The 288,358-nt window shown below is 43.5% G+C and overlaps 1 protein-coding gene across 1 annotated transcript; it reads left to right on the top strand.

The window, feature by feature from the left end:
* Positions 1–142,673: 142,673 nt before the first annotated feature.
* Positions 142,674–287,180, top strand: ZFAT (zinc finger and AT-hook domain containing). The gene is made up of 17 exons (XM_081323523.1): positions 142,674–144,761; positions 154,901–155,071; positions 167,954–168,220; positions 181,756–181,929; positions 188,305–188,458; positions 191,867–193,323; positions 196,655–196,887; positions 210,091–210,178; positions 214,700–214,849; positions 219,479–219,652; positions 223,419–223,507; positions 234,217–234,355; positions 245,946–246,064; positions 249,536–249,659; positions 251,636–251,766; positions 284,686–284,937; positions 285,975–287,180. The coding sequence occupies exons 1-16, from the start codon at positions 144,743–144,745 to the stop codon at positions 284,917–284,919; spliced, it is 3,723 nt and encodes a 1,240-aa protein (XP_081179649.1). The 5' UTR covers positions 142,674–144,742; the 3' UTR covers positions 284,920–284,937; positions 285,975–287,180.
* Positions 287,181–288,358: the final 1,178 nt, after the last annotated feature.

Below are 288,358 nucleotides of genomic sequence, written 5' to 3'. Positions count from 1 at the left end.
CTACTGAAGTCTTTTTTAAAAGAGAGAGAGAGAGAGAGGGAGGGAGGGAGGGAGGGAGGGAGGGAGGGAGGGAAAGAGAGAGAGAGAGGGAAGGACCAATCTATTCTTTGTCCCCCAATATTTCCATTCTTCTTTGAACCCATACCGTCTTCTTTAAAATTGTCCTCCTTTGAGGTAAGCAATTGCTTTGGAAAATGCTTTGAAAAGAGAAAAGACAACGGAACTCAAATCTCAGGATGGTAAGTGAGCAGCTCATTGTTTATGGCACCATTGCTATTCCATATTCTCCTCAGCCCTTCACACAACTGGCACAAACCCAAGGAAAACGTCAGACAGGTCTTTCCTACCAGACCTTTTCAGATAGGAAAGACACCCCAGAGATCCATAAGAATGAGCACACAAAGAAGACTTCACCTCATCCCAATAATCAAGCAATTTCGAAGCGTCACCCAAATAGATTTATCATTTTTTTAAAAAGTCTTGGATTCCAAAGCTGGCTTGTTTCTCAGAAAGTGGGGGGGGGCTTTTTCATGACTCAGTGGGTTTCATTTACTTTACACTCTCTGCCTTTTCTCCAAGGAGCAAGCAACATCATACATCTCTCTTGCATAATCTCCTAGCACCCTGATGGGTTAAGGCAGTGATGGCGAACCTTTTAGAGACCGAGTGCCCAAACTGCAACCCAAAGCCCAGTTATGTATCGTTGGGTGCCAGGTGGGTGTGGCCAGTTGGGTGGGTGTGGCCCATTGGGTGAGCATGGCTGCGGTGGTAATGGCACACTGGGTGGGACTAAAAAGTTCAATCAATCAATTCCAACTTTGCGAGATCATTTTTTCCCCCGCAAGAAGTTGAAATTGATTGATTGAACCTTTTCTTTTTTTGCACAGGGTGGTGGAGGCCTAAAGCGAAAAGATTTTATAAAACCCAGCTGAAGGCCTAGGGGCAACGGCACACGTGCCCACAGAGAGGGCTCTGCGTGCCACCTGTGGCACGTGTGCCATAGGTTCACCACCACGGGGTTAAGGAATAGAATTCGCAGTGTTTGTATTGAGTAAGGCATCTTGGGATATATTCCTAGCTGGTTCAGGTTCAGAAGTCAAGAATAGGAGATGATGGTATCTGTGGATTTTCCCCATTGGACTAAGGTCATATGGTGAACTGCAGAGCTGGATTTAAAGGTCTCGTCATCAAAATGTATAACTGACAGGAAATTTCTCCTTCGTTCTAAGTTGCTTCTCTCCTTGATTAGTTTCCATCCATTGCTTCTTGTGCAGCACCTGAAAGCAGGACAAGAAGCAACAGATGGAAACTAGTGAAGGAGAGAAGCAACCTAGAACTAAGGAGAAACTTCCTGACAGTTAGAACAACTAACCAGTGGAACAACCTGCCTCCAGAAGTTGTAAATGCTCCAACACTGGAGGTTTTTAAGAAGAGACTGGGCAGCCATTTTTTCTGAAATGGTATAGGGCATGGGTAGGCAACCTTGGCTCTTTTATGACTCATGGACTTCAACTCCCAGAATTCTGGGAGTTGAAGTCCATGAGTCATAAAAGAGCCGAGGTTGCCTTCCCCTGGTAAAGGTTTTCTTGCCTGAGCAGGGTGTTGGACTAGATGACATCCAAGGTCCCTTCGAACTCTGTCTATATTCTATTCTATTCTATTCTATTCTATTCTATTCTATTCTATTCTATTCTATTCTATTCTATTCTATTCTATTCTATTCTATTCTATTCTATTCTATTCTATTATTCCATTCCATTCCATCTATTCTATTCTATTCTATTCTATTCTATTCTATTCTATTCTATTCTATTCTATTCTATTCTATTCTATTCTATTCTATTCTATTCTATTCTATTCTCATGAGAATAACAGAGTTGGAAGGGACCTTGCAGGTCTTCTAGTCCCTGCTTCAAATCTAGCGCCAAGCACTCACCATCATTTAAAAGAGTGCTTCTAAACCTTGTCAATTTGAAGAGGCCTGGACTTCAACTCCCAGAATTCCACAGCTGGCTTGTTCTCTTCTTCTCCAAAGTTGATATCTTACTTTGCCTTTTCAATCATACTTTGAAAGTCACATTCAGGGCGATGGAGAATAGGAATTGGAAAAGGAAGATCTGAATGCCAATTTTTTTTTAAATTTGAAAGAGCCCTCTGAACAAAATGCAAGCTTTTCTGGCGTCTGGCTTATATAATCCGTTCCTTAGGCTAAATTGACTTCCACTGCAACCCTCCACTCTATGCCTTTGAATTTAGAGCGATTTCATTTTTTTTGTATTGTTTTGTTACTTTCCCTCAAAGACAGGGCAGGGGGAACTTTAAAAGAAAAAACCATGGGTCTGTTGATAATCGCTCAACAGAGATAACCTGGCAAACATTAGACGTGTCTTTTAATGAGGAAGGGCACCGTTGACTTCATCTCGTTCTTTCTTACCTTTATCATAAAACATTAAGCATTTTCAAAGGCCAGAACGAATATAAACAATGTTTTAGGGATAGGCTATGCTGGTGCTGCTTCAAACACAGGTTTTTGAAGCCTCTTCTAAAAAAAAAATTATAGTTCAATCATGCTGTTGTACAAGGGACATCCTCTAATAAATCTGTTTAGCATTAAGCCTTGATGGGGGCGCAAGCAAACAACTGTGATTCCCACAGCAGAGGCCACATCAAGCTATTCCTGCCAGTTCAAGATGCACAGACTGGTATTTATTCATTTGTTTGTTTGTTTGTTAGTTTTCTGTGCCACCCATCTCACCTAGAGGCACCTCTAGGCAACTGACACTCAATAAAAGCAGCGAGATAAAACATTAAAATAATAGCAATAGCGTTTAGAATGAAGGCGAATATGCAGTATGGGTCCCAGGATAATGTTGCAGGATCCAATCTGGATCTGTCACTGGGAGTGGAGGGTTTACGTAGTCTTCCGAGTTTTTGGACCAGTGCTGGAGCCCAACCTGAGGGAACTTCTTGCTAGCAGATTGGATCCTCCAATAGCATTTAGGCTTATATACCACCCATGGTGCTGTTCAGCCCTCTCTGAGCAGTTTTACGGTGTAGAAGCATTGTTTTGCCTATTGCCCCCAACAGTCTGGGTCCTCATTTTACCCACCTCAGAAGGATGGAAGGCTGAGTCAACCTTGAGCATCCTCGGGATCGAACTCCAGGCTGTGGGCAGAGTCGGCCTGCGATACTGCACTTTAACCACTGTACCAGCAGGGCTCTTATAATCATGTAATAATTCTTAACACTAACATTGACATAAATATCAACCCAGATGGCAAGGAGCAAGAGGCAGACTAGAGAAGTGGTGGGGTCTTATTTCAATCCATTAACCACTTCGAGAATGACATGGCCCTTTCGGAAGGCCAAAAAAAGTAGGTGCAAATCTCACCTCTGGGGTGGGGGAGATGTTCCAGAGGGTGGGAGCCAACGCAGAAAAGTCTCTTCTCCTAGATCCCACCAGCCAGAATTCCTTCAATGATAGGGTCCTCACATGTCCCTTCTGCCAGCGAAGGAGGGGCAGGCCAATCCCTTGGGGTAAGACAGTTCAAAGTTACAACTGAAAAAAACTGATGTATGTGAATATCTATGGAGGTTCTCCGTCATCCAGATCATGGCTGTCCCAAAGGTGCTTTTTCACAGGGCTTTTCAACCAGTGGTATGGGTACCACCTGTGGTACATTGGCACCTGGCAGATGGTATGCAACCATCCTACAAAAGTGGTAGTGGGGGAGGGGAATGAGCTGAACCGGTGGTAGCACCGCACAAGCCTGAGCGAGAGACGGCTGGAGCTGCAGGGCTGTCAGGGCTCAGCGGAAGTGCCAGGATCAGTGCCAGGATCCAGCTGGAGCTCAGCGCTGATCCTGGCGGGTCTGCTGAGCCCAGAAGAAGCACCGATCAGCTGGAATGTTGCAGCATCCCCAGGTTCTTGTGATTTACATTCAGATGCTTGGCAACTGATTCATATTTATGACGGTCACAGTGTCCCAGGGCCTTGTGAAATGAACAAAACCTGCTGCAACCAGCCAGCAAAGAGGGGGGCAATAAAAACCAAACACCCCCCCACCCCACCCCCATTGCCAATCCTCAACAGAAATGCTCACAACAATGAAAATCTCGGACAGGAGGAAGAGTGCCGCCGGGCGGGCAGGCAGGTGTCTTGCTCGGCTGTGGCTTGGCTGTGGCACTTTTTTCAGTGCCATTGTAACTTCAAACAGTCACTAAGCGAACTGTTGTAAGTCGAGGACTACCTGTACTTCATCACTTTTTTCCTTTTTTTTTGGTCATCAAGTTTTTGACACCTTGCTAGGTGACTGGTGGTACTCAGAGGTTGCCATATCCTAAAAGTGGTACAGTGGGTGAAAAGGTTGAAAAGCCCTGCTTTTTCAGGAGGCAACTGGACTGTTCTTGTTTTTCTTTCATTTCCCATCCAAGAAGGTTCTTCAGCTCTGACCGAATGGTGGAGAATGGAAGGATTTATATTCCTTGCAGACATCTGGTCATTTGCATTCTTTTAGAGAGTCGTTGAGGCCATTTGGACCCTGAGGACACAGATAATCCCCCAAATATCCACCCAACAAGTCTCTAAAAGGAGAGCAAATGACCAGCTGTCTGCCAGGAGAACAAATCCTTCTGTTGTGGCCCTGACCCCCGCGCCTGTCCTAACTGAGGAAGAGGACTCTGAGGATGATGGGGAGGAACTGACAAGGCCTCCCTCGCCAGGGCTCTCCTCTCTGGCAAGGCCTCCATCTCCATCTGTAGGCCGAGAGGAGCAGCCTGGGAGTAGCCAGGCTGGGAGGGAGCTCGAGCAGGTGCAGCAAATACAGTCTAGTGAAGATGACTCATGGCTAGACCCTCTAGAAAGATGCAGGGCCAAGCGTTTGCAGCAACGTAGGTTGAGTAGGAGCCAGGGAGTAGCTGAGTCATTGAGCCACACCCCATAAGGTACAAAAGGGGGTGTGGCTGCTCTCAGAACTTTGTGATGAACAATTTAATTCACCACAGCTTCTGGTCATGTCTGTCGGATTTCTCTACCTGTGTGAACCCTGGTCTGGATTTTGTGCCTACGCTACTTCATCTCTGCTTTTCGGTTTGTTTGTCTGGACTTTCTTGGAATTTCTTGTTGGCAGTTATCTCATGTCAGCGAACATTTGAGATAACTAACCTATTTTGGCTGACTGTGCGTAGCTTGCTGCCAAGACTTTATCGGACAGCAATTATATTGTGGTATAAAGACTTAACCCTTTTGTTTCATACCTGCTTGTCTGTTTGTTTGTACCTTGAGGGAGGGGGAACAGAACACCTTCTATTCCCCCACCATCCAGTCAGAGCTGAAGAAGCTTCTTGGATGAGAAGTGAAACGTCTTCAAAGAAAAACAAGAGGAGTCCAGTTGCCTCCTAAAAAGCACCTGACAGGGCCCTAAACCCTCACTAGTTTCCCAGGTCATATATATTCTGCTTTTGGGGGCCTGCCATTCTGTTTTGGGGCAGGGGGAGCTTGCATTAGCCTGGGATAACTTTTGTTTTCTTCTTAGTTTTCTTAATGAAAAGAAAACCAAGATCATGGCATCCGGCCCTCTCAATTCCTGGCAAATAGATGGGGAAGAAATGGAGGTACTGACAGATTTTATTTTCCTGGGTTCCAAGATCACTGCAGATGGGGACTGTAGCCAAGAAATTAAAAGACGCTTGCTCCTTGGGAGGAAAGCCATGGCAAATCTAGACAGCACACTAAAAAGCAGAGACAACACCCTGTCAACAAAAGTGTGTATAGTCAAGGCTATGGTCTTCCCAGTTGCAATGTATGGCAGTGAAAGCTGGACCATAAGAAAGGCTGAGCGCCAAAGAATTGAGGCCTTTGAACTGTGGTGCTGGAGAAGACTTCTGCGAGTCCCTTGGACTGCAAGGCGATCAAACCAGTCGGTCCTAGAGGAGATCAACCTGACTGCTCTTTAGAAGGCCAGATCCTGAAGCTGAAACTCAAATACTTTGGCCACCTAATGGGAAGGAAGGACTCACTGGAGAAAAGCCTAATGCTGGGAAAGGTTGAGGGCAAGAGAAGAAGGGGACGACAGAGAATGAGGTGGCTGGATGGAGTCACTGAAGCAGTAGGCGTGAGCTTAAATGGACTCCAGAAGATGGTAGAGGACAGGAAGGCCTGGAGGAACGTTGTCCATAGGGTCGCAATGGGTCGGACACAACTTCGCAGCTAACAACAACTTTTGTTTTCTGCTCTCTCCTCCTGCCTCCATCCCTTTGAGAAAGGAATGTGTTTCCTTTATCAGAGAGACGGTTACAGAGAAACGAAAGCTGGAGAAGACCTTGAGATGCACGCCAGTTGTGCCAGTTACCCGCTCATCAGACCACCTGTGGATTGGCTGGATTTCAAATGGACATTACGACTTTGGTGGCAGGAGGACTATTGCTTGCTTAACTATACCGTTTGCACGGGATTTTCCCCAGATCTCACCTTGACTTCCCTACTGTCCCTAACCCCTAATAAAAATTTCCTTTTGAGACGATGCCTGTTTCAAGAGTTCTGCTTTCCTGGGTGGTGACCTGAAGTGGATCCTGACATAAGGCAAGATCTGCATAGTATGGGATGACATATGTGAAGGTTTTAACTCTTTGAGACCATTGCAGCATTCCTGTGGTCCCTACTTTTGCCACCCCCCGCCGTGGGGGTACGGAGCCAATTAGATGGTACCGCCCCAGACGCTTAATGGATCCTGATAGATTCCAAGCAGCGCTGGGGTCCCCACCTGCCTCCACTGCTCACAGCTCGGCTGATGCCTTAGTGGAAGCCTGGGAAAGGGCAGCCACTGAGGCACTTGACCGGGTTGTACCCTTGCGGCCCCTGACCCGGCGCAGATCCCAGCGAGCTCCATGGTTTTCCGCGGAGCTCCGGGAGATGAAGCGTCGGAAACGGGGCCTAGAGAGCTGCTGGAGGTCTAGCCGATCCGAACCCGACCGGTTGCGGTTAAGAACCTATATTAGGTCTTATCTCGCAGCGATGAGGGTGGCGAGGTGTAATTACTTCTCCACCCTCATCGCGTCCGCAGATAATCGCCCGGCCGCCTTGTTTAGGGTGACTCGCTCACTTCTTAATCAGGAGGTGAGGGAGGATCCCTTGCAGGGTCGTGCCGAGGAATTTAGTCAACATCTGTCGGATAAAATCGCTCGGATTCGGACCGGTTTGGACTCCAGCTGGGCAGAGTCAGGCGATCAGGACACGGGCGGTCTTGTCAATGTTATCTGGGAAGAGTTTGATTCTGTGACCCCTGATGAAGTGGACAGGATTATGGGGAGGCTGAGCTCCTCCACATGTTTGTTGGACCCGTGCCCTTCCTGGCTGGTTTATGCAGCTAGGGAGAGGACACGAGGCTGGCTCCAGGCGGTTATATCTGCTTCTTTGAGTGAGGGTTATTTCCCCACCGTCTTGAAGGAGGCGGTGGTGAGACCTCTCCTCAAGAAGCCTGCCTTGGACCCAGCTGTTTTGAACAACTTTCGTCCAGTCTCCAACCTTCGCTTTCTTGCGAAGGTTGTTGAGAGTGTGGTGGCGCATCAGCTCCCTCTGGTCCTGGATGAAGCGGATTATCTGGACCCCTACCAATCGGGTTTCAGGCCCGGGTACAGCACGGAGACGGCATTGGTCGCTCTGGTGAATGATCTCTGGAGGGCGCGGGATAGGGGATATTCCTCTGTCCTAGTCCTATTAGACCTCTCGGCGGCTTTCGATACCATCGACCATGGTATCTTGCTGCGGCGTCTCAGGGGATTGGGAGTGGGAGGCACAGTTCTTCAGTGGTTCTCCTCCTATCTCCTGGGACGCTCGCAGTCGGTGTTGGCAGGGGGGCAGAGATCGGCCCCTAGGTCTCTCGTTTGTGGAGTTCCTCAGGGGTCGGTTCTCTCGCCTCTCCTGTTCAACATCTACATGAAACCGCTGGGTGAGATCATTCGTGGTTTTGGAGTTGGGTATCATCAGTATGCCGATGATACCCAACTTTTCTTTTCGACCCCAAACCACCCCAGTGATGCCCTCGCTGTGATGTCCCGTTGCCTGGAGGCGGTTCGGGTCTGGATGGGGAGGAACAGACTTCAACTCAACCCTGACAAGACTGAGTGGCTGTGCATCCCGGCATCCCGGGACATTCAAAATGTTCCATCTCTTTCTATGGGGGGTGAGCTCTTACCCCCCGTGGATAGGGCTCGCAACTTGGGAGTCCTCCTAGATTCACGGCTTACCCTGGAAGATCATATAGTGGCCGTGACTAGGGGGGCTTTCGCCCAGGTTCGCCTGGTGCGCCAGTTGCGGCCCTATCTGAACCGGGATGCCCTGTGTACGGTCACTCATGCGCTCGTGACCTCTCGCCTTGACTACTGTAATGCTCTCTACATGGGGCTTCCCTTGAAGACCACTCGGAGGCTCCAACTGGTACAGAATGCGGCCGCGAGAGTTGTCTTGGGAGTTTCCCGATACTCCCATGTTACACCTTTGCTCCGCGAGCTGCATTGGTTACCAGTTGTCTTTCGGGTGAGGTTCAAGGTTTTGGTTACGATCTTTAAGTCCCTACATGGCATGGGTCCGGGATACCTCAGGGACCACCTGCTGCCGGCATCAACTCCCCTCCGCCCTGTGCGTTCCCACAGAGAGGGCCTCCTCAGGGTGCCGCCAGTCAGGGAATGCCGACTGGTGGCCCCCAGGGGGAGGGCCTTCTCTGTGGGCGCTCCGGCATTATGGAACCAACTGCCCGTGGAGCTCCGGATGGCATCAGACCTCCGAACTTTCCGTCGGGGCCTGAAGACCCACCTGTTTGAAATAGCTGGTCTGGCCTGACGGGGGATTATGGGTTTTTACTGTTGTTTTAAATTTGTATTACTGTTTTAACTGGGCATGGGTTTAATCTTTTTTAATTTTTGTATTGTCTTTTTTTTATATATGCCCTGTGAACCGCCCTGAGTCCCTACCAAGGAGAAGGGCGGTATATAAATCAAATAAAACTGAAACTGAAACTGAAACTACTTAACATTTAGTTGCTAGGCAACTGACTCATTTTTATTTTGGTTGTCCCGGGGTCATGTGATCCATTTTGCGACCTTTTGACAAGCAAAGTCAATGGGGTGGCCAGATTCACATGACAGCCATGTTACTAACTTAACACCTGCAGCGGTTCACTTAACCGCTGTGGCAAGAAAGGCCATAAAATGGGGGCAAAACTCACTTAAGAACCCTCCCAGCAATATAAATGTTGGGCTCAATTGTGGTCGTAGGTCGAGGACTCCCTGTGCTTTGAGAGTGTGGAAGACATAAGCGTTCGCCATCATCGCCTTTCCAAATTCCTGAAATTCTTCCTCGTCTGAGAAAGAACTTTGGGGAGTTTCTTGCATTGCAAAACGGCAGATAATTCTGATTCTGTCATTTGTCTGCGTAATACCCCACTTAATTATTCTCCCCAAAATATAAAGTGGGGTTGGAGAAGAGGCTGGGAAGGCGTTCGAACCAGTCAGATGCCAGGAGCATGTAATTCCGCTATAAATCATTTCCATCTTGCGTAACGAATAGCCTCAGAAAAATTGCAAAAATTGTGCGGCTTCTCAAACACCGAGAACCTCAGAGTAGGGACAGATGGCCGAGAAGCAAAGTGGATTTTGCTTGCTGGTTCGTTTTTGCTGGTTTGGGTCCTTCAAGGTGGACAATACAAGTCACCCCTCACCTTCGCAGGGTGTTTTGCATTGTTGTTGTTGTTTTTCCACTTCCAGCATCTCGCAAGGCAAAGGAAATGCTGGATCCTCCTGCCAGTTTTCTTGTTTTTCAGGCACATGGGACCAAATCCAATCATGGTCCAATCATCAGGAGGACAACCGTGGTGAGGTGCCAGACGAACTGAGTTGAAGTGTGCATTTTTATGAATGCATCATTAAATTATTTGCATATAATTTGCCTGACAGCTGGAGAGGCCAGACTGTGACTGGTGGATAGAGTTGGATGCCATATGTGTTACAAAGTTGCAATGAATTGTTGACTCTATGTTTTTTTTATCCTTCCTTCCTTTTTTCCGTCCCTCTATCCTTCCTTCCTTCCTTCCTTCCTTCCTTCCTTCCTTCCTTCCTTCCTTCTTTCCTTCCTTCCTTCCTTCCTTCCTTCCTTCCTTCTTTCTTTCTTTCTTTCTTTCTTTCTTTCTTTCTTTCTTTCTTTCTTTCCTTCTTTCTTACTTCGTTTCTTTCTTTCCTTCTCTCTCTCTCTCTTTCTTTTTTCTTTTTTTTCTCCTCCTTATCACTTAAGTGGCCAAAACCTCTAGTACTGCTAAAGCATAATTAAAGGTAAAGGTAAAGGTTCCCCCGCACATGCGTGCTAGTCGTTTCCGACTCTAGGGGCCGGTGCTCATCTCCGTTTCAAAGCCGAAGAGCCAGCGCTTGTCCGAGGACGTCTCCGTGGTCATGTGGCCGGCATGACTAGACGCCAGAGGCGCACGGAACGCTGTTACCTTCCCACCGTAGTGGTCCCTATTTTTCTACTTGCATTTTTACGTGCTTTCGAACTGCTAGGTTGGCATAAGCTGGGACGAGTAACAGGAGCTCACTCTGTTACGCGGCACTCGGGATTCGACCCGCCAAACTGCCGACCTTCTGATCGACAAGCTCAGCGTCTTAACCCACTGAGCCACCGCATCCCTTCAAAAGCATAATTATTAGTGTACAATACAGCACACACACACACACACATACACACCAATAAATGTTTCTGGTTCCTCTTGCACATGTTGCCCAAAACTTATTCCATTGACTGACAAGGACAGTTTTTAAATATTTGAGTAGCTGGGAGCTATTTCTGTTTAAAATGAGAGGCAAGAGAAGCAATCTTTGCACTCTTTAAATAACTGCAAGAAAAACATATTGAAAATGATATCCTGCCTTGCTTTGGTCTTAGGTAATTGCAGAGGGCAGAGTAGAACAGGAAGGGCTTGAAATATTAAATGGGTTTCATGTCTCCATGAATTTGTTCCATTATTTGTTGTTCCATTTGAGTTTTTCTTATATCAAGCATTTGTGAGTGGTAGATATTATAGAAGCCTACATCTGAGAAAGGCCACTTAACTCAGTGGCTCCACCACCATCACCATCCATTCCATGCAAAAAAAAGTCTAATGAAAGAGCAATGATAGATGGGTTTCTAGCTTCATATGAATGAAGGTAAATATGCATGCCCCAAGATAATGTTGTGGGATTCAATCTAAGTTGGTCACTGGGACCAAAAGTTTATTCTTCCAAGATTTCAGGCTTGTGCTGTAGCCCATCATCAGGGAACTTCTCTGCCTCTCCAGAATAGGTACACTGCACTATAGTTACATGGTGTAGCTTTTAATCGTTATGTGTAGCTTTTAATTGCTAATTAGAGTGTTGCTGACTGTCTATTATGTCATTAATTATTGTTTCCTAGTGCTGCTGCATCCTTAGCTTCTAAGTAGTTGATAGGCTGGTGGTCAATCAGGTATCCTGTTGACTGACAAGGGGCCCATCTCCCAGACTTCAATCATTTCTCTGGCGATCTTTGTGTCTGCTCGTCCAACAATCATAGTAGCTGTGAAATTGAATGCATGTCCTTATTCATTGCAATTTGAGCCTACCAAAGAGTTCAGGTGGTTTAGCTCTTTTATCTACACATTACAGAAACTTAAAGTTGATGAACCTTAGGGTCCCTATGACATCCCACTTCTGCAATCTTCAAGGTTATTCTTATTGAATTATAGTCTACTATGTTTATATACTGAACTGTAGCTTAATATCTAAAGTTATCCAATTACTCACATAGCTTGGTTTCCATAGGTAAAGGTAAAGGTTCCTCCGCACATGTGTGCTAGTCATTTCCAACTCTAGGGGCCGGTGTTCATCTCCGTTTCAAAGCTGAAGAGCCAGCACTTGTCCGAGGACGTCTCCGTGGTCATGTGGTTGGCATGACTAGACGCCAAAGGCACACAGAACGCTGTTACCTTCCCACCGTAGTGGTCCCTATTTTTCTACTTGCATTTTTACGTGCTTTCGAACTGCTAGGTTGGCAGAAGCTGGGCTGAGTAACAGGCGCTCACTCTGTTACGCGGCACTCAGGATTCGACCCGCCAAACTGCCGACCATCTGATCGACAAGCTCAGCGTCCTAACCCACTGAGCCACCGCGTCCCTATACGGTTTCCATATGTCAGTCTAAAGAATTTATGTGGTTTTTCATAGAACTATAAAGTTGGAAATGACCTCAGAAGTTAACTAGCCCAACCCCCTGCTTGGGGCAGGGTCTGCTAAAGCATTTCAGACATATGGCTTCTATTTGAAGTCCTCTAGTGAAGGGGAAAATGTTGCTTCATGAGAGAATCAATTTCATTAGTTCAGAAATTTTATTATCAGGAAATTCCTCCTAATAACTACCTTGAATATACTTCAGTGTCTTCAACCTACTGGTTGAGGTCTGCCTTTGTGATGACAGAAGAAGTCCTTGCTCTATATTAGTGTTTCTCAACCTTGCCAACTTGAAGATGTGTGGACTTCAATTCCCAGAATTCCCTAGCATGCAACTAAGTCCCCTTTAGCATCAGAAAACAACTTATACTACCAAGAAGATACTTAGGAGAAGGAGTAACATATCATATCTACACTGCCTACCTGCCTTTCCTAGCTTTAACCCAGCCGCTTGAAGCCACCAAGGGTTTTTAGGATCACCTCTATGGACTATGTTTTATTGGGCTCATGCTGAGATCTGGGTGAGAAGAGACAAACCAGCCAAATATTTTGCTTCGAGGACAGGAACAGAGGGAAGGGAAATTAATGTCAACCTGGATTAGGTTTCTTTGTGTTCTAGATGTTGGATGGGAATAAGTCAAACTAGCTCTTCTGGTTCAATATATTGGTTGAACCAGAAAATGTTTTAACTCCACTATCATGTTACATAAATTATATGGATAATCAGAGCATCAGGAGTAGCTGTATTTAGCATCATCCTTCTAGCCTTCCTTGTTTGAAGAGTAAATTACAAATTAACTCTGTGTTCCAGATTTGGGTGAACCTGTGGACTTCAGTTTGCTGTCAACTAAGCTTAGATTTTCAGTTTTCCTCTTATTCTGGAAGCAGAACACTTTATTGTTCTTGGTATTATGAACTTGGGAACTTCTTATTTAGTCATATAACAAAAGTTTTGAAAGTCATCATCTCACCATATGAACCACGATATAAAAAGTGAGAAAGTGAGAAGAGAAGACCAACAGAGCAGTAAGAGGTCATAAGATGAACGATTGCAGAATTAAGTATGTATAAGTCTAACAAAGAGGAGGACTGGGCTGACATTGATAGCAGTCTTCCAGTACTTGAGGTTCTGTCACAGAGAAGACAGGGTTGACCTATTCTCCAAAGCACATGAGGGTAGGGCAAGAAGTAATATGTAGAAGATCATTACAGAACTAAGGAGAAATATCCTGACAGTGAAAATAGTTAATCTATGGAATGGCTTGCCTCCAGACGTTGTGGGTGCTCCATCAGTGGACAGACATTCAAGAAGAGACTGGACAGCCATTTGTCTGGAATGGTATAGGGTCTCCTGCATGACCATTGGGTTGGACTGAAAGACTTCCAAGGCCCCTTCCAACCCTATTATTCTAACTTGTATGTTATATTATGTGCCAACAAGCTGAAGTTCTTGCCCTCCTTCCTGACTCTGTCTTCTTTTAAGAATTCACAATTCCATTCGAGTTGTGGATGTTCAAGGACTTTACATTTTAAAAATCTCATTCTCCCTCCAGAGAAGTCAAGCTGGGATATAAAATCTTCCTCTTTACTCTTGTCAGTAATTCAGTTTGAGAGACTATAATCTGGTTAAACTATAGTTGACTTAACTATGATTCATTCAATAAATTGCTATTAGCTGGGATTATGCTAAGCATCCTGGTTTACAGACCACTTTGCTTAAGTCAAGATAGTTGTATTCTATTATTGACAATTTAGCATTGATTAGAAAGAGAAAGAAGAAGAAAACAGGAAGGCAAAGAAGGAGAAGGAGGAGGAGGAGGAGGAGGAGAAGGAGAAGGAGGAGGAGGAGGAGGAGGAGGAGGAGAAGAAGAAGAAGAAGAAGAAGAAGAAGAAGAAGAAGAAGAAGAAGAAGAAGAAGAAGAAGAAGAAGAAGAAGAAGAAGAAGAAGAGGAGGAGGAGGAGGAGGAGGAGGAGGAGGAGGAGGAGGAGGAAGAGGAGGAGGAGGAGGAGGAAGAGGAGGAGGAGAAGGGAAAGGAGGAGGCAGAGGAGGCGGAAGAGGAAGAGGAGGAGAAGGAACTAACACAGGAGAATAAAAAGAACTGCTCTCTTCTTGTATTGTTTATTAATGTGTGGACCAAGCTTTCCCTGAAAACGTTCCCTCTTATTTATACACAGAATAAGTGCAAGCTGCAGCTGGATATTTCTTTTTTCTTTTCTACTTTCCATGGTGGGTTTGTTATTCCTCCTTTATTTTTCTTCTGACAAGAAAATGTTGATGTGGTTTCTTAGCTGTTTCAGTCTCCATCCTACCCGGAGAAGCTGCACTAGAGGACAGGAGGAGATTATTTCCATTTATCAGCAGGGTTGGGAAAGAGCAATATTTCATATGAAGCTGCATCCTGGGAAACATGGCGCAAGAACCGAAGGTGGACTTAAGATGTCAGGCAGAGGATGGAGAGCAGGCAATTAAATGCAGGTGAAGATTCCCTGATCCTGTGTAAGGTCAGCTTGCTAAAACACAAGAGAAAACCTATCACCCTAGGGCAGAGTCCAGGCTCTGATCGTGTAAAACAAACAGTATTGTGTATTGTTCTGGTCACCACAGGATATGATAAAGATAGAAAAAGGGCAAAACATACTATTACAACATTAATACTAGCAACGGCCTGGGAGAATGGCCTTGGGAGACAGGAGGAAGAGCCACAGACTATGCAACAGTCAGATAAGAGACAGCTGAACTAACAGAAGGAATGGAGACATGGCAAACATCCCTAGTTTCTTGGACTGTAAAATGCTGGACTTGTTAACTGGATGGTTGACAGTTTGAGACACTGCATGATGGGGTGAGCTCCTGTTACCTGCTCCAGCTCCTGCCCACTTAGCGGTTTGAAAGCATGCAGTAGCATTATCTAAATGCAAGTTGATGAATAGGTACCACGTTGGTGGGAAGGAACAGCATTCCTGTGCTTTAGGAAATAATCATGCCGGCCACATGACCATGGAAGCATCTTTGGACAATGTTGGCTCCCTTGGTTAGGAAATGGAGAGCACCACCTCCTAGAATCTGGATAGGGGAAACCTTTACCTTTTAAAGGGGATGGGGAGGGACGCACCCTCAGACTTAGACAAGTCTGTTATGTAGCCTTGCCATAATGTTAGAGCTAGTGCTTTGGGTTGTGTTTCTTGTCTGGAGAATCCTGCAAGGCTGACAGTACTTCTTCCAAATTATATTCAGCGCCTACAACAGAGGTAACTCTTTGAGAAGTTAGGACACAGGAAGGGGGGAATCAGCATAATGCAAGCGGGGCCCCAACGTTGCATTGTAAACCCTGCCTCTTGTGGGCAACACTGTGTGCACACTTTAAAGGATGACGATGAAGAGAGGACCCTGCAAAGCTAATTTCATCTCTCTGTCCAAAGGAGGGAGAATCTGAAAACCTACGACTGTTGCAATGTCCCCATGGTCACTTGATCACAACTCAGATGCTTGGCAACTGGGATATATTTAATGACAATTGCAAAGTCCAGGGGTCATGCGATTACCTTCTGCGACCTTCTGACAAGCAAAGGCAAATGGGGAGGGGAGGAAGGGGCGCAAAGCCAGATTCACTTAACAACCATGTTGCTGACAACTTAACAGCTGCAGTGATTCACTTAACAACAGTGAAGAAAGGTTGTAGAATGGGGCAAAACACACTTCACAACTGACTTGCTTGCAATGGAAATTTTGGACACAATTGTGGTCATTCTATCTGTATGTCATAAAACATTTTGTAAAATTTGCCAAATTTCAATTCCACGGAAGTCATGGGTTCTGGATTTTGGATGTTTTACAAAGCACCAGAAAGCAGGAGAAGAAACAATGGATGGAAACTAATCAAGGAGAGAAGTAACATGGAACTAAGGAGAAACTTCCTAACAGAGAGGGCAATTAACCAGTGGAACAGCTTGCCTCCAGAAGTCGTGGATGCTCCATCACTGGAGGCTTTTTAGAAGAGATTGGACAGCCACTTGTCTGAAATGGTAGATGGTCTCCTGCTTGAGCAGGGGGCTGGACTAGAAGATCTCCAAGGTGCCTTCCAGCTCTATTCTGATAGACTACCTGTACATCTATGCTGAATATTGGGAAGGGACAGCAATAGAAAAAAAATTCTGAAATACTGCCAGTTGGCTCGTATGTGACCCAGGATGCTGGACTAGAGGGCCCTGACTTTTTGTAGCCATCTTTAATTTATGAGGCAAAACTGTGGGCCTTACAAACAGGAGCACAGGAGGGGTGTTCAGGTCTTCACCCTGCTGAGTTTCTACATATACAGTATAGTAAGAGTGGCCTGTTTCAATCAGCAGATAAGGCATAGCAGCATTTCAATAGAGTTGGTTCAGATACAGCCCCTAACACAGCCCAACAGAGCAGATATTGTGGTTAAGTGGCACCCTCTGCAGGCTTTTGTCTACTACACACAAAGGCTAAAAGTGAGATGCATAGACACAGACACAATGTCGGGTAGCTATTTGACATCTTCACGCCTCAAGTGCCCAGTTATGAAAAGGAGAAGTTAAGTGCACGTAACTGAATGCATTTACAGATGTGTCCACAATCAAAAACCAGCTTGATAGAAGGTGATATAAATGTATGTAGGTTTACACGCAGGGGTGAGATTCTGCATAACTATAGATATATTCTTTGATTTGATAGGGGTGGTCCCCCTTTGCCCTCTTCCTGCCTACGAAACATTCTAAGCTCTTGTCCTCTGGATAAGAGCCCTTCCTTCCTGCGACTCCAGACTATATTCCACCACAGTTTATTAGACTTAACGGGCAAACTATGTGGAACGAACATCACATCAATTAAAAACCAGGATCCATGAACCCCAGCTGGCAGTCAAATGCCATGATCCCAAATCCTTAATCTCTACCCACACTGACACCGAACAATACCAGTTCAATTGGAGCAATGCTAAAATTATTGGCCACACTACCACCCGCCATGCCTGTGAGTTCATCGAAGCAATTCCATCAACAGACACATCGACGTACAAATCCTTCAGAATCCAAATCAACCACACAGCAAACCAGACGCAGCACCGGCCCTCAACCATCCCACGCAAGCCCCCCTTTCTCCTCCCACCAGCACTTCCCCTCCCATTGACCCTGACATGATGAACCTGTAAGTGTTGTTGGTGAACTGGTGTAAGGAAAACAGCCTAGTTTTTAATACCTGAAAAACCAGAGATCATTGTCGATTTCAGAAAAGGCAGGCACAGCCACACTTCTCTGTGCATTAATAATTCACCTGTGGAGATGGTTACCAGCATCAAATTCCAGGGTGTGCAGCTAACGGGTAGGCTGGCTTGGTCGCTCAACAGTGAGAAACTGGTGAAGTGGGCACAACAGCACCTGCATTTTCTGTGTCGCCTGAGAAAAGCACATCTTCCTTCCCCTGTCCTGACCACTTTCTACAAAGGGACGATCAGAAGCATCCTGTCATACAGCATCACAGTCTGGTTTAGAAGCATCCCTGCTTCAGACCGGAAGGCAGTGCAGAGAGTGGTGAGGATGGCCAAAATGATCATTGGCTGTTTTCTCCCTTCCATCCAGGACATAGCACAGAAGTGCTGCTTTAGCAGAGTCTGCAAGATTATCTGGGACACTACACATCCTCTTCACAACCTGTTTTCCTTGTTAGCTTCTGGGCGGAGGCTTCATGGTATCCACAGCAGAACATCCAGATTCAGCCATAGTTTCATTCCATACAGCATTAACCTTGTGAACTCTCAAGCTTCCTCCTTCCGTTATATATTCAAGATGGACAGTGTTTAATATTTGTTACGTATATGTAGGGGTATGGGTCTATACACATGTTGTATATAGTATGTTTTAGGTGTGTGTCATATATGTGTTCCACTTTGAGAGCGGGCAACTAAATTTCATTTTTGATGTGTGCCGTTGTGCCCACAGTAAAAAAATGACAATAAAGGTTATCTTATCTTACCTTACCTTACCTTACCTTACCTTACCTTACCTTACCTTATCTTATCTTACGTAACCTCCACATCACAAGACCCATCACAAGACCCTCCCTTGACACACCCACACCTATAGCCCTTATAAACAGAAGAGCACTGACTCTGACATCCCCTGGGCTCCGCTGAAGATGTTACCTAGTCTGGTAATGAAACGTCAGAAACCAACCCACAAGCTCGGAGAACAAACCTTTACCTCAAACTGCATGTTCTCGGCTTAACAAAAGAAAAAGGAACAGACCAGACCAGGTTTTCCTCTCCTTTTAAATGCTAGGGGTAAATAACACACTCAAGAGGTCTATTTGACTTCCCATTGGTCCTGTAGTAGTAACTAACACATACCCTCCAAGACATTGAAGGCAAAGCTTTGTGGCCCTCAAGTTGCTTTTGAGTGAAATTTGCTGCCTGTCCCTAGTTTTGCTTTGGGGAAAACTTTGATGGAGATTTCCTAAATGCTATTTGAATGTGGCTAAACCCATCACGGTGTAGGACAGAACCTTAGTCCTACCTATATTGCAAAACAACCTAGCCCCAAAGAATTTCATTTAAAGATTTCTTAATCTTCCAGACAAACCAAGGTTGGTTTTTATTTTCTTTTATTTAGCATATGGCATCTACAGACATCATATACTGTAAGCATTGATATACAACACTAATACAACAGTTTTATTTGGGGCATGAAGTGTCGACTATCTCCATAATGGTATACCCCGAGGCAATGATCTGTCTTAACAGATTAGCTAAAAGTCTACACGCAAGGCAACCAAACTGGATATTGTATCTGTCATGATCAAAAATTACAGAGGCAACAACTAGATTACAAGAGCTCTTTTTAAAGGCTGGCTTAAGAATGGTCAATCCAGGTCAGCCTCTGAAGCCAAATTAAAGAGGTGGATATGCTGGTAAAGGCCATCTTTAACGCCATATGTATTGCCAAATTTGCCACAAAGTCATTAGCACACACTTCTCAAACAACTAGCAATGTGTACTTTAGACTTCTCCAGGCAAATTAATATTCAAACTGACTGGTGTTAATCTTGTTGGAGAGCTCCTACCATGCATAGTAGGAGTAAAAGCAGAGATGTTAATCACATTAATCCTCCTTCCATATAGACATAAACTTTGGAATCTGTGCATATTATAATTCCTGTGTCCTTCAAGATCAGTTTTTTTAAGTGTTCAGCCAAGTGCTTTCACTCAGCAGGGAAGAGATATGAAATATAAAAATACAAAAGTGATTTAAACCATTTTTTATATATAATGGTAACTCGGCTCTATGGAAAGTAGGGTTGAACACCATCTTTGTCTAGATAGATACTGTAGAACAGAAGTGGGCAGCTGTGGCCCCATTACGACCTGTGGACTTCAACTCCCAGAATTCCTGAGCCAGCCACAGGTCATAAAGGGGTCAAAGTTGCCCACCTCTGCTGTGTTCCTCTGGTTAATACAGAAATGCAGATGTGGACAGCTCATCTGTTTGTCCTGAGTTGGCAGCAGAAGACATCTTGCACTTATAGATGAGATAGTTATGGGAGTCTACCTGCTTTTTTTCCTTCCACAGGAGGAAGGAAGAGAAAGTAGGCTAAATCCACAGATGTTGTGGAATTGCGTGTTGTTTTCTGGATTTGAACGCACATTACAATTGGCATTTCCAACAGGATGTTATTTTGAAAATAAGTTTTAAAATGGAAATTTAAAAAAAAAAAAACCTGCCTTAAAGATAACAAAAGCTCTAAGGAGATCAGAGAAAGAATCCTAATACATTAATACATTATTATTATTATTATTATTATTATTATTATTATTATTATTATTATTATTATTATTATTATTATTATTATTATTATTATTATTATTGTACTTAGGTTGCAAGGTAAAGCACAATTTAGGATTTATTGCAATAACTAAGAAAGCCATTATGAAAGAACTCTAATTCTGCAAGAAATAGGATGCTAGACCTATTTAAAGCAAAATCACGGTCCTTGCTCTTTTTTCTTCTTCTCTTCTTCTTTCTCCTGTGTATGTGGTGTAATTGGCTGGAGGTTTCCATTTATGCTTAAAGAGAGTAGTTGGTCCTTATTCTGTGTTACTGGAACTGACTAGTTTGGTTTCAGATTCTATTATTGTGACCTCGCCAAGAATAGCTCTCACAGGTGCAGGGAATAAGGTGTCTAATTACTACATTCATTCTGAATGGATGAAAATTTTACTGAGTGGTAAATTTAGTACCTATTTTATGGCTTTTTCATACATGTTGGAAGGATTGGAATAATGTGTTTTAGTTACAGGAAAATAACAGCTGGGTATATATTAGGAGAAAACACTTTGACTGTAAAAGCAGTTGGACAACAGAACCAATGACTAAAGGTGTCAAATTCTTAGCAACCCCATCCTGAAGAGGTTTCGTTTCTCCATTTAACCCACTTGAAAGCAACATTCCCCCTCCCCTTAATCTAAAGGCAAGATGAAATGCAGAGGTACATACCGTTTCCCCGAAAGTAAGGCCTACCCCCAAAATAAGTCCTAGCTTGATTTTTTTTGGGGGGGTGAGCCTAAAATAAGCCCTACCCCAAAAATAAGCCCTAGGTTTGGGGCACACACCTAAAAATCAAGCTAGGGCAGGGGTTGGGATGTGGGCTGTCCCACCTGCCCCACACCCACTCCCGATACTCCCATGTTACACCTCTGCTCCGTGAGCTGCATTGGCTCCCAGTTGTCTTCCGGGTGAAATTCAAGGTACTGGTAATGGTGTTCAAGGCCCTACATGGCATGGCTCCGGAGTACCTCAGGGATCACCTGCTACCGGCATCAACTTCCCTCCGCCCTGTGCGTTCCCACAGAGAGGGCCTCCTCAGGGTGCCTCCAGTCAGAGAATGTCGGCTGGTGGCCCCCAGGGGGAGGGCCTTCTCTGTGGGCGCCCCGGAGCTATGGAATCGGTTACCTGTTGAGCTCCGGATGGCGCCCGACCTTCGCTCCTTCCGCCGCGATCTGAAGACTCACTTATTCGAACAAGCCGGCCTGGCCTGATGGGGGATGGGTTGGGTTTTTACTGTTGTTTTTTAATATATCTATTTATTGTTTTAGCATGGGCATTGTATTTAATTCTTTTTTAACTTTTGTATTTTAGTATTTTTATATATTTGCCCTGTTCCTTTTATATGTTCCTTTTATATGTTTGCCCTGAGTCCTTCGGGAGAAGGGCGGTATATAAATAAAATAAAATTATTATTATTATTATTATTATTATTATTATTATTATTATTATTATTATTATTATTATTATTATTATTATTATTATTATTATTATTATTATTATTATTATTATTATTATTATTATTATTATTTGGCAGCCAGGGCCTCTCCTTGCCAGCCCACTTCTTCAGAGGCCTCCTCTGCAGCCAGACCTGCATTTCTCAGTCACAGGGTTTTCTGGAAGGCCTCTGCAACCAAGAACTGAGCTACGGATTCAATGGATTGAATCCGTAGCTGCTGAGCTATGGATTGAATCCGTAGCTGCTGAGGTCTTGCAGAACCGAGCTACGGATTCAATCCGTAGCTCGGTTCTGCAAGACCTCAGCAGCTACGGATTCAATCCATAGCTCGGTACTCAGCTGCTTAGGCCTTCTGGAAAGGCCTGACTGCAAAATGCAGGCCCGAATGCAGCTGCAGAACTTTGGCCCCAGAAGAAGTCGGCTGGCTCGGTGGGGCTGTCAGTGCAGAGGTGAGGTAAGGCCCTCTCCGAAAAAAAGACCTGGTGCCTCTTTTGGAGGCAAAAATAATAATAAATAAACAATAAGACCTGGTCTTATTTTCAGGGAAACACGGTAGCTGCCAAAGCTTCATCCTTGACACAGGGTTGCTAAACAGTGGATACCCATTGGTTTCCACACTCTCAATGGCACCACTAATAGCCCCTCCAACCTGTGATGTGATTAATCAACCTGGGTTGATTACACAGAAAAATTGCATTGGTGTAATTATTACCCCCCCCTCCCCTGTGGCTTTCACAGCTTCCTAGCAGCTTACAACTATTTAAAACAACATTGAAAAATGACTAAGAAATAACTATAAAAATTCATGGAACTATTTAAGAGAGAGAGAGAGGCAGATGTAACCAGAGCAACAACAATAAAAAAGCGATTAGTTTTCCATGAGCTCCCAGAGAAAATAACAAGATGTCTTGATCTGAAATGCTGTTGATTATCTAACAGATTAAAATCTGCAGGTAAAATAAAAGGCAGGTGATGGAGAATGGAATCCAAGTAGTTATCTTTGGTCCCTCTACTCTGGAGAGGACTTTCTTCATAGCTAATGATCTCATGGGCTTTATGTTCCAATGAACACGATAAAGCTGGGTAGCTGCAAAATGGTCACCTAAATTTAATACATAGGATTCCCCATTTTCAGGAGTCAAGTCCAGTTGCCTCCTGAAAATAAAAAAAACCAAAAAAGCACCTTTGGGACAACCATCCCTGGATGACTGAGAATCTACTAGACATTTAGCTATATGCTTTGGGATGAACACCCTTTGAACGGTGCGAGACTGTGAATGGATATCCAGAAAACATTGCAGGCTGCAGGAACCATTTCTGCTTCAATTTGAGATTCAGACAAAACAGACTCAGCCCCAACAGCCTATGCAGTGGTGGGATTCAGCTGGTTCACACCAGTTCGGGAGAACCGGTAGCTAAATTTACCGGAATTCAGAGAACTGGCTGGCTTCTGGAAGTCCAGTCTAGGCCTCGGAGGCCTCCCAGGCCTAGAACGGCCCACTGGAAGTGCATGGATGCCACTTCTGGAAGTCCATTCTAGGCATCAGAGGCCCAGGCCTGCATCACATATTAGAACCGGTTGTCCAGGTATTTGAATCCCACCACCGAGCTTACCCCTGTCTTCAACAGGGAAGGGACCCAGGGCAGAAAACCTCCTGCAGCCAAGAAGGTTCCACCCCCATTTGCACCACTCAGGTGACCCTGAGGACACAGACAAGCCTCCAAATGGCCCCAACGACTCTCTAGAAGAATGCAAATGACCAGCTGTCTGCAAGGAGTATAAGTCCTTCCATTCTCCACCATCCAGTCAGAGCTGAAGAAGCTTCTTGGATGAGAGGCGAAACGCCTTCAAAGAAAAACAAGAAAGTCCAGTTGCCTCCTGGGAAAAAAAAGCACCTTTGGGATTCCCCATTGGGAATTCATGACTTTTTTGAGACAGCTCTTGGAATCCCATCTCCAGCTCCCTTATTAGAAGCACGGGGACAAAATTCAGTGGCATCATTTTTTCTGGCTTTCACGTTTACCAAAATTGGAAAAATGAGTAGGCACTTGAACCTTCAATAGACACGATGCATTTATTTATTTTTAGATGCTCCCACTTGCCCACCTACCCCCTAAAAATTTTAACCTGAATAAATGGCCTTTAAGTGAAATTACCCCCATAGCTTCAGAGGCTGATATGGGAAGGAAAACACACAGTCCCTGTCCATACAATAATTCCTTTCATTTATGTAGGATTTGCATCCTAGAAAGCCGTGCAAGTACTTTGCAGAAAAAGTGTCCAAAGGTCAAAAGTCATGTTAGAAAGTCTTATTTCACAGAAAGACTAGTGGAAGCTTGGAACCAACTTCCGGGGGAGGTATAGGTAGTCCTTTGTCTTACAACCACAATGGAGCCCAAAATTTATGTTGCTAAGTGAGACATTTGTGTTACGTGAGTTTTGCCCTATTTTACAACCTTCCTGGCCATATTTGTTAAGCGAATCACTGTGGTTATTTAGTAAGACGGCTGTTAAGTATAACAATAATAATGAAATTGGAAGGGACCTTGGAGGTCATCTAGTCCAACCCCCTGCTCAGGCAGGAAACCCTATACCATTTCAGGCAAATGGCTGTCCAGTCTCTTCTTAAAAACTTCCAGTGTTGGAGCATTCACCACTTCTGGAGGCAGGTGGTTCCACTGGTTAATTGTTCTAACTGTCTTCCCCATTGACTTTGCTTATCAGAACGTTGAAGAAATTGATCACTATCATCAATATGAACCAGTTATCAGGCATCTGAATGTAAATCACGTGACCGTGGGGATGTTGCAACAGTTATAAGTGTGAAAAATGGTCATAAGCCACTTTTTCCAGTGCAGTTGTAACTTGTGGGGCACCCGACCTGGATTTTGTAATTTGTTAACTAACACAGTTATTTTGTATTTCAATTTCATGTATTTTCACTCTTTTAAAATAATGTTGGTTCATTACAGATTGGAATGTAGGAAAGTTGTATGGATTGCTTTCAACATTCCTAAACTGAAAAGATAAATCTTCAGATTGATTGTTTTCTCTTTCTTAAAAGGATGCTCAGGTACAATATAGATAGGAATTTAGGAATTGTTGTTGTTAGTTGCAAAGTCGTGTCCGACCCATTGCGACCCCATGGACGATGTTCCTCCAGACCTTCCTGTCCTCTACCATCTTCTGGAGTCCACTTAGGCTCACGCCTACTGCTTCAGTGACTCCATCCAGCCACCTCATTCTCTGTCGTCCCCTTCTTCTCTTGCCCTCAACCTTTCCCAGCATTAGGCTCTTCTCCAGTGAGTCCTACCTTCTCATTATTCTCATTTAGAAATAGCTTTTAACATTCCTAAATTGAAGAGAGAAACAAGCTGAAGATTATCTCTAGATAAGAAAAAAAGTTTGTTAGTACAAATTGGGGTATGGTTTATCTCTTTTGTGAACTTCAAACAGCCTTTTTTCCTTACAGTTTATGCCCCTTCTGATGTAAGACCTCATTTTAATGAACATGTGCGATATTACGGGATGCACAGTGCTTGACCACATGTAACTGATTTGCTATGCAAAGGGGAGTTACTTTTATCCTGTCCAATCAATTTTCCTCTTGGGTTTTTCTTTGTTATGCTAACTATGAAAGGCGTTGTAAGCTAAACATTGGACTTCCCTCTTTGAATGAGAGGAATCGCTTTTGTCTGAATATCCTGATAAATTGTAATAAAATGATCTTCCTGTCTCGGTTCGCCTCATTATAAAATATGCATGCCAAGGCAAGAGCCTATGTTGTTGTTAGCTGCAAAGTCATGTCCGACCCATCGTGACCCCATGGACAATGTTCCTCCAGGCCTTCCTGTCCTCTACCAACTTCTGGAGTCCATTTAAGCTCACGCCTACTGCTTCAGTGACTCCATCCAGCCACCTCATTCTCTGTCGTCCCCTTCTTCTCTTGCCCTCAACCTTTCCCAGCGTTAGGCCATTCTCCAGTGAGTCCTTCCTTCTCATTAGGTGGCCAAAGAGAGTCAGATTGGTACATTACAATAACAACACATATTTGACCGAAAATTGTTGGATGCATAGATTGAAAGGTTTGTTGTTGTTGTTAGTTGCGAAGTCGTGTCTGACCCATCGTGACCCTATGGACAACGTTCCTCCAGGCCTTCCTGTCCTCTACCATCTTATGGAGTCCGTTTAAGCTCACGCCTCCTGCTTCAGTGACTCCATCCAGCCACCTCATTCTCTGTCGTCCCCTTCTTCTCTTGCCCTCAACCTTTCCCAGCATTAGGCTCTTCTCCAGTGAGTCCTACCTTCTCATTATTCTCATTTAGAAATAGCTTTTAACATTCCTAAATTGAAGAGAGAAACAAGCTGAAGATTATCTCTAGATAAGAAAAAAAGTTTGTTAGTACAAATTGGGGTATGGTTTATCTCTTTTGTGAACTTCAAACAGCCTTTTTTCCTTACAGTTTATGCCCCTTCTGATGTAAGACCTCATTTTAATGAACATGTGCGATATTACGGGATGCACAGTGCTTGACCACATGTAACTGATTTGCTATGCAAAGGGGAGTTACTTTTATCCTGTCCAATCAATTTTCCTCTTGGGTTTTTCTTTGTTATGCTAACTATGAAAGGCGTTGTAAGCTAAACATTGGACTTCCCTCTTTGAATGAGAGGAATCGCTTTTGTCTGAATATCCTGATAAATTGTAATAAAATGATCTTCCTGTCTCGGTTCGCCTCATTATAAAATATGCATGCCAAGGCAAGAGCCTATGTTGTTGTTAGCTGCAAAGTCATGTCCGACCCATCGTGACCCCATGGACAATGTTCCTCCAGGCCTTCCTGTCCTCTACCAACTTCTGGAGTCCATTTAAGCTCACGCCTACTGCTTCAGTGACTCCATCCAGCCACCTCATTCTCTGTCGTCCCCTTCTTCTCTTGCCCTCAACCTTTCCCAGCGTTAGGCCATTCTCCAGTGAGTCCTTCCTTCTCATTAGGTGGCCAAAGAGAGTCAGATTGGTACATTACAATAACAACACATATTTGACCGAAAATTGTTGGATGCATAGATTGAAAGGTTTGTTGTTGTTGTTAGTTGCGAAGTCGTGTCCGACCCATCGTGACCCCATGGACAATGTTCCTCCAGGCCTTCCTGTCCTCTACCATCTTCTGGAGTCCATTTAAGCTCACGCCTCCTGCTTCAGTGACTCCATCCAGCCACCTCATTCTCTGTCGTCCCCTTCTTCTCTTGCCCTCAATCTTTCCCAGCATTAGGCTCTTCTCCAGTGAGTCCTTCCTTCTCATTAGGTGGCCAAAGTATTTGAGTTTCAACTTCAGGATCTGGCCTTCTAAAGAGCAGACAGGGTTGATCTCCTCTAGGACTGACCGGCTTGATCGCCTTGCAGTCCGAGGGAGCCATATTCAACCTTCAAACTTCAAAGCAGTCACTAAGTGAACGATTGTAAGTCAAGCACTACTGTAGTGGGGTGCAATCTTCAATAACTGAGTTTAAACATGCTTGGGATAAACACATGTCTGTCATCTAACAAAAAATAAAAATAATTAAAATATAATAATTAAAAATCATAAATTAAAAAGAAAAAAAACAAAGTCGAAAGGCAGACGGGATGGACCCCTAGGTCTGTCTCTGTCATCCCTTTTCTAGGTTTCTACATACACAAAAAAAAACAGAAGTCTTTGTAAAACAGACTGCAAAAGACTTGAAGCGTATCGGAGGGGAGGAATTCTTTGCCAGCCCAGATTAGATCTATAACAATTAAGGATTCTTTCAGATCTAATTGGCAAAACATTGGCTTTGATCAACCAGCCAATGTTATCCACAAGTTGTATCTTGTTTATCAGTGAAGGGCAAAGGCTGTCCTGCAGTAGATTTAGTTGCTCTTTTTTTGTCTCCCTTGTGATATTCTGAAGAGAAATGGAAGAGAAACAAGGATAAATATTGGGCAAGAGAAGGGAACCCATTGATCTTTTCTGGAGTAAGTGTCTTGTCTAGGAATAATTCTGTCTGCTTTACGTTTGAATGAGGAAAGGAAATTATTCTTTCTATCACTTCACGATGTTTTGGAACTTACGGTTCTTCTGCATCAGAAAATAATTTTGAGTTTTTCCCATTTTGCTCTAAGATTTGATATCGACCTCAGAAAGTATAAATACAAAGCACAGAGATTTTGTTTGGTGGAAACAGAAGATTCGCTCCTGAACAAAGTTCTGTTCTGGTCTTATGAGGATATAAATATGGAATCTAGAATCTCACTTTTTGGATGATGTTAATTCACATAATTCCATGGTTGTCTTATAATCCAAAGTAACCAATAGTAGATAATATTAGTAGTTCAGGGTTGAACTGTGGGGTTCCTGGTACTCTCTGAGCTTGGCTAATCTTTTGAAGAGATTGCATTACCCAGCTAGGTAATATCATTACTCCTAGCATCTGATGATGTTACCTAGTTGGGTAATGAAATATTTGCAAGAAAATAACCAAGCTGAAAAAGCAACAAGGACCCTACAGTCCAATGTAAGTTTATTGTGTATGAGTAGTTCAGACTAAAGACATTCAATTTACAAATGTATTAGATTGCAGGTGAGAATCTATCCATGTGCAACAGAGGTGATTTTTTAAAAAATGGGTTGGTTGCAAGAAAAATACACAAAATGATGAGGTAAGAAAGAAGATCTCAGAGGACCATGGGATTGCTCCAGTCAGGTGGCTTCAGTTCTTGGTTAATGGCCAAAGGATTTGGGATCTAATTGGCTGAGAAATGTTTGATCACAGTCATTGCAATACATGGGGGAATTTCTGCATGATGGGAGTTTGATCTGAGTGACATAGTAGTAACTGTGAGAGGGATCTCAGAGTTCTAGTGGACAATCACTTAAATATGAGCCAGCTGTGTGCTGCAGCTGGCAAAAAAGGCAACACAGTGCTGGGCTGCATTAACAGAGGGATAGAATCAAGATCATGTGAAGTGTTAATACCACTTTACAATGCCTTGGTAAGGGCACACTTGCAATACTGCATCCAGTTTGGGTCACCATGATGTAAAAAAGATGTTGAGACTCTAGAAAGAGTACAGAGAAGAGCAACAAAGATGATCAGGGGACTGGAGGCTAAAACATATAAGGAATGGTTGCTGGAATTGGGTATGTTTAGTTTAATGAAGAGAAGGATGAGGGGTGACATGATAGCAGCCTTCTAATATCTCAGGGGCTGCCCCAAAGAAGAGGGAGTCAAGCTAGTCTCCAAAGCCGCTGAAGGCAGGACAAGAAGCAACGGATGGAAACTAATCAAGGAGAGAAGCAACCTGGAATTAATGAGAAACTTCCTGACAGTTAGAACAATTAGCCAGTGGAACAACCTACCTCCAGAAGTGGTGAATGCTCCAAGACTGGAAGTTTTTAAGAAGATACTGGACAGCCATTTGTCTGAAATGGTATAGGGTTTCCTGCTTGAGCAGGGGGTTCGACTAGATGACCTCAAAGATCCTTTACATGCAGGCAAAAAAGGAATAGAGGTTAAACAGGGATTATTTACTCCTGGATCTTCTCATGAGTTTTAAGGAAGAAAAAAAGCTAGAGAGTTTACAGACTCTTGAAGGGACCAATATATTAGGAGAGATAAGTTACAGAGAGAGAGAGAGACAGACAGACAGACAGAGACAGACAGACAGACAGACAGACACACACACACACACAGAGAGAGAGAGAGAGAGAGAGAGAGAGAGAGAGAGAGAGAGAGAGAGAGAGAGAGAGAGAGAGAGAGAGAGAGAGAGAGAGAGAGAGAGAATACAATGCATGTGTCTGCCAGGGTTGCTTCATAGTTAAGAAAATGTTCATATAATATAACCTAGCTAAGAAAATTTCATCAGTTACCCAATGTGGGAAGAACAATCAGGTCCAGTTCCAAGCCGGGAGAAACAAAACACTGGAAACAAAATGAAAGTTGACTGCTTAGGAAAATAGGTTTCTGTTTATTGATGAGCAGAACCAACAACATCATGCAGCTCTGGGACAGTTGACAAAATGGAGTTGAGAGGAGGTGGGCTTTTATATATTCTTTGGGGCTTTGTGTTTGAGACACCTGTTTCTTGTGAAATGTACTTTGAACTGTGCTTGAGGGTGCCCTTTTAGTATTCTAATTATTGTTGCCTCACTGCCATTGTGGCTGGGAGGTCATGCCCTGCCTTTGGAGCTAGATGGGGAATGTAGGTTTTAGGAGTCTTTGTTTTTCTAATCCCATCAGCTTCAGCCTTCTATGGGAGCTGTGCTTGAAGGCGCTTTGTGTATGAATTGGTGTTTCTGAATGGATTACAAAATGTCCATTCCTAAAGCCTCTTCAGATTTCCTATAGCAGAAAGACTAAGGGTACATTCTGCCTTTAAGAAGATGTCTCTTCTCTTCTCCTTTAGGGAAGTATAATACTCTGCCTCTTTCAATATTCCCCCAAATATTTCATTCTCTGGAAACGGTGGTCGGGGGGGGGGCTTTCCACACCAAGAGGATTGTCTTCTATCAAACAGAATGAGAACCGATAGTTAAAAAGAGCAAGGGCATTTCCTGACCCAAACTGTTTTATGGTACCCCTCCAATCCAGCTTCAAATTCTCATTTCATCTTTAACCCTTTATGTTTTCTATTGCTGGGATTTGGGGAAAGCATCTTGTGTTTCCCTTCAACTCGAGATTTGTTCGTGAGCACCCTGTTTTCTTCTGTTCATGTGCTGAAATGATTTATTTCTGGCTTGGCTGAAGTCAGTTTCAAAATAGGATCTGCCCCTCTGCAGAGACTGTGGATAGCAATTTCCAGTGCTTTTTTTGTAAAAGAAAAAGGTGCCGGAACTCACACATGCCTACCCTACAAGGTTCCATCCAAAAAAAGGTGCCGGAACTCCATTCTGAGCGTTCTATGAGAAAAAAAGCCCTGGCAATTTCCCTCAGCATGCCTGGCTGAGGAATTCTGGGAGTTGAAGTCCATGAGTCATAAAAGGGCCTAGTTTGAAGACCCCTGTTCTAATTCCTAGGCTTTCCAAGTCTTTCAAAGGAAAGATACCTTCCTGCCTCCTCTTTTTATAAAAACAAGACCAACCAATTGACTTTAACTTTCCTTCAATAGAGGAACAGTGAGGGAATTTCTTTGAAACTTGAGCCAACTGGAGGGGAACAGGGACTCTACTCTGTTCAGGGTTGACATTGACTGATCAGGAAATGGAAATGATGACAGTGGTGACATGGATATTCTCAGCAGACCCACTAAAAGTAGTTGGGGGGAAAAAGGGGGAAAGACCCTGGATGTTGATAACTGGGCAGGTATTTATTTATTTTTTATTTTAATTCCATTTATATCCCGCCCTTCTCCGAAGACTCAGGGCGGCTTTACAAACTTAGCAGTAGCCTTCATTCTATGTATATGCCTGCTTATTAGGGCTTTCACACACACCCCAAGCGGCATTATTACAAAGTCAGCTTAATTGCCCCCAACAATCTGGGTCCTCATTTTACCTACCTCGGAAGGATGGAAGGCTGAGTCAACCTTAAGCCTGGTGGGACTTGAACCTGCACTAATTGCAGGCAGCTGGTGTTACTTAAGGAGGCATTAGCCCACTGCTCCACCAAGGCTAACAAAATAATCATGGGAAAAGGAAGAAGAAATTCATTGACATCAATTTAAACTGATTTCACAAGGTGCCATTTTAGTTAGTGTCGATTTATTTTAATTTACATCCTGCCTTTATTATTATTTTTTATTAACAACACAAGGAACAAACATATCTAATACTCCTTCTTTCTCTTATTTCTCCCACAGCAATAACCCGGAAGGTGAGTTTGGCTGAGACAGACAGAGGCTGGCTCAAAGTCACCCAGGCAACTTTCAGGCCTAAGATGGAACTAGAACTCACTGTCTCCTGGGTACTGGCCCAAATTCAACCATCTGGTTTTCATGCCTATGGCTGGACTAGATCTCAAAGTCTCCTGGTGATTGGCCCAAAGTCATCCAGCTGGCTTTCATGCCTGAGGTGGTACTAGGCAGTACTAGAACTCACACCTACAGTTCTAGAAACCAGGACCTGTGAGTTCTAGTACCGCATGAAAGCCTTAACCACTAGATCAAACTGGCTCTTATCTTATTTCTTCATAGTCTTTTGCTTTGGGGCATGTGTCCCTCATCCTGAAAAATCACTTTAAAAAAACCCAAGGTGGCTCATAGTCTGATCCAACTTCAACACAACCAGAATATTTTAGGAAAAGTCCACAGCTCAATGTTAGAGCATCTATTTCCTGCAAACAAAGATATCATTTCTATCTGTCTGATGATATGATTGTTTATCTTCCAGCTGCCAACCTTTTCCTCCAAAGACTATGGAGTTAGTGCAGCTGAAATCAAGCAAACGTGATTGCAGCTTTGCCTCAATGCCATACTTTTTGGAAACACTTATATGGGGGGGGGGGAATTCCTTCCTTCAAGAAACCAGAGAGCTGAGCATGGGAGAAAGGCAAATTATTGCAAGTCACCCCGTTCCTATAGGAATCTTCTTTCTCTTCTGATTTTTGAAACCAGACTTGTGGCCGAGTGATGAGCGTGGTATCGTAAGAACCTAGAACAAACTTCACTCTTTAAATAGATGAACTTCATGGGGAGAAAAGATGCAGATCTGTGCTCAGTGGGGGGCTGAGTTAGGCCTTGCTAGACACCGCTGTGTCCTGTGTTGTCTTCAGCATTTGGTTCCATAGCCACCACTGAGCCATCTGCATCGCACAGATAGTGAGTGGGTGGATGTTCTCCAGTTTTCCTAAATTATATTCATTTCTCCATTCTGGCATCAAAAGAAGGATGTTTCTTTCTTCCCTCCCCCACCCCTCCCCGGGAGCAAGTTTTCAGAAGAGAAAAATATAGCTTTAACCCTAATTTTCAGCAAGGCTTTCGTGCTTATTCCAAAGAAGATCACACCCCAATGAAGTGTTCGTGGGCAAACCAGTGTTAGGGTCTGCTTGAAGCATCTGGCCACCTCACACTTTGGGTGAGATTGTGGACTGGAATAGAATGAATCTTCCAACTTCCTAAAATTCCTCCTCGCTTCATTCTACATTATTATTTTTTTCTTTTTTAAAAAAATCCATTAGCAAAACTCAGTGAAATGGGTGTCTATAACTTTTGGATTATTTGAATTATTTGTTTGTTGGTTGGTTTAATGGCTGCCCATCTTTTCAGAAGGTACCTCTGTGGCGACGCAATTTCTGCCTTTAATGAAAAGAATTGAGTCCCCTGATCATAGTGAATCCTCTACCTTGGAGGAGATTAATACGTAGAATAATTAACCCATGAAAGTTGTTATATATAGACCACGGTGATGGTCATTAATTTGGGTTGGACAAAATTCACAGAGAACTTTTTATTGAGGGATGGTGGTCTTGAAGACTCAATGGTACCTCCCAGTTGGGGCAACATATCCCCCAAATTCCAGATGCAAAAGTGATAGGGCAGGAGTATGTCTCTCCTCTTGCCAAACCCAGAAAGGCGTGTGGTGATTCTTCCAAGCAAAGTTCTTTATTGATCAATACCTATAAACAGGATCTTGCTGAACTGAAGTACTCTCCTATCTGCTTGTACTGGTCATCTAGATTTTTGTACCCTACATCTGCTGCACAACCAAACTTTGCAAAGAAAGGGGGGATAGCCTCCAAGTTGAGTGGTATCCCTAAAACTTTTATTGTGCTCGAACAGTTGTAACTGAATTTATTAGCAGGGGCAAAAACCTCGGCAAGATTACTCTCATGATCGTGAGACTCGTGTAGTTTCAAATACAAATTTAGCCTTTCAATAGAAGATTATCGAATTGATTTCAGAGAAAAACCTTTGGCCATGAAACTCATTGATCTATGAGTCATCGGAGAATTGTACACAGATGTTTCCCAGGATGCCTTTTGAAGGAATTTCCAAGTGCACAGCTTGTGAGTTGCTAAATAAGATATTTTTCATAACACCTGTTGTACAGGTTGACTGGAAATAATAATTAAAAAGTAACCTTGGCTCATTGGGTGGTGGTGTTTTTTTTTTTGACAAATTCTAAAACAAGTATATCTTTTTCTGTTAGAATTTGTAGAATAGGATCATAATTAGGAGAATTAATTATTCTGTGGCCATCCATAGATATTTTCTTTTCAGAGAAAAAGAATATAAAGAAACCAGTTAGCATTGGACCTAAATAGATCTAACAAAATGAAATTCAATATACATAAAAGTCAGGTTCTACACTTAGGTAAGAAAAACCAACTGTATAGGTATAGACTAGGTGGAACATGGCTTAATGCCAGTAACTGTGAGAGTATCTTGGAGTCCTAGTGGACAATCACCTAAATATGAGCCAACATTGTGTGGCAGCAGCCAAAAAAGTCAATTCAATCTTAGGGTGCATTAATAGAGGGATGGAATAAAGATCATGTGAACTTCTAGTACCACTTTACAAAGCCTTAGTAAGACCACATTTGAAATACTGCATCCAGTTCTGGTCACCACAATACAAAAAAGATGTTGAGCCTCTGGAAAGAGTGCAGAGAAGAGCAAGAAAAATGATTAGGGGGCTGGAGAATAAAGCATACAAAGAACATTTACAGGAACTGGGTATGTCTAGTCTAATGAAAAGAAGGATCAGGGGAGACATGATAACATTCTTCCAATATTTGACGGGCTCCTAGAAAGATGAGGAGGTCAAACTATTTTCCAAAGCACAAAAAGCCAAGACAAGAAGCAATGGATGTAAACTAATCAAGGAGAGAAGTAACCTAGAACTTAGGAGAAATTTCCTAACATTAAGAACAATTAACCAGTGAAACAGCTCGCCTTCAGCAGTGTGGGTACTCCATTACTGGAGGCTTTCAAAAAGAGACTGAACAACCAGGGGTTGGACTAGAAGACCTCCGAGGTCTCTTCCAGTTCTATTATGCTATGTTCTATGTTCTAACCCAGTTGGCGTTAGACCTAAAATACTTCAACCCTGATGCCATGGCGTGATTAATACATAGAAGAAAATTTGCCAGATTAGGCACAATTTACATCGGCCCGTTTACTCTTCCCAATGGCAGGGGTGGACTGGTACAAATCTTTCATGTGCAAATGAACTGTTACTTGATTACATATATCAACTGCTTTTGCAGCATCTGAATTCTAAGTGGTCTTCAACACTGGCTATTTCATCAATATCCACAAAAAACGGATAACCATTTTGGACGATCAATAGTGTTAGAGACAGTGTCTCCTGCATAAAATAGTTCTTCCAGCTGAAACAGGAACTGATTTATCAAAGAAAAATAGTTGATGGGGCTGAAATGATGGATTGCTGCAGAACAAAGCAAAGTTCAGAGAAGGTCTGAAGATTGACTCAGAATGACAGAGTTGGAAGGCACCTTGGAGATCTTCTAGTCCAACTCCGTACTCAAGCAGAAAAAGTGGTTATCTCTTCTTAAAAATTTTCAATGATAGAGCACCCACAACTTCTGGGCAACCTGGTCTACTGGTTAATTGTTCTAATTCTAGAACAAGGGTTCATTCTTTTAACTCTAGAACAAGGGTTAATTATTCTACAGTTAAATCAATTCTAATTTCACTGATTAATTGTTCTAATTGTGAGGAAACATCTCCTTATTTCTAGTGTGGGAGATGAAAATATAGCCCCCTCCGCATATAACAAGATGAGGCTAGAGCAAACCTGAAATAGGCCCCATAGTAAGTAGTGATTTAAAGCTTTGACTTGAACTTTACATTATTTCACAATACGGACATATTATTTGTAATCTGCTGAGCATTGTGCAATACAAAATTGCAAAGTAAATAGTTTTCTGTATATTTGGAACATGAGTATTGTAACCATGGGAAAAGAGAAACTGAAAGTAGAAGATGGATAGAGGTTTCAGATGTACACGGATGTATGTGGAAACTGCTGGTCAGCACAACAGAACAAGGAACTGATTTTGCAAGATAATGACTATCTGTGGGTGGTCGTTAGAAGAAAGGTATAAAAATGTTAGTTTAAGTCCAGCTCGGGGCCATTGGCTTATAGCTGTCCTTTTGGAATTGGCTATACCACATGGTCCTCATTGCAATGGGTTATTAAGGTAAATGATGTTGTGTTATTATGCTTTGTTATTGTTAGTTGCGAAGTCGTGTCCGACCCATCACAACCCCATGGACAACATTCCTCCAGGCCTTCCTTCTCCTCTACCATCTTCTGGAGTCCATTTAAGCTCACGCCTACTGCTTCAGTGACTCCATCCAGCCACCTCATTCTCTGTCGTCCCTTTCTTCTCTTGCCCTCAACCTTTCCCAGCATTAGGCTCTTCTCCAGTGAGTCCTTCCTTCTCATTAGGTGGTCAAAGTATTTGAGTTTCAGCTTCAGGATCTGGCCTTCTAAAGAGCAGTCAGGGTTGATCTCCTCTAGGACTGACCGGTTTGATCGCCTTGCAGTCCAAGGAACTCGCAGGAGTCTTCTCCAGCACCATAGTTCAAAGGCCTCAATTCTTTGTCGCTCAGCCTTTTTTATGGTCCAACTTTCACTACCATACATTGCAACTGGGAAGACCATAGCCTTGACTATACACACTTTTGTTGACAGGGTGATGTCTCTGCTTTTTAGTGTGCTGTCTAGATTTGCCATGGCTTTGCTCCCGAGGAGCAAGCGCCTTTTAATTTCTTGGCTACAGTCCCCATCTGCGGTGATCTTGGAGCCCAGGAAAATAAAATCTGTCACTACCTCCATTTCTTCCCCATCTATTTGCCAGGAATTGAGACGGCCAGATGCCATGATCTTGGTTTTCTTAATGTTAAGTTTCAAGCCAACTTTTGCACTCTCCTTCTTCTGGTACTCCCATCTCTTTAAGAACTTGCCACAGTTTGTTGTGATCCACACAATCAAAGGCTTTAACATAGTCAATGAAGTAGAAGTAGATGTTTTTTCTGGAATTCCCTAGCTTTCTCCATGATCCAGCGTATGTTGGCAATTTGATCTCTAGTTCCTCTGCCTCTTTGAAATCCTGCTGTACTTCTGGTAGTTCTCGATCCACATACTGCTGGAGTCTAGCTTGTAGGATTTTAAGCATAGCTTTACTAGCATGTGAAATGAGTACAATGGTGCAATAGTTTGAGCATTCTTTGGCACTTCCTTTTTTTGGAATTGGAATGTAAACTGATCTTTTCCAATCCTGTGGCCACTGTTGAGTCTTCCAAATTTGCTGGCAAATTGAGTGTAGCACTTTTACTGCATCATCTTTTAAGATTTTGAATAGCTCAGCTGGAATACTGTCACCTCCACTAGCTTTGTTGTTGCTCAGTTTTCCTAAGGCCCACTTCACTGTCTGGCTCGACGTCAGTGACCAACTAATCGTGGTTATCAAGGACGTTAAGCTCATTCTTGTATAGTTCTTTTGTGTAATTTTGCCACCTTTTCTTAATCTCTTCTGCCTCTGTTAGGTCCCTGCCATTTTGGTCCCTTATCATGCCCATTTTTGCATGAAACGTTCCCTTCATCTCTCCAATTTTCTTGAAGAGATCTCTGGTCCTCCCTATTCTATTGTTTTCTTCTATTTCTTTGGACTGTTCACTTAAGAAGGCATTGTTATCTCTTCTAACTATTCTCTGGAATTCTGTATTCAATTGGGTGCATCTTTCTTTTTCTCCCTTGCCTTTGGCTTCCCTCCTTTCCTCAGCTATTTGCAAAGCTTCCTCAGACAGCCATTTTGCTTTCTTGCATTTCTTTTTCTTTGGGATGGTTTAAGTTGCTACCTCTTGTACAGTGTTGTGAACCTCCATCCATAGTTCTTCAGGACTCTGTCTATCAGATCTAATTCCTTAAATCTATTTGTCACCTCTACTGTATATTCATCAGGGATATGATTTAGTTCATACCTGAGTGGTTATTATGCTTGCTATGTTCCAAATCATTAGCAAAATAAACCTCTGAATCTTAAAGTAAGAATTATTGTTTTGTGTTGCTGTCTCTTGTCTTTTCCATTGGGTTTTCCACAAAACTAGGTTGGTTCTCTCCTGGATTAGGAGATTAGTGATAGAGCATTTTTGTTTCTTTCTTTCTTTGTATTTTTGCAGTAGAAATGGGTGGATTTTGCTACTAAGCCAACTTGATGGATCACTATAGCATCAGTGGAGCTGGGGATGAAATTTTGGACCAGTAACTGAAAGAGAGACAGCAAGAGAGAGCAGACTGGCATATAGATAGTCCTTGACTTACAGCCATTTATTTAGTGACCATCTGACATTACAATGGCATTGGAAGGATTTATGACTGGTTTTCACACTTGCAGCATCCCCATGGTCACATGACCAAAATTCAGATCCTTGGTGATTGTCATGTATTTATGATGGTTGCAGTGTCCTGGGGTCATATGATCCCCTTTTGCGACCTTCTGACAAGCCACGTTAGTGGGGAAGCAAGATTTACTTAGCAACCATGTGACTAATTTAACAACTGCAGTGATTCTCTTAACAACTGTAGCAAGAAAAGTCTTAAAATGGGGCAAAACTCACTTGTCTTGCTTAACAATGGAAATTTGGAACTCAGCTGAGGTCGAAGGTCGATCCATAATAAGTGCGTAAAAGTAAAAACTTAGGGCTGTAATGCTACTACTTTATTCTGTTGCGTTAAAGAGAGTTAAGGTAATGGTGTAACTCTGGAGATATCTAGGTTCAAATCTAGGAACTTTGGGTCTGCCATTCTCTACCAACCTACCTTACAGGGCTGTTGTGATAGGGGAAAAAGAACCAGGGACGAAAAGTGCTACCTCCAGCCACCCTGAGCAGTGGCGTAGCGTGGGGGGTGCAGGGGGGGCCGGCCGCACCGGGCGCAACATCTGGGGGGGGCGCATTAGATGCATTTTACTTTAATTACATCAGTATTTTCATAACAAACAATACATGTGCTTAAGGGGTAAGGGTTTCTTTAACTAATCTAGTGGAAGAGACTCGAGTGCTAAAATCCACGGGTTAGGGGGCGCAAATTACTTGCCTTGCCCCGGGTGCTGACAACCCACGCTACGCCACTGACCCTGAGCCCTTCAAGGAAGGTCATGAATTAAGGCAGCCATGTCATTTCTAACTATAAAACAACGGGCATCCATGTTGGATTTATTGGGGCCATCTCTGTTCTCTTTTTTCTTCCGAAATCTTTCCAAAGCAGCTTTCAAGAACAGCTCTTTAAAATGACACATTTGCAACTGGTCTTCCAGGAGTCCGTGGGCAGTTTGGGACTCATCCTAACGGCCTCTTCTCTAGCAGCAGACAAAAATTACGATCCGGAGGTAGCTTTTAATTTCTCTTTAATGAAGACGACCATCAGAAGATGACGAGGTGGGCTGTTAAAAGAAAACAGATCTGGAAGTACGGCAGGGAAAGTTATGGAGGAAAGGAAGTTCACCCAGAATTAGCAAAGGTGCATCAGATAATTATACATTCTTCGAACATGCAGTCTTTAATCGAGGGAGGACATTCTGAGCGAGCATTTAACAAGTGAAGGAAAAAAAGCGTGGCAAGCTATTTATTGTTGGAAAGATTTATCGCCGGGCTTTAATTGCTCCCCCATCCAGTTGGATGAGGGTCAGCGAAAGAGATAAAAATATGAGAGGTCATAGCCGTTTTGCGTTAGGCAATGAAAATGAAACATGCATTAACCTGTGGCAGAAACGCCACCCCTTCCATGCTGGCAATGGAAAATCCCTAGGTTACAGCTGCAGAGCACAATTATGATAATTTTGGGGGGGTTTTTTAGTGCAAAATGTATCAAAGCTCAGTGTTCCCTTTGGAAGTGTAGTAGGGATTCTCCCCCTTCTCTCAGATACGCAAAACCACACCCCACCATCATTCCTGATCCCTTTCACTGCCCCACCCATTCTGGATCAGGCCCAACTGTTTTTCATTCAGGCAATATACTTTGATCTAGATAGATAGATAACCTTGATTGTCATTTTTTTACTGTGGACACACTGGCACACATTAAAAATGAAATTCTGTTGCCTGCTCTCAAAAGTGTACACATACATAACACACATTTAGACATGCTATATACAACATACGTATAATCCTATAGCAGTGGTGGGATTCAGCCAGTTCGCACCAGTTTGGCAGAACCGGTAGCTAATTTTTCGTTTCCCAGGCCCAGAATAGACTTCCAGAAGTGGCATCCACACAGAGAACTGGTTGTTCACATATCTGAATCCCAGCAGTGTCCTACACCCTTACATATAAATAACATATAAATATTAATCACTGTCCATCTCGAATACATAATGGAAGTAGGAAGCTTTAGAGTTCACAAGGTTAATACTGTATGGAACAAAACTGTGATTGAATCTGGATGTTTTGCTTTGGATACCACAAAGCCCCCTCCTACCAGAAGGTAACAAGGAAAACAGGTTGTGAAGAGGATGTGCAGTGTCCCAGATAATCTTACGGAGGACCCTGTTCAAGCAACGCTTCTGTGCTATGTCCTGGATGGGAGGAAGGGAACTGCCAATGATCTTTTCTGCCATCCTCACCACTCTCTGCACCGCCTTCCTGTCTGAAGCAGTAATGCTTCTAAACCAGACTGTGATGCTGTATGACAGGATGCTCCCAATCGTCCCTTTGTAGAAAGTGGTCAGGACAGGGGAAGGAAGATGTGCTTTTCTTAAGCGATGCAGAAAATGCAGGTACTAAATCTATATAGTTTAGCTGAATGAATATATTAAAATGTATTATATTTAATATCTATTATGACTAGCAAAATGAAGTATAGTTTGTGAGATCCTTGGTGTTCTCTGAGCTTGGTTGTTTTCTTGCAGATGTTTCATTATTAAACTAGGTAACACCATCAGTGCTAGAAGGGAATGGGGTTTGCTCTCTGTTTATATATAAGTGGCTTGCTAGTTCCTTGATTAGGCTGTTGTTTACTGTTAGCTTGTTTGTCTAAGTTGGTAATTCCTTGAATGGGTATTGTTTGCTTCTTGCTTATTGATCTAACATTAATTTTGGTGCTAATCTCTGCTTATCTGAGTGTAGTTTGCTGATGGTGAAGTTTGGGTCCTTTTGGTCCCTTTGCTTCCTTGTTAACTTTTTGATTGCCCCTTTCTAATGGTATGTATCTGTTGTTTATCTCTATGTGTCTGATACAGTCAACCTCAGAGAGCACCAAAGATCCCACAATTCAACTCTGAGCTACAAATATTTTCTTCTATAGGATGTCTGATTCACTCCAGACTCATTCCATACATACATAACTAAGGTAAACTAGCCGGACAGGTTAAGCTAAGACTAAATCCCTGCATTTCTATAAGTAGGCCACTCAAAGTGAAGTTATCTATTGTAAATCTCTTGCCTGATGCGGGAATGTTAAAGTTGAAAATTGGATCACTCACCAGCCTTCTGCAGAAATTCTTCTAACGGCACCAAGCTCATCCATGTCTGCCTGTTCCACCATCAAGAAGTTTACCATGAATTCTGCTGCAGTTTCTTCTAATGTTTAATTGCTTCTATCACTTCATGACAATATCTATAAAACAGAGGGAGGAGATGTTTTTCATTCCCTTCATGACATCCCTTCAAACATCACAAAACATAAAATCATAATGCTGCAAGGGGCCTCAGAGGTCTTCCAGTCTAACCCCCTGCTCAAGGTACTATCCTGGACAAATGGTTATCCAGTCTATTTTGGTAAACACCCGGCAAACTTACAACTCCTGGAGGCAAGCTATTTCACTGATTAATTGTTCTCACTGTCAGGAAATGCCTACTTATTTCTAGGTTATGTCTCTTTAACAAGCTTCCACCCATTACTTCTTGTCCTTCCCTCAGGTGCTTTGGAGAATAAATGTCCTCTTCTCTGTGACAGCCCCTCAATACTGGAAGGCAGTTATCATGTCTCCCCCTAATTCTTCTGTTGAATAAGGTAGAGATATCCTATTTCCCCTTAATCTTAACTTCTTCAGGCTCCAGATTATTAAGTTCTCCAGACTATTCCCAACATTTTTGAAATTTTTCCCAAAATAGATTTCTTCTAGATCTTGTGAAATTCCATCATCTGTTTGTTTCTTAAAATGTGGCACCAAAAGCAAGAATGTACTGTAATGGTCTGTTGTTGTTAGTTGCGAAGTCGTGTCCGACCCCATGGACAACGTTCCTCCAGGCCTTCCTGTCCTCTACCATCTTCTGGAGTCCATTTAAGCTCATGCCTACTGCTTCAGTGACTCCATCCAGCCACCTCATTCTCTGTCGTCCCCTTCTTCTCTTGTCCTCAACCTTGCCCAGCATTAGGCTCTTCTCCAGTGAGTCCTTCCTTCTCATTAGGTGGCCAAAGTATTTGAGTTCCAACTTCAGGATCTGGCCTTCTAAAGGGCAGTCAGGGTTGATCTCCTCTAGGACTGACTGGTTTGAGCGCTATCTACAAGTGCTCTAATAACCAACACAGAACAGAGTGGGATGACTTTATTTCTTCAGCTGCAGTTAAAAGGTTTGGTGTAGTGGTGAAGGCACCTAGCTGGAAACTTGGAGAGCAGGAATTCTAGGTCTGCCTTGGGCATGAAGACAGTTGGGTGACCTTGGTCCAATCACATTCTCTGGGAAGAAGGCAAGGACAATCCACTTCTGAAATGTAGCCAAGAGAACCACAGAGATCTTTCCAGGCAGATACTAAGTGTCAATGCCGATTCAACACATGGACGCACATTTAAGAAGGTTTAACAAGGATTTAACATCAACTGGATTGTATGACTCATTTTTAGGGAAGTGTCACCTGAGTCATAGCTATTTTACAAGGAATGTCTCATGCTTTTTGTCATACCTACAAGGCAGAACAGGATGACTGTAGGGTTTGTGAATCAGCTTCCAACTCCCAATGAAATGTGGAAAATATCTTCTGGATAATACAGATTGCATATTTTCAAGAAACATAGTGTTGAAGGAAAAGTCTTCATCATGGTTCAGTCCAAACCGGGAATAAACAACATGGCGACTGCTTTAGAAAGAAGGTTGCAGTTTATTGAAGAGGAGAGCCAGACAGAAAGATGGCTCTGGAATTAAAAAGAGAGAGCATATGTAGGGAGTGGGTTTTTATACCCTCTGGGGCCTTTTGTTTGGAGTTGTTCCTGTGGCATGAACTTTGACCTGAGTCTGAGTGTGCCTTTCTGGTATTCTGACGGTGGCGGGTTAATCCTATTATGTCTTGTCTTAGAGTTTAGGTGGGGTATGTAGATTTTAGGTGTCTTTGTCTTCTTAATCTTCTAGCTTCAACCTTCCTGAATGGTTTACATCTGCATTTCTACAGAGCTGGTTTCTGCTTGGGGGAGGGAGACTTGGGGCTATTAAGAAAAACTGAGCATGCTTTTCTGCCTCTTTAAGATTCTTTGAGGAAATATATTTTTCTGCCCTTTTAATATTTCCTTCTCTGGGGGGCTGACTTCCCACAATAGGAAGGCATAATGCTCCAGGTTCCCTAAATCCCTACCTTGTTTGGCTGCCTACTTGCTTCTGTGTGAAATGGATCAACTGCACAAAATCCATAAGCCACATCCACACCATAGAAATCACAGCTACTCAGGGATTCCGTTTCAACGTTTTTCTATGCATTTCCCCTACTTTTGCAGAATTTAAATGAATAATGGAGATGACGGATATATATTATCTGGAATTAAATATGATACTGCACCTATTAAATATTTAGCACATCAAGAGTTTACAGATTGCAGTTATACTTTTAATGTATTTTACCCAGCCTCTTATAATATTCAGAATGCAACAGGTAGAGGAGGATAGTCATCTACAGAAGGGAAAAAATGAAATGAAAATAATGTGAACGGAAGTTGTTTATATTTTATTTATAAGTTTAGGACATTGAGCAGCATGAGGTTCATTTCGCTGTGACTGTTTTTGAAATTTAAGGTTTGATACAGATTGTCTTTTCCTATCCTTCCTTGCAGCCAAGCAAACGTATCATATCACTTTAAAATGCAGATTGGTAAAATTAAGACAAGATGTTTTGATTACCCACGACTAGGGCAAAGTTTCTACCACTTTGCTGTTCATAGATACAATGGACAAATGAAGAAATACTCTTGCCTTACAAAAAATTATTTGAGGGAATGGTGGATCATGGAATTGCTAAAACGTGTAGATTGAAAGATCTTGGGAAAGAAGAAGAAATGAAAACTAGATGATGATGGTGATGGTGATGATGATGATGATGATGATAATAGTAATGACAAAGTTGAAACTGTTTCACAACTAATATGTGAGTGCAGCAAAATCACCCAAACTGATTACAAAGCTAGACATGACCGAGTTGCTAAATTAATCCACTGGGCATTGTGTAAAAAATACGACTTGCCTATGTCTGAAAAGTTGTGGGAACATAGGGTGGAAAAAGTTGTCGAGAATGAGAGGGGAAGATCTTGTGGGACTTTCAAATACAGACAGATCGCCATTTGGAACACAACACGCCAGATATCGCAATTGTAGAGAACTGAAGCGTACAGCTGATTGATATCACTGTACCAGGAGATGCCAGAGTCGAAGAAAGAGAACTGGAAAACATTACGAAATACCACGACCTGGCCATCGAAACTGCGCAATTATGGATGAAACATGTAACAGTGATACCCATTGTCATTGGGGCACTGGGAACTATGTCCAAAAACTTTGCAAAACACATCAAGAAACTGCAGCTTCCTGCAATAACTCCAGTAATGCTACAAAAAACTGCGCTACTTGGAACATCTTACATTTTAAGGAGATACCTTGTTGATACCTAGGATGCTGGCAGCAACCCGTGTCAACCATTAGTGCCAGTCAATTTGAATGTTCACTTGACTGAGCTTCATGTATAATAATAATAATAATAATAATAATAATAATAATAATAATAATAATAATAATAATAATAATAATAATAATAATAATTATTATTATTATTATTATTATTATTATTATTATTATTATTATTATTATTATTATTATTATTATTATTATTATTATTATTGGAAGGGACCTTGGAGGTCTTCTAGTCCAACCCCCTGCTCAGGCAGGAAACCCTGTACCATTTCAGACAAATGGTTGTCCAATCTCTTCTTAAAAACCTCCAGTGTTGGACATTCACAACTTTTGGAGGCAAATTGCTCTACTGATTAACTGTTCTAACTGTCAGGAAATTTCTCCTTAGTTCTAGGTTGTTTCTCTCATTTTCTTGATTCCACAAGCCAATCCCTTTTATATGGTTTTCCCACAGGGTGCTAATCCGCCAATCCTGTCACGGTACAGTGCCGCCTCATGGTGACAGTGAGCCGCTGCTTGTATTTTATTTATCCCCATACATAACAAGTTGCCCATAGCGAGTTGACCACAGCAAATTGTCATAGACCCATAAAAAACTTTTAATTGCCTTTCTTCCCCTTTCCTCTTTAATATTATTTTTGCTGAAGGGAGAGTTGATTCTCTTCTGCTTTTTCAAACAACAGCTCTTGCTGTCCACCCCAGTAGTTCCTGCAGCTATGAAGTCCTGAAATAGATTTTTCTCCTTTATTGTGTTTGGTATTCTTGCATATCAGAATGCAGCAACTAAAAAAGAACTGGAATATAATAGAAAATATATTCTCACAAAGCAAAAACCAGCTTCGGAACAGTAGTGGTGCCTGTGATGGGAACAAAGAAGAAGAACTTGTTCTACAGGACTCCTGATTTAAGAATTATTCACCCTGATAGAAATGGAGTCTATGCCCAAGTCCCACAAGCATTCTTTTATATCACATTTTGATTTAAAATTTGATGGGATCATAAAGACCTAGTAGAAGTTGTTTATGGTTCCATCTGTTCTACATGTTGTCACTAGGGATTGCAAATACATGGCTTACAGATGCATTTAACATCGACAACCAATGTGGTTTTGGTTTTCATTGGCTTTTGTAAGGCCAATAATGTGTATAATGTATAATATGTTTGTGGCCACAGAAAAACTGCACAGTTCTTCTAGTTTCATGTCAGTGAAGGACTGTAATCAATTTCTCCTAGGACACAAGGACTGACACAAATAGCTTCTTGCAGGATCCTGTCCTATAGGTGTAGTATGTATGAGCCCTAGATCATATTTTGGGCTGATCTAGTTGCTAAACTCAAGTTGGAGAAGCAATGTATGTGTACATGCTGATAACAATCTGGACAATAGACATTATCCAGTAATATCCAACTCTAGATCAGAACTGCCAGAGAGATTGAGTTAGCCTGAATTTGGTTTCCAAAATATGGAATTCTGTTTCAAGAACATTGGATACATCAGGTATGAGAAATTGTCAAAATATTTTTTTAAAAAAAGAAAATAGAAATCTTATTATTCCAAATGTTAAGGATTGGATTCAGCACATGTATATTATTTATCCATTTTTCAAAAGCCAATATTTTCAAACATAGATTTCACTTTACAGGTATAAAGTATTATTTACTTGTAAATCTCAAATTTTTGCATTTGTTGAAAACTGAATATCTAGGTATATACCGTATTTTCCGGCATATAAGATGACTTTTTAACCCATGAAAATCTTCTCAAAAGTTGGGGGTCGTCTTATACGCCGAGTCGTCTTATATGCCGGAAAATAATATTTACCTCTCTGATCTTTTCTGCTGGATGGTGGGATCGCTGAGTGAATGGAGGTAGGCGATGGCGACCCGTGGTTAAGCGGCCAACAGCGAATGGGTGATGGAGGGCAAACTCTCGTCAGATCATGGGGCGGCTGCTGCAGCCACTGCCATTGCTCTCTCTAGGACTGGCCATGCTGGTGCTTCCAATGCTGGCTGTCAGGTCCCCGACGAGAGGAGGGGCAGGCGGATCCCAGAGGCGTGCCGCTCAACAGTAGGAAGGGAGCACCTTTGCTCCCACCGAGGCACCGCCTGACCTGCACCGACCAGAAGAATCGCTTGTCAGGTCACGGAGTGCGGAACTGAGATCAGCAGTGCACCAAGCGAGAGAGCTCAGAGGAAAGAAGGCGAGGCCCCCCTTTGGCGGAGAAGGAGCAAAGCTGGGCAAATCACAGAGCAGGCGGAGCAAGGAAATGTTACAGGGGAAAAGGGGGCGGGGTTTAAAAGGCGAGGTGGGCGGGACATGGAGACGTTCTGTTAGAAGTAACGAAGGAGCCTCCGGGCGCTTTCTGGATCGGATTGTGCGAACTGAGGGTGCTGCTATAGTCCTCGTGTTTCCCAGGGTTGCCTGTCGTGCCAGAGGTATTCCCTGTAGCCCCAGATTCTTTAGCTCCCCACTTTCCTTAATTCAGGCGAATTTTGTGCTCCGTGGAGAAACATTAATACGCAAATGCTGTTTGTTTAACTGCGCAAAACTCGGGGGAAACCTTGGTATTTGGGAACGGAAAGACTTAAGACTTTTCATTTCTTTCATTTCTGTTTTATGCATGGGCTGGGAGGGTTATGAAGTTTACCTCTTTTATTTTAGCAACATCATGGCACTTATAAAAAAGGGTACTAACGCTAAACAAGTTGTTAATATGCAGATTGTGTGCCAGGAAGTGAAATATTGAGTTATTAGCCCAAACCCTATAATTTAACATGAAAAGTAGGGGGTCATCTTATACGCTGGGTCGTCTTATACGCCGGAAAATATGGTACTTAGATCGGAGGTAGTCCTTGAGTTACGACCATAATGGAGCCTGCCCATTATGGTGTAAATCATAATGGTCATAAAGTGGGTTGGTCTTGTGATCTTATGACTTTTTTTTTGCAATAGTCACTAAGCAAACTTCACAATCTGTAAGGACCCACTTCAACTAACCACCCAAGAAAGCAGAACTCGTGAAACAAGCATTGTGTCGAAAGGATACTTTTATTAGGGGTCATGACAGGTAAAGAAGTCAAGGCGAGATCTGGGGAAAATCCCGCTTCGATATAGTTAAACCAGCAATATTCCTCCTCCCACCAAATTCATAATGTCCATTTGAAATTCAGCCAATCCACAGGTAGTACAATGTGCTGGTAACTGGTACAGTTGGCGTGCATCTCAAGGTCTTCTCCAGCTTTCATTTCTCTATAACCATCTCCCTGATAAGGGAGACACATTCCTTTCTCAAGGATGATTGGGGGACTGGAGGCTAAAACATATAGGGAACGGTTACTGGAATTGGGTATGTGTAGTTTAACGAAGAGAAGGGTGAGGGGTAACATGATAGCAGTGATCCAATATCTCAGGGGCTGCCACAAAGAAGAGGGAGCCAAGCTATTCTCCAAAGCACCTGAAGGCAGGACAAGAAGCAATGGATGGAAACTAGTCAAGGAGAGAAGCAACCTAGAACTAAGGAGAAACTTCCTGACCGTTAAAACAATTAACCAGTGGAACAACCTGCCTCCAGAGGTGGTGAATGCTCCAACACTGGAGGTTTTTAAGAAGAGACTGGACAGCCATTTGCCTGAAATGGTATAGGGTTTCCTGCCTGAGCAGGGGGTTGGACTAGATGACCTCCAAGGTCCCTTCCAACTACTTCTTCTTCTTCTTCTTCTTCTTCTTCTTCTTATTATTATTATTATTATTATTATTATTATTATTATTATTATTATTATTATTATTATTATTAATGAAGGAGAGGGAAGGTAGAAAGCAAAAGTTATCCCAAGCTCCCCCTCGCCCCCAGCAGAATGGCAGGCCCCAAAAGTAGAATATATACACTATGCAAGGGAAAGAATATATATGCAAGGGAAATCACAGAGGTTCTGGGGACCCCACACAATCATTAATTGAACCCCTTGTTTGTTATGGTGCAGTTTTGCCAAAAACCAGAAGTAAGTGTCAATGTTTGGCAAAACCTCATTGCAAAAAGCAATCATGTGACCATCAGACATGGCAAATGGCCATACATGCAGTCAGGACTTGCCTGTTCTTATCTCTGTGTATTTTCTCTACTCCGCAATTGGAACTTAGCTGCCAAAGCCTTCTTGTGCTACTATACACAGACGGTTAATTTTTAAAGCAAATCCTGGTTTCATTTAAGGAATTTATTGGAAGTGAATTATTTACAGACTAATAAATCCTAGAGGGGAAAACAAAAATTTAGTAGAAGAATAAATTCAGGAAGCCTGCTCTCTCTCTCTCTATATATATATATATAAAGAAGGGTGATAATCTAATTTTTCCTGCCATTTTAGGTTGTTGAGCAGCTACAAGATTGAGTTTAGGTACAAGGCCTATTGAATTAGGTGGGAAATAGATAAAACCGTAACTCCCATCTAAGAATTGAAACAGCACAAGAGTGACTTAAAGCATCAAATATTTCAGTCAGAATAGCACCATCCTCACATAAAACATGTAACAGTGGATTTTCAGGAACTCAGAAGTTCGTAGGAAAATGAAGATTTGGCATCTGAGAGAGGTGGGTGGTTAAGAAATAGGAAATATAAATAAATGGGGAAAATCTGGGAAGTCAGAGTGGCAAAACTATCTATGATTGGTTCAGCAATAGTTTATTTTGTCTTGAGTCACAGTCTTATCAGGCTGGGGAGGGGGGACCTCCTAGTGGTTTGAGGTATCTATCAGGGGAAAGGGCTATCATGTGAAATGGTGAACTCTCTGTTACTGGTGGTCTTCTGAAAGAGGTTGGCTAATCGTTTGTCGGAGATGTTCAAATGCAGGGTTTCCCAACCTTGGCAACTTTAAGACACATGGACGTCTATGGACCTAACAGAATAAACGAGCTGGAAGGGACCTTGGAGGTCTTCTAGTCCAACCCTGCTCAAGCAAGAAACCCTATACCATTTCAGACAAATGGCTGTCCAATCTCTCCTTAAAAACCTCCAGTGATGGAGCACCCACAACCTCTGGAGGCAAGCCGTTCCACTGATTAATTGTTCTCACTGTTAGGAAATTTCTCCTTAGTTCTAGGTTGCTTCCCTCCTTGATTAGTATCCATCTGTTACTTCTTGTCCTGCCTTCAGGTGCTTTGGAGAATAGGTCAACCCCCTTCAGCTCCCAGAATTCAGACCCACTGAATCTGCAAAACATTTGCCATCCCAGTTGATGCAATGCATCAAAAAGCTCCTTACTTTGGTTTACCAATCCACTTTAAGGCAACGATTGATTGAAATCTCCTCAAAGCCAATCCCTCCTCGGAAACTTTGCCCAGTTTGGCAAAGAGATTGTGTCAGTGTTTCTCAACCTGAGCAATTATAAGCCATGTGAAATTCCCTTACTGGCTAGGGAATTCTGGGAGTTGAAGTCCACAAGTCTCAAAGTTGCCAAGTTTGGAGACCCTGGTATAGTAGATACATGTCCAGACAGAAAACAACAACAACAACAACGAGAAGACTATGAATTCTAGACCTGCCTTGAAATGGAAGCCTGCTGGGTGACCCTGTGTCAGGGCCTCTCCCTCAGCCCCAGAAAGAAGGCAGTGGCAAACCACTTCCAAAAATGTTTCCAAGAAAACTGAATGAACTTGTCCATGTAGTTCCTGGGAATCAAGATGGACTCAACGGATCACCCATCTCTCCACCCTTCAAGGTTGGAAGTAGCCAAGTCTCTCTGGACCACTGGGAGGACCTATTTTCAACCACAGCAGACTGTCTTTAGGGCCTTGTTGTTGTTGTTAGCTGCGAAGTTGTGTCCGACCCATCGCGACCCTATGGACAACGTTCCTCCAGGCCTTCCTGTCCTCTACCATCTTCTGGAATCCATTTAAGCTCATGCCTACTACTTCAGTGACTCCATCCAGCCACCTCATTCTCTGTTGTCCCCTTCTTCTCTTGCCCTCAATCTTTCCCAGCATTAGGCTCTTCTCCAGTGAGTCCTTCCTTCTCATTAGGTGGTCAAAGTATTGGAGTTTCAACTTCAGGATCTGGCCTTCTAAAGAGCAGTCAGGGTTGATCTCCTCTAGGACTGACTGGTTTGATCGCCTTGCAGTCCAAGGGACTCGCAGGAGTCTTCTCCAGCACCAGAGTTCGAAGGCCTCAATTCTTTGGCGCTCAGCCTTTTTTATGGTCCAACTTTCACTGCCATACATTGCAACTGGGAAGACCATAGCCTTGACTATACGCACTTTTGTTGACAGGGTGATATCTCTGCTTTTTAGTGTGCCTTTCTTTGGAATTAGAATGTAAACTGCAATGTCGCGTGGTCACACAGAGAGACGGACACTTGAGCTGGGTAGTACTTCTTTATTTTGGTTCAGGAATGAAGCTGGGAACAAAGGGGTTTACCTGGCGTTCTTATACCTGTCCAGGTGAATGGTGACCAATAGATTTGAACCTGGGCTTCCCGCCAGTGCAGGTGGCCAATAGGTTTAAACCCTGGCTTCCCGCCAGAGCTGACCATGCCTGGGCTGTCAATGACTCACTCAGTTCAGGCTTTCCCGCCTAAGCAGTTATTGCCTGGAGCTGTCCAGCCCCCTGCTGCGCTGGTATTTCCTGTGTATGCTTAGCAGCATACACTACATAAACTGATCTTTTCCAATCCTCTGGCCACTGTTGAGTTTTCCAAATTTGCTGGCAAATTGAGTGTAGCACTTTTACTGCATTGTTTAGGGCCTTACCTACTTTGAAAACATAAGCAGGGTCCTTTGGAAGGCTACCTTCCTGACTTTTTGGCCACCCCTTGCAGAAAATTCTGACATTATATCAGTATTGGAAAAATGTTGTCCAGGTTGAGAAACACTGGGTTATGTCCTACAGTCTTAGTGGACAATCACTTAAATATGAACCAGCCGTGTGCTGCAGCTGCCAAAAAAAACCAACCTGGTGCTAGGCTGCATTAACAGAGGGATACAATCAAGATCTTGTGAAGTGTCAATACCACTTTATACTGCCTTGGTAAGACCATACCTGGATCCAGTTTTGGTCACTTTACAATATAAAAAAGATGTTGAGATACTAGAAAAAGTACAGAGAAGAACAACAAAGATGATTAGGGGATTGGAGATTAAAACATATAAGGAACGGTTGCTGGAATTGGGTATGTCTAGTTTAATGAAGAGAAGGACGAGGGTTGACATGATAGCCATGTTCCAATATCTCAGGGGCTGCCACAAAGAAGAAGGAGTCAAGCTATTCTCCAAGGTACCTGAAGGCAGGACAAGGAGCAATGGATGGAAACTGAACAAAGAGAAAAGCAACCTAGAACTAAGGGGAAACTTCCTGACAGTTGGAACAATTCATCAGTGGGATGACTTTCTTTCAGAAGTTGTGAATGCTCCAGCAGTAGAAATTTTTAAGAAGAGATTAGACAACCATTTGTCTGAAGTGGTATTGAGCAGGGGATTGGACGAGAAGACTTCCAAGGTCCCTTCCAACTCTGTTATGTGTTGATATAGGTAGATATTCAGCCCTGATTGGGAATGGTGGGAGAAATTAAGACAGGAATGAAGTTTGCAATGACAGCCCAATCTCCAGTTAATTATAGCCTCACCGTCCTGCAGAAGAGCTGAGAAAGATACTGAATATTACTTTTCCAACCACAGAGTCTGCCTTGAACCGGAGTTGCCTAAGGCTTAAGCATTCAGCTACTGTTGTCTGATTGAATGCAAATTCTTGTCTTGCTGGGTCTCTGGAGAATGATACAGTGAACAGTAGACAGGCTCCCAAGTCATTTCACACCCATTTTTTTGATTTTACAGCTGACTAGTAATTTAGCAGAACTGGAATGAGAAATTCATGGTGTTGATGTCATTAACTTGCAAGCCTGTACTGTATATGTTGAAATGATGATTTCTCTGAACTGGCAATCACAGGTTCTTCAATCGTAGAAGTTTATGCTATGAAAAATTAGTCGGAGCAGGGAAATTGGTGAGAAATTAAGTGTCTGAAGTCCCTTCACCCTTTGAAAAAAAATAGAGGCAACTTTGCTGCATTGTAAATGAAATGATCCCCTGTTCTTAATAAATATAATTCTGGTATGTATCAAATAACAAGTGTAATAAATGAAAGAAAACACAGTGTTGATTGAAGAAGTTTAGCTCGAGTAAATGTTGTTAGAAGGAAGGACAACAAAAGTTGGAATACAGATCTAACCAGGGTTTTCTGCAAGATTGGATAAAAAGAAAAATAACCCTCAAGATGTCAGACATAATGGGTGCATTTCATGTGAAGAATGAGTGAACTTTCAATGTGTTGTTGTAATCACCATCTAACCAACATCACGTGAAGTTGTAGAACTGCTTTACAAAGCCTTAGTAAGACCATACTTGGAATGCTGTATCCAGTTCTGGTCACCACTATATAAAAAAGTTGTTGAGACTCTGGAAAGAGTGGAGAGAAGTGCAACAAGAATGTTTAAGGGGCTGGAGGCTAAAATATAGGAAGAATGGTTAGAGGAATTGGATATGTCTAGTCTAATAAAAAGAAGGACTAGGGAAGACATGATCCAATATTTGAGCAGCTCCTACAAAGATGTGGGGGTCAAACTATTTTCCAAAGCACCAATAGGCAAGAAAACAAACAATGGATGGAAACCAAGGAGAGAAGCAACCTAGAGCTGAGGAGAAATTTCCTAAAGTTGAGAGCAATCAACCAATGAAACAGCTTGCCTTCAGGCATTGTGGGTGCTCCATCACTGGAGGGCTTCAAAAAGAAACTGGACAACCACTTATCTGAAATGGTATAGGGCAGACATGTCAAACTCGCAATGTCATGTGACGTCACGTGACGTATCGGAGCTTTTTCCCCATTGCCGGAAATGGGGTGGGTGCAGTTTCATTGTGATGCATCCAGTCCATGGGCCAGCAGGTTGACGCCCCTGGTATAGGGCCTCCTGCTAAGGCAAGGGGTGGACTAGAAGATCTCCAAGGTACCTTCCGACTCTGTTATTCTATGTTTTATGTTCTATCTCAGGGGTCTTCAAACTTGACCCTTTTATGACTTGTGGACTTCAATTCCCAGAATTCCTCAGCCAGCTTGCCTGGCTGAGGAATTCTGGGAGTTAAAGTCCACAAGTCATAAAAGGGCCAAGTTTGAAGACCCCTGTTCTATCTAGTACCAGTGTTTCTCAACATTGAGAACTTGAAGATGGATGGATTTCAACGCCCATAATTCCTCAGCCAAAAATGGGAGTTGAAGTCCACCCATCTTCAAGTTGCCATGGTTTAGGGAAACCCTGGTTTAGACTTGCTGTCCATACCATGTAGAACCCCCTGGATCTAGCTTTCCTAAGTTTATAGAGTCAGAGCAACCAAGAAGTATCCAACACATTTGAGAAAAAGACAACCCTTTTCTCCAGGACTTTGCAGGACAGTGTAAAGTTGAGACTGCTGAAATGAAATTCCTGCTCATGTGCTGTTTTACTAGAAATAGCCCACTTGCCCCTATTGCCTCCTTTCTCTCCTCCTTGGCTTTGCAAACCGAAAGGGGCAAGTTGTGTTGATGAAACACACACTGCAACAGTGTGGGTCCGTAGCAAACTCAAGCCAGACTTTGCAACAGCTCTTAATAATCTCTGCATGTCTGTCAGAGAGGACCTTCTGCATACTATTGCCCTAAATAATTCACAGCTCCTCAAATATTGCATTAAATAATTCAAGGACAGGACAGCCATTGTGATTAATGATCTGTAGCTGATATTTTTGCTAATCCTGCAAGAAGGCTGAAGGAGGGAGAGAGGGAGGGAGGGAGGGAAGAAAGAAATGGATAAAGGAGCATATGCACGCTCAAAGCAAGGCAGGAGTCTCTTAGCAAATTAGAAAAATGCCTAATATTTGGTGTGGCTCTATATGATTAATTTAGTTTTTACAGTGATTTCCCATCTCCTTGCTGAGGCTTTAGGAAGATGAGATCATTTCCACAGCCAAAGCCTGAAACGTCATCCAAAGCAGAGATCTCACAAAAATAGAGAATCAGATAAAGCAGGAAACAAAGCTATGCAGATATCAGCCAGCTTCCTCTTTTTTTTCCAATATGCATAGAATCGGCTATTTCGATTTGCATTTTATTTTATTCTTCGAAAATCCGCCAACTCCTTCTGTCGTCCATCTTCTCCCCCCCCCCATATTACTCGGTTTCTGGCACTTGTCCTGCCAAATATCTAAGAGGTGTTCAGTTTGGCTTGATAAGAACCAGGAAAGGGGGGAAAAATCATTTCTGCATGCAATTTTAGGTTAGAGACTGCCCTTCCCCGCTTTGCAAAGAGCGATGGTTTTTACTCTCAAGAAAATCAGTGCAATCCTTTTGCTGTGCCAAATCAGAGAGACCTATAAAATTTAACGCCATATCTCATCTCCCTCCCAGAGTGATTTAGTGACTATGGACACACATTACCAATAACACTGTGCAAATGTTATGAAGGTTTGAGTAGAGGAAGGCTTGAGTAAGCATCCTGTGAAAGTTCTTCACAAAGTGATGGAGTTCCCCCTCGCTCTTCCTCCCTCCGCCCACCCCCCAGTTCCACTACAATTGGAATATTGCATCCAGTTTTGGTCGTCACAATATAAGACGTTGAGAGACTCTGGAAAGAGTGCAGAGAAAAGCAACAAAGCTGATTAGGGGACTGGAGGCTAAAACATATGAAGAAAGGTGGCAGGAATTAATGAAAAGAAGGACAGGGGTGACATGACAGCAGTGTATCTAAATCTAAGGGGCTGCCACAAAAGGAAGAGGGGGTCCACCTATTTTCCAAAGCACCCGAAAGCAGGACAAGAGGCAACGGATGGAAACTAATCAAGGAGAGAAGCAACCTAGAACTGAGGAGAAATTTCTTGACAGTGAGAACAACCAATCGGTGGAACGACTTGCCTCCAGAAGTTGTGAGTGCTCCAACACCGGAGGCTTTTGAGAAGAGAGTGGACAAGCATTTGTCTGAAACGGTATATGTTTTCCTGCTTGGATTAGAAGACCTCCAAGGTCCCTTCCAACTCTGTTACTCTATTATTCCGAGTTCTAAAAGTGAAGCAACCATTTGGATTCATGGGCTTCATAGCATCCCTGAGCTTAAGTATGGGAGAAGACTGAAGGCAGCCTTCTCCTAAAGCACTGGCCAAACGGCTTCAAATGGATGGGAGCATCTCCAGGCAATCCTGCAGTGCATACTGGAGGCCACCACCAGCCTGGGGATTCCTCCAGATGTTAGAAGTCTTCCAGGCAGTACCACTTGCACTGCATCCCCCAAGCATCTCCAAGGATGCCATCCAGGAAGTTTGAAAGCACTTTGGCCAGCAGTCAGGAAGGGATTGGGAGGAGAACTGTCCTCCAGAACGGATCCTGGGTCCAAATAGAGGAGAACATTTGTTCTCAGTGTTGAACTCTGGGGTCCTTGGTGCTCTCTCTGAGTCTGGTGGTTTTCTTTTATTACCTAACTAGATTATATTATCAATCCTAGAGTGCTAACCCCACTCCCTTCAAGCACTGATGATGTTACATTACCTAGCTGTGCAATAAAACGTCTGCAAGAAAACAACCAAGCTCAGAAAACACCAGGGACCCCACAATCCTCCTCCTCCTCCTCTTCCTCTTCCTTTTCCTCTATCTCTTCCTCCTCCTCCTCCTCCTCCTCCTCTTCTTCCTCCTCTCCCTTCAAGCACTGCTGATGTTACGTTACCTAGTTGTGCAATGAAACATCTGCAAGAAAACAACCAGGCTCAGAAAACACCAGGGACCCCACAATCCTCCTAATCCTCTTCCTCTTCCTCTTCCTTTTCCTCTATCTCTTCCTCCTCCTCCTCCTCCTCTTCTTCCTCCTCTCCCTTCTAGCACTGATGATGTTACATTACCTAGTTGTGCAATGAAACATCTGCAAGAAAACAACCAGGCTCAGAAAACACCAGGGACCCCACAATCCTCCTCCTCCTCCTCTTCCTCTTCCTCTTTCTTTTCCTCTATCTCTTCCTCCTCCTCCTCCTCTTCTTCCTCCTCTCCCTTCAAGCACTGATGATGTTACATTACCTAGCTGTGCAATGAAACATCTGCAAGAAAACAACCAAGCTCACAAAACACCAGGGACCCCACAATCCTCCTCCTCCTCCTCCTCCTCCTCTTCCTCTTCCTTTTCCTCTATCTCTTCCTCCTCCTCCTCCTCCTCTTCTTCCTCCTCTCCCTTCAAGCACTGATGTTGTTACATTACCTAGCTGTGCAATAAAACGTCTGCAAGAAAACAACCAAGCTCAGAAAACACCAGGGACCCCACAATCCTCCTCCTCCTCCTCTTCCTCTTCCTTTTCCTCTATCTCTTCCTCCTCCTCCTCCTCCTCTTCTTCCTCCTCTCCCTTCAAGCACTGATGTTGTTACATTACCTAGCTGTGCAATAAAACGTCTGCAAGAAAACAACCAAGCTCAGAAAACACCAGGGACCCCACAATCCTCCTAATCCTCTTCCTCTTCCTCTTCCTTTTCCTCTATCTCTTCCTCCTCCTCCTCCTCCTCTTCTTCCTCCTCTCCCTTCTAGCACTGATGATGTTACATTACCTAGTTGTGCAATGAAACATCTGCAAGAAAACAACCAGGCTCAGAAAACACCAGGGACCCCACAATCCTCCTAATCCTCTTCCTCTTCCTCTTCCTTTTCCTCTATCTCTTCCTCCTCCTCCTCCTCCTCTTCTTCCTCCTCTCCCTTCTAGCACTGATGATGTTACATTACCTAGTTGTGCAATGAAACATCTGCAAGAAAACAACCAGGCTCAGAAAACACCAGGGACCCCACAATCCTCCTCCTCCTCCTCTTCCTCTTCCTCTTCCTCTTCCTTTTCCTCTATCTCTTCCTCCTCCTCCTCCTCTTCTTCCTCCTCTCCCTTCAAGCACTGATGATGTTACATTACCTAGCTGTGCAATGAAACATCTGCAAGAAAACAACCAAGCTCACAAAACACCAGGGACCCCACAATCCTCCTCCTCCTCCTCCTCCTCTTCCTCTTCCTTTTCCTCTATCTCTTCCTCCTCCTCCTCCTCCTCTTCTTCCTCCTCTCCCTTCAAGCACTGATGTTGTTACATTACCTAGCTGTGCAATAAAACGTCTGCAAGAAAACAACCAAGCTCAGAAAACACCAGGGACCCCACAATCCTCCTCCTCCTCCTCTTCCTCTTCCTTTTCCTCTATCTCTTCCTCCTCCTCCTCCTCCTCTTCTTCCTCCTCTCCCTTCAAGCACTGATGTTGTTACATTACCTAGCTGTGCAATAAAACGTCTGCAAGAAAACAACCAAGCTCAGAAAACACCAGGGACCCCACAATCCTCCTCCTCCTCCTCTTCCTCTTCCTCTTCCTTTTCCTCTATCTCTTCCTCCTCCTCCTCCTCTTCTTCCTCCTCTCCCTTCAAGCACTGATGATGTTACATTACCTAGCTGTGCAATGAAACATCTGCAAGAAAACAACCAAGCTCAGAAAACACCAGGGACCCCACAATCCTCCTCCTCCTCCTCCTCCTCTTCCTCTTCCTTTTCCTCTATCTCTTCCTCCTCCTCCTCCTCCTCTTCTTCCTCCTCTCCCTTCAAGCACTGATGATGTTACATTACCTAGTTGTGCAATGAAACATCTGCAAGAAAACAACCAGGCTCAGAAAACACCAGGGACCCCACAATCCTCCTCCTCCTCTTCCTCTTCCTCTTCCTTTTCCTCTATCTCTTCCTCCTCCTCCTCCTCCTCTTCTTCCTCCTCTCCCTTCTAGCACTGATGATGTTACATTACCTAGCTGTGCAATGAAACATCTGCAAGAAAACAACCAGGCTCAGAAAACACCAGGGACCCCACAATCCTCCTCCTCCTCTTCCTCTTCCTCTTCCTTTTCCTCTATCTCTTCCTCCTCCTCCTCCTCCTCTTCTTCCTCCTCTCCCTTCAAGCACTGATGTTGTTACATTACCTAGCTGTGCAATAAAACATCTGCAAGAAAACAACCAGGCTCAGAAAACACCAGGGACCCCACAATCCTCCTCCTCCTCTTCCTCTTCCTCTTCCTTTTCCTCTATCTCTTCCTCCTCCTCCTCCTCCTCTTCTTCCTCCTCTCCCTTCTAGCACTGATGATGTTACATTACCTACTTGTGCAATGAAACATCTGCAAGAAAACAACCAAGCTCAGAAAACACCAGGGACCCCACAATCCTCCTCCTCCTCCTCCTCCTCTTCCTTTTCCTCTATCTCTTCCTCCTCCTCCTCCTCCTCTTCTTCCTCCTCTCCCTTCTAGCACTGATGATGTTACATTACCTACTTGTGCAATGAAACATCTGCAAGAAAACAACCAGGCTCAGAAAACACCAAGGACCCCACAATCCTCCTCCTCCTCCTCCTCCTTTCTTCCTTTTCCTCCTCTTACCCTTCCTTTTCCTCTATCTCTTCCTCCTCCTCTTCCTCCTTCTCCTCCTCCTCCTCCTCTCCCTTCTAGCGCTGATGATGTTACATTACCTAATTGGATAATGAAACATCTGCAAAAAACAAACGAGTTCAGAAAGCACCCAGGACTCCACTGTTCCCGAGTAGTTCAGCTTTCTTTATCAAAGCCCATGAAGGGCCCCCTTTCATTCCACAAAGTGAATCCCTTTGCTTCCAAATTCCACATCATTTTGGCAAATGAATCCACACTGCTCTGCAGAGGCCTCACCTCCAATTTTCAGCCTCCATTCCCCAAGTGCAAAATTGAAATCCCGGTCATTTGATTGACTGATGCTGGCTAGGTCACAGTTGCAAGAGTGCTCCACATTGAGAGTTTAATAGCTTTCCATCTTCTGGATACAATTCTTTCAGGGGGAGAAAAATGGCTGTTCTCCAATTCAAAACTTTACTGTTCTATAGATCAGGCAACTCTTTGAGCCCCATCTGAAGCCTAAGATCCTTTCCTTGTGTGTCGGAGCACAAAGCCAGCAGCCTCAAGGAGGTTCATTTTAAGAGACTTCAAGGCCGGTGACAAAGGCTGGCTTCTGAGACTGCGGTGTCCTATTGTTCTTGGAAAAAGGCATTAGGTCCCCAGATGGCAGCTAATTGTTGAAAGTTCCCAACAAGAGTCTCTGGGAGTTCAAACAAACAGCCTTTAGCAAGGGAGAGTCTATCCGTGCATTTGCATTAGAATTCCAGCAAAGGCATCCGATGGGTTGACACAGAGCTGCTTTAGAAAGAGGTGAAGGCAATTTTGTGATGATTTATATGGGGAACATCAGGTCTGGAGGGACATTTTCCCAATGAGGATATCATGTCAGGGTTGTCTGCAAGGGGTGGCCAAAAGAGTCAAAGAAGTTAGCCCTGCAAGGGACTTTCCTTAGGTTTTCAAGGTAGATAAGGCCCTAGAGACAGTCTACTGTGGTTAGGCACTCTCAGTGATCCAGAGAGACTTGGTTATTTCCAGACTTTAAGGGTGGAGAGATGGGTGACCCTTTGAGTCACTCTTGATTCCCAGGGTCTACATGGACAAGTTCATTCAGTTTCCTTGGAAACATTTTTGGAAGTGGTTTGCCATTGCCTTCTTTCTAGGGTTGAGGGAGAATAGAATAGAATAGAATAGAATAGAATAGAATAGAATAGAATAGAATAGAATAGAATAGAATAGAATAGAATAGAATAGAATAGAATAGAATAGAATAGAATAGAATAGAATAGAATAGAATAGAATAGAATAGAATAGAATAGAATAGAATAGAATTAGAGTAGAGTAGAGTAGAGCAGAGCAGAGCAGAGCAGAGCAGAGCAGAGCAGAACAGAACAGAACAGAACAGAACAGAACAGAATAGAATAGAATACAGAGTTGGAAGGGACCTTGGAGGTCTTCTAGTCCAACTCCCTGCTCTGGCAGTATACCATTTCAGACAAATGATTCTCCAATCTCTTCTTAAAAATTTCCACTGTTGGAGCATTCACAACTTCTGAAAGCAAGCTGTCTCACTTATTAATTGTTCTAACTGTCAGGGAGTTTCTCCTTTGTTCTACTAGGTTGCTTCTCTCCTTGATTAGCTTCCATCTGTTGCATCTTGTCCTGCCTTCAGGTGCTTTGGAAAATAGCTTGACTCCCTCTTCTTTGTGGCAGCCCCTGAGATACTGGAACACTGCTATCATGTCACCCCTCATCCTTCTCTTCATTAAACTGCTAAGCTTGTAAGCCGCCCTGAGTCTTCGGAGAAGGGCAGGATATAAATGGAATAAAAATAATAATAAAAAATAATAAAATAATAAACTACACATACCCAATTCCAGCAACTGTTCCTTATATCTTTTAGCCTCCAGTCCCCTGATCATGTTTGTTGCTCTTCTCTGCACTCTTTCTAGAGTTTCAACATCTTTTTTACATCGTGGTGACCAAAACTGGATGCAGTATTCCAAGTGTGGCCTTACCAAGGCATTGTAAAGTGGTATTAACACTTCACGTAATCTTGATTCTATCCCTCTTTGAATGCAGCCTAGAACTGGGTTGGCTGTTTTGGCAGCTGCAGCACATGTCTGGCTCATATTTAAGTGATTGTCCACTAGGACTGTAGGACATAATCCTGTTTTTCTCAACCTGGGCAACTAGCCCTATGTCAGCCAACAGGCTTCCACCTTAAGGCAGAGTAAGAATTCATCGTTTCTATCTTGGACATTTATCCACTGCCCCAGATTCTCCAAACGTGGCAACTTTCAGACTTGTGAACGTCAACTCCCAGAATTCCTCAGCCAGCTGGGTTTGAAGACCTTTGGACTACACCAAACTGGCTCTCTTTTGAAGGATCCTTTTAAAAGTATAAATAATGTATAAAATAAATTAAGAAAGACGTCATTTCCAATGTGCAGTCCTTGGTTTAAAAATAGCTTTTATCTAAAATGGGAACTCTGAACGCCTTTGAACTCTGGTGCTGGAGAAGACTCCTGCGAGTCCCTTGGACTGCAAGGCGATCAAACCGGTCAGTCCTAGAGGAGATCAACCCTGACTGCTCTTTAGAAGGCCAGATCCTGAAGCTAAAACTCAAATACTTTGGCCACCTAATGAGAAGGAAGGACTCACTGGAGAAGAGCCTAATGCTGGGAAAGGTTGAGGGCAAGAGAAGAAGGGGACGACAGAGAATGAGGTGGCTGGATGGAGTCACTGAAGCAGTAGGCGTGAGCTTAAATGGACTCCAGAAGATGGTAGAGGACAGGAAGGCCTGGAGGAACGTTGTCCATAGGGTCGCGATGGGTCGGACATGACTTCGCAACTAACAACAACAACCAAATGGGAACTCTTCTTCCAGAGTAAATCTGGCTGCCAAGGGATACAGAAATATGCAGATGACATTTCTTTACCCAGCTAAGTAGCATCACCAGTGCACTGATGATGTTACCTAACTGGGTAATGAAAGGTCTGCAAGCTCAGAGAGCATCAAGGACCCCACAGTTCAACCCAGATCTGGATCTTTGCTGTTATTTATGTTGACATAGCAAGAACGCTTTATGCACAAAAGATGCCAAGATATTCTTAATTTCCACAATAGATGAACGGCTGGAAAGAACGATGGAACTGGCAGACATGGCTAAATGAACTGTTTTAATCAAAGAAAAGAACACATCCAGTTTTGTTTCTACTTCGAAACCACTTTTATACTTCAGATGGGGGGAAAAAATGAAACACTGACAATGGGTTTTGCCAATTGGATAAGTTTGTGGTCATAGAAATAGCTACTACATATTAAGTACGTAAACGTAAAAAAAATGAAGCTGTAATGCTACTGTTTTATTGTGCGCTAAAAAGAGTCAGAAATCCATGCTTTTCATTCTTTTTTGCTTTCCTCTTTCCCTTCCCTTTTCCCACTATTTTTTTCATTTTCATTTTATACTTTGATAAGTTTATTAAAATCATTAGAAGCCTTGGGGTGGGGGGGAAAGGGATTTCACAGTTCAACCCTGAGCTACAAATATTCTATTTCATGCATCTATCTGCTACCTGTTCTGTACCAGCCTGCTACCGGCCCTGCAGAAAAGGCAGGGTCAACCCCTTTACAAACGGCAAGAGGCTGGAATTACGCCTGCCAAATTTATAGCTACAAAAACAAACAAGACACGAACCAAGAAACCGGAGCTTTAAGAAACATGAACCATCCGAGCGGTTGCCTTCAGCAAACCAGCCCTCCCAGACATTCCCCTTATATAGAGTTCAGGGCGTGGCTTCTCTCTGCCTCCTTCCGAGAAGCCCCATTGCCTTCCTCTGTTTACTCCTAATTGACTGCCTCCTGCGTCGGGCGTCCTTGAACAGGGCCAGCTGTGGGTCATCTTCATCCACGCTGTCAGGCTCACACAGCTGGGTCTCCGTGGTGACCAAGTGGGAGGAGCCTGGCTGAGGGCTATCATCAGCAAGATCTTCAACCCCCTCAGCAAGGTCTTCAACACCCCCCTCCTCCTCTGAGTCGTCCGACCCAACTGCCGAACCCACAGGCTGACCCTGAATCACAACACTACCATCCAGATTTGGGGGAACCCAGACACGGTAACTATATATATATAAAGCATTTGAGCATGGATTCCATGCTGTGATTTTATCCTAGCCATCCCAGTGAATCAGCCATCAGGAATCAGCAAACACTTCTGGCAATTCAGATCAAAGCAATCCATGTATGTTACACTAAATACCTTTTTTTTTCCTGATCAAAAAACCTACATTTTTTGGAAATGCCATCCTAAACTGCAATACCTCTTTGTTAGCTGCAGACATAAAAATGTTGTACTGAAGAGATTAATCCCTTCCCTTCAGGGCCAGTGACACAGTCATGGAAGAGATTAATTCTTTGCACTCTTCTCATGCAATTCAAAAGTTTTTGTTTTATGTCCCCTCTTAAATTCAGCTTGAATTTAAGTTTGCAGAAGCCTGCTCTGAGCAATGCATTTCTTTGTGCGTATACTCTAGTAAGCCATTTGTTTACTCTAGCACATACACCAAGTTATATTTTGAATGAGTGACTCCTGCATTATTTCTGGAGATCCGTGTACACACTTTTATGACATGAACACATCGAGAAACCACGAGGATGGGATGAATGATCTGACATAGAGTGACAGTTGAAGGATAAAGGACCTTCAGTTTATTGAATGGTCTGAATATGCAAATTGAGAATATCTCTCTCCCATCCCTAATCACGTCACAGCAGAAGGAAGCCTCAAGTATTGGGTATGGCTAGTCTAGGGAAAAGAAGGACTAGAGCTGAGATGGTAGCAGTGTTCCAACATTTGAGGGGCTGCCCCCAAAAAAGAGGGGGTCAACCTATTTTCCAAAGCACCAGAAGGCAAGACAAGAAACAATGGGTGGAAATTAATCAAGGACAGAAGCATCCTAGAACTAAGGAGGAGTTTCCTAACAATGAGAACAATCAACCAGTGGAATAGCATGCAACAATAATTCTGAAGTCAGCGTCAGTCAACCATTTTCTTACTGCTCTCAAATTCCTTATATAGATGAGTTATGTGGTCACCTGGAGTCCACGTGAAGGATTCTTCTCCCCTTTATTTGTAATTTTATGCATGACTCCATTATGGCTGAGTAGACTCAACAAGTCCACCAGTTCATGAAAAGTGAATGAGCCAGGAGGCTTCTTTTTCTGTCATGGACATGGGCAGACATACCTACCCCCCAAAATATTCTATTTCCTCTCTAGATACCAGTCCATTTCATGTTGATGAAATGTGTTGCTCTTGTCTAAAGAAAATAATAAAGTCCATAGCAAGAGGTCTGTCTGTTATGGAGCATATAAAAACAAGTAGAGGTTTGATCACATCATTGTGGCCGCCATCTTGATTTTTAACACTATATTCTGCAGATACCCCTGCTCCACAGACTCTAGTCATCATTTATCTCTTAATCCTTGTCTCTCCTTTTGAAGTAGCTGTGGTGTACTAGACCAAGATGTATGGACTTCAACTCCCAGGATTCTCTAGAATGCTGGCTGGGGAACTCTGGGAGTTGAAGTCCACGTTCCTTACAGTTACTGAGGCTGAGAAACACTGTACCCGATGATAGTTTTTACTGGTTGATTTAGTTTGCCTTTTGACCTGTGATTTACCTTAGGCTTCCTGTGTATGTTCTCATTCTTGCAGATTCATTGGAATTAGTTCCACTAAAAGCTGTGAGGAAGCAAGCAGAAGGAAACTATTTCCGTTTCAAGTGTCTCGTTGGCTTGGTGAGTGAAGACACAGCAGTAATGACTAGATGATGAAATGGACAGGATTTTTTTTTAAAAAAAAACAGGGTGGAGACACTGAAGAAGTTAGTTTCTCTGGAGCCACCTTTGAAAGCTCATGGTCAGGTATTTCATTTTGGCATCTATGAATTGTCTTAGTTTTTCATCTTGCCATCTGTATACAGTCCTGCTGCAGAGAATTGAAAGTAATTGTCTCTGTTTTCATTATCATAGCAAGAATAAAGAGTAATCAAGGATATTTAGTCAAATTCTGGGGCAGATTAATTCATTAATGGGTTCAAATAGTTCCTTCCTTCCTTCCTTCCTCCCTCCCTCCTTCCCTCCCTCCCTCCTTCCCTCCTTCCCTCCCTCCCAACTGATCTCTACCCCAAATAGCAGGCAAATTAAAATTTTAGCAGTACTGTAACACACATAACTCTCTGATTCCATTCCAGTTAGAATTAAAAATAAATCATTACATCATTTCCCCCTTTCTATTGCTAATAAGAATTGTCCCATGACACTACATACAGTAGGCTGGGTTTGTGTGTGTACATAGAACATAAAATAATAGAGTTGGAAGGGACCTTGGAGGTCTTCTAGTCCAACCCCCAGCTCAAGCAGGAGACCCTATACCAGGGGTAGGCAACCTTGGCTCTTTTATGACTCATGGACTTCAACTCCCAGAATTCCTGAGCCAGCATGTCTGACTCAGGAATTCTGGGAGTTGAAGTCCATGAGTCATAAAAGAGCCGAGGTTGCCTACCCCTGCCCTATACCATTCCAAACAAATGGCTGTCCAGTCCTTTTTTAAAAGCTTCCAGTGACGGAGCACCCACCCACACATAGAGCTAGTTGCAGGTTTGCTGCACCACATTGGAACAGAAAATCTAAATATTCTCTTTAGGCATCCGTGCTCTTGCATATATGCAAAGAGCCAACTGTTTTACCATCCTTAAAATATATCAACTCTTCAGTCAGTCCAGAGCGATGCTTTTTAATATCCTGAAATCTTAGGACAAAAAAAAAGACTAAATACGTATCCTTCCCCCCCCCCTCAAAAAAACCCCAACAAACAAACAAAGCAGAATTTCAGCCTTTATACACTCTATTTTTCTGATCAAGTTATTCTCCATACTTTGCTTCATGGACACTACAAATCTCACAACAGTTGTTATGCTTTAGCTAGGGTCGTTACAACTTTTTCTATGAAGATGTGCTTCAATTATTTATTTCCAAGAAAAAGCTCAATGCTGTTTTCTCTGCCCATTCTTCTTAAGTTGGTGTAGTTGAACAAAAATGCAAACTGTCCCCCTGGGACTTTGCTTTTTATTTTTTATAGTAATTTTATTAAATGTTGCAATTAAAAAGATGAAAACTAGTATGGTACAAACTTAAAAAATACATAAAAGAATAAAGAGAAAAATGGAAAATCCATTAAAAGAAAAAAAATAGAAAGGGAAGAAAAATGAGATGTAGTAAAGAAAAAAGAATATACAAAGAATGCACTCCCCCTTCATCCCAAACATAAACAATTTTAGTAACTTATCTTCTCTTAAAATACACCAAATGATCTTTTTTTCCCCATATCCCATAAATAAATCCTTAAAGCTTCCTCATTTCAGTCCTGATAAGCAAAGTCCATTAAGGGTTACCAAAGATAACAAGATACACATTTTAACGTTGATCAAATAAACCAGTTTTATATTCCTTCCTTTTCCTTTTTAACAATCTTATCTTTAGTCCCTTCAAATTATGCTCTGGAATTTGATTTTTTTTTCAAAGAATCAAGATTATGCAAAGTATTAGTACTGCTTTATACAACGCTACTGAGACCACATGTGGAATACTGCAAACAATTTTGGACACCATGCTACAAAAAAGATGTTGAGACCTTGGGAAAAGTTGAGAGAAGAGCAACTAAAATGATCAAAGGCCTGGAGACTAAAACATATGAAGAACAAGGTTAAAGAAAAGAAGAAATAGGTGTGATATGATAGCAGTACTCCAGTATTTGAGGGGCTGCCACAAAGAAGAGGGCATCAAACTATTCTCCAAAGCACCTGAAGGCAGGACAAGAAGCAACAGATGGAAACTAACCAAAGCGAGAAGCAACCTGGAACTAAGGAGAAACTTCCTGACAATGAGGATAATTAACCAGTGGAACAGCTTGCCTCCAGAAATCATCGGTGCTCCAACACTGGAGATTTTTAAGAAGAGACTGGACAGTCACTTCTCTGAAATAATATAAGTTCTCCTGCTTGAGTGTGGGGCTGGACTAGAAGACCTCCAAGGTCCCTTCCAGCTCTATTCTATTCTATTCTATTCTATTCTATTCTATTCTATTCTATTCTATTCTATTCTATTCTATTCTATTCTATTCTATTCTATTCTATTCTATTCCATTCCATTCCATTCCATTCCATTCCATTCCAAACCATAAACAGGACTCTTTTTAAAATCCATTTTTATGACCAAAACTGGATGCAATAGTCCAAGTGTGCTCTTACCAAGGCATTATAAACTAATATTAATACTTTGCGTGGTATTGATTCCACACCTCTGTTAATGCAGCCTAGGACTGCATAATATTATTGTAATCGCTGACCAGCACTTAAGACACCGCATGCAGCAATACAAAATTCATATAAATTAGCTAACATATTCCTAAATAGAGATATGAACAATTATTTTATCTGACTTTCCCTCTTTGTTCCCTGAAGAGTGATACCTAGCTCAATTAGCAGCTAGACAAATTTGCAACATGCCTTGCAATTGTAGAAATTTGATTTTCAACTAAATAGACCTCATCTGAGCCACCAGGGAGAGTTTGTAAATTATAAGATATAATGAAGCATTATGAAAATCCTTATTAAAGGAGCAAAATATGATGATATGAGTTTCAATTACATCCACCTCACAAGGGTAAAATTTGTCATAATAAGGCCTTTTTAAAAAATATCTACCTTCCCTTGCTGAGGGAATGACAGTAAAACACACAAAAAAGGGAAATTAATATGCTAACTTTACTCCCAATATATATTGGTCTAGTGTTCTCCATATGTTTAGACCACAACTTCTATAACTTAAAATGCTTATATGCTCGCAGGTAACTGAAGAGCCAAAAGAAGTCCATGTTCTCACATCACATTAAAAAGTGAAGGTAAAGGTTCCCCCGCACATGCGTGCTAGTCATTTCCGACTCTAGGGGCCGGTGCTCATCTCCGTTTCAAAGCTGAAGAGACAGCACTTGTCCGAGGACGTCTCCGTGGTCATGTGGCCGGCATGACTAGATGCCAAAGGCGCACGGAACGCTGTTACCTTCCCACCATAGTGGTCCCTATTTTTCTACTTGCATTTTTACGTGCTTTCGAACTGCTAGGTTGGCAGAAGCTGGGACGAGTAACAGGCGCTCACTCTGTTACGCGGCACTCGGGATTCGACCCGCCAAACTGCCGACCATCTGATCAACAAGCTCAGCATCCTAACCCACTGAGCCACCGCGTCCCTTTTTGAGTATGATATGCCATCATACAGAATATAAGCATGATTTAACATCTTAAAACAACTTCTTCTTCTTCTTCTTCTTCTTCTTCTTCTTCTTCTTCTTCTTCTTCTCCTCCTCCTCCTCCTCCTCCTCCTCCTCCCCCTCCTCCCACGAATGAAGACTGATTTTGCCTACATTATTCAGCTAACAAGTTTTCTTAAATGTTAGTTGCACAAAAGTTCTTGCTGAAATGAACAAGAATATTTTGTGATTGCTGAGCCACCGCGTCCCTTCACATCATATTAAGCCCTAGCTTCTTTAACCATGGTTTATTGCATTAACAACAATTAGCTGGTTATAGGTTACAGATCTAGGGCTCCTGTTAAGCTGGTGATTTTTATTCTCTCTTCACCTAGGGTTTGTATCTCTGTTTTTATAATGTTTACCGTTAATGTGATTTTTCTATTTTTTTATATATCTGTGCTTTTTATATGCAGTTTACTCACTTGTGTGCCATCTAGAGTCACATTCAGTGATATAGGTGGCTCTATAAATTTGACCAATAAATAGATTAAATGAAATAAACTTGCAAGAACACCTTGGAAGAATGCAGTAGCAAATCACTTTTATACTCCATCTAAGAATATTGCATGGTCATTAACTGGAGTCTATATTAATTCAAGCCAATATTATCTTTAGAGATACTTGGTTTAAAAAAATTGTCTCAAAGAGCCAAAGAATATCACTGGATGGATGGGTTCACCATGCTTCCTCCTCCTTCTCCTTCTTTCTTCTGATTCTTCCTTTCCCTCTCCTCCTCCTCCTCCTCCTCCTCCTCCTCCTCCTCCTCCTCCTGTTCCTCCATCCTTCTTCCTCCTCCATTCAGTGAAAGGAGTTTAATCAGGGGTCTTCAAACTTGGCCCTTTTATGAGTTGTGGACTTCAACTCCCAGAATTCCCCAGCCAGCACGCCTGGCTGAGGAATTCTGGGAGTTGAAGTCCACAGGGCCAAGTTTGAAGACCCCTGGGATTAATGGTATAAATGGCAGGCATCACATCATTTATTTCTACCCTTAAAAAAAGTAAAGGTAAAGGTTCCCCCGCACATGCGTGCCAGTGGTTTCCGACTCTAGGGGCCGGTGCTCATCTCCGTTTCAAAGCCGAAGAGCCAGCGCTTGTCCGAGGATGTCTCCGTGGTCATGTGGCCGGCATGACTAGACACCAAAGGCGCACGGAACGCTGTTACCTTCCCACCGTAGTGGTCCCTATTTTTCTACTTGCATTTTTACATGCTTTCGAACTGCTAGGTTGGCAGAAGCTGGGACGAGTAACAGGCGCTCACTCTGTTATGCAGCACTCGGGATTCGACCCACCAAACTGCCGACCTTCTGATCGACAAGCTCAGCGTCCTAACCCACTGAGCCACCCTTATTGTTGTTAAAAATAACAAAAAAGCCACCATGACATTGAATTTTGACAACACATCCTGGGGTCCCCAAATAAAGTTAAGGGCCACAAAGGACTCACAAGCTATTCACCCTGGCTTATTGTTGCTCTGTGAAGACAATGTTTTTAAGGGAAGCCTCAGCCTTCCAATGACTTGGCATTGACAAAAACATTCAGTCAGGGTGAAGAACAATAAGGACCCACTGATTCATTGAATGGGCTGATGGACACGTCTTTCTAAGTTCCACCCTGGCTTTCCTAGCTCCATAATCTATATATCTACATGATACCCATCTGAAAAGCAAAGAGGGGGTTTAGACCACCCTCTGCAAAATCTGCAATGGCTCCCTGTCCATACGTGTCTAATTATGGCAACTGACAGTTTTCTTTCTTGCAATATGTCTTACTCTCCTGGCTTGACAGTCCTAAATGTGATGCAATTATCTCAAAATAGTTTTCTTGGTTAATGGGCTCTTTTCTCCATTTCCTCCATCCACAGAACTCATTACCCCCAAGGATTACAGCAGCATAGTATCTCTCATTCAAAATTCAGATTTGGAGTTGGCTGTGATGTTCAGTGAAGACAGTCTCCAGGCTGCTGTCACAGACTTTCTTAGCCTCCTGCTTCCAACCCATGCAGCACAATGCAAAGCCTGGGACAGAGACTCTTCTCCACAGTTTCCACCCAAAGGGGATGTGGGCATATGGCAAGCTTCTGGGCCAGCTGTCAGATCCCCAAAGAAATGTATCATGCTTCTTTTTGGGGGCCTGCCATTCTATTGGGAAGGGGGATCCGTTGTGGGAATGGAAAGGAAAGGAAAGGAAAGGAAAGGAAAGGAAAGGAAAGGAAAGGAAAGGAAAGGAAAGGAAAGGAAAGGAAAGGAAAGGAAAGGAAAGGAAAGGAAAGGAAAGGAAAGGATGATGGACCTACCAAAAAGTTCTTACTTACCTAGGTCCAAATTTTCTGGTGGCTGCCCTGCCCTGTGGTCCTGTGACTATATTTCAGGTGCTCAGAAACCAGCTCACACTTAGGGCTGTTTGCAGTGTCTCACAGTGTCCCACAGTCACACAATCACAATATATAATGTTGGGTGTTGGGTTTTTTTGCCAAAAAACAGTGTCTACTTCCTAATGACTCTGATGATGATTTGCTCAATGGGTGCTGCAAAAAAAATGATGTAAAATGGGGCCAGTTGTGTGACGACACATTTTATGGCTGTTATGACTTATGAAGAGTGCCTGTATATCCTAAAAACCACCTACTCCTCGGCTATGCAACTGGACTCATTCAACAGTCTCACAAATGGATGTAAAATATGAGTAAAGACAACACAATAGCAATGGACTTACTGAAATGTCTCTGTCAGGGCATGGGTGAAAAGATGAAATGTTCCCACAAAACTGCAGAAGTTGGAGGTCCATGGCAGAGTCGTTGCTTCACGATCTACCAAGAACATGAGAAACAGCTGGTACCTTCCATTTGTACCTTCCTGGCTTCTGCTGAGAACACAGAAACAATGTGCCAAGTTTTCAGGCAAACCAGTCCTTTAAAAAGATATCCCACAGTCTCCAGGCAACAATTCTGCAGAGCAATTCTTAAAGAGGCCTTTGGCCTCATGTTAGTCTCCTTCACATCTCACTCTCTGCATCCCTCCGGCAACATGTCAGGCCGATGACAGTCTTACTGCTGGTGCTCCGAGTCAACTTTTACATTTCTGGTGGCCCCATTAGTCTCCACACATGCTTTGATAGGTCAATTTCACCCCCAACTTGCCGCCGGCAAGGGATGTTTATTTGGGAACATTCTGGACAAGGTAATTCGTGTCATGAAGAGAAGACACTTTGAGTTATTGAACTATTGTTTGCTTCCAAGCCCAACTTTCTTCCTTTGAGGCGCTTCATATTTTGCTGTTTAGTGCACACTGTCAGCTCCTGGCAGATGCTAGCTCACCTGGGAGTTAGAGCCATGTTCGGCACAGCATGCCAAATCGGTCAATCATAGCTTTCAATCAGGATAAGAGACTGTGCACCTGCTACTAGCTGCCTTGTCTAGATTAAGAGGTACAACCAGGGGAAATTAAGACATCACCTCAAAAAATCGGCCGGATGCTTTCCAGTTTCTGATGTGGGGCAATATCTTCCCAACTTTGCTTAAACCCTTGAAGATGCCATTTAAGTGGCTTAGACTCAGATCAGTTCTGGAAATTCTCCCCAGATGTGAGGAGTTGGGTGAATGGAAAGGGTTTCTTTTCAGGGAAAGGAGAAATTAGCCAAGTATATATGTGAAAGCCAAGAGATGGCCTTTCTGGTATAAACTATTGTTGAAAGAAAAATCTTCATCAGGGTCCAGTCCAAGCTGGGAATAAACAAAATGGAGACAGCTTTAGAAAAGAAGGTTGTAGTTTATTGAAGAGCAGAACCACAATATATGTGCCTCTGGAGCAGCTGACCACATGTTTCTGGGAGTGGTGGGTTTTTATACCTTCTTGGGCTTTTGTGTTTGGAGTTGTTCCTGTGGCGTGAACTTTGACCTGAGCTTTTGAGTGTGTCCTTTATGTATGCTGATGGTGGTGGGTTAATCCTATTATGTCCTAAAGGTCACATCCTGCTTCCCTGTGGCTGTGGCTGATAGCTATGTCCTCTGTTGGATGGGTGAGGGGTTGTTGGTTGTAGGGATCTTTGTCTTTCTAATCCCATCAGCTCCAAGCTTCCTGGCTCCAGTCCTTCTGAAAGGATGATCAAATCTGCATTTCTACAGACCTGGCCTCTCCCTAGTTTCTGCTTGGGGCTATTAAGAAAAACTGGGCCTGCTTTTCTGCCTTCTCAGGAGGGGGGGGGATGACTTCTCACACTATATTGCCACCCAAAAAAAAGGTTTTCCTGAAATCTTCCCTTAGGATTTAGGTAGCAGATGTGAAGCCATGACTCTTTCCGAAAATGACCAGAAAGCAAGAGATTCACACAGACCTTTTAGCCACTTTTTCAAGGAACAGCCCACTCCACCCCTGAGAATTTCTCCAAAATTTTCTTCTCATTTGAAAGAACTTCTAAAGAAAACTCTCCTTCCTCAAGCAGAGTGAGGCCCATCAGGAAACCACGCAGGGGAATTTCTATGGTCAGAATTAGCTATATGTGATGAGTGAAGAAGCCTTCTCTTCTCTCTGTCTTGAACCTCTTTCTGTGTTCTCCATTTTTAATTACCGTCTCCACATCAGGGAATGCCCTTAAGACCTCTGCATTTAGTTGCTGCTTGCAGCATTTTCTCCAGTCCACCTGAATCCTTTCTGACAGATGCTTCCCCCTAAAATAACCAAGTATGGTATTTCTGATCTCCTATTTTAATGATCCTTAGCATGGAAGTAAGTTTTTTCTTTTGACAATGATGGCTCCTGCTTTGGAGAACTCATTTTCAGATTTGCACCTACACTTTTTGATGTAACTTCCATAACTGGACTCCAGTCTGCCTCACAAATTGCTAACAAGGTTGCTGTTAGAAGAACATTCTGGTTTGTTCTGGGCTGGGTCAAAGAGCACTCAAGAACTTCTTGAAGTGGAGGTAGAGGTTATTCGGTGTTGAAACTGACAGCTTAGCAATTGAAGGTGGCCACAGATTGAAAGGCATGGATAGAAATCTTTGAAGGAAAGTTCAGTCTTTGTTTTAGAAAGCATAGAACAAGATTTGCCTCAGAGGTTGAGCTGAGTCCAGTAGGGAGGAAATGCAGTTGTTGTTGTTGTTATTGTTGTTATTGTTTGCCGCCCTTCTCCCTAAGGACTCAGGGCAGCTCACAACAATAAAAAATTAAAAAACATAGAATACAGATTTTACTCCACTAATATTTCCCAACTATACGGGGTGGTGCTCATCTCCGTTTCAAGGCCACTGAGTTAGCGTCATCTGAAGACATTTCCACGGTCTTGTGGCCAGCATGATGTCACAGAGTGCTGTTACCTCTCCACCGAAGTGGCACCTATTTATCTACTCGCATTTGCATACTTTCAAACTGCTAGATTGGCAGGAACTGAGGCGAGGATGGGAGTTCGCCCCGTCGTGTGGCACTCGGGTCTCAAAGCTGTGCTGCCAGTTTTCCAGTCGACAATCCCAGCTTCTGAACTGCTGAGCCAACATGTCGCCCAGGCTATCTCAGGGATGTGGTTAAAAAAAAAACAAAAACAAGATGGCAGCCATGTGTTGTTTTTTTTTAAAAAAGGTGGGTTTCAATGGCAATGTGATAGACACCATGTTGTTGTTGTTGTTGTTTTAACCAGAGTTATCACTAGTTCTTTATGATGCAAGTAACTTCTTGAAGCGGAGGTAGAGGTTATTTGGCATTGAAACTGACAGCTTAGCAATTGAAGGTGGCCACAGATTGAAAGGCATGGATAGAAATCTTTAAAGGAAAGTTCAGTCTTTGTTTTAGAAAGCATAGAACAAGATTTGCCTCAGAGGTTGAGCTGAGTCCAGTAGGGAGGAAATGTAGTTGTTGTTGTTGTTGTTGTTGTTGTTATTATTATTATTATTATTATTATTATTATTATTATTATTATTATTATTATTATTATTATTATCATTATTATTATTATTATTATTATTTAAATTTATATGCCGCCCTTCTCCCTAAGGACTCAGGGCAGCTCACAACAATAAAAAATTAAAAAACATAGAATACAAAGATTAAAAAAGAATTAAACAATAAATAAAGAAATAAAGGACAATTTAAGCCAATAAAAACCAAAACCAGTTCTCATCAGTAAGGGAGAATATGTGTAGCTCAGGGTTGAAATGAGAGGTCCTTCATGTTCTCTGAGCTTGATTATTTTCTTGCAGACGTTTCATTATCCAAACTAGGTAACATCATCAGTGCTAGCAAGAAAATGACTGCAAGAAAACGACCAACCTCAGAGGGTTCCAGGGATCCCACAATTCTTGCCCTTTGAGGTGAGATAATGTTCACCTCTTTGTGTGCCCAGATGTTGGCCTTGGATGGTGGGTTTGGATCTGGAGAATCTTACCATGTATGTAAATCTTATTGTGTATACCTTGAGAGAACTTCTTGTGGTTTTAATTGTGTTGCTGTTTATCAACCAATGAAAGATGCGCTTAGTCAGTTTTACGTGTCAATATGAACAGAAAAGCTTAAGCCATGGTTTGTTTTATTGCTTGGGTCAGGGTTGGTCGGGGTTGGTGAGTGATCTGGGTGGCAAGGGGTGGCCTGGGGTTTTTGCCTTCTAACATTGCAACATTCCTCTTCCAAATAAGCAAGCAAGTAATGGATTAAAATTACGCCAATTTTAGAAACTATGGCCTGAAGCTATTTATAGAATATTCACCCTCACATCCCTAGCAGCGATAGTTGTTAAAAGCTTCTGCCAAAAGCATTAATGAATTTTGCACTGAGTCCAGAGCACTGGCATTTAAGGCTTAATAAAAACCTTCTTTGCTTTATTTGGAGAATTTTGTTCCCTGATAATTGGTGTCAACATCAATCAGGATCATGAGTACAGATATGGCTGCTTTCAAACCCTTTTGGTTGTTGTTTCATTTTTGCTACCTTCCGGCAGCTTCCAGGGAACTTGTCAATACATGTCTCAACAATCTAAGAGTGAGGGAAATAGGGAACTGATAAAGTGGTGAACATTAAGCCAAAAATCTTCCTGGGATCTCTCAAGTAAAGGATGAAGGAGTCGCTGCAGATTTTACTCCACTAATATTTGCCAACTATACAGGGTGGTGCTCATCTCCGTTTCAAGGCCATTGAGTTAGCGTCATCTGAAGACATTTCTGCGGTCTTGTGGCCAGCATGATGTCACAGAGCTCTGTTACCTCTCCACCGAAGTGGCACCTATTTATCTACTCGCATTTGCATACTTTCAAACTGCTAGATTGGCAGGAACTGAGGCGAGGATGGGAGTTCGCCCCGTCGTGTGGCACTCGGGTCTCAAAGCTGTGCTGCCAGTTTTCCAGTCGACAATCCCAGCTTCTGAACTGCTGAGCCAACATGTCGCCCAGGCTATCTCAGGGATGTGGTTAAAAAAAAAAAAAAAACAAGTTGTTGTTGTTGTTTTAACCAGAGTTATCACTAGTTCTTTATGATGCAAGTAAGGAGTAGTATGTATTTATGAGGCTCTTTTCCTGGATCATTGAGTACATTGGTACTGTATTTTTCATTTAGGAGGTGAAATGGCCCCCTCCTCTTTTTCTCTCTCACCACAGTGCATGAGGTGAGTTGGGCTAAGGGAGAGGGAGAGGGCCAAGGAGCTTCATGGATGAGAGGGGACTAAAACCTCCATCTTTTGACTCTAGGTCCACCACTTCCATCTCTGAACAATACTGTTTCTTGGCCTGAGAGAAGACAACTACGCAAAGTTTCCCAGGGAGTCTACAGGCTGAGAGAGGGACCAGACCCTGGATCAGCCCAGGGTTGGCGTGGCTGCCATGAGATCATCCCAGATGCCTGGAAATTTCCTGAGGAGACATCCTCGAACTACTGTATGTGCCTTATTGTTTGTTCCAATGTACCAGAGTTGCTTTGTGGGCACTCGGCCATTCCCCACTTAAAGAACTTTGCCTTAGTTCTGTCGTGGCCTGTCCTTGTTCAATTCAGGTGGCTCCATATTAGAGGGTTAGGTTCCTTAGATATTGAATTATATAATTATATAACATATATTATAATAATATTATATTAACTATTATAATATTCTCCCTTTTCCTTCCCTGTTTCCCTTCCCTCCCTTCCCTTTCCCTTCCTTTCCCTTCCCTTCCCCTTCCCTTCCCCTTCCCTTTCCCTTCCCTTTCCCTTCCCTTCCCTTCCCTTCCCTTCCCTTCCCTTCCCTCCCTTCCCTTTCCCTTCCTTTCCCTTCCCTTCCCCTTCCCTCCCTTCACTTTCCCTTTCCCCTTCCCTTCCCCTTCCCTTTCCCTTTCCCTTTCCCTTCCCTTCCCTTCCCCTTCCCTCACTTCCCTTTCCCTTCCCTTCCCCTTCCCTTCACTTCCCTCCCTTCCCTTTCCCTTCCCTCCCTTCCCTTTCCTTTCCCTTCCCTTCCCTTCCCTTCCCTTCCCTTCCCTTCCCTTCCCTTCCCTTCCCTTCCCTTCCCTCCCTTCCCTTTCCCTTCCTTTCCCTTCCCTTCCCCTTCCCTCCCTTCACTTTCCCTTTCCCCTTCCCTTCCCCTTCCCTTCCCCTTCCCTTTCCCTTTCCCTTTCCCTTCCCTTCCCTTCCCCTTCCCTCACTTCCCTTTCCCTTCCCTTCCCCTTCCCTTCACTTCCCTCCCTTCCCTTTCCCTTCCCTCCCTTCCCTTTCCCTTCCCTTCCCTTCCCTTCCCTTCCCTTCCCTTCCCTCCCTTCCCTTTCCCTTCTCTTCCCTTCCCTTCCCTTCCCTTCCCTTCCCTCCCTTCCCTTCCCTTCCCTTCTTACCTGACTTGACCTGACCTTAGTATTTTATCTTGTATACTGTATTGTTCACATGCTTCTCATATATCTCTACCTTTCAGCTATGGTGTACCACACCGTAGTGTTCATATTTACAAGCTAAAGATGTGCGAGCAGAAAAGTAACATGTCTTGTTAATTAACACAGCGCTGCATCCGCTTTGCTATTAATGCAGTAGAGTCCACACACCCATGCCTAGAATTTTAATTGTGGGAGAAATAGGCAGAGTCTGGGGGTGGGGGGGAAAGTCGTGCCTGCTTTATTGTTTGTTTACGCGTAGGGCAAAAGGTATCAGCGCAGTAGTGAGCAAAGAGGAAAAACAAACTGGTGGTTTTCTAACGAACCAACATCTTCATTTACAGCAGGCGAGGAATACAGACTGTGAATGTAGACTGTGTAGCTATTCCAACTTGTAATGGCTGGTGAGTGAAAAATGAAACTAGTAAAAGGAGTCTAGGGAACACTGAGGGGAAATTAACTTCAAGAGAACAGCCTGGGAAGTGTGTCTTGTGGTAGAGGTGAACCAAATGGTACAGTATACTGAGGTAATATGCACAGCTCAAGCATCTGCTTCTTTCTGTGGTTTCACTGAACTTGCCATCTCATTCCAAGGCATGTATGTTGTGGACTGTAGATGGTAAGCACCAGCAATCACAAAATATTCTTGTTCATTTCAGCAAGAACTTTTGTGCAATTAACATTTAAGAAACCTTGTTAGCTGAATAATGTAGGCAAAATCAGTCTTCATTCGTGGGAGGAGGGGGAGGAGGAGGAGGAGGAGGAGGAGGAGGAGGAGGAGGAGGAGGAGAAGAAGAAGAAGAAGAAGAAGAAGAAGAAGAAGAAGAAGAAGAAGAAGTTGTTTTAATATGTTAAATCATGCTTATATTCTGTATGATGGCATATCATACTCAAAAAGGGACGCGGTGGCTCAGTGGGTTAGGATGCTGAGCTTGTCGATCAGAAGGTGCCGCATAACGGAGTGAGTGCCTGTTACTCGTCCCAGCTTCTGCCAACCTAGCAGTTCGAAAGCACATAAAAATGCAAGTAGAAAAATAGGGACCACTACGGTGGGAAGGTAACAGCGTTCCGTGCACCTTTGGCGTCTAGTCATGCCAGCCACATGACCACGGAGGCATCCTCGGACAAGCGCTGGCTCTTCGGCTTTGAAACGGAGATGAGCACCGGCCCCTAGAGTCGGAAATGACTAGCACGCATGTGCGGGGGAACCTTTAGCTTTACCTTTATATCATACTCATAACAACAATACAGAAATTGTTCCTCACTTTCTTCTAAGATTTTTTTTCTCACCTCAGCCTAGTTTATAGCCCTGGTACCTGGAAATCCCTGGTGGTCTTCCATGTCAGTACTAGTGGCTTGACATCACATGCATCTACCGAGAGACAGGGCAATGATATGACTTCCACCCTACAAAGAGATCAGAGATATGTAGGGTCATTTTGCAGCAGAAAATGCTTCAGTGTGTAGCTAAGTCCTATCTCTCCTCTTCCCTCCCCTCATCTATCTTTCCCCTTTCTCCCCTCCCCTCCACATCAACCTACCTCCATTTCCCCCCCTCCCCTCCTCCCCTCCCCTCTCCCCTCTCCTCCTCTTTTTTCCCTTTCTTCCTCCCCCTCCACATCAACTTACCTCCCTTTCCCCCTCCCCTTCCCTCCTCTCCTCTCCTCTCCTCTCCTCTCTCCTCCTCTCCTTTCCTATCCTCTATATTTCCCTTTCTCCCTTCCCCTCCACATCAATTTATCTCCCCTCCCCTCCCCACCCCTCCTCTCCTCTCCCCTCCTCCCCTCCCCTCCTTTCCTCTCCTCTCCTCTATATTTCCCTTTCTCCCTTCCCCTCCACATCAATTTCTCTCCCCTTCCCCTTCCCTCCCCTCCCCTCCTCTCCCCTCCCTTCCCCTCCTTTCCTCTCCCCTCTCCTCTATCTTTCCCCTTTTCCCCTTCCCCTCCACATCAACCTCCCTCCTTTTCCCCCTCCCCTCCCCTATAAAAGAATTGATAGAGAGGTAAAGATCTTCAATCATTATGGCAGTGTTTTGTTGTTGTTTTTCCAAAGTGTCCTCAGAAGTCAACAGCTGCTATGCTACTGACGCAGATGCAGAACAGCTTGCTGGAGCTAGGAGCAAGCCATTTTGGGAAAGACTGCACGCCCACTGCATTCTCCTGGGCATCCAAGGAAGCTAAAATTATGAAGACACAGAGACACCCTTTCTTGATGTCCCTTGAAAGAATCATGGTCCCTAAATGGTTTGGGCAGAAAACTGTAACAATAACATTGGGATAAAAGCAGTCTGGTGTGGCTGTTTCTTTAACAATTTGCCCAAAAATCAATCAATCAATCTATCTATCTATCTATCTATCTATCTATCTATCTATCTATCTATCTATCTATCTATCTATCTATCTATCTATCTATCATCTGTTTACCTATCTATCTACGTCTCTAATCTATCTATCTGTCTGTCTGTCTACATCTCTATCTATCTGTCTGTCTGTCTGTCTGTCTGTCTGTCTGTCTGTCTAGCCATGGTGGCACAGTGGTTAGAATGCAGTATTGCAGGCTAACTCTGCCAACTGCCAGTTGTTCGATCCTGACTTGGTCAAGGTTGACTGAGTCCTCCCCCCTTGTGAGGTTGATAAAATGAGGAACCCAGATTGTTGGGGCAATATGCTGACTCTGCTTAGGGAGGGCTGTAAAGCACCATGAAGCAGTATATAAGTGCTATTGCTAATGCTAATATTTATCATCTCTCTGTGGAGTCCTTGGTACTCTCTGAGCTTGGTTGTTTTCTTGCAGACGTTTTATTACCCAGCTAGGTAACATCATCGGTGCTAGACCATATAATTTTCTGCCCACTTTCTTGGACTATTTTTCATCCAGCTGTGCAGTTTATTGGAGGTTTGTATCTGACAGTGGTGGGCAGGGCATGCTGTCATAGATATAGTTGTTCCTCGGTGAAGGTGTGCCTACATGCAAATGTCTCCCAGTTGCATGCTTTCTGAAGCATTTGACATCCATATATAGTACTGATAATGTTACCTAGTTTGGTAGTGAAATCTCTGCAAGAAAAGAACTAAGCACAAAGAGCACCACGGACCCCACAGTTCAACCCTGAGCTACAAATATTCTCTTCTATCAGGGTCTGTCTGTCTGTCTGTCTAATTTGTATGGCCAGCCATATTATCAAAACACGACCTCTGGGTAGCAGGCAACAATTAATTAAAACAACAACAAATATACGAAAGCAGTAATCACAAGCAAGAGAGGGTCAAGTTAGCTGCAGTAAAAGAGTCATCACAAGAAAGTCATTGCATTGAAGAGAACTGGCACACAGATTTTATTTCTGGAAACTCTCAAAGGCAATGAAGATGATAAGAGTCCCAACCGAGATTCCCAGTGCTCTGAAAAGCTGCTGTCAGGGCCCTAATTACTCTGCTTGGTTCCTTTTAGCTGACACCAGCAACCTTTAGTAAACTCACCTCACCTGGTCTCCTTTGGTTCCATCTGTTAGGTAGCTCCTGTTGAGCCATAGCAGCAGGTTGTCTTTGCTTTGAAGTATGTGAGGCTCTCTGTCCTTTGTGAAGCTCACCTGTCAAAGTGCCTTCTTCTGTAGACCTACAATTCTGCTGTCAGGTTGAGCTCGTCACCAGGCAAGCCTCTCCTGTGCTCTGTGCTCGCATTTCTTAGAACAGGGGTCTTCAAACTTGGCCCTTTTATGACTGCATTAAAACAATAATACAACTAACATACAGCATGCCTGTCTGAGGAATTCTGGGAGTTGAAGTCCACAAGTCATAACAGGGCCAGGTTTGAAGACCCCTGGTATGGGGTCTCTTGCTTGAACAGGGGGCTGGACTAGAAAACCTCTAAGGTTCCTTCCAGCCTTGGTGGAGCAGTGGGCTAATGCCTCCTTAAGTAACACCAGCTGCCTGCAATTAGTGCAGGTTCGAGTCCCACCAGGCTCAAGGTTGACTCAGCCTTCCATCCTTCCGAGGTAGGTAAAATGAGGACCCAGATTGTTGGGGGCAATTAAGCTGACTTTGTAATAATGCCGCTAGGGGTGTGTGTGAAAGCCCTAATAAGCAGGCATATACATAGAATGAAGGCTACTGCTAAGCGTGTAAGCCGCCCTGAGTCTTCGGAGAAGGGCGGGATAAAAATGGAATTAAAAAAAAAAAAATTGAATAGTATCCCTCCATCTGCTTGCCAGGAAGCCTGGGATCATGATCAACTCAGTTTGTCTCTCAGGTAAAAGGTAGGCTTTATGTGTGGTAGAATTACCTTTGATCAGCAGTCAGGATCCTTAATTTGTCAAGAACTATAAGGATCTGGACAAGGAAGTGAATTGGCTGGAAGGATGGTCCTAGCAGAAAATCCCCCCTTCCTTGCAGCTATTTAGAGTCAAACTCCACACCGCACTCTCTTGGTAGTCCTCAGATGCACTGCCTTTACGAAGGTTGAGAGTATAAGCATTCCCACTAGCAAATTTTTGCAGTGGGCTTGATAAATTAAAATAGGTCTAAAACAGTTTAAAAACATGTCAGCTTGGGAGAGGGAGGTTAAGACAAGAAGATGATGCAGCCTTTGCTTCTCACTGCCTCCCTCCCATCAAGTTAAATGTAATTTCTGGTCATCACTGCTAAAAAATAAATAAATCTACAGTGGTTAAAAAGAATAGCATTAAAAGGCCCAGGAAAACTCCTGGTTTTATTTTGGTTTTGATCATTGTTAGTTGTATGTTAGCATTATTGTTTTAATGCAGGCATGTCAAACTCACGACATCACGTGACGTCGTGCAACATATTGTAACTTTTTCCCCATTGCAATGGGGTGGGCATGGTTTCAGTATGATGCATCCAGCCCATGGGCCAGCAGTTTGACATGCCTGTTTTAATGAAAACATAAGGGGAGGAGTGGCAGAACCTGGGGTGGAGTTAAAAGAGGGATCAGCCTAGAATCTCTACTTAGCCAGGAATGGACTAAGTCCAACTGCTCTTGAATTCCATTGACCCTTATCTAATTCCAAGCAGGTGTTCAGCATTAGTGGAGAAGATTAATGTCAGGTATGAAAGAACAGGTCCCCACGTGAAGATCCAGGTAAACTGATTTATTGCTAAACAGCCTCTAAACAGAACAGGAAACTTCTCAGTTAGCACCTGCTAGGAGTTAGATATGGGTCAACAGAATTCAAGAGGCGTTGGAGTTAGTTCACTTGTGACTATGTAGAGATTCTAGGTTGATACTTCTTTTAACTCCACATCCAGGTTCCACTCCCCCTCCTCCTACAGGAAATGCTTTAAATTTCCTGGAGTCTAGCTGGATTGTGTCAGTCTATAGGAAAGGCAAGATGAAATAAAACATTACATGCATACATATGTTTATAAGCATGTCTCTATCAGATAAATCTTCCAGCTTTGGTTGAGCAATTAATCAAAAGGCACACAGATAAGCACTATCAATCAGGATTAATCCACTTAGCTAATCTTGATTGATCTTGAAAAATCTTAATGGGCTTAGAAGTGATTAACACTTAGGTAGGAGACAATCAGAAATTCCAAGGCTGTAGGCGCAGCTGGGAAGTTGAAGAAACATCTCAAGAGAAGAAGGGATTAGCCAATTGCTCCTGTACTCCACCCATAAAACCAGTGGTGGGATTCAAATATGCGAACAATCAGTTCTCTGTGTGGATGCCACTTCTGGAAGTCCATTCTGGGCCTGGGCAAGACAAAATTAGCTCCCAGTTCTACCGAACTGGTGCAAGCTGGCTGAATCCCACCACTGCATAAAACTACATGGATGTGTCTGCATAGCCACCAGATGCAGAGAGTAATGGAGATATCTAAGCTCTGTTACCAAAGCAACAAGAGGTAAAACATATCTGTAGCCTGCAATGGACAGAAACTAGTCAGCTCAGGCAAGCCTTCCCAATTCACAGGAGCATAGAAGGGGGAGAAGGAATAGCACAATCGGACACGCAGGGTTTTGTTGTAATAGCCAATCTGAGTGAAAATAGTTTTAGCCCTTCTGTGCGGTTGGTTTCCTGGTCTGGAATGGGGCATCTCACCATAGCCAACTTGCCACGGCTAACTCACCACGGTCAATTTCCCACAGCCAACTTGCGGCAGCCAACTCATCACTCCCAACTTGCCACTGGGCAACTCACCATGGCCCACTCACCTTGGGACAACTCGCCGCAGGACAATTCAACAATCCAATTTAATTATTTTCAATTATTAAAAACGTGGTTTTTTTAAAAAAAATTGTCATTCACATTTCATTTTGTCCCTCCTTTGGCATCCTGTCTTTAATTCAGGGGTCTTCAAACTTGGCCCTTTTATGACTTGTGGACTCCAGCTCCCAGAATTCCTCAGCCAGCATGCCTGGCTGAGGAACTCTGGGAGTTGAAGTCCACAAGTCATAAAAGGGCCAAGTTTGAAGACCCCCTGCTTTAATTATTCTGTTCCACATTTTTTATATATATATTAGTGTAACTCTTGACCCATGGCGAGTTGGCCATGGCAAGTTTATTGTGGTGAGTAGACCATGGCAAGTTGGGTGTGGTAAGTTGGCTGCACCAAGTTGTCCTAGACTAGGGGTGTCAAACTGCCGGCTCGTGGGCTGGATGTATCATAGCGAAACCACACCCACCCCATTGCCAGCAATGGAAAAAAAGTTGCAATACGTCACGACACATCATGTGACATTGTGAGTCTGACACCCTTGTCCTAGATCCTCCTGGTCTGGTATACCTGGTGGAGCTGAGACCAGGATTTAGGCAAGACTCAAGGGACACTATCTGAGATCAGCATGAAAGAAGAACACCCATATTATCTCATCTTTAGAAGTTTGGTTTCCAAGTTCAGTGATGGCCAAAACACAATAAATAATTTTCTTAGGCAACAAGTACTTCCATTCCAGCCAGAAGTTCCTAGGATGGGAATACCAGAGAAGTAGAAAATGTTCTGAAGGAATCTTGGTTGAATTCTTTTAAATTTGATTTAACATTTGGTGGAATCATAAAGGGATAGCAGAAGTTATTTATGGTTCCATCTGGTCTACAAATTGTTGAGAGGGATTGCAAATATATGGATTCCCTACAGATGCATTTGATATCAACTACCAATCTGGCTTTCTTGGTGACGCATCCCATAGAGTGGGATAAACTGCTGCCGGAGCTGAAGCCAACCCCTTCCTTTGCTAAAATTTAGGACAGGACTCAAAATATATTTATTTTCCCCAAGTGTTTATTTTAATGCCACTGACTTTAGTGCTTATGTTCTCTGTCCATTGTGTTTTAACATTGTTTTTATGACTGTTTTTATTGTACCTTGCAGACATCAAGAACCATTAGAGAAGTGGGTGACAGTCTAAATAAATGTTCTAAATAAATAGAGAAGGACTGGGTGGTCTGCCATTATAAAACTTGAATGCTAGCTGAAGTGGCTAGGCCCACGCATCTTGGAAATTTATTTGTTTTGTTTTGTATTTCTCAGACGTCTAAGAGGGACAATTTTGTTTTTATTCAAAGGCTGGCATTTGTCCTATATTCTGATTCTGTGGTTTACTTTTTAAAAAAATAAAATAAAATAAGTCCTCCTACTCTCTTGAAGACGTAAAGCAAAACAATACGAGTGCCTTTTCCCTTTGTCATCACCTTTTAGAACTTGGGACAAAACCCTTGGTATTTGCTCTGAATATACAAATAGAAAACAGCAGGGGGTTTAAAAATAAAAGAAAGAAATATCTCCAAGAATAACGTGATGCCAACAGTTAACAGAATTGAATGATCGTCTTGTCTCTTTCCCTCAAAACTGAACAAAGGTAAGAGGGATGAGAAGAAGAAAAGTCTTTTTCAACACGTTAAGTCACGGGTGTCAAACTCGCCGCATCACGTGATGTGTCGCAACATATTGAGCCTTGGTGGAGCAGTGGGCTAATGCCTCCTTAAGTAACACCAGCTGCCTGCAATTAGTTCAGGTTCGAGTCCCACCAGGCTCAAGGTTGACTCAGCCTTCCATCCTTCCGAGGTAGGTAAAATGAGGACCCAGATTGTTGGGGGCAATAAGCTGACTTTGTAATAATGCCGCTTGGGCCCCCCCGAAAACCCTAATAAGCAGGCATATACATAGAATGAAGGCTATTGCTAAGCACATTGGTTTGTGCTTAAATTGTAAGCCGCCCTGAGTCTTCGGAGAAGGGCGGGATATAAATGGGATTAAAATAAAATAAATAAATAAATATTGTGACTTTTTTTGCATCGCCACAGCTGGGGTGGCCGCGGCCTCCGTATGATGCAACCGGCCCGCGGGATGACACCCCTGCGTTAAGTTAATCCCTGATAGGAAAGGGAAATTGGTTCCATTACCCTGATTTCAAAGAGGCCAAAATACATTCCCCAGTTCAGCTCTTGGTTTGCTATTTGAACGAGTTGGGGGAAAAGGCCAAGGGTGGGGAAAAGATGGAATCAAAGTAGGGCTTTGCCGGATTAAATGGAATGTCTTGCTAATCATGTGATTTGAAACTGACAGAGAACAACAGAGTTGGAAGAGAACTTTGAGATCTTCTAGTCCAGGGGTAGGCAACCTTGGCTCTTTTATGACTCGTGGACTTCAACTCCCAGAATTCCTGAGCCAACATGGCTCAGCTTGGAAACCTCTCCCTTTTCTCTCAGCGTGGCTGGCTCAGGAATTCTGGGAGTTGAAGTCCATGAGTCATAAAAGAGCCAAGGTTGCCTACCCCTGCCTTATACCATTCAGGACAAATGGCAGACGTTATGTACTGATATTAACAGTTCATGTGCTTTGGATTAAATGTGTCTCCAACTGTTTTGGAGGGAAACTGAAGTTTGTATTTGAGGGGGAAAACCAGCTTTAAATTTGATTGGTCGCTGCCTAGTGGCGGCATGTATAAATACCTGTCAGTCTGTCGGTTGAGTTAGTTCTGTTAATCTTGCAAATAAACCGGTTGCATTAGATCGGTCTGGTCAATGTCTCTAAGAACCCACTAGGCAACAACAGAAGAAAAGCTGATATTTAGGTCAGGATTCTCAAGTTCTAAGGGCCTTAATTCTGAAGTTCTAAGGGCCTTAAAACATAAGAAGGATGGTTTCAGGAATTGGGTATGGCTAGTCTAGAGAAAAAGAGGACTAAGGATGACATGATAGCACTGTTCCAATACTTGAGGGGCTCCTACAAAGACAAGCAGGTCAAACTATTTCCCAAAGCACCAAAAGGCAAGACAAGAAATAATATTTGGAAACTAAGGAAAGAGGCAACCTAAAACTAAGGAGACATTTTCTAATGATGAGAACAATCAACCAATGGACTAGCTTACCTACAGAAGTTGTGGGTGCTCCATAAGTGAAGGCTTTTAAAAAGAGATTGGACAGCCATTTGTCTGAAATGGAATAGGGTCTCCTGTTCGAGTAAGGGGCTAGAATAGAAGACCTCCAAGGTCCCTTGCAGGTTCATGTCATAGGCTGTTCATCAACTCCTAAATAACACACTACCATAAGTCCCTTCTTTTTGTCTGATAAACGCAATCACCACATAAAGAAAGTGGGGAAAAGAATTCCAGTACCTAAGAACTGTTTGGAACAATTCCCTAAAAAGGCAGCACATTCATCTTTATTTATCCGCTGGCAATTTGTGATTTTGCCAGCAGATAAATAAAGATGAATACGTTGCCTTTTTAGGGAATTGTTCCAAACGGTTCTTATTTACATACAGAATAGAGATCTGATGGCAACCTTTTGTCATTTTAGAGATATCCTTGCCTATTTAAGGGGTATTTTAAAGCAACCTTAGCTAACCTAGAGGCCTCCAGGTGGGCTGGAGCTGCATCTCCCATCGTTCCTTGCTTGGGCAAAGGCTGGAAAATGTGGAAAGTCCTTCCACAGATGAGGATCAAGAGAACAGAAAGAACAGCAGTGTATTTCTTCTGTTTTTGCAATCCCTATCCCAAATCTTAAAAGGCCAAGTGAGCAGAGTAGCTCAATGGAGATGCCAGTCACAGGGCTGATGAAGTGTTGGGAAGAACACCAGAAAACCAACCAAACCATGGCCATTTAGCCCCCAAACCCATCACCGGTTGATTTATCCTGGCTGCAAAAGCCTACATGGGAATATTTTGTCTGGTTTGTTAGCAAACAGGGTTAGGGTTCATTAGGATCTCTAACAATCATCAGAAAATGCTAGGCCTGAAAATTAAGTTGGGAAGTCAAGAATAAAACCTTGAGAAGGAAATGATTATTCTGTTCCCATTGTTTCTCAACCCTGGCAATTTTAAAATATATGGACCAACTCCCAGAATTTCACAGACAGTTTGGCTGGCTAGGGAATTATGGGAGTTGAAGTCCATATATCTTAAAGTTGCTAAGGTTGAGAAACTTTCTATTCTATTCTATTCTATTCTATTCTATTCTATTCTATTCTATTCTATTCTATTCTATTCTATTCTATTCTATTCTATTCTATTCTATTCTATTCTATTCTATTCTATTCTACCCCGTCCCATCCCATCCCGTTCCACACAAGATGCAATGGGTGGAATCTCATTGAGGGAGATCCAGTCTGGAAATAAGGATAAGTTTCTTGACAGTGAGAATGATTAACCACTGGAAGAGCTTTCCTTCTGAAGTTGTGGGTGGTCCATCTATGGAGGTTTTCAAGAAAAGATTAGACATTTGTTGGAGATGTCATAAGGATTTCTCCTTTGGGCAGGAGCTTGGCCTAGAAGACTCCCCAAGGTGCCTTTTAAGCCTATAATTCTATTATTCTATTCTATTCTATTCTATTCTATTCTATTCTATTCTATTCTATTCTATTCTATTCTATTCTATTCTATTCTATTCTATTCTATTCTATTTCATTCCACTCCACTTCCACTCCTCTCCTCTCCTCTCCTCTCCTCTTCTTTTCTATTCCATTCCATTCCAAAAACCGCACACTTTTGCCCTTGTAGAAATCAGGAATGGCATTAACAAAATGGCAGCTTCCCTAGTATGACATGTTCTAATTATGTTGGCATTTCAAGTTAGCCTGTTAACTGAAAAGATGGGGACTTGTAAGCCCAAATATTTGAAGTCCTTCAGGCTTGGGAGAAGCTACTGTATGTCAACATATTTTTTACTGCATGTGCAGGTTTTAAAATTTATGTCCTACTTTTTTGTGCCAAGGATTGCATTGATTAGTTCTTGGAAAATCCAGAATGTGTAAGTACAAATCTCTCATCACTTCATTTTGTTAAGATCTTAACACATTGATGATTAATCATGACTGAACTTTCACAACATGCTGAACGAGTAAGTTGTATGCTCGTTTTTGCTTCCTAACATTTGTCAACCGAGCCACTAAATTTTAACCATAGAGTTAGTCCTCCACTTACAACCATTTGTTTAGCAACTATTGGAAATTACAACACCACTGAAAAAAGTGACTTTTATTTATTTATTTGCATCCCCTTTTATTATTTTTATAAATAATTCAGGGCGGTGAACAGGTCAGAAACACTTTCCTCCTCCTATTTTCCCCACAGTAACAACCCTGTGAGGTAGATTGAACTGAGAGAGTGACTGGCCCAAAATCATGCACCCAGCTTTTGTGCCCAAGGCAGAACTAGAACTCACATTCTCCTGGTGATTGGCCCAAAGTCACCCAGCTGGCATTCATGTCTAAGCTGGGACTAGAACTCACATTCTCCTGGTGATTGGCCCAAAGTCACCCAGTTGGCTTTCATGCCTAAGGTAGGACTAGAACTCACATTCTCCTGGTGATTGGCACAAAGTCACCCAGCTGGCTTTCGTGGCTAAGGCGGGACTAGAACTCACAGTCTCCTGGTGATTGGCCCAAAGTCACCCAGCTGGCTTTCATGGCTAAGGCGGGACTAGAACTCACATTCTCCTGGTGATTGGCCCAAAGTCACCCAGTTGGCTTTCATGCCTAAGGTAGGACTAGAACTCATAGTCTCCTGGTGATTCGCACAAAGTCACCCAGCTGGCTTTCATGCCTAAGGTGGGACTAGAACTCAGTCTTCTGCTTTTGTGCCTGGCGCCTTAACCACTAGATCAAACTCTTGACTTATGAGCAGTCCTAACACAACTCTTGCAGCATCCCCATGGTCACACGATCAAAACGTGGCTCCTTGGCAACGGGCATGTATGTACAATGGCTGCAGCATCCCAGTGTCATGCAATCGCCATTGGCGACCTTCCCAGCTGGCTTCCCACAAGCAAAATCAATGGGGGAAGCTGGTTTCCCTTAACAAATGCATGATTCACTTAACCACCATTGCAGAAAATGTTGCAAAATTGGATGCAACTCACTTAACAATCACCTTGCTTAGCAATGAAAATGTGGCCGTCAGTCGAGGACAACCTGCCGTTTATGACCGACTCTTTCTGAATGAACCCAGCCATGCCTCGTTTAACAAACCATAACCAACATGAGAAAGCACAGTAAAGGTTTCTCTTCATTTTGGGGGGGGGGGGGCGTTGTTGTTTTTTCTGTTAAAAGTCAGCAGCCCAGCCCCGAAGCATCCATAAAGTTAAATCTTGAACAGACAGTCAATTTGCACCATTCTGAAAAGGCAAGTACAGTTAAGCCTATTAGCTTCATTTCAATGTGATTTAAAACAACTGTTAGCTTCAATGCTTCTGTGTGGTGCTATTGCAGGTTTCAATAAAAGAACAGATGGGAAAAATGCAGTGGCAGCAATCTCTTATCAGTTTTAATTAGTATTTTGAATGCAGTGAAAGCATTTCATAGTGGCTGCTTTTAACGGTAGTTAAATGATTAATGCAAATAATTAACTTACACAATTTATGAAAGTAATATGTTAGTTTAATTAACGGTAATTAATAGTTTTAATTGGAAGATCTGGCCCAGATGTGACACGTATTCATTGTCCGGCAACTTATATATATCAGAGGATAGATCATATTGGAAAATAACCACTTTTGAATGTCAGATGAAATCACCACTTAAGTTAAGTAAGGATCTCGTGGGCAGATAATCCAGACACCAAAAAAAAAACCAAAACCCACCCTTAAACCAAGAGTAGGAGTTGGCTGGATACTAGAGGGGATAGTTTTGTATTAAAAGCGTATCTTCTGCTATTGTTGAAAAGTCCCACTTTTTCAATGAAGCCTGCAGTAGAAAAATCGCTGGATTCATAGGACCAACAGAATGGATTTAAAAAAACAACAACAACAACGCTAAAGTGTCCCTAAAGTACTTTAAGTCTATAAAATCACAGACAAAGAAGCCGAGAGAAATGTAAAGTTGCAAAACAAGACCAAAGACCAAAACTTTGGAACAATCTAAATTTGAAAAACAAATGGGTGATCAGAACACATAGGACCTTATTAGGAACCTTATTAAAATAGCTGCATCTTTTTTCTAGATTTGTGCAGTGCTCTCAACAAGTGCTGTGTACACACCCACCTCTACTCTCAATCCTGTTTGTCTTTGGACTCCAGATTGTTGCACAGCTCTAGAAAGAAGAAAAAAAAACAACAACAACTCCCAGCTCAGAATGTGTAAAGAGCAAAGGTAACGCCAAAATGAATTCCAGTTGTACTGAAAGCAGAGACTGAAATATTCATCACCTTAATTAAAAGAAGCTAAAAGTATTAAAGATGGTCTTCAAAGGGCTGGAGGAACTGGAGGAAGTATTCAGAATGAGTAGATTTTTTAATGAAGATGTCAGGGACAAGCATATCTTAGGAGAATTTTCCAAAACTGGAGAGGCCACCAGCCCCTATGGCAGGGGTAGGCAACCTTGGCTCTTTTATGACTCGTGGACTTCAACTACCAGAATTCCTGAGCCAGCCATGCTGAGGGGAAAGGGAGAGGTTTCCAAGCTGAGCCATGCTGGCTCAGGAATTCTGGGAGTTGAAGTCCACGAGTCATAAAAGAGCCAAGGTTGCCTACCCCTGGCCTAGGCCTAGGCTGCTTTATGACTCGTGGACTTCAACTCCCAGAACTCCTGAGCCAGCCCTGCTGAGGGGAAAGGGAGAGGTTTCCAAGCTGAGCCATGCTGGCTCAGGAATTCTGGGAGTTGAAGTCCACAAGTCATAAAAGAGCCAAGGTTGTCTACCCCTGGCCTAGGCCTAGGCCGCTTTATGACTCGTGGACTTCGACTCCCAGAATTCCTGAGCCAGCCCTGCTGAGGAGAAAGGGAGAGGTTTCCAAGCTGAGCCATGCTGGCACAGGAATTCTGGGAGTTGAAGTCCACAAGTCATAAAAGAGCCAAGGTTGCCTACCCCTGCCCTATGGGAAAAACAAAAAACAAAACAAAAACAACAACCATTCTTCAACTCTTGAGGAAGAAGAATGTCTCTTGATGTCCCTAAACGTCAGGGAGACACATGTGAAAGGAAGAAGTCACTTCAATAAAGAAAGGTAAAAATATAGAGGGCTTCAATCCTGTAATGTATTGGGCCTGTTTTACTTGAACTGTACCACGTGGGTTTTGAATGCTGTTGAGATTGCTTAAGCAGGGAGTTGGGTAACAGTCGCTGGCTCCTGAGACAAGCCGTCTCCAAGACTGCCATTGGTTGGTTCTAGGGCGGCAATAGGTTCCTTCAAACTTATTGGCCGCCACCTAGTGGCCAGAGTATAAATAGCTGCGTAGAAGCCTTGGTTAACAGTTCAATTCCTGCATTCAATAAAGCATGTTCCTGCCTGAACTCTCTCACCTCGTCTCCTGCTTGCTGCAAAGAACCCAGTACACATCAAATCCCATAAAATAACATCTCTTACCCACATCTGATGAGTCCCAACAGGGGGGAAAACTATAATGTTGCCTCCTGGTGGTTGATGTAACTTCTGGTGGTCTCTCCACAATCTTCTTGGTAACAAGAAGAATATTTAAAAAAAATGGGTGGCATTTTGATCACACCATTGGGACTGCTACCTTGACTGATCATGCATCCTGTGGTCAACCTTGAGGGTCAGAGGCTCAGGCACACACAGCGTCTGATGTTTTTTGTCCAAAGGATGCTGTTGCTGCAAGCTCTCTCTGACCACAACACATATACATACCAACAGGAGTTTGCATTGTGACAGCCTGCCTTGCGCTTGTTTGGGATGCTTGTGCAGGCACGTGGCCTGGACATGTACATTGCCAAATCCTTTTATAAGACAATGATGCACAAATGCAGTTTTGAGACCAACTGGTATAGTTGTGATTGATGTATGCCTCAAAAAAGCAATGCTCTCTACAAGGGGAAATCCACACATTGGAAGGCAGAGCGTCCTTAAGCTGTTCAGGGAGCTGGAATTCAATAGCTGGAATTCTAAAAACTTATTTATTTGAACAAGCCGGCCTGGTCTGATGGGTTTGGGGTTTGGATTTGATTTTAACATAGTTTTAATTGTTGTATTTATTGGGCATAATTATTTAATCTTTTTTAACTTTTGTATTTATATTTCGATATTTATTGCCCTGTACACCGCCCTGAGTCCTTCGGGAGAAGGGCGGTATAAAAATTTAATAAATAAATAAATAGTGCTTATTGTCTAAGACAGGTATGTCAAACTCACGACGTCATGTGACGTTGCATGACGTATCGGAGCTTTTTCCCCATTGCCGGCAATGGGGTGGGCGTGGTTTTGTTGTGACATGTCCAGCCCGCGGGCTGGCAGTTTGACACCTCTGGTCTAAGACTATTATATCTTGGCTGCAGAGCCATTGTTCTCCATTAGAGGGAGCCAGCAATACTAGAACATAGGGAAAAATAACATGCTGCCACCTGCTGATCATCTGTGTTTGTGCAGCCTAAATAAGATCTCCCTATTCTTAGCTAATTATGGCAATCAGGCAGTCTATGGAGATTTTCAGTCATGGTTGTCCCAAAGGTGATTTTTCAAAAGGCAACAAGGAAAAAATAAAATCCAGTTGCCTTTTGAAAAGCAACTGGATAGCAAAAGATGCTATTGCAGCTAGTTTATGTTCTACCTTGGATGAAAGTGAGGAATATCAAGACTCCTAATGCAGTGTGGATCGCTACGAAGGAAGCACATCTTTCCAGATGTCTTTTCCCAAAACCAGGTCATGCCTGCTTTCATAAGCCACCTTTCAACACTGTTTTGATCAGACTCTTCATTATGCACAAAGCTCCTTAACGTAAAGGAAATGAACTTTAAAAATCTCCAAGATACGTGAGCTTTCCCACTTCTAAAGAGAGGTAGGCAGCCAACGTGCAAGGAAATAAGAATTAAATCTTTCTGCTTACGTACAATGCAGGGGAAGGCAACTTTAAACCATGAATGAGACCAATTCACTTCCAGAAAAGCCAATTATTTCATAGCACTATCGTATTTTAATTTCTCAGATTGGATTCACAAAAGCTATTGCAAGAGATGTTTCCTGAGAGGATTATCTGAAAATCTTTGTCCTTTCATAGACCCAGAGCTGCTCTTCCAGATGTAATGTTAACAGATCAAAGAGTTGTTGAGGATATGAAGTTCAGCACTCCTCAGACAAAATGTTCCATAGGGAACAAATGACTCTTTTAGCATGTGGACCCAAGTGATGCTATTGCTGGTCTCTTGTGGTGCCTTATACAGTTTTATTTTTTATGATTGTAAGCTGAGCCAAAGTTATCTTGAGGTAAGACAGGCAGCCTGCAAATTTAAATGAATGAATGAATGAATGAATGAATGAATGTGGACCCATGGAAAAGAACTAGTTAGGTCTAGTAGTTAAGGTATCAGGATAGAAATCAGGAGATGGTGAGTTCTAGTCCCACTTTCAGCAGGAAAGCCAGCAGGGTGACTTTGGGCCAATCACAAGGAGACTGTGTGTTCTAGTCCCACCTCAAGCATGAAAGCCAACTAGGTGATTTTAGGCCAATCATCAAAAGACTGTTTTTCTAGCCCCCCCTCAGGTGTGAAAACCAACTGGGTGACTTTGGGCCAATCAACAGGAGACTGTGAGTTCTAGTCCCACTTTAAGCATGAAAGCTAACTGGGTGACTTTGGGCCAATCACCAGGAGACCGTGAGTTCTAGCCCCACCTCAGGCATGAAAGCCAACTGGGTGACTTTGGGCCAGTCACCAGGAGACCGTGAGTTCTAGTCCCATCTCAGGCATGAAAGCCAACTGGGTGACTTTGGGCCAGTCACCAGGAGACCGTGAGTTCTAGTCCCACCTCAGGCATGAAAGCCAACTTGGTGACTTTGGGCCAGTCACTAGGAGACTGTGAGTTCTAGTCCCACTTTAAGCATGAAAGCCAGCTGGGTGACTTTGGGCCAATCACCAGGAGACCGTGAGTTCTAGTCCCACCTCAGGCATGAAAGCCAACTGGGTGACTTTGGGCCAGTCACCAGGAGACTGTGAGTTCTAGCCCCACCTTAGGCATGAAAGCCAGTTAGGAACTCTCCACCCACCACTCCGCCCAATCTCTCTCACCGCCCTGAGATACTTATAAAAATCATAAAGGCAAGATAAAAAAAAATCTAAATAAATAAATGCTCTTTTCATCAATGATGGAAAATGGATTTTATCCTTGTCTTGATGGTCCATAGGTGGTAACAGTCGCCAATGGTTGCTTTAAGAAAAACTAAGCAGGGTTATGCCAGCTTACTGTCTGGATGGTAAAATGCCTTAGCTATGCTAGAGCTGTAGTTCAAATGGGGAAATTGAAAAGGAAAAGTGTCATATTTGAACTCAACAGGTTAGGTCTGCTCAGGTTTCCATACTTCCAATCCATTTAAAAAAACACAAGATGAGATTGAAATAGGTACGGGAAAATGGAAATGGAACTGACCATTTTGGAGAAGGTTTTAATGAGAGGCAGAGGGAATTTGACAAGAGTGAATGGTATGATATTCAAGGCAATTGGAGAACAGCAATCTCTGGAGAAATCTAGAATGTTCTGTGAGTCAGGCCCTCCCTTTTCCAAAAGTTATCGAGACTTTGCAAAGACAAGCAGCCAGTCCGGGCAATATTAGCTGGATGTAGTTTAGTGTAAAAACAAGACAAATTGTGATAGTTGACAACAGAATGATCTTGCTAGATATTATTGGGCTTTCCAGCTCAGACTAAACATTTGGAAGTTATGTGGGGAGAATAAGAGAAGAGTAACACAGTAAAAGACCAACAGAGTTGGAAGGGACCTTGCAGGTCTTCTAGTCAAACCTCTTGCTCAAGCAGGAGATTGTTCTGTACCAGCCTGCTACCGGCCCTGCAGAAAAGGCAGGGTCAACCCCTTTACAAACGGCAAGAGGCTGGAATTACGCCTGCCAAATTTATAGCTACAAAAACAAACAAGACACGAACCAAGAAACCGGAGCTTTAAGAAACACGAACCATCCGAGCGGTTGCCTTCAGCAAACCAGCCCTCCCAGACATTCCCCTTATATAGAGTTCAGGGCGTGGCTTCTCTCTGCCTCCTTCCGAGAAGCCCCATTGCCTTCCTCTGTTTACTCCTTTGACTGCCTCCTGCGTCGGGCGTCCTTGAACAGGGCCAGCTGTGGGTCATCTTCATCCACACTGTCAGGCTCACACAGCTGGGTCTCCGTGGTGACCAAGTGTGAGGGGCCTGGCTGAGGGCTCTCATCAGCAAGATCTTCAACCCCCCTCAGCAAAGTCTTCAACACCCCCCTCCTCCTCCTCTGAGTCGTCCGACCCAACTGCCGAACCCACAGGCTGACCCTGAATCACAACAGAGATCTTACACCATTTCAGACATATGTTTATCCAACCTTTTCTTTAAAAACCTCCGGTGTTGGAGCACCCACCACTTCTGGAGGCAAGCTGTTCCACAGATTAATTGTTCTCACTGTCAGGAAGTTTTTCCTTAGTTCTAGGTTGCTTCTCTCCTTGGTTACTTTCCACCCGTTGCTTCTTGTCCTGCCTTCAGGGGCTTTGGAGAAGCAGAAATTTTAACTCGGCTCAGTGACGCTTGCGTCTGTTTCATTAAGTAAATGAATCCTAGAATAAGGTTTGGCAACTGGTTTTTGGTTACAAGCCACCAAAAAAATCATTGTACATTTTTGCAGCAGATGAGAAAGAAACAAAAGGTTGGCCAATCTTGGACTCGATTCATCTCCTCTATGAGCTAGAAACGGAACACAGACATTAATACTTATAAAGCTTTCTTGCTGCTATAAAAACAATAATAATAAAAGTATAAAATGCTGCAGAATGGACAAAATGTGCACTAGCAGAGTTATGAATTATATATGGCACCTTTTCCATAGGATATATAGAGACAGAAGATGCAGGTTTTATTTATTTTATGGGATCTGCTCTTTCCTGGTTGCGGCAGAAAATGATTAATTTTGTATGTTTATAGAAAATAGTAATAACCAAAAGATGGGAGTGTAATTTTCTCAACATTCCTGACAGATATCAGGAGGATTGGGGAAAAAAAACAAACAAAAAACACACACCAAAACTCCAGAGCTCAGCATTTAACAAACCCAGCATGCTTTAATTTAAAACTGCAAAAATATTTGGACGATTGGGGAGAAAATACTTCTATTTTCATTTGCTAATTCTACGAGCGAGCAAGCCACAAGGACAAAGGGAACGAGAAGGAAATATTAGAAAAAGCAGGCTGACACAAAGAGGCAGTGCCGGAACCAGCGAAATCTGGGGGCTGGACAGGGGACAGATTGCCCTCAGTGTGGAAGGGACTGCCACTCTTAAATTGGCCTTTTTAGCCATGCCCAGGGCTTTTTTTCTCATAGAACGCTCAGAACGGTGTTCCAGCACCTTTTTTTTTTTTGCAAAAAAAAGCTCCCTCTATTGGCTTCAGGAGTAGGCAATCTTGGCCCTTTTTTATGACTTGTGGACTTCAACTCCCAGAATTCCTGAGCCAGCCATGCTGAGGAGAAAGGGAGAGGTTTCCAAGCTGAGACATGCTGGCTCAGGAATTCTGGGAGTTGAAGTCCACGAGTCATAAAAGAGCCAAGGTTGCCTACCCTGCACTAGAGGAGGACATTAAAATTATTTACAAGGTTACCTCTTTAGGAACTAAACTTTTAGAATCTAAAACAGCCAATTCAAAAAAGCCAACAGGAAAGAACCTCACATGTGGCTCCGAGCCGCAGGGGCAGGGGTGCAAAGGACAGGCAATGATGCTGTAGCAAGACACCAGCATCGCTCCCAGTGACAGCACCTCTGAGTTCCGGCACCTTTTTTTTTTTTTTAGAAAAAAAGCACTGGCCAAGCCAGATGCTGCTTTAGGACCTCTTTCCAGAGCACAATACCATAGTCTCTCAAGACTGAAGGATGCCAATGAATGAGCACTGGGCTTTATCCAATGTGATGCAGCTCAGTGGTGTGGAAAATAAGATCCTGCACTTATGCAGGAAAAACCAAATGCACAGGTATAGAATAGGTGCTACGTGGGTCAACAGCAGTGACTGTGAGAGGGATCTAGGAGTTCTAGTGGACAGCCACTTAAATATGAGCCTTCATTGTGCTGCAGCTGGTAAAAAAAAAGCCAACACAGTCTTTGGCTACAATAACAGAGGAATGGCATCAAGGTCACATGAAGTGTTAGTACCACTTGATACTGTTTTGGTAACACCACACCTGGAATACTGCATCCAGTTTTGATTGCAGTGACATAAATTGATATTGGGACTCTAGCAAGAGTGCAGAGAAGAGCAATAAGGATGATAAAGAGTCTGGAGACTAAACCATATGGTCAAAAATTGAGGGAACTAGTCTTCTAGTCTAATAAAGACTAGGACTGGGGGTGTGTGTGAAAGCAGTCTTCCTGTCAGAGAAAAGAAATTGACCTGTTCTCCAAAACAGGGCTTTTCAATCTTTTTCACCCATTGTACCACTTTTAGAATATGGCAACATCCGAGTACCACCAGTTGCCTAGGAAGGTGTCAAAACATTGACCAAAAAAAAAGGAAAAAAGTGATGAAGAATAGGTAGTCCTCGACTTACAACAGTTCGCTTAGTGACTGTTCAAAGTTACAATGGCACTGAAAAAAGTGCCTCCCAAGCCACAGCCGAGCAAGACACTGCCTGCCCACCCGGCGGCGCTCTTCCTCCTGTCCGAAATTTTCATTGTTGTGAGCATTTCTGTTGAGGATTGGCAGCGGGGGTGGGGTGGGGGGGGTGTTATTTCCCCCCCCCATCTGCTGGGTGGTTGCAGCAGGTTTTGGTCACTTCACATGACCCTGGGACACTGTGACCGTCATAAATATGAATCAGTTGCCAAGTGTCTGAATGTAAATCACAAGACCCTGGAGATGCTGCAACATTCCAGCTGATCGGTGCTTCTTCTGGGCTCAGCAGAAGGGCTGGGATCAGTGCCGAGCTCCAGCTGGAGCCTGGTGCTGAACCTGGCGCTTCTGTTGAGCCCTGACAGCCCTGCAGCTCCAGCCATCTCTTGCTCAGGCTTGTGCGGTGCTGCCACCGGTTCAGCTCATTCCCCTCCCCCGCTACCACTTCTCTAGGATGGTTGCGTACCACCTGCCAGGTGCCAATGTACCACAGGTGGTACCCGTACCACTGGTTGAAAAGCCCTGCTCCAGAACACTTGAGGGTAGGACAAATGGTAACAGGTGGAAATTCATTACGGAGCCAACCTAGAACTAAGGAGAAATTTCCTGACAGTAATTCAGTGGAACGGCTTGCTTCTAGAACCTCTGGGTGCTCCATCACTGGAACTTTTCAAGAAGAGACTGGACAGCCATTTGTCCAGAATGGTATAGGATCTCCTGTTGGATTAGTATTAGAATAGAATAGAATAGAATAGAATAGAATAGAATAGAATAGAATAGAATAGAATAGAATAGAATAGAATAGAATAGAATAGAATAGAATAGAATAGGAGCTGGAAGGGACATTGGAGATCTTCTAGTCCAACCCCGTGCTCAAGCAGCAAACCTATACCATTTCAGACAAGTGACTGTTCAGTCTCTTCTTGAAAACCTTCAGTAATGGAGTACCCATGATGTCTGAAGGCAAGCTGTTCCACTGGTTAATTGTCATCACTGTTAGGAAGTTTCTCCTCAATTCCAGGTTGCTTCTTTCTTTGGTCAGTTTCTCACCATTGTCCTGCCCTCTGGTGCTTTGGAGAATAATTTGACACCCTCTTCTTTGTGGCAGCCCCTCAAATACTGGAATTGTTGTTGTTAGTTGCGAAGTCGTGTCCGACCCATCGGGACCCTATGGACAACGTTCCTCCAGGCCTTCCTGTCCTCCACCATCCTCCGGAGTCCATTCAAGCTCACACCCACTGCTTCAGTGACTCCATCCAGCCACCTCATTCTCTGTCGTCCCCTTCTTCTATTGCCCTCAATCTTTCCCAGCATTAGGCTCTTCTCCAGTGAGTCCTTCCTTCTCATTAGATGGCCAAAGTATTTGAGTTTTAGCTTCAGGATCTGGCCTTCTAAAGAGCAGTCAGGGTTGATCTCCTCTAGGACTGACCGGTTTGATCGCCTTGCAGTCCAAGGGACTCGCAGGAGTCTTCTCCAGCACCAGAGTGCAAAGGCTTCAATTCTTTGGCGTTCAGCCTTTCTTATGGTCCAGCTTTCACTGCCATACATTGCAACTGGGAAGACCATAGCCTTGACTATACACACTTTTGTTGACAGGGTGATGTCTCTGCTTTTTAGTGTGCTGTCTAGATTTGCCATGGCTTTCCTCCCAAGGAGCAAGCGTCTTTTAATTTCTTGGCTACAGTCCCCATCTGCAGTGATCTTGGAGCCCAGGAAAATAAAATCTGTCACTACCTCCATTTCTTCTCCATCTATTTGCCAGGAATTGAGAGGGCCAGATGCCATGATCTTGGTTTTCTTAATGTTTAGTTTCAACCCAAGTTTTCCACTCTCCTTCTTCACTCGCAACAAGAGGCTCTTTAGTTCCTCTTCACTTTCTGCCATTAGAGTGGTATCATCTGCATATCTTAGGTTGTTGATGTTTCTTCCGGCAATCTTAATTCCAACTTTTGATTCATCTAGCCCTGCCTTTCTCATGATGTGCTCTGCGTATAAATTAAATAGGCAAGGCGACAGTATACAGCCTTGCCGGACTCCTTTCCCAATTTTGAACCAATCAGTGGTTCCGTGTCCAGTTCTCACTGTTGCTTCTTGGCCCGCATATAGGATTCTCAAGAGACAAATAAGATGGTCTGGTATGCCCATCTCTTTAAGGACTTGCCACAGTTTGTTATGATCCACACAATCAAAGGCTTTAGCATAGTCAATGAAGCAGAAGTAGATGTTTTTCTGGAACTCTCTAGCTTTCTCCATAATCCAGCGTATGTTAGCAATTTGATCTCTAGTTCCTCTGCCTCTTCGAAATCCTGCCTGTACTTCTGGTAGTTCTCGATCCACATACTGCTGGAGTCTAGCTTGTAGAATTTTAAGCATAACTTTACTAGCATGAGAAATGAGTGCAATGGTGCGATAGTTTGAACATTCTTTGGCACTGCCTTTCTTTGGAATTGGAATGTAAACTGATCTTTTCCAATCCTGTGGCCACTGTTGAGTTTTCCAAATTTGCTGGCAAATTGAGTGTAGCACTTTTACTGCATTGTCTTTTAAGATTTTGAATAGCTCAGCTGGAATACTGTCACCTCCACTAGCTTTGTTGTTGCTCAGCTTTTCTAAGGCCCACTTCACTTCACATTCTAGGATGTCTGGCTCGAGGTCAGTGACCACCTCATTGTGATTGTCAGGGATGTTAAGCTCATTCCTGTATAGTTCTTCTGTGTAATTTTGCCACCTCTTCTTAATCTCTTCTGCCTCTGTTAGGTCCCTGCCATTTTGGTCCTTTATCATGCCCATTTTTGCATGAAACATTCCTTTCATCTCTCCAATTTTCTTGAAAAGATCTCTGGTCCTCCCTATTCTATTGTTTTCTTCTATTTCTTTGCATTGTTCATTTAAGAAGGCATTCTTATCTCTTCTAGCTATTCTTTGGAATTCTGCATTTAATTGGGCATATCTTTCTTTTTCTCCCTTGCCTTTCGCTTCCCTCCTTTCCTCAGCTATTTGCAAAGCTTCCTCAGACAGCCATTTTGCTTTCTTGCATTTCTTTTTCTTTGGGATGGTTTTGGTTGCTACCTGTTGTACAATGTTGCGAACCTCTGTCCATAGTTCTTCAGGCACTCTGTCTATCAGATCTAATTCCTTAAATCTATTTTTCACCTCTACTGTATATTCAACAGGGATATGATTTAATTCATACCTGACTGGCCTAGCACTTTTCCCTACTTTCTTTAATTTAAGCCTAAACTTTGCAACAAGAAGCTCATGGTCTGAGCCACAGTCAGCTCCGGTCTTGTTTTTACTGACTGTATAGAGCTTCTCCATCTTTGGCTGCAGAGCATAATACTGGAATATTGCTATCATATTGTCCCTGTTTCTTCTTTTCTTTAGACTAGCCAAACCCAATTGCTGCAGCCATTCTTCGTATGTTTAGTCTCCTAGTCTATTTTTCTATGTTCTATTTTCAAGCTGTGTGGACATCTCTTACATTAACGTGTCATAAGGCAAACAATGAACACTCACATCATTTATACAATGACATCAGGATTCAGGTGATAACACTTGCTTCCTCCCTCTATTTCTCCCTGTCCCCCCCCCCAAGCTGCCCATGGGTTGGTGGAGAGCAATGTGGTTGTTCCTAAACTTTGGGGCACTACAGAGATGAGGTTACCTCCAGCCCACTGTTTACAGAAAAGTCTTCATCATGGTTCAGTCCAAGCCGGGAATAAACAACAGAGCAACTGCTTTAAAAAAAAAGCTTGCAGTTTATTGAAGAGGAGAGCCAGACAGAAAGATGGCTCTGGAATTAAAAAGAGAGGACATATGTAGGGAGTGGATTTTTATACCTTCTTGAGCGTTTTGGTTGGGGTTGTTCCTGTGGCATGAACTTTGACCTGAGTCTGAGTGTGCTTTTTTTGGCATCTGTGGTTTAATCCAATTATGTCCTGCCTTAGAGTTTGGGTGGGGTATGTAGATTTTAGGTGTCTTTGTCTTCTTAATCTTCTAGCTTCAACCTTCTTGAATGGTTTACATCTGCATTTCTACAGAGCTGGTTTCTGCTTGAGGTTGGGGGGGGCGACTTGGGGCTATTAAGAAAACTGGACATGCTTTTCTGCCTCTTTAATATTTCCTTCTCTGGGGGTGGGGGCTGACTTACCACCCCACATCAGCTAGAGAAGCACCTGAAAAGACTGATATAAAAAAAAAAATATTTGTAGCTCGGAGCTAAAGTGTGGGCTTCTTGGTTGTATTTAGTATTTAGTATTTATTATATTTGTATACCGCCCTTCTCCCGAAGGACTCAGGGCGGTGAACAGGGCACATATAAAAATACAGAATACAAAAATTAAAAAAGAATTAAATAGGAGCCCGAGCTAAAACAATAGATGGTAATAAAAAATCCACAATAAAAACCCTGTCTCTGTGCTTTGCTCTTTTCTTGCAGATGTTTGGTTACCCAACTAGGTAACATCATCAGTGCTAGAGTGCTAACCTCACTCCTTTTTCGCACTGGTGCTAAACCCTATGAAGTCAGTTAGATTGGAAGAGTGGGACTTTTCATGCCTAAGGTAGAACTAGAACTCTCTGTCTCCTGTTGGTTTTCCAAAGTCACCCAGCCAGTTTTCATGCCTAAGGCTAGACTGGAACTCACATTGTCCCAGTTTCTAGCCTGTTGCCTTAACCAGTAGGCCAGCGGGCTTATCAGCACTAACACCGACACCAACATTAGGCCAAAACCAGGGGTGTCAAACTCAATTTCATTGAGGGCCGCATGAGCATTGCGGTTGCCCTCAGGGGGCCGGGTGGGAATGGCCAGGGTGGGCGTGGCCTACTGGGTGGGCGTGGCTAGAGTGCATATGGCCTGCTGGGTGGGCGTGGCCAGCTCTACATCGTTCGCATCAAGGGTGCCTATGGGGGCCTGGGCAGGAGTGGGACAGATCTGAGGGTCTCTGGCAGGAGGAGGGTCTCTGGGCCAGGGCCAAGGCAGTGGGGGCCGTTCCCTCACTGTTTCCAGGATGGCTTCGCGGGCCACATGAAACCACTTCGCGGGCCGGATCCGGCCCCTGTGTTTGACATGTCTGCCCTAAACAAATGAATGTAACCTTTCCCACAGCCTACTTTGTTTGGAGCTACGTAATAATTGCTCCATTGTCATTCAGCAGCCTGCCGGTACAGTAAATATGGGTTAGTGCAGTCTTGGATCTCTTAAAAAAAAAAAAAGGTCGACTGCTTCTTCGTTGTATAAACTGAGCAGAGTTGATTTAGGGCATTTGATTCATTAGGTGACCCCCTGTCCTGTAAACTAAATTCTCTGTCAAGCTAGGATTTCTTTTCTTACTCTGTAAGAAAGAGCTGGGCCCGTTTGCGAGCTTTGTGTGGGTGTCTGGAAGAAGAAAAAGATCCAGAGAGTTTCCGTCGACATGAAATTTGAAGTTACCTTCACATTAATTATTCAGCATTTTCTTATGACATTGTAGGACTCACGCCTGGCGCTTGCCATGTTCGGTCTGCTGAATAATGCATTGGGAGTAGAAAAAATAAGTGCGTGGAATGTTAATATGTAGTGTAAGAGCACAGCCTGGTGGCAAACGAAGCAGATAATTCCTAGAAACTAACCCAAACCAGGTTGCCAGTTTGTCAAGGCAAAAACCCTTGAATTGGTTAATGACACCAAGCAGGATAATGGCTTTTATTTTCAAGCAGGGTTGCATTTAAGAGGTTGATCCTTTCAATAGCCTCAGTCTAAATCTCGGTTCTTCTACAGGTAATGCTGGATTACGACTGTAGTGGAGCCCCAAAGTACTACTTTTAAGCAAAACATTTGTTAAGTGAGTTTTGCCCCATTTTGCGACCTTTCTTGCCACAGCTCTTAAGTGAATCGCTGCAGTGGTTGAATTAGTAACACGGCTGTTAAGTGAATCTGGCTTTCCCCATCGATTCTGCTTGTAAAAAGGTTGCAAAAGGTGAACACATGGCCCCGGGACACTTCAACCATCATAAATATGAGTCAGTTGCCAAGCATCTGAATTTTGATCACACGACTGCGGGGATGCTGCAACAACCGTGTGAAAAAACAATCATCAATCACATTTTTCAGTGCCATTGTAACTTTGAATGGCCACTAAAAAACGGTTGTAAGTCAAGGATTACCGATAATGAGTTTTCTTGGCATGTTATGGAAGGGGGATGTTTCTGTCTCCATCTCTTATTTTCTGGTTGTGTTGATTCCTGGTGGTCTCCTATCCACGTGCCAATCGGATCTAAACACACTTATTTCTGAGCTTAGGTATACTTAACATTTTTTGGGAGGGTGGGGAAATCAGCATATATATTTAACAATACCGTTAAGTATAAACCATTATAACCAAGCAATCCACACAACATAATTAAGGTTGATTTTGCAGCAGCTAACATGATCTAACACAAAGCTAACATAATTAGGCTCCAGGGCAGAAATTAATGACTCAGAGATAAAAGAAAAAATGTGGAGTATACTTCTCTGTAAGGTAGACTCACGGGGGGGGGGGGCAATATTGGGGGTTAGCGAGGGAGGTTGATGTAACCATGGATTCCTTCACTAGAAAGGCCGTCCTAAAGGTGGTTTTTGAGAAGGCAATTGGACTTTCTTATTTTTCTTTGAAGACGTTTCACTTCTCGCCCAAGTAGCTTTGTCAGCTCCGACTGGATGGTGGAAAAAGGAAAGATTTATACTCTTTGCAGACAGCTGGTCATTTGCATTCTATTAGAGTCATTGAGGCCATTTAGAGGTTTATCTGTGTCCTCAGGGTCCAAATGACCTCAACGACTCTGTAAAAGAATTCAAAGGCCCAGTTGTCTGCAAGGACAATCCTTCCATTTCCCGCCATCCAGTCAGAGCTGAAGAAGCTTCTTCGATAAGAAGAAAAATGTCTTCAAAGAAAAAAACAAGGAAGTCCAGTTGCCTCCTTAAAAAAGCACCTTTGGGACACCTGGATGACGGAGAATCTCCTTAGACATTCACTAGGAAAGGTTGCATTTTATGTTCTCCAAGATCCCTTCTGTTCTACAATCCAGGCATTATAGATGAGCAAAACAAAGAACTTGGTTAAATTATCTCTCTAGTTTGCTCTCCCTCCCCTTCTTCAAATCTCTTACATTGTAAGCCTGAGGGAGAGGTCTGACTAAGTTTATTATTGTTTTTTGCTAAGCTACTCTTCTTCTTTTTCTTCTTTTTGGCTGAAGACTATGTAAAAATGCTTCCAATAAAAGAAAAAAAAAGGTTTGCAGCCAAGAGTTTGGGAGGATGGAATTGCCTTGTGCTGACGTTGTGTGAATAAGCAACGTCTGACTGGATTATTCTATGAAGCAACATGGAATTCGGTAGAGAGGCAGGGTGGAAAACCTCAAGTACATAGGGAGAAAGTTGAGACCAGAGTACTGGTAGTTCTTGACTTACAGAGACTGGAGCTAGGAAGCTAGAAGCTGATGAGATTAAGAAGACAAAGACCCCTAAAATCTACATATCCCCACCCAAACTCTAAGGACAGGAAACATAATAGGATTAGCCCACCAATACCCAAAGGGCACACTCAGACACAGGTCAAAGAACATGACTCAGGAAATACAAAGCCTCAAACAGGAACAGGAAACAACCACAAAAGCCCCAGGAGGTATAAAAATCCACCCTGCTACATGTGGTCAGCTTTCCCACAGCTAAATTTCTGTCTGGCTCTCCTCTTCAATAAACAACAACCTTCTTTCTAAAGCAGTCGCCATGTTGCTTATTCCCAGCTTGGACTGGACCCAGATGAAGTTTTTTCATTCAAAAATACATTACACAGGGAAAGTATAAAATGAAACCAAGCTTGAAAGGCAAATTTTGCCTGTACCATGTTGTCCATTTGTGGCATAAGCAATAGAGAGGAGCTGGTCCAAACCCGGACTTAACTTGTGCTATTTTATTTTGTTTTGTTTTGCTTCCAAAGCGTTGCCTCTTTCAGGGTCATCTTGAAAAATTGCAGCTGAGATGATGAATTCACTCGGTAATCCACAGTTGAGTTGTTCCATCGTGTGAATGGCTCCTGGTAAATTGTTAAAATGGTCGAAAAGTTCTCATATTTAAAGAAAAATAACTCAGTGTTGAAGGCAGCATTTCAAAGGATTGGAGTAGGAGGCAGCATTTCTTTTTATTTCGGCAGTACAGCTGAGTTTCCTAATAGCCGTCCTGAAATATGGTTATTTCTTCAAGGAACGAAAACAGCATAGCCCAGAGGTTCACTAAAATGACTGAGAGAGATTCCAAAGCTAAGAGGAAAGAATTCTGCCATCATTCTCCTTTCTCCTGGTCCAGAAATTCTATTTTACTCAGGATTCACTATTTATCCTTTTCCTTCTTCGTCAAGTCATCAAAAATTAAGCGTGAATTAAAGGTTTGAGCATGACTTAAAATTTCTCCTTCTCCTTTCACCTTTTCTTCTTCTTCCTCATTTCCTTCCTTCCTTCCTCCCTCCCTCCTTCCCTCTTTCCCTTGATAGAGATAGAATTATATTGCTCTCCCTTGGCAGGAAAGGTGTAAGCCTGAGACCAGTGACCAAGAAGATTTTCAGCCAAAGGCATTTGCAGAGGAAACAAAAAAAAATAATCAAATATAATGGCAAACATAACAATATGATCAAATCCCAATCCCCTTGTTTAACAGGTATGCCACAGGTACAACATTCGTATAAAGGGGGCAAGGATAAATCTACCATCTTGACTTTTTTGACTGAGAATGCCCTGGTTCTTATGTAATAAAGGTAAAGGTTCCCCCGCACATGCGTGCTAGTCGTTTCCGTCTCTAGGGGCCGGTGCTCATCTCCGTTTCAAAGCCAAAGAGCCAGCGCTTGTCCGAGGACGTCTCCGTGGTCATGTGGCCGGCATGACTAGATGCCAAAGGCGCACGGAACGCTGTTACCTTCCCACCGGAGTGGTCCCTATTTTTCTACTTGCATTTTTACGTGCTTTCGAACTGCTAGGTTGGCAGAAGCTGGGAAGAGTAACAGGCGCTCACTCTGCTACGTGGCACTCGGGATTCGACCCGCCAAACTGCCAACCTTCTGATCGACAAGCTCAGCGTACTAACCCACTGAGTCACCGCGTCCCCTTCTTATGTAATACGGCAGATCAAATAGCCTCTCTGAAGGATCTTAAAGGCAAGACACAGGTTGTGCTCAACATATGACCACAACTGAGTTCCAAACTTCCACAGTTAAGCAAGACGGTCATTAAGTGAGCTTTGCCTCATTTTAGGACCTTTCTTGCCACAGTGGTTAAGTGAATCATTGCACTTGTTAAATTAGCAACAGGGTTGTTAAGTGAACCTGGTTTCCCCATTCACTTTGCTTGTCAAAAGGTTTCAAAAGGGGATCACATGACCCTGGGACCTTGCAACCATTACAACTCCTAGCCAAGTGTTCAGATTTTGATCGTACGATCATGTGGATGCCGCAATGGTTGTAAGTGTGAAAAACTGTCATAAGTCAATTTTTTCAGTGCTGCTGTAACTTTGAATGGTTGCTAAACGAATTGTTGTAAGTCAAGGACTAGCTGTATCTTGATACATTACAACAGTATTTGTACAGCATTGACTAAATATTAATCTTCAGATGTTTAGATCACTTATTGAAGATATAAGAGAAGCATCGTATTAGTATTATCACTTAAAATGTCAGTGTTGATGAGTTTAAGATTATTTAGCTTTTTCACTCAGAACTGAATATACGATTAAAAACAAAAACCCACTTCAGATTGCATCAGAGTATGTTTTGTACAATAAGGGTTTTGATCTTAAGTTGATTGCTTTGTATTAAAATCTCTACAGTATTGTTTCATATTATTTATGCATGTTGGGGAAAAAAGGAAAAAAAAAACCCCATGAACAAAGCAAATGTGACAATTAAAACACACACCAAGACAAAAAAAAAGAGGAAAAGAAAAAAGAATGTTTGCTTTCTAGTTCCTCCCAGCCTTTTGCTTGTTATTTTACAATATTTGTAAACCTGAAACTGTTAACATATAAGTCATCCTTGACTTACAATTGTTCGTTCAGTGAACGTTTGAAGTTACAATGGCACTGAAAAAAAAATAACTTGACCATTTTTCACACTTAACGACCATTGCACCATCCCCATGATTATGTGTTCAAAATTCAGACTCTTGGCCACTGGCTCGTAATTATGACGGGTTGCAGTGTCCAGGGATCATGCGATCCCCTTTTGCAACCTTCAGAGGAGCAAAGTCCATGGGGGAAGCCAGATTCACTTTACAATCAGCTTACTAACTTAGTAACTGCAGGGATTCACTCAACAACTGTTGTGAGAAAGGTCGTAAAATGGGACACAACTCACAACTGCCCTGCATAGGAACAGAAATTTTGGGCTTGTCCTGTGGTCGTAACTTGAGGGCTAAAATGGAAGAATCACAGGGTTGGAAGGGACCTTAGAGGTCTTCTAGTCCAACCCCCTGCCTAAGAAAAGCAGGAGCAGTTTGTAAATGGGAAGTAAAAATGCAAAATGAGAATCTTCCCAGTTCTAGTTCCTCTCCAAGGTCTGTAATCGTTGCTCCATTTTAATACAACCCTCTTTAATTCCACGATTCGTTATCTATTTCCCACAATTAAACCAGCAACGATGAAAATTATTCCAATTCTAGTAATACGGGTAGTGCTTGACTTACAACAGCTCACTTAGTGACTGTTCCAAGTTACAACGGCATTGAAAACAGTGACTTTTGACTGTTTTTTTTCACGCTTATGACTATTCCAGCATCCCCAGGGTCACGTGATCAAAATTCAGAGGCTCTGCAACTGGCTCGTATTTACGACGGTCTCGAGTGTCCCGGGGTTACGTGATCCCCTTTTGCGACCTTCTGACAAGCAGTCGATGGGGAAGTCAGGTTCACTTAACAACCGTGTGGCTAACTTAACAACTGCAGTGATTCACTTAACAACTATGGCCAGAAATGTCATACAATGAGGCAAAACTCACTTAATGACCATGGAAGTTTGGGGCTCAGTCGTGGTCGTACGTTGAGCACAACCCGTGTCTTGCCTTTTAAGATCCTTCACAGAGGCTATTTGATCTGCCGTTCAAGGCGCATTAGATGAGAACTGGGGGAATTCACAGATTTAAGAACCGTGGCAAGAAGGGTCACAAAATGGGGCAAAATTCACTTAACTATCTCACTTAGCAACTCCGTGGTGGTCATAAGTCAAGGACTACCTCTATTTCTTCTCGGGTGGGCAAGCAGGGCTGGTAAATAACCTCCAAAAAAAAAAACGCGCGGGAAGCATTGGGAGGCGTTTTTTGTTTCTCTTCAAGGGAAAAGAAAACCTGTGAGAGACACGAAAGTCAAAAAGTTCTTTGCCGCCAAAAGGGCCAGGCGCGCGCATGCGCAGGCGATCCCTTCAAAAGCTTTTTTTCCCCAGCCCCCCACCAGCTCCCGCTTTTCCTCTCCGCTCTCCCCCGCCCGTTCGGAGGAGGGCGTGTCCCGCCCCGCCCCTCGGCTCGCGCCCTCCCTCTCTCTCTCCCCAATCCTCCTCCGGAGCTTGCGCTCGTCCGGAGTTGCTGATTGGGTGCCGCGCCCGCCAAGGCGGTTTGCAATAACTTCTTCGCTCCGCCTCCCTCCTGCAGAACTGAGCGGCGTGTGCGCCAGAGCGCGAGCGCTTGTGTGGTGGGAGGGAGGGGGGAGCGAGCGCGGATTGGTTGCTAGGACGGTGACGTCAACGAGCCGGGGACGAGGGGGAGCGGAGAGACGCGGAAAAGGTCAAACTGAAGGCGAGCCGGAGAAGCGGCGGCTGCGGCGGGAGCGGCGCCCCTTCCCGGCAGGTAACGGGCGGGGGAGGGGAGCGGGGGGAGGGGTGTCTCGTGGCCACGCCCCTCAACTCACCTTGAGGAAGGGCGCGAGGAACCCCCCCCCCTTGGGCTGGGGTCCCATTCTCCCCCAAAGGATGGGGGGCTGCACCTTCTGTTTCCTGCCCCAAAAGTTGGAAGGGTGGCCCCCCCACCTGAATGTTTGGGGGTGCCCCTCCCACGGCCTCACTTTCCTAGTCTTCCCCATTTGCCTCCTCTAAGTGTTTTTATAAATAGTTTTAATTTTAAGGTAAAGGTAAAGGTTCCCCTGCACATGCGTGCTAGTCGTTTCCAACTCTAGGGGCCGGTGCTCATCTCCGTTTCAAAGCCGAAGAGCCAGCGCTTGTCCGAGGACGTCTCCGTGGTCATGTGGCCGGCATGACTAGACGCCAAAGGCGCACGGAACGCTGTTACCTTCCCACTGGAGTGGTCCCTATTTTTCTACTTGCATTTTTACGTGCTTTCGAACTGCTAGGTTGGCAGAAGCTGGGACGAGTAACAGGCGCTCACTCTGTTATGCGGCACTCGGGATTCGACCCGCCAAACTGCTGACCTTCTGATCGACAGGCTCAGCGTCCTAACCCACTGAGCCACCGCGTCCCTTACAGTTTTAATTTTAATATGTATTAATTTTATGGGCATAATTGTTTAATGGCTTTTTCATTGTTGTATTCTATTTTTATTGTGTATTGCCCTGTTCACCGCCCTGAGTCCTTCGGGAGAAGGGCGATATACAAATTAAATTATTAAATTAAATTAAGACAAGCCTTCCCTATGGCGCTGTGCGCCCCCCACCCTTATTTCACCACCCTTATTTCAGCATCCCCCCCCCCAAAAAAATGTCCAGAAAGCAGCATTTCCCACCCACCCCCCAAAAAAATGAGAGGCAAAAAGACCACCTCATTGGGGAAATGACTATTTCTGCCCCCTTTCCCCTAAGGTCCATGTCAGTGGTTTTCAAACTTGGCAACTTTCAAAGGAGTGGATCTCGGTTCCCAGAATTCCCCAGCCAGCTCGGCTCTGCTGGCTAGGGAATTCTGGGAGTTGAAGTCCACGCCTATCTTAAAAGTTGTTAGGTTTGAAAACCACTGAATCCTTGATGCGTTGGACTGCCTGCCTACTATAGAGGAATGGACGCTTAAAGTGTCAAAGTTAGCAGAAATGGCTAAGATTTCTGCTTACTTGGAAGGATCATTCACAAGAAAGATACATTTTTGGTTTGGAGAAGATGGATAGATTATATTTAGAAAAAAATATGGGACCAAAAAGTTCCATTTAGCTTATGAGTAAATTTTAGATTGTTATAATTTAATTTTTTTTATGTTGGAATATTTTAGAGTGTTTGTAATTATGTTATAGGTGGGTTAAAGCGTATTATGTATTTGGTTATTTACATAGTTGATCAATGTTAGTTAGATTATGATTGTTATATATTTGTAACCCTGCAATCAGCTTTGGGAAGTGGGGGAAGGGGAGGGGGCTTTAGGGGTGGGTTGGGGATGGGATAATATTGTAGCTTTTATAAAACTCTTCAATAAAAAAAAATCCTTGATGCGTTAAGAGAAATGCAGAAGCGCTCGAGTTTTGCAGGGTTTGCAGAACAAATGCTTGGAAAAGGTGAACCGGTGGCAAAGGTTGAGCAAAGGGGCTCCTTAGAAAGTGAGGCAACCCTGCCAGAAATTGCCGCTGAAGGATCTCATTGTCTTCCTTAGAGATTGATTTCTTCTGCCTTCTTTCTCTCTCTTCCATAACGAGAAAAGAGAAGAAGAAAAGCAACAACAAAACTCTCTTCCTTCTGCAGTTTCTTCTAATTGTCCTCTTCAGACTTGCTTTTACTTATTTTTTTCAACATGCTTATCTGTAATCCATCAGGAAAAGCTGCTTTTAAGAGGTTGTCCTGCCTGACATTTGGAAAAGTGGACGGGATGGGGTGGGGAAGAAGTATTGTTTGGCTATAGTTTCTCCTCCGGATGGGTGGATGCTGGTGTTTTTTCAAGCAGAGGAAAGCCACAGTTGGAGACCCAAGACCCATTGGCTTTGGAAGGGGATAAAAGTCCTTAGCCTGGAAATAGATGTTTTCGGTATCTGTAGGTCACACCCCTTGAAAGCATTTACAAGTGGGGGGGGGGGAAAGGCCAGGTTGGATCCTGTTTTGGCTCCGAGCAAGTTGCAACATCATTTGGTCCCACATTTTGTGCATACGAAGTTAAAAATGGGTTTGTTTTTCTATCTTTTCTCTTCCCTTTACTACAGAACAATTGAGACATAACAAATTGGGTTGAAGTCTGGTAGCTTCTGTTCTTTAAAGATATGGGTAGTCCTCAACTTACAACCATTTGTTCAAAGTTACAATGGCAATGAAAAAAAGTGACATGCCTGTTTTTCACACTTACGACCGTTGCAGCATCCCTAAGGTTACGTGTTCAAGATTTGAACTCTCGGCAACTGGCATGCAGTGTCCCGGGGTCAAGTGATCACTTTTTGCGACCTTCTGTCAAACAAAGTCAGTGGGGAAGCCAGATTTAATTAATAATCCCCTAATAACCTAAATTAATTGTTACTTAAAAATTGCAGCGATTCACTTAACAACTGTGGCAAGAAAGGAAGTAAAATTCATTTAACAACTGTCTTGCTTAGGAACAAATTTTGGACTCGATTGTAGTCGTAAGTTGAGGACTACCTGTACAGTAGTTGGGAAAAAAAAGTTCAGTTGTTAGCCTGGTGATACCTAGAATTGAGGAAGTGTTATGTTGTGTTTTAAGTTGAAAGAGATTGCAAGGTTAACGCCCATTTATATACCTGGATTGAAGTATACATTCAGCATGTTTGTAAAAATATCAGTTCTATATAGTGAAACAGATGAAGAAACATCAGATCCCAGGGAGCAGTTTTGTATAATAAATTCTACCTTCTTCCAGAATGCAAATGCTAAAAGTCAGATGCTGGGGTTTTGATTTCAGAAAGATTGCGTGTGGGAAATGCATGAATATTTTTTTGTTGTTGTTTTTATTGAGGGAGAAAAAGCCCTTTTATGTCTAATAAGGACAGATTAGGCCTAAAAAAGGGAGTTCCTCCATTCACGGTGGTAAAAGCAGAGTAACTAAAAGAGAGTTTTTGTGTAAAAGGAAGGCTGGGTTTACTTTTAAAAACTCTGCTTGCAGCAATTTTTTTTTAGGAGAAAACTGACTCCTAACAAAACATTGCTGTTCAGAACAAACATCTCAAAGAATTTTCTGAAATGGCTTCATTACAAAGTCAGATCGCTGAAGATTATTTCTGGGATTTTAAAGGTGTGCGGGTGGCTCTTTTTTAACCAGTGTTCCCAAGTAACGTTGACAGTGGACGTTTGACAGGTCCACATGTAAATTACTTGGTGCTCAGCTCATCTGAAAGCTGCCTTTATTTTTCATAACACGAAGCCACCATATGTGTGCAAGCCTGGGGATGACACTTTGGCCTGTTTAGTGAGGAGAGCACCTGGATGTGCAAGTGAGCAGTTGTTTTAAAATGAGATGGAAATGTTCCTAGGGTGAGAATGGATATAAAGTGCTGTGTTCAGCTAACCACAACTCAACTCCTCCAGAATCAGCTGAACATTTTTCACAGCGTAATCTTAATTTGTACACACCAAAGATATAAGCTTGCTGACATCAGGTTATTTTTTCTATCTCCTCCCCTCTCCCTTCACTGCCACCATTTGCAGGGCAGCAGTAAAGAACGCTGAGGTAAATAAACGTCTTTGCTTTAATGAAAAATAATAAACTTTTTAATATTTTCACTCCAGGACAAATTTTCCTCCCAGCTGGTTTGGCCTTTGGAGACTTTCACCACGATCCCTGGAATAAAGATTGACAAATGATTGATTCATTTAATTACGATGTAAAATGCTTCAATCGTTTCCTTCTCTGGATTTCTTATTCCTAAGGATATATTTCCTCAGATCCTGCTTAATTAGACTGGGCTATGACTAATTAGCAAAACTAATTAGCAGGAATTTAATTTGGGGGAAAAGGGATCTCTTGGATTTTTTTAAAAAAGAGTGTGAATATCATTGAGTTGAAAGAAAGTGCTCTTTAATAATTGTGATTTAATGCAATATAGTGATTTACGTTCCCAGAGAAAAACGTTAGTAGGTATGTCATGGAACAGAGGAATAGTTTCAGGAAAGGAAGTGAAAGTATTAAGGCTCCGCAGACTGAATTAAAAAAATAAACAGTTGTTCGCTTGTTTTAATTTGCTCCACAAAAATGCAGAAGCAGTTTCAAAATTACACCTTGGAGTATGTACAAGAAGCAGTTGCTGAATAGTTTCAGATCTGATGGGATTTCAAACGGCTTGCAGATTACTTTTCCAAGTTAATTGGCACTTTATCAGGTCAATAGGTAAGAAATCTTGGGGCATAATGGCTGAAATTGAGTGATAAAATAAGAATATAACAAGCTTTACCAAATGTCACTCAACTCGGAGATTTTCTATCGTTACTCAATGGAAATAATTATTACTTGATGGAATAATGGTATAGTACGCCTGTGTAGGTTTATTAATTCTGCTTGTGCAAGTCAAAATTTAGTTTGCATGGAAAATATAATAGTTGAAAAGAAAAAAAAATGAGGAGAATTGTAAAAACCTGAAAAAGTAACCGAACTCTAAGCTAAACTTTATTTTACAATATAGATAGGAAGTGCAATATATTATTTGATTTTAAAAGACACTGCATTTATGGAAAAACTATGGATTTTTAAAGCTTTATACCACCCTATAAATTCTATAGGAGTAAATTAGTGATTATATACTTCTTTCAAGTTAAACTTTGATTAGTTTTGTTTCCAACAACACATACATTAACGTCAGAAATAAAACTGCCTGCTTTTTGCTTGACAGGTTTCCCTCACAGCCATTCGTTTAGTGACTGTTTGAAGTTACAACGGCAGTGAAAAAAGCGACTTATTATCATTTTTCACACTTCTGGCAAAATCAGTGGGGAGAAGCTGCCAGATTTGCTTAAGGACCACACAACTCGTTTTAAACAACTGCATTGATTTGTTTAACAACCGTGGCAAAAAATGACCGTAAAATGTGGCAAAACTCATTTAATAGCTGCCTGGCTTAGCAATAGAAACTTTGGGCTAAGTTGTGTTTGCAAGTTGAGGAGCACCTATATTTGTTTTGTTTTTGTTTGAACTATGCAATATTGGTATTGTAGATTATCATCTTTCATAATTTCAGATTTTATGGCTAATGTTTTTGATATTGAAGTCTGCACATAATACAAATGGATGGGCTGAGAACTGAATAAGTGTTTGTGTGTGTGTGTGTGTGTGTGTGTGTGAGTGTGAGTGAGAAGTTAGAGGCACCCCAGGCCTTAAGAGGCCTCATTAAGCCCAAAGCTTTCCAGTCTTAAGGAATAAGTATTCCGAGATTTTTCCCACTGAATAGTTGATAAAGTAGAAGTTGGATATAGTTTTTAATTAACAGTAAGTTATAATTATTATCTTTATCTCCGTTTCTCTAATGTTTGAAACTGGGAAAACAATATATCTCCCCAGCTTGAAACATTAGAGAAACAGAGATAAAAGTTAGATAAAATTGATTGGGTGAGAACTTTACAAATTTTGAAAACAGTTGTTTTACACGTTAGTTTTCCTTGAATAATTTTTTCAGGAACCTTGAAAAATGAAATCTTGCATTACTTTTTTTTTTAAAAAAAGTTGGCAACTAAACTAAAGTGATTTCGAAAATCACTTTTAGAAGCTATAGCAACACTTATCCCAGGTATATTTAATTAAAAATATTAAAGCTTCATCTTGAAACATGTCAAGTTCAATGTAGATGGATATTGCTGCTTCTGTTATCTTATTTTTGACCTTGCGGCTTTCTAAAACTCCTGTTTGGAAGACAGCCTGGGGAGGGTATTCAAGTTTCATTTTGAACTTGCAAAACTTGTTTAACTACATCTGTGCTTAACCTTGACAAGCGATAGTTGCTTTATTGCAAATTAAAGGAAAAAGATAGACAGAAAAAACAATGTACAATTGGGGATAGGTGACAGAATGAAGGAGAAATTCTTGTGTCTACATTTATCCAGTGTTGTTTGTCCTAATTAGTGGGTGATACTGGAATGTGCGTACTTGTGAAAGAATTAGAACATCAGTAGGTGGATCCCTTTTCTCTGTTGATGGAACAGGCCTTGGGAACAGCTATCTATATCTTGGCATCTTCTTCCCTTGGGGAAGAGAGAGAGAAAGAGAGATGTTTTATTTCCTCCGCCCTTCCAGGTGTGGCCACTGCCCCATAAGTAGTAGCTGTAAGGTAAAGGTAAAGGTTCCCCCACACATGCGTGCTAGTCGTTTCCGACTCTAGGGGCCGGTGCTCATCTCCGTTTCAAAGCCGAAGAGCCAGCGCTTGTCTGAGGACGTCTCCGTGGTCATGTGGCCGGCATGACTAGATGCCAAAGGCGCACGGAACGCTGTTACCTTCCCACCGGAGTGGTCCCTATTTTTCTACTTGCATTTTTACGTGCTTTCGAACTGCTAGGTTGGCAGAAGCTGGGACGAGTAACAGGTGCTCACTCTGTTACGCGGCACTCGGGATTCGACCCGCCAAACTCCCGACCTTCTGATCGACAAGCTCAGTGTCCTAACCCACTGAGCCACCGCGTCCCTTTTTAAGTAGTAGCTGTACACTGCAGCAAAATATCCCCACAGCTTTTCCCAGAATTTGATTTGTAATTTCAGGTATTCCCGGAAATAACTTCGTTGTGCAACTTCTGTAGGCTAATAACAAGTACTGACAATTCTCCTACAATCATTCCTTATTGGTGAGTTGAAGACTTCTCCTTCCATCCTTGAAACCTATTCCATCACGAACTTTGCTATCTCTGTTCCTGATCCCTAACCCTAATCCAGACATGTCAAATTCGCGATGTATTGGAGTTGGCAATGCTGGCAATGGGGTGGGCGCGGTTTCTTCATGACACATCCAGCCCATGGGCCAGCAGTTTGACACCCCTGCCCTAATCCCTCTGTGGTCTTACTTTGTAGCTCACTCACTTACTTCCGTGATCATGAGTGGCAAAGCCTAGGACCTTTTGTAGAATAGAATACAGTATTTTGTTTTGTTACAGAATAACACAGTTGGAAGGGACCTTGGAGGTCTTCTAGTCCCAACCCCCTGCTCAAGAGGAGACCCTATACCGTTTCAGACAAAGGGTTGTCCAATCTTCTTAAAAAAAAGTGATGGAGCACCCACAACTTCTGGAGGCAAGTTATTCCACAGATTAATTATTCTAATTGTCAGGAAATTTCTCCTTAGTTCTAGGTTGGTTTCCGTCCCTTGCGTTCTCCAAAGCCTTCAGGTACTTTGGAGAATAGGTTGACCTCTTCTTTGTTGACTATCTCCTTAGATAGTGGAACACTGCTATCATGTCATCCTTAGTCCTTCTTTTCATTAAACTAGACATAGTCAATGTCAGTGACCAATATAGTGGAGATTTTGTACATCTTAAGGCTGCCCTTGCATGGTGTCAGAATAAGCAGGAGAAAGTATTGAATTATTTTAGCATTGGGGCAACTACGGGAGATAGGAAGCTTGACTCACTCATGGGGTAGAGACCATCCGAACACACCTTCATAAAGATAGGATAGAACAAACATCTTCCTAAGGAATAATTGTACTCTGATTAGCTGCAAGTGAGAACATGACTATAGTATGTGTTTGTGGACTGTATCATAAAAATGTCTATTTCTAGGCAGAGTTATTCAGTAATGAGTTTGGGGCTTAAATACATGAATCAGAGATATGTGTGAGTTTTATTGTGTTTCTAGTTTAGAATTTACTGTAAGACCATTTAAAATTGCCACCTTATGATAAGGTTGTACTAGTACAGGCGTCTTCAAACGTGGTGGCCCTTTTATGACTTGTGGATTTCAGCTCCCAGAATTCCTCAGCCAGGCACGCTGGGTGAGGAATTTTGAGAGTTGAAGTCCACAAGTCATAAAAGGGCCACGTTTGAAGACCCCTGTACTAGTAGAATGATAAGGAGACTAAGGAATCATTGAAAGTCTTCTGAGCCAAGGAGGAGAGCAACAATTTGGTAGTTGAAAGATATTTTTCATTATCTGTTAAATACAAGAAGTGCTTGGAACCAACGAGCCTACGTGATTTAGCCATTCCTTCTTCGTAATCTTTACCCTTTCTGTTCGATTTTGAAAAAAAAATGTTGCCTTACACCTTTCTTTCCTTCTCCATTAATATTAAGCAAACTCAAGTTTGGTATCTTAAGTTATTTTTTAAAATAATAAAATGAGATATTAAAAAATGTGATTTTGGATGCAGATGGAATGCCTGTCTAGATTGACTTAAAGCAACTGCGCTTTTTCCCAGAATCAAGGGCCTGCTCTCTGCAACTGCCTCACAATTTTGGGGAAAAAAGATACATTTGGCGTAAGTTATTAAGTACACACCTGCATGTGCTCTAAATCACACACTTCAGATCTGGATATCTGCCCAGGCCTGTTCTTTGTCTTTCTCTTTGAGCCTTCTCACAACTGATCTGTAACTTTTAGCAGATTTAATGTGACTAAACAGCTTAAAATACAAACTCTCCTTGTTATATACACCGTCGTTTAATACCTGTTGCATTAAAATTCGTTCACACATGTGTTAATTGACCTTGATCCTCTTCAAGAAAGAAATTAAATAATGCACAACTGCACTTACGATTCTGCTCTCATTTCTGGTTCATGTGGCTCTTTTTTTTTTCTCCCTACACATAAAAACATACATATTAGCTGAAAACATGGGTTACATTTCTTCTCGTGCTACTTGAGATAAAAAGGGTGAGGCATTGCGGAGATAAGGGGGTGACTTCACTATTGAATATTTTTAGTGTTGGATTTGATGTTATCAAGCCAGCACAGTTCTTTGCTTCCCCATTCTTCTTCTGCAACTTAATAGGCAATCGGAAATAATAATGAACATTCTCCCAATTGGTCTATTAAATTAAAGTTTCACTTCTGCTTCTCTGTATTGAAATTGGGGTAATAACGATTTGAGGAATATTATTTTACAAAGGGTGTGGAAAAGAAAAATCACTGCCCCTGTTGTGACTCAGGGCCAGCCTGTGGGTCCGACAGCCGGCTCCGATGTATCGGAGGACTCAGATGTGGGGGAGGAGGGAAACGAACCGGCTGATGATGATGATTTGGAGGCTTTGCAGAGCCCTCAGCCGGGGACCTCTTCTCAGCTGTGTGAGCCTGAGAGTGCGGAGGATGATGACCCACAGCTGGCCCTGTTCAAGGACGCCCGACGCAGGAGGCAGACGAGCAGGGACAAACAAAGAAAGACTATGGGACTCCTCGGGAGGAGGCACAGGGAGACCACGCCCTGAGCTCTCTATAAAAGAAGTGTTTGGGGAGGGGCTGGTTGCTGAAAGCAACCTTTTCCGCTTGAGAAGACAAGCTCTTGTGTTTTTGTTAACTGCGTAATTAAATCTTGGCAGAAGCCTTTTAGCCTTGGACGCTTTCCAGACTCTTCTTTTGATTAGGGGTGCGAGAAGAGGGCTGGTTCAGAACAGCCCCAAAGAATTTATAGCCTCTGGCAAAAGAGCAAAGAGAGGTAACCCAGGATGGTTACGAGAAACAGATTTTTAGTAGAAACATTGAGATATGGAATGTCATCTCAGTACAGATAGACCTCGACTTAACGACCACAATTGAGGCCAAAATGTATGTTGCTAAATGAGAAATTTGTTGAGTGAGTTTTGCCCCATTTTACAAGTTTTTTTTGCCACATTAGTTAAGCGAATCTGTCTTCCCTATTGACTTTGCTTGTCAGAAGATTGCAAAAGGGGATCACATGATCCCAGGACACTGCAAGCATCATAAATATGAGTCATCAAGTATCTACATGTAAATCACATGACTTTGGGGTTGCTACGACAGTCGTAAGTGTCAACTGTTGTATGTCAAGGATTACCTATATTGCCTTGATCTACCGTTTATTAATAGTTCATTAAAGTGTAATATTGTGTTTGTTGCAGAGGAATCAGGTTAGCTTTAGGTGCAAGTGATAAACCTATTAGAAATCGTCAATTTGTGGAATATAAGAAAAATCAATAATTTTTCAGTTCTCCAGGTTGGAGTAGAAAGTAGGACGCATTTTGGTATTGATCAAACGTGTGCTTCCTTGGGGAGCGACCTTGAGTGTAGTAACAAAGACACTTAAGTCAGATATAGATTAAATCAGCTAGGCCCAACATTTATCTAAGTGGAAGTGAAAGTTCAGACAATGAAAGGAAAACAAAATATTAACAAGAATTGCTCTAGGTAGCCTTTAGGCTGTTGCATCTGAAATTTCCTCTGAGCTGTTTCTGAAATGTCCGGGAGAGTGGCGTCAGTCTGTTTTTGTGTAATTTTTAATATCCTTTTGAGGGAGAAAGAGCAAATGAAACCCAAATGAATTGAGGGGAAAAAACCCCACCACTTGGTTATTTATTTGATTTATATCTTATTTTTCTATTCTGATGAGGAATCGTGATGATGGCTCAGGCTGAATGGCTACACTTCATTATTCTTGTCATGTAGGATGATTGCTTTTCGTTGTCATAAATAAGAACATTATAATAAAGGCTGAATGCATTAGCTCCCAGCGTGATCTTGGGTGCTGTGGCTGAATCATGCAACCTTCTAATGTATGTAAACTTTGTCCTCTGATTTGATTTACAGTATCTATTGGGTGCTTCTCCTTCATGCTCCTGTATCAAGCTGCCTTTGAGGAGATAGCAAGAAAAACCCAACCCCTTTTATTCTCACAGACCTGAGTCAGTGTCCAAGGCAAACAAACACAGTCCACAGAAACTCGATCCTCAACACGAATGGTTGCCTTTGGCAACCAGCACCTCCCATACCTTCCCTTTTATAATTCAGCCAAGGCGTGGCTTCCTAATGCCTTCTCCTTTGCCTTTGGAGCCACCCCATTCCATTCGTCTGTCCTCCTCGCTTCTCTTGCCTGCACTTTCGTGCATCCTGGATTTGTCCCAGCTGTCCCTCATTGCTGTCCAACTCAGCCTGAGCGCGAATAGAGGGGCCAGGCTCCTCGTCCGACTGTAAGTCTTGGAGCTCCTCAGAGCCTTCCTCTGACTAATGTCACTCCAGGCCCCTCCTCCTCCTCCTCATCTGATTCCTCAGACTCAGCTGCCAGATCCACTGGCTGCCGAGGAATCACAACGCTATCTCTGTGAAAACAGGATGGAAGTCCTGAAAAACATTAGAATAGAAGGTACAATATCAGAGAGTTGGGATAGGGCTCTTGATTGTAGTGTTGGGACATCTGCAAATATTCCAGAGGTGAAGATAAACTTTTTCATCCCAAACTGGAGTTTCTTTTGAGATAATTACTAGTCCATTGTTGTACTGTTCCTTGTCTAGTGCTGCTGCTTGGTTTAAATCTTTTCCATATTACCTAACTGTATCAAGAAAGGCTTAAATCCAGTAGTTTGAGTTTCCTTAGCGTATAGAAATATAAATGCACCACAAGGAACAAATATTTGTATTGATGGTGTCTTGCTTTCTGGCCAATACATAGACATACTAGGCAATGAAACAAACCGTTTGCTATATGCCTACTTCTGTAAATTTTAGTTGAGATCCCCGTTTAATGTTTGGAATGTCCTAGTAGTGTTTGAGCACCCAGATTGAGCCTCGCCTTAGTTATTTTCAACATCATCCGATTGCTGTCATGTTCTATGTGTCAGGCATGCAAGACCAGGTCCACACATGAAGGTCCAATTAAAAAAGATTTATGGCTAAACAGCCCATGCACACAGGAACCTTCTCAATTAAAATGGTTTATGGCTAAACAGCCTAGGGACGCAGGAATCTTCTCAACTAATGGTTAGCACCTGCTTGGAATTAGACAAGGGTCAATGAAACTCAAGGGAGGTTGGACTTTTCGTCTGCTTGTGGCTACCTAAGGATTCTAGGCTGATCCCTCTTTTAACTCCACCCCCAGTTTCTTCCACTCCTGTTCCTATACTATGTTTTGTTAACGTCCTTATTCCTTTGTCTCACTCCTCTTTAAAGGTGTGCTATAGCTTCCAGTAGTAATTTATTTATTTCCATTTCCAGAATATCTCCAAGCATCTCATTATATAAAACAGAATATACAAACGGTACAGGCAGAGCTTGCTTACTGACCAACTGGTTCGGTGACTTTGGACTTCATTCTAGAGGGAGGGGGAGATGACACTGTTTGTTTGAAGGGACCTAGAGCACACCTACTCCATTGGTTCCTACCAGCTGGGCAGCAACCACAGGAGATAGGTAGTCCTTCAAATGGCAGGGTCCCATGTCAGGTAGGGCTTTATTGGTAATAACCAGAACTTTGGATCACAGATGGAAGCAGGGGTGTCCTAAGAGCATAACGAGGCAGGTCCACCATCACTCATGCCTTCGGATTCTGGACCCTTTGCAGCCTCTGAGTAGTCTTCAAGGGCCGCCCTCTTTACAGAGCCCATCGAAATAGATTTAATAGCCTCAAGATGACAAGGGCATGCATGACTGCAGGGCCACCCTTTTGTAATTAGACAAGATGTCGCCATTATTTCAAATGAGCTTCATCCACCCTTGATATATTGGAATCCCAGCTTGAAGGCTTCACCAGACATCATGGCCGCTAGCCATGTCACCAGAAATTCTGGAATTGTAGCAGTAGGCCATCAGGTTGGAGAACACAGCTGCCTAATGTAGCGGTGTTTTTCTAATTTGGGAGGAGTGCTGTTCATGCAGACACCTTTGTACATTAGGACAGATGGGAGACCAATTCCACAGGGAAATAAATGGGGATGAGGAGCCAGCCTATAAAGCTATAATTATTCCCTATTGCCATGTTCCCGCTCCCGTATGTAACATTTTCCCATTTGTGATCTGATTGCATTGGCCCATGTGATCGTGCTAGCTCCTCTCTGGGAAATATTAGATAACCTAAGGGTCAAGAAGGCAACTATATCTTGCTCCTGGAGAGAGTAAGGAACATATATATCTTTCACACAGAAAATAAGTTTTCTATAAACCCCACATGTCATCTAGCAGGTGGCATCTGGGTGAGATCATTCGTGGTTTTGGAGTTGGTTATCATCAGTACGCTGATGATACCCAGCTTTTTATTTCGACCCCAAACCACCCCAGTGATGCCCTCGACGTGATGTCCCGTTGCCTGGAGGCGGTCCGGGTCTGGATGGGGAAGAACAGGCTTCGACTCAACCCTGAGAAGACTGAGTGGCTGTTCGTGCCGGCATCCTGGGAAATTCCGATTATTCCATCTCTGGCCATGGGGGGTGAGCTATTACCCCCCGTAGATAGGGCGCACAACTTGGGGGTCCTTCTAGATTTACAGCTCTCTTTAGAAGAGCATATTGGAGCTGTGACTAGGGGGGCCTTTGCCCAGGTTCGCCTGGTGCGCCAGTTGCGACCCTATCTAGACCGGGATGCCTTGCGTACAGTCACTCATGCGCTCGTGACTTCTCGTCTAGACTACTGTAATGCTCTCTACATGGGGCTGCCCTTGAAGTCCACTCGGAGACTCCAACTGGTGCAGAATGCAGCCGCGCGAGTTGTGCTGGGAGCTTTCCGATACTCCCATGCTACACCTTTGCTCCGCGAGCTGCATTGGCTGCCGGTTGCTCTCCGGGTGAGGTTCAAGGTGTTAGTGATGACTTAAAAAGCCCTACATGGCATGGGTCCGGATTACCTACGGCAGCTCCTGCGGCCGGCGTCAACTTCCCTCCGTCCAGTGCGCTCCCACAGAGAGGGCCTCCTCAGGGTGCCTCCGATCAAGGAATGTCGATTGGTGGCCCCCAGGGGGAGGGCGTTCTCTGTGGGCGCGCCAGACCTTTGGAACCGCTTGCCGGTTGAGCTCCGAACGGCCCCCGACCTTCGCTCCTTTCGGCGTGATCTCAAAACCTTTCTTTTTGAACAAGCTGGCCTGGTCTGATGGGTTGGGGCTGGGTTTTATAATCGGTTTTAACTTTTAATATGTATTAATTTATTACGGGCATTGTAGTTTACGGTAATTACTTTTTAATTTTTGTATCCTGGTTTTTATTATGTATTGCCCTGTTCACCACCCTGAGTCCTTCGGGAGAAGGGCGGTATACAAATTAAATTATTATTATCTAGCCCAGGAAAACAAACAAAAGAGGCAGGGTTGGTTTGGACTTGGCAGAGGAGCTCAACAGGCCTGCGAACAAGATTGTGAATGTGGAAGGACAAAATCCTAGACAATGACAATGGTTGCCAGGAGAACCTCTTGACATCTCCGTCAAGTTATTAGGAACTGAGACTGCTTCAATGGAGGTTTAATGAACACTTGTATTTTACAAGGCGGGCCCTATCCTGCCCTCCCCTATCCTCCTGTAACCATTTCCCTGATCATAAGTGATGTTTCTTTGAGAAAAAAGTTATGTCTGTAAGACTTTGTCTCGTAATGGAAGTTATGAAGATTACAAATACAAGTAATGCTGAAGGCAAATGAGTTAAAGAAAAATCCAGCTTTTCTTTTTAGCACTGGGAAAAAATGTCATTAGCCACGAAGAACATAGGAAATTGCTTTTTCAGTCAACATTTTGATTATTTGTGGCACTTGGTTTTTAACAGCTAGAATGGTATACAAATGGGATGAGTTGATGCTTTCTTAGTGGTGCCTGGCTATTTATGACTTGGGTGTCAAACATCACTCCACCCAACAACTGTCTGTAGAATAGAGCAGCCACTGAGAATTCAGATGTTGTCCACTGCTGTTCAAGAACAGGGAGTGTATATTTAATAGCAACAGTACAATAAAGCTATAGTATGACAGATGGTATATACAACTGCAGCCTGCATTTGTCACTTCCTTCCCTCTAACCTAGATTCTGACTGAAGTTCTACCGTGTAACCTGCTGTTTCATATCCAAAAGGGATAAGGTTATCTTTCAAGGAAGCAGTCAATGGATGGAAACTAATCAAACAGAGAAGCAACCTGGAATTAAAGAGAAACTTCCTACCAGTGAGGACAAATAACCAGTGGGACAGCTTGCCTTTAGACCTTGTGGGTGCTTCATCACTGGAGGATTTTGAGAAAAGACTGGACAACCACAAATCTGAAATGGTATAAGGTCTCCTGCTTGAGCGGGGGGGGGGGGGCTGGTCTAGAAGACCTCCAAGGTCCCTCCCAGCTCTATTCTGATTGATTGAATTCACCTAGCCAGTTCGGCAAGGATAACCATTTTGTAAGTTGTGCCTTTCCAGAAAATGACATTGTAGATTTTAGTGTGCAGTATTTGGATGGTGTGAGTTGTAGTGTGTACGAAAATCAACTAGAATGCTGGTTAAACGCAGGTAGTCCTTGACTTACGATCACAATTGAGCCCCAAAATTTATGTTGCTACGCGAGACATTTATTAAGTGAGTTTTGCTCCATTTTATGACCTTTCTTGCCACAGTTGTTAAGTGACTCGTGACAGTTGTTAAGTTAGTAACACAGTGGCTCAGCGAATCTGGTTTACTCATTGACTTTGCTTGCCAGAAGGTCACAAAATATGATCCCATGATCCCGGGACATTGCAACCGTCATAAATGTGAGTCAGTTGCAAACTGTCTGAATTTGGATCGCGCGACAATGGGGATGCTGCAACAGTCATAAAAATGTGTGGAAAATGGTCATAACTAACCTTTTCCAGTGCTGTTGTAACTCTGAATGGTCACTTAGGTAAATGTCAATGCTGCTAACATCGGATGTTTTTGCCTTGACAACATATGGAGATGCAACTGTTTTTCTTCTTTTGTTTTACTCTTAGAATTAGAGTTAGAATTAGATGAAACTGGGAGGGGAGGAGGAGGAATGTGCACGGGAGTTTAGCTAGACATAACAACACTGAACCTAGCGTGAGAACCAAGGTTATTGAAACGAGATGATAAGAATTGGCAGGTTGGAGAGCTGGAGGGAAAGCTGCATTTCAAACTAATTGGAGAATGTGATTTATGACTGTTAATTAGAGGAGGGAATTGTGCTTTGATACTATGTGCCCAGGGGAGGGGAATTCAGATTTTGGCTTCAACTATGTACGTCCCACGATGCTATGATACTCAAATAAAGATTCTTTAAGGTAAACAATGCCTCAAAGTTCTTTGAAGAGTTTCATCTGTCAGAACCATGACATTAAGCCAAAATCTGAATTCCCCTCCCCTGAGGACATAGTCGTAAGTCGTGGACTACCTGTAGGTAAAACCTATCTGAGATTTTAAATCATCTTTCTCCAACCAGCCTCTTTTTAAGTAGATTATTATTATTATTATTACATTTGTATACCGCCCTTCTCCCGAAGGACTCAGGGCGGTGAACAGGGCAATACATGTTAAAAAACAAGAATACAAAAGTTCAAAAAGATTAAACAAGATGCCCAAAAACTATAACAATAAGTTAAAATACATAAAAACAATAAAACCAAAACCCATCACCCATCAGGCCAGGCCGGCTTGTTCGAACAGGTGCATCCTTCGAAGAAGGCTATGTTCATTTTCCTTGTGTCACGTTCTGCTTATGTGCCTAAATGCCTGAGAAATTGTATCCGCATCAGAAAAATAGCACTGTCAAGTCAGGAAGAACTCATAACCACGTCACTGTTACTTGCCCGCCTTATAAATATGCACCTCTGTAAGAAATGCCTGTTTCCTGAAATACGTCTTTATCCCTTTTCAAAGTGGCCGAAATCTAGGCCAAGTAAGAGTTGAATCACTGAGTTATAAACATTTCCCCTGTCTGGGAAACTTTTCTTGCTTCTCTTAAACTGGACTACTGGGGTGACATGAAATTACTTAGGATTGTAGTGCAATGACCTTCGCAGCTGATGATGGATGGCTTTACACAGCTTTTCCTACGACCTTGGAGATCAACACAAAGATATCACGTGTTCTCTTAGGTAGACATTGTATTCAGTGTTGTGCACTTAATTCCCAGGAGAGGCTTTTTAGAACCATGCAGTCTTCAATATATTACTTTCCTTTCATCTGTCTGGTAGGATGCTGACTACTCCTGATGGGTACTGTAATTGTTGCTGCCAGTAAGTTGCAGTGGAAGAGTAATTTTAAAACCTTGGTTGGAAGTGTCTATTTTCCCTGACAGCAACAGAAGAGAAACTAACAAAAAACAGTTAGCGTTCAGTGATCCAAATGAAATTGGGTCAGGAGAGGTCATCTCTGTGCTAATAATTTAGACTCCTCACCAAGGAATCTTGTTCTATGTCATTGTTTAGTTTGATTAAAGGACACGGAGTTTGGGAAGAATTTCGTCCCATTTAAAGTTTGAATACAGGTAGTCCTTGATTTACAACACTTCACTTAGTGACAATTCAGAGTTACAATGGCACTGAGAACTTATGACTATTTTTCCCACTTACGACCGTTGCAGCATCCCCAGGGTCACGTGATTTACGTTCGGATGCTTGACAACTGACTCACATTTATGACGGTTGCAGTGTCCCCGGGGGGGGGTGTCACTTGATCCCCTCTTGTGACCACCTGGCCAGCAAAGACAACGGAGAAACCAGATTCACTTAACAACCGTGTTACTAATTTAACAACTGAAGCGATTCACTTAACAAACGTGGCAAGAAAAGTCGCAAAACTCACCTAACAAATTTGTCGCTTAACAACATACGTTTTGGGCTCTATTGTGGTCGTACGTTGAGGACTATCTGTATATCTTGGCGTCTTTCACAAGCAGGAAATAGTATTCTTTTAAAAAACCCCTCTAACTTTGATTGTTTACGACAACGGTTCTGAAAGTATGTGTGCGGAAGCCCTGGGTATCCCCAAAATCCTCTCCAGAAAAGTCAAAATAAACATTTCTCCATTTCAATTTCTCATACAGTAACTATCAATAAATATAACTTACATAAACTATATGGGGTCCTTGGTGCTCTCTGAGCGTCATTGTTTTCTCGCAGACATTTCATTACCCAATGAGGTAACTATCAGTGAGGATCTGTGATTCAAGGATCTCACCGTTTATCCCTGATCTACAAATATGTTCTTCTACCTGCATAAACCAAAATTCTTTCAGGCCCTCAGTTGTTTTTAAGAAACGAAACGGGTCCTGACACGACCGTTTCTGAAAACGGCTGGCCTGTGGGACATTGACCAACGATAGCTGCTGTAGGGAGTTTTCACATTCATTTTACCTGATTCACCCCAATGAATCCTCAGGTTATGAATGTAATTGACAGGCTCCATGACATTCGGAACTTGAGGATTACCTATATTTGAGAGGACTGAGCTAGCTGGCTACTCTATGCCAAGCCACAAAACTCTTTAATTGTCATCCGTTTTTATTATTATTATTATTAGATTTATATACCACCCTTCTCCCTTAGGACTCAGGGCGGTTCACAAGGTTTTTAAAAACAATACAACAAATTACAAAACTTAAAAACAATTAAAAAGATTACATTGACCTTGAAATAAAACCCCAATTAAAATACAATTAAAATCCCAATTAATATTCTCAGTCCAGGCCAGAAAGCTCGAAGAGCCAGGTCTTCAGGTCCTGGCGGAATGAGCGAAGGTCAGGGGCAGTCCTAAGCTCTACAGGCAGCTGGTTCCAAAGGGCCAGCGCACCCACAGAGAAAGCCCTCCCCCTGGGTATTGTCCGCCGGTAAAATCTTTTACCGGCGGTACCCTGAGAAGACCCTCCCTGTGGGAGCGCACAGGACGAAGGGAGCTTGATGCTGGCAGCAGGTGTTCCCTCAGATATCCCAGACCCAAGCCATTAAGGGCTTTATAGGTCATCACCAGCATCTTGAATCTCACCTGGAGGGCAACCGGAAGCCATTGCAGCTCGCGGAGCAGAAGTGTTACATGGGAGTATTGGGAAACCCCCATCACAACCCGCGCGGCTGCATTCTGCACCAGCTGAAGCTTCCGGGTGGTCCCCAAGGGCAGCCCCATGTAGAGAGCGTTGCAGTAGTCCAATTGGGAGGTCATGAGCGCATGAGTGACTCTGCACAGGGCATCTCGGTCCAGATAGGGCCGCAACTGGCGCACCAGGCGAACCTGGGCAAATGCCCCCCTGGTCATGGCTCCTATATGGTCTTCGAAACTGAGCCAGGAGGACGCCCAAGTTGCGAGCCCGATCGATGGGGGGGTAACACCTCACCCCCCCATTGTTAAAGGTGGAATGTACTGGTTAGTCTGAGCTGCCGGTATGCACAGCCACTCAGTCTTGGCAGGATTGAGACGAAGCCTGTTTCTCCCCATCCAGACCTGGACCGCCTCCAGGCAACGAGACATCACGGCGAGGGCATCACTGGGTTGGTTCGGGGTGGAGAAAAAAAGTTGGGTATCATCAGCGTACTGATGATACCCCACCCCGAAACCACGAATGATCTCGCCCAGCGGCTTCATATAGATGTTGAACAGGAGGGGAGAGAGAACCGACCCCTGAGGAACTCCACAAACGAGAGACCTCGGGGCAGACCTCTGCCCTCCCGTCAACACCGATTGCGAACGGCCCAGGAGATAGGAGGAGAACCACTGCAAGACAGTGCCTCCCACTCCCAACCCGCTGAGACGCCGCAATAGGATACCATGGTCGATGGTATCCTTGGTTTTAATACCAAGATGTAAGTTTTCTACATTTGTAGATTCTTAGTTATCCAGGTCAAGTGCTTTTTCTAAAGGCAGCTGGATTTTGTTTTTTGTTTTTTTCCTTGAAGTTGTTTCCCTTCTCATCGAAGAAGCTTATTTGGTTCTGACTGAATGGTGGAGGATGGAAGGATTTGCATTCCTTGCAGTCATCCACTCATTAGCACTCTTTCTAAGAGTTGTTGAGGCCACCTAGTCCAAAATGTGGCAATATGGAGTTGCTGCTTGACTGAACCAAGAAGCCATACATATATTTGTTTTTTTCATTGTTAGCTCAGATTGAATCAAGGCAGGATGGTTACAACCTTCCAAACGGTTGGATGTTTCTAGAAGTTAACTTTCCAAACTGCACGTCTAGAGCTGATTCATCCATCACAGAAGGCTTCAATCTCCTTGCCCCGAATTGACTCCTCTCTCACCTAAGAACAATACTTGTACGCATCAGTGAAGTTTGCTTTTTAATGTCAGGTGAGGAATCTGTTTATGCTAAATGTCAACAGCACGGGGGGCCATCGTGACGAACTTTCACTGTCTCCTGTCTAAAGGTTAAAGAAAAGAGATGATGTCAGATCACAGGATTTTTCTGCACACAGATGTCATTTCTTGCACCTTGTTGCTGTTTTTTTTTTCTTTCTTTCTCCCCTTACGTGAAGAAATCCTCCAAAAAGGGCAGCTTTTGACTTTTTAAAGGAACAGCACTGCCAAGGAGAGATGGATGTTCTGGCTAATTCAGCTCTTCGGATGGCTCAGATGTCAGAATAAATTTATTAAAGAAAATGTTTTTGTGCTGCTGGGTTCCATGTCAAGTCCCAGCAGTTGACGAGGATCCTTGTTAAAAAAATTGGAAAAAATTATAAAGTGGAAATCAGTCAAAATATACAGATAGAATCAAAATCAAGTGAAGTACTAATACCACTTTACAATGCTTTGGTAAGGCCACACCTGGAATACTGCATCCAGTTTTGGTCACCACGATGTAAAAAGATGTCGAGACTAGAAAGGGTACAGAGAAGAGCAACAAAGATGATTAGGGGGCTGGAGGCCAAAACATCTAAGGAACGGTTGCTGGAATTGGGTATGTGTAGTTTAACGAAGAGAAGGGTGAGGGGTGACATGATAGCAGTGTTCCAATATCTCAGGGGCTGCCACAAAGAAGAGGGAGCCAAGCTATTCTCCAAAGCACCCGAAAGCAGGACAAGAAGCAACGGATGGAAACTAGTCAAGGAGAGAAGCAACCTAGAACTAAGGAGAAACTTCCTGACAGTTAGAACAATTAACCAGTGGAACAACCTGCCTCCAGAAGCTGTGAATGCTCCAACACTGGAAGTTTTTAAGAAGAGACTGGACAGCCATTTGCCTGAAATGGTATAAGGTTTCCTGCCTGAGCAGGGGGTTGGACTAGATGACCTCCAAGGTCCCTTCCAACTACTACTACTACTACTACTACTACTACTACTACTTCTTCTTCTTCTTCTTCTTCTTCTTCTTCTTCTTCTTCTTCTTATTATTATTATTATTATTATTATTATTATTATTATTATTATTATTATTATCATCATCATCATCATCATCATCATCATCATCATTGATGATCAATAGGCACAGTGATGTCCGTTCACTTGTCAAGCACCCACTGGAACAGTCTGCGGTAGCTTCTGAAAAGCCATCAATGAAGGTGTCCCATCTATATTCCAGATGAAATTTCCAGTTGGAAAGGGGAGTTTTTTGGTTTGGTTTTGCATCCATCCGTATGACAGTCACCCGGTAGACTTTCTGCCTTATCCAGGTCCCTTCCAGCTCTTTATTATTAATCTGAATCCGAATCTTGGAACAGTGAGGACAATCAACCAATGGAACAAACTGCCTCCAGATGTGGGTGTTTCAACACGGGAGGTTTTTAAGAAGACACTGGACAGCCACTTGTCTGAAATGGTATAGGGCAGGGGTGTCAAAACTCGCAACGTCACGTGACGTGTCGCGACGTATCGCAATTTTTTTTCCCATTGCCGGCAATGGGGTGGGCGTGGTTTTGCTACTAAGCATCTGGCCCACGGGCCAGGAGTTCAACACCCATGGTGTAGGGTCTCCTGCTTGAGCAGAGGGTTGGACTAGAAGACCTCCAAGGGCCCTTCCATCTCTATTCTGAATCACAGATGGCCTTTCTAAAGTGTAGAAGCGTAGCAGTGTTCTTGGAGAGTAGAAGCTTTCTCCTTGCAAGCCTGCCATGAACACCCTTGGTGTTCGGTGTTCTGCTGATGGTGGTTTGACACTTAACATTGGCCAATGCAAAAGGGGCCATTCGTTCATTGATTCATACATTCATTCGTCTTACCGGTTTGATTTCATTTCTATAGTTGCCAACCCAGTAAACAATTCTCAACTTGGCTGACAATTCAAATTCCTTACTGTTGCGGTGGGATTCTTTGAGATGTCTTGTTCTTGGTATGGTCTTGGTTGGTTGGTCGGTCACTCCCAGGGGTGTTTCAGGTAGTCTTTGAAGTTACAACGGCACAAAAAAAAGTGACATGACTGTTTTTCACGCTTAGGGCAATTGCAACATCCCCACGGTCATAGGATCCAAATTTGGACGCTTGGCAACTGGTAGGTATTTACGACGGTTACTGTGTTCCGGGATCACGTCATCCCCATTTCTGACAAGCGATGTCCGTGGGGAAGTCAGATTCCCTTAACAATTGTGTTACTAACTTAACAACTGCAGTGGCTCACTTGCCAACTGTCTGTTTCTGAGCAACAGAAATTTTGGGCTGAATTGTGGGCTTCAGTCAAGAGCTACCAGCAATGAGGGTGTCGAATTTCCTCCATTTCTAACACCGTCTGCTCCGTGGCGGACTTGTGGAGCACAAACCCTTGGGAAATAATTTTGAAATCCTTTCCAGCCTGTTCAGCATCAAAGGCTGTTTTTCTGAGGTCTTCAGGAATCTCCTTTGTTCAAGCTGTGACACGCTTCCGCATAATTGTGTTGTGGAGATCAGACCTCGATAGTGAACACTCGGAATTCTGTTCTTTAAAAAAATAAGGCAGAAACTCCCTCAGTCAACATCTGATTATCATCCTGTTGATTAAATCCCGCCATAGGTCCCGTTTTTCATTGCAGTCTGACTTCAGTTACTAAACAAATACTCGTAAATCAAGAACTACCTGTAACCACGGCATCTCATGTTTATATATGTATTGAATTTCTTTTAGCACTTGCATATAAATGGTTTGTGATGTTGAACTTGTAGAAGATTGGCCTCTGCTCTCTATTATTTTACATTTAAGAATTGGGTTTGGCCTGCTGTAATACTCAGTTGTTGAGATACCGCTGAGTTACTACAAGATCAATATCCATGAAGTGGAACCCATTTAGTTTGTTCACTTGGAAACTAACCAAGGAGAGAAGCAACCTAGAACTAAGGAGAAACTTCCTGACTGTTAGAACAATTAACCAGTGGAACAATTTGCCTCCAGAAGCGGTGAATGCTCCAACACTGGAAGTTTTTAAGAAGAGACTGGACAGCCATTTGTCCGAAATGGTATAGGGTTTCCTGCCTGAGCAGGGGGTTGGACTAGATGACCTCCAAGGTCCCTTCCACTTTATTATTATTATCATTACTTCTAGGACAATTTGAATATGGCTTGGCTTTCTCAGAACTATTACTATCATCTGGTACAATTTCCCCCCCTTCCACCGCTTTGCCAATAAAAATCTCAGATGTCATCAAGGGAAATGTTAACCAATAAAGGGGCAGCATTTTGATGAAGAGAATTCTCCAGCGCTTGAAAATTCAGCCAACCTGGTGGAATTCTGCTAGTCTAGAAAAAAAAAGGAAATTTCCAGATTTGGATATGAGGAACAAAATAATTTTGGAACTAAAATACCCGTTTTATGAATAAATCTGTAAATTTTATTATTTGAACCATTAATTGCCACTTGTTCTTGTTTCCTAAAGATATAGTTCTCGCCTTCCACTTAGATGAGGGGTCTTCAAACTTGGCCCTTTTATGATTGTGGACTTCAACTCCCTTTTTTAGGAACCTCCAGTGTTGGAGCACTCACAACTTCTGAAGGAAAGTTGTTCCACTGGTTGATTGTTCTTATTTGTCAGGAAATTTCTCCTTAGGTCTATGTTGCTTCTCTCCTTGATTAGTTTCCATCTGTTGCTTCTTCTGCCTTCTGGTGCTTTGGAGAATAGCTTGACTCCCTCTTCTTTGAGGCAGCCCCTGAGATATTGGAATGCTGCTATCGTGTCACCCCTCGTTCTTCTCTTTATTAAACTAGACATACCCAGTTCCTCCAAACGTTATTCATATGTTTTAGCCTTCAGCCTCCCAGTCATCTTGGTCACTTTTTTCACTTTTTCCAGAGTCTCAACATCTTTTTTTATATTGTGGTGAGCAAAACTGGATGCAGTATTCCAAGTGTGGCCTTACCAAGGCATTATAAAGCAGTAATGTTACTTCTCATGATCTTGATTCTATCCCTCTGTTAATACAGCCTAGGATTGTGCAAAGTATTTTAATGGAATTGCTATGTTCAGTTTTGTCCCCTCTTGACAAAGAGCGCTTGGAAAGGGAAGTTTGCAGATATCTATATATCTATATCTATATCTGAAGGGACGTGGTGGCTCAGTGGGTTAGGACGCTGAGCTTATCGATCAGAAGGTCGGCAGTTTGGCGGGTCGAATCCCTATCTATCTATCTATCTATCTATCTATCTATCTATCTATCTATCTATCTATAGAGACAGAGAGAGAGAGAGAGAGAGAGTAAATTAATCCTGACCATTCTTCCAACACGGAGCAAAGTATTTTAACCTTGAAGGACAATTTGTCTGTCTATCTCAGTTTGCCTTCTGCTTGTTGAATCGGATTGGCTAGAAATCTTTCCCTATTTTTGTAACAGTTTTTTTTTTAAAAAAAAAGAATGTTAATTTTTGGAGCACCCTTGGAATCACTTGACAATCATCAAAACCATGTTTCACCTCGCAACCCTCCTTTGAAACCGTATCTGTCTCACCTCCCCTTTGTCCACTGCAGCTGCTCTTGTTGGCTGTCCCTAATCTTTGTCCTTCAGCCTCAGCTGTTTGTCTCGGCACTCTGTGATCTCTTCGGTAAACCGAGTCAGTTTCAGGAAGAGTGCCTGAGTGAACGTCATACGGACTTGAAATATCCATCGTAAGTTCCCTGTAAGCTTGCCTATATATTAGAAATCCTATCTGGAATCTGTGCTCACTTGAAGACCTATCTCGGTGTCCCTTACGTCTAGCTTATCTCAACAGTTCTCCATGCATTGTGCACCAAGACCAGATAGTTACCGAGATGATTTGACAGGCGTCCCCAAGCAGGAAGTTTTACAGTGGCATTTGTCACGTTTTCCACAGCTGTCAACCGCTCTTAGCCATTGCAGCCAGCCAACAGGATGTCACAGTTGGTGGAACCAAGGCAACAGATTCCAGGGGACCAGGAGAATTGTTGCGTCCTCTATCCTGATCTGTCCCAAGAGTAAGCAGTGTTTTTCCCCCCCTTCCCACCCCATATTTGATTCTCCAATAAAAAGGGTCACATTTCCTATTTCTACTGGGGAGGGGTCTGTGTCTCTTGGCCATGTGACTTAGAACATACAGAATAATAAGAATTGGAAAGGACTTTGGAGGTCTTCTAGTACAGAGTTCCCCAACCTTTTGGGCACCAGGGACCGGTTCCGTGGAGAAAGGTTTTTCCACGGACCGGAGAGTGCGTGGTTTTGTGTGCTACATGCATCCCACGGATGGGGCTTTGCTTGTTTGTGCAGACCAGTTGCTGGAGTGCCCGGTACCAGTCCACGGACCGGGGGTTGGGGACTCGTGTTCTTGTCCAACACCTTGCTCAAGCAGGAGAGCCTATACCCGTGGTGGTGAACGGTGGCACGCAGAGCCCTCTCTGTGGGCATGCGCGCCGTCATACCAGTCCTAGGCCTTCAGCTAGGTTTTATAAAACCTTTTTGCTTTTGTCCTCTGCCGCCGTGTGCAAAAAAACTCAGTTTCAATCAATCAATTTCAACTTCTCGTGGGGAAAAAAAAAGATCTCGCAAAGTTGGAATTGATTGATTGAACTTTTTAGTCCCACCCACTCTGCCGTTACCATGGCAGCCATGCCCACCCAATGGGCTATGCCCCTCCCCAATTGGCCACACCCACCCAATGGGCCACGCCCACCCGGCACCCGACGATACATAAGTGGGTTTGGGGTTGCAGTTTGGGTACTCGGTCTCTAAAAGGTTCGCCATCATTGCCCTATACCATTTCAGATAAATGGATGTCCTCTTCTCTTTTTGAAAACCTCCATTGATGGAGAGCCCGTAACTTTTGGAAGCAAGCTATTGGTTGATTGCTCTCACCATTAGGAAATTTCTCTTTAGTTCTAGGTTGCTTCTCTCCTTGGTTAGTTTCCATCCATTGTTTCTTCTCCTGCCTCCAGGCCCTTTGGAATAAATAAAATAAATAATTTTATTTGTATACCGCCCTTCTCCCGAAGGACTCAGGGCGGTGAACAGGGCAAACATATAAAAATACAAAATACAAAGATTAAAAAGGAATTAAACAAGATGCCCAAGTAACATTAGATTAAAATAAATTTAAAACAACAATAAAATCCAAACCCATCCCCCATCAGGCCAGGCCGGCTTGTTCGAACAAATAAGTCTTCAGATCGCGCCGGAAGGAGCGAAGGTCGAGCGCCATCCGGAGCTCAACCGGCAAACGGTTCCAAAATAGGCTGATGCCCTCTTCTTTATGGCAGCCCCTCAAATATTAGAACACCGCTATCATGTCAGCCCTGTTTCTTCTCTTCGTTTAAACTAGACATACCCAATTCCAGCAACCGTTCTTCATAAGGTTTATCCTCCATTTCCCTAATCCTCTTTGTTGCTCTTACTCCAGGGGTCTTCAAACCTGGCCCTTTTATGATTTGTGGTCTTCCAACTCCCAAAGTCATAAAAGGGCCAAGTGTTGAAGACCCCTGCTCTCCTTTGCACTCTGCTCCTGGTATTATTGTTTGTCCATTTTGTCGGAAGAACCATTTGGATTGCCAGCTTGAGCTGGGGTTATGCAAAAACAAACTGAAATGAAATCCAGATACGCTGTGAAGAAAAAGACATTTGTTTATTCCCCAAAGCAAAGAGGTTTGGCTTTTGGGGGGTAGCTGCAAAGAAAATGAGGTACAAAAGGGGGTGTTGTTTTGTCCTTGGTGGGTCTTGAGGGGTTTGGGTGTGTGTACATACTGGTTCTAATGTGTGATTCTGTCAGTCTTAATTGTCCTTCCTTGTGTGTGTCTGGCTTGCTTTTGTTGTGTACATGGTGTCTTGCCTTTGTTGTGTACACGGTGTCTGGGCAGCCTGTTTGTGGGTTTGGGGAAGTGTGAATGAACAGTTGTTGTTTTTTTGTCCGGTTATTTATTCTTGCCCAAGTAATTGGTTTTACTATTTATCAGTTGATTGAGCAATCTTAGCATGTAATCTTTGTTAAAATGTATCTTTTTGACTGCAACATAACTTCCAGTCTGGGTTAATTATTTGATGCAATGGGAGAAAGAATCTTCCGCAGTTATTACCGATTATTAAAATTCTTCCCACAATGTCAAGAAACTGGGTTTGCAGCCCCTGCAGATGGAGATGGAGAGGTGAGGGGCTAAGAAGACGAGTGAACCACGGCCGGTTAATCCGGGCAGACTGTAGTGGATCGCCTGGTATATTTCAGAATCCCTGATTTGTGGCTTAAATACAGTCCCTGAAAAGGCTCTTCCATTGTTGTTGTTTTGCAAACTAATTTAGCACTTCTGCAATCTTGCTAGAACATGCACCTTTTTTCAGTTCGTAAGACATGGAGGGTTTTGTTGGGCAAAACTTTGGAGGCTCCTTGATCCTAGGCTATGTGTGGCTATAAAGGTTCAACCGGTAGTTTGAACGGGGGGGGGGGAGGGCGGGAAATACAGCTAATGTAATAAAATGATTCCTATGATCCCGTTCCAAGCAAGTTTCTACTGTAGAGGCGACATTCTGTGAAGTTTCAATTGATGCTGCAGAAGCAGCCCCCAATTGGTACTTGCAATTTGCCTGCAAGAATAGCATCTGGTGGGGGACAAATATATATATAGATAGATAGATAGATAGATAGATAGATAGATAGATAGATAGATAGATAGATAGATAGATAGAGATAGATAGAGATAGATAGATAGATATATATAGATATATAGATATATAGATAGATATAGATATATATAGATATATATAGATATATATATATAGATAGATAGATATAGATATATATATAGATAGATAGATAGATATAGATATATAGATATATATAGATAGATATAGATATATATATAGATATAGATATAGATATAGATAGATAGATATATAAAGAAGCTGGAACTGCTTCTTCCATTTTTCTTGGGGAAAAGGACCCAGTTATTTTCTAGGGCAATCTTGCGTGTATTTTACTCAGACTGAAGTGCCAAGGGCTACCGTTCATGCATGCATGCGTGCCAAGATTGCAGACATGGCAGCTGTGGACTGTAAAGCACTGTGAAGCAGTATATAAGTCTAAGTGCTATTGCTACTGCACTTTCTTCCTTTTCGTTTCCTTCCTTCCTTCCTTTCCTCCCTGCCTCCCTCCCTCCCTCCCAGCGGTTAAAATGCAGAATTACAGGCTGACTCTGCCCACTGCTAGGAGTTCGATCCTTACCAGCTCAAGGGTGACTCAGCCTTCCATCCTTCCGAGGTCAGTGAAATGAGGACCCAGATTGCTGGGGGCCATAGGCTGACTCTGTAAACCACTTAGAGTGGGCTGTGAAGCACTGTGAAGTGGTATATAAGTCTAAGTGCTATTGCTATTGCTATTGCTACTGCACTGCCTTCCTTCCTTCCTTCCTTCCTTCCTTCCTTCCTTCCTTCCTTCCCTCCCTCCCTCCCTCCCTCCCTCCCTGCGGTTAAAATGCAGAATTGCAGGCTGACTGCCCACTGCCCGGAGTTCAGTCTTGACTGGCTCAAGATTGACTCAGCTTGCAATCCTTCCGAGGTCGGTAAAATGAGGACCCAGATTGCTGGGGGCAGTATGCTGACTCTGTAAACTGCTTAGAGGGGACGGTAAAACGCTATGAAGCGGTATATAAGTCTAAGTGCTATTGCCATTGCTATACTGTTTCCAGACCTAGAGATGTGTTTTTCACCCACTTTTTAACTTTCTTTTTCCAGATAAGCCGTCCCTGCACCCCAAAGAATGGTAGTCTGATGATGTAAACATCCCCGACTGGCAGCTGTGAAACATAGCTTTCAGTCCGATGTTTGCTACTTTCGGCTACTTATAAACAACGCTGGAAGGAAAAGATCCACTATAAAGAGGCTTTGTTTCAAAGCTGGCAGGTACCGAGGTCTGCCTATTGCTTCTAGGATCTGGAATAAAGGCTTTGGCTAAGAGGAGGGGAAAAAACAATATCTGGCAATATGGATGATAAAATTCTCTGGTTGACCTTAAAGGGGAATGTCAGATTTTTCTGGACAAGTGCTTGAGTGACCAATCCCTGGGGGATGATCCATTCTTCCTCCCCTGGATTTGTCAAGATCAATAAATGTGGTTAACACATACCGGTAGTTTTCAACTTTAAGAGTTTGTTTAGTGACCGTTCAAAATTATAACACAGAGTAAAGTAGAAATTAGAATAGAATAGAGTAGGACTCTTTATTGAGAATAGAATAAAAATAGAATAGAAATAGAATAGGACTCTTTATTGAGAATAGAATGGAATAGAATAAAAATTAGAATAGAATAGAATAGGGAATAGTATCAGGAATAGAATAGAATAGAATAGAATAGAATAGAATAGAATAGAATAGAATAGAATAGAATAGAATAGAATAGAATAGAATAGGACTCTATTGAGAATGAAATAGAGTAGAATAGAATAGAGTAGGACTTTATTGAGAATAGAATAGAATAGGACTCTTATTAAGAATAGAATAAAAATAGAATAGAAATAGGACTGTTGAGAATAGAATGGAATAAGAATAGAATAGAATAGAATAGAATAGAATAGAATAGAATAGAATCTTTATTGAGAATAGAACACAACAGAACAGAATAGAATCTTCTTAAAAATCTCCAGTGATGGAGCGCTGAAGGCAAAGCTGTTCCACTAGTTGATTTTCCTCACTGTCAGGAAGTTTCTCCTTAGTTCCAGGTTGCTTCTCTCTTTGGTCAGTTTCCAACCATTGTTTCTCATCCTTCCCTCTGGAGTGAACAACGTGACCCCCTCTTTTTGGTGGCAGCCCCTCAAATACTGGAGTACTGCTATCATGTCTCCCCTATTCCTCCTTTTCTTTAGACTAGCCAAACCCAAGTCCCGCAGCCGTTCTTCGTATGTTTTAGTCTCCAGGCCTTTGATCATCCTAGTTGCTCTTCTCTGAACTTTTCCCAAAGCTCAAATAGTGACTTATGACCATTTTTCAAGGTTGCGACCATTACAACATCCCCAATTTCACAGGCTCAAAAACCAGATGCTCAGCAACTGTGTCACACTTGTGATGGTTGCGCTATCCTGGGGTTCATGTGCTCCCCGTTTGCGACCTAACAAGCAAAGTCAATGGGGAAGCCAGATTCACTTAACAACCGTCTTACCGACTTAACAATTGCCGTGATTCACTTAACAGCCGTGGCCAAAAAGGTGGTAAAGTTGAGCGAAACTCGCTTGACAAATGTCTCACTTAGCAACGGAAATTTGGGGCTCCTCTGTGGCCGTAAATGGAGGACTACCTGTACAGAGTTAGGCCACTGTTCCTTAGGGGCAGAAAAAGCCAATTGCAATGCTACTAGCCTTGAGGCAGAGAGTACTGTAAAGTCTGTCCAATTCTCACTCCCCCTCCCCCATGATTTTTGCTTCAATATGTTCCTTCTAAGGCTGAGCAGTGCTATTTGCTTATTTTCTTAAATAGGAAATCCTCAGCATTTCTGCTTCTTAAGACTGCAATTTTGGACAACTTGAGAAACGCCCACACACATTCATACATTCATTAAGCTTCCTGGCATACCGTTGAGAGCCGTGAATGATTACGGAAGATGAGACGTGAAAGAGAGAGAAATCCCAGATGCTTCGCTGCCATCTGACACATTTTAAGAATAGTGCTACACGCTCCTGAACTTTGGGGTGTGTCCTGTATTTTCCTCTTTATCTGTTTTATGTTGTCACGTGTGCATGCTGCCAACTCTTACCAGTTGACCTTAGTCAGCTGCGTTAGTGTCAAGGTCAGACTAAAAAGGGCATCTCAACTTACCCCATCATTTTTTTTATTGTTGTGGTTGTGGTGGTGGTGGGGAATTGAAAAAGAGAAAGTGGCAGCAGCTGTTTGCTCCTGGGGAAAGGTAGATATTAAACTGCACAAAGAAACAACTAGCCCTTCGCACGTTTATCTGAAGACACAATATTCTAGTCGCAGGCAGGTGCAATCAAATTGCATTTGAAATCCAAATTTAGAATAAGAGCTGGTGATGACCAATGACAAAGCAGATTTCATCCAAATTCAAAAGGTTAATGTATTTGGGCGCCTCCATCATAGCCTTACTTAAATACCCAAAGCACTGGAGAAGCCATTATTCATTATCCTCTAGTTGGGAGGACAACAAAATATCACTAATATTAATTATTAAGAGTTTTATAGCCCACCTTTGGGCCCTTTGGAGACTCCTGGTAGCCCAAGAAAAAGTCCATCAAGTTACTCATGTCTTGGCTTGTCCTCATGCTTTTGTTAGCTGTTCTGTATCTTTGGTTTACAGAATCCTCCTTGTTTTTTTTAATAGCCGAGCATAATTTTTACTCCTTTGTTCTTGCTGTGATGTTGTATTTCAAATATGTCCTTCAGCGTTAAAAGAACTAATAAATATTTAAAGGAAGAAAAAAAGTACAGCACCCTTTTTTCCCACTCTTTACAAAAATGTCTGTTGCTTTAAATGTACAGGCAGTTCATTTAGTGACACTTCAAAGTTATGACGGCACCGACAACGCGACTTAGGCCCGTTTTCCAGAGTTATGACTTTTACAGCATCCCCACGATCACGTGATCAAAATGCAGACGCTTGCCAACTGGTTCATACTTATGACCGCTGCAGCATCCCGGGGCGTGCGTGTGTGTCATGTGATCCCCTTTTTGCGACCTTCTGACCAGCAAAGTCAGCGGGGAAGCCAGATTCAACTTAACCACCGAGTTACTAACTTTTATCAGCTGCAGCGATTCACTTAGTATCTGTGGCAAGAAAGATCGTAAAATGGGGCCAAACTCAACTTTTAACAAAGGTCCCGCTTAATAACAGAAATTTGGGACTCGGTTGTGGTCGTATAGCCGAGGACCACCTCTATTCTGAATGTTACGGTCGCTTGCTAACGGCGTTCGGGGGAAAGTTTAGGTTCGATAAAGGAGGCTTCACTTTTATTTCTTTCCATTGAATAGTTGGTATCTGAAAAGATTGCCGTTGATTCTTAGTTCAGGCAAAGATCCTACACACGGCTTTTGTCACATGAAATGGCTGGGGGGAATGGAAGTTTACTTCAGCTGCCTTGGAAAGACGAGCCTTGCTGAGCATCCCATGTTTTGAGGGCAAGGCAGATCATCTGCTCGACTCCGTTCCTTTTAAGTGAGGATAACCAACTACAAAAATAAATAAACAAACCAACCTACCAAAGTGACCTCTGTTCTGGGAAATGCAGCCATTTTTATCCTATGGCTGTCTTTTCGAGTGTGTTAATGCAGGCCTTCGCACGAGTGTGAAGTTCAGGACAATTGTCGCATTGGCATTAGATCCTCCCATGCTGTGTAGCTTATGGGGCAGCAAGGGATCTCTCCGGCAAGTACTTCAGCATCTTCCCGTGTGATTCTCCCAAAGGTGCTTTTTCAAGAGGCAACTTTTGAAAAACCTTTTGTTTTTCTTTGGAAGACATTTCACTTCTCATCTGACAGTTCCGTTTGTCAGAAGTGAAGAATCTTCTTGGGTGAAAAGCGAAATGTCTTCCAAGGAAAAACAAAGGAAGTCCAGTTGCCTCTTGAAAAAGCACCTTTGGGGACAACCATGACTTGGATGATTGGGAATCTCCATAAACACTTCCCATATTATGTTTAGTCTTTAGGTCAGGGGTCTTCCAACATGGCCCTTTTATGACTTGTGGATTTCAACTCCCAGAATGCCTCAGCCAGTATGCCAGACAGTAAACTGGGGGCTATTATATTAGATAGGTACTGTCTTAACAAAATTCAGTGGTGAAAAAACTAAGGTTCTACATTTAGGCAAGAAAAACCAAGTGCACAGATACAGTATAGGTGGTACCTGGCCCCATAATAGTAACTCTGAGAAGGATCTTGGAGTCCTAGTAGACAATCACTTAAATATGAGCCAGCCGTGTGCTGCAGCTGCCAAAAAAGCCAACACAGTGCTAGACTGCATTAACAGGGATAAAATCAAGACTATGTGAAGTGTTAATACCACTTTATCATGCCTTGGTAAGCCCACGCTTGGAATACTGCATCCGGTTTTGGTCACCACGATGTAAAAAAGATGTTGAGACTCTAGAAAGAGTACAAAGAGCAAAAATGATGATCAGAGGACTGGAGGCTAAAACACATAAAGAATGCATGCTGGAATTGGGTATGTCTAGTTTAATGGAGAACTTGGGGGGACATGATAGCAATTTTCCAATATCTAAGGGGTTACCACAAAGAAGAGGGGGGGTTTCAACCTATTCTCCAAAGCATTTGAAGGTAGGCTTAAGAAGCAATAGATGGAATCTAAGAGAAGCAATCTAGAACTAAGGAATTTCCTGAGAGAACAATTAACCAGTGGAACAACCTGCCTCCAGAAGTTGTGAATGCTCCAACGCCAGAAGTTTTTAAGAAGAGACTGGACAGCCATTTGTCTGAAATGGTATAGGGTTTCCTGCCTAAGCAGGAGGTTGGACTGGAAGACATCCAAGGTCCCTTCCAACTGTGTTTGTTCTGTCCTATCCTATCCTATCCTGTTCTGTTCTATTCCTACTCTATTTGGATTGCAACAGTCTACTGCCAGTAGATGGCAGTCAAGAAATACAAAAATCTCCATACTTTGCTGTGCTTAGTGACCAAGGTTGTTGCAGACCCACGGAATGTTAATAGTGAAAAACATCCATCTTCCAGTCTTTCCATTCATGTGTTGCGTTTTTCATTCTTTCAAAGTTGGGATGTAGCCTTTACTGCCAAATAAAGGGGAGGTGGGGAGGGGGAGAAGCTTGACGGAAGCTTAGTAGTGAATACAAACTGTTCAGAACAATTGTTGAGTAATGTAGGGACAATTCTTGTCATTGATGTACTAGCCTGGCCAGTTTGTCACCTTTGAGGCTTTTCAAGTAGAATAAATTGTTCTTAACAATCTGGCTGGATATAAATGGAATAAATGAGTATACCGCATGCCGTGTCTACATAAACATTTGCAAGGCAGCTCAGCTCCTGGAAGTTTGAACATTTGAACATGGCCGCTTTTTGGCAGTACAGAAATGTGGGAATCCAATTTGTTGTATTTTGATTAAAACTACAGTCCATTCCAAAAGAATTTGACTCCTGATGGGTGCAGAGACTCTTCCATGCAGTTTTCTTGGCACTGAGGAAGCGGCTTGCCCGATTTCCGTTTCGTTATCACAGCCTTTGGATCTCCTGGTGGTCCCCCATCCAAGCACAAACTGCGTCCTCTTGAGAAAAATGGCCAGTTAACGGCTACCACCTGTTGTGGTATCTACCACCCTTCCTGGGCCTGTACACAACAGCCACGTTCAGTGTGCAGCGATTTGGGGAACTCGTCCGCGGAGATCGAGCGCAACTACTCTCCAGTTGCTTCGAAACTTTCTAACGGCCACTAGGGGGCACCATCGTCGCGCAGGCGCACCACGCGAAGACCTGGCTCCGCCCAACCGCGTTAAGCGAAGGGGACGGCCCCGCCCGCCGCTCTGACGTCACTCGAGGAAGCTCAAACCGCCGCCATGTCGGGCGCCGCAGATTCGCCATAATCCCGTCCGGCAGCTTCGCCCGTCGCCATTCCAGAGCGGCCGCAATTAATTTTTAGACGGGTCGGGGCCGGCATCTTTTCCATCTTTTCTTTTTTTTAAAGGCGCTTCCTGCCCCTCCGGGAACTCCGGAAAGGCGCATCGGCGGACGGCGCTTTTCCGAGGGGACGGAACCGCGCCGACCTTTCTTTTCCCTTCTGTATCTGGCAATTCAACAAGAAAATACCCGAATTTTCTTCCCGCTCCGCATCCCGGGCTGCCATGGAGTCTGCTTCGGCCGGTGAGTGGGAAAGGGGGCGGCTCGGGCCCGTCCGCGCCAAGAGCCGAGGGAGGAAGACGCGCGGCGGATGGATCCCGGGCGGACTGGCGGAGGCCGCCCCGCACTTCCGGTTCTCTGTCGACCGTGCGGGGCGGTTGAGTGGCAGGCCGAAGGCGGATCGGGCGCGCGCGCCGAAGGGGAACCGGAAGTATGATATCACCTTCAGTGCGCTTGTTAACCAGACCTCTTTGGCAGGGGAGAGCCAATTCCCGAGCTTCCTCCGCTCGGAAAAGTAGCACCGGGACTCCCACCCCCATCATTCCCAGCCTCCTTAGTCCATATCCAGGAGTCAGTCTACTCCTGCAGACCTCCCATGCTCGCCAGGTGGCTGATCACCCAACGTTTCCCCTTTTCAAACCTGCATGTGTCATGCAGGATGACACGTGGAGATACGCGTGTAGGTGTGGAACCATGCTTCCCACCCCAACCCGGACGACACGCAGAGCCGTGATTTAAAAACGCCTCCCTTGCCTTTCTTTAGTGGTCGGTGAACGCAGCTCAATCTGACACCCTATTCCCCGCGCGGCCTTTCTTCTTTTGGCGCGCGGCTTGACGGGAGTTGAAGTCCAGCCGGGGGCATGCTGGGGACTGAAGTCTGGCTCTCACCTGAACGTGCAGGATGCCACCTTCACTCCCTCCCTCCCTCCGGGGTGCCCCTTGGAAAACATCAGACCGCAGCACGGCAAGGAAAGTTAACGCTAATCCAGGGGTCTTCAAAACCTGGCCCTTTGATGACACGTGGACTTCAACTCCCAGAATTCCTCAGCCAGCATGCCTGGCTGAGGAATTCTGGGAGTTGAAGTCCTCAAGTTATAAAAGGGCCAAGTTTGAAGACCCCCTGGCCTAGGCCAGGGGTAGGCAACCTCGGCTCTTTTATGACTCATGGACTTCAACTCCCAGAATTCCTCAGTCAGCTCAGGAATTCTGGGGAGTTGAAGTCCATGAGTCATAAAAGAGCCAAGGTTGCCTACCCCTGGCCTAGGCCATAGGCCTGAATGAAGGGCCAAGTCTTTTTGAAATACCAAGAGGATGGAGGTTTTCAGGGATCTGTTTGAATTAATAAATGAGTAATAAAAAGCGTCAGAATTATTCTCTTTCCTTGACTCTTTTCACAGACTGATATTGGCAGGTTGGCAAGTACAATTGCCTGGCTGTGGATAACTTTTATTTCATGGACTGAGGGAAGAGTCATGAGTTTTCTTGATAGAAATTTATTGAGCTCATGAAATCATTTCAAAGCCTCTTGTCACTTGCCCTGGACACACCTGGTTTTAAAGGCAGGATACACTTTTCTAAAAATAAAATCATATCTAACTTCAAAATCATTTTTTTTTATTGTAACAAACTGCCAGAATTACTTTGATGGCTTTTTCCCTGCATGCAGAGAGAATCCTGAATTGCAGGGATGAGGTGGAATAGGTCGTGCTTGATTTCATAGTATATTTATTTTATATAATTGGATAGAAACGTCAGCACATAGGACTGAGTGGCTCATCATATCAGTGATAAGATTTGAATTGGGCACTCTTTGACAACTTTTGAATTCACCCTTCCAACTCTGCGACTCTTGTTATTCTGACGCATTTGGAAATTAAGATGCCTTGCTTTTTTCATTCCCTCACATTGTTTCTATCTCTTATTTATTCTGCTGCCTGTATTTTGTTTATATGCCTATTTATTTACCTATCCATCTATCTTAGAGGTGTCAAACTGACAGCCCGCGGGCCGGATGCGTCACATGGAAGCCGGCAATGGCAAAACCGTCCCGATACGTTGCGCGACGTCGCGAGATTGACATGTCTGATCTATCTCATACAAGTGACTCTTGTTTTGTCCTCTTGAAACTCATTAGCTGTAGATCAGGGGTCTTCAAACTTGGCCCTTTTATGACTTGTGGACTTCAATTCCCAGAATTCCTCAGCCAGCATGGCTAAGCATAGAAACCTCTCCCTTTCCCCTCAGCGTGGCTGGCTCAGGAATTCTGGGAGTTGAAGTCCACGAGTCATAAAAGGGCCAAGTTTGAAGACCCCTGCTGTAGATCCTATAATCCCAACAGGTCACAGGTTTCCAGGTGCCTGGAAACACGACACATACCGCTCAATTGTCTAAAAGTTGAGAAATGATATACTGTACTTTTAAAGTCTCTGCCCTGACAGCTTAAGGGAAGCTGGTCCCTCAGTACCATTTGGAAAGAAAGCCAAAAATACCTGCCTTGAATGTGCGTCCCTTGCTTTCCTCCTCTCTCATTAAGATAATTCCCATAATCAGAACCCACCAAAGTTGCTGTAAGATGCTTTTCGGTGCTTCTTCTTTTTTCTTCCATTTTCATGAGCTAGTCTAGGTCCGTGTTTCTCCACCTTAGTAACTAAGACAGGGGTAGGCAACCTCGGCTCTTTTATGACTCATGGACTTCAACTCCCAGAATTCCTGAGCCAGCCATGCTGAGGGAAAAGGGAGAGGTTTCCAAGCTGAGCTATGCTGACTCAGGAATTCTGGGAGTTGAAGTCCATGAGTCATAAAAGAGCCGAGGTTGCCTACCCCTGCTCTAAGAGATCTGGACTTCAACTCCCAGAATTTCCCAGCCAGCATGAGAATTCTGGGAGTTGAAATCCAGACCTCTTAAAAAGTTACAGCGCTAAGGCTGGAAAGCGCTGTTCTTTCTAGGTTAGCGTTTCCAGCTTGTTTCTTTTTAAAGTTTTCCCGTAGAGTTGCAGTTGAGTTTTCTAATGCAGTAGTCATCACTAGAGGCCGCTGTTAACATTCTGAAGACAGCTACTTCAAAAAGGAACCCACTCAGGATTTAACTTAAAAATCAAGACTGTATTTAACCCAGTTAGGTTGTTTTAACTCTTCGTCAGGCTGTAAGATAGACGATCAGGAATTGTGCTTAAAACAAGTTTGCAATTTTCCAGCAATTTCAGGGTAGATGCATTTTTTTTTAAAAAAAAAAGATTCTTGAGAAGCATTGTGTTAATTCTAGCAATGGCTGCAGTAATAAAGAATGCAGAAAGCCAGTTTGGTGTAGTGATTAAGACATTGGGCTAGAAATTGACCTCGAGCCAACCACTTTCTCTCAGCCCTAGGAAGAAAGCAATGGCAAACCAAACTGCTTCTGAAAAACCTTGCCAAGAAAACTGCAGGGACTTATCTAGGTGGTCTCTGAAAATTGGACTTGATTGAATAGAAGAAAAAAAACACACCTCACAATGAACTCAGTGTCTAAACTGGAAATAATCTACGTAATCCTGCCTTCATACATACCAAAATAAATCTCGTACCAATTTAGTGCAGGGGAAAAAAGCACAAAGATACCTTTTATCACCAGTATCTTTCTTGGATCAGGAAACTTTGCCTGTAGCAAACAGGAACGAAGGCCCCCCTGTCTGATTAGCAAAGTGAAAATGGGACACGCTGGCTGAGGAATTCTGGGAGTTGAAGTCCACAAGTCCTAAAAGGGCCAAATTTGAAGACCCCTGGGCTAAAGTCACCCAGCCGGCTTTCATGCCTAAACTGGAACTAGAACTCACAGTCTCCTGGGGATTGGCCCAAAGTCACCCAGTTGGCTTTCATAGCTAAGGTGGGACTAGAACTCATGGTCTCCTGCTGATTGATCCAAAGTTACCCAGCTGGCTTTTATGCCCAAGATGAAACTAGAACTCAGACGCCTGGCGATTAGCCCAAAGTCATCCAGTTAGCTTTTATGCCTAAGACGGAACTAGAACTTTATTATTATTATTATTATTTATTAAATTTTTATACCGCCCTTCTCCCGAAGGACTCAGGGCGGTGAACAGGGCATATCTTAAAACTACAAAAGTACAAAAGTTAAAAAAGAATTAAATTATTGCCCACAATAAAAACAATAATATATATATATATATATAAATATTAAAACCCTAAGTGATTCCCCATCAGGCCAGGCCAGCTTGTTCAAATAAATGGGTCTTTAACCCGCGCCGGAAGGAGCGGAGATCCGGTGCCATCCGGAGCTCAACCGGCAGCTGGTTCCACAAAGCCGGAGCGCCCACAGAGAAGGCCCTCCCCCTGGGGGCCACCAGCCGACATTCTCTGACTGGAGGCACCCTGAGGAGGCCCTCTCTGTGGGAACGCACGGGGCGGAGGGGAGTCGACGCCGTCTCCCATCTCCTAATCAAACACCTTAGCTACTACACCAAACTGGATGTTAGGAAGCCACAATAAAAGCAAGTTGTCCACTCACATCCTGCTTGTGAATGTTCTAATGCCCAGATGCCCTTGGGTTGCTACTATATGATACAATACACTAAACTGGGTAGATCTTTGGCCTGATCCAGCAAGATTCCAACTTTTCTGGTCTAAGGAGTTTCTATTTTCCACTTTGGAAGGTGTCAATAAAGACTGATCAAAAACAGGATGGTCACATTATTAGAATCTGTTCATAAGGATGTGAAGTCCCAGCTGCCAGTTCTTTAGCTGGTGATGGCCTTCAGATGCATCAAGTTCTTCTCAAGAATCTGGGATGTTGTCATGCATTGACGCAGTATATGTACAGATCCAATCAGTGTCTCCTTTTGCAACCGAAAATGAACAGTTTGTCAAGGGCCAGATTTTCTAGGTGCCATCCAAAATTTTTGGTATGGGTCGCAGTATGCTAATAAGCCCTGGGTGACCACGGCTGCTTTATACCATAATCTTTCAATTTCAATTTTCAGATCTTGATACTTTAAGGCAGAGGTCCCCAACCTTTTGGGCACCAAAAGGAGAGAGGTTTTTCTGCGGACCGGAGAGCACGTGGTTTTGTGTGCTGCCTGCATCCCATGGATGGGGCTTTGCTTGTTTGTGCGGACCGGTTGCTAGCATGCCGCTGCCCGGTACTGGTCCACGGAGCAGGGGTTGGGGACCCCTGCTTTAAGGTTATATATATATATATATATATATATATATATATATATATATATGGATCTTTGGTCATTCGGGTTTTTCCCCGCGTAGAACTAAAGGTGTAGGAGCAACGTTTCGACGGAATCCCATCCGTCATCATCAGGCTGGTGGCTTCAGCTTCCTTCTTCTGGGAGAAGCATGTGGCTGTTTGTTCCTCTTTTTGCTTCTCCCAGAAGAAGGAAGCTGAAGCCACCAGCCTGATGATGACGGATGGGATTCCATCGAAACGTTGCTCCTACACCTTTAGTTCTACGCGGGGAAAAACCCGAATGACCAAACATCCACATACAAACACCCGCGAAAACCTCAGAAAACATATATATATATATATATATATATATATATATATATATATATATATATATATATATATATATATATATATATATATATATATATATATATATATATATATATATATATATATATATATATATATATATATATATATATATATATATAATTTATTAGTTAGAGTATATGGTTATATGGTTAGTCACACAGTCAGCCAGATATTTAGACTGGATTTGGCATTTTTATCCACCTTTTGAATCTTCCCCAAGGACATGGGATAATGAGAGGTCCTTATGCTCTCTGAGTTTGCTTGTTTTCTTGCAGATGTTTCATTATCCTAGCACTGATGATGTTGCCTAGTTAGGGTAATGAAACATCTGCAAGAAAGCAAGCCAGCTCAAAGAGCACCAAGGACCCCCTCATTCCAACTCTGAGCTACAAATATTCTCATTTGGTACATGGGATAATATTTTTTTTATTATTATTTTTCGTCGCACAGTCAGCCAGATGTTCAGATTTGGATTTGGCATTTTTGTCCACCTATTTAGTCCTTCCCAAAGACCTGGGATAAGCAAACGTGAATGATGGTTTCAGATATCGTGGCAGGATGTCAGCTGTTCTGAGTAAAGCTGCCTTTTGCAATTGACTGATGGTGAATTTGTCAACGCCGATGGTCTTCAAGTAGTGCTCCAGATGTTTTGGGGATTGCACCCAAGGCACCTCTTACTTTTGTACTACCTTTGCTTGCTTTTGCCACAGCTGTTTTATTTCCGTTTGCAGGTCTTTGTATTTTGTTATCTTCTCCAGTTCTTTCTCTTCTCTTCCGCTGTCTCCAGGCTCTGCCACGTCCACTATCCAGACTTTTTGTCTTTCTTATCGACAGTTGTTAAGTATGCTGTGTTATGTGCCAGATGCTTCTCTGTTTGAATTCTAAATTCCCAGAGCCAAGCAAAAAAGCATTTTATTAAGAAGCTGATCAAGTCTTTATATAGGGGTACATACATTTTGATAAGGCAAGACGCCCTTAAAATATGTTTCATCTCTGCCTTTCGCACCTGGTTTTCTTTCTTTCTTAACAATTGCACTTTAGTCAGGGACATCAATATACAGCCCTAAAGGTAAAGGTAACGTTTCCCCCGCACATGCGTGCTAGTCGTTTCCAAATCTAGGGGCCGGTGCTCATCTCCGTTTCAAAGCCGAAGAGCCAGCGCTTGTCCGAGGACGTCTCCGTGGTCATGTGGCCGGCATGACTAGACGCCAAAGGCGCACGGAACGCTGTTACCTTCCCACCGTAGTGGTCCCTATTTTTCTACTTGCATTTTTACGTGCTTTCGAACTGCTAGGTTGGCAGAAGCTGGGACGAGTAACAGGCGCTCACTCTGTTACGCGGCACTCGGGATTCAACCCGCCAAACTGCCGACCTTCTGATCGACAAGCTCAGCATCCTAACCCACTGAGCCACCGCGTCCCTATATATAGCCCTATTTTTCCTAAAAAGGCCATTACGATTGGTTCTATACCTTTGCTTTCTTTTGCCACAGTTGTTCTATTTCTGTTTGTAGGTCTAATGTCAGGGGTTCCCATCCAGGGGAGCGAGACGATGTTCCAGGAGGTGCCAAAACCTGGGTTTTCAAAATTATAGTGTGTACGCCATAAGTCATTGCCGTGATTTCGAACTTTTGTAAGGGGTGCGAGAACATATCAGAAGCGTTCTAGGGGCGCGGGGTATAGAAAAGGTTGGGGGCCGCTGGTCTATGTATTTTGTTATCTTCTCGAGTTCTTTCTCTTCCATTCTGCTGCCTCCAGGTACTGCCACGTCCACTATCCAGACTTTTTTTTGTCTTTCTTATCAACGGTTTGTCTTTTTTTATTATTGTAATTATCTTTATTGTTGTATTGGTCATTGTGAAATGAGTCTGAATTATGTACAGTAGATCTTGGTTCGGTGGCCGCAGCTTCCCTCAGCTAGCACTGTTCCAACATTTGAGGGGCTTCCGCAGAGAAGAGGGCGTCAAACTATTCTCCAAAGCACCAGAAGGCAGAACAAGAAGCCCTGGATGGAAACTAATCAAGGAGAGAAGCAATCCAGAACTAAAGAGAAGTTACCTAACAGTGAGAAAAATTAACCAGTGGAACAGCTTGCCTTCAGTAGTTGTGGGTGCTTCATCACTGGAGATTTTAAAAAAGATACTTTGACAGCCCTTTATCTAGAATGGTGTAGGGCAAGGGTCTTCCAACTTGGCAACTTTAAGACTTGTGGACTTCAACTCCCAGAATTCCTCAGCCACCCAGAGCTGGCTGAGGAATTCTGGGAGTTGAAGTCCACAACATCTTAAAGTTGCCAGGTTTGAAGACCCCTTGGTGTAGAGTCGCCTGCTTGAGCAAGGGGCTGGACTAGAAGACCTCCAAGGTCCCTTCCAATTCTGTTATTCTGTATGAGATGACCCAGGGCAACTGTGTCCCTCCTTACACCGAAGTGACTCACACTCTGTTCACTGACGTTTCTTCTCTGACACGTTTGCCACAGTTGTTGCTCTAGGAAGAGAAATCTTATGATAACACAGAGGTAATGATGGCAGATAATTAGATTTATTTTCCAAAAGCTTTCATGTCATAAGAAACTTGTCTGGAATAGTAAATGAAGTTTTAAGTTTGTAGGCTACAAGAAGATTGCCTACAGCCAGCTGAAATATTTCACCAGTTCTATGTCTCCTTAGCGTATCTGCATACTTAATTGATTAACAGCTTCTTGGATTCTCTGCATATTTAATTCTTTGTCTAATTAATTGCTCTGTTGACTTCCCTCCTAATTAATTACCCGCGGCCTCCTCATCAATTCCATTCATGCTTAATTTGGAATACTGCTTATTTGATTCTTTACCTTTAATTGGCCCTTTCATTTATTGTCCTGTAGATTCCCAGCCTAATTATCAGCTGATTTATCCATTACATTTCACATATTTATTCAGATGCTGCAGAGATCGGCAGCAACTTTATTATTAGCAGCAGCAATAATTATTTATGCAGTGTGTAGCAGGGTTTCACTTTTTTAGTTACTATTCATCCTCACAGCAAATCTGTAAAGCACGTTAGCTTTTCTTTTTCGGAATTTAGAGGCAGGGCACTAAATAGACTGAAGATGGGATAAAATTCTGTGGGATAACAAGTAAAAAAAATAATAATCTAGCTTTGACAGGTGGTGTCTTGACTCCACTTCATGCTCTGAAACGGCGTTTCCTTCTTTCGTTTTTCTTCTGCTTGTTTACTTATCACCAGAGTCTTCAAAACCAAATGTGTAACAGTCATACTGCATGATTTAATTATTCCAGTAATTGGATAAATAAGAATATAGGGAGTCCTCAATTTATGGCCCTAATTGCCAGGCTCAATTACAATAGTAGGTCAAGGACTCCTATTTATTCAGTTAGTGGAATAATTGAGCCCAGCAATTATGGTCATAAGACACGACGGTCGGAAAGCAAGTCATCATGTGACTAACCTGATTTTACAACTGTGCTTTGCAATCATTCTTAAGCAAATGTGGCAGTCACTAAGTGAACACTGGCGTTCTATCGGTTGCTATGGGCGGTTTTTGATTGAAACTGGGGAAAAAAGCCGTTTTTCTTCAAAAACATCACAAATCACAGTTATGCCACTCTGGGACACTGCAAATGGCTGTAGATGTGAGCTGGTTGCCAAATGCCCAAAATACAGTCATATGACGGGGTGGTGGGGTGGAATATGTATCCTTTGAAAGGTCTGTTAAAACTTTAAATGGACGCTAAGTGTTTAAATGTTGAGCCTAATTATTATTAAAATAATGGTTAAGTACATCAGATAGTAGCACCTACCTAAACTTTTTTTTTAAAAAAAATAAAAAGATAAACCAGATTAGCTTGTGTAGTGATTGGATGGGAGACCACCAGGAAATCCCGGAGATTAGGCCAGACTAGGAATTTGGTGGTGGGGACATCCTAGAAAAAAGGGTAAACTACTTTTATATTGTTGCTTCTGGGATGTTTTTTCCCCACCCAAAGTTGCTCCCCTGGCCTACATTTCTGAGATCACCAGATAGATGCATGGGTATACCAGTAATCCTTGACTTACAACTGGCCGCTTAATTTTATTTTTATTTTTTATTTTAATCCCATTTATATCCCGCCCTTCTCCGAAGACTCAGGGCGGCTTACAATTTAAGCACAAACCAATGTGCTTAGCAATAGCCGTTTGGAACCCCGGTGGTGCAGTGGCTAGAACGCAGTATTGCAGGCTGACTCTGCTCACTGTCAGGAGTTTGATCCTGACTGTCTCAAGGTGGTCTCGGCTTTCCATCCTTCCTAGGACAGTAAAATGAGAACCCAAATTGTTTGGGACAATACGCTGACATTGTAAACTGCCCAGAGTGTGTTATAAAGCAGTATGGGGCGACATGTAAGTCTAATTGCTATTGCTATTGGTGTTTGAAGTTGCAGCATACTCCAAAAAGTGACTCTCAGTCCATTCTCAAAGTTAGGATTGCTGTATCACCTTCCATGTTCGCTTGGCAACCAGCTTATATTCATGACCGGTTGTAGTGTCCTGCAATCCTGTTATTATGTTTCGTGACTTTTTTTTGCCATTTTCTGGCAAAAAAAAAATCGCCTATTGGATAAACTGGATTTGAATTTGTGACCATATGATTTGCTTAATGACCGCAGTGGCTTGCTTAATGACCGTTGTAAAACTGTAAAATGCAGTCCAGTCACCCAGCGACACGGCTTGCAACCAAAATTCTCACTTGTGGTCATAAGTCATCTGTGTAACTTTATAGATTCCCGAACAAACACTCCCAATTTTTTTTTTTAAAAAATAGTAATAACCAACTTTATTTTTTTTATGTTTTCCAGGGAACAGATCCATCTTCATGTGTAAGCTGTGTAATTTATTTTCTCCCAGCCAGTCCGAGTTGCTGTCTCACGTCTCTGAGAAGCATTCAGAAGATGGGACCAAGGTGGATGAAATTGTTGTTCTACTCAAGCCTCTCACGACGCCCACCAATCCGAATAAAAACGGAGAAGGTACCCGGCCAAAATCAGCCAAAGATGTGAACGCTTATTGCTCTGTGGCAACCCTGGGCTGTCCTAAATTCCTTCAGCTTCAATTCACAAGAGCAGCCAGTCTTTGCGTATTTCATGCAATGCCGACTGCCCTGATTAAAGGTCTCTGCTTAAGGCCGAGGAAGGCTTTGATAGTCTCCTGAGTCTGCCAGCAGATTTGTTTGCTTTCATTAATTATAAGTACGGTTTAATGTCTACATGTTTTCTATCGCTATCCTTTAAGGAGGGGGTGCGTACGCACATGAATTATAAATTCAGCTGTGTGTTAGGGCAGAAGTAGCAAAGATGAACGCTGATGGTTTAATAATTGATTTATTTCCTGCCTTTATTACTTTTGTAAATAATTCAAGGCAGTGAATTTGCCTTCCTCCTCCTATTTTTCCCTACAACAACCCTGAGAAGTAGTTGGGCTGAGACAGAGTGGCTGGCCCAATCACCCAGTTGGATTTCATGCCTAAGGCAGGACTAGAACTCAGAGTCTCCTGGGGATTGGCCCAAAGTCACCCAGCCAGCTTTCATGTTTAAGGCAGGACTTAACTAAAGAAGATAAATTCCCTGAGGATGGGCTCCAGCATGAGTCCCAAAGCTTGGAAGACAAAACCTGGTCTCGGTGACCGACCCAGATTGGATCCTGCAACATTATCCTAGGATACGTATATTCGCCTTCATTTGTAAGAATGAAAATATTCTGGAGATGATACAGAGTGCATTTCTCTGCTCCCTAATCTTGTCCTTCCTTAAGCCAAGATTACAACCAGGTTGTATTCCCATGTGGAAGTAACCCCCAGTACGTCATATAGAAATGTAGCCTTTGAATGTCATTACTTCTATTATATAGAAGCCGTGGCAATGGAATAAATGCACCACCCTGTAATTTCCCTGTCCAAAAGCAGCACACCATGTGGTGGGCTTCCATCACGGCAATAGAGCCGTGGTGGTGAACCTATGGGCACGCGCCCCATCGCCCCAGTCCTGGGCCTTCAGCTGGGTTTTATAAAACCTTTTCGCTTTAGGCCTCCGCGTGCCCCCCCACCAAAAAAAAGGTTCAATCAATCAATCAATTTCAACTTCTCGCTGGAAAAAAAATGATCTCGCAAAGTTGGAATTGACTGATTGAACTTTTTAGTCCCACCCAGTCTACCGTTACCACCGCAGCCACGTCCACCCAGTGGGCCACACCCACCCAATGGGCCACACCCACCCAGCACCCAACGATGCGTAAGTGGGTTTTGGGTTGTAGTTTGGGCACTCGGTCTCTGAAAGGTGTGCCATCACTGCAACAGAGCAATAGCAACCATCATCTTTGTAATGATGGTTATCACCTCCAAGACTAAAACAACGTTCCAGGAACAATGGCTTGCTTCTCGTTGGTTTTAAATATAAGCGGAGCTCTGCTTTGTTTATAAAAAAACCTTTATTTTGCTTTTCCACGGTTAACTAGGTCTTAGAGAGCCATTAGGGGAACTTTGCTTTGGAAAGCAGCCACCGCACCAAATAAGAGGCCGCTGTCATTTGGCAAGTCAATTGGCTGGATGCTAACTTGGCATTTGTAATAATAATAATAATAATAATAATAATAATAATAATAATAATAATAATAATAATAATAATAATAATAATAATAATAATAATAAAAAAAAAAAATGTGATTCATTTTAGATAATAGCCCTCATTTTCTGTAAAGGCAGAACTGGGACCATTCATAATTTATAATGGAAAATTAACACTGGCACATTAGCCAGAAAGGCATACAGCACAAAGGTTGAGTGGCTTAGCCGACGATTATTGTCCTAACTAAACAGGATGACAAATACAATTTTCCTTTCATTTCTCTGGACGGTTTTGCCCATGGTGCTAAAATAATTGGAGGCCAGATGGCACTTGCTAAGCCCTTTTTCTGATGCCTGGTTTTAATATTGTTGTTGTTAGCTGCGAAGTCGTGTCCGACCCATCACGACCCCATGGACAACGTTCCTCCAGGCCTTCCTGTCCTCTACCATCTTCTGGAGTCCATTTAAGCTCACGCCTACTGCTTCAGTGACTCCATCCAGCCACCTCATTCTCTGTCATCCCCTTCTTCTCTTGCCCTCAATCTTTCCCAGCATTAGGCTCTTCTCCAGTGAGTCCTTCCTTCTCATTAGGTGGCCAAAGTATTTGAGTTTCAACTTCAGGATCTGGCCTTCTAAAGAGCAGTCAGGGTTGATCTCCTCTAGGACTGACCGGTTTAATCGCCTTGAAGTCCAAGGGACTCGCAGGAGTCTTCTCCAGCACCAGAGTTCAAAGGCCTCAATTCTTTGGTGCTCAGCCTTTTTTATGGTCCAGGGTTTTAATATTACAGCTGTGTTAAAGGGAAAGACAAAAGAGAAAAATAAAAGTTGCACAACTTATAAGCAAAGCCTTCTGCGGCCCAGCAGTAGTGAGAGAAACAACCAATGTTGTAAATCAAGCACCTCCCTCATCGTAAGAGCAAGTGGCAAAACAGCACCTAGTATTTATCTTGTAATTTTTCTAGATGGGCATAGAATCATACAGTTGGAAGGGACCTTGAAGATCTTCTAGTCCAACCCTTTGTCCAGTGCAGAAATCTATACTTCTAAAAGCTAATTATATTTCCCATTATTGCTAACTTGCCATGCATTTAGGGCAGGGGTCTTCAAATGTGGTCCTTTTATGACTTGTGGACTTCACCATTCTTCCTCCTCTTCCTCCTCCTTCTTTCTTCTGATTCTTCCTTTCCCTCTCCTCCTCCTCCTCCTCCTCCTCCTCCTCCATCATCATCCTCCATCATCCTTCTTCCTCCTCCATTCAGTGAAAGGGGTTTAACCAGGGGTCTTCGGTCTTGGCCCTTTTATGAGTTGTGAACTTCAACTCCCAGAATTCCTCAGCCAGCATACCTGGCTGAGGACTTCTGGGAGTTGAAGTCCACAAGTCATAAAAGGGCCACGTTTGAAGACCCCTGATTTAGGGTATAGATATTTTTAATACCATCACACTTTTTTCAGACATGCATTATCAAACTGGGACAGGGTGTGGATCACAAGCACCGGCTGGTTACGTCTTCTACACACTGGAGGTTACATCATTGCTGGATTCACACAATAAGTAAGATTAGCCTTAAAAATGAAAAGTTAAGGTTGACCACAAGTAAGAAATACAAGCTCTGTTCCTTAGCAGTTGCTCAACAGCTGAACCACCATCTCTGCTAATTAACACTGCGAACCAAGTGGCAGGAATTGAACGGCAGTAAATCTGTCCGGCCATTGATGTGTTCAAAAGAGTAGCTGTTGGAGGTCTAATTAATGTATTATAAAACTCTGTAGGCAAACTGTTCCACTAGTTCAGGGGTAGGCAACCTTGGCTCTTTTATGACTCATGGACTTCATCTCCCAGAATTCCTGAGCCAGCATGGCTCAGCTTGGAAACCTCTCCCTTTCCCCTCAGCATGGCTGGCTCAGGAATTCTGGGAGTTGAAGTCCACGAGTCATAAAGCGGCCTAGGCCTAGGCCAGGGATAGGCAACCTTGGCTCTTTTATGACTCGTGGAATTCAACTCCCAGAATTTTCTTTGCACAAATTAAATGGAAATTTCTATACTGTGAACATCCTGGCTAAGCCAAGGCAAGGCTACGAAAGCGTAGTTTAACTTCCATTTAATCTTTCTTCGTATATTCTTCTGTATACACTAAACTCTTACACTGAACGCTGCCTCCGTACAGCTAGTTCTCGACTTACGAGCAAAATTGAGCCCAAAATTTCTGTTGCTAAGCGAGACATTTGCAAAGTGAGCATTGCCCTATTTTACAACCTTTCTGGCCACAGTTGGTAAGTGAATTACTGCAGTTGTTAAGTTAGTAACACGGTTGTTAAGTGAATCTGGCTTCCTCATTGCTTGTCAAAAGGTCTCAAAAGGGGATCACGTGACCCCAGGACCCTGCAACCATCATAAATATGAGTCAGTTGCCAATCATCTGAATTTTTGATCACGTGACTGGCGATGCTGCAAAGGTCGTAAGTGTGAAAAACGGTCATGAAGTGCTGTTGTAACTTCAGACGGTCACTAAATGAGCTGTTGTAAGCCAAGGAGTGCCTGTATGAAAAGTATGACTGCTGCTGCAGAAAAGGGAGTCTGTGACTTCTCTTTGGTGTGCTTTTTTAACTGCCCAAATTTGCATTCGTGAAACGCCTTTGATAGGAATGCATGCCAAATTAAATACTAATAAAATGGGATGAGGTAATTTAGCTCATCATTGTAGAGGCTTAAAGCCTGGATACTTATGGGACTGCAACTCTCTGCTTGTTTCTGCCATTAACATTAACATGGGAAGGTTGGTTCGCTTCATTGGGTTAAGATCTGCCATCTTACGTCATCTTGGAGACATACCTTTTTGGTGGCCCCTCCAGCTTTCTAAAAGGGACGCGGTGGCTCAGTGGTTTAGGATGCTGAGCTTGTCGATCAGAAGGTCGGCAGTTTGGCGGGTCGAATCCCGAGTGCCGCGTAACAGAGTGAGCGCCTGTTACTCGTCTCAGCTTCTGCCAACCTAGCAGTTCGAAAGCACGTAAAAATGCAAGTAGAAAAATAGGGACCACTCCGGTGGGAAGGTAACAGCGTTCCGTGCGCCTTTGGCGTCTAGTCATGCGGTCTTGTCGATGTTATCTGGGCACTTGTTTAATTCTCTTTTAATTTTTGTATTTGCTATTTATATATGCCCTGTTCACCGCCCTGAGTCCTTCGGGAGAAGGGCGGTATACAAATTTAATAAAATGAAATGAAATGAAATGAATGCCAGCCACATGACCACGGAGACGTCCTCGGACAAGCGCTGGCTCTTCGGCTTTGAAACGGAGATGAGCACCGGCCCCTAGAGTCGGAATCGACTAGCACGCATGTGCGGGGGAACCTTTGCCTTTACCTTTTACCAGCTTTCTGGTACAGCAGCCTTCTGAAATCTATACAACCCCCAGCCCTGTTGTGTTTTTAAAAGCTTTGAAGATAAGGCTTTTTCAGATCTCTCTGTGTTGGATGCTTTGTATGGTTTTGTAACTATACCTGCTGTTTTTTCCTGATATGGATGTTTTATCCTTATTGTCATTTCTCTCTCTGTCTGTGTATTTTAATTATTTACACTCTGTAAACTATCTAAGAGTTGCAAAAATGATTGAGGCAGCCTCTAGGTTTGATTTCATATATAAATAAAATGAAACGTGGGCATCATCTTTGTAGGTTGTATAACCAGGCCATCATACAAGTAATGACACGTTTTTCTGAGCGTATCATGTTATGCAAACATAGCAATTGTATTTTGCTAACTAGGATTTAGGGTTTAGCGTGCAGGATCTGTCCTGGTCTATGAAGAAATTCCTAGGTTCGTACAACACTTTACTCCTGATTAACAAAGCACAGTTTTTGTATTTACTCAATTATGCTCCAAGAGAAGAATTGTTCTCCAAGAAATAAGTAATACAATGGTTTAATGTATACCATAAGATAATTCAGTGGGTATCAGTTTCCTTTTAAACTAATCTACTGTGTTGTGCAATTCAGCCAATATTTATCTTACGAAGGGTAAAGTCAATTCCTGCAAAGTGGCCGCATTACTTTGCACAACATCTTCAGCCAAAATCTTTTTTTTTTAATTTGTCTTGAAAAAAAAGAAAAAAAAAAGATGCGTGCACCTTCCTTATAGCTGCGAACCAGGGAGACCCACGTTTTAATCCACTCTCAGCCATGGAAGTCTCTCTGTGACTGTGGAGAAAAATAAAAAGAGCGATTGCTAGGGGTGTGGCCCAAGCTAAAGATGGGATAAAAATTTCATCAAATAATAACAATAACAATAACAAGAAGAAGAAGAAGAAGAAGAAGAAGAAGAAGAAGAAGAAGAAGAAGAAGAAGAAGAAGAAGAAGAAGAAGAAGACGACGTTGGAAGGGACCTTGGAGGTCATCTAGTCCAACCCCCTGCTCAGGCAGGAAACCCTATACCATTTCAGACAAATGGCTGTCCAGTCTCTTCTTAAAAACTTCCAGCGTTGGAGCATTCACAGCTTCTGGAGGCAGGTTGTTCCACTGGTTAATTGTTCTAACTGTCAGGAAGTTTCTCCTTAGTTCTAGGTTGCTTCTCTCCTTGACTAGTTTCCATCCATTGCTTCTTGTCCTGCCTTCAGGTGCTTTGGAGAATAGCTTGACTCCCTCTTCTTTGTGGCAGCCCCTGAGATACTGGAACACTGCTATCGTGTTCCCCCTCATCCTTCTCTTCATTAAACTAGACATACCCAGTTCCAGCAACCATTCCTTATATGTTTTAGCCTCCAATCCCCTGATCCTCTTTGTTTCTCTTCTCTGTACTCTTTCTAGAGTCTCAACATCTTTTTTACATCATGATGACCAAAACTGGATGCAGTATTCCAAGTGTGGTCTTACTAAGGCATTGTAAAGTGGTATTAACGCTTTACGTGATCTTGATTTTATCCCTCTCTTAATGCAGACTAGCACTGTGTTGGCTTTTTTGGCAGCTGCAGCACACGGCTGGCTCATATTGAAGTGATTGTCCACTAGGACTCCGAGATCTCTCTCACAGTTCCCTTCCCCCCCCCCCCGCCTTTTTTCTTCTGCGTGCCCGGTGATGATTTACCTCATGACGTAGTGATGTGCCTGACTATCTTGTTTGCTGTAAACGTAGATGTTAAATATATTTATTTATATAAAGCTAGAAGTTTGTGTCAGCCTCTCTGACTCCATTTGGACACCGGCTACGCAATTCCCTGACATGTTCCTTAGATAATCATGATTTTGCACAAGGGCCATTCAGAGTAGCATACTAATACTAAGCGTTATAAAAATTTACAATTCGGCAGGGTTGCCACTCTTGATGTTAGCAAAGCAGGTAGAGTTTCAGTTAGAAGCCACAGCCTGTCAGTAATTCAGCAAAACCTGCTGCTCTCTGTGAGGTTGTGTGTCTGAATATGCACACACACACACACACACAAGCGCACACATTTACAGTCGTGTATTTTCCTTTGTGCATTCTGAATAAATTATTAATGAAGTTCAGCATTGTAAAAAAGCAAGCACGTCTCGATATAAATCACCAGGGAATAATAAAAGCCTAGATAATGCAGCGTCCATTATTTTGCAGCAGCAACGTTTAATTCCTCGCCCACCTCACCCCTTACCAGGGTATGCATGCTAAAATAGCGCAAGTTATTGCCAAATGATTAGTTGATGCTTGAATGAAGAAAAAAAAAAGTACATTTAGGAAAGAACAGGGTAATGGCTCTGTGCTTAGGGTAACTCATTCATTTCTCTTGATCCTATCATTAAAAAAAAAGCCATTTCTGTGAATTGTCTAGAATGAGATGCTTTTCTCACATTTTTGGGGAGAAGAGGCACTGTAGCAGGACACTGAGTGAGTCAGTTTTCCTAGCAGGCGGACCAAATTTTGGATGATGATCTTTCTTCTAAGCCTAATCACGGACATAAAGAAAAGCTGTTTTTTTTTAAAAAAAAATGAGGGAGTCCGCTAACACCAGGGGTCCCCAACCTGGTCCCCTACTGGCCATTGGGTCACAGAAGAGGCTGGCCAGTGCATGCATGTGTGCGCACTCACTCACTCCCACTCATGTTAGCACCGCCAACATTGCTATGCAAACGGGGTGCCACGTGGCACGAACGGGACAGTGCTAGCGCCCGCGCAGCAAAAACAGAGCAGTGCTACCGAGTGTCACATGGGTGCTGCCCCATTTCCATCACACATGCTCACGGCCCCCTTGTGTGTGTGTGTGTGCGTGTGCACCACGTAAAATGCTTCCCCCTCCCTTTCCCTCCGGTCCGCCATCCGGGAAAGGTTGGAGACCTCTGGCTTACACGGTCTTAGCTAGACTGATAAACCAGGCAAGACTGCTCTCTTAAGTTCTAGCCAGGGAAGACATAGAATGGGAGTTAAAAACAGAAAGGTTGAGGTCTTTTCCCTTTTTAAAATAATAATAATAATAATAATACTTTTCATTGAAGTTTAAAATTACAAAGATAAAATTAATTAGTGGAACAACCTGCCTCCAGAAGTGGTGAATGCTCCAACACTGGAAGTTTTTAAGAAAAGACTGGACAGCCATTTGTCTGAAATGGTATAGGATTTCCTGCCTGAGGAGCGGGTTGGACTAGATGACCTCCAAGGTCCCTTCCAACTACTTCTTCTTCTTCTTCTTCTTCTTCTTCTTCTTCTTCTTCTTCTTCTTCTTCTTCTTCTTCTTCTTCTTCTTCTTCTTCTTCTTCTTCTTCTTCTTCTTCTTCTTCTTCTTTTTCTTTTTCTTCTTCTTCTTCTTCTTCTTCTTCTTCTTCTTCTTCATAATAATAATAATAATAATAATAATAATAATAATAATAATAATAATAATAATAATAATAATAATAATAATAATATCACACAGTCAGCCAGATGTTGAGACTGGTTGGCATTTTTGCCTACCTATCGAGTCCATACCAAGGACCTGGGATAGGCAGATGTGGATATTTGATGGTATTACAGATATTGTCGCAGGATGGACGATATTATTATTATTTAAATATAAACAAGAAAAAATGGTGCAAAAAGGAGAAGGGGAGAGGGGGATAGATAGATAGAGAGAGAGATAGACAGACAGACAGACAGACAGACAGACAGAAAGATGGACAGACGGATGGACGGATGGATGGATGGATGGATCTTCTCTCTTCATCAAGAATAAGTCTAAACATTTTTCTTTTCTTTTCTCTTATTGATATACGGTATGTTGTTCTGGGTAACCCCTCTACCCTCCGTATGGAAGCATAACATGTGTTCAGGGTGTCTGTGTGTGAAACATTTTTAGACTCTTACCGCTCAATTTCTATATTTTTTGAACTTGCAAAATATTTGAAGTTGATCTCTATCAAATTTTATGTATAACCTTGTATTGACATATGGAGGAAAACGTATCTTCTTCGTTCTTTGTTCCCTGATCAAGTGTCAGATTAAAATGACTGAACCAGTAGCCGAAATGAAAGAATGGAGGGTGGGGGAATATGCAGCTCCTAGCTGAATTTATCATCTCTTGATGAGATGATAATGGTTTTGCAAGAATACAGTAAGTCTAAGCACTTCTAATAGTTTAACACCTTCTCTAATATTTCTAACAATATTCTGTTCATCCCATATCTCATCTTTATACATTGACAGATAATAAAGCCTCATCTTTCAATCTTAATCGGCAAGTCCATTTAGCGGTCCTAGAAATAACAGTATATATTTTTAACTTTAAGCAAGTAAATCAATTTCATAATTCTTTTCCTTTACATGTTACTTTAATACTTACTCTAAAATATACATGTAAACAAAATTCTTCCTGCCGTGTCTTACATCTATAAACAAATCTTTAAAACGTCATATAACAAAGTTAATCAAGAAAAAAATCCATTAAGAGCCACTCGAAAGAACAAATTGAAAATATCTTTAATCCCTTCAAATAATATCCCACAAATTAATTTCTGATCATCTTCTCTTCATCTCCTCTCAGTTATAACATCATAGTTTATCACTTTCTCCATAAATACAACAAAACTCTTTCTCTCATATCTTATTTATAAACAAATCTTTAAAGCCTCATTCACTCCGACTCAAAGAAAACCCATTAAAACTATTAGAAAAAAGAGAATAATATACAGTTTAACCTTGATCAAATAGGCCCCCACTTTGTAAACCTTAATTTTTGTTTTAAGGGTTTAATTATTTCTTTTAGGTAATATCCTAAAAGCTGGTTTCTTGTTTCTTTTTCTTTTCTCCTGAATTGCTTCATAGGTATAGCACATCTTTTCTTTAATGCAAAGTAAGGAAATTATCAAAGTCACTTTTTTGAGTTAAAATCAGTGATGGGATTCTGCCAGTTCGGCAGAACTGATAGCTAATTTTTTGTTGCCCAGGCCCAGAATGGACTTCCGGAAGCGGCATCCACACAGAGAACCAGTTGTTCACATATTTGAATCCCACCACCGATTAAAATCCACATATCTAAGTCATTAATCTGGTTATTATTTTCATGTCCTTTTTGACTATGGAAATCTCAGCCAGCTTCATTTGTCTGGCTTTGTCAATATGCACGTAACCAGTTAGATTTAAATCCATATCCAAAACACTTTGATATTCAGCTGTGTCCCTTCTATCTCTTCTTTTAAGCCATTTTTATTGTATCTGACAGTCTCAAGAGTAATTTCTGAGTACATTGTTGCCAAATATCCTTAAATTCTTCCAGAGTTAATATATTTTTTCTCCATTCTGTATTAGTGGGAGTTCTCTGTTAATTATAATCTTTAATTCTTTCTGGTTGCCTTTCGTAACCCGCCTTCAAGGTCTGTTCTTATCATGTTGTGTTCTTAAACAGAACATTTCCCAGGAAGAGGTTTCTGACTCTTAAGCTCAAATCTTCATATATTTTAATAGGATTTTAAACAAACAGCAGGAAATATTCTTACAACTTTTTTTTTCAAAATCTTGTTTCCAGTCAGTCTGGCCCCCTAGTCCATTTAAAAGCTTTCCAAAATCAACATTCTAATCACCCTTTTACTGCTTTTTTCCAATTAAACAAAAAAAGTTCTTAAGTTTTCAAATTTACACAAATCTTCTTTCATTGTAGGTTGGAGGAATATCACCCAGTGTAATAAAACCTGTCTTTCTGGAGGTTCTTAAAAGGCCAAAAAAACAACAATTTATAGGCCATTTCAAGTAAAAGTGGTTAAAAAGGCAAGATAGCCAAAAACCAGTATGCCTATGAAAGGCTCCAACTCAGGCTTAGGCCAGGGGTCTCCAAACTTGGCAACTTTGAGACTTGTGGACCCTTCAACTCCCAGAATTCCCCAGCCAGCATTGCCGGCTAATGAATCCTGGGAGCTGAAGTTCACAAGTCTTAAAAGTTGCCAAGTTCACAAGTCTTAAAGCCAGCCATGCTATGGGGAAAGGGAGAGGTTTCCAAGCTGAGACATGGTGGCTCAGGAATTCTGGGAGTTTATTTTATTTTATTTAATTAAATTTTATACCGCCCTATTCCCGAAGGACTCAGGGCGGTTTACAGGGAGTTGAAGTCCACCAGTCATAAAAGAGCCAAGGTTGCCTACCCCTGGCCTAGGCCTAGGCCGCTTTATGACTTGTGGACTTCAACTCCCAGAATTCCTGAGCCAGCCATGCTGAGGGGAAAGGGAGAGGTTTCCAAACTGAGCCATGCTGGCTCAGGAATTCTGGGAGATGAAGTCCACGAGTCATAAAAGTGCCAAGGTTGCCTACCCCTGAACTAGTGGAACAGTTTGCCTACAGAAGTTGTGGATGCCCTATCCCTGAAGGCTTTTGAACTGGGCAGCCACTTGTTTGAAATGGTATAGGGTCTTCTGCTCAAGCAGGGGGTTGGACTAGAAGGCCTCCAAGGTCCCTCCCAATTCTGTTATTCTATTTAAAGCAGGAGTCTTCAAACTTGGCCTTTTTATGACTTGTGGACTTCAACTCCCAGAATTCCTCAGCCAGGCATGCTGGCTGAGGAATTCTGGGAGTTGAAGTCCACAAGTCATAAAATGGCCAAGTTTGAAGACCTCTGATTTAAAGGATGAAAAATATGGTAAAAAATGATTATCAGGCCTTGTGAGTGAACTGGGGCATTGGCTGACATTTCACCTGATGAAAGCTTATTCAAAAATTACCCATCTAAGGATTGTTTTAGGGAAGGATTTCTCAAATAAATAAATAAACAATTTTGGGAGCCAAACCAACTGGATTCACACACAATTCAGGAAACCAAAATCAGAGTTTGGTTCAGTTTGGCTCAAGCATCTCAGGTAATGGAACCTATGGTCTACAAGTGTGAGCTGTGATTTACGTGAACCACAACCAACTGAGCTTGCCAAATACACCTAAAAAAAAAGGCTTGATACAACATGTGAACCCATCAGTGTGTGGAAAAGTGACTCAGGGTGACTTCCGGAGAAAGATGATGGATTAAGATGGCTTTAGTTTTAGCAGAGCAGACGATTGGGGTTGAAAGCTGAACTTTGCCTAAGCTAGGGATCATGGCTGACTCAGGAATTCTGGCAGTTGAAGTCCACGAGTCATAAAGCAGCCTAGGCCTAGGCCAGGGGTAGGCAACCTTGGCTCTTTTATGACTCGTGGACTTCAACTCCCAGAATTCCTGAGCCAGCATGGCTCAGCTTGGAAACCTCTCCCTTTCCCCTCAGCATGGCTGGCTCAGGAATTCTGGGAGTCGAAGTCCACAAGTCACAAAAGAGCCAAGGTTCCTAACCCTGCATTAGTTAATCGTTCTCGCCATTAAGAAATTTCTCCTTAGTTCAGGTTGCTTCTCTTCTTGATTAGTTTCCATCCATCGTTTCTTGCCTTCTGGTACTTTGGAAAATAGTGGTAGCCTCTCAAAGATTGGAACATTCTCTTAAAAATCTTTATTCTTCCTCATGCAAGTACCCTATTTTTCTTAGCTGTTTCCAGCCTTCACTAGTATTTGAGTCTCCATCTTCCCTTAAAGTGGTAACTGCTAAACACTAATGCTGGTTCATAAAGAGGAAGCTCCGCGGTTTAGATTTTACTGTGACTTGTCATTAGCAACAGCAAATGTCTAGAATGTACAATGAGTCTTGTGAGTTAAGTTGGGAAATAGGTTGGCTTGCTTCGTAATTTAATTGACCAGGCTGCTATAAATATAATCTGAGGATGCTTGGCCGTATAAAATCATTTGTGGCGAGAATCTCTTGGAATGTCTTTGCTACAAGTTTATTCAGTAAATATTCACTAAAGCCAGAATGACCCTCTCAAGAGGTTAATTTCTCTCCCGTTCCCTATTCCAACAGAACTGCTCGTCGTGAAGAGGAAGAGAGGAAGGCCCAAAGGATCAACCAAGAAATGTTACGCCGAAGAAGAATTGGCTGAAAGCACTACCTCTGCTCCAAGTGAAGGTGTACAACCAGGACCTGAAGAAGGAGGAGAGTTGGTGGATGTTCCCGTAGAGAACTTGCAGTGCCGGAAGTGCAACCGGAAGTTCTCTAATTCTCGACAGCTCAGAAAGCACATCTGTATTCTCGTTAAGCATGAAGACCTGGAAGAAGAAGGGGATTCAGGTGAGCAAACGTATTACGGTGCATTCTTCAAGGCGTGGCCTGTGACTCCAAGATGAGTGGAAAGCTTCGTTGTTGGAGTTTTTATTTATGAATTAAGGGAATTTATATGGCCATCCAACTCACGTCACACTGACTCTGGGTGACTTACAGAACTAAAACCCCTAGACAAAATGTAAAAAAAAAGGTTCCACTCCCCTGGCAACAAAATCAAACCAACCACTTGATGGGCTTTGTATCCCCCACCAAGTTCAGTGGCAAAATCATATCTTCGGGACCTTTTGAAAGAGCGTCAAAGAGTATTTCTGCAGAGATGATGTTCCACAGAGAGTGAGCCACCACAGAGAAGTCTCTTCTTCTTGGTCCCACTAGAGGGATATTTTTAGGAGAAGAAGAGAGCCCTAACCTTAACCCTCACTCTCCATTCTGGTAGGTCAGTTAGATATAACTGGAAAAAGACGATCCTTCAAATAATGAGAGCCTTGGTGGAACAGTGGGCTAATGCCTCCTTAAGTAACACCAGCTGCCTGCAATTAGTGCAGGTTCGCATCCCACCAGGCTCAAGGTTGACTCAGCCTTCCATCCTTCCGAGGTAGGTAAAATGAGGACCCAGATTGTTGGGGGCAATAAGCTGACTTTGTAATAATGCCGCTGGGGGGGGGGGGGGCGAAAGCCCTAATAAGCAGGCATATACATAGAATGAAGGCTATTGCTAAGCACATTGGTTTGTGCTTAAATTGTAAGCCGCCCTGAGTCTTCGGAGAAGGGCAGGATATAAATGGGATTAAAATAAAAAATAAAATAAAATGTGCCCACCCTGGTTTGGAGTAGCTGGCCAGCTAATAAGGTAAAGGTTTCCCTGTCCCTTGTGTCCAACTCTAGGGCACGGTGCTCGTCTCCGTTTCTTGCCCGAGGGAGCCAGCGTTGTCCAAAGACATTTTCCACGGTCATGTGGCCACCAGCATGACTATAAGCCGAAGCTCACAGAACACTGTTACCTTCTCACCACAGTGGTACAGTCTACTCACATTTTCATGCTTTCAAACTGCTAGGTGAGAGGTCAGCTAATACGTTATGTTTTTTTCGTTAAGACCTTTTAGTTACTAATAAGCACAGTACAAATGGCTTGATAGTTGTCAGAGCCATCCTCCTCTCTCTCTCTCTCTCTCTCTCTCTCTCTCTCTCTCTCTCTCTCTCTCTCTCTCTCTCTCTCTCTCTCTCTCTCTCTCTCTCTCTGTGTGTGTGTGTGTGTGTGTGTGTGTGTAACTTCTTTCCACTCCTTTATTTTTGATTTCACCCCATAAGCTGTCCCATGCTGACACTTATCCCATTTCTATTTCTGTTGTCAGGAAGAGCAAATACATCATTGATAAAGCAGAGTTTGGATCAATTATGGCACTCTGATTTGGGTTGATTTCTACTAGAGGCTTTGGAGCATGGATGTAGTTCCAGTCTCCAGCTGTTTACAGCTGCTTCTGTGCCCAGGATCACGTAGCAGTGCAAAGGCAGACGTGTGTTCTGTTCCTGCCTCTGCCTGCTCTGATTGCTTTTGGGAAATCAAGTCCGAAGCACTGCACAGCCTTAGTATATATAGGTAGTCCTCAACCTACGACCACAATTGACCCCAACATTTCTGTTGTTAAGGGAGCTTTGCCCAATTTTATGTCCTTTCTTGCCACAGTTGTTAAGTGAATCACTGCGGCTGACAAATTAGTAACCCGGTTGCTAATTGAATCTGTCTTCCCCATTAACTTTTGTTTGTCAGAAGGTCGTAAAAGGTGAGCGCATGACCTTTGGACACAGCAACGGTCATAAGTATGAAGCAGTTGCTAAGCATCTGAATTTTGATCACATGATCATGGGGATGCTGCAAAGGTCACAACTCTGAAAAACGGTCGCATGTCAGTGCTGTTGTGACTTTGAATGGTCACTAAATGAACTGTTGCAAGTCAAGGACGACCTGTATTGCGTGATCTGGCCTTTTCATTTATGACAGCTAAGAGGCTTTGTCCCTTGTCCCTTCTGAATGCTTTCTAGGAGTAACACGTATAAAGTATATTTTACCTCTAACTGGGTTTAGTGCGTTCGCTTTAAAAAAAATAAACATTCTCTGTGTTCCTGAATGTATGTGTATCTCGTCCTAAGTGCTTGTTAAACACATAAAAAAGTCTGAAGTAGTGATTGGGTTGGGGTGCTTTGTGGTTTGGTTTTTGGTTTTGTGTGTGTTTGTGGTGGGGTTGTTTTTTCCCCCGGTGTGTGTGTGTGTGTGTCTGTGTTCTTTTATTTGTTTTGCTTTGTTTCAAACACAGCAGGTTTTTCCAGCCAAAATGATTTCCTCCTTTGCTAAGAGCCATACCCTTCTGAGATTCGAACCTGGGTATGAAGGGTATGGCTGACTGATGAGAACAAATAAGTTTGAAATGATCATATCTGTCTCCCTTTATTCTTTGTTAGCAAGCCAAAAAATTTACACAAATATGAGCTGCCACTGCTGTGGCTATTGCCTGTACATGGCCTTGGGTTAGGCTGAAACAGGAAATAAGATTTGTCCCGTGTTTGGGACTTAAGCAAGTGCATTCTAAATACTTAACAAACATTTTATATATATATATATATATATATATATATATATATATATATATATATATATATATATATATATATATATGTGTGTGTGTGTGTGTGTGTGTGTGTGTGTGTGTGTGTATGTGTATATATATATATATATATATATATATATATATATATATATATACACACACATACACCGTATATGTTTTCTGAGGTTTTCGCGGGTGTTTGTATGTGGATCTTTGGTCATTTGGGTTTTTCCCCACATAGAATTGAAGGTGTAAGAGCAACGTTTCGCCGAAATCCCATCCTGAGGATGACGGATGGGATTTCGTCGAAACGTTGCTCTTACACCTTCAATTCTACGTGGGAAAAAAACCGAATGAACAAAGATCCATATATATACATATATATATATATGGATATATATATCCATTATATATATATATATATATATATATATATATATATATATATATATATATATATTTATTTATTTATTTATTTATTTATTTTTATTACATTTATATCCCGCCCTTCTCCGAAGACTCAGGGCGGCTTACAAGCTTAGCAGTAGCCTTCATTCTATGTATATGCCTGCTTGTTAGGGCTTTCACACACACCCCAAGCGGCATTATTACAAAGTCAGCTTATTGCCCCCAACAATCTGGGTCCTCATTTTACCTACCTCGGAAGGATGGAAGGCTGAGTCAACCTTATATATATATATATATATATTAGCCTTCTAGCTAATAAAAATAGAGAAAGAACCTGTGGCTCAGCAAGTTAAAACAACTGCCTAATATACAATCAGCCCAGGTTCGAATCTCAGATAAAGGGTATGACTGACTGATGAGAACATAAAGAGTTCGAAATGGCCATCTCAGCCTCCCAAAATTCTTTATTAGCAATTTGAATAATTTGCATATATATATATATATATATATATATATATATATATATATATATATATATATGAATGAATCAGGAGTGATTACAGAGAGACATCACTACCTAAATTACCCAAGGATTGAATTTTTGTATAAGAAACCCTCATGTCCAACCTATAATTCCCTAGCAACATTGAGAACATGGATGTGTTTAAAGTCTGGCCAGGCAATTTAAGTCTCTTTTCAAAAATGCACTGCTTCAATTTTTCCCCTAATACTTGACAATGATGCCTATGGTTGGCAATCCAATTATATAGTCAGTGCCTGGGGGATTTGCACCTCACTACTCCAAAATTAATTTGGAATATTAAATGCGAACTTTTGCTGTTGCATTAACTCTCAAGGTGAACATTTAATACTTACGCTTGGGACTTGAATTTGCTTTGGGGTTCATTTTATCAGTGTTTCAGCAGGACTGGTGCGTCTCTGAACAGGAAATATATTTGCATGTAAGATAACATATAGAATGGATCCAATATAAGAACTAAAGGATGAAGCCAGTACATACCTATATATCTACTGTATTTGCATCATTTCTTAAGTACAAGCTCACTCCTAATTGTGGTCGCACAAAGCTTTCCTTCATAAGATTTTTTTTATTATTATTCTTAGACCTCCAATATAGTCTTCCTTTGAACATATAAAAGAGAGATCCATAATCATTATTTCATGAAAGATATACTTTTTGTGAAAATGGTAATTTTAGCTAGGCGGTTCAGAAATAAGGATTCTTTCCACAAAAGGTGATCTGTGAAATAAGTACTAAGAGACAGTTTTATCTGAAAAGTTAAGGTGCTGGCTTAGAAAGTGGGAGACCGTGAGTTTTAGTCCTGCCTTAGGAAAGAAAGCTGGCTGGGTGCCTTTGGGCCAATCACCAGGAGACAGTGAGTTCTAGTTTCACCTTAGCCTGAAAGCTGGCTGGGTGACTTTGGGCCAATTACCAGAGTACTGTGAGTTCTAGTCCAGTCTTAGGGATGAAGGTCAGCAGGATGACTTTGGGCTAATCAGCAGGAGACTGTGAGTTCTAGTTTCACCTTAGCCTGAAAGCTGGCTGGGTGACTTTGGGCCAATTACCAGAGTACTGTGAGTTCTAGTCCAGTCTTAGGGATGAAAGTCAGCAGGGTGACTTTGGGCTAATCAGCAGGAGACTGTGAGTTCTAGTCCCATCTTAGGCATGAAAGCTAACTGAGTGACTTTGGGCCAATCACCAGGAGTCTGTGAGTTCTAGTCCAGTCTTCGGTATGAAAGCTAGCTAGGTGACTTTGGGCCAATCACAAAGAGACAGTGAGTTCTAGTCCCATCTTAAGCATGAAAACTGGCTGGGTGAATTTGGGCCAGTCACTCTGTCTTAGGGCAACTTATCTCACAGGGTTCTTGTTGTCAGGAAAAGAGGAGGAGGAAGTAATATTATGTATGTACGCCATCTTGAATTATAAAGTAACAAAAGCGGGATAAAAACCTAATGAAGAAAGAAAGAAAAAAAATCAGATCCTTGTTGTATGCCCCAGATCAATTCCAAATTCCACCCAGCGTGAGATGATGTTCCCTCTGAAACCCACAAGGGACGTGGTGGCTCAGTGGGTTAGGACGCTGAGCTTGTCGATCAGAAGGTCGGCAGTTTGGCGGGTCGAATCCCGAGTGAGCGCCTGTTACTCGTCCCAGCTTCTGCCAACCTAGCAGTTCGAAAGCATGTAAAAATGCAAGTAGAAAAATAGGGACCACTATGGTGGGAAGGTAACAGCATTCCATGCGCCTTTGGTGTCTAGTCATGCCGGTCACACAACCATGGAGACGTCCTCGGACAAGTGCTGGCTCTTCGGCTTTGAAACGGAGATGAGCACCGGCCCCTAGAGTCGGAAAGGACTAGCACGCATGTGCGGGGGAACCTTTACTTTACCTTTTACCTGAAACCCACATAGCACAACGTAACAATTTAGCAGAGTGTCCAGAATACTGCTTAGAAACATCTTTGATAGCCAATAATCTCTTTCTCCTGTAACCAGATAATCACGGAAGATAACATGTATTGTTCACTTATCAGCAGATGGGTTAGAGAGAGTGCATTGATTTTGCACACTAACCCAACAATTGAACTCATAGTTCACTCTGAGGGGGTTGAGGAGAGTTGCTCAACAGCTGTAACAGCAGGAGCTCCACTAGCAGACATTTGTAACATCTGTGTTTGTTGAAGAGATAAGATAGACAAGCTTTGACTGTCCGGCTTAGTCCTTGAGGAGATGGTGCTACTGACGATGTTTTAGTCTTTCCTGAGCCTTCCTGGAAATATTGCCGTACAGGTAGTAGTGCTCTAGTTATGATCACAGCTGAGCCCAACATTTCTTTTGATAAGCGAGTCCAGTTACTGTGGTCTACTTCTTTGCTTGCAGGGTCAGCAAAATGATTGATTTGTCTGATCGGAGCCTTTTTGGTCTAGTGCAGGGGTCGGCAACCTTAAACACTCAAAGAGCCACTTGGACCCCTTTCCCAGAGAAAAGAAAACACTGGGAGCTGCAAAACTCACCACGCGCAGAAGGGGGGAGCTTGATTGAAGAGTTTAATTAATTAAAAAGAAATAGAGGCTGCTGTGCATGAGTCTCTCTCTCTCTCTCCCCCCCCTCTGTCTCTCCCTCTCTCCGATCTTCTGCTCACCTGGCAAACTGGCTTCACGCTGTTCTCCAACAAGCTTACACACATTCTTATCGGGCTGGCTCTCCTGCCCTTGGTCTGCCAGTCCTCTTCCCCCACTCAGTGTGTGTGTGTGTGTGTGTGTGTGTGTGTGTGTGTGTGTGTGTGTGAGAGAGAGAGAGAGAGAGAGAGAGAGAGAGAGAGAGAGAGAGAGAGAGAGATGCTGCTTGCTGCTTCCTGCAGAGACGCAGCAAAGGCAGGAGCCCCACCCAATAAGCTTGTCAGCTTGTCGGAGAACAGCGAGAGGCCACTTTCTTTTTTACAAACACACACAGAGAGAGAGAGAGAGAGAGAGAGAGAGGGAGGGAGAGAGAGAGAGAGAGAGAGAGAAGGGAAGTGCAAGTGCCTCTCTCTGTCTCTCTCTTTCTGCAAATGTCGGAGGACAACTGGAAACCGCAGGAGAAAGCAGGTTGCCAACCCGTGGTCTAGTGGTTATGGTACCAGGCTAGAAATCAGAAGACAGTGAGTTCTAGTCCTAGTTTAAACATGAAAGCCAGCCGGGTGTCACTGGGCCAGTCACTAGGAGACTGTGAGATTTAGTCCTGCCTTAGGCATGAAAACTGGCTGGATGACTTTGGGCCAATCACCAGCAGACTCTGAGTTCTAGTCCAACGTTAAGTATAGAAAACGGCTGGATGACTTTAGGCCAGTCACTCTTTTTCAGTCCAACCCACCTCAGAGGGTTGTTGTTATGGGAAAAATAGGAGGAGAAAGAAATATTAGGCATGTTCACTGCCTTGAGTTACTTATAAAGTAATAAATGTGGGATAAAAATCTGGAAAAAAAAATCTAGAAGAGGGGAAAAACCCCAGCACCCATTCTAGGTGCTCAACACCTAATTGTCACTTATCCTAAAAGGGAGCAAAGCAAATTATTCATTTAAACTGAAATCTCTTGAATCGTCACTGTGCTTTTAAAAGAATCTTTGGCTTTGTACAAACCTGATCCAAGAACTTTCCCATGTTTAAATCGAGATGATGATCTTTATGAGTGCCATTTTTTTAAAAAAAATAATAATAATGAAAATCTACAAATGCACGAAGGAAGTGCGAGTTCAAAGCCTGAGAATTAAGAAACCAATATATGTCCTAAACATTCAGCTGGGACCTTCTCCAATTAAGAATGCGCACTAAGCAGCTGGATCTCTAATTAGGAACCCCAAAGAGAAAATCTTGATGGCTTAAACAGTCTAGCTTGAAATGAACACAGTGATTCACATGTCTTTGACAGCCGCCTTTATCGTCAGTAGAAATGTAGGCATCCTGCAAATGCTATGTGAATATAGAGGCAACACGGCATCAAATTACTCTGTGCATGCTGTATTGGATTTAAATCACCTAAATCTGGGTACACGAGGTCAGTTTATTAGTTTGCCAAATCAAAGTGCCAGCTGTTCAAACTGATTGCTTAATGTTCCTCTGCAAGAGAGAGCAGAAGTGAAGACTATTCATCTCAAATCAGGCTGTTGCAAGATGAAGAATAAAATGCTATTGCAACACATTTGTTTGAGTCCAACCTTTCCTGATGCTGTATAAACGCATTGGGATTTTCCTGTCCATGTCAGCTGAAAATGATGGGAGTTTAGGGCTGTCATAGCTGGTTATCCCCAAAATGTTTGATTGGGTGATGGAAGTTAAGAGCACAATTTTTTTTTGAACAATAGTGCTTATTTTCAGGCAGTCTAAAATGTCAATAAAGCAAAATATTACATGCCCTTTTCAGTCCAGAGTTCAAATTGGTCAACAATAGAATAGAACAAGAAGGGACGCGGTGGCTCAGTGGGTTAGGACGCTGAACTTGTCGATTTTCTCTTTGGGGTTCCTAATTTGGCGGGTCGAATCCCGAGTGCCGCGTAGCAGAGTGAGCGCCTGATACTCGTCCCAGTTTCTGCCAACCTAGCAGTTCGAAAGCACATAAAAATGCAAGTAGAAAAATAGGGACCACTATGGTGGGAAGGTAACAGCGTTCCGTGTGCCTTTGGCATCTAGTCTTGCCGGCCACATGACCACAGAGACGTCCTCGGACAAGCACTGGCTCTTCGGCTTTGAAACAGAGATGAGCACCGCCCCCTAGAGTCGGAAACGACTAGCACGCATGTGCGGGGGAACCTTTACCTTTACCTTTTTAGAATAGAACAACTACCCCAAAAAATAAATTCTGAGACTCTAGAAAGAGTGCAGAGAAGAGCAACAAAAATGATTGTGGAACTGGAGTCTAAAGCATACGATGCAGCTGATGAACGATTGCAGGAACTAGGGATGTCCAGCCTAATGAAGAAGAAGACTAGGAGTGACATAAGAGCAGCCTTCCAATATTTGAGGGGCTCTGTCAAACAAGAGGGAGTTGATCTAGTCTCCAAAGCACCTGAGGGCAAGACAACAAATAAGGGATGGAAGCTTATCAGAGAGAGATTAAATCTAGAATTAAGGAGAAATTTCCTGACAGTGAGACCAATTAATCAGTTAAACTGTTTGCCTTCAGACATTCCAGGTGCTGTATCATTGGAGGTTTTAAAGAAATGACTGGATAGCCGTTTGTCCAGAATGATATAGTGCACGGGTGTCAAACTTGCCACGTCACGTGTCACGATGTATCGTGCCTCTTTTTGCATTGCCGGCACTGGAGAGTGGGCGCGGCTTCAGTATGATGAAACCAGCCTGCGAGCCGGCAGTTTGACACCCCTGATATAGTGTCTCTTGCTTAAGCAAAGAGTTGGACTAGAACAGGGCTTTTCAACCTTTTCACCCATTGTGCCACTTTTAGGATATGGCAACATCCGAGTACCACCAGTCGCCTAGCAAGGTGTCAAAAACTTGATGACCAAAAAAAAAAGGAAAAAAAAAGATGAAGTACAGGTAGTCCTCGACTTACAACAGTTCGCTTAGGGACTGTTCGAAGTTACAATGGCACTGAAATAAGTGTCCCCCAAGCCACAGCCAGGCAAGACACCTGCCTGCCCGCCCGGCGGCGCTCTTCCTCCTGTCCGAGGTTTTCATTGTTGTGAGCATTTCTGTTGAGGATTGGCAGCGGGGGTGGGGTGGGGTGGGGTGTTTGGTTTTTATTCCCCCCCCCCTCTGCTGGGTGGTTGCAGCAGGTTTTGGTCATTTCACATGACCCTGGGACACTGTGACCGTCATAAATATGAATCAGTTGCCAAGCGTCTGAATGTAAATCACAAGACCCTGGAGATGCTGCAACATTCCAGCGGATCAGCGCTTCTTCTGGGCTCAGAAGCACCAGGATCAGTGCCGAGCTCCAGCTGGATCCTGGCGCTGAACCTGGTGCTTCCACTGAGCCCTGACAGTCCTGCAGCTCCAGCCGTCTCTTGCTCAGGCTTGTGCGGTGCTGCCACCGGTTCAGCTCATTCCCCTCCCCCACTACTTTTCTAGGATGGTTGCGTACCACCTGCCGGGGCCAATGTACCACAGGTGGTACCTGTACCACTGGTTGAAAAGCCCTGGACTAGAAGACTTACAAGGTCCCTTCCAACTCTGTTATTCTGTACCTACTTATGAAAATTGATTTTATGTAGATTATTCTCGACTTAACGATCGATCTGGAAAAGGAGATTTATGACCTGGATTCAAGGTTCCAACCATCAGCACCCCCTCCATGGTTATGTGACCAAACTTTGGTTGGTCAACAACATAGTTGCATTTATGGCTGCTAGGAGCAATCCTGTGGTCATGTGGCCCCATTTTACGACAGGCAAAACCACACCCATAGCGAACCACTAGTTCAGTTAATGAGCACCACACAAAGGGTTGTAAAAGACCTTGCACAGCACTGACAGAAGCCATCTTTGCGGTGCCAACCCGTTTTACGACTGTTATGGCATATGATTGTAATGGGCAGGCTTCATTACAGACATACGTTGAGGACTATCTGTATTTACCAAGCTAATCATACTTACTTAATGACCGTTGTCTAAATTATACCATAATCAGACTGTAACTTGTTGAATGCAGCGTAATTCATAATAATGCAATATTCGGCTGCTGTGAATTCTCCCAGTACAGGTAGTCCTCGACTTACAACAGTTCATTTAGTGACCGTTTGAAGTTACAACAGCACTGGAAAAAAGTGACTTACGACCATTTTTGACACTTACAACCATCGCAGCATATCCATGGTGTCACGTGGTCAAAATTCAGATTCTTGGCAACCGATTCATATTTATGATGGTTGCAGTATCTGAGGATCATGCGATCACTTTTTTGTGACCTTCTGACAAGCAAAGTCAATGGGGAGGCTAAATTCACTTAACAGCTGTGTTGCTAACTTAACTGCAATGATTCGCTTAACAACTCTGGCAAGAGAGGTTGTAAAATGGAGAAAAACCCACTTAACAAATATCTCCCTCAGCAATGGTAATTTTGAGTTAAATTATGGTCATAAGTCGAGGACTACCTGTACAACTTTTTTTTCTAGATCTAGGGTTTCTCCAACTAATGGACAAAGGAGATAACAGTTGCAAAACTCTTGTGAATTATTGAATTTCAATTTCTCCTACCTGTAGACCAAGGACCTACAAACCTGGCAACTTTAAGACTCGGAAGACTTCAACTCCCGGAATTCCTCAGCCAGCCGGTCTTAAAATTGCCAAGTTTGGAGACAGCAACTGGGAGGTGGACCTTTTCTTCCAGCTTCACATATCTCCACTCTGTGGTTTTGCTTATGAACATGTTGTTGGGAAAATCATGTGTTGTTTGATGATGGGAAAGAGTCTCTTACGTTGTTAGCCTTCTGATGGGATAGGACTCAGGGGTAGGCAACCTTTTGTGACTTGTGGACTTCAACTCCCAGAATTCCTGAGCCAGCCATGCTGAGGGAAAAGAGAGAGGTTTCCAAGCTGAGCCATGCTGGCTCAGGAATTTGGGGAGTTGAAGTCCATGAGTCATAAAAGAGCCAAGGTTGCCTACCCCTGGCCTAGGCCGCTTTATGACTTGTGGACTTCGACTCCCAGAATTCCTGAGCCAGCCATGCTAAGGGGAAAGGGAGAGGTTTACAAGCTGAGCCATGCTGGCTCAGGAATTCTGGGAGTTGAAGTCCACGAGTCATAAAAGAGCCAAGGTTCCCCACCCCTGGGCTAGACTGTAAGAGAGAAAGTAATGTTATGGTTTGCTGGTCAAGGCAGGTAAAGCAACAGGACACTTTCCCTCAGATTTTATTAATTCTAGGTCAGGGGTAGGCAACCTTGGCTCTTTTATGACTGGTGGACTTCAACTCCCAGAATTCCTGTGCCAGCCATGCTGAGGGAAAAAGGGAGTGGTTTCCAAGCTGAGCCATGCTGGCACAGGAATTCTGGGAGTTGAAGTCCACGAGTCATAAAAGAGCCACGGTTGCCTACCCCTGAGATAGGTTGTCCTCAGTTTGTAGACCATCCATTTCTGAGCTATGTCTGTTCTGCCTCTGAAAGAAAGAAGCATCTTGTCATTTCATAAAGCCAAACAGGCAAACAAGTCACTTGCTTTTATGCTTAATCTGTACTTTTTTTTTTTTTACCTTTCAACCACACTAATTAGGCATTCACTGACAGTTGTGTTGTCAACACCTTCATGGATCTCGGCAGACTGTACTTGCTGACTAATTTTGTCTCTGAGCTTCATTGCCAAATAGATTTGTCCCATATGTTGAACTAATTTCTTTACATTGGCACGGCGGTTACACATTTACCTTGGTCTGCATAAAAAACGGGATTTCACCTCTAGAATTTACTATTTTGTACAAATGACCACTTAGGCATACGAGATGTCAGGATTCAACCACCTCTCTCCATTCTAGCTCATTTGTGTCACATTCTTAGAAGTACTTAATTAAAAAGGAATTAAAGCAAAGGAATGATAAGAACAAGCCGTGAAATCCTTCGCAGACTAATTGCTTTAATACAGTTGCACGCTGCCAATGAATGCCTTCCACAAAGTAATGGAGATTATTGATCTGGGTTCAGCATGAGACCTGACTAGTGAGAAGAGAAGCAGAGGATCATTTAGGGAGGAGTTCAGGTAGAAGATCAAAAATGATAGGATGATCCTGTGCATCATATTGAGAATCTTTTGGTTTCCCCAATCTTTTGCATTTATTGTAGTCAGTTGTCTTCTGTCTTTGTTTTATTTATTTATGAAAATTTCTATGGCTGCCCAAGTCCCTCTAAGTGACTCCGGGCGGCTTACAAGGATTAAAATAAAATCCAATAGAAAACCCTTCATTAAAAGCAATAAACTTTTGTAACCTTCTGGCAACAGGAATCACTTAAGCCAGTGATGGCGAACCTTTTAGAGACCGAGCGCCCAAACTGCAACCCAAAACCCACTTACGTATCATCGGGTGCCGGGTGGGCGTGGCCCTTTGGGTGGGTGTGGCCAGTTGGGTGGGCGTGGCTTCAGCAGTAGCTGCAGACTGGGTGGGACTAAAAAGTTCAATCAATCAATTCCAACTTTGCGAGAACTTTTTTTTCCCACGAGAAGTTGATTAATTGAAACTTTTTTTGGGGGGGGGGTACATGGCAGCAGAGGCCTAAAGCGAATTTTTTAAATAAAAAGTCCTAGTCCTGAAGGCCTAGGACTGGGGCGACGACAGGCGTGCCCACAGAGAGGGCTCTGTGTGCCATCTGTGGCACCCGTGCCATAGGTTCGCCACCACGGACTTAAGCCATTTGATGGGCTCCACAAGGAGCCCAGTGGCTCTGATGGTTAGGATGCTGGGTTGGAGGTTAGCAAGCCTGTGTTCAAGACCCAAGTGTTGCCGTGGGGCAGGGTGAACTCCTGTCCTTTGCTCCAGCTCCTGCCGGGGACATGAAAGGAGCCCTCAACTGGGCATCCCGTGGGCACCGGTTAACCCTTTCAACACAGAAGCTCCTCGATGCTTCTGACAAGAGTGTGTGATGCAATGGGCTCTATCTCACTCCGGTGTCCCCAGGCCCGTCGCCAAAACCAGGTCTTCAGAGCTTGTGAAAAGGGTGTCTCAAACTGGGAGCCAACCTTATTTCCGAAGGGATGATGTTCCACAGGGAAGGAGCCATCACAGAGAAGGCCCTTTCTGGTCCCACTAGATCAAGGGGTGGGCAGCCCACGGCACCTTTATGACCTGTGGACTTCAGCTCAGGAATCCTGGGAGTTGAAGTCCACAGGTAGCAAAGTTGCCATAGTTGCCCACCTCTAGTGCTAGACGGTCCTCCTTAGGGGAGGGGAACCCGGCCTCCCTTTTTTGGCAAGCGTTTTCTTTTTTTCAACAAAGCACGGGGGTGAAACTTCACTGATCCTGGGGATGGTAAATGGGAAAGGAAACTACTCATCCTTCTCTTTGTGTTCTTTTTTGATATTTGCCCTTTAGGTAATGATTCTGATGTTGACCTTGACAGGAGGGAAGATGAGCGAGAAAAACCATCCAAGAGGCAGCGGGTACAAAGGACGGAGAAAAGCCTTTCCTCAAAAGAAGCAGAGCAGGGCTCAGGAGCTAAGAATCCTATCATCAGTGTGGTTCTGACAGCCCATGAAGCAATTCCAGGTAACCCTAGCTATTTCTGTTGGGGGAGGGAATGGGGGATTTTGCCTTCCTTCCTTCCTTCCTTCCTTCCTTCCTTCCTTCCTTCCTTCCTTCCTTCCTTCCTTCCTTCCTTCCTTCCTTCCTTCCTTCCTTCCTTTCTTTCTTTCTTTCTTTCTTTCTTTCTTTCTTTCTTTCTTTCTTTCTTCTTTCCTTCCTTCCTTCCTTCACTCTCCTTCCTTCCTTCCTTCCTTCCTTCCTTCCTTCCTTCCTTCCTTCCTTCCTTCCTTCCTTCCTTCCTTCCTTCCTTCCTTCTTTCTTTCTTTCTTTCTTTCTTTCTTTCTTTCTTTCTTTCTTTCTTTCTTTCTTTCTTTCTTTCTTTCTCTTTCCCTCTCCTTCCTTCCTTCCCTCCCCGCCTTTCTTTCTTTCTTTCTTTCTTTCTTTCTTTCTTTCTTTCTTTCTTTCTTTCTTTCTTTCTTTCTTTCTTTCTTTCTTTCTTTCTTTCTTTCCCACCTTTGGCGTTTTTACAATTAATTCAAGGCAGCAAACATATCCAACATACCTTCCTCCTCCTATTTTATCCACAACAACAACCCTGTGAGGTGAGTTGGGCTGAGAGAGAAAGTAACTGACTCAAAGTCTCCCAATGTCTTTCGTGGCTAAGGTGGGATTAGAATTGACAGTCTTCCAATTTCTAGCCCGATGCTTTAACCAGTAGACCATACTGGCTCTCACTAAATGACACATTTCTTTCATCTTTCCATAAAGATGGTATAGTTAGGCCCTCGTGTTCTCTGCAATATGGAGGTAAAAGAATCTGCATTCCTACAGTTGCGTTTCAGTATACAGCATACAGCTTTTGACCCAAGAGCTGAAAGATTTTGCCAAATCATGGAAAAACAGGGGTTCACTTCTTCTCCACTCATTAGACTTGCAAAGTGGAAAAATGGAAATTATGGATGGCAAACTTAGTTGCCTATAAATAATGCAGAATTCTAGATGGCTGAGCCTTGGAGATTAACTGTGAGCTGTAAAATAATGGTTTGAGGACCCGGAAGGGTTTTCTGACCCACATAAGCTTTGAACTTCTTACTAATGGGCTCATGTGCATCAAAGTTAATTGCGCAGAGCATAGGAATTACATGGGTGACCTGTCCTAGGAATGGTCTTAAACCTTAGCCAGAATGAAAAGGACAGTTTCATGCTAGAAAAATCCTTTTTTTCTGTGTTGTGCAAATTTGGCCTTTTGACTGCACAAAATAACGTTATTCCAGCACTTGGAATACTCTGGATTTGAATTAAAGATAAGGACTGTTTTAAATCAACTTTTACTGGGAGTCCTCAACTTACAGCAGTTCGTTTAGTGACCGTTCAAAGTTACAAAGGCACTGGAATATGACCAGGTTTCACACTTACGACTCTTGCAGCATCTCCACGGTCACGTGATCAAAATTCAGAAGCTCGGCAACCGACTCGTCTTTATGACGGTTGCAGTGTCCCAAGGTCACATGATCACCTTTTGCGACCTTCAGACAAGGAAAGTCAGTGGGGAAGCCAGATTCACCTGAGAACTTTGTTGCTAACTTAACAACTGCAGTGATTCACTTAACAGCTATAGCAAAAAAAGGTCATAAAATGGGGCAAAACTCATTTAACAAATGTTTCACTTAGCAAAAGAAATTTCAGGGTACATTGTGGTCATAAGTTGAGGATTACCTATATAGATGTGGGCTTCTTTTTAATCAACTGTTATTCCATGGATGCAGTGGGAAGATTGGTAAATATCATTTCTTGTGGTCGATATGTTATTTGTTCATTAGAATGTCCCACCTTTATTTCCTTCCTATTTTTCCTACAACAACCCTGTGAGGTAGGTTGGGCTGAGAGGGAATGACTACGAGCCCAAAGTTACCCAGCCAGCATATAATGATGAAAACTAGGCTGAATAGTTTTTGTACTTAAAGGTAAAGGTAAAGGTTCCCCCACACATGCGTGCTAGTCGTTTCTGACTCTAGGCTCATCTCCATTTCAAAGCCGAAGAGCCAGCGCTTGTCCAAGGACGTCTCCGTGGTCATGTGGCTGGCATGACTAGACGCCAAAGGTGCATGGAACGCTGTTACCTTCCCACCGTAGTGGTCCCTATTTTTCTACTTGCATTTTTATGTGCTTTCGAACTGCTAGGTTGGCAGAAGCTGGGACGAGTAACAGGCGCTCACTCTGTTACGACGCGGCACTCGGGATTCGACCCGCCAAACTGCCGACCATCTGATCGACAAGCTTAGCATCCTAACCCACTGAGCCACCGTGTATTGCAATTTTTTTTTTCTTCTAAATAAAACTATATTAAAATGTTATCGTCCTTCACTTGGGCTTTGTGTAGTGGTGGGATTCAAACATTTGGATTGAAGCTTTTTTTTTTCTCAGCAATTTCAAGCAGAACTTTGGACTGGAAGTATTTTCTTTCCTTCTGGTTAGAACCTCATAGAGACATTGCTTAAGTAACTGTTTTCTCTTCCTCTTTCTGGAGCTTCACTAGACTGCAGGAAGAAAAAAAACACAAGCTTTATTTTATTTCATGCGATTGGGCTGTTGCCCTTATAATATAAACCCTCCTACTGTCTTGCCTTTTACAAGTGTAGGACATCACTGCTGTATGTTGAATAGAAAAGCAATTTACATTTAAGACACAGGTTATGTCTTCGCATTCCAACTATGTGAGGTTACGTAACAACTTTGCAGATACATACTGCGGTTAAAGCTCCCTAGTCTGCCTTTGTGGCTTCTTGTGTATGGGTGAAACCGATTTAGTTGTGCTGGTCCTTCTTTGAGTTGTTGTTGTTGTTGTTAGTTGCGAACTCATGTCCGACCCATCGCGACCCTATGGACAACGTTCCTCCAGGCTTTCCTGTCCTCTACCATCTTCTGGAGTCCATTTAAGCTCATGCCTACTGCTTCAGTGACTCCATCCAGCCACCTCATTCTCTGCCGTCCCCTTCTTCTATTGCCCTCGATCTTTCCCAGCATTAGGCTCTTCTCCAGTGAGTCCTTCCTTCTCATTAGGTGGCCAAAGTATTTGAGTTTTAGCTTCAGGATCTGGCCTTCTAAAGAGCAGTCAGGGTTGATCTCCTCTAGGACTGACCGGTTTGATCACCTTGCAGTCCAAGAGTTGTGTCCTGGGGGCAAATTCAAAATTTGCCCATTTGGGGGTACAGTAGTGTGATGCGTGCAGGCTTTTAAAAAATTTATTTATCAGGCCTGTGTGTAGGTAAACCTGACTTGTTCAAACCTCCAAAAAGAGACCTGGAAAAAAGAAGGGAAAACTGAACAAGCTCAAGAACACAACAGCAGAAGGATGTTTATTTTGTGGATTTTATGTTTTGTATTTTGGTTATGTGAAGTCTTGTCAATGCAAACTCAGCATCCTTTCCATTTTTCTCGTTTCTTTAATCCTTTTAATTTCATACCTCTGTAATTTCTGCATTTAAGTATTCCGTTGTCTGGTTTTTTTTCTACATCTGGCTCTCTGTGCATCTGTGGGACGAAAGCTATCCCATTTCACCAGACTCATATTCCCTTTTAATTAATCCTACAGGATAACAGAATAACAGAGTTGGATGGGACCTTGGAGGTCTTCTAGTCCAACCCCCTGCTCAGTCATGAAGCCCTATACCAGGGGTGTCAAACTCAATTTCACTGAGGGCCGCATCAGCATTGCGGTTGCCCTCAGGGGGGCGGGTGTGTGTGGCCTGGGTGGGCGTGGCCTACTGGGTAGGCATGGCTAAAGTGCATATGGCCTACTGGGTGGGCATGGCCAGCTCTACATCGTTCGCATCAAGGGTGCCTATGGGGGCCCGGGCAGAAGTGGGACAGATCTGAGGGTCTCTGGCAGAAGGAGGGTCTCTGGGCCAGGGCCAAGGCAGAGGGGGCCGTTCCCTCACTGTTTCCAGGATGGCTTCGCGGGCTGCATGAAATCACTTCGCGGGCCAGATGTGGCCCGCGGGCCTTGTGTTTGACATGTCTACCCTATACCATTTCAGACAAATGGTTGTCCAATCTCTTCTTAAAAACTTCCAGTTGCTACTTCTTTCTCTCCAACCAGCCAAATAGAGATAGTCCTTGATTTATGAGCACATTTGAGCTCAACATTTCTAAATGAGACTTTTATTGAGTTTTGCCTCATTTTATGACCTTTCTTGCCACAGTTGTTAAGTGAATTACTGCAGTGATTAGTAACACAGTTATTAAGTGAATCTAGCGTCTCCATTGCCTTTGCTTGACAGAAGGTCACAGAAGGTGATCATATGACCTCAGGACACTGCAACCGTCATAAATACATGCCAGTTGCCAAGCCTCTGAATTTTGATCATGTGACCATGGGGATGCTGCAATGGTCATAAGTGTGAAAAACGATCATAGGTCGCTTTTTCTAGTGCTGTTGTAATCTCGGTCATTAAACAAGCTGTGGTAAGCTGAGAACTACCTCACTGATTTAAGAAATCTGTGCTTTTCAAATCTTTTATTTTTAGAGTGTTAAGCGAAAGAAAGAAAGGACCATTCTCCATATTTTGGCCACGCTCTATTGTTAACACCAAAAACATACCGTATGTGTTATTTCTCTAAATGTATGAGTAAAACTGGTTGATGGACAATAAAGTAAGTAAAAAATGAGATGGGCTACAGAACGGAAAAAAACACTCATTATTGTTTATCAAACAGCTTCCTATTCTGTTCTAAATGTCAGCTTCCTGCTTTATCTTTTTTTTTTCAGGTAGTCTTTTTTCTCACGTTGTCTTAATTGTTTGCTACTCATTTCTCTTTGCTCTGTTTTTTCACCGTGGCCTTTGTAGATAAGCTCTCATGTTGAAATTAAAATATGAAGCCATATTGTTCACATTTCAAGATTATTAATCTACTTCCACACAAAAGTGTTGTTATTCTTAAAAAAAAACTAAAGTTGTTCATTAATTAAGGTAAGCTGTTGGAGCTCAGCTAAAACTCAGCAAAGGGGTATTTATTTCAGAATTTGGGTGATTATATCGAGATGGGACACTAGCAAAAAAGAATTGGTGAATGAATGGATGAGAAGAAGCATTGTTTAATGTTTGCCATTTCATACCAGCCGATGTCCTCAAGATTGTCTCTTCCTTCTATCTAAGTTAGATTTGCTTCTAGATTCAGAATAGGGCTCTTTGTAGGGGAGTGTTAGGCATCAGTCTTTTCAGATTCAGAAGCTGAAGAGTTTGACTGACCACTTTAAGCCTCAGTTTATATATGGAGAAGTTGGCTGGAGGCGGTAGAGGAGTGAAGCTGGCAATTAGTCTGGAATCTTTACATAGGCACAAGAGGACAAGGTTTAACCCTTCCCTGGAATGCTGTTGAACCTTATCTAGTTTTGCCCAGGTACAGACTGACAGGCATTGAGCAATAAAGAAGGTAATTTGCACTCTTCACATATGGAACTGGTTTTCCGTGCCTGAAAGGAATTAGCTAAAGAGAGTGTCCTTGAGGAGACTCATCTGTCTTCTTGAAAGGAAGAAAAAAAATGTCGCTTAATCTATTGCTCAAACTGATGTCCAGTTACAAACTAGATGGCTTTTGTAACCGGTTTTTGATGGCAAAACATTTTCAAATTTCTTCCTTATGGCTGACTGGATGCTGCTTGATTGCTGGGAATCTTGGACTGGAAATGGACTGTACTTGACTTTGACACTCTTGAGATTTGTGTGTTCAGATTCTTTTTTCTAAAATAAGCTTTGAGCTTTAGTATGCTTTGCTGCAAGATATACGACTGCAGGAAATAGCTTGAGTTTATTATCAGAAGCTGTTGTGTAGCTTGGCAGCCTAGAATGCTACAAGGGTAACATTCAAAAATTGTTTGTGATGAATAGAGAGGCCACAATAGTGGTACAGAGCAGAGGTCCCCAACCTTTTGAGCACCAGGGACCCGTTCCGCGGAGAGAAGTTTTTCTGTGGATCGAAGGGGGCGTGGTTTCATGTACTGCCTGGGTGGGGCTTTGCTTGTTTGCGCGGACCAGTTTCTGGCATGCCGTGGCCCGGTGCCAGTCCATGGACCGGAGGTTGGGGACCCCTGGTATAGAGGATGGCCTTGAAGGGCCGAAGGAAGCTCCTATACCACGACAACAATCAGATAAACGAGGGTTGAGGCCAGACCAATAAAATGGCTTGTGAAAATGCCTTATGATCAAAATTCAGATATCGTGACTATGGGGACGCTGCAACGGTCACAACTGTGAGAACTATTCATGAGTTGCTTTTTTCCCCCCAGCACTGCTGTGATTTCAAAGCGTCACTAAGCAAACAGTTTTCAATGGAGGACTTACCTGCGTTCTGCTTATCCTGCATGTTTTTAAGTGAATTGCATTTCTGTTTTTGCTGCAGGTGCCACAAAGATAGTTCCTGTGGAAGCAGCTTCTTCCAAAGATGAGCAGCCCATCAACTCAGAGGCCTCTGCATCAGACACATCTCAGCGGAGAGGCTATCAGGAGTACGCCATTCAGCAAACTCCTTACGAGCAGCCAATGAAATCAAGCAGGTAATCTCCATTTACAAATCTTTAGTGCAGGGTAGCCTTTTGGGCAGAAACTTAAATGTGTTCTGTTCCAGCCTATGACCGGCCCTGTTTATATATCAGGGACAACCCCTTTTTCCTTTTTACAGTCAACAGGCTGGAAAAACCCAACCAAATTTATTTACAGTTCAAACAAAAAAGCAACAGAATATTTCCTTCAATAAATAAATTAAAATATCAAACAAGAGTCAACAGACAAGAGTTAAACAGAAGTATCAAGAACAGACCAGGACTCTTTCAGAATGTCTTCAAACGGTTGCCTTCAGCAACCAGCCCCACCCACACCTTCCCCTTTTATGATCAGTCCCAAGGCGTGGCTTCTCACTGCCTTCTCCTCCTCTCACTGAGTTGCCTCATTGATTTTCTCTGCTCTGCTCTGCTGGATTGCCTTCTGCTTCTAGCATCTCTGAACAGATTCAGCTGTGATTCATCTAAGTCCGACACCTCGTGCTCACACAGCTGAGTCTCATGAGGAACATGACTGGAGGGGCCAGGCTGAGAGTCCTGCAGTGCATCAGAGCCTCCCTCTGACACCAAAGGCTCTCCAAACCCCCCCTCCTCCTCCTCCTCAGATTCATCAGACTCAGCTGCTGGGATCACAGGCTGACACTGAATCACAACAAAATGACTGAGAAGGAGCATTTTGAGAAAGATGCTGGGAGACCTGTGTGGATGCTAAATACATTATAGGCACCCTTTTTAAAATTCCAGGAATTTTAATCCATGCCAAGGGTGTTTCATCATTCAGGGAAAGCTACAGCTCATTCGATTGAAGCTAGGTAGCAATTAGCATATGAGAAGGTCGGCATTTGGAACGTTGCATTGCTGTTTTCCTATCTTTAACTGATCGTGGATATAAAACGGTATGCTTGTCAGGAGACCCAGTTTTAAGAAACCATCAGCGTGATTGAGGGGAACCATATGATGAAGTGGTGGAAGGCAATCTGGAGTTCCAGGAAGGGGGGGCTGCTTCCTAGAGAGCAAAGAGGCAGCGGCAGGTGGAATGTCTGGTAAGCAGGAAGAGAGCTAAGACAGACTTTCCCTAGCAGTTCACAGAGTATATCTGTAGTTACGCAGCTAGTCTCTTTATTCCGTCAAGATTCTGTTTGTAGGCAAACAGCAATAAAGAAACTACTCAGAAGTAACACTCCCTCCCCTACCCCCCCCCCCCCATGTTGTTCTTGATTTCTTGGGACCTGCCATCAATCTTGGGGGAGGAAAGCCATGGCAAATCTAGACAGCACACTAAAAAGCAGAGACATCACCCTGTCAACAAAAGTGCATATAGTCAAGGCTGTGGTCTTCCCAGTTGCAATGTATGGCTGTGAAAGTTGGACCATGAGAAAGGCTGAGCGCCAAAGAATCGAGGCCTTTGAACTATGGTGCTGGAGAAGACTCCTGCGAGTCCCTTGGCCTGCAAGGCGATCAAACCGGTCAGTCCTAGAGGAGATCAACCCTGACTGCTCTTTAGAAGGCCAGATCCTGAAGCTGAAACTCAAATACTTTGGCTACCTAATGAGAAGGAAGGACTCACTGGAGAAGAGCCTCATGCTGGGAAAGGTTGAGGGCAAGAGAAGAAGGGGACGACAGAGAATGAGGTGGCTGGATGGAGTCACTGAAGCAGTAGGTGTGAGCCTAAATGGACTCCAGAAGATGGTAGAGGACAGGAAGGCCTGGAGGAACGTTGTCCATGGGGTCGCGATGGGTTGGACACGACTTCGCAATTAACAACAACGATGACATCAATCTTGCCAAAGCAAAGCAAATATATCTGCATAACTGTAGATATATTCCAAACTGCTAGGGAGTGACCACCTTAGCCATCTTTCTGCCTAGTAGACATTACAAGCTCCGCTGCCTCTTTGCCTTCTCGATAGGAGCCCCTCCCGCCTGAGAATCCAAACTACCTTCCACTACAGATGATGAGGAAGCCAAAGGAAAGAAGAAATGCAAAATTGGGTAAAAAGGTAGTGGGTAAGTCAGCCACAACCAGACGGCATCAAAATGCCAGTTGGGTAGCCAGAACGCTTTTACTTATCCAAGGAATGATCCTATAAGCTCTCAATTACAAGTCTGGCTGAGGATTTAATTAGAATATCACTGTGTATATTCTATCCTTGAATCCACTCCATATTGCCTGAAAACCTCTTTATTTCTGTTTTAGCCAGTAGGGAGATTTACTGAAGAAAATGTAACCTTGAGTGCTTCGTTGGTGATGAATTATATTTGAGAAACCTTACTATAAAATACACTCTGAAATTGCATGTCCATAACTCTAAAAGGATGATATTGATGCTAACATTATTAGCATTCTATTTAATGTAATTTGAGTCCAACCTGACAATAGATATAGGCCCTGAGTTTCTTTCCTGTTTTTCAGCCCACGCCTCCATCACTGCTGGAGAGCATAATTCAGAGTAGAAGACATTATTTGTAGCTCAAGGTTGAACTGTGGAATCCTTGGTACTCTCTGAGCTTGGCTGTTTTCTTTCAGACATTTCATTACCAACAGATGATATTCTCAGTGGCAGAAAGGAGTGGAGTTTAAATACAGTTCCTTGATTTGTCAGTATTGGTTGGAAGTGTTCTTGATAATTCCTCGATTAGGCTGCTGTTTACTGTTTGATTGTTTTTCTGAGTTGGTAGTTTTTCGATTAGGGTATTGTTTAGATGTTGGTCAAGTATTGCTCCTAGTGTTAATCCCTGCTTATCTAAGAGACTGGATTGTGCAGTGGTTAAAGCGCAGTATTGCAGGCAAACTCTATCCACAGCCTGGAGATCGATCTTGAGGAGTCTCAAAGTTGACTCAGCCTTCCATCCTTCCGAAGCCGATAAAACGAGGGCCCAGATTGTTGAGGGCAATATGCAAATAATGCTTGCATTGTAAATTGCCTAGAGTGCTGTGAAACGCTATGGGGCAGTATAGGTAAAGGTAAAGTTTCCCTCGCACATGCGTGCTAGTCGTTTCTGACTCTAGGGGCCGGTGCTCATCTCCGTTTCAAAGCCGAAGAGCCAGCGCTTGTCCGAGGACGTCTCCGTGGTCATGTGGCCGGCATGACTAGATGCCAAAGGCGCACGGAACACTGTTAGCTTCCCACCGTCGTGGTCCCTATTTTTCTACTTGCATTTTTACGTGCTTTCGAACTGCTAGGTTGGCAGAAGCTGGGACGAGTAACAGGCGCTCACTCTGATACGCGGCACTCGGGGCAGTATATATAAGCCTAAATTCTATTGCTATCACTATCTCAGTGTTGATCGCTGGTGGGGAGCTCTTTAGAAGTAGTCCCTCAGGGCCACCCTGGTCTTTCCAAATGGCTCTTATTCTCCTGTCTGCTTTCGCAGTTTGTGACTCGATTCTTTTTTTCTCCTTAGGTTGGGTGCCACTCAGTTAAAAATTTTCACCTGCGAGTATTGCAACAAGGTGTTCAAATTTAAGCACTCCCTCCAGGCCCACCTGAGGATCCACACCAACGAGAAGCCCTACAAGTGCTCCTTCTGCAACTACGCCAGCGCCATCAAAGCCAACCTGAACGTTCACCTGCGGAAGCACACGGGAGAGAAGTTCTCCTGCGATTACTGCCCCTTCACCTGCCTGAGCAAAGGACACCTGAAAGTCCACGTGGAGAGGGTCCACAAGAAGATCAAGCAGCACTGCCGCTTCTGCAAGAAAAAGTACTCCGACGTCAAAAACCTGATCAAGCACATCAAGGAGGCCCACGACTTGCAGGACAAAAAGGTGAAGGCTGTCTTTGACGAGCTCTGCCTGATGACGCGGGAAGGCAAGAGGCAGCTCTTGTACGACTGTCAGATCTGCGAGCGCAAGTTCAAGAACGAATTGGATCGGGACCGGCACATGCTGGTCCACGGGGACGAGAGGCCTTTTGCTTGCGAGCTCTGTGGCCACGGCGCCACCAAGTACCAAGCCCTGGAGCTTCACGTCCGCAAGCACCCGTTTGTGTACATTTGCAGTGAGTGCTCAAAGAAATTTGTCAGCTCCATCAGGCTCCGCTCGCATATCAAAGATGCACACGGGGAATTGTCGGAGACGTCTGTTTTTGAGAATTCCATCAACCGGAGCTTTTGTTTACTGGAACCTGGAGGGGACATCCAACAGGAGACCCTTGGAGAGGAATTGTCCCAGACTGCTGCTGAGCTGTCCCTCTTAAACTCCAAGGCGCTCTGCATAGTAAACTCTGTTTCCGTGGGAGAAGTAAATGCCAGCCAGGGAAACCAGGAAAGTAACCCTGCTGAGAGTTTGGGAACATCCCCTGCTCTCCTTTTGGATTTCGAAAGTCCACCAGCACCAAACACACCAGATCCAGTTGGTGAGCCCCTAACGGAATTGCTGTCCTTACGCGCTAGCTTGGTCAATGCTTCAGATAGCTTTCTACAGAAAAACGCTTCGCCAGATTCAGACGGAGGAAAGGCCCAGTTGTCGAAAGACCAGCTGCCTCTCGACTCTTCGGTGAACATCCAGTGTGAAGTTGAACAGCTTTTGGGAGATGAAAACTCCAGTCTAAACCAGAAATGCCAAGGTCCGGAAAGCGTTCCTGATACCGAAGAAGAGAGCCAGACCGTTTGTCTTAATCATCAGGTAGTCAACAGCTCATCACTTGAAAAGACAGAGTTGCCTTCCAGTTGCCTTCCCCTTCCAGAATCCAGTGTGGAACCTCATCAGGATTCAGAGTCCTGTCCTCAGCCTTCAGAGGATCGAACTGGAACTGCAGCCTTCATGCAGATTTTGGACAATTTGCAAAAACAGCAGATGAGCACAGCCTTGTGTGAGAAGATCAGGAAGGTCTACGGAGACTTGGAATGCGAATACTGTGGTGAGCACAGAGGTTGATGGCTTGTTTTCACTTAGGGCGGTGAATAGCAGACGTTGGTTTCCCTAGTAATCACCAGAACAATAGGTGATTATGGCCACCCAAGGAAGGAGTGTGGCTACCCTTCCGAAATTCATCATTTGGTAACTGTCTTTGAAGAAGCAGAATTCGGGATTTGACTTCTTCTCAAATGAGATCGTCTGCCCTGTGAGGGGAACCTGGAGAGGGATCTGGGATTTAAAGCCTTGAGGCTGTTCCTGGTCCTGCCTTAAGTAAAGGTTGAGGCTGGAACAAGGGTCAGAAAGCAGGAGCAGGGCACATCAGATAGGTAAAGAAGCAGACCTGGTTGGACAAACAGAGTTAGGGAAAATCACGGTTGAACTGGGGGTGGTGGTGTGTCCTTGGTACTCTCCGAGCTTGGAATAGAGGAATTAGAGGCAGTACTAGCAGTTCAACAGTTCTGTTGAGCTCAGTGCTGGCTGAGGAATTCTGGGAGTTGAAGTCCGCCAATCTTAAAAGTTGCCAAGTTTGGAGACTTGTTTTATGCCGTGCAATAAGATCCTTTGGAGCACACGTTTATAAGCCCCATTGATCTCTTTGCCACTTCTTAGTTTTGCATGGTTTGGGAGTTTGGACAACCCTGGCATAAAAGAATACAAAATTTTATTTTTTATTTTATTTTAATTCCATTTATATCCCACCCTTCTCCGAAGACTCAGGGTGGCTTACAAGCTTAGCAGTAGCCTTCATTCTATGTATATGCCTGCTTATTAGGGCTTTCACACACACACCCCAAGCGGCATTATTACAAAGTCAGCTTAATTGCCCCCAACAATCTGGGTCCTCATTTTACCTACCTGGGAAGGATGGAAGGCTGAGTCAACCTTGAGCCTGGTGGGACTCGAACCTGCACTAATTGCAGGCAGCTGGTGTTACTTAAGGAGGCATTAGCCCACTGCTCCACCAAGGCTTCTGGTAAAACAGGGGTCTTCAAACTTGACCCTTTTATGACCTGTGGACTTCAACTCCCAGAATGAAGAAGAGAGTTAAACATACTGGAAAGGGCCAAGCATCTCCCTTTTGTTGGGCTCAGTATGTCTGTGTGTGTGTATTCAAGAGGCTGCTAAGACCACCATTCAATCAACCAAAGAATTAAAAGTTGGGCTCTCGATTCCTAAACTCTTGAACATGATCCTATTCCAGTGCACTGGCTGTGACAGCTTATCTTTGACTGGCATTAACTGTCAGATAGAGAACCCAAGCTGTTCTTCGTTTTGATTGAAGAAGGCAATATTTTACCTTTGGGAGTTTGTGCTTCTCCTTGTACCAATCAACTGAAGAAGCTATTTAAGAACTTGAACCTACAGAGTTTCAGCCTTAATATTAAACCTATGTTCATCCACTAACCCTGGAATCTTGCTGGCCCCGTCATTAGTATCGCTTGCCTGTTTTCGGCTTCCAACTTGCCACTAAAGATCTGCGCTTTCGCATTTCCCAGGAAACCATCTTCAACAGGAAACCACATTTTGTGGGATCCTCCTTGATGCTTTCTGAGTTGGTTCTTTACTTGCAGATGTCTGCAAGAAAAAGAAAAAAAAAACAGGCTGAGAGAGCACCAAGGATCCCACAATTAAACCGTGAAGCTATAAATATTCCCTTCCGTTGAAACCATCTCCATTCTTTAACTTCTTACAGTGAGTCCTGCATACTACTTTAATTTATCTATTCCCCTGTTATATTTAAATCTGAGCCAACTAAACTCCTTGCTTCCTACAGCTGTTATAGCAAAAATGCTTTCTTCTAGACGAGCGAACGCTTCGCTAGGTAGCCGTCTAAGCTCTCCTAATTCACTAATAAGGTTCCCTGATTCGAGTGCTTTCTGAAAATCACATTTCATAACAGTTCTGTACATTGAGAACAGTTCAATTAGCAGAATACCTTTTTAGAAATGTTTCTCAATAGGGACAACAATCGGCAGAGGAACGTCAGTTAACTGTGTCCAGATGAGGTTTTGTCTTTCTGGAAATAATTAAATCCATTTCATCAAGTCTTTTTAAATTCATTTACTTGAGGGGAAAAAGTGTATTTAAAAGGAGTTTTTATGCTTTGCTTCCAAAAGAGCAATCTTAGCGGTTGTGTTCTCACAACGTGTTAACTTAGTACAGCGGCTATCCAAACCAAATCACCTTATCAATACTTCTGGTAAAACAGGGGTCTTCAAACTTGGCCCTTTTATGACCTGTGGACTTCAACTCCCAGAATTCCTCAGCCAGGCACACGTGCCTGGCTGAGGAATTCTGGGAGTTGAAGTCCACAAGTCATAAAAGGGCCACGTTTGAAGACCCCTGTGGTAGAACATCTCCTTATTTGGGGCAATCCCAGAGTCCCTGACCCTTTTTTATGAGAAACCCTGTTATCTCACAAGAAGGACTAGGGGTGACATGATAGCAGTCTTCCAATATCTCAGGGGCTGCCACAAAGAAGAATGGGTCAATCTGTTCTCCAAAGCGCCTGAAGGCAATATTTTATTTTTTTAATTTTATTTTAATTCCATTTATATCCCGCCCTTCTCCGAAGACTCAGGGCGGCTTACAAGCTTAGCAGTAGCCTTCATTCTATGTATATGCCTGCTTATTAGGGCTTTCACACACACCCCAAGCGGCATTATTACAAAGTCAGCTTATTTGCCCCCAGCAATCTGGGTCCTCAACGGATGGAAACTAATCAAGGAGAGAACCAACCTAGAACTAAGGAGAAATTTCCTGATAGCGAGAACAATTAACCAGTGGAACGGCTTGCCTCCTGAAATTATGAGTGCTCCATCGCTGGAGGCTTTTAAGAAAAGACTGGACAATGGTTTATCTAAAATGGTACAGGGTTTCCTGCTTGACCAAAGGATTGGACTAGAAGACCTCCAAGGTCCCTTCCAACTCTTATCATTCTGTTATTAAGGGTGCCCTGGCAATCCTTTCTCATTGTCCAAAATTGCAGCAGTATTGTGTCAGGTATGTTCTGTGGTGTCAGACCTTAATCATGACCTATTTTTTTCAAGCTGCTTTTTTACTACAATTTTTTTTTGAGAGGGATGGGGGAACTAGACATGCCAAAAAGGGGTTCAATTCAATAGGATTAGGTATTTTTTCAGGATAGGATTAGACTTCGTTTAGCCAACTTAGATTTATTCGGGGCTAATTTAACTCCGTGTGCGTTAAAGGACTGGGCCTGTTGATGCTTTTTGGTGTTCCCGCAAAAACATCAGCCTTACGCTTGAACTAGGCTACTGGATTTTGGGAACAGCCATCGACTTACTGTTGTTTCTCTGTGTTGTTTTCAGGCAAGTTGTTTTGGTACCAGGTGCATTACGACATGCACGTCCGCACACACACCCGAGAGCATCTCCATTACTGCTCTCAGTGCAACTATTCCTCCATCACCAAAAACTGCCTTAAGCGCCACGTCATCCAGAAGCATAGCAACATTTTGCTAAAGTGTCCCACCGAAGACTGCGATTATTCCACCCCGGATAAGTACAAACTCCAGGCCCATCTCAAAGTGCACTCAGAGTTGGTAAGCCCAGAATCTTGATAGCACCTTTCGTTTCAGCTTTCAATTTATTTACATGTTTATCAGATTTTAAAACTACAGGTAATCCTCGACTTACAACAATTCATTTAGTGACCGTTCGAAGTTACAATGGCACTGGGAAAAGTGGCTAATGACCATTTTTCACACTTACCAGCATTGAAGAATTCCGATGGTTCACACGATCAACATTCAGCCGCTTGGCAACTACCTCACATTTATGACGGTCGCAGTGTCCCAGGGTCGTGTGATCACCTTTTGCAACTTTCTGAGAAGCCAAGTTGATGGGGAAGCCAGATTCACTTCACAACCGCATTCGCCTAACAGCTGTGGCAAGAAAGATGATAAAATGGGGCAAAACTCACTTATCAATTGTTTCACTTACCAACACACATTTTGGGCTCAGCTGTGGTTGTAAGTCGAGGACATCCTGTACCATCTCTTTCCCAGGGCGATTCCAGGTGGTGTACAAATAAAATAATAAAATAAAAATAAAAACGGTATATAAAATTTGAAAGAGGGAAGCAATGTTAAAAGTCAGTTGACCTGTGGGGATTTTGAAACAAAATTTGCCCCATTTTCTGCAGGGTGAGGCTCAAATGGAAAAGTCTATCATTATACTGTTTGTAAAGGTAAAGGTAAAGGTTCCCCCGCACATGCGTGCTAGTCGTTTCCGACTCTAGGGGCCGGTGCTCATCTCCGTTTCAAAGCCGAAGAGCCAGCGCTTGTCCGAGGACGTCTCCGTGGTCGTGTGGCCAGCATGACTAGACGCCAAAGGCGCACGGAACGCTGTTACCTTCCCACCATAGTGGTCCTTATTTTTCTACTTGCATTTTTACGTGCTTTCGAACTGCTAGGTTGGCAGAAGCTGGGACGAGTAACAGGCGCTTACTCTGCTACGCGGCACTCGGGATTCGACCCGCCAAACTGCCGACCTTCTGATCGACAAGCTCAGCGTCCTAACCCACTGAGCCACCGTGTGCCTTATACTGTTTGTATTTCTCTATAAATAGATGTTCCCCTTCATGGATTACTGCCTTGTCGTGGCGAAGGGGCTTGCGTAATTCAATGAAGCTATGAGCTATGCCGTGCAGGGCCACCCAAGACGGAAAGGTCATAGCAGAGAGTTCTGACAAAACGTGATCCACTGGAGAAGGAAATGGCAAACCACTCCAGTATCTTTGCCATGAAAACCCTATGGACAGTACCAAAAGGCAAAACGATATGACGCTGGAAGATGAGCCCCTCAGGTCGGAAGGCGTCCAATATGCTACTGGGGAAGAGCAGAGGGCTAGTACTAGTAGCGCCAGAAAGAATGAAGCGACTGGGCCAAAGCCGAAAGGACGCTCAGCTGTGGATATGTCTGGTGGTGAAAGGAAAGTCCGATGCTGTAAAGATTCTTTCTCCATAGGAACCTGGAATGTAAGATCCATGAATCAAGGAAAGCTGGACGTGGTCAAACAAGAGATGACAAGACATCGACATCTTAGGTATCAGCGAACTAAAATGGACAGGAATGGGTGAATTTAATTCAGATAACCATCAGGTATACTACTGCGGGCAAGAATCCCTCAGAAGAAATGGAGTAGCCTTCATAGTCAATAAAAAAGTAGGAAAAGCAATACTGGGATACAACCCTCAAAATGACAGAATGATCTCAGTTCGAATCCAAGGCAAACCATTCAATATCACAATAGTCCAAGTCTATGCCCCAACCACCAGTGCTGAAGAGGATGAAATTGACCGGTTCTATGAAGCCCTACAGCACCTTATAGAACTAACACCCAAAAATGATGTCCTTATCATCATGGGAGATTGGAATGCTAAAGTAGGAAGCCAAAAGATAACTGGAATAACAGGCAAGTTTGGCCTTGGAGTACAAAATGAAGCAGGGCACAGGCTGATAGAATTTTGTCAAGAGAATACGATGGTCATAGCAAACACTCTTTTCCAACAACCCAAGAGACGGCTTTACACATGGACATCACCAGACGGTCAACACAGAAATCAGATTGACTATATGCTCTGCAGCCAAAGATGGAGAAGCTCTATACAGTCAGTAAAAACAAGACCAGAAGCTGACTGTGGCTCAGACCATGAGCTTCTTGTTGCAAAGTATAGGCTTAAATTAAAGAAAGTAGGGAAAAGCGCTAGGCCAGTCAGGTATGAATTAAATCATATCCCTGTTGAATATACAGTAGAGGTGACAAATAGATTTAAAGAATTAGATCTGATAGACAGAGTGCCTGAAGAACTATGGACAGAGGTTCGCAACATTGTACAACAGGTAGCAACCAAAACCATCCCAAAGAAAAAGAAATGCAAGAAAGCAAAATGGCTGTCTGAGGAAGCTTTGCAAATAGCTGAGGAAAGGAGGGAAGCGAAAGGCAAGGGAGAAAAAGAAAGATATGCCCAATTAAATGCAGAATTCCAAAGAATAGCTAGAAGAGATAAGAATGCCTTCTTAAATGAACAATGCAAAGAAATAGAAGAAAACAATAGAATAGGGAGGACCAGAGATCTTTTCAAGAAAATTGGAGAGATGAAGGGAACGTTTAATGCAAAAATGGGCATGATAAAGGACCAAAATGGCAGGGACCTAACAGAGGCAGAAGAGATTAAGAAGAGGTGGCAAAATTACACAGAAGAACTATACAAGAATGAGCTTAATGTCCCTGATAATCACAGTGAGGTGGTCACTGACCTCGAGCCAGACATCCTAGAATGTGAAGTGAAGTGGGCCTTAGAAAAGCTGAGCAACAACAAAGCTAGTGGAGGTGACAGTATTCCAGCCGAGCTATTCAAAATCTTAAAAGACGCTGCAGTAAAAGTGCTACACTCAATTTGCCAGCAAATTTGGAAAACTCAACAGTGGCCACAGGACTGGAAAAGATCAGTTTACATTCCAATTCCAAAGAAAGGCAGTGCCAAAGAATGTTCAAACTATCGCACCATTGCACTCATTTCTCATGCTAGTAAAGTTATGCTTAAAATTCTACAAGCTAGACTCCAGCAGTATGTGGATCGAGAATTACCAGAAGTACAGGCAGGATTTTGAAGAGGCAGAGGAACTAGAGATCAAATTGCTAACATACGCTGGATCATGGAGAAAGCTAGAGAGTTCCAGAAAAACATCTACTTCTGCTTCATTGACTATGCTAAAGCCTTTGATTGTGTGGATCATAACAAACTGTGGCAAGTCCTTAAAGAGATAGGCATACCAGACCATCTTATTTGTCTCTTGAGAAACCTATATGTGGGCCAAGAAGCAACAGTGAGAACTGGACACGGAACCACTGATTGGTTCAAAATTGGGAAAGGAGTCCGGCAAGGCTGTATACTGTCGCCTTGCCTATTTAACTTATATGCAGAGCACATCATGAGAAAGGCAGGGCTAGATGAATCAAAAGTTGGAATTAAGATTGCCGGAAGAAACATCAACAACCTAAGATATGCAGATGATACCACTCTAATGGCAGAAAGTGAAGAGGAACTAAAGAGCCTCTTGTTGCGAGTGAAGACGGAGAGTGCAAAACTTGGGTTGAAACTAAACATTAAGAAAACCAAGATCATGGCATCTGGCCCTCTCAATTCCTGGCAAATAGATGGGGAAGAAATGGAGGTAGTGACAGATTTTATTTTCCTGGGCTCCAAGATCACTGCAGATGGGGACTGTAGCCAAGAAATTAAAAGACGCTTGCTCCTGGGGAGGAAAGCCATGGCAAATCTAGACAGCACACTAAAAAGCAGAGACATCACCCTGTCAACAAAAGTGCGTATAGTCAAGGCTATGGTCTTCCCAGTTGCAATGTATGGCAGTGAAAGCTGGACCATACGAAAGGCTGAGTGCCAAAGAATTGAGGCCTTTGAACTGTGGTGCTGGAGAAGACTCCTGCGAGTCCCTTGGACTGCAAGGCGATCAAACCGGTCCGTCCTAGAGGAGATCAACCCTGACTGCTCTTTAGAAGGCCAGATCCTGAAGCTAAAACTCAAATACTTTGGCCACCTAATGTGAAGGAAGGACTCACTGGAGAAGAGCCTAATGCTGGGAAAGATTGAGGGCAAGAGAAGAAGGGGACGACAGAGAATGAGGTGGCTGGATGGAGTCACTGAAGCAGTGGGTGTGCGCTTGAATGGACTCCAGAAGATGGTAGAGGACAGGAAAGCCTGGAGGAACATTGTCCATAGGGTCGCGATGGGTCGGACACGACTTCGCAACTAACAACAACAATAAATAGATGTTACCAGCCTTCCAAACATCTCCAGCTAAACCATCCTACCTTATTTGTTTCTAAGTTCAGGCATGGGAAAGTCTGAATTTCGGGACTGTGATTATGGATTGGTTCTTTATATGCTGGGCAGATTTTATATCTGAATAAAGGTGGTTGCATTTGCATTATGCTGCACAATTCAACTTTGGGCTTCTTTTTAGATTAAGTAATCGAGAGATTTGCAGAACTTGGGGAGCATTTCTTGGCTTGATCACTAATGGATTAAAAAAATGGGCAGCTTATAGAGAAAATCAACTCACCGTTAATATCTATATGCCCTAATGATCTTTTCACTAGATGACACGCCTGTATGGAAATACAAATGACATCTCAGTTATACACATTAAGTCCTACAAAAATGCAGAAAGGTCATGAAAATGTCCTTCCTTCCTTCCTTCCTTCCTTCCTTCCTTCCTTCCTTCCTTCCTTCCTTCCTTCCTTCCTTCCTTCTTCTCATACTTTTCTCTTCCTTCCTTCCTTCCTTCTTCTCATACTTTTCTTTTCCTTCCTTCCTTCCTTCCTTCCTTCCTTCCTTCCTTCCTTCCTTCCTTCCTTCCTTCCTTCCTTCCTTTCTTTCTTTCTTTCTTTCTTTCTTTCTTTCTTTCTTTCTTTCTCTTTCTCTCTCTCTCTCTCTCTCTCTCTCCCTCCCTTCCTCCCTCCTTCCCTCCCTCCTTCCCTCCCTCCCTCAATTGAGTTGAGGCAAATTTATTCAGTAATACATATAACCTCCCTCTCCTTACCTTTTTGAAGAAAAGAGGAATGTATATAAAGTTGCCTCTGTGGACTGCTAATTCTCTGGCCTTATCTAGGAGCAGAGTGCCTCCAGCCGTGTGCCCAGCATCCTTGACTAAACCTCTTCGCCCCCTTGGCACACCAACCATATCCCTTCAGTCATGCTTATCCCCTTCCCTTCGGCCTTAATTATCTTTTCATCTTCTCTCCTTGATACATTGGCCAAAGTCTCAGTAAGCCCTATAGACAACAAAAGGCCTGAAAAAAATAATGTTACTTGCCTTTGCAGCTTCCTCGGACATCAGTCTTGTGCAGGATTTATGTAGAGAGGAAGGTGGCTGGGACCAATTTGTTTGTGCTCTTTGTTTGCTGGGTGAGATACAAGCAGTGAAGGAGAAGCGATAGCCCTGAGAAAATGCAATAAGAAACCCCTTTTATTGCACAGAACACCGAATCATAGGGCTAGAAGCGACCTCAAAGGTCTTCTAGTCCAACCCCCCTGCTCAAGGTTGGAGACCTCATATTAATGGCTGTCCAATCTCTTCTTATGAGCCGTGGTCAAATGGCTGTCCAATCTCTTCTTAGGAGCCATGGTGGCACAGTAGTTAGAATGCAGTATTGCAAGCTAATTCTACTGACTGCAGACTGCCAGCAGTTCCGCAGTTCAATTCTCACCAGCTCAAAGTTGTCTCAGCCTTCCATCCTTCCGAGGTCGGTAAAATGAGGACCCAGTTTGTTTGGGGGCAAGATGTTGACTCTTAGACCGCTTAGAGAGGGGTTGTAAAGCACTGGGAAGCGCTATATAAGTCGTAAGTGTTTTTGCTATTGCTGTAACCCTTCCCTGTTGGAGCGCTTACAACTTCTGAAGGCAAGCCGTTCTACTGATTTAATTGTTCTCCCTGTCAAAAAAAACGAATATCTCCTAGGCTGGTTCCCTCTTTAACATCAAGTGAAGAAAAGCAGAACTGTTACGACCCAGGAGTCACTGGGAAATTGCTGGAAATATTCCGTCCCTTCCACCTAACACGTGCTACAGAGAAAAGCCAATTTGGGAGACTTTCAGTCTCCTTTACTATACTGTGTTTTAATAATGTCATATTTTGAAATGGCTGGCACCTGTTCCAAGATCTTGAAAGAAGTCAGGATCCACTAAGCCACCACAAGCCTATTTTTGATGCCGTAGGAAGAGCATGAGGAAATTTTGTCAATACTATTTCTCCCACCCCCACCCCCGATGCCTGATTGTGTTTATCCATTTTTCCTTAAAAAGAAATGTTCAGCATGATGCATTAGATGTTTTTAGAGCTCCTATATACCGACAGGAGATATAGACCGAATACCTTTGAGAAAAGGGTGAGTGTTGACATGATAGCAGTGTTCCAGTATCTCAGGGGCCGCCACAAAGAAGAGGGAGCCAAGCTATTCTCCAGAGCACCTGAAAGCAGGACAAGAAGCAACGGATGGAAACTAGTCAAGGAGAGAAGCAACCTAGAACTAAGGAGAAACTTCCTGACAGTTAGAACAACTAACCAGTGGAACAACCTGCCTCCAGAAGTGGTGAATGCTCCAACACTGGAAGTTTTTAAGAAGAGACTGGACAGCCATTTGCCTGAAATGGCATAGGGCTTCCTGCCTGAGCAGGGGGTTGGACTAGATGACCTCCAAGGTCCCTTCCAACTTCTTCTTCTTCTTCTTCTTCTTCTTCTTCTTCTTCTTCTTCTTCTTCTTCTTCTTCTTCTTCTTCTTCTTCTTCTTCTTCTTCTTCTTCTTCTTCTTATTATTATTATTATTATTATTATTATTATTATTATTATTATTATTATTATTATTATTATTATTATTATTATTAAAAAAGGGAATGCTTGGAATAGCCAGCTTCCTACTCTTAAGTACCGTGACTCTGAAAACCACAGTTGGCTTTTGAGGAAGCAGCATGAAATTCCGAGCAAATGAGGAAATCCTTTTGAAATTGCACCATAGCGTTTACAGGTATTCATTAGGATCATTATAGCCTGAATTAGAAAAGAATGCTCAGCTGAATTCATTTTGCATGGAAGGTCTGGGCTTGTTTTCAGATCACAAGTCTCAATTTTTATTTGTAGCAGTTGATTTCTTACCAAGTGCTGTGCTCTGTGTGTGTTTGTGCCTGTCGAAAAGGTGCCTACAGTTTTCGAAGTGCTTAAAAGCTTAGCACGTTGATTGAATAGCAGGTTTTTTAACAGATGCCAGAGAAAAACAAGAGAAAAATCTAGGTAAAAAAACCTTTCAGTTACTTTTTGCCTAAATTAGATACTACTCACCATCCTCTCTTTCTGTCTCTGCTGTGTGTTTTTTTTAAAAAAGGTACAATACAGATTGTCCTCAACTTACGACTTACGTTTGTCCATTATGGTCGTAGGTTTTGACTGTCGTAAAGTGTGGGTCACCCACAGGACCCACCTTTTTGCAGAAGTCATTAGTTGCCATAAAACGTTGTGACCGGCTGGTTTGACAGAACATGTTAAACTCTGAAGAAAGGAGTTGTAGAAGTGTTCCCTTGAGATTAACCCTCTGTTGATACACTCTTAAAGATGATGAGAAGTGATAATACGCACACAAGTGAGGCCACACTTAGAATACTACATACAGTTCTGGTCACCATGATGCAAAAAAGATGCTGAGACTCTAGAAAGAGTGCAGAGAAGAGCAATGAAGATGGTAAAGGGCCTGGGCGCTAAAACATATGAAGAATGGTTGCAGGAATTGGGTGTGTCTAGTCTATTGAAAAGAAGGTTTAAGAGGGGATGTGATAACTGTTCTTCTAGTACTTGAGGGGTTGCCACAGAGAAGTGGGATTAATTTATTCTCCAAAGCTCCAGAGGGCAGGACAAGGAATAATAATTGGAAGCTTGTTATAAAGAGATCCCAATCTAGAACTCAGGAGGAATTTTCTGACAGTGAGAACAATCGATGGAATAGCTTGCCTCTTGGAATGGAATAGAATAGAATAGAATAGAATAGAATAGAATAGAATAGAATAGAATAGAATAGAATAGAATAGAATAGAATAGAATAGAATAGAATAGAATAGATATTGGAATATAGAATAGAATAGAATAGATATTGGAAAATAGAATAGAATAGAATAGAATAGAATAGAATAGAAATTGGAATATAGAATAGAATAGAATAGAATAGAATAGAATAGAATAGAATAGAATAGAATAGAATAGAATAGAATAGAATTGGAAGGGACCTTGGAGGTCTTCTAGTCCAGCCCCCTGCTCAAGCAGGTGTACCTATACCATCTCAGAGAAGTGACTGTCTAGCCTCTTCTTAAAGGTCTTCAGTGATGGAGCATCCACAATTTCTGGAGGCAAGCTTCTCCCTTTGATCAGTGTCCAACCATTGTTGGATTCTGGGTGCTCCATCACTGAAGGTTTTCGAAAATAGACTGGACAACCATTTGATCGGGATGTTATACAGTCTCTTGCCTTGAGCAGGGGATTGGACTAGAAGACCTCTGAGGTCCCTTCCAGCCTTATGATGTTATGTTCTGTATGTTCTATTCATACTAGAAAATGTGTTCGTGTTACGCTTTTTTTCTCATAAACTTTGATGCTCTTTGATAGCGAACATATCTAATTCTTTTATGTTTAAGCCAAAATGCCTGAAGATGCTAAAAGTCGAATTCCAAATTCTAATCTCCTTGATAAAAGAATTGCAGGTCCAGAGATACTTTAAAAACGATCGGTTATCATTGAGATTTGCTGCTGAAAACAGCTCAGCACTGAAAACGTTTTCTAATAAGCACATATTCCAACAAGATTTTTACCTTTTATTATCTCGGCAAAGTAAATGTCTCTTATATAGCAATGAGAATTTTCTGATTTTCTCCTTGTGGCTGGAATTTTCCTTTGCATGCCACTCTTACTATGCAAAAAAAAATCTAATTTTTATCTGTGAGTCTCATGTAGAATTTGGCTTTTTCGGGAAGCAAATCTTGGCATTTGAAGAAGTGGAGCAATCTGTCTCTTCCACACTGTCAAAGTTCCCAGGAGCCTTTATGGAGCTGGCTGCATATGTTCAGAATTGAATTAAGAGTCTCCAACTCGTCAACTCGGCTTCAAAATTATTAGCTTTGGAATGATAATGTACTTGACGTTTTGTGTACTTATTTTCTGGTTTCTCAAATGTTCAATTCCCATTGAGCAGATATTCAAATATTGACAGAAATAATGGTTTAGGGGCTTGGAATCCATTCCCATTTAGCTTTTTGTTTTCTCCACATGGGATGAAATGGTCCCAAATATCATTTACACATAACATTTGCGGGGGGGAAAAGCAATTTCAGTGCCGCAGAGGTAGTCTTCTTAAAACCTGCCATTTCTAAAGCCAGTTTTAATATTGAATCCCATGACCTGTTAAATTCAAGGAGATCGGACTGCCAGGCTGCATCTGTCCTTTGCGAGAGCTGGCTCGTAATATGTCTGTACAGTATTGGTAAACAAATTGTCACTCACTAGATCATACCGAACTCCCAAAATTTCCAGCTTGGACATACTTGACCTAGAACTAGAATAGCTTGTTTGCTTGCTTGGTTCCTTCCTTCCTTCCTTCCTCTCTCTTCCTCCCTCCCTCCCTCCCTCCCTCCTGGTGCAGTGGTTAGAATGCAGTATTGCAGGCAAACTCTGTCCACTGCCAGGAGTTCAATCCTATCCGGCTCAAGGTTGACTCAGACTTCCATCTTTCTGAGGTCAGTAAAATGAGCACCCAGATTTTTGTTGGCAATATGCTGACTTGTAAAGCGCTTGGAGAGGGCTGTAAAGCACTGTGGAGCGGTATATAAGTCTAAGTGCTATTGCTATGTAGGTATAAGCATATTAATAATTATTATTGGTCATATGGTGGAGCAGTGGGCTAATGCCTCCTTAAGTAACACCAGCTGCCTGCAATTAGTGCAGGTTCGAGTCCCACCAGGCTCAAGGTTGACTCAGCCTTCCATCCTTCCGAGGTAGGTAAAATGAGGACCCAGATGGTTGGGGGCAATTAAGCTGACTTTGTAATAATGCCGCTTGGGGGTGTGTGTGAAAGCCCTAATAAGCAGGCATATACATAGAATGAAGGCTACTGCTAAGCTTGTAAGCCGCCCTGAGTCTTTGGAGAAGGGCGGGATATAAATGGAATTAAATATATATATATATATTTATGCAGTGTATATTGGAGGTGCATGTAGCCAACAACATATCATTTTAATCTATGCTGATTAATATATATTTAAAGTGACAATAAAGTTATTCCCCCCTTGAGACTCTAGAAAGAGCACAGAGAAGAGCAACAAAGATGATTAGGGGACTGAAGACTAAAACATATAAGGAACGGCTGCTGGAATTGGGTATGTCTAGTTTAATGAAGAGAAGGACGAGGGGGGACATGATAGCAGTGTTCCAATCTCTCAGGGGCTTCCACAAAGAAGAGGGAGTCAAGCTGTTCTCCAAAGCACCTGAGGGCAGGGCAGGAAGCAACAGATGTAAACTAATTGAGGAGAGAAGCAACCTAGAACTAAGGAGAAACTTCCTGACTGTTAGAATAATTGACCAGTGGAACAACCTGCCTGCAGAAGCGATGAATGCTCCAACACTGGAAGTTTTTAAGAAGAGACTGGACAGCCATTTGTCCGAAATGGTATAGGGTTTCGTGCCTGAGCAGGGGGTTGGACTAGATTATTATTTATTTATTTATTAATTTAATTTATATACCGCCCTTCTCCCAGGGGACTCAGGGCGGTGAACAGGGCAATACATAAAAACTAGATACAAAAATTAAAATTATTAAAACATGATTAAACAATGCCCATAAATTAATACAAATTTAAAATTAAAGTCATTTATAAAAATCCCACCCCGTCCCATCAGGCCAGGCCAGCTTGTTTAAAGAGATGGGTTTTAAGATCGCGCCGGAAGAAGCGGAGATCGGGCGCCATCCGGAGCTCAACCGGAAGATGGTTCCATAAATCCGGTGCACCCACAGAGAACGCCCTCCCCCTGGGGGCCACCAGTCGGCATTCTTTGACCAGTGGCACCCTGAGGAGGCCCTCTCTGTGGGAGCGTACTGGGCGGAGGGAAGTTGACGCCGGCTGCAGGTGCTCCCCAAGGTATTCTGGACCCATGCCATGAAGGGCTTTGTAGGTCATTACCAACACCTTGAACCTCACCCGGAAAACAACTGGTAACCAATGCACCTCGCGGAGCAAAGGTGTGACATGGGAGTATCGGGAAACTCCCAGTACAACTCTCGCGGCTGCATTCTGTACCAGTTGGAGCCTCCGAGTGGTCTTCAAGGGTAGCCCCATGTAGAGAGCGTTGCAGTAATCAAGACGAGAGGTCACGAGCGCATGAGTGACCGTACGTAAGGCATCCCGGTCTAGATAGGGCCGCAACTGGCGCACCAGGCGAACCTGGGCGAAGGCCCCCCTAGTCACAGCTACAATATGGTCTTCTAAGGAGAGTTGTGAATCTAGGAGGACTCCCAAGTTGTGAGCCCTATCTACAGGAGGTAATGACTCACCCCCCATAATGAGGGGTGGGATATCCTGAATATCCCGAGATGCCGGTATGCACAGCCACTCAGTCTTGTCAGGGTTGAGTCGAAGCCTGTTCCTCCCCATCCAGACCCAGACCGCCTCCAGGCACCGGGACATCACGTCGAGGGCATCACTGGGGTGGTTTGGGGTCGAAATGAAAAGTTGGGTATCATCAGCATACTGATGATACCCAACTCCAAAACCACGAATGATCTCACCCAGCGGTTTCATGTAGATGTTGAACAGGAGAGGCGAGAGGACCGACCCCTGAGGAACTCCACAAGCGAGAGGCCTCGCGGTCGACCTCTGCCCCCCTGCCAACACCAACTGCGAGCGTCCCAGGAGATAGGAGGAGAACCACTGAAGAACGGTGCCTCCCACTCCCAATCCCCTGAGACGCCGCAGCAGGATACCATGGTCGATGGTATCGAAAGCCGCTGAGAGGTCTAATAAGACTAGAACAGAGGAATATCCCCTGTCCCGAGCCCTCCAGAGATCATTCACCAGCGCGACCAATGCCGTCTCCGTGCTGTACCCGGGCCTGAAGCCCGATTGGTACGGGTCTAGATGACCTCCAAGGTCCTTTCCAACATTATTATTATTATTATTATTATTATTATTATTATTATTATTGTTGTTGTTGTTGTTGTTGTTGTTGTTGTTTTGTTGTTGTTGTTATTATTATTATTATTATTACTATTGTTGTTGTTATTATTTATTATAAAACTTTTATTCATAAATCATGAAACTCAGTCAACTGAACAGTCAAATTGACTGGCGCTAATGGTTGACACGGGCTGCTGCCAGCATCCTAGGTATCAACCAGGTATCTCCTTAAAATGTAAGATGTTCCGAGTAGCGCAGTTTTTTGTAGCTTTGCTGGAGTTATTGCAGGAAGTTGCAATTTCTTGATGTGTTTTCCAGAGTTTTTGGACATAGTTCTCAGTGCCCCGATGACAATGGGTGTCACTGTTATGCGTTTCATGCATAATCGCACAGTTTCGATGGCCAGGTTGCGGTATTTCGTAATTTTTCCCCAGTTCTTTTTCTTCTTCTCTGGCATCTCCTGGTACAGCGATATCAATCAACTGTATGCTTCGGTTCTCTACGACTGTGATATCTGGCGTGTTGTTGTTGTTGTTGTTGTTGTTGTTGTTGTTGTTGTTGTTATTATTATTATTATTATTATTATTATTATTATTATTATTATTATTATTATTATTATTATTATTCTGTTCTATTCCATTCCATCCTTTTCTTCTTCCCTCCCTCCTTCCCTCTATTGCTCTAAACCAGGGTTGTGCAGCCATGGCAACTTCAAAACCTGTGGACCAACCTGTGGAGTTGAAGTCCACAGATCTTCAAGTTGCCAAGATTATTCTAAACCAAAGCTACGAATTATTTTGAAATCACCCATGTGCTTACAGGTCTTTTTTTAAAAAAAAATCCTTTCCATATGGCTCATTTTGATAATGATAACTGTTCCGTCCTTTCAAACGCCAACTGAAATCCACCTCTGAGCCTCATCTTGTTGGGAGCCGGATATTATTCACTGTGTAATGAGTTTAGCAATCAGTTCAGTGAACCAATACCATCTTCTTCTCCCTTTTCTTTCTTTTAAAGGACAAAAAGACTTATTCCTGCCCTGTGTGCGAGAAATCATTTTCTGAAGACCGACTTATAAAAGCTCATATAAAGACAAACCATCCAGGTAAGATAAGCCACACTGATGGGCTCAAAAGCAGTGTAACCGTGCAGGCAAGGGCGCCAGCTAAATAACATTCTGCCTGTTCTATTATGCCTTTTTACCACTAGGCTTTCATTGTTACTGTTATTAAGGAAGATAATTTTTAAAAAGAAATCATTTGGGGGATTAAATTATGTGCTGTCCCAGCACCTATATACTACGAATAGTAATTCGCCAGGCTGAAATCAAAGAGGCAAATCTTTCTTCTAGAACTGAAGATGTAGAGCTGTAGTGGCAAAGCCACGGCACTCATGCCACAGGTGGCATGCAGAAACCTCTCTATGGGCACGCGCGACCTTCCCCAGTCCTAGGCCTTCAGCTGGATTTTATAAAACCTTTTCGCTTTAGGCCTCCGCCACCCTGTACAAAAAAAAAAGGGTTCAATCAATCAATCAATTTCAACTTCTCGTGGGGAAAAAAAAAGATCTCGCAAAGTTGTAATGGACTGATTGAGCTTATTAGTCCCACCCAGTCTGCCGTTACCACTGCAGCCATGCCCACCCAATGGGCCATGCCCACCCGGCACCCAACGATTCATAAGTGGGTTTTTGGTTGCAGTTTGGGCACTCGGTCTCTAAAAGGTTCACCATCACTGATGTAGAGCATTGTTGTTGTTGTTTGTTGTGAAGTTGTGTCCGACCCATTGCGACCCTATGGACAACGTTCCTCCAGGCCTTCCTGTCCTCTACCATCTTCTGGAGTCCATTTAAGCTCACGCCTCCTGCTTCAGTGACTCCATCCAGGCACAACATTCTCTGTCATCCTCTTCTTCTCTTGCCCTCAACCTTTCCCAGCATTAGGCTCTTCTCCAGTGAGTCCTTCCTTCTCATTAGGTGGCCAAAGGATTTGAGTTTCAACTTCAGGATCTGGCCTTCTAAAGAGCAGTCAGGGTTGATCTCCTCTAGGTCTGACCGGTTTGATCACCTTGCAGTCTAAGGGACTCGCAGGAGTCTTCTCCAGCACCATAGTTCAAAGGCCTCAATTCTTTTGGCGCTCAGCCTTTCTTATGGTCCAACTTTCACTGCCATACATTGCAACTGGGAAGACCATAGCCTTGATTATATGCACTTTTGTTGACAGGGTGATGTCTCTGCTTTTTAGTGTGCTGTCTACTGTAGATTTGCCATGGCTTTCCTCCCCAGGAACAAGCGTCTTTTAATTTCTTGGCTACAGTCCCCATCTGCGGTGAACTTGGAGGCCAGAAAAATAAAATCTACCTCCATTTCTTCCCCAACTATTTGCCAGGAATTGAGTGGGCCGGATGCCATGATCTTGGTTTTCTTAATGTTAAGTTTCAACCCAACTTTTGCACTCTCCTTCTTCACCCGCAACAAGAGGCTCTTTAGTTCTTCTTCACTTTCTGCCATTAGGGTGGAATCCTCTGCATATCTTAGGTTGTTGATATTTCTCCCAGCAATATTAATTCCAACTTTTGATTCATCTAGCCCTGCCTTTCTCATGATGTGCTCTGCATATAGGTTAAATAGGCAGGGCGACAGTATACAGCCTTGCCGGACTCTTTTCCCAATTTTGAACCAATCAGTGGTTCCGTGTCCAGTTCTCACAGTTGCTTCTTGGCCTGCATATAGGTTTCTCAAGAGACAAATAAGATGGTCTGGTACTTCCATCTCTTTAAGAACTTGCCACAGTTTGTTATGATCCACACAATCAAAGGCTTTAGCATAGTCAATGAAGCAGAAGTAGGTGTTTTTCTGGAACTTCCTAGCTTTCTCCATTATCCAGCATATGTTGGCAATTTGATCTCTAGTTCCTCTGCCTCTTCAAAATCCTGCCTGTACTTCTGGTAATTCTCGATCCATATACTGCTGGAGTCTAGGTTGTAGGATTTTAAGCATAACTTTACTAGCATGTGAAATGAGTGCAATGGTGCGATAGTTTGAACATTCTTTGGCACTGCCTTTCTTTGGAATTGGAATGTAAACTGATCTTTTCCAATCCTGTGGCCACTGTTGAGTTTTCCAAATTTGCTGGCAAATTGAGTGTAGCACTTTTACTGCATCGTCTTTTAAGATTTTGAATAGCTCAGCTGGAATACTGTCACCTCCACTAGCTTTGTTGTTGCTGAGTTTTTCTAAGGCTCACTTCACTTCACATTCTGGGATGTCTAGCCCGAGGTCAGTGACCACCTCATCATAGTTATCAGGGACGTTGAGCTCATTCTTGTATAGTTCTTCTGTGTAATTTTGCCACTTCTTCTTAATCTCTTCTTCCTCTGTTTGGTCCCTGACATTTTGGTCCTTTATCATGCCCATTTTTGCATGAAATGTTCCCTTCATCTCTCCAATTTTCTTGAAGAGTTCTCTGGTCCTCCCTATTCTATTGTTTTCTTCTATTTCTTTGCACTGTTCATTTAAGAAGGCATTCTTATCTCTTCTAGCTATTCTCTGGAATTCTGCATTCAATTGGCGTATCTTTCTTTTTCTCCCTTGCCTTTCGCTTCCCTCCTTTCCTCAGCTATTTGCAAAGCTTCCTCAGACAGCCATTTTGCTTTTTTGCATTTCTTTTTCTTTGGGATGGTTCTAGTTGCTACTTCTTGTACAATGTTGCGAACCTCTGTCCATAGTTCTTCAGGCACTCTGTCTATCAGATCTAATTCCTTAAATCTATTTGTCACCTCTACTGTATATTCAACAGGGATATGAATTAATTCATACCTGAGTGGCCTAGTGCTTTTCCCTACTTTCTTCACTTTAAGCCTAAACTTTGCAACGAGAAGTTCATGGTCTGAGCCACAGTCAGCTCCTGGTCTTGTTTTTACTGACTGTATAGAGCTTCTCCATCTTTGGCTGCAGAGCATATAGTCAATCTGATTTCTGTGTTGACCGTCTGGTGATGTCCATGTGTAGAGCCGTCTCTTGGGTTGTTGGAAAAGAGTGTTTGCTATGACCATCGTATTCTCTTGACAAAATTCTATCAGCCTGTGCCCTGCTTCATTTTGTACTCCAAGGCCAAACTTGCCTGTTATTCCGGTTATTTTTTGGTTTCCTACTTTAGCATTCCAATCCCCCATGATGATAAGGACATCAGTTTTTGGTGTTAGTTCTATAAGCTGCTGTAGGGCTTCATAGAACCGGTCAATTTCATCCTCTTCAGCACTGGTGGTTGGGGCATAAACTTGGACTACTGTGATATTGAATGGTTTGCCTTGGATTCGAACTGAGATCATTCTGTCATTTTGAGGATTGTATCCCAGTATTGCTTTTCCTACTCTTTTATTGACTATGAAGGCTACTCCATTTCTTCTGAGGGATTCTTGCCCGCAGTAGTATACCTGATGGTCATCTGAATTAAATTCACCCGTTCCTGTCCATTTTAGTTCGCTGATACCTAAGATGTCAATGTTTAGTCTTGTCATCTCTTGTTTGACCACGTCCAGCTTTCCTTGATTCATGGATCTTACATTCCAGGTTCCTATGGAGAAAAAATCTTTACAGCATTGGACTTTCCTTTCACCTCCAGACACATCCACAGCTGAGCGTCCTTTCGGCTTTGGCCCAGTCGCTTCATTCTTTCTGGCGCTACTAGTACTAGCCCTCTGCTCTTCCCCAGTAGCATATTGGACACCTTCCGACCTGAGGGGCTCATCTTCCAGCATCATATCGTTTTGCCCTTTGGTACTGTCCATAGGGTTTTCATGGCAAAGATACTGGAGTGGGTTGCCATTTCCTTCTCCAGTGGATCACGTTTTGTCAGAACTCTCTGCTAGGACCTGTCCGTCTTGGGTGGCCCTGCACGGCATAGCTTATAGCTTCATTGTATTACGCAAGCCCCTTCGCCACTTACAACCATTCATTTAGTATCTGTTTTCGAAGTTCCTGAAAAAGGTACTTCAAAAGTGTTTTATGCTTGGTTATTCTTCCTCCTTGAGTCTGAATAATGCATCCTTCTTTTCTGGCCGTTATGCCATCCCATCTGGGTTGTTAGGCCTTTTGCAGTTGTTAAACAAGCTGTTTGTTTGGAATTCCCAACCCTTCCGGAAATCCTGTGTGAAGCCTTGAACAAATGTTAGCAGCTTTCGGAGACTATTAAAGCTCATAAATATTTGGTTAGTGAAGCTGCCCTTGCTTAGGTGTTTACTGTTTGAGAAGGCGTCCTGCGAGAAAACAAAAAATCAGTTTCTGCACCAGCAGCCCAATCAGTCTCTAATTTGTCACTCAAAAAGTAAGCCCTAGAGAAAACAGCATAATACACCAATGGATTGACCAATGTTGGAAAAACCATCAGCTAATGAGGCTCTTTCTTTCAAATTGAAATCTTACCCGGGGGAAAAGAAAAGAGACAAACGGCGGAGTACTCCTTAAAAGATTCAACAACCAGCAGTCAAAACAATCTACGTTTTATTGGTTTTTGAAATGTCTTTCCGGAAGGCTGGAACTTACATTTTTCCTTTCCTTTCCTTTCTTTTCCTTTCCTTTTCTGCTTTCTTCCATCTTTCCCCAACCCCACCTCCCATTTCAATTTCAGAGGTGTCCATGCACACAATTTCCAAGATCGTTGGCAGGAGAGTTCAGCTCAAAGGACTTATCGGAAAACGAGCTATGAAATGTCCTTATTGCAATTTTTATTTCATGAAGAACGGATCGGATCTCCAGCGTCACATTTGGGCTCATGAAGGTAAATGGGGTGTAGCAAGGACCTGTCTGTCCATAATTGCAGTAATTTGCCAGTGAGGGGGGGGGGAAACACAGGCAAAAAAAATCTAGGAAGCAAACATGGCATATTCTTATACAAATACATACAATGAGCTGTCCATATTTCAGCCCTTTTATTAAAAGACCTTCTTCAGCACCAATACATAAATGACAAAACAAAATCATATCAAGTCCTGCCTCAGTCATAAAAGCCAGCTGGGTGATTTCAGGCCAATCTCTCTCTCAGCCTAACCCATCTCACGGAATTGTTTTTTGTTGGGGAAAATAGGAGGAAGAAGATAACGTTGGATATGTTCATTGCCTTGAGTTATTTATAAAAAATAATAAAGGCAGCATATCAGTGTCATAAAGTCAGTTGGAGCAGAGAGAATTCAGAGCACAATTTGGGATTTACTCCATGTCGGGGTTCATTAGATATCTATACCATCAACTCAATTTGTTTTATTTTTTTATTCATATTGTATCATATGATAAATACAAACATACAGTATTTAACCATAACAACACTTCCACATCGTTTAAAAGGCTGTCTGATCTGATGCAAAACAGAGGGATAGAATCAAGATCACCTGAAGTACTAATACCACTTTACAATTCCTTGGTAAGGCCACACTGCATCCAGTTTTGGTCACCACGATGTAAAAAAAAAAGATGTCGAGACTCTAGAAAGGGTACAGAGAAGGGCAACAAAGATGATTGGGGGACTGGAGGCTAAAACATATAGGGAACGGTTGCTGGAATTGGGTATGTGTAGTTTAATGAAAAGAAGGACCAGGGGTGACACGAGAGCAGTGTTCCAATATCTCAGGGGCTGCCCCAAAGAAGAGGAAGTCAAGCTATTCTCAAAAGCACCTGAAGGCAGGACAAGAAGCAACGGATGGAAACTAGTCAAGGAGAGAAGCCACCTAGAACTAAGGAGAAACTTCCTGACAGTTAGAACAACTAACCAGTGGAACAACGTGCCTCCAAAAGCGGCGAATGCTCCAACACTGGAAGTTTTTAAGAGGAGACTGGACAGCCATTTGCCTGAAATGGTATAGGGTTTCCTGCCTGAGCAGGGGGTTGGACTCAATGACCTTCAAGGTCCCTTCCAACTTATAAAATCTGGCAGGGAGCTCAGTTGCACAAGGTTAATCTTTTAATTCCCATTGCTGATGTTGTGTAATGCATTCCTCATTTGTAGTATTTATAATACAACTTCTTCCCTAGCCCCATTTTATTGCTTTAGTATGTAATGACATCAGTTTTCAGAACTCCTTCCTTTGCTCTATTTTGGAATTAAGGTAAAGGTAAAGGTTCCCCCGCACATATGTGCTAGTCGTTTCCAACTCTAGGGGCCGGTGCTCATTTCTGTTTCAAAGCCAAAGAGCCAGCGCTTGTCCGAGGACGTCTCCGTGGTCATGTGGCCGGCATGACTAGACGCCAAAGGTGCACGGAACGCTGTTACCTTCCCACCGTAGTGGTCCCTATTTTTCTACTTGCATTTTTACGTGCTTTTGAACTGCTAGGTTGGCAGAAGGTGGGACAAGTAACAGGAGCTCGCTCTGTTACACGGCACTTGGGATTAGCACTGTATAAATCAGTTGTTTGTGCCTCATCTCATTCAGGCTACTTGTTTTGTGATTTTTTTTTTCTGCCTCAGCAGCTGAAGTCCACAGTTATTCAGGAATCAATATGTTGAATCTCTTTTATTGGTAAATTAATGAATCAGGGTTACCCCAGCAAGTCATTCTTTCTTGATATGTACCTACAAACAAAATGTTAAATTAGCATATGACCACTTGCGAAGGATTTGTATCATTCACACATTTTCAAAGCTGCTGGCCACACAAAAATTGGGCAACAAAATTCAGTGTGCTTGTGCTATTACTTCTCCTCCTCCCACCCTCCATAAAAGTGCACGGCACTCTACAAACAGCGTGAGACAGTGCACTCTTATTCAAGGAACGTTGCAATCTATGATTATAGCTCAGAGCAAAAGAGATGAGCAAGAGAAAATGGTAAACCAGGAAAAGAATGACTTGGATTCATGCAACATTTAAGTCCTAAACTTAGATAACCCAAATACAGTATCTGTTTATTTGTCCAATTTACGTGGCTGCCCAGCTGAACAAGGCACTCTGAAAGAAACAGAATTAAAATAAAATAAAACTTCCCAGTTCCAGCGTTTACATGAGTTACCTCCAGAAAAATAAGCCATGACTGTTATGCTCTGGATTAGCCATGTCCAACCTCCAGCAATGGACAGCTAGAAATGCAGCCCCACAAGATCATAAACTTTTAACATTATGTTATTTATATATACATTAACTATATTATATATCTTATGTGTGACCCAGGCAAGCCAAAAGGTTTGACACTCATGGTCTAGATGTTAAGATGCGCAGAACCATTTAACCTACTCAAGGATACTGCTAGAAGAGAATATTTGCAGCTCAGGGTTAAACTGTGGGATCCTTGGTGCTGTCCAAGGTTTGGTGGCTTTCTTGCAGATGTTTCATTACCCAGTTAGGTAACATCATCAGTACTAGTAGGGAGTGGGGTTTGCTTTCATTTTATATTCTAGTGCCATGGTGGCGAACCTATGGCACGCGTGCCACAGGTGGCACACAAAGCCCTCTCTGTAGGCATGCGCGCCGTGGCCCCAGTCGTAGGCCTTCAGCTGAGTTTTATAAAACCTTTTCACTTTTTAAAAAAAAATCCCATTTATATCCTGCCCTTCTCCGAAGACTCAGGGCGGCTTACAATCTAAGCACAAATCAATGTGCTTAGCAATAGCCTTCATTCTATGTATATGCCTGCTTATTAGGGCTTTTGGGGGCCCCCCCAAGCGGCATTATTACAAAGTCAGCTTAATTGCCCCCAACAATCTGGGTCCTCATTTTACCTACCTCGGAAGGATGGAAGGCTGAGTCAACCTTGAGCCTGGTGGGATGCGAACCTGCACTAATTGCAGGCAGCTGGTGTTACTTAAGGAGGCATTAGCCCACTGCTCCACTTTAGGCCTCCGCCGCCGTGTGCAAAAAAAAAAAAGGTTCAATCAATTTCAACCTCGCGGGGAAAAAAAAATCTCGCAAAGTTGGAATTGATCGAACTTTTTAGTCCCACCCAGTCTGCCGTTACCACCGCAGCCACGCCCACCCAATGGGCCACGCCCACCCAATGGGCCACACCCACCTGGCACCCGATGATACATAGGTGGGGTTTGGGTTGCAGTTTCGGCACTCGGTCTCTAAAAGGTTCGCCATCACTGTTCTAGTGGCTTGCCCTCTCAGTGTTGGTAGGAGTGGCCTTGGGGGTCCTTTGGTTGACCTGTTTACTGTTACTTTGTTGGCACTTCCTTGTTTGGGGTATTGTTTGCTGAAGCAACAAAACTAGGATGTTGTGCAAACCCAGCCATTAATGATGATGATAACTTTTTTTTTTTAATTCCATTTATATCCCGCCCTTCTCCGAAGACTCAGGGCGGCTTACAAGCTTAGCAATAGCCTTCATTCTATGTATATGCCTGCTTAATTAGGGCTTTCGCCCCCCCCCCCCCCAGTGGCATTATTACAAAGTCAGCTTAATTGCCCCCAACAATCTGGGTCCTCATTTTACCTACCTCGGAAGGATGGAAGGCTGAGTCAACCTTGAGCCTGGTGGGACTCGAACTTTATTGTCACTTTGAATGTACACCAATCGGCATACATCAAAATGAAATTTCGTTGCATACAGCTCTCAAAGGGTCACCACCTCCGATATATACTCCTTGTTCGTGGCCCGCTCAAATTTCACATTGTCCATTTTAGTCTCTAGGGAGTGAACGATGGCACACAGGACAGATGGAAATGGGGCTCCATGTTGATTAGCCCTCAAATTCGCTTGTATTCTGACAACCTCGCCTTCTTTCCTTTTTCTGATCCTGACTCTTCCACCCTTTCCTTAAAGAGGCCTTGCTTCTTTTTGCCCCTGAAGCACGCTGCTGCTGCCACCAACTTCTCCAAAAGCCTCTCTCTCTTCCTCTGGGCCTGCCGACAGCCTCAACCAGTTCCTTTGCTCCATAAGCTCCAGGTCCTCTCCTCCTCTGCCTCCTCTGGAAACAGCCCTGATTTCCAATACAATCCATCACTGGGCCAGCAGTCAGATCTTGCTGCTGGTAGAACAAATTCAAACAAATTCAAATTCAAGCACCACTCCAGAATCGTTATGAGTTGACATGAATGGGAGAGGATTCAGACATGTCAAGGTTGTGAAATGAGCAGGTATAAATTCTTTTGTCTTCTGGCACAATCCCAAACAGCATTTTTCTTCCCCCATTTTTGTCTTATATTGTGGTGGTTGGCGACACTTCTCTTATCAATGTCTTGTAAACATCAGCCCCTGTACATACACATACGCTAATATGGAGTTCCACAGCACAGTTTTGCTTATTTGGTTTTTGCAAGGCGAGGAAGTCCCAGAGTAGCCCTCCCTAATTTGATGTTTCCCCCCTCCATCCCTTGTAAGCGCAACCCCCAAATTCTCAACCAGCTTGGGGGAATGAAAACATGATCTCCTCCTGATAAAGTTGGAGAGGCCAACTGCGTAAAACGGTTTCTCTCCCCTGCAGGCATCAAGCCATTCAAGTGTTCCCTGTGCGAATACGCCACTCGCAGCAAAAGCAACCTCAAAGCTCACATGAACCGCCACAGCACTGAGAAGACGCACCTGTGTGACAGGTGCGGGAAGAAGTTCAAGTCAAAAGGCACCTTGAAGAGCCACAAGCTCCTTCACACTGCTGACGGTGAGTAGCTCTGGCTAAGGTTTGGAGACATTGTTCCAGGTGGCAAATGAAGGTGCAGTTGAAGGACGTGAGTGGAAAGAGACCCTCCAAGGCAGAGGTGTCAAACTCAATTTCATTGAGGGCCGCATCAGCATTGCGGTTGCCCTCAGGGGGCCGGGTGGGTGTGGCCAGGGTGGGCGTGGCCTACTGGGTGGGCGTGGCTAGAGTGCGTATGGCCTACTGGGTGGGCGTGGCCAGCTCTACATCGTTGGCATCAAGGGTGCCTATGGGGGCCTGGGCAGGAGTGGGACAGATCTGAGGGTCTCTGGCAGAAGGAGGGTCACTGGGCCAGGGCCAAGGCAGTGGGGGCCGTTCCCTCACTGTTTCCAGGATGGCTTCGTGGGCCGCATGAAACCACTTCGCGGGCCGGATCTGGCCCCCGGGCCTTGTGTTTGACATGTCTGCTCCAAGGCCTTTGCTTGGTCTTATTGAGCAGATGGACCGATGTTTAGGGCCAACTAGACGAGAATACTTCAAGGGGCAAAGGTTCTCAGTAGGACATTCCTGCCATTCTTCTGACTTATTTTATTTATTTATTTATTTGTTTGTTTTATATACCGCCCTTCTCCCGGAGGACTCAGGGCGGTGTACAGAGCAATAAAGTAAGAATACAATAAAGCAATAAAGTGAGAAAATTTTAAAACCCAAATCCATCAGGCCAGGCCGGCTTGTTGGAATAGATAAGTTTTTAGATCACGCCGGAAGGAGCGAAGGTCGGGGGCCATCCGGATTTCAGCTGGTAAGCGGTTCCAGAGGATTGGCGCACCCACCGAGAATGCTCTCCCCCTGGGGGTCACCAGCCGACATTCTCTGACCGGTGGCACCCTGAGGAGGCCCTCTCTGTGGGAGCGCACAGGACGGAGGGACGTTGACGCCGGCAGTAGGTGCTCCCGTAGGTAATCCGGACCCATGCCATGTAGGGCTTTGTATGTCATCACTAGCACCTTGAATTTCACCCGGAAGGCAACTGGAAGCCAGTGCAGCTCACGGAGCAGAGGTGTAATATGGGAGTATCGGGAGACCCCCAAAAGCACTCGTGCAGCTGCACTCTGTACCAGTTGAAACTTCCGAGTGGTTCTCAAGGGCAGCCCCATGTAAAGAAAGGTCCTTGGGCTACACTGGTGGCTTCACAGAAAGCTTATGTGACAATATCCATGCACCACTTTTAGAATTTACCTGCAACAGGCAGGGTCTGACATGTCCCAGAGTTGGTTGTTTTTTTTAAAAAAAAAATTCAATTTATAGAGACAGAAAAGAGTGGTCAGCCAAGCGTAATCAAAGCAGACAGATGCTTTTATTTTATTTTTTTCAGTTTCATATTATTATAGGTCCTCAGCTTACGACCAGAATTGCTGTTTGCGCTTTGCTTACCACCAATATTTCTGTTGCTAAGCGAGGCGGTTGTCGTGAGTTTTGCCCCATTTTCCGTCCTTTTTTTTGTGCCACCGTTGTTAAGTGAATCTCCACTGTTAAGTTAGGAACTGTAGGTTGTTACCGTAAGTGAGTTTGGCTTCCCCATTGACTTTGCTTGTCAGAAGGTCACGAAAGGTGTTCACGTAACCCCAGAACGCTGCAAATGTCATAAGAGCATGCTAATTGCCAAGTGTGCGAGTTTTGATCATGTGACCACGGGGATGCTGCAATAAGTGTGAAAAATGGTCAGAAGTTACGACTTACGTGTAAAAAGGGAGTTATGACCTGTTTCCAAAATTCCAATGGTTCCTCCTCCATAGTCATGTGACCATATTTTGGGTGCTTAGCAACACGGCCATGTTTATAGCCATTGGCAGCATCTTGCAGTCATACGACCAGGTTTTATGATAGTTGTACAGATTTGGAAAGGATCAATCACATAGTTTGCTTAATAACGAGTGCAAAAGTCATAAAATCGGATGCAGTCACGTGACGATTCATTTAATGGCTGGCACAACGTAACAACCATAATTCTAGGCTCAATTATTATTGTAAGACAAGGACGATCTAGATGGGTGTCTACCACCACTCACTTTTAATATTCTGAGCCAGAATGTTGAGTTTATTATGCCTGAGTTCATTATGGCTCATGGCAACAGTGATGTTCATCAAAATCTGACTTTTTCTTTCGTCAGAAGCACAGAGAATATTTAAGCATGAAGATTTTTTTATTATTATTTTTTTAGTATTACAGGAAAACTGTCATCTTCTGCATTAAGCTGCTCCTAACTTTCTGCAGCACTTTCAAATTTAGGAACTAGTTTTCTTCACATTAGTGGAAGTCTGCCTTTTTTTCTCTCTCTCTCTCTTGCACGTTGGGGTATTTTTTTCAAGTTTTTGACAGCTCTTTCTGAAAGGATCTCAAACAACATTTCTCCATCCTGGTTCTATAGGAAGAGTGGGAATAGATCAGATCTCTGTGTGGGTTTAAATACGCTTTCTAAATACTAAACCACTAAGATTTGTTTTGAAGGGATATTTGAGGGAACACCTGCTGCCAGCATCAAGTTCCCTTCGTCCAGTGCGCTTCCACAGGGAGGGTCTTCTCAGGGTGCCGCCGGTAAAAGATTGCCGCCGGATAACACCCAGGGAGAGGGCCTTTTCTGTGGGTGCGCCTGCCCTCTGGAACCAGCTGCCCGTGGAGCTCAGGACTGCCCCTGACCTTCGTTCATTCCGCCGGGACCTGAAGACTTGGCTCTTTGAGCTCTCTGACCCAGGCTGAGAATTTTAACTGGGGTTTTATTTTCAGGGATAATTTAATCTTGTAATTCTCTTTTAACCTTGTATTTTATATTGATGTGATTTTAAAATGCCCTGTAAACCGCCCTGAGTCCTTCGGGAAAGGGCGGTATATAAATCTAATAAAATCTAAATCTAAAATCTAAAAAAAAGCTGAAAATGATGAGGGAAGAAGACAAATGTACTTTGTCTACATTAGTATTGAAAGCTACTATACAGTCGAGGACTTTTTTTTCCATAAAAGGTTTAACAAATAAATATTTGCTGGAGGGAAGAATATTAAAAGTATCCATGCAGCGGAAAACCAATGACTTGTGGACTTGTGGTTTGACCTACATTTCTCTGCTGTCCCCTATAATGCACCTTTTTGACAAATCAGAGCATTTTGGGGGTATGAAAAGATGTATGTAAAGCAGCAGTTAAGCAGTTCAGCCTTCTCTGTTGCTTACCAGCATCTGGATAGCTCCTCCAATCAGCAAGTCAAACCATTCCTTTGATTTTCCCCTTGTTTTTGCACATGCCAATTTGTTTCCCGCTCAAAGTGCAGGTGTGGGAAAATTCAGTTCTTGGATGAGTGGAATCAATTATATCAACTGGATTTAATCAATTCCACTAATGCAAGAGCTGATTTCTTTCTTGGTTTATAGGAGATGCTTTCCTCCCTGTTTTATTGGTATACAAGCAGACCTCGATTTACGGCCACAATTAAGCCGGAGAATTTTTTTCACTGGTCCTTCATGTTTCTCAGTTTATTTAATTATTTATATTTAAATCCCATTTATATCCCACCCTTCTCCGAAGACTCAGGGCGGCTTACAATCTAAGAAGCACAAATCAATGTGCTTAGCAATAGCCTTCATTCTATGTATATGCCTGCTTATTAGGGCTGGAGACCTCTTTGTACAACCAACTCTTTTTATGCTTGAGAGAAATTGCTCCTCAACAGTCAATGTTCACTTCCGTTTATTATAGTCTTTCCCCATTTGTATCCGAATTTCTCCACTTTCTGTTTCAGGAAAACAGTTCAAGTGTACGGTGTGTGATTATACTGCTGCCCAAAAGCCACAGCTTCTAAGGCACATGGAACAACACGCTTCATTCAAAGTAAGACGCCTGCCACTGGTCTTTTGTAAATGTGATTCATTGATGCTGCTATGCCTGACAACCCAAGGTTTCAGGATCACAATTTAACAGCCTCTATCTAAATCAGGGGTCTTCAAACTTGGCCCTTTTATGGCTTGTGGACTTCCAACTCCCAGAGTTCCTCAGCCAGCGCGCTCTAAATCAATCCTGGAACTGTAGCAGAGTGGTTTTCACTTTTAGCCAATCTGATGGAATGAAATAGGAATTTACATTCTTTCATTTTGATACAGGGAGTCCTCAGCTTACGACTGTAATGGACCTGTCCATTATGATTTATGATTGTAATGTGGGTCACCATGTGTCCAGACCTGTTTTTAATACCTTTTTGTGGTAGTGGTTGTTAAGTGAACAGGATGGTCATAAAGCAAACCCATTGTTCGCTGTAGGCCATTTTTACCAAAACCCGGAAGTAAATGTCAGTTTTCAGCAAAAAGTCATAAAATGTTGTCATGTGACCACAAATCGCCGTAAATGTAGGCTGGTTGCCAAATGCTCGACGTGCGGTCATGTGAACTATGGAAAAGCGATTGTCAGAACCAGGTTGTAAATGCCGCTGAAGGTAGGCCGTTGTATCATTGAACAGTCGCCAAACAACTGGTCGTAAGTCGAGAAGTACTTGTACAGTGTTCACATTATGTTCTACATTTTAAAAAAGATAAAAATGGATCTGGGCTATGATACAGGAGGGTCTGAAATACTTTGAGAATTCAAAATCCAAGAAACATCTTTAGTAAGTAAGAGAACATGTGGAATGGCATTAGGCAACTCACTTTTGCCAGCTGTGATCCTCTGTCTGCTTACTGAGGTATTGTCGTTAGCCATCTTTACTATCTAGTGGAATTAAGAGTTTCTGATATTTCTTTTAAAGAATCTGTCTTCTTTGGTTGACATCCGTTCTCCAAAAGTTCACTTGAAATCTTCACATCTACCTTCTAACCAGGAATGTTAGAAACTGAGTTGCTTGTTCATTTTGCTAGGAGCAAATCTTGAGGATGTTGGAGTGGAAAAACATAGCAAAAACTACTTTTACGAAGGCAACAGACAGTAGCAAGGCAGCTTATTTAATCTGGTAAATAAATGAAGGAATGTCGGCCTCAAGCTGATCTGTGACACTTTCAAGTGCCTTTACGAAGCTATACAAGATGAAATTAAACTGCATCAAAGAAATGCATACATATATACATATTTATAGATCTATCAGAAGCATCTCTAAATCACATTCAGAATCACAGCTATATTCCTGCCAAGATAAATAAACTATTAATAGTAGAGTGTGGAGTGGCTTCTACTATCAAAAGGATCCTTGTTTGCAGTCATCACTTAAATTTTTTGGCAAAGGAAAAGGCAAGGCCTCCGTTGCTAATTTCAGCATCTGAGCGAAACTTCATTCATAATCTATTACTTATTACTTATTTATTTTAAATGTTTATATATGCTTCCTTTCAAACCCAACGTTTCCCGGGGTAGGTCACACCATGTTAATGGCACCAAGTACAATTATGAAAAATTAAATAAAACATTAAAACACAATAATTAAAGTACACAACCATAAAAGATTCTAGCAACAGCTGGCATAGTTAATACATTTCTAAGCAGCGAATATGTTTAATGGATTAAACATTAATAGATTAAACATTAAACATTAATTGATTAAAATGCCTGAGAGAATGAAAACATCTTTACTGTCTTTTCAGTATTGTGGAAACTTTAATTCTAGGTGCACTGTACTAAAAAGAATACCTCAGGTCAGGGTCAGCCATTGAATAATCTTGTGGCCATTCAACAGAGCAGAATGCTATCCCCCAATACGTGATGACCTGCTTTACGACCATCAAGACATAAAACCATAATGGGCAGGCTCCATTAGGGATTTAAGCTGAAGACTACCTGTACACTAATAACCACTAATAAAAATGTTATTTTCATCCCAAACCTTTCTTACATCAGTGCTCTTACCTAAATTGTTTTCAATTATGAATTCTAACATCTATCCCATTGCAATTCTATGGTTCCATATTATGGTGATTTTATTATGGTTTTATTTTAATTCAATATATTATCTCCTATATTATATTGTCCACTCTGTCTGTCTGTCTGTCTGTCTGTCTGTCTGTCTGTATCTATCTATCTATCTATCTATCTATCTATCTATCTATCTATCTATCTATCTATCTATCACACTTTATTTAAACTGACTTTGTATATTAATGATTGCAGGACCTCTGTGGATGCCATATGCTAAATAAATAAAACTGTTCTCAAATATATATATATATATATATATATATATATATATATATATATATATATATATATATATATATATATATATATATATATATATATATATATATATATATATATATATATATATATATATATATATATATATATATATATATATATATATATGTTTTCTGAGGTTTTCGCGGGTGTTTGTATGTGGATCTTTGGTCGTTCGGGTTTTTCCCCACGTAGAACTAAAGGTGTAGGAGCAACGTTTCGACGGAATCCCATCCGTCATCATCAGGCTGGTGGCTTCAGCTTCCTTCTTCTGGGAGAAGCATGTGGCTGTTTGTTCCTCTTTTTTAAACTGCCAGAGGGGGTGTGTTCTGTGGGTGGAGGTGTGCTCTGATTGGGTGGGGGATTAAGTGTGTTCTGATTGGGTGGGAGTGTGTTTTGAATGGTGGGTGTGTTCTGATTGGGTGGGGGTGTGTTTTGAGTGGATGGGCTGGTCTCACATGACATCACCACCACACAACCATTCAAAAAGCAAATCCGAACCCACAATGATAACGAGACACACAACCACAAAACAAAAACCTAACTACAGCTGCAACATCAGCCACTTTAAACCCCTCCAAACCACACAATAAGCAAACTGACACCCACTATAAAAACAGGGCACCACCACAAACACGAAGCCAAACAAAAGCAGCACAACTCACCAGCTCAGGTCTAAGGCTGGCAGCTGAGACCAGCCCATCCACTCAAAACACACCCCCACCCAATCAGAACACACCCACCATTCAAAACACACTCCCACCCAATCAGAACACACTTAATCCCCCACCCAATCAGAGCACACCTCCACCCACAGAACACCCCCCCTCTGGCAGTTTAAAAAAGAGGAACAAACAGCCACTACCACATGCTTCTCCCAGAAGAAGGAAGCTGAAGCCACCAGCCTGATGATGACGGATGGGATTCCGTCGAAATGTTGCTCCTACACCTTTAGTTCTACGCGGGGGAAAACCCGAACGACCAAAGATCCACACATATATATATATATATATATATATATATATATATATATATATATATATATATATATATATTACAGTTCTCCACTCTTGCTTCTTTCTGTAGCAACGTTTTTTTAGTCTCCATCTAAAGGATTTAGATATTATATTTTATATAAACCATACTCCCAGGCAGAGCTCTAGCAAGTCAATTAAATTGAAGTTTCTTTATAATGTTGGGTTCTCACAACCCCTAACTCAAGGCTTGGCTGGCCTACCTTATTGCTGGAGGTTTTTAAGAAGAGACTGGACAGTCACTTGTCTGAAATGGTATAGGGCAGGGGTGTTAAACTGCCGGCCCGCGGGCCGGAGCATCACAGAGAAACCACGCCCATGCCATTTTCGGCAATGGGAAAAAGTTCCGATATGTCACGCGACGTCACGTGACGTCGCAAGTTTGACATGCCTGGTATAGGATGTCCTGCTTGAGCAGGGGGCTGGACTAGAAGACCTCCAAGGTCCCTTCCAGCTCTGTTCTTATTGACTGACCTTTTTCATGCTTACTGTTCTTCTCCTTCCTGCCCCACTTGGTTCCACTTGTCTCTCACATATTAGAAATTGCACAATGGTCCCCCAAATTTAATAAGTTTTCATTCTCAATAGGGCAGAGATCTCCATGCTGGTCTTAAAATCAATCCTAAATCTCACTGGGGCATTCTATGACCACCACCCCCATGTGCCACATCCGGCCCTTTAATTGTCCCTCTCCTTCCCGTGGGAGGTGAGTTGAAAATTTGAAATCAAATGTAAGTAAGTGTGCTGCAGGGGGCAGAAAAAGAAGCCAAGTTGGTTCCTTCAGTTGGCTGGTGGCTACGGGAGGGAAGAAAGCACTTTGTGGTACCTGTGGATCAGCCCTTGCTTGGAGCAACCTGAGAAGTTGAGTAGATGGAGTCTGAGGACCTGAAATCAAGTTAAATTGGTTCAGACCCTCCACAACAGTACCAGTTTCTCAGGTGGCCCCTTGGAAAAATTAATTGCCCATCCTTGATCTAATAGAATAATAGAGTTGGAAGGGACTTGGTCTTCTAGTCCAACCCCCTTTTCAAGCAGGAGACCCTATACCATTTCAGACAAATGGTTGTCCAATCTCTTTTTGAAAGCCTCTAGTGATGGAGCAACCACAGCCTCTGAAAACAAGTCCATTGGTTGATTGCTCTCACCATTAGGAAATTTATCATTACTTCTAGGTTGCCTCTCTCCTTGGTTAGTTTCCATCCATTGTTTCTTGTCTTGTCCCTCAAATATTGGAACACTGCTATCTTGTCTTCTCCAGTCCTTCTTTTCATTAGACTAGACCAGTGGTGGCGAACCTATGGCACGCGTGCCAGAAGGGGGTACTCGGAGCCCTCTCTGTGGGCACACGCGCCTTGCTCTTTGGCTACGTTTTTGCAGGAAAAAGCCATTTCTCAAGCCCCTTCCTAGCCAAAACAAGCCTCCGGAGCTAGTATGCTGTTTTCAGCTTTGAATTATATCAAATCTGACACCAGAAACAGACTAAGAGATGACCTGAGTGCTGCATGTGTTGCTCTCAAACTTACAAAGTATAAGCCAAGGTTAGACAAATTATCAGCATGCACACAACAGCAAAAATCACATTCATTGTTCAAAAGTATGCCAAATGCAAAGTTTTACCTTTCAGTAAAAAGTTGTTTGTATCATTCAAAGCTTTGCTATTTGTTTTTCTTTTAAGACAAAAGATGTTAATGTATGAGTTGTTGTTTTTTTCTAAACTAAAACCTCAGTATTCAGATTAAATTGCCGTGTTGGCACTTTGCAATAAATAAGTGGGTTTGGGGTTGCAGTTTGGGCACTCGGTCTCGTTCTTCGTATGTTTTAGCCTCCAATCCCCTAATCATTCTTCTTGTTCTTCTCTATACTCTGCGTTCTTTCCAGATTTTGATACATCCAGATCCTCAGTAGCTTTCAAAGCTATCTGGAATTGGCAAGGCACGCTTCATTCCAGAAAACCCATTAAATCAAAGGGCTTCAAAGTGGCCTTAAGTAAAAAAAAAAAGGTAAAGTAAAATCCCTGTGGATTTTACTCCGCTAGTCGTTGCCAACTATTGGGGGTGGTAAAGTGAAATCCTCAGGGGGTCATCTCCATTTTAAAAGCCATTGAGCCAGCACTGTCAGAAGTCATTTTTGTGGTCATGTGACCAGCATGATGTCATGGAGTGCTTTATCTTCCCACTGAAGTAGTCACAAGAGCAATAGCACTTCGACTTATATAGCACTTCATAACGCTTTACAACATTATGTTTTACAGCAGCGGTCTCCAAACCTTTCCGGCTCGGTTGACCCGCGGCGAAGGGGGAAGAGAGGGGATGGTTTCACACTCACGCATTTGTCACTTTCACAAATGCAAGTGTGCACACTAGGCTACCACTTCCATGACCCAGTTCTGAAGGGGGCACAGCCCGGCACCGGGCTGCAGACCAGGGGTTGGGGACCCCTGCTTTACAGCGCTCCTTAGGCAGTTTAACAGAGTCAGCGTGTTGCCCCCAATAATCTGGCTCCTCATTTTAGCAACCTCGGAAGGATGGAAGGCTGAGTCAACCTTGAGTTGGTCAGTCTTGAACTGGCAGTGGGCAGAATTATCCTGCAATACTGCATTCTAACTAGTGTTGCATTCTAACCATGGCTCTGTGGTACCTGTTTATTTACTCACGTTTGCATGCTTTCGAATTACTAGGTGGGCAGGAGCTAGGGTGAAGATGGGGAGCTCACCCCATCAAGTGATGCTCAGGTCTCAGACCTGGCTATCAGTTTTCCAGCTGACAAGCCCAGCATCATGGGCTTAACCATACCGGAATCCCCTTAGCTTATGACTTCTACAACGTGTTCATCTTAAGTTCCTTACTAGTAAAATGGGAACAGGAATGTCTAACATTGAGAGTTCCTGTGTGCCCGGGTCATGTTTTAGAAATGTTAAAACGTGTTCAGTATTCTCATCAGCAAACATGGATTTGTTTGTGGCCTCCACAGGGAATTTTGTAGGACGTCTGCACTAATTGATTTCTGCAAAGTGATTATTTTTGCCAAGCATAAGATTTCATTTCGGCTGGATTAGCTCTGAAATGGGTACCTTTATTCTGTTAGGGAGTGAGGATATTTTCAAAATTCAAGCTGCTTCGCCAGTTCTAAGGTAAAATGACTAAACATGTGACAATAATGAAAACAAACATTCTGACAAATAAATTCTATTATCTATCTGTCTGTCTGTCTATCCATCTATCTCTGTTTATATCTATCTATCTCTGTTTATATCCGTCTATCTATCCATCTATTTATCACATTATTAAACATCTCTCTCATAGAGGGACTCTGGACAATATACAATAAAATATTTAAATACAAAAACTGCAGTAGTCCTTGACTTAAAACCATTTAGTGACCATTCAAAGTTTCAGTGGCACTGAAAAAGGTGGCTTATGACCCTTTTTTACACTTACAACCGTTACAACATCCCCATGGTCATATGATCAAAATTTGGTTGCTTGGCAATTGGTTCATATTTATGACCGTTGCTGTGTCCCAGAGTCATGTGATGACTTTTTGTGACCTTCTGACAAGCAAAGTCAATGGGGGAGCCAGATTCACTTAACAACCGTGTTACAAATTTAACAACTGCAGTGATTCACATAACAACTGTGGCAAAGCTCACTTAACTAAGCCTTGCTTAGCAATGGAAATTTGGGGCTCAATTCTGGTTGTAAGTCAACAACCATTTGTACTCTCCTGGCTAGTTTGCCTCTAAGATAATTGTAAAACGTCAAACAATTGTGTTCTTCAGGATTTGAGTAAAGGGCTTGACCGCCCAGCCAAAGTTTCACTCAAGTTCAGCTTCTAAAATGCTAATTACTGGAACATTTAATTACAATTAGGTTAGCCAAATAGGAAGCTGTTATTTATAGCTATAATTAAAGGCTGGTCATTGTTTCTAGTAGCATTCAGAACATTAGCTGGTATACAAGATATGAAACAATTGCCTCTGAAATTGTTTGAAAACTCCTCTGATTTCAAAGAGCCCTCAGACATCGTAATCTATCTTAAGCCCATCTTTCATCTGTTTATCTCTTGGTATAAATTCTGAACAGGTAAAAGAAGTATAGAGTGCTTCAATTAGTGTCCCCTCTTTTTTAAAGGTGCAAATATATTAAATTAAATACATTAAATTTAGACGGAGGACACACTTTCAGTGCTTTGAGTTATCATAACTAAATAAAGTCTCCCTTTTCAGAAAAGGTAGTAATGCATAGCTGTGAGAGTTGAACTATAAGGAAGGCTGAGCATCAAAGAATTGATGATTTCAAATTGTGGTGCTGCAGGAGACTCTTGAGAGTCCCTTGGATTGCAAGGAGATCAAGTCTCGTTTATCCTAAAGGAAATCAGCCCTGACGTTTCTTGGAAGGACAGGTACCGAAGCTGAGGCTCCAATACTTTGGCCACCAAATGAGAAGAAAGGACTCATTGGAAAAGACCGTGATGCTGGGAAAGACTAAAGGCAAAAGGAGAAGAGGATGGTAGAGGATGAGATGGTTGGACAGTGTCACCAATGCAATGACCATGAATTTGGGCAAGCCCGGGTGTGCTGTAGTCCATAGGGCAGGGGTAGGCAACCTTGGCTCTTTTATGACTCGTGGACTTCAACTCCCAGAATTCCTGAGCCACCATGGCTCAGCTTGGAAACTCTCCCTTTCCCCTCAGTGTGGCTGGCTCAGGAATTCTGGGAGTTGAAGTCATAAAAGAGCCAAGGTTGCCTACCCCTGGCCTAGACAATCTGGGTCATAACAATAGGTAGCAATTCTGGGAGTTGAAGTCCACGACTCATAAAAGAGCCAAGGTTGCCTATCCCTGCCATAGGGTCATGAAGAGACAGACACGACTTAGCAACTGAACAACAATAATTCAAAAGGGACACATCTCCAAGTGGGAACCACTGTATGTATGTTGTATGACCTCTTGAGAACAGATAAGTCTCTGAAGTTGGGCTAGACTGACTCTTTGTCTAATGGAACTGGACTATAACGTTGGCAAAGAATCTCTGGAACAATCTGAGCAGTGTCCTCAAAGAAAGCTACAAATTTCAAGATGTATCACAGCTCCCTACTAGCCTGAGGTTCTAATGCTAAAACATTTGGAGAGCACCATTATGGATATGTATGTACCTGTGATTTCTTACAGATAAATTTCTGGAAGCTTTCTTTCATGGCGGGTGGATGATTGTGGTTGTGCCACACAGTCTCTTCATAAACCTTGGATATAGATCTATAAACTCATCCACTCTTTGAACCAATATGTTTCTTTTCTGTGAACTATTCCTGCTACACTTCATTCCCTTTCTAGGCTGACTTTTGTCCCTGTGGTTTATGATTTAACGCCTATAACCAATTAAGGTTATCTAACATGGGGCAGATATTGGAGAGAGCGTCATAATCTTAGCTACATGGTGATTAAACTTTGGTCAGAGGGACATGGGGAAGGCCAGAGTTTTCTGTGCTCAGACATTGAGGGGTGACATGATAGCAGTGTTCCAATATCTCAGGGGCTGCCCCAAAGAAGAGAGAGTCAAGCTATTCTCCAAAGCACCTGAAAGCAGGACAAGAAGCAACGGATAGAAACTAGTCAAGGAGAGAAGCAACCTAGAACTAAGGAGAAACTTCCTGACAGTGAGAACGATTAACCAGTGGAACCACCTGCCTCCAGAAGCTGTGAATGCTCCAACACTGGAAGTTTTTAAGAAGAGACTGGACAGCCATTTGCCTGAAATGGTATAGGGTTTCCTGCCTGAGCAGGGGGTTAGACTAGATGACCTCAAAGGTCCCTTCCAACTTATTATTATTTTTATTATTATTATTATTATTATTATTATTATTATTATTATTATTATTATTATTAGTATTATTATTAGTATTATTATTATTATTATTGATTTGTTGTTGTTAGCTGCAAAGTCATGTCCATCACGACCCCATGGACAACATTCCTCCAGGCCTTCCTGTCCTCTACCATCTTCTGGAGTCCATTTAGGCTCACGCCTACTGCTTCAGTGACTCCATCCAGCCACCTCATTCCCTGTCGTCCCCTTCTTCTCTTGCTCTCAACCTTTCCCAGCATGAGGCTCTTCTCCAGTGAGTCCTTCCTTCTCATTAGGTGGCCAAAGTATTGGAGTTTCAAGTTCAGGATCTGGCCTTCTAAAGAGCAGTCAGGGTTGATCTCCTCTAGGACTCACCGGGTTGGTCGCCTGGCAGTCCAAGGGACTCGCAGGAGTCTTCTCCAGCACCATAGTTCAAAGGCCTCAATTCTTTTGGCGCTCAATCTTTCTTATGGTCCAACTTTCACAGCCATATATTGCAACTGGGAAGACCATAGCCTTGACTATACGCATTTTTGTTGGCAGGGTGATGTCTCTGCTTTTTAGTGTGCTGTCTAGATTTGCCATGGCTTTCCTCCCCAGGAGCAAGCATCTTTTAATTTCTTGGCTGCAGTCCCCGTCTGCAGTGATCTTGGAGCCCAGGAAAATAAAATCTGTCTTATCTACAGAGACATTATTATGGGGATAAAATGCTCTGGGAGAAAAGCAGGAAGTGAATGATACTAATAGTAATAACAACAACAATAACAGTCTATATTCAGTCGCTATGAATGTTATTATAACACTCATCTTCACATACTGAACAAGCTTAAATTGGTCCAGGCCTTCTAAGTATAAATCTTGCATACTGACTGTATTAAAAATTTGGCATACATTAACTGAGAATGGAAACACGTGAGCTTTCTTATTTATTGGCTTTTGGGGGGCTTTGTGAAAGTGCGGTTCTGCAGCCTAAAACTTCTTGGAACAAATGCCATTTTTTATATATTTTTTGTGAGCAATTTCTGCATCTGGTGCATTCCTGCTCACATTAGTCTCACTTTAGAAATCTTTTTTGAATGGGGGTTCAACACTCTGCTTTTCTGTCTCTTTACATTTGGACATATGCCACTAAATTAGCACAGGGCATTAATTTTATTGCCGGGTGATTTATTTAGTCAATAAAAAGGTTGCAGTTGTTTCTGTAAATTCATTTGCTCTGGCAATCTATCTCTTTATGAAAGAGAGCAGAATTTAGCTGTCCTGGCAAATAAATAGTTCACGGAATGTTTGGTGCCGATAGTTTTCCATCATGATGTAAAACTTCATGGGGCCTAAAAAGCTAATAAAATCTAAGATGTGTTGTCATTTTATGTTTTGTTTTCATAATGGGACAAGTTTACTTGTTCAAATGCATAGCAAGACAGATCTAAATCTTATTATGGTCACCTAATGTAAGATGTGCAGCATCTGAAGCCAGATATAATTAATTCATTTCCTCTTACTTTCTGCAGCCTTTCCGTTGTGCTCACTGCCATTATTCCTGCAACATATCTGGTTCCCTCAAAAGACATTATAACAGGAAACATCCCAGTGAAGTGTACGTTAATGCAGGCTCTGGTGAATTCGCAGCTGAAGCCCTTCTCCAGCAAGGTAATCTGTCTGTTTTGAAAGCACAGAGACTTTCCTTTCCATTAACCTGTAGTTGCTTTTCTCACAAAGAGAATATTTTGCAGTTGTTGCCTTAGTTAGTTTTTCTTCTGATAAATGATGGCTTTCCTTCTCCTTCCCTCTCTATGGAATGACTCTGAGCATCATCTCCAAGAAAAAAAAATGGTTTAAGTTGAAACTGACAAAACACATGAATGAGAATTCTAATATGATGTTCTTCACTGGGGGAAAAATAATCCAAATTTATTTCGGTGTGTCATGTGAAACATCTGAAAGGAGCAACATTCTAATTGCCCATATATGGCTTGGGTTGGGTTGGGTTAAGCTAGGCTGGGCTGGGCTGGGCTGGGTTGGGTTGAGTTGAGTTGGGTCAGTTACGCTGAGTTGTGTTGGATGAGTGGGCTTGGTTGAGTTGAGTTGGATTTGGTCCGGCATCTCCAAACCTGAACATGGAAATCAGCTTCCATCAATCTCTGACCTGCGAATCTCACCAGCTGTTTCTGTTTATTTTCTTCTTCTTTTTTTAAGAGAATATATATAGTTACCCAATCACTCTCAGTGACTCTGAACAGCTTACAAAAACAGTTGAAACAATAACCCCTACCCGCCTTGTGGCAACAGTCAATCAGATTTGATAAATCCTTTGGGGTTGTGCAAAAATTTGGAGAGATATTTTGCTTCAATCATTCCTTCAACAAAGCACGATCTGTCTGTTCAAAATGAAGTCACACTTGGCCTCTCACCACTTGTCAGAGTCACAAGTCCTGTTAAAACAACAGTCATTTATATCAAAGTGAAGTGCCCTGCCTAAAATGCATCTGATTGTGTAAGTCTGACGTGTGATTCATTACAAGAATTACTGACCAGATTCTTATGAATGTGGCCTGAAGTTAGAATCCTGATTAGTTACTCCTTTGCTGAAGCTTCCCGGGCCACATTCATTTCAAATTTCATTCCAAAACAGATTTACTTCCTAGAGATGTAAAATTAGCTGGACCTTCTTCCGAATAGTGAATTGAGCATCAGAAAATTGGCCAGACAGATGGCACATTAAAAAGAAATACTTCTTTTTTTTTGACATCAAAATAAGTTTTTTTTTTAAAGAGTTTGGAGAACAGTAGAGTATTCAAATGTAATCTCTCAGGAGATTGTCTTTCATCTCTTAACGGACACCGTGCTGCTGTGCAGTTTGGCAATCTGGCCGTATAATCAAATATCTTGCAAGGTATGAAAGGGATTTAAAAGATCCAGGACACCACAAAAAAATGTAACATTCCTGCCAATGCAGAAATAAAGGCTCACAATTTAGATTGTGGTGTCTTTTAAGAAAAGATGACTTTTCTTATTTTATTTCTGACTGTTTCCACGTTATCTTTCTACGTCGAATGATGTTATGTAAAAGTCTCTTTCCCCCTTTGAGACTAGCTTGGGAGGATTTAAAATTTCCCCCGTTTTGTTACACTAGAAAAGATGCCAGCATAATGCAAGGCTGCTCTGAGTAATGAATAAAACATAATTTTCCCAAGCATGACATTTTAAAGCATTGCCAAATTATTCTTTTTTTTCTTTACTGGGCTTTTTTTTCCTCCTCCCTCCCCAAAGAATTTATGTCGATAAGAAGCATGAATCTGTGTTTCAGCAGCCTGGAAATGGGAGTACGAGACAAATGTGTTGAGGAATTTGCATTGAGTTTTCCTTCCAGTGTCAAAAGACATTTGAGCAAGACAGATTAGCATAAAATATATGAGAGGCTATTTAGAGTCCTGGCCATGGTTGAGAATAATAGCAAGAGTTTATGATGACTTCATAGATGGATCACAGTATGTGCTAGGAAGGGAAGTTGCTCAGGAATTTGAAGTACAGGTAGTACTCAGCGTACAACCATTTGAAGTTACAATGGCACTGAAAAAGGGGCTTATGACCATTTCTCATCCTTAACGACCCTTGCACCATCCCTGTGGTGACACGATCAAAATTCAGCTGCTTGGGAACTGGCATGAATGTATGACAATTGCAGTGTTCCGGGGTTGTGCGATCCCCTTTTGTGACTCTCTGATGAGCAAAATCAAAGGGGAAGCCAGATTCTGTGCAACGACTTAACAACTGTGGCTGGAAAGGTTGTAAAATGAGGCAAAACTCACTTACTAACTGTCTTGCTTTGGGCTCAATTGCATTCGTAACCTGAGGACTACCTGTACATCAGGGCTTTTCAACCTTTTCACCCGTTGTACCACTTTTAGGATATGGCAACATCCGAGTACCACCAGTCACCAAGCAAGGTGTCAAAAACTTGATGACCAAAAAAAAAAAGGAAAAAAGTGATGAAGTACAGGTAGTCCTCGACTTACAACAGTTCGCTTAGTGACTGTTCGAAGTTACAATGGCACTGAAAAAAGTGCCCCCCAAGCCACAGCCGAGCAAGACACCTGCCTGACTGCCTGGTGACGCTCTTCCTCCTGTCCAAGGTTTTCGTTGTTGTGAGCATTTCTGTTGAGGATTGGCAGCGGGGATGGGGTGGGGTGCTTGGTTTTTATTCCCCCCGACTGCTGGGTGGTTGCAACAGGTTTTGGTCACTTCACATGACCCTGGGACACTGTGACCGTCATAAATATGAATCGGTTGCCAAGCCTCTGAATATAAATCACAAGACCCTGGAGATGCTGCAACATTCCAGCTGATCGGCACTTCTTCTGGGCTCAGCAGAAGCTTCAGGATCAGCGCTGAGCTCCAGTTGGAGCCGGGCACTGATCCTGGCGCTTCCGCTGAACCCTGAGAGCCCTGCAGCTCCATCCATCTCTCGCTCAGGCTTGGGTGGTGCTGCCACCGGTTCAGCTCATTCCCCTCCCCAACTACCACTTTTCTAGGATGGTCGCGTTCCATCTTCCAGTGGCCAATGTACCACAGGTGGTACCCGTACCACTGGTTGAAAAGCCCTGCTGTACATGATCTAGCTTGGGACTTGTTATAGGGTGGAGGAACTGCTTAGTTGATTCCTTCCTACTTGCAAGATATATCATGTATCAACAAACAGTATATAGAGTTATAGTGCTGCTTTTTGATGAATCCCAAGTTTTTAGAAGTTTGTTGACTGGGATATCATAGAAGACATATGGATGATGCCATCTTTGGAGCAGCTTTCGCCAGGAGTCCTCTTAGAACATAGAATAATAGAATTGGAAGGGACTTTGGAGGTCTTCTAGTCCAGCCCCCTCCTAATCCTAACCCTATACCAGTGATGGCGAACCTTTTAGAGACCGATTGCCCAAACTGCAACCCAAAACCCACTTATTTATTGCAAAGTGCCAACACGGCAATTTAATCTGAATACTGAGGTTTTAGTTTAAAAAAACCCACAACTCATGCATTAACATCTTTTGTCTTAAAAGAAAAACAAATAGCAAAGCTTTGAATGATACAAACAACTTTTTACTGAAAGGTGAAACTTTGCATTTGGCATGCTTTTGAACAATGAATGTGATTTTTGCTGTTGTATGCATGCTGATAATTTGTCTAACCTTAGCTTATACTTTGTAAGTTTGAGAGCAATACATGCAGCACTCAGGTCATCTGTTAGTCTGTTTCTGGTGTCAGATTTGATATAATTCAAAGCTGAAAACAGCATACTCGCTCCGGAAGCTTGTTTTGGCTAGAAAGGGGCTTGAGAAATGGCTTTTTCCTGCAAAAACGTAGCCAAAGAGCAAGGCGCGTGCCCACAGAGAGGGCTCCGAGTGCACCCCCTCTGGCACGCGTGCCATAGGTTCACCACCACTGCCCTATACCATTTCAGAAAAATAGTTGTTTTTTCTGGGATGGAGCACTCTTTATTCCAACCCTCCTGGGATTCAGGAAAGCCAGCCAACTCTGTTTGTTTTAGCGGGCCTTGGGTGAACCTGTGCTAAAGCTTGTTTCCTTTCGCACTAGAGTGCTCCTTTAATTGCATTTTAATTGTCCCCTGGTGCATTGTGGATGCTCTCCTTCGTTATGCTGATTGCTAATGCATTTTTTTTTAAAACCTAGTATGGAAGATGTTGCTCGGAGGCAGCAGCAACTGAATCAGCACTATAAGCCCAGGAAAATAAAATATTATTTTTAAAAAAGTAGCATACTTATATACAAGAATCCCTCGACTTAGGACAGTAACTGAGCGTACAATTTCAGTCATGAGACATGGCGGTCGTTAAGCGGCTCACCATGTGACCAGACCACATTTTTATAACCATTTTTTGCTGCAGTCCTTAAGCAAACACTGTGATTGTCAGTTGAAAACCACGTTCACTAGGGCAGGGCTTTTCAACCAGTGGTACGGGTACCACCTGTGGTACATTGGCCCCTGACAGGTGGTACGCGACCATCCTAGAAAAGTGGTAGTGGGGGAGGGGAATGAGCTGAACCGGTGGCAGCACCGCACAAGCCTGAGCGAGAGATGGCTGGAGCTGCGGGGCTGTCAGGGCTCAGCGGAAGCGCCAGGATCAGCGCCAGGATCCAGCTGGAGCTTGGTGCTGATCCTGGCGCTTCTGAGCCCAGAAGAAGCATCGATCAGCTGGAATGTTGCAGCATCTCCAGGATCTTGGATTTAACATTCAGATGCTTGGCAACTGATTCATATTTATGATGGTCACAGTGTCCCAGGGTCATGTGAAATGACCAAAACCTGCTGCAACCACCCAATAAAATAAAAAGCAAACACACACACCCACTGCCAATCCTCAACAGAAATGCTCACAACAATGAAAACCTCAGACAGGAGGAAGAGCTCCGCCAGGCGGGCAGGCAGGTGTCTTGCTCGGCTGTGGCTTGGGGGGCACTTTTTTCAGTGCCATTCTAACTTCGAACAGTCACTAAGCGAACTGTTGTAAGTCGAAGACTACCTGTACTTTTTTTTTTTTGGTCGTCAGGTTTTTGACACTTTGCTAGGCGACTGGTGGTACTCGGATGTTGCCATAGTGGTACAATGGGTGAAAAGGTTGGAAAGCTCTGCACTAGGGGCCCTTTTTTGTGTGTGGCAGAAACTGAAAGTAAATACCAGTTTCCAGCAAAAAAAAAAAAAAGTCATGGATCTCAGTCACGTGGCTATGGGATGCAAGCTGTTGTTGTTGTTGTTGTTGTTGGTTGCGAAGTCGTGTCCGACCCATCGCGACCCTATGGACAATGTTCCTCCAGGCCTTCCTGTCCTCTACCATCTTCTGGAGTCCGTTTAAGCTCACGCCTGCTGCTTCAGTGACTCCATCCAGCCACCTCCTTCTCTGTCGTCCCCTTCTTCTCTTGCCCTCAACCTTTCCCAGCAAGCTGTACACGGCCATAAATGCAGGCTAGTTGTCAACTGCTCAAAAGGTGGTCACATGACCCCAGAGACAAAGCCGATCGTCAGAACTTTGAATCCAGGTGATTCGGGGGTCTATCATAACTTCATAGAGTCGCTAAGCAACCGGTTGTAAGTCGAGGGTTACCTGTTTTCATTTTGGCTAAATACGTTATGCGAATCAAACTACTGTGGTTTAATACATTGTGTGCAGAGGTGCCCAAAAAGTTGGAGACCGGTTCCATGAAGAGAGGTGTGTCCGCGGACCAGAGGGGGTGTGGTTTTGTGTGCTGCCTGCATCCTGCAGATGGGGCTTTGCTTGGAGAGCTGCTGGTCTAGAGCGAGAGATAAATCAATATTGTTTATAGAAATTCTCAGTCATCCAGGTCATGTTTGTCCCAAAGGTGCTTTTTTGCCCCCAAAAAAGGCAAGTGGACTTTCTTGTTTTTTGTTTCTCATCCAAGAAGCTTCTTCAGTTCAGTTTGCAGCTTTCGGATAAATCAATGTTCCTTGATTATCAATATTTACATTTTGCGGGGAGAGAGGAGAAACTTCAAGTGAGCTGAGAATGTATATTTTGCTGTATATTTTTATGTCATATGCCCATGGTTTACTGGTAAGTAAGTGACCGTTCTTTTTTAGAGGCTGATATTTAAATGAAAAAGGAGCACAAATAATAATAATAATAATAATAATAATAATAATAATAATAATAATAATAATAAGAAGAAGAAGAAGAAGAAGAAGAAGAAGAAGAAGAAGAAGAAGAAGAAGAAGAAGAAGAAGAAGAAGAAGAAGAAGAAGAAGAAGAAGAAGAAGAAGTTGGAAGGGATCTTGGAGGTCATCTAGTCCAACCCCCTGCTAAGGCAGGAAACCCTATACCATTTCAGACAAATGGCTGTCCAGTCTCTTCTTAAAAACTTCCAGTGTTTTTGAATGTACAGATATGATAAAGTGAGGCAGGGCGCGCCGATCTCTATAAAAAACCCCCAACCTGTTTTTACCTTACCCCTGAAAGAAAACAGTAGGACTATAATATTGGTCACAATATATAGATAGGTTTGTACAGCGAAGTTCAAATCACTTTCAGTATGAGCCACTCTGTACAGCAAACCCTCTTGGGGTTCCAGCTACATAAATATTGCACTGTTTTCAGTAAATATCTCCCTGGCATCCTTCGCATTTTCCTCTTCCCAGATTTGAGCAGTCAGGAGTTTGCAAAACCAAGTTGTGTTCCTGGAGCTCTTTCCCTGCATTAATCCTCAGAATACATTTTCAGTCCATCCTGCAAAATATAAATCAAATCATTTCCAAAGGACCATTTTTTCAGGGATCTGGGCGACCGAAAATTGGGCTGCCTCGCTGTTTCAGAAGTGAGAAATCTTTCAATTTTATGTGTACCTTGGTGTCAGAAGCAGATAAGGTACACCATTCAGTGACCTTTTGGCTCTCTATTGCCACGTTGGTTAATGAATTGAAGAGAAATTAATTTTCTTTAGCTGTGATGTCAATTAACCACTCTGCAGAATATGCCAGTGGCTCAATGGCAGACTTTCATTTGTTGTTCCTTAATTAAAGTCAGAGTGACAAAGGTGGCTATTTTAATTAACCGAGTGTTATTGTTGCAGTTATTTTAATTTAAAAGAAAGAAGGAAAAGTCTGTCTTCTAATTGAGTTTTTATTAAGAGGGGAATATGGAATGAATATTTTAATTCAGGTTTTTGAAACTGGGAATGTCTTTGTCCTGTATCAAGAGCCATTTGCTTGTGACATATAAAGGCATTTAACAGAGAAGCACATCTAGCTTAAAATAAAATTTGGGAGGTGTCTTGTCTAACAGATTTAAAGACAATAGTAGTGGAGGTCCTAGAAAATCAGAAAAATACAGGAAAAAAATGCAGAATAAGTGTTGGAAGGGACCTTGGAGGTCTTCTAGTCCAACCCCTTGCTCCAGGAGGAGACCCTATACTGTACCATTTTAGACAGTGGCTGTCCAGTCTTTGAATACTTGAAGACCAATACATTTCAGCAAAGAACCTAATTTTTACTTAATTCTCCTAAATGAATTAGCAAAGAGTACTGCCAGTTCTCGACTTATGACCACTATAGAGCCCAAAATTTCTGTCGCTAAGTGAGACATTTGTTAAGTGAGCTTTGCTCCAACTTACAATCTTTCTTGCCACATTTGTTAAGTGAATCACTGCAGTTGTTAAAGTTAGCAACACGGTTGTTAAGTCAATCTGGCTTCCCCATTGACAGAAGGTTGCAACAGGGGTGACCTGATAGCCGTGTTCCAGTATCTCAGGGGCTGCCACAAAGAAGAGGGAGTCAAGCTATTCTCCAAAACACCAGAAGGCAGGAGAAGAAGCAACAGATGGAAACTAATCAAGGAGAGAAGCAACCTGGAACTAAGGAGAAACTTCCTGACAGTTAGAACAATTAACCAGTGGAACAACCTGCCTCCAGAAGCTGTGAATGCTCCAACAATGGAAGTTTTTAAGAAGAGACTGGGCACTTGTTTAATTCCCTTTTAATTTTTGTATTTGCTATTTATATATGCCCTGTTCACCGCCCTGAGTCCTTCGGGAGAAGGGCGGTATACAAATTTAATAAAAGTAAAAAGTAAAAGTAAAGCCATTTGTCTGAAATGGTATAGGGTTTCCTGCCTGAGCAGGGGGTTGGACTAGATGACCTCCAAGGTCCCTTCCAACTTACTATTATTATTATTATTATTATTACATGACCCCAAGACCTTGCAACCGTCATGAATGTATGAATGAGTGAGTCGGTTGCCAAGCGTTTGAATTTTGTTCACATGACCATGGGGATGCTGCAACGGGTTGTGTGAAAATGGTCGTAAGTCACTTTTTTTTCAGTGCTATTGTAAGTTCGAGCAGTTTGTCACCAAATGCACTATTATAGGTCAAGGACTATCTGTAATTCTCAATTGACAAAAAAAAAAGTAATCACAGGTTTCTCCACTAGCAGAATGGTATGCCTCTCCTACTTGGGAGTGAGGAGAGAGAGAGAGAGAGGGAGAGAGAGAGAGAGAGAGAGAGAGAGGGAGAGAGAGAGAGAGAACAATATAATATAGGAGATAATATATTAAATTAAAATAAAACCATAATAAAATCACCATAATATGGAACCATAGGATTGCAATGGGATAGATGTTAGAATTCATAATTTAGGTAAGGGCACTGATGTAAGAAAGGTTTGGGATGAAAACAACATTTTTATTAGTGGTTATTAGTGTACAGGTAGTCTTCAGCTTAAATCCCTGATGGAGCCTGCCCATTATGGTTTTATGTCTTGATGGTCGTAAAGCAGGTCATCACGTATTGGGGAACAGCATTCTGCTCTGTTGACTTCAAAACTACAACTATGCTGGAAAAGTAACTTTACAACCAATCCTTGCACTTACAACCCTCATAGCATCCTCACGGTCATGTGCAATTCGGGCATTTTACAACTGATGGCTCTTCACAACCTTGGCAGTTTCACCATTTGCATAGTTCACAGCCTGGCTTCCAACAAGCCAAGTCGATGGACAAGCCAACATTAAGTCACAAGCCGCAGTCATGTGATGTCTCACTTAACGACCATGAGTGAGTCACATAACGACCACAATGGGTGTGGGGCCATAAATCTGCTGCAGTCACATGATGCTTTGCTTAATGACCACATTGCTTAGTGACCAAGCAGCCAGTCCCAATTTGGGCTGTTAAGTGAGGACTAGCTATATACAATGCACATATTCATACAAGTAAGCAACATTCATCAGAAATATAGTTGTGCAACCATCAATTTGTAACCGTCTTCCAAAAATCCTTCTACGAAATGGCAAATGGTCAATATCTGCTGGATAAAATTGCTCGGATTCGAACTGGCCTGGACTCCAACTGGGCTGAGATGGAAGAACAAGACATGGACAGTCTTGTCGACGTCATCTGGGAAGAATTTGATCCTGTAACTCCTAAGGAAGTGGACAGGATTATGAGAAGGTTGAGCTCCTCCACATGCTTACTGGACCCGTGCCCTTCCTGGCTGGCCTATGCAGCTCGAGAGGGGACACGAGGCTGGTTCCTAGCGGTCATCTCTGCTTCTCTGAGTGAGGGTCACTTCCCCACCGCCTTGAAGGAGGCGGTGGTGAGACCTCTCCTCAAGAAGCCCACCTTAGACCCATCCTCTTTGAATAACTTTCGTCCAGTCTCCAATCTTCGCTTCCTTGCGAAGGTTGTTGAGAGCGTGGTGGCGCACCAACTTCCTCAGATCCTGGATGAAGCGGTTTATCTAGACCCGTACCAATCGGGTTTCAGGCCGGGCTACAGCACGGAGACGGCATTGGTCGCTCTGATGAATGATCTCTGGAGAGCCCGGGACAGGGGCCATTCCTCTGTCCTAGTCTTATTAGACCTCTCGGCGGCTTTCGATACCATCGACCATGGTATCTTGCTGCGACGCCTCAGGGGACTGGGAGTGGGAGGCACGGTTCTGCGTTGGTTCTCCTCCTTTCTCCAGGGTCGCTCGCAGTCGGTGCTGACAGGGGGACAGAGGTCGACCCCGAGGCCTCTCGCTTGCGGAGTCCCTCAGGGGTCGGTCCTCTCGCCTCTCCTGTTCAACATCTACATGAAACCGCTGGGTGAGATCATTCGCAGTTTTGGAGTAGGGTACCATCAGTATGCTGATGACACCCAGCTTTTTATCTCAACTCCAAACAATATCAGTGATGCCCTAGACGTGATGTCCCGCTGCCTGAAAGCGGTCCGGGAATGGATGGGGAGAAACAGGCTTCAACTGAACCCGGACAAGACTGAATGGCTGTACGTACCGGCAAGCCAGGATATTCAGAACGTCCCATTGCTTAACATTGGGGACAAGTTACTACCCCCTGTTGATAGGGCCCGCAACCTGGGTGTCCTCCTAGACTCGCAGCTCTCCCTGGAAGACCACATAGGAGCTGTGACCAAGGGGGCCTTCTCCCGGGTTCGACTAGTTCGCCAACTACGGCCTTATCTGGACCTGGATTCCTTACGTACAGTCACCCATGCCCTTGTGACCTCTCGCCTAGACTATTGTAACGCTCTCTACATGGGGCTGCCCTTGAGATCCACTCGGAAGCTTCAACTGGTGCAAAGTGCGGCGGCACGGACACTCTTGGGAGCCTCCCGATACTCCCATATCACACCTCTCCTCCGTGCACTGCACTGGCTTCCGGTTGCCTTCCGTGTGAAGTTCAAGGTGCTAACAATGACATACAAAGCCCTACATGGCATGGGTCCGGACTACCTACGGGAGCACCTTCTGCCAATGTCAGCACCCCACCGTCCTGTGCGCTCCCACAGAGAGGGCCTCCTCAGGGTGCCACCACTCAAGGAATGTCGGCTGGTGGCCCCCAGGGGGAGGGCATTCTCAGTGGGTGCGCCAGCCCTCTGGAACAGCTTACCAACCGAAATCCGGATGGCCCCCGACCTCCGTACCTTCCGACGCGACTTAAAAACTTTCCTGTTCCAGCAGTCCGGCCTGGCATGATAGCGTTAATTGGGGTCCCAGTTTGTTTTCACTATTGTTTCTTATTATTTTTACTGTTCAATCTGTATACATTCCTTCCTCTGTACACCGCCCCGAGTCCCTCGGGAGAAGGGCGGTTTATAAAAACTAATAAATAAATAAAATAAATAAATAAATGACTGTTTAGTACAGGTGGGCCTCATCTTACAGCAGTTCATTTTAGGGAGTGTTCAGAGTTACAACATCACTGAAAAAAGTGACTTACGACTGCTTTTCACACTTACAACTGTTGCAGCGTGTCCAGAGTTACGTGATCAAAAGTTGAATGCTTGGCAAGTGATTGCAGCGTGGCGGGATCATGCGATCACCTTTTGTGACCTGACAAGGAAAGGCAATGGAGAAGGCAGATCCACTTAACAACCGTGTTACTAATTTAATAACCACAGCGATTCACTTAACAACTATGGCAAGAAAGGTCGTAAAACGGGGCAAAATTCACTTAACAACGGTCTCACTTAGCATCGTAAGTTTTGGGTGATCGTAGGTCGAGGACTACCTGTATGGAGAAGAGAGAAATACAGAACCTACGAAAAGGTTAGTAGGGTGAAACAGATTAGGAATCATAAAAAGAAATAAACTTTGCATCCTGGTACATTCACAGTATGTTTCTTTTTTATCATTTAATATCTGTGGCACAGATTCTAATCTCTGATCAGGGTCTAAAACGTACACTCTTTGTTTGTTTTTTTCCTTCCCTCTCAGGTGGTATTAAGTGCCCTGTGTGCAACTTTGTGTACGGCACAAAATGGGAATTCAACAGACACCTCAAAAACAAACACGGACTTAAAATAATGGAGCAGGATGCGGAAGGCAAGTGGGAGGTAAATGCCAGCTGCAACAGCTGTTCTAAAATATCGCCTTTTCCCTGAAACGTTATGGGGAATGGAGGAAAAATTGGAGCAACGTTGTCCTATAAAATGAAAAGTAAAAAAAATAATATATATATATATATATATATCCTGCTTCTATATGTTTTTACGTAGGCAGGGTTATCCAATGCAAATGAATTGTTCAGTGTCATTTATTGCTTTATAATGGAGCCTCATATGAGGCTGAAATTATACATGAGGCATTGGGGGCCATAGCAATCACATGTGGCTAACTTCCGTCACAACTCCCAACATCAGCCCAGGCATTTCTGTCTTCAAGCTGAAGACCCCCATTTTGAATGACCATGTATCTTCTCATCCCACTTTGTTGGGACATGTTGTGATTCAGGGTCAGCCTGTGGGTTCGGCAGTTGGGTCGGATGACTCAGATGAGGGGGAGGAGGGGGGTGTTGAAGAACTTGATGGCTTTGAGGCTCCGCAGAGCCCCCAGCCAGGCCCCTCCCAGCTGGTGGAGACCCAGCTGTGTGAGCCTGACAGCGTGGATGAAGATGACCCACAGCTGGCCCTGTTCAAGGACGCCCGACGCAGGAGGCAGTCAAGTAGGAGTAAACAGAGGAAGGCTGTGGGGCTTCTCAGAAGGAGGGAGAGAGAAGCCACGCCCTGAACTCTTTATAAAGGACTTGTGTGGGGAGGGCTGGTTTGCTGAAAGCAACCGCTCAGATAGTGTTTCAAAGCTCCGGTATCTTGGTTCGTGTCTTGTTTGTTTTTGTAATAAATTTGGCAGACGTATTCCAGCCTCTTGCCGTCTGTAAAGGGGTTGCCTTTTCTGCAAGGCCGGTAACAGGCTGGTACAGAACAGGGACACTCAGTTCAGGTCGCATTTCTATACAGGTAGTCTTCGACTTATGACCGCAACATTTTTCTTGCTAAGCAAGATCGTTGTTAAATGAGCTTTGCCATTTTACAACCGTTCTTGCCCCAGTTGTTAAGGGAATCCCTGCAGTTGTTAAGTTAGTAACATGGGTGTGTGTGTGTGTGTGAAGTGAACCTGCCTTCCCTGTTGACTTTGCTCGTCAGAAGCGGGTTGAAAAGCGGTCCCATGATCCCAGGACACTGAAACTGTCATACATACATGCCAAGTGTCCAAATTTTGATCACGTGACCATGGGGATGTTGCACCAGATAGCAAGGTTTAAGGCAGGGGTAGCTGGCTCAGGAATTCTGGGAGTTGCAGTCCACAGGTCATAAAGGGGCCTTAGTTGGCCACCCTTGATTTAAGGGAAAGGACTAGGAACATTAGTATTCTTGTTTATTCCTCTTTTTTTAGAATTTTAATGGTGTTTTTTTTAACCTGTAATCAATATGGGATGTGTGTGTACATAGATAGATAGATAGATAGATAGATAGATAGATAGATAGATAGATAGATAGACAGACAGACAGACAGACAGACAGACAGACAGACAGATAGATAGATACACACACACACACACACACACACACACACACACATATATATACATAAACACACCTTAAAAGGCAGACCATAATACCATAAAATCCTTTAGGTTAGTTCTGCTCCTCTCCAGTTTCTCCTTGGCAGAATGTTCCTTTTAATCCATTATGTTCTATTCAATATATTCACCCACAGAAGCTCCACTCTTAGTGGGAGTTGACCCAAATGCAGAACATTATTTTTTTTACTTGTGTCGGTTAGGTGAATTGCTGAATCTCAGTGTCAGCACTGTACAAATGCATTTATGGGAAGTTTCTTGTTTAGACCCTCTAAAGTTAGACTTCCAAGCTTTATTTCAATAGCTATTATACTGGGGATGAAGATAGAATGGAAGTAAGAAATGCATTTATATCCAAATTCAGTTCACAAATTAATGTGTCTACCGCTAGTCCTCCACTTACAAATATTCATTTAACAAGCGTTTAAGTTACAACGGCACTGAAAAAGTGCTTACATTTATAACCGGTCTTTGCACTTTGTCACAACATTCCCACAGTCACAGAATCCAAATTTGGTCACTTGGCCATGTGCGTGTATTTATAATAGTCACAGTGTGCCAGGATCACGTGATCACCCTCTACAACCTTTTGACAAGTAAAGTCAATGGAGAAGGGGGATACACTTTACGACCATGCCATTCACTTAACAACCATCTGGCTTCTGACAAGTAAAGTCAGTGGGGGGGAGCTGGATTCGCTTAACAACTGTGTCATCCGCTTAACAATTGTAGTGATTCACTTCATAACCATGGCAAAAAAAAAAAGTCACACAGTCAGGCACAACAGACTTACTTAGTGATGGAAATTCTGGTCCCAATTTGGTCGTAAGTCGAGGACTACCTACGTAGTAAAATATTAAATTGGAGGCTCGATCGCAAAACAACTGAATCTTGGATTCTTAAAAAGGCCTTGGGAATGTGTTAAAATTAATTAGTACAATAAAATTAGGGCGGCACGGTGGCTCGGCAGTTGACACACTGGGCTTGTCGCCTGAAGAGCTGACAGCCCGGTTTCACAACCCGAGCGCCACGCAATGGATGGGGTGAGCTTCCATCCTCGCCCAGCTCCGCCAACCTAGAATTTCAAAAGGACGTAAACGCAAGTAGATTAATAGGTACCACTTCAGTGGGGGAGGTAACAGTGCCCCACGATGTCATGCTGGCCACATAATCTCAGAAACGTCTTCGGACAGTAGATGGCCTTGAAAAGGAGATGAGCACCGCCCTTATAGTCGGTCACGAGAAGCAGAATAAAATCCACAGGGGTCTCCTTTACCTTTTTTACAATAAAGTTATGCAGTGCAATCTTCTTGTACATATTTATTTAGAGATAACCCCCTTGCGTTCGATGGAGATTATTAACGGGGGTTATAAGACTGCGGTCTCATTTTTCTCCTTGAAAAAAACGATGGGGGAAAATGACTGTGAAGATAAGTAGAAATCTTAATGACTCGTGTTAAACTTAAAAACTAGAACCTGAACCTCAGCTGTTGGTGTTTTTCAGGCAAAGTCTGGATTGAAAGCAATGCAATAAGTTACAGCTTTCTTCTAATCAAAAGGATTCCTTTCACGCCTATAATCCTACTGATTTTTTTTATGCGCATATCCTTATGCACCAACTAGTAAAATTAATGAGGTTGATAACAATGAGAGATAGGATTGATTTGATAAGAATCTCCCCGTTGTGCAACTGGCTTGTATTTGACCTTGACAAGTCATTTCCAGATTACTTTTCTGGTAAAAAAAAATGTTCTTTTGTTGCTGAATCTTTGCCTCCTTCAGACATCAAAAGATTCTAACTTGTTTCATTGTCGAGAGCCATTTTGTGATGCCATTCTGTTCAAAAATATATACTTAAGCTTGAACCGCAGGTAAGTATTTTGGCAGTTCTGTAATATACTGGTGCCTCTTAACTTCATTTCTTCTCCAACGGCCTTCTGTTTTGCAGCAAGCTACAGAAATTTCTGAAGAATCCTCTACGCAATATCTTCATATCACCGAAGCTGGAGATCTGCAAGGCACTGAGGCTGCTGTTGCCGCTCTGCAGGACCTGAGATATACCTCAGAGAATGGTAAAATGTTCTTAGTAAGACCAAATGAATACTTTGAAAAAATGGTGTTTAATTGATGTTTCAGCCAGCTCAGTCTAGTGCAGGGGTAGGCAACCTTGGCTCTTTTATGACTCGTGGACTTCAACTCCCAGAATTCCCAAGCCAGCATGACTCAGCTTTGAAACCTCTCCCTTTCCCTTCAGCATGGCTGGCTCAGGAATTCTGGGAGCTGAAGTCCACGAGTCATAAAAGAGCCAAGGTTGCCTACCCCTGGTCTAGTGGTTAAGGCACCAGGCTAGGAACCAGGAAACTCTTGAGTTCTAGTCTTGCATTAGGCACAAAAACCCAATGGGTGACTTTGGGCCAATTGCCAGGAGACAGTGAATTCTAGTCCTGCCTTCGCATGAAAGCCGGCTGGGTGACTTTGGGCTAATCACTAGGAGACAGTAAATTCTAGTCCTGCCTTAGGCATGGAAGCTGGCTGGGTGACTTTGGGCCAATCACCAGGAGATGGTGAGTTCTAGTCCTGCCTTCTCATGAAAGCTGGCTGGGTGACTTTGGGCCAATCACTAGGAGATGGTAATTTCTAATCCTGCCTTAGGCATGGAAGCTGGCTGGGTGACTTTGGGCCAATCACTAGGAGATGGTGAGTTCTAGTCCTGCCTTCGCATGAAAGCCGGCTGGGTGACTTTGGGTCAATCACTAGGAGACGGTGATTTCTAGTCCTGCCTTAAGGCATGGAAGCTGGCTGGGTGACTTTGGGCCAATGACTAGAAGACGGTGAGTTCTAGTCCTGCCTTTGCATGAAAGCCAGCTGGGTGACTTTGGGGCAAACTGTCAGTTAACACATTTAAAAGATAAGAAGAAAAGACAGCATCAGCATTCAACTAATATTAAAAATGAAATAACTTGAAGAGGAAATTTGCACCAGATGCTGCAGGAAAATTGGAATAAAATGCAATAAAGCTCCCATGAAGGAGAAGGCAAGCATGAAAGGAGGGTGGTGAGACGTTTGAATCAGAAGACGGGAGGGATTTTTGGCATTACAGGTAGTCCTTGACTTATTACCATAATTGAGACCAGAGCTTCCCTTGCTAGGCAAGGTGGTTCTTAAGTGAATCACGCCCAGTTATACAGCTGTTTTTGTCACGGTTGGCAAGCAAATCACTGCAGTTCTTGAGCGGTCGCTAAACGAATCCATCTTCCCCCATTGACCATGCTTGTTGGAAGCTGGCTGGGAAGTTTGCAGTGGCGTTCACATGTGCCCAGCATACTGCAACCTTTGTAAATTCATGCTGGTTGCCCAACACCTGAAAATTTGATCATGTGGCTATGGGGATGTGAGAATCGTAAGTGCGAGGATCAGTTGGAAGTCCCAATAATAATAATAATAATAATAATAATAATAATAATAATAATAATAATAATAATAATAATAATAATAATAATAATAATAATAATAATAATAATAATAATAATAATAATAAAGTTGGAAGGGACCTTGCAGGTCATCTAGTCCAACCCCCTGCTCAGGCAGGAAACCCTATACCATTTCAGGCAAATGGCTGTCCAGTCTCTTCTTAAAAACTTCCAGTGTTGGAGCATTCACAGCTTCTGGAGGCAGGTTGTTCCACTGGTTAATTGTTCTAACTGTCAGGAAGTTTCTCCTTAGTTCTAGGTTGCTTCTCTCCATGACTAGTTTCCATCCGTTGCTTCTTGTCCTGCCTTCAGGTGCTCTGGAGAATAGCTTGACTCCCTCTTCTTTGTGGAAGCCCCTGAGATATTGGAACACTGCTCTCGTGTCTTCTCTCACCCTTCTTCAATGCCATTGTAACTCGCTAAACAAAACGCTTGTAGATTGAGGACTACCTTTAGTGTGTAGAGTGGTTTCATAGAGGATGCAGTGCGGCAAGGCGAGTAAGGGGAAATGGTGGTCACAGTACCACCACGTTTGCATCATCCTCACCGTGCTAATCTTAATGCTTCTCCCCCATAAGGAGGAAGACTTGATGCCACAGCTGTCAACATCCTTCAGCAAATCATAGAGCTGGGATCAGAGCCCCATGACGGTGCTGCTCTAGCTTCTGTGGTTGCCATGGCCCCAGGAACCGTCACTGTGGTGAAACAGGTAACTTTTCATTCCCAGCTAAACTAACACTCTCCCTCCCTCCCTCCCTCCCTCTCCCTCTCTCTCTCTTTTCTTTATTCTATGAAATTCCAACCCTTTTCCATCCCTTAATCTATTTTGGCGCTGTTTTTGCTTCCTTCTCCCCCCCCTCCACCATCAAAGTGATAGTTGATTTCCAGCTGCTGTGAGAATTGCCTCTCCTCCTCTCTCAGCTGCTGTCCTTACCAGCCTTCTCTGTGTGATTCCTCTCTTTCTTCTTCCCTTCAATCGGACCGGCTACGTGAGCCTTGCTGAATTCTTCAAATGCAGCCACTAAGGAAGATGAATAAATCAATATATACATACATGCATACAGCACTACTCTTTGAATCAACCTAGTAATAAGTATCGGTAGCCCTAGACAGTTAGAACAATTAACCAGTGGAACAACCTGCCTCCAGAAGCGGTGAAGTTTTTAAGAAGAGACTGGACAGCCTTTTGTATGAAATGGTATAGAGTTTCCTGCCTGAGCAGGGGGTTGGACTAGATGACCTCCAAGGTCCCTTCCAACTACTACTACTACTACTACTAATTATTATTATTATTATTATTATTATTATTATTATTATTATTATTATTATTATTATTATTATTATTATTATTATTATTATTATTATTATTATTATTATTATTATTATTATTATTATTACTATACCAGGGGAAGGCAACCTTGGCTCTTTTACAACTCGTGGACTTCAACTCCCAGAATTCCTGAGCCAGCAGTTGTAAAGGGAGAGGATTCCAAGCTGAGCCATGCTGGCTCAGGAATTCTAGGAGTTGAAGTCCACGAGTCGTAAAAGAGCCGATGTTGCCTACCCCTGCCCTAGACTTACAGCAGTTCATTTAGTGATGGTTCAAAGTTACAGCAGCGCTAAAAAAAAAGTGACACAATCGTTTTTCACACTTACAACCATTGCACCATCCCCGTGGTCAGGTGATCGAAATTGAGACGCTTGGCGACTGGCTCATATTTATAACGGATGCGGTGTCCTGCATGGTCCTGTGATCCCCTTTTTCAACCTTTTGAAAAGCAAAATCACCGGGGAAGCCAGATTCCCTTAACAAACATGTTACCGACTTAACAACTGCAGAGACTCATTTAACAGCTGGGGCAAGAAACGGGGCAAAATTCACTTAACACCTGTCTCCCTTACCAACAGCAATCTGGGCCTCAATTGTAGTCAGTACAGGACTAGCCGTATTGCTGAAAAAGATCTGGGTCCCACAGCAGTTGCACATCAGGCTTCATGAGGAAGCCCATCTCCAATTAATTGAAGGCATCATGGTTGAAGAAGACCTACCTGACCTGTTCAAACTGCAGAAGTAGTCCTCAACTTCCAACCAATCATGTAGTGACCTTTTGAAATTACCACCAACCCCAAAAATGGGGACTGACAACGTGGATCTGAAGTTCCGACGGTTCCCCCGCAACCATGTTTTACTTAATTTCCGTTAATTCACTTACTTAATGTTTTTTTTGGCAAAATTGTGCCATAGCATATGATGGATTTGCTAACCATCACGGTGTTGGTTTTACGACTGCTACATTTACTTTACGCCATGTTCGTTTAATGACCCCCTCCCACACACAAAAAAGGTCATGAAATTGGGTTGATCGCCAAATAACAACCGTTGCAACATAACAGCCATTAATGGGCAGGCTCTGTGACGGTTGTACTTCGAGGAGTACCTGCATCATCAGAAAGTGGGCCTTTCACATAAATGTTAAAAGGTTTTTCCCCATCCCCTGAAGGCAGGACAAGAAGCAACGGATGGAAACCAATCAAGGAGAGAAGCAACCTAGGACTAAGGAGGAATTTCCTGACAGAGCTATTAACCAGTGGAACAGCTTGTGGATGCTCCAGCACTGGAGGTTTTTAAGAAGAGACTGGACTTTTATTGTCTGAAATGGTATAGGATTTGCTGCCTGAGCAAGGGGGTTAGACTAGAAGACCTCCAAGGTCCCTCCCAACTCTGTTATTCTGTTACACTCTTGTGTTTCTTGCTCGCGGAGAAGTAAAAAAAAAAAAGCTTTCATCACTCATATTAAAAAAAACAGATTATAGTTTCCACATAAACTACACTTTTGAATAATGTACGTATCTGTAGATCCCACAAGCCTGTGGCAATATTGTAAGCGGACCATTCTATATAAAACACTGGTGTTACTTTGGGTTAGACCATTTTGAAAAAAAGCCCCTTCAATTAATTGTCGAATCGCTTCCTCTGCTTTTATGACTTCAAACCACATATTGGTCTATGTCAGGGGTAGGCAACCTTGGCTCTTTTATGACTCGTGGACTTCAACTCCCAGAATGCCTGAGCCAGCCATGCTGAGGGGAAAGGGAGAGGTTTCCAAGCTGAGTCATGCTGGCCCAGGAATTCTGGGAGTTGAAGTCCACGAGTCGTAAAAGAGCCAAGGTTGCCTACCCCTGGTCTATGTTATGCTTATGCATTTTAAAGATTTATTTTAATATCAGTTAAAAGGATAAATTATGTGGTGGGTTTATAAGTGGACTGTCTAGGAGTCAAGTGTACATCAAGCTCACAGGCAAAGCAGCTTATATGGACATGAAGCTTGATCAAGCCTCCTGTCGTAACCAGTATTTTGGGGTACGATGGGTTTAAGTCAGTGCTAGGGAAGAAATCTCTTTTGTAGGGTCCTCAGTGGTCTCTGAGCAAACCCCATTTCCTTTTAGCACTGATGATGTGACCTAGTCAGGTAATGAAATATCTGCAAGAAAACCACCAGGCTTGGAGAATACCAAGGACCCCGCAGTTCAACCCTGAGCTACAAATATTCTCTTCTGTCATTTGGTAGTGTTTGCAATGGCTGATACTCCTGTTGTAGCTGCCCCCACAAGCTGTTGGAGACGTTCTCCCCCCCCCCCAAAGAATGCTTGTGACATGGAGCAGAGAAGGCTGGCCTGCGTCCCGCTTTCGCTGAGTGACGATGACAAATGCTTCCAGGCTGATCAAAACACCTTTGTAGCCTTGGACTGCCACCTTGGCCCTCTTCTGTTTTTGTTGATTATCTTGCAGAGTTTCTCGGCTCTCTGCTGAAAGAAGCGATGAGTCCAGGAATTGAGCTGGCAAGCCGCGAGCACCAAATTACCTCACATGAAGGACTTGAACAATTCCTCAGCTAGCCTTGCAGAAAGTCAATTAAGTCGAGCTAAATAAATGCCTAGGCTGTTCTCTGGGTTCAGAAGCTGCTTCCTAATGTTGCTGAAAAAGAAAGGTGCCTTGTCTGTAGCTAGCCCAACCCCACCCCACCCCCGGCACTGGGCTAGGATGGCAGAAATGGATGTGGAGCAATTACCTTTACAAATAATTCACATGACAGAGAACAATAGAGTTGGAAGGGACCTTGGAGGTGTTCTAGTCCAACCGCCCTGCTCAAGCAGGAGACTTTATACTAGGGGTCTTCAAATTTGGCCCTTTTGTGACTTGTGGACTTCAGCTCCCAGAATTCCTCAGCCAGGCACGCTGGCTGAGGAATTCTGGGAGTTGAAGTCCACAAGTCATAAAAGGGCCAAGTTGGAAGAGCCTTGCCTCATACCCTTTCAGACAAAGAAGTTGTCCAATCTCTTTTCGAAAGCCTCCAGTGATGGAGCACCCACAACCTCGGAAAGCAAGCTATTCCATTGGATTGCTCTTAATATCTAACACACCTTCCTCCTCCTGTCTCCCCACAACAACAACCCTGTGAGGCAGGTTGGGCTGAGAGAAAGTGACCGACCCAAAGGCATCCGGGCAGCTTTTATGCCTAAGAGGTGACTCGAACTCAGAGTCTTCTGGTGATTCGCCCAAGGCATCTAGCTGGCTTTCGTGGCTACGGCAGGACTTGAACTCACGGTCTTTTGCTTTGTAGCCTGCTCCTTGCATGATGGGTGATAAGATAGTTTTCTTGTTGTGGTCTTGGATTTGCTGTGCTTTTTTTTTTTTCTTTTCAACCTCCTACCGTCTTTATCAGTGATTATTAAGAAGAAAAAGACATTTCCTTAAATAATAAATAAGGCCATGTAAATACATTTAACAAATAAATAAATAAATAACACCATCTGAGGGGTGGGGGAAACCACAAGGAGAATGGATGCTTTTTCAATCTCTACTCATCCATTCTCCCCATGTTTTTCCCCCCTCAGATGCTGTTATTTATTTATTTGTTATATGATTTTAAAGTCAGTCGGTTGTTGTTCGTTTTGGTGAGGGGGGGTGGGTGGGATTTTGTGGCATTCTCTGAGCCCGGTGACTTTCAGCTGTTGAAAGAGTGAAAAGAACTGGAGGTTATTTTAATGCATTGGTGTCAAGGAGTCTCTCTATCTCCACTTTTGTCATCTAAAAACCCCTTTAAGCAAAAAGGGAGGTTAGGTCTGAGTGGGCAGAAAGAGAGGGACAGATTTCAATCCCCCTCCCACAGTGCTCTTGAAGGAGATAATTGTCTCCCATTTATCTCTCAGTCCTAATTACTCACCTAATTACAAAACTCATCTTGAAATACCTTCTGCCAGGAGTTTTTGAAAGAGGGCCAGGCTTTCCTTCTTTCCAGAATTTTTTATCAGTAAAGTAAGTGTGTGTGTGTGTGTGTGTGTGTGTGTTTCTGCGTCTATCTGTGTAGACATGTGCACGTGTGATATTACTCACAACCCATTCTTTCACCCGTATTGGGTCCTTACAGTTACAACTAGTTGTTTAGCAATCTTTCAAAGTTACAATGCCTCCCCCCCCCACAAAAAAAATGCTACTTACAACCCAGTTCCAAAATTATGACATTCCTCCCCCCCCCCGGTGCCTGAGTTAAGTGACTGCATTTTGAGCACTGGACAATTGGCCCACGTATACCACCGTTTGCAGCACCCCACGATAATATAACCGTGATTTATGGCAACTTTTGCCAGAAATCGGCATTTACTTCTGATTTTCAGCCAAGATCGCCCTACATCAAAGAATGGAACTGTGGGGGTTCGCTTGATGACTATACTGTTCACTTTCTGACTGCTGCCTTCACTTGCTGCATAAAATATGATCCGGTCATATGGTAGCCTACTTTATGACCACCATCACTTATAATTCCAGGCTCAGTTATGGTCATAACTCAAGGATTATCTGCATTCTTTTCTTAAAATCCTCATGTCTGGTCTACCTATGTGCTTGCTTTTTTTTTTTTACAGAAGCCATTTTACTTCCCTCTGCGGTGTGGATTTTCTGTCCCTGATTTTTTTTAAAAAAAAAAAAATCGTATCAGTGAGGTGCCATCGAACGGGCAAAGTTTTAAAAATTCTGCTGAGCTAAAAAATATAGAAGGCATAATGCCATAATTGTTAGAATGCAAAGTAGGTAGTCCTCAACGTACGACCGCAATTGATCCCAACATTTCCGTTGCTAAGCGAGACAGTTGTTAACTGATTTTTGCCCCCTTTTACAACCTGTCTTGCCACAGTTGTTAAGTGAATCACTGCAGTTGTTAAGTGAACCTGGCTTCCCTATGGACTTGGCTCGTCAGAAGGTCGCAAAATGGGGTCACGTGACCCTGGGGACACTGCAGCCGTCATAAATATGAGACACTTGTCAAGTTTTGGTCAGTGACCACAAAAATGCTGCAATGGTCACAGATCACTTTTTTTCAGTGTTGTTGTAACTTTAAACTGTCACTAAACAAGTTTGTAAGTCGAGGACTACCTGTGGCTGAAAAAGAGAAAAAGTGGAAGTATCACTAAGTAGTGCATAACAAAGGGACGCGGTGGCTTAGTGGGTTAGGACGCTGAGCTTGTCGATCAGAAGGTTGGCAGTTTGGCAGGTCGAATCCCGAGTACCGCGTAACAGAGTGAGCGCCTGTTACTCGTCCCAGCTTCTGCCAACCTAGCAGTTCGAAAGCACGTAAAAATGCAAATAGAAAAATAGGGACCACTACGATGGGAAGGTAACAGTGTTCCGTGCGCCTTTGGCGTCTAGTCATGCCGGCCACGTGACCACGGAGACGTCCTCGGACAAGCACTGGCTCCTCGGCTTTGAAACAGAGATGAGCACCGGTCCCTAGAGTTGGAAACGACTAGCACACATGTGCGGGGGAACCTTTACCTTTACCTTACCTTAGTGCATAACAACTGTTTGATTGCCTACTATTTATCCAAGTGGGTTTCTTATGTAAATGCAAGCAAGGAAGTCAATCAGAATAGAACTGGAAGGGACCTTGGAGGTCTTCTAGTCCAACCCCATGCTCAAGCAGGAGACCCTTTACAATTTCAGACATCCAGTCTCTTCTTAAGAACCTCCAGTGTTGAAGAATTAAACAAAGAATTAAAATGGAAGGGCATCTCCATGCGATTTGACAGCTGCTATGAACCTGTTTTCTTTTCTTGTCAGAGAGAGATAAAATTAAAATTTTGGATAGGTGGCATTTGAGGGTTTCAGTTCAACAGGAGCCCCTTGGAAGGAGTCTAAACACTGATCCGATGTGACTTGAACATACCCTGAGAAACACAGCAATTTGTCATGGTAAAAGGTGCAGACTGATGTCCACCAGAGACAGAGCTGAGGCGTCAACAGCAGTCAGCCGAATGACAAAACTAGTAGAAACACATGGATAAGAGCAGCTAGGCAAACTGCTAAATTTCTTTATTGACCATTTTCATTTCAGGAGAATATCAAATTGAATAAGCATTCAGCTCGGGTGCCTTGAGTCCCCAATGAGATTTTGGTTTCCGCTCACCTTTACATCAGCCACCTTCCTATTCATCTTTGTTGCCGTGTTATTTATTTGCATGTCTCCGTGGCATTTAAAATTATGCAGGGCCTTCGACTAAAAAGAAAAAAAAAACATGCCCATTTGAGCATCCATTCAGGCTATATTATCCTTGGCTTGCAAGTCTCCCTGCGCCTAATAGCTCTCTCTATCCCAAGCTATCCGATTTGTTGCCACGGCAATTGTACGTGCTGCCGAGCACCATTTGCAGGATATAGTGCTGGTCCGTTCTGTGATGTTGTGACATTAAGCAACGTCTGGCTGCCATAGAACAACAGGGTTGACAATTCACCGCCCGTGAGTTATCTGTTTATACCAAGGCAGGGATGGGTGAGATGGTACAATTCTCTGATTTGAGTAGCCCACCTGTTAACTGTTGGGTTACCTGTTTAGGTTCTGTGCTATAAATGATTACAAATGATGTGGCTTGCAAATTCTAAATCGTTTAAGCCGGTTGTGTTTACGGATGATGGAAAGTAATCAAAGAGAGAGAAGCAAACTAAAACTAAGGGGAAACTTCCTAACAGCAAGGACAATTAACCAGTGGAACGGCTTGCCTCCAGAAGTTGTGGGTGTTCCATCACTGGAGGTTTTTAAAGAAGAGACTGGATAGCCACTGGCAGAATGGTAGGCGGTCTCCTCTAGACTAGAACAGCGGCCCCAAAGGTTTTGGGCACCAGGGACCGGTTCCTTGAAGAGAGTTTTTTCTGTGGGCATGGTTTCATGCCGTGGTGGCGAACCTATGGCACGGGTGCCAAAGGTGGCACACTGAGCCCTCTCTGTGGGCACGCGTGCCGTCGCCCCAGTCCTAGGCCTTCAGCTGGCCTTCAGTTTTATAAAACCTTTTCGCTTTAGGCCTCCGCCGCCGTGTGCAAAAAAAAAAAAGGTTCAATCAATCAATTTCAACTTTTCGCAGGAAAAAAAAACCTCGCAAAGTTGGAATTGATTGATTGAACTTTTTAGTCCCACCAAGTCTGTTGTTAGCACCATAACCACGCCCACCCAATGGGCCACACCCACCCAATGGGCCACACTCACCCAATGGGCCATGCCCACCCGGCACCCGACGATACATAAGTGGGTTTTGGGTTGCAGTTTGGGCACTCGGTCTCTAAAAGGTTCGCCATCACTGTTTTCATGTGTTGCCTGCATCCCCCGGATAGGGTTTCGCTTGTCTGCATGACCCGGTTTCTAGCATGCTGCGGACCAGAGCTAGTCCATGCACATGGGGTTGGGGACCCCTGGATTAAAAGACCTCCAAGGTCTCTTCCAACTCTGCTATTCTGAGTGAGCAACTGGCAGGCTCCTTGCTTATTAGATCTTTTTCTCCTTCACTCCCCATTTCTTCGTTAAGCATGACCTGTCAAGAAGAATGTGGTCAGCCAGACATCTTTAGATTATTTGGTACAGACATGCTGAAATGACTACATATGCCTTCCGTGGATGATTAGAAAGAGTACAGTTAATCCTTGTCTTAAGGTAAGGGTAAAGGTTCCCCCACACATGCGTGCTAGTCGTTTCCAACTCTAGGGGCCGGTGCTCATCTCTGTTTCAAAGCCGAAGAGCCAGCGCTTGTCCGAGGACATCTCCGTGGTCATGTGGCCGGCATGACTAGACGCCAAAGGCGCACGGAACGCTGTTACCTTCCCACCGTAGTGGTCCCTATTTTTCTACTTGCATTTTTACGTGCTTTTGAACTGCTAGGCTGGCAGAAGCTGGGACGAGTAACAGGCGCTCACTCTGTTATGCGGCACTCAGGATTCGACCCGCCAAATTGCCGACCTTCTGATCGACAAGCTCAGCGTCCTAACCCACTGAGCCACCGCGTCCCCTATCCTTGTCTTACAACCATTCATTTAGTGACTGAAGTTACAAGGGCACTGGAAAAAATGAATTATGATCATTTTTCACACTTGCAACTGTTACAGCATCCCTGTGGTCACACGAACAAAATTCAGCTGCTTGGCAACTGGTTCCTATTTATGACGGTTATAGAGTCCCAGACTGATGTGATTGTCTTTTGCGACCTTCTGACAAGCAAAATCAATGGGGAAGCCAGAATTGCTTAACATCTGTGTTACTGACTTGAACAGCTGCAGCGATTCGCTTAACGACAGTGGCAAGAAAGGTGGTAAAATGGGGCGAACCTCATCTAACAACTCTTAATTGCTAAACAAGGGAAATTTTGGGCTCAGCTGTGGTCCTAAATCAAATTACCCATGTTGATGACAAAACATTGGGCTTCCTTTGGCAGAGCATTAGGTTTTTGCGAAAGAATCATTTGATTCATTCTCACCCAACATTTGCCAACGTTTTATTTCTGTCTTTTAGCTTTTGTAAGCCACTAGGAGTTACCCTGCGGTAAGATGGCAACCAGTACTTTTTACAAATAAGCCAGTAAATAAAACATTCACGGTTGGATGTTGTGTTCTGAATCAGCTTCTAAGGAGCAGCTTTTGTGCCCCTGCTAAGACCACCCAAAAATTCATAGGTAACCTCTTGTCTGTAACATGGAATTCTTCAACTAAATAAAGCTTTATCTTGATCCAATAAGGCATTTATGGTACACAGTTATGGCAGCCCAAGTCAAGCATCACATAAGTACAGGTAGCCCTTGAGTTACGACCGTATCGGGGCCTGCCCATTACGGTCATAAGTTATAACCATCATAAAATGGGTTGGTTTTACAGCCATTTTTGTGGAGATCATTAAATGAATTCAGTAGTCATAAAACAAATACCACAGTTGTTAAGGGAACCCGTTGTTTGCTATGACAGTCGTAAAATGCAGACCTGCGATTGAGGAATGCTGCAAACAGCCATATCGTGTTGCCAAACACTAAAAATGTGGTCATGTCACCATGGGGGGGGGGGCAACCATCAGAACTTTAAATCTGGATCATAAGTCTCCCTTTTCACGTACATCGTAAGTTTGAATGGTTGCTAAGCGGCCGGTCGTAAGTCAAGGGCTACCTGTATTGGAATAATATCATTATTATTAACTTGTCATTAAACTGCCTGAAACATCACAAACATAGATGCAACTGATATCTGAGGGATATCAGGATATCTGAGGGAACACCTGCTGCCGGCATCAAGTTGCCTTCGTCCTGTGCGCTCCCACAGGGAGGGTCTTCTCAGGGTGCCGCCGGTAAAAGAATGCCGGCGGACAACACCCAGGGGGAGGGCCTTCTCAGTGGGTGCGCCTGCCCTCTGGAACCAGCTGCCCGTGGAGCTCAGGACTGCCCCTGACCTCCGTTCATTCCACGGGGATCTGAAGACCTGGCTCTTCGAGCTTTCCGGCCCAGGCTGAGTTTTAATTGGGGTTTTAACTAGGGTTTTATATTTTTCAGGGATTTAGTTTAATCTTTTTAATTGTTCTTAATTTTTGTATTGACGTTTTTTTATGCCCTGTAAACCGCCCTGAGTCCTACGGGAAAGGGCGGTATATAAATTCAATAAAATTAAAAATTAAATTAAACTATTGAGTGTAACCTGGCATTCAAGATCACGCAAAGTATTAGTACCGCTTTACAAAACCCTACTAAGACCACACCTGGAACACTGCAACCAATTTTGGTCACCATACTACAAACAAAGATGTTGAGACCTTGAAAAAAGATACAGAGAAGAGCAACTAAGATGATCAAAGGCCTGGAGATTAAAACATACAAAGAACGGCTGCAGGACTTGGGTTTGGCTAGTCTAAAGAAAAGAAGAAACAGGGGTGACACGATAGCAGTACTCCAGTATCTGAAATAAAGCCTGCCAAATTTATTAACATAAAACAGAGCAAGACAAGACACCAACCATGAAACAGGAGCTATGAAACAGGAACTAATCAAGCGGTTGCCTTCAGCAAACCAGCCCTCCCACACATTCCCCTTTTATAGAGTTCAGGGCGTGGCTTCTCTCTGCCTCCTTCCGAGGTGCCCCATTGCCTTCCTCTGTTTACTCCTAATTGACTGCCTCCTGCGTCGGGCGTCCTTGAACAGGGCCAGCTGTGGGTCATCTTCATCCACGCTGTCAGGCTCACACAGCTGGGTCTCCGTCGTGACCAAGTGGGAGGGGCCCGGCTGAGGGCTCTGCGGAGCCTCAAGGCCATCATCAGCAAGCTCTTCAACACCCCCCTCCTCCTCCTCTGAGTCATCCGACCCAACTGCCGAACCCACAGGCTGACCCTGAATCACAACAGTCTTGGCTCCCCTCCTTTGGAACAGAGAAGTCCTAGATATTGAGCCATTCCTTGCTTACTAGATTTCTGGAGAAGAGTAAATACATAGCTTTTCAAAGCAGACATTTGCAGATAAGTCAGATCACGCAAACCCTCTCCAGCGGTGCTTCAGACTGATTAATTAGATGAGCAGTTCATACCAAACTGTATTTCGTTTCCTTCTTTCCGCCCGTCCCTCTTTCCCTCCCTCCCTCTCTTTTTTTTATGGTTGAGTGACTCTGGCCTACTTGGTGGAGGTTAAAGCATTAAAGTACAAATTAGTCATTGAAGGTTGTCACGCCAACGGCAAATAATTCACATAACAGAATAACTGAGACAGAAGGGATCTTGGAGATCTTCTAGTCCAGCCCCCTGCTCCGGCAGGAAACCCTATACCATTTCAGAGAAATGGTTGTCCAATCTCTTCTTAAAATCCTCCAGTGATGGAGGACCCACAACTTCTGGAGGGTGTCATTCCACTGGTTAATTGTTCTAACTGTCAGGAAATTTCTTCTTAGTTCTAGGTTGCTTCTCTCCTTGATTAGCTTCCATCCATTGCTTCTTCTCTTGCCCTCAGGCGCTTTGGATAACAAGTTGACCCCCTCTTCTTTGTGGCAGCCCTTCAAATATTGGAAGACTTCTATCTTGTCTCTCCTGGTCCTTCTTTTCATTAAACTAGAGGTTGTAAATCATCCCGGTAACATCTTGGCCTAGTATTTCAGGGAATAATCATCTATGTGGGGCCTTCCTAAAGACTAGCACGGTCGGAACCTTGTGAATCTCAGTAGGATGTTCATAAGTGCAAATAGTTTATTGATTCAGATGACCAGTTCTTGGAACAAGTAGAGGAGCAAATTAAAAGTTAGCATTGCTGCTCATCCAAATTCTGCTAGTATTATCATCCATCAACAGACCAGCCTGCTGTAAGTTGACTTTGACACACACAAAGTATCAGTACCACATTCAGTTTTCTGTTACCAGTACTTCATAGAGAGGTCCCCTTGATGGGCAAGTAGATTAAATATTTTTTTAAAAAAAGGAAAGGCTTCCCCTCGTCAGTCATATCCAATTCTAGGAGCTGGTGCTCATCTCTCGTTTCCTAGCCAAGGGAGCCAGCATTGTCCTAAGACCCTTTCCGTGGGAACACTGTTATCTTCTCACCAAAGTGGTACCTATTTATCTACTTGCGTTTGCATACTTTTCCAACCGCTAGTTTGGCAAGAGCTGGGATAGGAACAGGAGCACACCCCGTCATGCGTTACCCTTTTGAAATTTCAGGGAAAATTCGGTATTTTTTCCAACTTATTTTATTTTTTTTGTCCACTTGGGAGTATAGGCTTCTGTGTCTGGACATTTTATAGCCTCTTCTCCAGTGCTACACAGCAACAGTATTTGTCAAGTCAGTACAAGACGCGGGCTCCCGTGAAAGTTATGGTGATCCCGCCTTCATAAAGATGCTGCTGTAAACAAGTCAAGAGTAAGAAAGACGACTTTGGTAGAAATCTGTAGGAGTTGTTGCTTAGGAAAAGGAAGACTGAGCCACGTATTAAATCCAGAACTGCCAGATAGCATTTAGAAGCAGTTCGGACAGACACATTCCTGTTCACTGAACCGTAAGAAATAGTCCATCACAGCTGGACTTCCGAGATTCTGTTATAATAGCACATCTTCAAAGAAAAATAGTATTAGTCTTTTTTATGGAATTGATTTCCTGGCCTGGTCCGTCTAGTGGGGTTAACACTGCAAGTGTGCTTCTCAAGTTAGGGGCTATTTGGTTGCCTCTTTGAGTTGCCATTCCATTGGAAGGCCAGCACCATTCACAGGGAGTAAGACTTCTGATTGAATCCAGCAGCTCAGGAAACCCCCACAAGCCCTTGGATTCTGCCAGCAAGTCCATTCAATAAGGTACAATTGAATATGACAGTAGTTCCAGCTCAGTGTTCTCAACGCTCCTCAGATGACAATGATTATCAATTAGTTGGTGTCCTCCTCAGCGTCATAATCTCCCTCCAACTGCTCCAACTGGTACAGAATGCAGCCGCGAGAGTTGTGTTGGGAGTTTCCCGATACTCCCATGTTACACCCCTGCTCTGCGAGCTGCATTGGCTCCCAGTTGTCTTCCGTGTGAGATTCAAGGTGCTGGTAATGACCTACAAAGCCCTTCATGGCATGGGTCCGGAATACCTCAGGGAGCACCTGCGGCCGGCATCAACATCCCTCCGCCCAGTGCGCTCCCACAGAGAGGGCCTCCTCAGGGTGCCACCGGTCAAAGAATGTCGACTGGTGGCCCCCAGGGGGAGGGCGTTCTGTGTGGGCGCGCCGGATTTATGGAACCATCTTCTGGTTGAGCTCCGGACGGCTCCCGACCTTCGCTCCTTCCGGCGCGATCTAAAGACCTACCTGTTCGAACAAGCCGGCCTGGCCTGATGGGTGATGGGTTTGGGTTTTATTGCTTTTTATTTATTTTAACTTATTGTTATAGTTTTTGGGCATCTTGTTTAATCTCTTTTAATTTTTGTATTCTTGTCTTTTAACATGTATTGCCCTGTTCACCGCCCTGAGTCCTTCGGGAGAAGGGCGGTATACAAATAAAATAATAATAATAATAATAATAATAATAATAATAATAATAATAATAATAATAATAATAATAATAATAATAATAATAATAATAATAATAATAATAATAATCGCCCCAGACGTCTGTATGCAAGCTCTGATCTAACTATAGAAGCTTGCTGTCACAATGATTATTCATTCCTACATATATATATATGATTTATATAGCAGCCCATATCACACAAGATGCTTACAGGATTCAAACTTCAGATAGTCGTCAAGTTTCAAGAGTACATTTAGTGACCGTTCGAAGTTACCGCACAGGACTGAAAAGGGTGACTTATGGCCACCATTTTTCACACTTAACGACTGAAGCAGCATCCCCTCTGGTCACAGGATCAAAATTCGGACACTTGGCAAGTGGCATGTATTTGTGACACTTGCAGTGTGTCTCGGGTCACTTGATCACATTTTGCAGCATCCTGACAAGCAAAGTGAATGGGGAAGCCAAATTCACTTAGCAACCATGTCACTAACTCAACAAGTGCAGTGATTTACTTAACAACTGTGGCAAGCAAGTTCATAAAATGGGGCAAAACTGACTTAACAATTGTCTTGCTGAGTAACAGAAATTTTGGACTCAACTTTGGACTTCATTTTCGACATAAGTCAAGGACTACCTGTATCACAGATAATCTTCCAGAGCCCAAGGATAAACATTGACTCCACTCATCACTAGTAGTAACAGAGCTTATTTGTCCCAAATGCCTAAAGAAACAGCCAGGTCATCCATGCCTTGTAGAAGACTCATTGGGGATTTCTGAATCTCTGGGGGAATGTTGTCCCATCATAGGACAGGTGCTGCTGTTGAGAAGGCACAACTCCAGAGTCCAGCAAGATGGCATTATTTGTCAGAAGAGGCCCAGAGCATGTACTCTTGGGTTTGGCTAGTCTAAAGAAAAGAAGAAACGGGTGACACAATAGCAGTATTCCGGTATTTGAGGGGCCGCCACAAAGCAGAGGGTGTCAAGCTATTCTCCAAAGCACCGGAAGGCAGGACAAGAAACAATGTTTGGACACTAACCAAAGAGAGAAGCAACCTGGAATTAAAGAGAGACTTCCTAACAATGAGGACAATTAACCAGTGGGATAGCTTGTCTCCAGAAATCGTGGGTGCTCCATCAATGGAGGTTTTTAAGAAGAGACTGGACAGCCACTTGTCTAAAACGGTTTAGGTTCTCCTGCTCAAGCACGGGGCTGGACTAGAGGACCTCCAAGGTCCCTTCCAGCTGTATTCCATTCTATCTTCAGCAAAAAGACTCAGTGAGAAGGCAGAATTTCAGGGTCCAGCAAAATGGCATTATTTGGCAGAAGAGACCCAGAGCATGTCCTCTCTGCAAGATGTTTGGCGGGGCAAGCAGAAACAATAGGAGAAAGGCAGTCTCGTAAGCATCCTCACTCTATGCCATGGAGAACTTTATAGTTGGTAGATTTGATTTTTAGATTTTATTAGATTTATATACCACCCTTTCCCGAAGGACTCAGGGCGGTTTACAGGGCATTTTAAAATCACATCAATATAAAATACAAAGTTAAAAGAGAATTAAAAGATTAAATTATCCCTGAAAATAAAACCCCAGTTAAAATTCTCAGCCTGGGTCAGAGAGCTCAAAGAGCCAAGTCTTCAGGTCCCGGCGGAATGAGCGAAGGTCAGGGGCAGTCTTAAGCTCTACAGGCAGCTGGTTCCAAAGGGCCAGCGCACCCACAGAAAAGGCCCTCTCCCTGGGTGTTATCCGCCGGCAATCTTTTACCGGCGGCACCCTGAGAAGACCCTCCCTCTGCGAGCGCACAGGACGAAGGGAACTTGATGTTGGCAGCAGGTGTTCCCTCAAATATCCCGGACCCAAGCCATTTAGGGCTTTATAGGTCATCACCAGCACTTTGAATCTCACCCGGAGAGCAACCGGAAGCCAATGCAGCTCACGGAGTATAGGTGTTACATGGGAGTATCGGGAGACCCCCATCACAACTCGCGCGGCCGCATTCTGCACCAGTTGTAGTTTCCGAATGGTCCTCAAGGGCAGCCCCATGTAGAGAGCATTGCAATAGTCTAAACGGGAGGTCACGAGCGCATGAGTGACTGTGCGTAGGGCATCTCGGTCCAGGTAGGGTCGCAACTGGCGCACCAGGCAAACCTGGGCAAAAGCTCCCCTGGTCACGGTTCGTATATGATCTTCAAAATTGAGCCGTGAGTCCAGGAGGACGCCTAAGTTGCGAGCCCTATCAACGGGGGGTAACACCTCACCCCCCATCATTAAAGGTGGAATAGTTTGGTTAGCCCGAGATGCCGGTATGCAAAGCCACTCAGTCTTGGCAGGATTGAGACGAAGCCTGTTTCTTCCCATCCAGACCTGGACCGCCTCCAGGCAACGGGACATCACGTCGAGGGCATCGCTGGGTTGGTTCGGGGTGGAGAAAAAAAGTTGGGTATCATCAGCGTACTGATGATACCCCACCCCGAAACCACGAATGACCTCGCCCAGCGGCTTCATATAGACGTTGAACAGGAGGGGCGAGAGAACCGACCCCTGAGGGACTCCACAAGCAAGAGGCCTTGGGGTGGATCTCTGCCCTCCCGTCAACACCGACTGTGAGCGGCCCAGGAGATAGGAGGAGAACCACCGTAAAACGGTGCCTCCCACTCCCGGCCCCCTTAGACGTCGCAGTAGGATACCATGGTCAATGGTATCGAAAGCCGCTGAGAGATCTAATAGGACTAGGACAGAGGAGCAACCCCTGTCCCGGGCCCTCCAGAGATCATTCACCAGCGCGACCAGTGCCGTCTCCGTGCTGTGCCCGGGCCTGAAACCCGATTGGTACGGGTCCAGATAATCAGTTTCCTCCAGGAACAGAGGAAGCTGTTGTGCCACCACGCTCTCAACAACCTTCGCCAAAAAGCAAAGGTTGGAGACTGGACGATAGTTATTTAAAACAGCCGGGTCCAGGGCAGGCTTCTTGAGGAGTGGTCTCACCACCGCCTCCTTCAAGGCGGCGGGGAAGACACCCTCCTTCAAAGAAGCAGTTATTACTGCCTGGAACCAGCCTCGTGTCCCCTCCCGAGCCGCATAAACCAGCCAGGAGGGGCACGGATCCAACAAACAAGTGGTGGAGCTCAGCCTCCCCATGATCCTGTCCACATCATCAGGGGAAACAGGATCGAACTCAGTCCAGATAACATGCTCAAGACCGTCCGATTCCTCCACGTCAGACTCCACCCAGTTAGAGTCCAAACCGGCCTGGATCTGAGCAATTTTGTCCGTCAGATGATGACTAAACTCCTCGGCCCGTCCCTGTAAGGGATCCTCCCTCATCTCCTGGTTAAGAAGGGAGCGAGTCACCCTAAACAAGGCGGCCGGGCGATTATCTGTGGATGCGATGAGGGCGGCGAAGTAGTTAGTCCTTGCCATCCTCATCGCAGCAAGATAAGACCTTATAAAGGTTCTTAACTGCAATCGATCAGATTCGGAATGGCTGGACCTCCAACTGCTCTCTAGACCCCGTCTCCGACGTTTCATCTCCCGGAGCTCTACAGAAAACCATGGAGCCCAATGGGATCTGCGTCGGGTCAGAGGTCGCGAAGGTACAACACAGTTGAGTGCTTCAGTGGCCGCCCTTTCCCAGGCATCCACCAAGACATCAGCTGGGCTGTGAGTGAGGGAGATAGGTATAGACCCAAGTGCCATCTGGAACCATTCAGGGTCCATTAGGCGCCTGGGGCAGAACCATCTAGTTGGTTCCACCGCCCAGCAGCAGGGGGTGGCATAACGGAAGACCAGTTGCAGGAGATGTTGGTCGGACCATGACAGGGGAGTAGCAACCGGTAAACCACCTCCCAAATCATCCAACCATTGTCCAGACAGGAACACCAGGTCGAGAGTGTGACCCCCCACATGAGTTGGGCCTTGAATTACCTGGGTCAGGTCCATGGTCGTCATGGTAGCCAGCACCTTGTACTGTACTTGAAGTCTAGTGGACCTATTGCAGCTGACAGATCGGTGATGTTAGATGGGTGTAACAAGGAACACCAAAAACTGCATTCTGGCCTAGCTGTAACTTCCAAGTGCTCTTCAAGGGCACCACAAGTAGAGAGCATTACATTAATCAAAATAAGAAGTGACCAAGGCATTGGAGGGATGGAGTCACTGAAGCAGTAGGCGTGAGCTTAAATGGACTCCAGAAGATGGTAGAGGACAGGAAGGCCTGGAGAAACATTGTCCATGGGGTCGCGATGGGTCGGACACGACTTCGCAGCTAACAACAAAGCATTGGTTATTACAAGCAGGGCCTCCGAATGAGTTGCTTACAAACAGTTGCTTAATAATACAGGTTTTGCCCGCAGACCTATGTCAACAGTCATCCTCTTATACTGTATAAAATTTGAAGTCTTTTCATGCTATCCATAAATGATTGCCAGCAGAATCATAGGTAACATAATCAAGAATTATGGACGTTTGGCAGCAGGAGATGCCATAATGTAAAAAAAAAGTAATTTTCACCCCCATCCTGTTAGTATAGTACAGGGACAATTTATTGTATCTTTGCCTTAACTGCACTCCTTAAAATTCCCGTTACTGTCTGACAAAGGTTTTGGGTTTTTTTCCAGCCTTGCCAAATCCACTTATTGGAAAGGAAAATGCAAAAGGGAGAAGATAGAATATAAAACATAGGAGTAACAAAGTCGGAAGGGGCGTTGGAGGTTTTGAACTCCAAACCCCTGTACAAGCAGGATAGGTAAAGGTAAAGGTTCCCCCGCACATGCGTGCTAGTCGTTTCCAACTCTAGGGGCCGGTGCTTATCTCCGTTTCAAAGCCAAAGAGCCAGTGCTTGTCCGAGGACGTCTCCGTGGTCATGTGGCCGGCATGACTAGACGCCAAAGGCTCACGGAACGCTGTTACCTTCCCACCGTAGTGGTCCCTATTTTTCTACTTGCATTTTTAGGTGCTTTCGAACTGCTAGATTGGCAGAAGCTGGGACGAGTAACAGGCGCTCACTCTGTTACACGGCACTCGGGATTCGACCCGCCAAACTGCCGATCTTCTGATCGACAAGCTCAGCGTCCTAACCCACTGAGCCACCCTCTACCATTTCAAACAAATGGCTGCTCAGTCTCTTCTTAAAAGCCTCGAGTGATGGGGCACAAACAATTTCTGAAGGCAATTGTTGATTTATTGGTAAATTAATTCTACGTTGCTTCTTTCCTTGGTTAGTTTCCATCCATTGTTTCTTGTCTTGTACTCTGGTGCTTGTGAAAATAGATTGACACACCCCCCCGGCTCTTCTTTGTGGCAGCCCCTCATATATTGAAACAATGCTGTCATGTCTCCCCAATTCCTTCTCTTCATTAAACTAGACAATACCCCATTCTGGCAACTGTTCTTCATATGTTTTAGCCTCCAGCCCCCTAATTATCTTTGTTGCTCTTTTCTGTACTCTTGGCAGAGTCTCAAGATCTTTTTTATATTGTGGTGCTAAGAGACCTCAAGAGAGTTCCAGCTTCTTACAGAATCTGTTTTATAAAGAAAGCGGTCTGTGGTTTTTAAAAAAATATAAGAGAGATGTCGAGAATCAGCTTGGAAAATTCAGGCCTGGTCTAATCGAGGAAGGATGAAATTTTAGTGAGATACTTCCACTGCAAATAGGAAGCACCGAAGGGGATCGTTTATTCTCACACATTTTAAAGTATATTTTTCCCATTTTTAAATTTAAATAGATAGATAATCTTTCTTGTCATTTTTTACTGTGGGCACAACAGCACAGATCAAAAATGAAATTTAGTTGCCCGCCCTCAAAGTGAAGCACATACATGACACACACCTAGAACATACTACATACAACATATGTCTAGACCCACACTTCTACATATACATAACAATAAAATATTAAACACTGTCCATCTTGAATATATAACGGAATGAGGAAGCCTGAGAGTTCACAAGGTTAATGCTGTGTGGAATGAAACTATGGCTGAATCTGGATGTTCTGCTTCGGATACCACGAAGCCCCCTCCGCCCAGAAGGGAACAAGGAAAACCTTGTGGAGAGGATGCATAGCGTCCCAGACAATCATGCCATGTCCTGGATGGGAGGGAGGGAACTGCCAATGATCTTTTCGGCCATCCTCACCACTCTCTGCACCGCCTTCCTGTCTGAAGCAGTGATGCTTCTAAACCAGACTGTGATGCTGTATGACAGGATGCTCTCGATCGTCCCCCTGTAGAAAGTGGTCAGGACAGGGGAAGGAAGATGAGCTTTTCTCATGCGACGCAGAAAACGCAGGCGCTGCTGTGCCCGCTTCACCAGTTTCTCACTGTTGAGCGACCAAGCCAGCCTACTCGTTAGCTGCACACCCAGGAATTTGATGCTGGTAACCATCTCCACAGGTGAATCATTAATGCAGTTACCTTTTTACCTTTTAAATTTACCTTTATCATACACAAAAAGAAAAGAAAAGAAGACGGCAAGTAATTCAGTGATGCAGGATGCGGTGGCCAGATTGCCAGTGATGCGGACCCCACCACAGCAGAATAGCACTAGCTCCAAAGTCGCTCTACAAATAACCCTCGACTTACGAGCACCGTTGAGCCCAAAATGTCCTTTGCTAAGCTAGATAGTAGTTAAGTGAGGATCACCCCATTTTACCTTCTTGACACAGTCGTTCAGTGAAACCCTGCAGTTGTTCAGTTAGTAACATGGTTGCTAAGAGAATCTGTCTTTCCCCCTTGACTTTGCTGGTCGGAAAAAGTGATCACGTGACCCAGGGACACTGCAACCGTCATAAATGTGAGCCAATTATCAAAACATCCGAATTGTGACCAGGCGGAGGCTGCAACGGTCGTGTGAAAAACAGTGATGAGTCCCTTTTTTTTCAATGTCATCGTAACTTTGAACAGTCGATAATTGAATGGTTGTAAATCAAGGGCTACCTGTACTGTTTACCAAAAGGTTTCCAGCCCAATTAAAAGTGCCAGTTTATCACTCATGTGTGGGTGTCAGTGTTGACTCTGGTCAATATCACTTTTCAATGCCTTGGTAAGGCCACACTTGGAATACGGCATCCAGTTTTGGTCACCACGATGTAAAAAAGATGTTGAGACTAGAAAGAGGGCAGAGAAGAGCAACAAAGATGATTGGGGGACTGAAGGCTAAAATGCATAAAGAACAGTTTCTGGAATTGGGTATGTCTAGTTTAATGAAGAGAAGGACGAGGGGGGACATGATAGCAGTGTTCCAATATCTCAGGGGCTGCCCCAAAGAGGAAGTCAAGCTATTCTCCAAAGCACCTGAGGGCAGGACAAGAAGCAACGGATGGAAACTAATCAAGGAGAGAAGCAACCTAGAACTAAGGAGAAATTTTCTGACAGTTAGAACAATTAACCAGTGGAACAACCTGCCTCCAGAAGTGGTGAATGCTCCAACACTAGAAGTTTTTAAGAAGAGACTGGACAGCCATTTGTCTGAAATGGTATCAGGTTTCCTGCCTGAGCAGTGGGTTAGTCTAGATGACCTCCAAGGTCCCTTCCAACTTTATTATTATTATAGGGCTGGGAGAGAGTGAATGGCCCAAGGTCACCCAACTGACTTCATGACTAAGGCAGGACTAGAACTCAGTGCCTTAACCACTGTACCAAACTGGTTCTCAGTTACTATCTGCAAAGTCTTCTATAGAACCACATCTATAGGACATACTGGGCAAGGCGTTGTCTGAATTTCATCTGCTTATCCCAAACCAAACTTTGTGAGTGAAAATGTTTGAATTTCTACATCTCAAGAAGTTATGGGGTGAGGAGTAAAGGATGGATCTTCCCCGTGCCTTGGAAGTCGGCCCCACCTTTTCTGCATGGTACATGCTTGTTAAAATTGTACTACTCCAACATATATTTGAGCCTAATTTATGGACCAACATCATAGGTAGTGTTGTTTTGCATTGATATTTTTCATTAAGCCATTTGTGCTTTGATGTCCAGCAGCCAGAATCTACAAATACTGCAAAATAATGTACAAAACTATGCAGAACAAGAGGAGAAATAGACACACACAAACACAGAGAAGCGCATTCACAAGAGGCCTAAAGCAGCTAATGGCAGTATTTTCAGTTTTAACATCTCTTGACTTCTTAATTTGGTCCTGACACATTAACAATTTCTGAAGCTCCCAAATTTCTTTTACTGAATAGCGTCTTAGACGAGTTTAAATCTTTGACTGATTTCTGTAGACGGTTGAAAATTACTAAGATAGATATTGTTAATTTTGCAAGGGGTTTGGAAGGAAGAATTGGATTGCCATGTTTTAAGAAATCAACACTCTTTCCTTTAAAAAAAATGTTAAATGCATCTTTTATGATCTTCAGATGAACGGTGTCATCTGAAAAAGATTCTTTTTCATTATGTTTACTATGTAAATCAGGGGATGTTGAAGAAGGATTGAGTGTCAATATTTTCTTGTTCCAAGTAAAATGTATTTGAAGGGATGTTGACATACATAATTTGGTTCTGCTCTGTGGTTGTCACATTTTGGTTTAATATCCACATTATTATTAATAGAATTTTGAGAATTCTATTTTGAATTTTGAGAGGGATAAAATCAAAATCCTTGTGGGTGAATATAGCCAGCCTCAATCTCTGGTAAAATACTCCATTGTGGTTGTAAGCTACCCTATTCTCAGTCACAACCTTTCACCCAGATGCCCTATGGGTCATTCCTATAGAGGTCAGGAGAACAACAATCAGAAATGAAGCAAGGGATATTGTTACTACAAACTAACCAACATTAACATAGCAGGCTATTGCAAAAGAAGCCAATGCAGTCCTAGGCTTCATTAATAGAGTGATAAAATCAAAATCACATGAAGTTCTAGCCCCACTTTACAAATCCTTAGTAAGACCACACTTGAAATGCTGCATCCATTTCTGGTCGCTACAGTACAAAAAGATGTTGAGATTCTAGAAAGAGTTCAGAGAAGAGCACAAGAATGATTGGGAGGCTAAATGAGTGGGAGGCTAAAACATACGAAGAACGGTTACAGGAACTGGATATGTAGGCCGCCTTGACTCTTTTATGACTCATGGACTTCAAATCCCAGAATTCCTCAGCCAGCCATGCTGAGGGGAAAGGGAGAGGTTTCCAAGCTGAGCCATGGTGGCTCAGGAATTCTGGGAGTTGAAGTCCACGAGTCATAAAAGACCCAAGGTTGCCTACCCCTGGCCTAGGCCTAGCCTGCTTTATGACTTGTGGACTTCAACTCCCAGAATTCCTGAGCCAGCCACGCTGAGGGAAAAGGGAGAGGATTCCAAGCTGAGCCATGCTGGCTCAGGAATTCTGGGAGTTGAAGTCCACAAGTCATAAAAGAGCCAAGGTTGCCTACTCCTGGTCTAGTCTAATGAAAAGAAGGACTAGGGAAGTCATGATAGCAGTGGTCCAATATTTGATGGACAAGACAAGAAACAACGGATGGAAACTAACCAAGGAGAGAAGCAACCTAGAACTAAGGAGAAATTTCCTAATGGTGAGAGCAGTCAACCAATGGAATAGTTTGCATTCAGAAGTTGTGAGTGCTCCATCACTGGAGACTTTCCAAAAGAAACTGCATAGTTATTTATCTGAAAACGTATAGAGTCTCCTGCTCAAACAGGGGGTGGACTAGAAGACCTCCAAGGTCCCTTCCAACTCTTTTTCTACGTTCTATGAGAAGAGAAATAAGGTTTAAAGAAGTGGGTTTGATGCTGAATACCATACCCCCAATTTGTGAAGAATTTTTTTGCACTTAACAGAGTTTGGCTTGTAGGTGACAATTTTGCCATTTTAAGGGGGGCGGGGGGGATTCAACTCCAGACTTAAAATCCTGGACTAAAAAAATATGTTCGGCTTCAGCTTTAGAGTGGCTCTCTGTTGATGTAATGGAAAGAAGAACCGACTTTCTTGAGATGTACATTTTAATTCTGGTGGTTTTTTTAAATTATTATTATTACTGGCTTTTAAGAGTTGCGTTAGCTCTTTAGGAGAAATAGACGTGAATGTTCTGTACCAGCCTGCTACCGGCCTTGCAGAAAAGGCAACCCCTTTACAGACGGCAAAAGGCTGGAATACGTCTGCCAAATTTATTACAAAAACAAACAAAACATGAAACAAGATACCGGAGCTTTGAAACTCTATCGGAGCGGTTGCTTTCAGCAAACCAGCCCTCCCCCAAACATTCCCTTTATAAAGAGTTCAGGGCGTGGCCTCTCTTTGCCTCCTTCCGAGAAGTCCCACAGCCTTCCTCTGCTTGCTCCTACTTGACTGCCTCCTGCGTCGGGCGTCCTTGAACAGGGCCAGCTGTGGGTCATCTTCATCCACACTGTCAGGCTCACACAGCTGGGTCTGGGTCTCCACCAGGTAGGAGGGGCCTGGCTGGGGGCTCTGCGGAGCCTCAAAGCCATCATCAGCAAGTTCTTCAACACCCCCCTCCTCCCCCTCATCTGAGTCATCCGACCCAACTGCCGAACCCACAGGCTGACCCTGAATCACAACACTATCCCGCACCGCAGGGCCCTTCCCCCGGGGCTGCCGATCCGGATGCGGTCGGGATGGGAATTGTTCATGAAAAGCAGTCACCAACGCAGGGGCATGAACTGCGGTCGCGTCTTCCCAGGTGAAGTCCTCTGGTCTGTAACCTTTCCATTCAATCAGGTACTGGAAACGACCTTTCAGCCAACGGGAATCCCTGATGCTGGCGACCTCATACTCGGGGGTGCTGCCTCCATCACGAGGTCCTGATGGGGGAGGTTCCGCTCGGCGGAGTGGACAAGCCGGTTGCTCGGGGACCAACAGAGACCGATGAAAGACTGGGTGCACGCGCAGGGAACGTGGCAGAGTTAAGCAATAGGCGACCGGATTGATGACAGCCTCGACTGGGAACGGTCCTAAATATCGGTGATCTAACTTTCTCACCGGCCGTGTTGACGGTAGGTTCCTGGTGGACAACCAGACCCGATCCCCCACCGATAGTGGAGGCGTATCCCGTCTTGACCGATCAGCAAACCTTTTGTAATCGGCCTTGGCCTTCTCTAACTGACGTCGCACCAATCGATGGATCGCCTGTAACTCTGCCATGAAGTCGTTCGCTGCCGGCTCCGGTGAGTCCACGGGAGAAAGGGGGAAAATCCGGGGGTGATAACCCACATTGGCCAAGAACGGTGTCATCTGTGTGGAGGTGTGCTGCGAATTGTTAAATGCAAACTCAGCTATGGCCAGATAGTCCACCCAATTGTTTTGCTGCAGATTGACGTAGCAGCGCAGATATTGTTCCAGGATACCGATGACCTTCTCGGTTCCCCCGTCAGTTTGAGGATGATGTGCGGACGAGAGGCAAATCTTGATATCCAACGCATGCATCAACTCCTGCCAGAAGCGGGCTGTAAACTGGGCCCCCCTATCAGAGATGACTCTATCAGGGAGGCCGTGCAGCCGAAACACCTGCTGAATGAACATATGACTAGTGGCGCGGGCTGACGGTAAGCCGCGACAGGGGATGAAGTGCGCCATCTTGGTCAGCATGTCCACCACCACATACACTGTCATAAAACCAGAGGATGGGGGTAAATCCATCAGAAAGTCCATGGACACAGCCCCCCAGGGTCTTTTGGGTGTTGGCAAGGGCTGCAGTAATCCAGGCGGGGCCCCTGTCGCTGACTTGGCCTGCCTGCATGGGATGCAGGAGGTGACATAGGACTGGACGTTGTGTCGGACTCGGGGCCACCAGAAGGTACGGGAGACCAGGTTCAGGGTCTTGAACAGGCCAAAATGCCCCGCTGCCGGGTTATCGTGACACTGGCTGAGGATGAGTCCCCTGAGTGGCCCTCCCGGAACATAGAGCCGGTCACGATAATACAAGAGTCCATCCGTGACCGTCCAAGGAGAATCTGGCCCCACCTCCTCCTTCCGCTGAGCCACCCACACCTCCTGCTGCTGTGCCTCCCGGATCCGAGCCCGTATATCAACCGGCTCCCGTACCGCAGCAAAAGACTTGACGGGGATCACTGTCCTGGGCAGAAGCTTGTCTTCCACTCGGGAATATTCGGGCTTCCTGGACAGAGCATCCGCTCTTTGATTGTGCCCGCTAGGTATGTACCGAACCCGGAAGTCAAACCTCGCAAAGAAAAGAGACCACCGGATCTGGCGTTGGTTCAAATTCCGAGCGGTCTGCAGGCTTTCCAGATTCTTATGGTCCGTCCGGACCTCGATTTGATGCCGCGCTCCCTCCAGATGATGCCTCCAGGCCTCGAACGCCGCTTTGATGGCCAGCAGCTCCTTCTCCCAGATTGTATAATTGCGCTCCGAAGGGTTCAGTTTTTGTGAATATACGCGCAAGGAAAGAGGGTACCGCTGGGCGTCGTTGCCTGGAGTAACACCGCCCCAATGGCAATGTCGGAGGCGTCCGCCTCCACGACAAACGGCCGTTGCGGGTCAGGATGCTTCAAGATGGGCTCCTTCATGAAGGCTTCCTTCAAAGTCTGGAAAGCCTGTTGTTCTGGTGCGTTCCACTGGAACCGAGTCTTCTTCTGCAGGAGCCGGGTGAGGGGGGCTGTCAAGGCAGCAAACCCAGGGATGAAAGTTCGGTAATAGTTGGCAAATCCAAGAAGTCGCTGAACATCCTTCACACGACGCGGGGGTTGCCAACTCTGCAAAGACTCAACCTTACTCGGCTCCATGGCGATGCCCTCAGGAGAAATGCGGTGACCCAGGAAATCGATGGTCACCCGGTAGAACTGGCACTTCTCCAACTTGGCAAACAGCCGATGTTCTCGGAGTCGCTGCAGGACCTGATGGAGATGCTGATGGTGCACCTCACGCGACGGGGAGTAGATCAGGATGTCGTCCAAGTAGATCACGACGAACTGATCCAACAAATCCTGGAAAATGTCATTCATGAAATGCTGAAACACAGCGGGGGCGTTGATCAGGCCAAACGGCATCACCGTGTACTCAAAATGTCCATAGCGAGTACCAAACGCCGTCTTCCACTCATCACCCGGCCGAACCCTGACGAGGTTGTAAGCTCCACGCAGGTCCAGTTTCGTGAAGATCTTAGCCTCCCGGAGTCGGTCCAAGAGTTTGGGGATGAGGGGCAGCGGGTAATGGTTGCGCACTGTGATGGCGTTGAGTTTTCTGTAATCGCAGCAAAGCCGTAATTCGCCCGACTTCTTTTTGACGAAGAGCACGGGTGCAGACACTATCGAGGACGAGGGCCGGATGAAACCGTGAGCCAAATTCTTCTCCAGAAAGTCCCGCAATGCAGCCAACTCGGGGTCCGACATGGAGTACAAACGCCCCACTGGGAGAGGCGCATCAGGGACTAAATCAATGGGGCAGTCATAGGGCCTGTGCGGGGGTAATTGATCCGCCTCTGTCTCGCTGAACACATCAGCAAAGTCGGACAGTTCGGGAGGCAAGGAAACCCCTGGGAAACCCTCCACCTGGCCAGCACAAATATGGCGGGAGTGGTCCACGCACTGCAAGCTTGGGAAGGTGACCAAGTTCTGTGACCAATAAATCTGTGGGTCATGCGCCCGGAGCCACGCCAGTCCCAAGACCACGGGGAAATGCAGGTCTGAGGTGATATAGAACTGGATGGCCTCCACATGGGAACTGATGGCCATACATAATGGTTGTGTGGCGGCCGTAATAGGCCCAGACAGGAGCACTCGACCATCGATAGTCTCCACTAACATGGGCGGATCCACCGGGCACTGGGGAACAGCCCATTTGGCCACAAATGCTGAGTCCATAAAATTTGTGGTGGCCCCAGAGTCAATTAAGGCATGGACTGGAATCCCCTCTGGCTTGCCAGGAAGGATCAGACGTGCCTCCAATATCAGATGCCGTGGAGGTCCACAGGCAGCATCGGAAAGACGTCACTCGGTGTTGTGGGATGCCTGATCTATCACACCGTCTAGATCGGGCTCAGGGCGTTTCCCGACAGAAAAGTAGGGGACTTTCTCGGGGCAGACTCGATCACTGATGCCCGCTGTCGCTTCTTTGGGCAAAAAGCAGCCAAATGTCCAGGGTCCCCACAGTAAAAACACAACCCCCCGATCGTCGTCTGTTCATTTCAGTCACCGATAGACGAGACCTGGCGGCACCCAGCTACATTGGCTCCTCCCTTTGAACTGGGGGCTCACGCACAACAGGGGCGGCAGGGGTCTGTGGGGTGGCACGGCGACTCCTTCGCTGCTGCAACCGAGCATCGATCCGCAGGCAGAGATGGTTCAGCCCATTCAGGTCTGAGGGAATATCCACACGGGCCAGCTCATCCAACATCTCCTCCGACAATCCATCCTGGAAGGCATCCACGAGCGCAGCCTGATTCCAGGCGGAATCCTGGCTAAGCAGCCAGAAATCGCTGATATAGCCCTGTAGGGGGCGTTGACCCTGCCTCAGAGCTTTCAGACGTCGAGTAGCAGTCTGCGTCTTAATAGGGTCCTCATACATCAGACGCATATGATCACAAAACCCCACAAAGTTGTCCAACAATGGGCTAGGTTGAGCCAGCAGAGGCGTGCCCCAACGAGCTGCATCACCCGAAAGAAGGCTCAACACAAACCCCACCTTATCCCGGTCAGTGGGGAAATCAGCTGCTCTCACGCTGATAAAGAGCTGGCATTGTCCCAGGAAAGCAGGAAACAGTTCTGGAGTGCCTGTAAATTTATCCGGCATTGCAACTTGACATTTCCTCCTGGGTGGGGGTGATGGTGGGGGTGCAGCATGAACCTGAGCTTGCAGTTGAGCCACCTGAGCTGCCAGCAAAGTGAGTTGCTGGGTGAGCTGGGCATTCTCAGCACGTAGCTGCTCCATAATATTAGTAAGGGGTGGGAGGCTGAAAGCAAACTGTTCTGTACCAGCCTGCTACCGGCCTTGCAGAAAAGGCAACCCCTTTACAGACGGCAAAAGGCTGGAATACGTCTGCCAAATTTATTACAAAAACAAACAAAACATGAAACAAGATACCGGAGCTTTGAAACTCTATCGGAGCGGTTGCTTTCAGCAAACCAGCCCTCCCCCAAACATTCCCTTTATAAAGAGTTCAGGGCGTGGCCTCTCTTTGCCTCCTTCCGAGAAGTCCCACAGCCTTCCTCTGCTTGCTCCTACTTGACTGCCTCCTGCGTCGGGCGTCCTTGAACAGGGCCAGCTGTGGGTCATCTTCATCCACACTGTCAGGCTCACACAGCTGGGTCTGGGTCTCCACCAGGTAGGAGGGGCCTGGCTGGGGGCTCTGCAGAGCCTCAAAGCCATCATCAGCAAGTTCTTCAACACCCCCCTCCTCCCCCTCATCTGAGTCATCCGACCCAACTGCCGAACCCACAGGCTGACCCTGAATCACAACAGTGAAATAAAATCTTGTCCAACTGGATCTGTCCGGAGATACTGGACTTTAGTTCTCTGGATTTTGAGTTGGGCAAGACGTAAGATAGATAACAGCCACTAACCTTGGCAGAGAAATTACCAAGTTTCGAAATACCAATTTCAGAAGAAGCCTGAAGGTCTGTTATAAAGAGGAGAAAACGTTATTAGATAGACCTTCCCTTCAATCTAGCACAGGGGTAGGCAACCTCGGCTCTTTTATGACTCATGGACTTCAACTCCCAGAATTCCTGAGCCACCATGGCTCAGCTTGGAAACTCTCCCTTTCCCCTCTGTGGCTGGCTCAGGAATTCTGGGAGTTGAAGTCATAAAAGAGCCAAGGTTGCCTACCCCTGGCCTAGACAATCTGGGTCATAACAATAGGTAGCAATAATAAACCCTTCTGTGCTTTGAACTCAACAGATGCTCCCGATTGTTTGCGCCTGACACAAAAGAAGCTGCTATCATGTTGATAATTTCTATATCAATATGTGAATATTTATCAAGGCTAACATGTGCCTTTTTTAATCCTGATTCCACTTCGTGATCTTTCATTTGAGAAACAGGACATCCCAAACTGTATTGACGTAAAGAACAGGAATGTCTATCAGAAGTAGAATCCCTTCTCTATGCAGCTCGTCTGTCAGTGTCTGTCCCTGTGACGTGCTAGGTCGCACTTTGTGGAGTGTGATACTTGGATGTTTCTCCCGCTCTTTCATGATAAATTAATCCGAATCTAGCCATGTATTTTCTGGTGCCTCAAAGAAGTCAGCTTAAATCAATTTTATGATACATCTTACTATGGCATGTTCGCCTAAAATGGTGCTGAATATAAGCATATCGTATAAAGGCCTTTTGGGCACAAAATGATTGTGTTTGTGTTCTGAAATAAAATAAGTGCACAATTGTCCTCTTCCATTCTTTGCTCGATTTGGTGCTCATGTCCGAGATAGAAGGAAGCCTTGGGCCATCCCATATTTTCATTCTTAGTCTACCGCATGTTTAATTTACGTGGTTTATAGTTGCAGTTTCCGGCCAGTTGTTTCTTCAAGATTAACTATTATGGGAATTACACATCTGTGTGGAAAGAAAATTCGCAGCATAAAGTGGCTGAACATTTCTGACTTGCATGGTAGTATCTGGTGCTTTGGTTACTGATTGTACATGCGACAGAGAATACAAAAGTCTTATTCTCTTGTGTGTGTGTGGTTTTTTTGGGGGGGATATAATGGAGGAAGACCTCTTACGTAAAGAAAACCTCGGAAGCGCAACAGAATCATAGGTGATAGAGCAAAAGGAGAAGATTTGGGGAGAGGGAGATGTCCCTCTAGAAATTGGTGTACTGGAAATTAGGGACCTATTGTTTTTCCTCTTTGATCTAGGGCCATGAAAATGTAGGGTTGCCTTTAGTATTAAAATCATGTCTTCCAGTAAGGGAATAGAAGTTTGTTTTCTTCGATATCTCGTGCACTAGTTGTGCCCTTTCCTGGAGCATCCCTGTGTTCAGTCTCTCAAGGCCTGGTCCTCTCATACTTGGGACTATTGCAATGTGCTCTACATGGGGCTTACTTTGAAGAGTATTCGGAGCTGACACAGAATGCAGCTGCACTGACATATTCTGAGGCCCTCGGATAGACCACGTTACGCCTATTCCGCGACCTGCACTGTTTGGCAGTTTGGTTCCAGGTCCAATTCAAGGTGTGGGTTATCACTTTGTGGCATAGATCCAGGCTACCACACCCAATGGGATTAGCCCCTCCTGGCATGGCAGAAGGGACCTGCTGTGGATCCCGTAGGTCAAGGGATCCTGGCAGGTGAGATCCAGGAGAAGAGTCTTTTGTGCCGTGGTTCCCACCCTCTGGAATATCATGTTCCGAGAAGTGAGCTCCACACCTGCTTTTTTGGCCTTGTCCCAAACCAAACTGTTTTATATTGCCATTTTTAACTGATTGATTGTAAGCCACCTAGGCCAGGGGTAGGCAACCTTGGCTCTTTTATGACTTCAACTCCCAGAATTCCTGATCCAGCCAGCATGGCTCAGCTTGGAAACCTCTCCCTTTCCCCTCAGCATGGCTGGCTCAGGAATTCTGGGAGTTGAAGTCCACGAGTCATAAAAGGACCACGTTTGAAGACCTCTGCTCTATACCCTCTTCCAGGGGTAGTCAACCTTGGCTCTTTTATGACTCGTGGACTTCAACTCCCAGAATTCCTGAGCCAGCATGGCTCAGCTTGGAAACCTCTCCCTTTCCCCTCAGCATGGCTGGCTCAGGAATTCTGGGAGTTGAAGTCCACGAGTCATAAAAGGACCAAGTTTGAAGACCTCTGCTCTATACCCTCTTCCAGGGGTAGTCAACCTTGGCTCTTTTATGACTCGTGGACTTCAACTCCCAGAATTCCTGAGCCAGCATGTCTCAGCTTGGAAACCTCTCCCTTTCCCCTCAGCATGGCTGGCTCAGGAATTCTGGGAGTTGAAGTCCACGAGTCATAAAAGAGCCAAGGTTGCCTACTCCTGACCTAGAGCCACCTTCAGTGAGATGGGCAGCACATAAATTTAATGAATAAGTAAATAATTCTTGTAGAAAAGCGTAAGATGCTTACATACAGTCTAGCCTAAATTCTGGTCGACATTGATACATTTCTTTGTGCTTGGTGTGGAATACAGGTAGTCCTTGACATATGACCACAGCTGATGCCAAATTTTTTGTTGCTAAGCAAGCCGGTTGTTAAGTGAGTTTTGCCCCTGTTTACGACCCTTTTTTGCAACAGCTGTTAAGTGAATCCCTGCGGTTGTTAAGCAAAACATAGGGTCATCAAGCAAATCTGGCTACCCCTATTGATTCTGCTTGTTGGAAGCCGGCTGGGAAAGATGAGCCTGAATTTTGATCACATAACCATGGGGATGCTGCAGTGGTCGTAAAGTGTGAAAACTGGTCATGTCACTTTTTTCCAGCACTGTTGTAACTTTGAACAGTCACTAAACAAATGGCTGTGAGTCAAGGACTACAATGGCTTAAACCAGTGGCTTCTGGTCCAGAGAGAGAGAAATGTATATATATAAAAAAATATAGAACTCTTCTATTATTGTATGAAGTCTGCAGAGCTCTCCACTTCAATAGCCAGTTGTAGAACCTTTAAGAATTTATTTCTCGTTGGTTTTTCCTGGTTCGTTTTCCACCGTAAAGAGAAACCATCTAGAACAGGGTGTCAAACTGCCAGCCCGTGGGCTGGACGTGTCATTGGGAAACCACGCCCCCCCCAATGCCAGCAATGGCGAAAAAGCTCCAATACGTTGCGTGACGTCACGAGTTTGACGTGTCTGATCTAGAACACACTAAGCCATCTCAGCTCAATTGCCATGTAATGATGACCAGCTGGAAACCCAGCAAACATCTTCTTGTGATGGATTTGCCCATATGTGGCCATTCCAGTACATTTATTTATTTATTTTTATTTTAATTCCATTTATATCCCACCCTTCTCCGAAGACTCAGGGCAGCTTACAAGCTTAGCAGTAGCCTTCATTCTATGTATATGCCTGCTTATTAGGGCTTTCACACACACCCCAAGCGGCATTATTACAAAGTCAGCTTATTGCCCCCAACAATCTGGGTCCTCATTTTACCTACCTCGGAAGGATGGAAGGCTGAGTCAACCTTGAGCCTGGTGGGATGCGAACCTGCACTAATTGCAGGCAGCTGGTGTTACTTAAGGAGGCATTAGCCCACTGCTCCACCAATGCTTGACTTAACCACCCACCATAGTCAAGCAGGCAATTCTGTTCTATCGTTTCCTTGAAGTTGACACTACATGAAGTCTGGAGCCAGCAATTGACATGTTATGGGATCTAGGCCTTTGGTCTTGCAAGTTTTGCTCCTCTTCACTGTAACTCCCTTGTGCAAGCTTTTTGTAACTTTCCCGTTGTTCTGACAGGTGACCGAAGAGGAAGAGACAGCTAATCACACCGTGATGATTCAGGAAACTTTGCAACCAGCTTCGATGGAGTTGGCCGAGCAGCATCATTTGGTGGTCTCCTCAGATGATGTGGAAGGCATTGGGACAGTGACTGTTTATACTCAGGGCGGAGAAGCCTCAGAACTGATTGTTTATGTGCAAGAAGCTATGCAGCCAATGGAAGAGCTGGAGCAATCTGGACAGGACATCTAAATCAAGTCCTCCGGGCAGGTAAGTAGGCAGGTAAGCCTCCTGGCACTGGATGTTGAGTCTTCACTGACATATTGCAAGCCATTTTTGGGAGAAACCCCTGACGTCGGTGTGGCAAGAGTTGGTACATTCCAACGACTCTCTGATTCAGGTTGACTCAGCCTTCCATCCCTCCGAGGTCAGTAAAATGAGGACCCAGATTGTTGGGGGCAAAATGCTGACTCTGTAAACTGCTTAGAGAGGGCTGTCAAGCAGTGTGAAGCGGTATATAAGTCTAAGTGCTATTGCTATAGCTATTCTTTCCCTAACTAATTTTGCTCTGACTGATGAAGTTGCTTGGATGAGCAACGAAACGTCTCAGGTTTACAAACTTTGATTCAGTTGTCATGGTTCAACCTTTAGACACCTCCTGACACTGCTAAATAGTTTGCCATTGTATATTTGACAGCAAGCATAAAAGGTGCTTCATGTAGCTATTAATCCATTGTGTGTTTCACTACTGGGAGATGTGAGGGTGGCAGTTGATTAGACTCCAGGTAGTCCTCGACTTACGACCTCAATGAAGACTAGAATTTCCATTGCTAAGCATGGTGATTGTCAAGTGAGGTCTGCCCGATTATATGACCTCTTCTGTCATGGTTGTTAAGCGAATCCCTGTAGCTGGAAGTGAATCACATGGCCATTAAGCAAATCCAGCTTCTCCCCTTGACTGCTGGTTGGAAACCAGCTGGGAATGTTGCAGAAGGAGATCAAATGATCCCAGGACAGGGCAACCATTGCAAATACATGCTGGATGCCAAGCGCCTGAATTTTGAACATGTGTCCATAGAAATGCTGCCACGGTCATAAGCGTGAGGACTGGCTGTAAGTCACTTTTTTCAGTGCCACTGTAACTTCCAACAGTCACTAAACAAATGGTTATAAGTCGAGGACCTCCTCTAATGGCTTTTTGCTGGAGATGTTTTGACACATACTGAGCCATAATCCATTTCTTTTTTTTTTTGGGGGGGGGGGGAAATGCCTTTTTTTTCACAAATCCCCTTTCCCTTTCTCCTAAGGAACTCAAGAGACCGCAACCTCTTATTACACCGATGCGGATACATCCTTCAGGGATCAAATAAACATCCTGAACAACATCTGTGTGAGGAGACGGCAGCCAAAAAGCCAGGAGGATCATTGGCAAAATGCCACAGGGCTCGATAAAACTATCCGGGTGTGTTGTATGCACTTTAAGAAAACGGTAGAGTTTAAAAGACTCTTTTAATCACAGTTTGAAAAGCTTCTTGAGAAGGGGAAAAAGAAAAAAGAAAAAGGACAATCAGGCAAAACAGAAGTCCCAGGCAGTGAAGCTGCTTCTAAGGATAAAAAGCTCCATAGCTTATTTCTTCCTTGCCTTTGGCTCCCAACTAGCTACGAGAAAAAAGTCTCCCTTTTAATCTCCTAAAGGAGCTTTGCTTTGTGAGTTTTGAAGAAAAAAAAACAACCCAGAACGGGATTGAGTTTTCAAAGACTCAAAAATGTTATCTGAAGGAACTGGTTTCCCTTTTAGATCATTCATCTTTTAATTTCACCTCCTTCCGTTTCCTCAAGGATGCAAAACTGCCATACCGTACCTTTCTCAGAAGTCTGGTTCCTGTTACAAAGGAAGGGTTTTTATTATTACCACGTTGTTTTTTTTTTTGGGGGGGGGGCATAAATTGAAGGTAATTTGGAAAGGCTGACCATCCCTGAAGTTTTATTCTGATTTTCCTCCCCGTTCCCCTTTGCAAGATTACCACAGTGTTTTCTCTGAACTTGGCCACTGTATTTCTGATTGATGTTTCATACTGTTGGGTTATGTTCCTCATAATACATAATGAATGCAATTTGGAGCCATAGAGAAGTCATTTCACATCAAGGAAGCTGTGAAAAACAGAGTGATAAAGTGGAGTTTGGGGTCCTGTTTTCTCTGTCTGACAAATGTTTGAACATTTTTTTTCCAGGAAAAACCCAGCTCAGTAGCCAGAGCTCACATCCATTGTGGTTAATCTGTCTTTATAAAACTAAACAAATTTGCCATGAAATGCGTTGGCTGTCCTGAGGGCACCTCAGGGGAGTTTATAGTCACATCCTGACAAGAGTCCACCAGGGCTGGTCTAAAGGTAAAGGTAAAGGTTCCCCCCGCACATGCGTGCTAGTCGTTTCCGACTCTAGGGGCCGGTGCTCATCTCCGTTTTAAAGCCGAAAAGCCAGTGCTTGTCCGAGGACGTCTCCGTAGTCATGTGGCCGGCATGACTAGATGCCAAAGGCGCACGGAACGCTGTTACCTTCCCACCGTAGTGGTCCCTATTTTTCTACTTGCATTTTTTACGTGCTTTCAAACTGCTAGGTTGGCAGAAGCTGGGACGAGTAACAGGCGCTCACTCTGCTACGCGGCACTCGGGATTCGACCCGCCAAACTGCCGACCTTCTGATCGACAAGCTCAGCGTCCTAACCCACTGAGCCACCGCGTCCCTAGGGCTGGTCTACAGAAAGCCTAACCTTTACTAGGCCGCCTTGAAGAGTGGGGTAAAGGGATGCTAAGAGGCTCAAGGCAAAATTGCGTTAAGTATCTTGTCCATAGTTCCAAGAAGTGGTTCCCATTCTGCTGTCCATAAAGAAAAGGAGATATGATTTTGAGCAATATTGTTTCCACCAGGCCAGTAATTCTAGCAGGACTTTCCAAGGCAGGGATGTCCAACCTTGGCAACTTTAAGCATAGCTGGCTGGGGAATTCTGGGAGTTGAAGTCCACAGGTCTTAAAAGTTGCCAAGGTTGGACATCCCTGATCTAAGAGGGAATGTTGCTTCTCAATTTGCTTAGGGGAGACGAGAGAAGATACGTTATGCTTGGCACCCAGTCATATGAAGAGCTTGCCCTTGCAACATCTGAGGAACAATGCCAACAGGTCATGGTTAAAACCAGGGATTGATTATTATTATTTTTTTAATTCTGAGGGAGAAAGAGAGAAGGGAAAACCTGACTTCTTTTATCCTTGAATTTTTACATTATCAAGGCACCCATTTGTGATTATGAGCAGAAATTCCATCATCTGATATACAAAACAGCTTAGACTTTCACTCTTGTGGCCTATTACGTCTTAAGGTTTTGAAGAAACTTCTACCAAATAAACTGGATTTTAAAATAGAAATAGACAATCTCAGTTGGGGAGGGGGTGGCAGACCCCCCAGACCCTGTGTCCAAGCATACTATTGACTGTCGGTGGTGACCCAGCTGTTTTCCCTGGAGTTTTGCTGGAAAGATAGAATGCAACAGTTGGCTAGGTCGTCGACTAGACTTAATATGTTTTTTTTAAAGAAAAGAAAAAACAAGAATTGAAATAAACTCTTAATAAAGGTAAAGGTAAAGGTTCCCCCGCACATGCGTGCTAGTCGTTTCCGACTCTAGGGGCCGGTGCTCATC

The sequence above is a fragment of the Vipera berus genome (genome assembly GCF_964194415.1).
Source record: "Vipera berus genome assembly, chromosome: 3".
Lineage (NCBI taxonomy): Eukaryota > Metazoa > Chordata > Lepidosauria > Squamata > Viperidae > Vipera > Vipera berus.
The sequence above is the reverse complement of the archived record's forward strand: the minus strand, read 5'-3'. Positions and strand labels throughout refer to the sequence as shown.

What these genes read in the sequence shown, in the direction of transcription:
- ZFAT (XM_081323523.1), top strand. An exon ending in TATAAAGACAAACCATCCAG is followed by an intron (nt 210,179 to 214,699) that starts GTAAGATAAGCC and finishes TTTCAATTTCAG; the next exon opens with AGGTGTCCATGCACACAATT. An exon ending in TCACATTTGGGCTCATGAAG is followed by an intron (nt 214,850 to 219,478) that starts GTAAATGGGGTG and finishes TCTCCCCTGCAG; the next exon opens with GCATCAAGCCATTCAAGTGT.